Here is a 238,211-nt window from a genome sequence, read left to right on the forward strand (position 1 = left end):
TCTATCTATCTATCTATCTATCTGAAAGGCTAATATGCAAAGTGTCCCCTCAGGAGTTCGACCAAGAGACCGGGCATTCAGTGATTCACTATAATGTGCTTTGACCACCAAGGGGCGACATGGAACAAAGGAAGGCCCTGGTAGGCAGCCAGGGAAAGGAGGCCCCTGTGGTAGCTGCTAGGGACCCTACCTGTGCACTAATTTTGAGTACTGGGTCCCTAGTATAAAACAATAAAAAGTGTGTTTACAAATTAATAAAAGGCAAATACCCATAAGAGCAATGGGGAGGCATCAGTCTAGCAGCATGCACACTTCCCGCTATGCATCTCTGAGGCTCATTCAGTTCCAGGCTCCTCAGAGGTGCAGCTCACGTGACCATGCTGGCTGCTCCAGGCCTGTGGTACCTGTTGCTTGGCAACCATTGGTTCCAGCAGTCACCTAGCAACAGGGAGGAAAGAAGTTGGTGCTTCAAGGCAGTCCAGAGTGCGGCCCCTGCAATTCGAATGGGCCTTGTTCCTCCCCGCACAGGCCGACCACTCCCGCCCAGTCCAGGGAGTTTCCCCTTGAAGGGCCCCTGAGGGGCGGGAGCGGGGCGGAAGGCCGTCCAAGCAGCCCTGGCCCCGCCCACGCCCACGTGAGGACCCATGGGGGCTCCGCTCCAGACCTTGTGGCACCTGTGCACCAAGAGGAGGCGGAGGCGGAGACATACAAGCGGAGGAGGCGGAGGCGGCGGGGGCAGCAGTAACCGAGGTAGCAGCCGCCAGCTCCTTCCCACCCTCACCCACCCCACCCCGAGCGCCTGGGGCCATAAGGGGTACCTGGCTCAGACCCACGTGGTGTGTGGTGTACACTGACCCTGAAGGAGAAGTGGAGGAGGAGGAGGACGGCCACGCAGAGGAGACCCTGGATTCTGAGGACGCTGAGGAAGAGGAGGGGGAGAGGTCCAGGAGGACTCCCTTTATCCGGAGGAAAGGGAAGAGGAGGACGCGGCCAGTGACTGCAGGGAAAGCAGCTTCAGGAGGCTCAGCACCTACAGCAGCTCTCCAGGTGCCCACCCCGCCCCTGGCTGCGGGCTCCCTCCCCACCTCCCTGCCCTCGCCCCTCGGGCTCCCAAACCCTAACCCTAACCCTAACCCTAACCTCCACTTCCCCCCACAGAGGGCAAATGCCAGGGCACATCAAGTCACACACACACACACACACACACACACACACACAGACAACACAACAGCCCACCTAGATTTACCAGCTGAAAGAGGCGCATGCTTAATGGAGATTGCTTTGTGGCAGTTTGCAGGCCACATACTGGCTCGCTCTTTCTCTGCCCCCAACCCTCCCATTTTCCTCTTCAAAATTTGCCCAGTGCAGTGTCTCCAGGAGGCAGGATCAAAACTTTGGCACCTGGATCCATTGCATTCATTTGTTCTCCCCTTGTGCTGGGTTGTTTTTCTTTTTTTGGAATGAAAGAAGCCTCTTGTTTTACAGACCTCTCTGTATTTTTAATGTGGTTTCTTTTAGATTTTTATTATGTACCTGTTCTTTAAAAGGGACTTGAGGATTTAGACAGGTTGTCTCCCTCCCGCCCTGCCCCCCCCATTCTCTCTCTCTCTCTCTCTCTCTCTCTCTCTCTCTCTCTCTCTCTCTCTCTCACACACACACACACACACTCTCTCTCTCTCCTCTTTGTACCCCTTGTGTAATTTTTGTTTTTCTAGAGACTGATCCTCATATCCTCTTGGTTTTTCAAGCCTTTTGAGATGAATACCTATAAAACAGGAAGCTCAAGCAAAATCTATTTACTTCAAACCATTAATCTAGGCAGTCTTTATGATAAATGCATAGAAAAGCTTTGTTGTTATTTAGAATTCAGTGCTTTCTTCCGAGTTTTATGAGACCATTGACCAAGATTTACTAATCCTATCTAATAAAAGAGTAATATGCAAATTGATCACCACTCTAACACACAAGATGGCCGCCCCCATGTGGTCAATGATGGCTGCCCCCATGTGGGCACAACATGGCCACCACAAGATGGCCTGCAGGGGAGGGCATTTGTGGGCGATCAGGCCAGCAGGGGAGGGCAGTTAGGGGTGACCGGGCTGGCAGACGAGGGCAGTTGTGGGGGACCAGGCCTGCAGGGGAGGGCAGTTGGGGGGACCAGGCCTGCAGGGGAGGGCATACCAGTTGGGTGGGATCAGCCTGCAGGGGAGGACAGTTTGGGAGGACCCAAGCCTGCAGGGGAGGGAAGTTGGGGGGACCCAGGCCTGCAGGGGAAGGTAGTTGGGAGGACCCAGGCCTGCAGGGGAGGGCAGTTGGGGGAGACCAGGCCTGCAGGGGAGGGCAGTTAGGATAGACCAGGCCTGAAGGGGAGGGCAGTTGGGGGGGACCAGCCTGCAGGGGAGGATGGTTGGGGGGACCCAGGCCTACAGGGGAGGGCAGTTGGGGGTGACTAAGCCTATAGGGGAGGGCAGTTGGGAGGGACCCAGGCCTGCAGGGGAAGGTAGTTTGGAGGACCCAGGCCTGCAGGGGAGGGCAGTTGGGGTGGACCAGGCCTGAAGGGGAGGGCAGTTGCGGGGGACCAGCCTGCAGGGGAGGATGGTTGGGGAGGACCAGGCCTGCAGGAGAGGACAGTTGCAGGGGACCATGGCTAGCAGGGGAGGGCAGTTAGGGGCAATCTGGCCATCAGGGGAGCAGTTAGGCATCAATCAGGCTGGCAGGGGAGTGGTTAGGGGGTGATCAGGCTTTCAGGCAGAAGCAGTTAGGGGCAATCAGAAAGGCAGGCAGGCAAGTAGTTGGGAGCCAGCAGTCCTGGATTGTGAGAGGGTTGTCTGACCGCCTGTTTAGACCTGATCCCATCGGGCCTAAATGGGCAGTCGGACATCCCTCAAGGGGTCCCTTATTGGAGAGGGTGCAGGCTGGGCTGAGTGACACACACAACCCCCACTGTGCATGAATTTTGTGCACCGGGCCTCTAGTTATAAATATAAATGTATAGGCCTTAAAAGTATGGATGTGAAATTGATATTAACTTCAACTTGAAATGTTGTCCTTAATGTCCTTTAACTTTAAAGAAGACATCTTTTAGGAAGTACATCTATTAAGAAAAAACATTCCAGATGCAAATAAGGCAACAGGATGGCTGCATGCCTTTCAATTACATTGGGAAATTGTCTACAAAGCCCACTTTAGGACTGCTTTCATCTGGGAGGTGGGGGAGAATGAACTTTTGATTGATGCTCTATTTACTATTGATCAGGCCGCAAACTTTGTGCACTTACATGTTAACTTGTAAATTTTTGTTCATCACAGATGCAAGTGTGTGTGTGTGTGTGTGTGTGTGCGCGCGTGCGTGCGTGCGTGCGTGTGTGTGTGTGTGTGTGTGTGTATGTGTTTTCGGTAGAACAGTGGTTCTCAACCTTTCTAATGCCGCAACCCTTTAATACAGTTCCTCATGTGGTGACCCCCAACCATAAAATTATTTTCGTTGCTACTTCATAACTGTAATTTTGCTACTGTTAATGAATCGTAATGTAAATATCTGTGTTTTCCGATGGTTTTAGGCTCTACAGTCGCGACCCAGGTTGAGAACTGCTAGCAGGGTCACCTAAGACCATCGGAAAACAGATATTTGCATTACGATTCATAGCAGTAGCAAAACTACAGTTACAAAGTAGCAACGAAAATAATTTTATGGTTGGGAGTCACCACAACATAAGAACTGTATTAAAGGGTCATGGCTTTAGAAAGGTTGAGAATCACTGCAGTAGAAAATATAATTGCAAAAGTTACAGTTATATTGCAATAATGAATATTACTTATTTTTCTCTAAGTTAACCAAATTTTAGAATGCCACCCCAACTAACTGTATAAATCTCTTTTCCTCAGATGATAATAGAATCAGTTTTATCGTTCCCTCATTAATAGGTTAAGTACATCTTTGACATATATGCAATCTGTCAAATTTGAATGAGTCATGATTTTTACATTTTTATTTATTTTTAAAATTCTTACTTGCTATTTTTTCACATTGACAGTAGAAAGGAGGTGGGGAGGGAAGAGAGATGAGAGATAGAGAGATAGAGATAGAGATAGAGATAGAGATAGAGAGAGAGAGAGAGAGAGAGAGAGAGAAACGTCAATGTGAGAGAGACACATCAACTCATTGCCTCCCTATGTACCCAATGAGGTTCGGGATCAAACCTGCAACCCAGGTACCTGCTCAACTGAAAGTTAAAACTAAGACCCTTCAGTGTGAGGGCCTACATTCTAATCATTGAGCCACGATGGATAAGTCTGAATGAGTCTTGTTTTTAGCTTCTTAAAAATGATACTCTGATGTCTCATTTTGAAAAACAAATAAACAAACAAACAAAAAACACCACAAATCCAAAGCTCAGCAATTCCTGCATTGCTTTTTCCTCTCAAAGTTCAAGTCAAGTTAAATTGGATATGTTTAATTAATGCAACATCTTTTATAATCAGAACACAGCAGTAATTGTTGCTTGAAAAAATAATTCAGGCCAAGAAGCTCCGAGGAGGTGAGGTAAGAGAGTCAAGAGATGGGTGGCTGGGACCTAGCATCCCTTCTTATCACTCAACAAGTTGCTCAGTATATAAAATGACTCCTGCTCAGGTTCTCCACAGAGTCCTGCTGCATGTTCATTATACAATCCTGAACTTCCGCATTATAGGGGTTGGCACAGACACGCCGCCCCCTTTTGGTGATGAAGCTGGGGAATAAAGGGGAGAAAGATTACACATTGAGGAGGGTTCTGCAAATAAAGATAGGGAGCCCCATCCTTCCAGCCCTTCAGATTCTCCATTCAGCCCAGCTTGTTCCTTTCTCTGCTGCAGGAACTCAGGGTGTCTCCTCTCTGAGACGCTCCCTCAGCCTGTGAGACTTCCTTAGTGACTCATGGGAGTTTCCTGGTGCAGACCTGCTCCTGCTCTCTCCTTCCTTTCCTAGCTTCCATATTCAATGGGAACATCTCATATCTGATGCTCTGCAGGATAAAAATGAGGACACAAGCCTCCCTTGACCTTGAAGGATCCAGTGGATGTAACTTTTATGGGCATCCATCCATCATCAGGGCCCTCTCCCACGATATGGCTGGTATGCTTGGCACTTACATGACACCAGGCTGGGAGCACCCACTGGTCGTTTCAAAGTAACTTTTCATGAATACGCATCGGATTTTTCGTTTGGTATAGGACCAGCAGCAGTCAGGAGGAAGGTGAAACACTATAGTAAGAGAAAAGACATTTTAAGAACTATTTCCTTTCCTCCTTCCCTCCAAAGTACTGGGGAAGGTGAGAAGGCACAGGGCTAAAGGGCTTGTTTTCCTCCTCTACAGCATTTGCTGGCATCTCCTTGCTTCACACTTCCCCAGGTTGAGTTGTGTCGGAGGGCACCGAGGCCAAGGACACAACAGGGCCAGGACCATTTCTCGCAGAAGTGGAAGGGTTTGATGCTTGCAGGAGGCATCAGAGAGCACCCTTTCCCCTAGGTGAGCCTTCTCCAGGACAGGCAGGAGGAAGAGAGGTCATCTATGGAGGAGGGACCCATGGCTCAATCTGATCTTCCCTGTAGGTGTTCACCATCTTCAGCACCCTTTCTCTTTCCCCATGTCCTAAACAAGGTGAATGAAGCCACTGAGCAGATCTGTACCCTCCAGCTGCTTTTAAATATATGCCACAACTAAACATTTACCTTCTTTAAAAAAACACAAGTATTTTCATTGATTTTTGGAAGGACAGGAAGGAAGAAGGATAGAGAGATAGCAACATCGATGAGAGAGAGGCTGCACAGCCCCACCTGGGGATTGAGTCCGCAACGTGGGCCTGTGCCTGGAACCAGAATTGAACCAGTGACCTATTGGTTCCTGGGTCAACACTCAACCGCTGAGTTACACTGGCCAGGCTCATTTACCTTGAGAGTGCATTGTGGGATTCAATTGATGCATCACCATTCTTGGTTCTATTTGGGAGAAACAGACAAGAAGGAAAGAAATCACTGGGAGGCAACAGTGTCTCAGTATCTCTACCTATCCCATTTCTCAGCCTAACCCGCTCTCCCATGCTGGGAATCGAACACGTGATCTTTCTGTGTGAGGGCAGATGTTCTAAGCAGTGAGAAAACCAACCAGGGCTATATTACCTTTGTAAAACCTGAAAGATTCTGCAGTTCATCTAGACCAGTGGATCTCAACCTTTTTTTTTGCCATGCCACACCTAAGCACCTCTTAAATCCTGATGACCCCCTGAGACATATAATTCTTACCATTCAAAAAGCGAACTCCTATTCACATGGAGGAAACCTAAAAGGCCATTAACTTGGTCTAAACAAGCTTCCAGGGAACATGGCATCCAAGAAAGAAAGAAAAAAAAAAAGAACGAAAGGACAGTTGAAGTACTGAGGAAGAAATCACTAAAAATTGTTTAAAAAAATAATATGAAGTGATATGAAAAAATAGCAAATAAAGTTTCAAAACATAATAGAGTACTGAAATGCATAAATATGTCACAATATGTATTTATATACTGTATATGAGGTCCCTAGACTATAAGAAATGCAAAAAAAATCACTGTTAATAACTCATTCTCAAATTGTCCCCCTTAAAAATCAAATTGCCACCCCCCCCCGTGGGGTGTGTGTCCCACGTTGGGAACCACTGATCTAGACCCAATGTTTTGGGTAAGGGACTGTAGACCTGTATTATGCTAATTAGGTAAACACAACTAAACTTTTAGCTCATTTCTTATATAGTTACCTATGAATTATACTTAATGAGGCATATAATATGTTGCTTGATATGATGTGTGTAGGGCTTGAAAATAAAGTCTTAAGTGGCCTTGTGTTTCTGTAACAGCTTCCTAACTAGCTCATATCCTAACGTCTCTACTTATTGTCTGTGTGATCTTGAGCAAGTTATCAAAGACTTCTGTGCCTTAGTTTTCTCATTTATAAAGTGAGAATAATAACTATTGAATATGAAAAACTATATAAGTTGCTGATGCTTTATTCCACAGGATTGTTAGGGTGATTCAATGTATTAATATCTATAAGACAATTAGAGCAGTGCCTGCTTGTACATAGACAGTGCTAGATCTTTGTTTTTTTAAAATAAATAGAATGATTAGGTGGACTTAGGTGAGTCACTTGTCCAGCTTGTCCCATTTCTTCTTCAAAATGATAGTTTCACACTACATGGTATATAATAGTTCTAACGTAGGGTTCTATGCTTCTTTCTCCAGATTTATAATTTTAGTACAGTTCTTTTGATCTTGTACATATAGTTCTATATCAGCTAAGAGAAAGTATCAAATAATTCTGGCCATGAAACGGGAGAAAATTGTTTCCCCAAGTGGGACAAGTCTTCTGTATATGGTTTCTTCCATGGACCAAAAGCTGCAGAAAAAGGTCTGTACCTACTGCTACTGCTTTTAAACAAGTGCCAAATTCATCTCTATGTTGCAGGAGAGTGTCCCTCTGTGTTTCCTCCCTAACTGTAAGTTACTGTTCAATTGTCCCCAGTGAGAAGGCTCATTGAACTCACCAGCATCCAAGGATTCATGGGCCGGGGATCCATGGGCAGGGGATCCAAGGGTAGCAGCAAGGATGAGGACGGAGAGAGCAGCTACAGGGACCTTCATCTCCCCAATGTGCAGACAGCGCTGGCCTGAGGATCCTGGGCTCTTTGCTCCCTGATTCCCTGGACCCAGCTCTGCCCTTGTATTTATAAGAGGAGGATCAGGAAGTCAGAGGGCAAAATAATGCTATTCTTTGGCTATACAATCAGCAACATGATATTTCTAAAAAAGGAAACAAGCCTAGGAATGCAACAAGAAGTTGGGGGGACAATGATTTGTGGCTTTCCCGACTGCCCAATGGATATAGGCAAGTGTGTCAAAATTGGTGACCAGAACCTTAGCCAAGACAGGAATGGAGACCGTGTGGAAAGAGCTCTCACATCCTATGTGGATTATGAAAATCCTATAGGAAGAATGTTAACAATTTACTGAGCTCTATCTATGTCTAAAACAGCTTCTCCCCTTAACTTCCCATCCTCTCTGTAAAGGAACTATTTTCTTTTTACTTTCTCTTTGTAAAGGTCATGTATGTATATACTAGAGTGCAACCTTTACTTTTTCTCAACTCTTTTTTTGCAAAAGAATACCTAGTTGACTTTTTCTTTACAGTCAACAAGAGTGACCATATTTTATTAAAGATCCTTCCTTAGGAGATTTAATTATTCTTCTAAATCAGAGTTTTTCCCTCAGGAATTAACTGCTTTCAAGTGCACAAAGAGCCTATTATCAGGGGTGATCCTAGAAGGAATGCTGTAATGTGTAAACCTGGTTGTGTGACTCCTCACATAGAATCTTTACCCTGGACTCCTCTCTTTGTTTCATGTCCCACATCCAATCCATTAACAAATATGTTGGCTTTTCTTTGAAAAATATGTCCAGTATCTTATTATTCCTTACCATCTCATGGTCCAAGCCATCCTTGTCTCTCATTGAGATTCTCTCCTTGCCCCTCTTTAGTTCATTCTGCACATTGCAACCATAGTGAGTTTCTCAAAGAAGAAGTTAGATCAATTCAATCCTGTTTGAAACCCTCCAATGACTTTAAAAAAATATATATGTTTTTATTGATTTCAGAGAGGAAAGGAAAGGTAGTGAGAGATAGAAACATCAATGATGAAAGAGAATAATTGATTGGCTGCCTCCTGCATACCCCCTCCCAAACCCCACCCCGCTCCCTGGGATTGAGCCTGAAACCCAGGCATGTGCCCTGATGGGGAATCGAACCATGACTTCCTGGTTCATAGGTCAACACTCCGCCACTGAGCCACGATGGCTGGATCTCCAATGGCTTTTTATTTTTTTTTTTATTTTTATTTTTTTTAATTTAATGAATCTTTATTGTTCAGATTACAATTGTTTCTCCTTTTTCCCTACATATCTCCCCACCACCCAGTTCCTACCCCCCTTCTTCCCTTACCTCCCTCCCCGCTGTCCTTATCCATAGGTGTATGATTTTTGTCCAGTCTCTTCCCATACTCCCCACACAGACACCCCTTTCCCCCTGAGAATTATCAATCCACTCCCATTCTATGCCTCTGATTCTATTAAGTTCACCAGTTTATTCTGTTCCTCAGATTTTTAATTCACTTGACTTTTAGATTCACTTGTTGATAGATATGTATTTGTTGTTCATAATTTTTATCTTTCTTCTTCTTTTTCCTCTTTTTAAAGAATACCTTTCAGCATTTCATATAATGCTGGTTTGGTGGTGATGAACTCCTTTAGCTTTTTCTTATCTGTGAAGCTCTTTATCTGCCCTTCAATTCTGAATGATAGCTTTGCTCGGTAGAGTAGTCTTGGTTGTAGGTTCCTGCTATTCATCACTTTGAATATTTCTTGCCACTCCCGACTGGCCTGCATGGTTTCTGTTGAGAAATTAGCTGATAATCGTATGGGAGCTCCCTTGTAGGTAACTAACTGTTTTTCTCTTGCTGCTTGTAAGATTCTCTCTTTGTCTTTTGCTCTTGGCATTTTAATTATGATGTGTCTTGGTGTGGTCCTCTTTGGATCCCTTTTGTTTGGGGTTCTGTGCGCTTCCTGGACTCGTAAGTCTATTTCTTTCATCAGGTGGGGAAAGTTTTCGTTCATTATTTCTTCAAATAGGTTTTCAGCATCTTGCTCTCTCTCTTCTTCTGGTACCCCCATAATTCTGATGTTGGTTCGCTTGAAGTTGTCCCAGAGACTTCTTACACTATCTTCAACTTTCTGAATTCTCTTCACTTCATGCTTCTCTGGAGGAGTGTCCTTGGCCTCTTTGTATTCCAAATATTTGAGTTGATTCTTGCAATCCTCTAGTCTGCTTTTGGGTCTCTGTATAATATTTTTTATCTCAGTCAGTGTATGTTTAATTTCTAGTTGGTCCTTTTTCATATCCTCAAGGGTCTCATTGAATTTATCGGCCTTTTCCATGAAATTCTTGAAAAACCTTATAACCGTGGTTTTGAACTCTATGTCCAGTCGCTTATTCTCCTCCATTTCTTTGGTTTGTGATCTGTTTCCTTGCCTTCTCATATTCTCTGCTTCCCTGGGTTGGTAGGGTAGTTTTGTGTACTAGGTGTCCTATTGGTTCAACGGGTCAGCCTCCCAGTTACTTGAGGTGGACACTCTTGGTGTACCCTTGTGTACTGTGTGTCCCCCAGCAGGAGCTACAGCAAGGGCTAGTTTTCTCCTCCTTTGCTTGGGCGGTTTTGGAGCAGTCTGGAGCTGTAGTTGGTTAAGCTGCCACAGAACAGGCCATTTATATGCAAAAGCCGCTGTGTGGAGCCTGGACGGGTTTGTAGAATGTGCGGGGCGGGGCCTCAGGGCGGGGCCTCAGGGCGGGGTGGGGTCTCAGGGCGTCACTAGGCTGGGGCGTGGCCAACGGCAATGGCTGCCGTCAGCCGTCTCTGCCTTTCCACGTTTCCAAGTCCCTGCGCCCCGCGCTCCAGCGCAGTAAACAATGATTGCTGGGCGCACCTCTGCAAAAAAGTCACTCTCACTTTCCGACCCGATGGCCGAGAGTCCAGCTTCTCCCCGTAGGCGTCTGGGTCCCCGAGTGTCCCCAGAAACTGGATTTCAGAGTGATCGGGAGCTTGTCTCCCTGCGGGTTGAAGAAAAGCCGCGCACCCAGCCGCCCGCCGCTGCCGGCCCGATTCGCGTGACTCCGTACCTCAGCTTTTCAGCGATTGTGCTCCTTTCTCTTCTCAGCTGTAAATCTTCCACTCAGCCAGCTTTCCCGTGGTTCTGGGTGGTAGATGTTTTTGTCTTTTAGTTGTGTTTTTGAAATTGTTGTGTGAGGCAGCAGATTAGTTGTTTAACTATGCCGCCATCTTCAGTGTTTGCGCTCTTTCCAATGGCTTTTTAATTCCACTCAGTGTAAAGCCCGATTCTTACACTAAATTACAAGCCCCTGTGTGATCTGATCCCTATTTGCTCTCTATTAAAAGCTCCTATGTGATCTGGCCCCTATTGGCTCTCTGTTTTCATGTCCTACTACTCCCCCTTACTCACTCTGCTTAAGTTATGCAGGCTGACCCAGATTTCTGTTCCCTCTGCTTGGACCACTCTTCCCTCAAATATCTCTATTACTTTACCCCTAACCTCCTCTAACGTTATCTTTTCAGTAAGTCTTTCTGGGACCTCTAAAATTATAACCTCCCCCTGCCCAAATTTCTTTGTTTTTTTCCTGTGTACTTAACACTTAACATACTACACATATTACTTCTAAATCTTTTAATATTTGTATCTTCTAGAACATACACTCCATGAGAGCAGGTATTTTTTGCATCTTTGTTTACTGTGATTTCCCTGGTGACTAGGAGATGATAGAGTCTTAGTCTACGTTCCTCTGACAGAAGAGCATGAGCACTAGATAAACTGGGAAGTATTCCTAGGAGCAGGAGTGAGGGACTCAACCAGTTGTGGAGATTAGTGCTTGATTCTATTGAGATTTTTGAAGAGCCTTATGAATGCATCTCAGAATATTTTGCCTGGGGAAACAAAGGGGAAGCATTTATCTCTTGGTTTTCATCTGTATGGCATTTAGAAAATGTGGCCACTTTGACCCTCTCCCTTCTCATCAAGCAGTGGGGTCTATATTCTCTTCTTTTGAAACAGAGAGGGCTAGTGACTATTGTTCACTCATGTGACAGCTGAGGCTAGGTTGGGAAAAGCCATGGAGCTTCAACCTTCACCACTGGAATAGTCACTCACTCTTGGGACTCTGAGCTACCATGTCAGAAGACTGACTAGCTTGAGACTGCCATGCTGTGAGGAAGCCCAAATTACATGCAGGTATTCTGATAAGACAGTCCCACATGAGCGTAACCTTTAGATAAAGGTCATCCCAGCCTAGGTTCTAGGCAGAGGAGTGAGGAAACCTCTAGAACTTAGTACTGCTTGATATAACAAATATTGGCCACATATGTTAATGAGCACTTTATTTTTTTTTCTCCTTTTTCCCCACATATCTCCTCACCACCCAGTTCCCAATCCTCCTCTGCCCTTGCCTCCCCCCGCTGTCCTTATCCATAAGTGTATGATTTTTGTCCAGTTTCTTCCCATATTCCCCACACAGACACCCCTTTCCCCCTGAGAATTATCAATCCACTCCCATTCTATGCCTCTGATTCTATTAAGTTCACCAGTTTATTCTGTTCCTCAGATTTTTAATTCACTTGACTTTTAGATTCACTTGTTGATAGATATGTATTTGTTGTTCATAATTTTTATCTTTCTTCTTCTTTTTCCTCTTTTTAAAGAATACCTTTCAGCATTTCATATAATGCTGGTTTGGTGGTGATGAACTCCTTTAGCTTTTTCTTATCTGTGAAGCTCTTTATCTGCCCTTCAATTCTGAATGATAGCTTTGCTCGGTAGAGTAGTCTTGGTTGTAGGTTCCTGCTATTCATCACTTTGAATATTTCTTGCCACTCCCGACTGGCCTGCATGGTTTCTGTTGAGAAATTAGCTGATAATCGTATGGGAGCTCCCTTGTAGGTAACTAACTGTTTTTCTCTTGCTGCTTGTAAGATTCTCTCTTTGTCTTTTGCTCTTGGCATTTTAATTATGATGTGTCTTGGTGTGGTCCTCTTTGGATTCCTTTTGTTTGGGGTTCTGTGCACTTCCTGGACTTGTAAGTCTATTTCTTTCATCAGGTGGGGGAAGTTTTCGTTCATTATTTCTTCAAATAGGTTTTCAGCGTCTTGCTCTCTCTCTTCTTCTGGTACCCCCATAATTCTGATGTTGGTTCGCTTGAAGTTGTCCCAGAGACTTCTTACACTATCTTCAACTTTCTGAATTCTCTTCTCTTCATGCTTCTCTGGAGGAGTGTCCTTGGCCTCTTTGTATTCCAAATATTTGAGTTGATTCTTGCAATCCTCTAGTCTGCTTTTGGGTCTCTGTATAATATTTTTTATCTCAGTCAGTGTATGTTTAATTTCTAGTTGGTCCTTTTTCATATCCTCGAGGGTCTCATTGAATTTATCGGCCTTTTCCATGAAATTCTTGAAAAACCTTATAACTGTGGTTTTGAACTCTATGTCCAGTCGCTCGTTCTCCTCCATTTCTTTGGTTTGTGATCTGTTTCCTTGCCTCCTCATTTTCGCTACTTCCCTGAGTTGGTAGGGTAGCTTTGTGTACTAGATGTCCTATTGGTTCAACGGGTCAGCCTCCCAGTTACTTGAGGTGGACACTCTTGGTGTACCCTTGTGTACTGTGTGTCCCCCAGCAGGAGCTACAGCAAGGGCTAGTTTTCTCTTCCTTTGCTTGGGCGGATTTGGAGCAGTCTGACTGGAGCTGCAGTTAATTTGGTTCTTAATGAGCACTTTAAATGGGGCTAGTCTAACTCTTTAAACAAATGAAAAAATAGAAAGCCTCATTAAAGAAATAGAAAGTGAGAAGTAGAAGTTATAAAGAAGAACTAAATGGAAATCATAGAACTGGAAAACACAATAACCTAAATAAAAAGCTCAATGCTTGGGGACAGAGAAAATAGAATCAGAACAATAGAAATCACCCAATATGAATAACAGAAAATAGACACCCCCCAAAAAAGACCAGATATATGATTTGTAAATTTTCTCCATTCCACTGGTTGCCTTGCCACCCTGTTGACTGTGCCCTTTGAGGTACAAAGATTTAAGTTTGATGTAGTCTCGTGTGTTTATTTTTGCTTCAGTTGTCTGTGCTCTTGGTGTCATGTCTATTTTTATTTCTTACAACTGAATGTGAATCTATAATTAATGCAAAATAAAAAGTATACTTAAAATAGAGAAATAATAAATTGGGCTAATCTATATGAAGATGTTCTGAAAGCAAAAACTACATTCTGGGTTTTAGAGATTTAGTACTTTCAAAAAAATTCAAAAAAATTGTTAACATGTCTCTTTTTTTTATATTGAATACATGCAGAAGTGATCATATTTTGGATATATTGTGTTAGAGAAAAATATATTATTAAAATTAATTTTATCCATTTTTAATTTTTTTAATGTGGCTATGAGGAAATTCAAAATTACATATATGACTGCATTATATTTATATTGGACAGCACTGTGATTCCCCATCCATTTGGAGTCACTCCTTGTCACCTGTGTTTTCCCAGGTGAGACCCCAGACATCATGGAGCAGAGACAGGCCATCCCTACTGTGCCCTGTATGGATTTCTGACTCATAGAACTTGTGAGTAGAATAAAATAGTTGTTATTTTATACCATTAAGTTTTGGGTGGTTGGTTACACAGCAATAGATGATGGGAACAACCCTTCATTGGCCAGTGGTGGATCACAGGTATAATTTCCTCACACTTCTGCTTTGCTCATGCATGAGTGTTGTGTTCTTGCAGGTGTTCCACATCACAGGATCAGAGAAGCCCCAGGCAGGAAGTTAGAGTTTTGAAGTACAGGCTGAAGCAGGACACCTGCATGAAGCTTATGTAAATCTAAAAAAGTGATGACGGAGCATGTGGCTGAGGTAAGGGGTAGGGTCAAAAGATATGAATGATACAGTCCATCCCTTGCTTCCCCTCCAATATGTTTGTGCATTTGTTTTGTCAAATCCATTAGAAAGCCTCCTTCAGATGGTTTTATTAGTTCTTTCAGGTTAAGTGGAACCCTATACTAGTGCATCATCATTGTCCCCATCCTTCCCAGGAACCAGCAGAGCCTAATCCAACTTAATCCAGCAAACCCTAGTGTTGCAGGGATGGGAACCACAAATAGATCAAGGGGAATCATGGAGAGAGGGGCCAATCCTACATTTATTCCTTGGTTCCTATATGTCCTAGTTACTGGGGACATGGCATCATCTATCAGCTTTTAGTTTAGTGTGTATACTGCGTTGTGGAGAGTCTCAATTCTGAAGTTTGTTGTCCTTTTAGCTAAATTATTAATACTACATCATTTTCATGGTCTGGCTGCTTCTGGGTGATTAGGTACATAGTAATACCAGTGGATCCCATATGCCCACTGACTCATATCATTTGCTATGAAATGGAACATTTTACCTGAGGCAGTGTTGTGCAAATACCATACTATCTGTAAATCTTACCAGCTGGAAAAGGCACCGAGGTAGGATTGTTCTCTCTTGCAGGGGTCCAAGTTACTCAACATGTCTCTCCTTGATGGTAGGTGCCATTTTGAGAGTTGACATCTCTGCTGTTGGAAGGTTAGACATTCAGTAGTGGCAATAGTTCAGTTGGCCTTGATGAGAGAAATCCCATGCTGTTGGGACCATGTGTAGCCTCCATCCTTGTCACCGAAGTGTCTCTGTGCACAGGCTCATTGCATTTAGCACTGTTGTGGCTGAGGGGCGAGGCTGGCTGACATCCACAGGACATTCACTGATTTATCCTTTGCTGTAATGCCCTCCACTTTAGTCATGAGTGCTTATTCAGTACTTCCAGGTTGCACATGCCCAAGTATTGAGCGATTCCTGTAGGCTTTCAATATCTCAGCATCAGAGAATCTCTGATACAGGAAAAGAGGGGTATGCATGATGGCCAAAGTAAAGTGCCCTCAGATGATATCTACATGGGGCTGGACAAAGTCTGTGCAGAACTTGCTGAGGTGACGGCCAGAGTAAGAGATGGGGCTGATAGAATGGAAGTGGTGTACAGAGGTGTCTGACACAGCACTGAATACTTGCTTGTTCAGTGAAAGAAAAAATGAAGGAACAAATGTCTGATTTCACAATATACTTCCTGCCATTTATTGACTTCCCCAATGTAGAAAACATTTTGTAAGTGTTTTTTGTGTACTTCCTGAATCTTTATGCCTCCCCCCCACCACCCTCACTGGTGACTTAAGAATCAGATCAGCTTTATTTGTTACTTAGGTCGGCATAAACTTGGGGCCCTGTGGGCATCATCTCTCAGGTGAAGTGTTTACTGTATGAGGTGCTTACTATAATTATTTCATAATAGTGCCTAGAACATCCCATAGTTTCTTCCATTACAGAAATACCAAATATCCTGTCATCTCTGTCTGTAAATGCTACTCTTATCACATCCTGTGATGTGTGCTTGCATAACATGTTTGTCTAGTATTAGCTGAGCTACTCTACTATTTCAGGGGAAGAGGAGGGCAAGGGTCAGTATATCTGAACTAAAATATTCCTTCATGGGGTCATCCCCCTTCTTTCTCAGTCCTGCAATTAGTCTATATGGAAATTTTCTGCTGTTACTTCAACCTTCCCTCTCCCTCCTTTCTTATCAGTCCATTTGTCATGTGTCTGTATCCCGGGCAGGTCATGAAATCTTAGAATAGCTGTTCAATTTATAGGTCCTTTCTGAGGAAAGAGCCCTGACATTGCGACTCTTCCCTGCAAACTTCCTTGAGTTTCCAAGCGAAACCATCTCAGGTGCCTGACTTCATCTGAGAGATGCATGGTGACTAAAGAAAGTCCTTTGAGCTCTGTTGTCCTCGACAAAGCAGAAGTAACGTTTTGGTTCTCTCTTAAACCAGCTGCACGACCTGTTGCGAAGGGCTATCTGGTGCATGCAATCTTTCCACACTTTCCCGGCCACATAAGAGTGGCTTTGGGGCTGGAACCAGTTACTTTTCGGTGCATGGGATAATACCCACCAACTGAGCCTCACAGGCCAGGGCCTATAAGTGAGTGTTTCATGGCTACTCTTTACACCTACACACCATGCATAAGGTTGACATTCTGGGACTGCTGCTTCTGGTGATTGACAAGAGGTATCATTTGCTTAACACATCCCAACTTTCAAAGCACCGGGATTGCTACTACTTTGAGACCCAGGCAGGAGGGGACTCTGACCTAGATCTCCTGCTCTGGAGGACTTTTCATATCACAAACACATACGAAACCAATTTATCAGGGAACACGAAAGCAACTATGTCTCTTGGGATGTGGTACTCACAGCTGGCCCATATGACCTGTAACTCTAAACATCCACCCTTGTGACAAACACAGTTCATGCCTCAAGTGGAAATGCTTCTTTACCTCTCCTGCCCTCTGGTAATGCAATATTAAGTATTCATTTCACTTTTAAATTTGTTACCTCATTTATCAGTGTTTATATTAAAAAAAATTTTTTTTATTGATATCAGAGAGGAAGGGAGAGGGAGAGAGAGATAGAAACATCAATGATGAGAGAGAATCATTGATCAGCTGCCTCCTGTACACCCCACACTGGGGATTGAGCCCAAGCCTGGGCATGTGCCGTGAATGGGAATCTACCTGGTGACCTCCTGGTTCATGAGTCAACATTCAACCACTGAGCAACTCTTGCCAGGCAACCACTGTAATTATTTTTTAAGTGTACAGTTCATTGATATTAAGTACATTCATATATTGTATAATCATCACCTGCATCCATCACAGAACTTTTTTCATCTTGCAAACTAAAGCACTGTACCCATTAAACATAACTCCCCATTCCCCACTCCTCCCAGCCATTAGAAATACCATTTTACTTTCTGTCTCCATGAAATTGACTATTCTAGGTACCTCATATATAAGTGGAATCATACAGTATTTATCTTTTGGTGACTGACTTATTTCACTTAGCATAATGTCCTCAGGGTTATCCATTTTGTAGCATATATCATAATTCCTTTACTTTTTAAGATTGCATAATATTTCATTGTATGTGTATGTCTTTTTTACGTATCCATTCATCTGTTGATGGACACTTCGGTTGCTTCCACATTTGAGCTATTGTCAGTAAGGCTGCTATGAACAGGAATGTACAAATATTTCTTTGAGATCCTGTTTTCAAAAGTGGAATTGCTGGATCACATGGTAAATCTATTTTTAATTTTCATACTGCTTTACGCAGCAGCTGTATACCATTTTATATTTCCATGAACAGTGCACAAGAGTTCCAATTTCTCCACATCCTTGCCAACACTTGTTATTTTCTGTTTTTGTTTTTTTGGTAGTAGCTATAGTAATGGGCATGAGGTGGTATTTCATTGTGGTTTTGGTTTCAGCAACTGTGTTTTTTTTTTAGTTTTATATTGTGGGGTTTCAAGTAAGTTTGTTTGTAAAGAAATGTGTTTTTATTAAAAAGAAAAATTTAAACCCCAAAGAGCAGGAACTTTTGAGCTAGCGTAGATTGTTTTTAGTCCTGAAATCCACCACTTATGATGCTATGGGAACATTTGAATAATATAATTAAGCTTTTAAAGTTATACCTGATTATTGAAAGGAATATGTAATGTAAATGATCTAAGTGAGTGAAATCTTCCTTGTGCCCATATTCAGTGGATGTTTATTGAGCTTATACTCTATTACAGGCACTTTCTGGGCCCTGGGGATACGGAGACAGACAAGAAAGGCAAGATCCCTGCTCTTCAGGTGGTGAACATATAGGGGGGCAGACAGACAAACAAGGTAGTAGAAGATGGAGTTAAAAGCTAGGAAGAAAATAAACCATATATACGCACTAATAAAAGAGAAACATGCAAATTGACTGCAACTTTGCGATGCCCACCAGCCAATCAGGAGTGAGTGTGCAAATTAACCCAACAAAAATGGTGGTGGCCCTGCCCCTCAGCAGCTCCAGGCCTCTGGGCAGCACTCATGCAGGTGCAGAGCAGCCAGGGTGGGGTGGGACGCCTGCTATGAGGGGGAGGGTGGGGGGTAGAGGGAGCTACAGGAGCAGTGCTCCAGCCAGAGTGAAGACAGAAGGCAGGGTCTAGAGCGAAGGCCTGGGTCCTGGGTGCCGGAGGAAAACCGGTGCCAGCATCCAGGGGAAGGAAGGCCTATTGCATGAATCTTCGTGCAACAGGCCTCTAGTATAATATGATAGAGAATGCCTGAAGGTTGGGTGGAAGTTGCATAATAAGCTGGATAGGGGAGCCCATTGGGAGGGGGTATCATTTCATCTAGAACCTGCTTGTTGAGAAGGAGCCAGACTCACACAGATTAGGGGGAAATGTATCTGGATAGAGGAAACAGCAAGGGCAAAGCCTTGAGGTGGGCATGGGCTTGGTATATTTAAGGAACAGACAGAAGAGTGGGCTCCTAGAGAGAGAGAAGTGAGGGTGAGAGTGATAGAGATGAGGTCCGTTGTCCAGGTCCTTCGGTTCTGGTGACTTAACACTGCATCGCATTTCACAGCCATCTCATTCACATGGGTTCTGCAGGAAGTGACAAAACCAGCTAATATGGCTCATATTCCAGTGGACCTGGGTAGCTACATCCTTGAGAGTAGGTGGGTGGATTTAATAAGAACACTTATCAGTTGGTTTAAGGGAAAACAGGCAAGAAAAGACCATGGATTCCTTCCCCCTTAGACTTCACTCTCCCTCCCCTAGGAGAGGGCCTGAACTGCCTTCTTTCTCTCAACAAATTGAGAGCATACTTAGGGAGAGAAATTGACACTTAGATGGATGCCTCTGGTGACTGTCTTTCTCCTCTCTACAGACTGTGGGCTACTGTGTGTGTACAGGAGGGGGAGAGTGGCGGTCAGTGGCCTTTGTCTCCTTGGCTAACAGTACATCGGATGTGAGGATGCAGGAGACACACATGGGCAAGAGGATGGAAGAAGCTGACTCGAACCATTGTTTGGGTCTTTCAAAGCTACTGAGAACACTGAGTCATCTGTCTTTCAAGCTTTGGTCTTTGTAGGCAACATCTATCCTCCTTCTGGAGCTTCAGTCTTGTTTGACTGACTCTACTTTGCCAATTCAAAGAAGAAGGACTGGAGTCGGGGAGGGGAACGTGGGGAAGATTAAGACTCAAAGTTTTTGTTTTTGCACACTGGCCCATACAACAATGATGCTGATTCACCATAGATTGTACATCACTTTCCTGAATTTTACTCTTTCCTGTTTGATCCCAGGGTACTTTAGTGTAGTGCTGAAGATCAGATATTTTGTCTATAGCTCTTTCCACCCCACCCTTCCTAGATGTTCGTGCTGCCAGAGAGGGAAGGGGAACATCCAGCCTGACTCACCCTAGCTGCACCCATGCTGACTTGCATGCATACTTCCTTTTTAAAGTGCCAACAAAGGGTTTCTTATCAAATTGTGAATTGGGCATTTTGTATAGAAGAACAATAGAGACTGAAGCAAATAACACACCCAGAATAGGCATGCCTCTTCTTTCAGGCTGCTAATGTATAAGGCTGATTCAATTTGATTTGTATTTGAGCTGGATCTGGGCTTTGTTGAAGCTTTAGTTTGACTCAGTTTGCACTGGTTTTAAATATTCTGGGAGGGACCAGTGGGGGTGGTGGGAAGGTTTTTTCCTTCAGCAGTGTTTAGTATCTGGGCCCTGGTATATCCTTGTGGGGAAGCAATTCTGTGTACATGCAAGCACCTGGGTATTTACTGGAATCTTTATGCTTAGTATGCAGATGTCCTTGCTTAAAGGACACTGCAAACACATGTGTCTTTTCAAGGATGTTTACTCTGCTGAAAGTATCCAATAGTTATTTTAGTTCAAGCTGTTGTTATAATAAAAGCCTAAGGAGACAGGTGAACAGGACTGCCTTGTTCCTATAGCCAGGCAGTCCCTTAGCTGTCTCTTTCATAGCAATTGTGTGTCAGAATAATTATTCATACGTCGCTCAGGGTCTGCTGGTCAGCCCCAGCACTAGACCTCAATTGATACCCTTAATTACATTCCCTCACTTACTTCTTCTGGGAACTCCCTTCATACTCATGATGAAATTTCTGAGAGCAGGTTTTTATGAGTTGTGCAGGGCAAGAAGAAGAAAATGGAAACTGCAGAATCAACCACTTTCTGATAATGGACCTTATTTCCTATCTCCATGATTACAGCACTTACCACATTGAGTTATATATGTTATTTATGCCATTTTCTCTTTTAAAAATTTGGACCATGTTTTGTTGACTTTAAACCAAATTCATACCATGTCTTTGTGGATTTTAACCAAATCCTAGCACATGATGATGATAACCTGATGAATTTTCTGACATAGTCTCTATTTCTTATACTTTTGTTCTTTTAATAAAGGTGATTTATTGAATATAAAATTCTGTATTAGTAATTATATAAGATTTCCCATATCAATCTTAAATCCAGGAAATAGCCCTTTGTCTTATGTGTTTCTACTTGAATTGGAAAATAACATACTTATATACAAAGTATGTGCTTATTCTGCATTATTCTGTTGAATGAATAATGCGAGGGAGCCTTAGGATACTTGAAATGGTTGTAAAGCATCTTAGACATTTCCTAGGTGGTAAATTGATGTTCCCAGGTGAAATTGATCTGCCTAGGATCATACAGATAGAATTGGTCATTTTTATATTTCACTGAGTGCATTATTTACCAATGTTTCTCCAGTGGTAACCACACCTGATACATAGTGGAACTTAATAAATATTTGGTGAATGAATGAATAAATCACTGATTTGACTAACAGTATGTGTTATGCCCAAGTCCCACTATGGAGTTGAAATACTAACAGGAATGAAAAGATCAGGAAGGCCATGAGTCAAGGTCTTTATCTTTGGGGAAGACCCAAGGTCTCTTAGGCAGTGGTGGCAGAAAGTAGCCAGCAGTCAACACGGTGGATCCTCAGCATGGAGGGGCTTGATTTGTGCCCTAGCTTTCTGACTCATTCCAGCCTCTTTGAGGCCCCACATTAATCCAGCAGAGTGCCCCAGCCATGAGTACAGGGAATTCCGGCTGAACAATTCATGTTCTGTAACATCATTGCCTAGTCCTCTGTTCCCTCCTCATTGCTTCTCAAGCCTTGGCCTTGCTGGGTTGGTTTCATTTCTGTTTCTGTAGTTTCATTTCCCCAGGTGTCAATCACAGTTCTCTCCCTTCAAGATCAGAAGCTCCATGGATGGTTCATGGATAACACTTCCCCTGTATGGTCCAGCCTCATCCTCCTTTTTTTCAGGTGTGGCCCAGAGTCAGGTTGCAGCAGGCTTGGCTCCACCTTTCAAGCAGGTAGAAATAATGTCCTGGGAACCCCTTTCTAGCATCCTCCATGCAACTCCTTCTCTCAGCTTTTCTATCTGGAGTTCTTGTCATGCTCCTCTGTATGTGTACAGTAGATCAAAGCATACAGGTGGGCATTGGATTAGATCCTTCCCCTTGTCCCTGTGCTCCTTCTCTATTACCCACAGACTAAAAGGCATTCCCTCCTACCCAGCTTCCAAGCCAGTAACCTGGGAGTCACCGTTGACTCATCCCTCCACTTCACCTCTTTCATCTACAGTATCCCCCCTTATTTGTGGTTTCACTGTAAGGTCTGGGGCTGGGAAGGTAGGGACTTTTCCGATCCCACCCGCTGAGTTGAATAGCGTCCCCGGGACATACCAGAGCGACCAAGCCACAGCTGTGCTAGTATCCTTTTGGTCAATAAATGACCACCCGAGACTTCTCAGGATGGCCAGGCTACAGCTATGCAGACTTCCCTTTCATAAATCACCCGCCACAAGCTACCTCAGATATGCTACCTTGGATGAACCTAATTGGTCCAACAGCAGTATAAAGAAACTCTGCCAAGTATAGGCAGGTGTGACTCCCCCCACCTGTGCTCTGGGACCTCACCCGAGAGCTTTCAATAAACGCGATCTTTCGCTTGTACCCAGCTTGTCTTGGTCATCTTATTGGCTTTGGTCAGATTAAATCTTACATCTCGGATCAAACCTTACATCTTGGTGCCGAAAACCCGGGAGGTCTACCCTGCCTTTTGGCCAGGACCTCCCTGACCGGACCAGCCGGCCTCCAAACCGATCTTCGCCCGGCAGTGAGGTAAGCTTCCACCCGTTCTATTCAGCATTCCTAGGGCACCCCTGTCTGTAGTCGTGGCCGCGCCAGGGAGCCCTCCTGTAAGGTATCCCAGGGATATCTTCCACGGACTTGCCTCTCCGGTGGGGACGCCCCTGGGACGGCCTGTCCCCTGCCTCTGTCTGTATTTGGAGTTCTCTTCCAACAGGGGATGCCTGCTTGAGAGACCTCTCCGACCGGGACCTGAATCAGTGTGGGCAGCAATTCCTCCAAGCCGGGCTTCAAAACACCCTTAGGGTGCGTTCTCTCCAGTTGGCGCGAATTAGAGTATGATCAGACGGAACAGAGAAAGCGATGCCTCATCCAATTGTCCACCAAAATATGGCCTCGCTACGCTCTGGGCAATGGCTCCGTCTGGCCCCCGGACGGCACTTTCGATTTCAGAATCTTAACTGACCTAATCAATTTTTGCCAACGAACAGGTAAATGGCCTGAAATCCCTTAGGTTCAGGCTTTCTGGTACCTCCGCTCTCGCCCCCAGCTCTGTATGACCAAATTCTCCTCGCTAAAACAGACCCGAAAGCTTCCACTCCACAGGTTCCGGATCAGCGACCCGCGGGCCACTCGCCCCCGGCGGAGCCAGAGGACTCAGCACTAACCATCCCGCCGGAATCGCTCGCAACACCCCCGGTCCCGCAACGCGTCCCAGCGCCGCCCCCCACTCCCGTGTGCGTCCTCCTCCCCCTCGTTCGCTCCCGCTTCTCCTCATACCACGGAACCTAAACCTCCACTGGTTTCTTCCCCTATAGCAGGTTGGACCAGATCAAACCACCCCACCCTCACTGCTACCTGGACTCCCCCTCAGACCCCCAGACTCTAGCTCCCCTCCGAGAGGTCGCAGGACCTGAGGGAACCGTCCGGGTCCATGTCCCCTTTTCTCTAGCTGATCTCTCTTCTATAGAAAAAAGCTAAGCTCCTTCTCTGCTAACCCTACCCAATTTATCAAGGAGTTCAGATACCTTCCTCAGGCTTATGACCTCACCTGGCATGACATCACACAATTCTAACTTCCACCATGACCGCAGATGAATGTGACCGAGTCCAAGCAGCAGCAAGAGACTACACAGACCGAGCACACGTTGCCGACTCCACCGCTGTGACAGGAGTAGAAACTGTGCTGGTAGTTGACCCCCACTGGGGATATCAGGGTGCGGAGGGGGGAAGGAGACACCAAGACTACATGCTTCAATGCCTTATAGAAGGCATGGAAAGGGTGGCTCAGAAGGTAGTTAACTATGACAAACAAAGGGAAATCACCCAGGGCAAAGATGAAAACCAAGCCATTTTCTTACGCGGCCTCACAGAAGCCATGCAGCTCCATACCCAACTCTCCCCTGAAGACCCTGCCAGGGCTAGGGTCTTAGCAACCCACTTTATCACTCAGTCAGCCCCGGACATCAGGAGGCCAGGCACCTGTGTATGAAAATTAACCCGCCATCTTTGTTGGGTTAATTTGCATACACACTCTTGATTGGCTGGTGGGCATTGCAAGGATACGGTTAATTAGCATGTTACTTTTTTTTTTTAGCATGTTACTCTTTTATTAGGTAGATAGATGGTATAACATTTTGGTGTATCCATAAAATATCATGCATGCTAATTTTAAATAACATGAGTCTTTAATGACAGGGAAGGATATAAAATAATGATAATAAGATATGCTAGTTCAAGAAAGACTATTAAATAACAATAGCAAAATACAAAACTACTTTTATGTCCAGAATGCTGGGAAATTTTTGTTTTCTTATTATTTTTGTTGTTGTTCAGTGTCCATGTATATTTTCTTTTGAAAACAAAACAAGCTAAAAAAATGTTTATAAAAATCAGATATCACATTTTGGGGAAGACTTTCTTAATACTTAACCACCACTTTCCAAAGCATGTATTGCCTGCCTGACATAGTGCCTGTCATATAGCAGGTACTCAATAACGGTTTACTGATTTATTTTCCTCTCTTGCTGGGTGTTCTAGCCTGGAAAGAGGTATAAAAGCACTTTTTGAAGGAAGTAAGATGCTTCATGAAGAATTCTGAAGGTTTGCTTGAACCCGTCAAATACTAGAGACATTTTAAACTTCTGTCAGGAATTTAACTTGCCCTGAAATCATTGCCCTCCACCCTTGACTGGCAAAGAGCAGGCTGTGATGGGGTCGAAGGCCTTTTCTACTCTAAGAAGTGTGGGGCTGGCTGGCTGAGGGGTGGAGTGTGACTGCTCTGATGAACCACTTCAACCAGTTCACTGCCCTCCAGACTTCATCCTGAACCCTGCACTTTGGATAACTGTCTGTGTACTTGTTTCTTCAATCTACAATCCCACTTCCCCCAAGTGACTTGGCTACTATACTGGCAAAATCCAAAGGATTTACCTCTTTTTGGTTTATTATCTTGGCAAAATGATCATGTGTTGCAGCTCACCTTGGAATTCCAGTCTCAGGAGTTGCTTGCAAGGAATTCTCTAGATCTAGGCATTCCACCTTCTTCTGGCTAGTGTTCTCGGCCCCAACACCCAATGTTCTCCCCAACACTCATGCATCTCAGCACTGCCTTTCTAGGAGAACACAGAATGTCAAGATTGGCCACCTCTGTTTCCTGCTCCTCAGCATCTTTGTAGTCTGTTTGAGAGTCTGGTACCGTCAGAGTTTCTCTGTATGTTCCATTTCAGAAGGTCATACTTTTTAAGGATGTTTGGTCCTCTTTGGACCAGAAGTTGGAAGACCTTAGGTCTTAACACACATCTTGTGTGACCTTGATCAAGGCTGTTAAATTCTCTAGGTTTTTCTTCCTATCCTATACAAAAGATATTGGGATCAGATAAAACCATGGATAAGGATATGCTGGGGGGAATAAAAAGTACTAGGCAGCGCCTTTGCAAGGCCATATTCCTGCTGGAGTTGCCAGTCCTGCCTGCAGCTCCCAGAGGCTGGGAGGACAAAATGACAAAAGATGTGAAAGTGCCCAGAATGGAGTTATGAGCACAGTGCCAGTCAAAGGTCTAGAAGGGGAAACCTCTGTATTACCATGAGTAAGGGAAAGTGAAAGGTTTCCCTGCAGCGAGAGGGTAGGTGACCCACTGAATGCATTTGGAGCTTCCTAGAACCAGGGTTGACTCCTGCTGTCACAACTCACTTTCCTAAACTGGAAAGAGTTAAGTCCTAGAATAGTATCCCTTGCAATAACTCCACTGGGTATGGGGGTTGAGGGCTGGGAAGGAAGGGAGTTATCACCTCATTAGGGCTTGGGAATCACATTTTGAGTAGAGTGTGAGAATGCCCAGTTCATTCTTACTTCACTTAGCTAAATGGAGTTCACATCCTGAGTATGTTGCCTATCATCCCCCGCACCCCCCCCCCCCCAGCTCCGCCATTAAAACTGATAGTTTGGACTGCCTCTGGACACTTATCAAACAAGTATTTATTAAACACCTTCCATGTACACAGAGATAAGCATTCTATGTTTTCTGCATCAAGGAGCTCACTCTCCAGTGGGGGAGGTGATCAAATAGATATGTTACAGGAGGTATGATGGAGGTAGCTCAGGAGCTGTAGGAGCACAGAGGGAGATGCAGAATATGGTTGGAGAGGTGAGGAAAGATTCTCTAGAGAAGATGAGCCCTTTTCTGTGTATGTTCAAGAGGCATTTGTTATTCTCTATCCCCTATTGCTTAGAAACGACTTCAGGGTATAAAACTTGGAGGCCATTGATTTAGCTAAACATATTGGCACAAGTCCTTTGTACTCATTTTTTTTATCCTCACCTGAGAATATGTTTATTGATTTGAAGGAGGGAGGGAGGGGGAGAGAGAGAGAGAAAGAGAGAGAGAAGCATCAGTTAGTGGCCTCTTGTATGCACCCCATCTGGGGATTGAACCTGAAACTTAGGTATGTGCCCTGACCGGGAATCAAACCTACAATCTTTTGATGTACAGGACAATGCTCATCCAACTGAACCACGCAGCTAGTGCTGAAATAGAATAATTCTTGAATTTAGCCTGTGTGTGACTTTTGAGAATACTTAGTTGAAATTTGGAACCTCTGAAGACTATAGAAAGCAAAAGCTCTAGTATTGTCCTGGGCTTTAAGAAATCTGTCTTCCTGTGAAATACATGAAGATGGGATTTAGTATTGATGGAAAAATTTTCAGAAGCCTGATTATAACAAGAGATCTACCCCCATATGAGGCTAATCTTGGGATGAGTTCCATTTAAAAACCATTACTACTATTACTACTACTAATAATAATAAAAAGTGAAACCATTACTATGTGTTAGACACTGGGAATAAGATTCAGCCCCTTTTCTCTTGGAGTTTACATACTGGAGGTTGTGCCAGACAATAAACAAGGAGTAAAATAGATTATAAAAAGAGCTGTGAAGGGAGCAAATTGGATGCCACTTACAGTATTTTAAAAAATTATTTAAACCCTAGTTGGTTTGGCAGCCATGTCACAATAGGGCGTTGGCCTGCAGACTGAAGGGTCCCAGGTTTGATTTCGGCCAACGATGCCCGGATTGCAGGCTCCATCCCCTGTGGGGGGCATGTAGGAGGTAGCCAATCAATGATTCTCTCTCATCATTGATGTTTCTGTCTCTCTCTCCCTCTCCCTTCCTTTCTGAAATCAATAAAAGAAGTATATTTTTTAAAATTATAAAAATAATTATTTAACATGCTGGCATTAACAACCTAAGTATCTTCTCCTGATGTGCACACAGGGTAGACCTCAGAAAAGTGGCATTGTTCCTTTTCTAGATTAATGGCTGTGTTGAGCCAAGGTGGGAAGGGGACATTTTCCCATACCACTGTAAAGGTATTCACTTGGTTTCAGACACTCCTTCCCAGAACGAATTGCTTACCCTCCAACACCCCATCTACAGTAATTTTGGAATCATCACTACACAATGGTAGCCCCTGTGTAATAGAGTGGTGAATTGAAAACCAGGCATGGAGCCCTGGCTGGGTGACTCATTTGGTTGGAGCACTGTCCTGAGCACCAAGTGCACCAAGGGGATGTGGCCTGATTCAATTCCTGGTTAGGGCATGACATTGCAGGCCGATCCCTGGTCGGGGCATGTAAGGAAGGCAGCCAATTGATGTTTCCTTCTATCTCACATCAAGGTTTCTCTCTCTTTCTCTCTCTCCCTTCTTCTCTCTCTCAAATCAGTAAACATAACCTAGGATAAGAATACAAAACAAAACAAAGAATCAGACATGGATACTGAGAATTTCGAGGAAATGGCAACATTTTTGAACTGTAAAGTGTGTCCCATTCCACACCACTCTAACTGGTGTATTTGTAGGTCAGCTACTCCTCCTGGAAGCAGTATGGCCATTGGGAGGAAGACTCTCTCAGATTGCAGCTTTGAAGAGGAGCTCAGATTTCCAGACTGGACTAGCTCTTCTGAATTTCCTGAGGTGCCAGGCCCTGTGGCTTTCTTGGAAAGTTCTTCAATACCCCTCAACTCCCCACCTTCTTTAACAGCCTCATCCATCCCTGGGCTCTGGGGCCACCCAAGTGTGCAGTCCAAATCCTGCCATACTGTGAGGGGGGAGGGGATGCCCAGCGGGTAGTTAAAAGGAACCAGGTGAAAGGAACCACGTGATCCCTGGTGATTCTGGGGAAAAGGCTCACTCTTCTATAGTCACTTTGGCCCAAAAATAATAAAGGTAAGAAACTGAGGTGGGGAGGGGTGCTTGGTTGCTAAAGGGCACATCCATGACAGGGCTGCCAATTGTGACATGGCTGCCAATTGTTGGGCTCCTGCTCAGCGCATGGTACTTGCATCCCACTTGTCTGGGTTGCTTGTATGTGCCCCAGCAATTTGGATTGCTCGTTGTGCTCCAGTGTACTGGATCGCTCATTGTGCCCCAGTATTTTGGATCGCTTATTGTGCCCCAGTATTCTGGGTCACTCTCCTTGCCCCATTCGCCTTGGTGGCTCCCTGTGCCCCGGACCTCTGCCTGTCATGTCCGGGCTGCGCATGTGGGCCCCACGGTTTCTCTTCCTGTGGCAGCTGTTGTGGCTGCAGGTCCAGGCAGCTCCGATTCCGGAGTTGGCTATGGACTCTATCCTGCTGACCTCCATCCCCCTGGGGCCCACGGAGCCCTGGTCTTGGGATCAGCAAAATCCTACAAATATGGAGCTTCCTCCACTAAACCATGATGCCTCAGCTGTACTTTCAGAGTCTCCTGAGAAAATGGAACCTTCTCCAAACCCTCAGGAGACTTCAACTCAGCTTCCACTCCAACAAGAAGTCTCAACTCAGTCTACAGTGTCCTCTGAGCCATTTAAATTTTTGTTCGACCACCGTGGAATTCAAGATAAGCTTCCATCCTACCCTGAATATGATCAATCTTCAAAGAGCTCAGCTCTACCTCCTGTTCCTCTTGCTGATATACAGACTTCTTCAGTCGACCTGAAGAATCAAGGTCAGCTGCCAAAACCCTCTATAGATGGTGAAGCTCAACCTTCAGTCCATCAAGAGGCAACATCCTCACTTCCAGATTGGGGTGAAGTTCAGCATCAAGTGTTGTCTCTCAGTGTTGGTGATGTGGATATGGGGATTTTGATCAAGCCAAAGCCCCCTAAGAAGAAAGAAGCCCCTGCAACTGCCAAGGAGGTCTCTTTTTATCCTCCTAGGCCAACTGAAAATATCAAACCTCCATACCAGCAGGAGACCCCAGGTCAGCCTGTTTCGCAGGCTGATGTCCTGCAGCAGACTGCAGCTCCTCTAAAGTACTCTGAGGTGACACTTCCACGTCCACAGCCTGTTCAGGCTCAGCAACCAGCCTTTCCACCTATGCACCTGGAACTCACCATCACCCCAGAACCAACTTTGGTAACTGATGCTGTAACCCAGCAGCAGACTATTGCTCCTCCAAAACAACCTAATATGGCACTTCCATATCCAGAGCCTGTTCAGACTCTGCAGCCAACCTTGTCTGATGTCAGAGCTCTATCTTTTGACATGGATTTTGCCAAAACTCAGCAACCAGACTCATATGAGATAGTTCCTCCAGTAACTGAACAGAGTGCCACCATGAACATATGTGAGTTCTGTACCTGCAGTATTGGGACACTGTCGTGTATTGGTTTTGGCACAAATCAGAAGCTTAACGAAGTGCCTGTGCCAGAGCCCAGCACCTACAATGGCACCATCACCATCTTGTAAGCATTGCCTTTTCTCACTTATTCTCTGAATCTTGGCTGACGTGGTAGCCTTTTCCTTGAGTTCTTCCTGGGCCTTCCTCATCTCCCCCCAAACCACTTTGACGGACTTTCTGTTTTTATCTTTGTTTGACAACTATTCCTTATCTTTATTCTCCTTAATATTATTGTTCCCCACTTCACCAGTCTTTTACTTGTAATTGTCCATGTTATTTTTCCTGATCCATACTTTTAGCCCCATCATTTCATTCCTTAACCTCTGCTGTCCTCCCACTTTTGCTTCATCCTCTTTACAGCAACATGGTCATCTTCCAATCTTATTGGTGGTGAAACAACAAAGTGGTTAAGAGGAGATTCTAGAGCCAGATATGCCATTTATTAGTCTTGGGACTCAATTTCCACAACTTTAAAATGAAGATTAGGATAGTTACCATCTTTAGTATTGTTGTGAATTTTGAATGAGTTAATATATGTAAAGTACTTGTATAAGTGCCTAACATATGTATGTGTTAACTATTATTATTTGACCACTTAGCCATATCCAGAACTCATCTTTGCCCCCTGGCTTTCAATATAAATCACCCATTTTGGCCCAACCCAGGTGTAAGTACCGGGGAGCCACAGAAGTATGACATTGTCTGTGGAACATGACAGTGGTAGGTAGGAAGAAAGACAATATGCATTAAAAAAAAGGAGGTGATTTTAAGCACCACAAGAGAGACAGGCCAGAGGTGCTGTAATTCAGCAGAATCTGCAGTGACTGGGTGTGGAAGTCAGGGAAAGCTGCATGGATAACCTAGAACTTTAGCTGGGACATAAAGGGTGGCTATAGTTTGGTAAATAGAGAAAAATTAGTGAGAACAATTTATGCAGAGGCATGGCTGCAGGAATGATTAGGACTTAATAGACCAGTCTGCTTATAAAGAATTGGCTTAGGAAACAGTGAAAACTATGATTATGAAAAATCTTGCCTATCAGCTCTAGAGGTTTGGAAGCTACACTGAGATAAGGAGACGCACTGAAAGTTTTCAAGTGAGAGAGACAGATGAGTAAAATAAGAGGATTGTCCAGCCTGTGTAGCTCAATGATTGAGCATCAACTCAGGAACCAATAGGTCACTGGTTTGATTCCCAGTCAGGGCCCAGCTTGATCCCTGGTGGGGGACATGCAGGAGTCAGCCGATCAATGATGTTTCTCTCTCACCGGTGTTCCTATCTCTCTATCCCTCCTCCTTACTCTCTCTAAATAAAACAAAACCCAAAAGGATTATTTTAGGTTTCATAGTTAAAGTAATCTAGAGAGAAAGTCTTTTTTTTTTTTTACATTTCTTTATTGATAAAGGTGTCACATATTTGTCCTCATCCCCCCCATTCCCCTCCCCCCCTCCCCACGCATGCCCCAACCCCCCGTTGAAGTTAACCGTTGGATAGGCTCATATGCATGCACACAAGTCCTTTGGTTGAACTCTCCCCCTCCCCCCACCCTCCCCTATCCTCCCTCTGAGGCCCGATAGTCCGATCGATGTCTCCCTGCCTCTGGCCCTGTTCTTGTTCCTCAGTCTAGAGAGAAAGTCTTGACTCAGGGAGACGAAATAGAATACTCTAGGAGTCAAGTGAGAAGGCGCTGAATCAAAATGGTTGTGACAGGAGTAGAAAGAATATCCAGGAAACGCTATAATGGAAGAACTGACAAGGTTTGGTAACTGACTAGAGTGAGGGATGGGATGTACAGGAAAGAGAAAGATCAAATATGACCCTGGAAAATGTCTGTCCTGGATGATGAGGAGAATGACGGTGGTATGACAGGTGGACATACAGCAGTTGGGAAAGAGAGCCCATTTGAGGAGGTGAGCTCAGGTTGGGCATCTTTCATTGGTGAGCCTAAAGCAACAGGAAGGCTTCTGCTTGAGTGGAAATGTCCACTGGGCAGAGGGGCAGACAGTTATCTGACTTTTTCTGAACTTCATGAAAAAAGTGAACACTGAATAGGTAAGTTGAAGAAGAGGACAAAGCTAAAGATTCAAAGTCATCCACAGAGTTAGTGTTTGAAACCAAATCTCAGGAATTTAACAGCTTCTTTTAAACACTTGTAATTCATGGACACATTCTCACTATTTTGTAAGTGTCACAGAAGTATAAAGGATATAATGTGAAAACCCCACCCAACCCTTTCTACCACTCCTGTTACTATTTTGGTGTGTGTCTATTCTTCCAATCTCTCTCTGTGTCTTTTCTTTTTACATTTTCCCTCTAAAGGGGTAATACTTTACTCCTTACTCAGTGATTTGTGCTTTTCCCTATCAACTATGTCTATGTCCATACTAGTCCTCTTATTTCTAACCGCCCTTACCCTTCTAACACCTGGAGAGATTTCCAGAGAGGGCACTGAGCCAATGCTTTCCTGTGACCTGGCATACGGTTTCTTTACATTTGTTTTCTTAAAATGATAAATTTCTGCCATTTTCCTGTTGAATTATTATTCTCTCATTGATTTGTAGGAGTTATTTTATTTTATTTTTTTTTTTTTATTTTATTTTATTTTAATTTCTTTATTGATTAAGGTGTCACATATTTGTCCTCATCCCCCCATTCCCATCCCACCCCCGTAGGAGTTATTTTAGACACAAGTGGTTTTGGGAAAGAAAATGTATTCAAAGTCATTAACTGGCTTTATCTATCCAAGAAAAACAATTCAGGTTTTGAGGAGGTGCCTCAGGGTGCCAGTGGCCCCACATTATGTCTTTATTAATTGTGCAAACAGGGAAGCTGAGAGCTGTGGAAATTAGAAAGCTGGTGTTTTCTACATTTGAATATTCCCCATAAGGTTGCCATGATTGTTTTACTTATTCTGTTCATTCATTTCCTAGCTATTTAAACATATTAACTGTATTTCTTCACAGAAACTTGCAGGGAAACGCTATTTCCTACATTGGAAAAGACACGTGGAAGTCATACCATTTGGTTGAGAAACTGTGAGTATATTCTCTCCAAAAATGAATTTTAAAAACTAACTGTATTGTAAGATCCTTCTTGGTCCAGAATTTTGAGGTCAGTAGTTCTGAGGAAAGGTATTTCCTAATCAACATCTATAGATTGCAATTCTGTTTACTTTAAAAATGAAATTTGATAGGCTCTCTTTAAAATCAGAGTAAATTTAAACTTATTTTCCATTATAACAAGTAATACATGATTATCCTGTATAATAAAGTGCTAATATGCAAATGGTCATCACACCATCACACCCTAATGGCTCAGAAACTCAACACTGGGGAGAGAAAAATGGGAACCAGCCGGGCTGCGGCCCAGGAGAGAGGAAAGCCGCCACCCCGTGGTCCTGGGCACCAATGGCTGGGGCTGCGGCCTGGGAGAGGAACAAGCTACACACCCCAAAGCCCCAGGCACCAGTGACTGCACCTGCGCCTGCGACCTGGCCCCAAGGATTGACAAGCCGCATGCCCCGTATTCCCGGGCACCATCGGCTGCACCTACACCTGCACCTACAGTCCGGCCTGGGAGAGGGACAAGCAACATGTCCTGCGGTCCCAGGTGCCAGCAGCTGGGGCTGCGGCCCGGGAGAGGGGCAATCTGCATGCTCCATGGTCCCCGCAGTCCCAGGCACCAGCAGCTGTGCTTGCATCCTGGGAGAGGGACAAGCCGCCCGCTCCGTGGTCCCAGGCACCAGCAGCTGTGCCTGTGCCTGCGGCCTGGGAGAGGGACAAGCCACCTACACTGTGGTCCTGGGTGCCAGTGCCTGTGGTTGCAGCAGGCCTGGGTGAAGCCGGCCTGGATCCTGGTTGCCTGTGGCTGGCCAGAGGGAGGGAAGTCTGGGTCCCGGGTGCCTGCCATCACCTGGAGGAATGAATCCTGGGTCCTGGGTACAGGGCGAGGCAAAGGTGGTTAGGGATGATCAGGCCAGCAGGGCAGCCATTATGGGCGATGAGGCCAGTAGGGGAGCAGTTAGGGGCAATCAGGCAGGCAGGCAAAGGGGTTAGAGGTGATCAGGAAGGCAGAGGCGTTAGAGGTGATCAGGCAGGCAGGCAGGCAAGTGGTTAGGTGCCAGCGGTCCCGGATTGCGAGAGGCAGTCAGACATTCCCCAAGGGTCCTGGATTGGAGAGGGTGCAGCCTGGGCTGAGGGACCTCCTGCCCATGCACGAATTTCATGCACTAGGCCTCTAGTTTTCTCAATATATAAAAATGAAATAGCAGGTATAGTGAAAATCCTGCTTGTGCCCTCATCTGCCCCCCTAACATAACTGCTACTCTATGTTTACTATATTTTGTCACAGACCTTTTCCCATTCATTGGCCTACATACATATTTACAGATAGCAAAATAGGTATGTTTTGTGATTTCCACATTTTTAAAAACATAAATGGCAACATCCGACAACTTGATTCTTTCACCTCACAATATATCTGAGACATATTTCCTTCTTGGTACATAGAGGGTAACCCAATTCATGTAAACTCCTGCATAACATTCCATAGTTTAATAATCCCTCTATTGATGGATGTCTAGACTATGTGCAGTTTTCTTATTACATGTATTGTTGCAACAAACATTCTTGTACATGCATTTTTTGGAACATGGGCAGGTATTTATGTAGAATAGATATTTAGGAATGGAATTGTTGGGGTGAAGACTATATTGATATCACAATTTAATTGCCTCAAAGAAGTTGTGCCAACTTACACTCCAATCAGTGGGCCACAACAGCATGTTTCCCTCTCCCCTCCCACCACTGGATAGTCTCTGTTTTTTGGCTGATTTAATAATGGGTGAATAAAACGGTCCTGACTACATTTGAATTTTTTATTACTTGTGAATTTAAATATCTTTATATATTTATTGAACATTTCTATTTCTCCTCTGAATTCGTCTTGTTCTTTTTTGCCCACTTTTCTTTTGCTTATCTTTATTTATTGATGTGTAGAAAAGTCCGTTTAGGCACATAAGTGATTTGGGAAGAAATATTTACCCCAAGTAAATATATGACATTTCCAAGATAGTTTGTGTGTCATATTTTTAGTTCAATTTAATAGATGTCATAAATGATGTCTCAAATAATAACAAAAGACATACTAGTCATAGTAATCTAAAAACAGGGTTTTTGAACACCCTAAAAGATTCCTCCCTTAGTCTGATATCTTATTGGTAAGGGAAAAAAAACCACCAGGCAGTTGTTTTAAATATGAATTTTTTGAAACTATATATAGTTTATTTTTCCATGATAGTATCTGGTAATTAAAATGCAAGTCATTTGGCACAAGAAAAAAATAACATTAGTTTCCTTTAAGAAGTAGAGGGAGTGGGGTAGTCTGAAAGATGATCTAGGAAAACACTTTGGATTGTGTACCATATACCTTTGGAATTTTGAGCCATAAGAGTCCACATTACGTATTTTTTAAATAAATTGAACTTTAAACATTAATTTTGAAAAAACTTGTGTTTGGGAGTTGATACACAATAACATAACTCACATAAGGTTTGAAGATTTCTAAGCCAGCTTGAGATTTATTCTTTATAAGGGAGAGGTTCCTAACTTAGGGTCAATGGTCCCCAAGTGCATGATTTCATTTTTTTAAATATATTTTTTATTGATTCAAAGAGGGAGAGGGAGATAGAAACATCAATGATAAGAGAGAATCATTGATCGGTTGCCTCCTGTATGTCCTACACTGGGGCTGAGCCTGCAATCTAGTCATGTTCCCTGACCAGAATTGAACCTGGAACCCTTCAGTCTGCAGTCCGACACTATCACTGAACCAAAACAGCTAGGGCCAGTACACGATTTCTTAACCTTTTCCCCCCCATATATCTCTGGTGATCTGCAGAAGTCTATGTTCTTAAGGAATATGTTTTTAAATGATTCATAAGTTTAAATATATAGGAAAATAAAGTAAACCTATTATTGAAATGTAGATTTTCAAATATTTTAAAAGATTATTAATAAATCTACTTCTCTTTTTATTTTATCTTTAAATTTAATCCTCAACCAAAGGTATTTTTCAATTGATTTTTTTGGAGAGGGTGGAAAGGAGGAAGGAATGGGAGAGAGAGTAAGAAAAAAAAAAATTCACATGAGAGAGACACATTAACTGCCGCCTGCTGACATTGGGCCCAAGGATTGAACCTGCAACTGAGATACATGCCCTTTGGTCTGTGGGCCAATGCTTTAACGACTGAGCAAAACCAACCAGGGAAAATCTCCTTCTCTTAACATATTAAATAACAAGCTATAGTGGTTGGTCTATTAACTGTTATAACTTCAAGGTAGTAATGAGAATTAATAAATGATATTTTGAGTTATGTGCAACAAATACATTATATGAAAATATCTGTGATTTTATTGGAGACCCAATGAACTACTCTACTGCTAATCTACTATGATTTGTTGCCTACATTCACAATGCAAGGCAATGCTAATTTTAGGTAGAGGCTTGTGAAAATAGAGATGTAATTTTATTTCCCTTTCAGGTTTGGCCCCCTGAATTCAATCCATTCAATCCTATTCACGGACCTCTGCCCTAAAGGGATAATCAACAACTGGGAATTACATGCACACTTTTCCATGTATTCAAGAAAGTGCACTTTTCTAGGGAATCTTGTTTCCAAAGATTAAGAGTCACAAATGTAGGGGAGAAGAAAGACATTTCCTTGCCTATAAAGCTGTCCTTACCATCATGAGTCGTGGTAAATGGATGATTTGCTTTAAATAAAAGTAATATACTGAAAATGCTGTCTGTCATTTTCTGAAATCATGGCAAAAGTATTTATGGAACATCGGCTATGTGCCAGGATTACAGGCCCAAGAACAAAATAGACAAATTATGCCAGTTCTCAAGGGGTTTACAAATGTATAATATGAAAAAATATATATACATATAACAAATACATAGATATAATTTCAAGTATTGTTAAGTTCTTTGGACAGACAGAAAGCTGAGGAAGGAAAGTGAATCAATTCTAGAATGGCCTATTGTTTACACAAAGAAGACGTGAGAAAAAAGGTTTGAATAAAGAACAGATTATCTTCCTTCAATTAAATAAAAATTAGGCTATTTCGATGGCACCAGTACCCATGTTTCCTTATATATTTTTCTGTGCAGTACATAGTTGTAGTTATTTTGCATTTTGATCCAGAAATAATGTTTTCATTTTTCAGAAATCTCAGTGGAAATAATTTGAGGGAATTACGTAAGGATTCGTTTGAAGGCCTGTTTTCCCTCCAGTATTTGTAAGTTAATTATATTTATTTATGAGTTTTTTAGTCATAATATATAAAAAATAAAGGGTTCAAATGAGATCATCTCTACAATTTCTCCCCGCAATAAAATTCTACAATTCTGTAAGTCTGTGTTGGGCTCCAGCCCATTTCTAGCATTAATATTTCTTATGTATTTTCATTTTATAATCATATAGACAAGATATAGATAGGAAAAACTCTTCAGTTATTGAGTAAAAGTGGCAATGAGATCTGAGTAATTATGCACATACATATGTACCTTGTTATATAAGTGTTCATATACCATCTGCTTATATTTAGTTTAGGGGACATGGATCATAGCACTATGTTTGTGTGTTTCTTAGAGGACATAAGTTAAGAATATTTTTATACTATTGAAGGGCTGTAAAAGAAAGGAAAATAGAAGAATATGCAAGATAGACTCTCCGTGGCTTACAAATCCTTACTGTCTGGCCTTTACTGAAAAGATTTTAAAATGTTGATTTAGTAAAATGAGAGGAATTCAGTTTAATCTGAAATTGTCTCCTGTAGGACATGAAAATATAGAACATTTACATTAATTTGAATGCCATTAACCAGATTTTTTAGATAATTTTAATCTAAATGTGATTAACATTTACACATTAAATGTCTAAGCAGATGAATTATGTAAACAATATTATTAAGAACATATTAAGTTACCAAGAGAGCAAATTGGTGTTGAGGATTTCAATGCAGGAATTGTTATACCCATACTAAAAGTAAATATTTAAAATGATGGCTAAGTGGTATTGTTACAAATGACTACACTAAGTAAGCATATCAGAAATGCCCCTAACTTCACTAATTTCAAAATAAAAAGCTCTCCAGCCACCTTGTCAAAGAAGAAATGTTTGCCTAGTAATTCTGTTTACTTAGAAATAGAGAGATGCTCTTTGCTATAAAAACTCAATTATGATTCTTGGTCCATGGCACCTAGAGTTGTGTATGTCATTAATCTTTATTAAGCTAATTAATGATACTCTTTAGCAAGTGGCTTCTTTTCGCAAATGTAGAACACTTAAGTGAAGTAGGTATAAAGAAGCTCACATGACACTGAAAATAGTCGTTTGTATTATCAAAACTTTCAAGCTTCAGAGGGACATCCACTTTTGTATTGGTCTTGCATCTTGCTTCCAAACCTTACATACAGTTTGGAGGAAATAAAATGAAGTAAATAACTGCTCAATAGGTTAGGTCATTCATTACTTCTACTGTGAAATACTTTGTAAGCTAACTATTTCATGCTAGCGTAAGTATTCCCATCCACTAAAAAATGCCAATCAGTAAGCAAGCTAAAAAAGAACATACCAAGCACTGTACCTAGAACTAAGGCACAAAGATAGGTACGTCAGGGTTCCTACCCTTCTGGTAATTCATGATCTCATAGGGAAAATAAGCATATAAACTCAAACCATAGAGCACAAGTACTACGTGGAAGACAATGTGCTGCAGTGGCACACAAGTGGGAGCTATGAAATAATAAAAGTACATTTCCATTTTTGTTTGTTTTGTTTTTGGTAATCCTCACCCAAGGATATTTTTCCATTGATTTTTAGGGAGAGTGGGAGAGAGAGGGAAAGACAGAGGGAGTCATCAATGTAATAGAAACACATCAATTGGTTGCCTCCTGCATGAGCCCTGACCAGGGCCCAGGCCAGAGAGGAGCCTGCAACCAAGGTACATGCCCTTGACCAGCATTGAACCTAGGACCTTTTGATCTGCAAGCTGACACTGTATTGACTGAGCCAAACTGGCTGGCGCCAAAACTACATTTCTTTTAAAAGTCATTTTTCTCCCTCTACTTCCCAGCTATTTGTTTATTCTATAAATATTTGAATTATACCTGTTCATATGTCAGTAGACAATGCAAAGTAAGACCCAGTCCATACTTTAAAGGAGTTTTGCTCAGAGGAAATAGGATACAAACATAAGTGCATTAAATAGAAGAAATAGATATAGACAATGAGACATCTAAATTTGTTTTGGTCAGAGCACATGGAAAAGAGACTTTAAGATGGATCAGCAAAGATGTTAGTAAGGCTTTTGAACAGGACCTTGAAGGTGCTTTGGGATCATGAGACAGCTAGCTGTCTTGGATGAAATTAGCTTGCAAAAGGAGCCTGGGGAGAGGCAACACACAGGAAAAATACCTGGAGTAGCTGTAGAGTACAAAGTAGGGAGAGTAGGGAGATTAGAGCCAGATCTTCTAATGCTTTGAATGCCAAGAACCATGTTATCACAGCAGTGCTCGAGGAGAAACTTGAGCCTACAACAGAGTCACTTGGAGGGTTTGTTAAAACTCAAGCTGCACCCCCAGTTACTAATTCAATGGATCCAGAGTCAACTGAGAATTTTCATTTTCATTAAGTTCCCAAGTGATGCTGGCTGGTATTTGAGAACCACTTCTGAAGTGTTAATTGGTGACTGTGTGTCAGGATGGTTTAACAAGGGGGAGATTATAGATGGAAACACCAGCCAGAAGACAGGTATACCCATCCAGGAGAAAAGTGAGGGACTCAAGTGGAATCAATGGAAATAGGACAGTCAATTATAGAGGAGAGATGGTGTTTTCAAATTAAAATCCAGAACCTAGTTCAAAATTCTGTATTATTTAGAACAGTTACTTCCTTTTAAGTTATGTGAAAAGGCATCTTTTAGTTCTTCTGGTATTGAATTTGCCTAGAAAAACAGAAGTTATCCATGAAGGTGTGTATATGTGAGACTATTTCTTTTAATGCTAGAAATTTATAAATATACATGAAGATATATAAACTTAGAGCTCATAATCTAAATTTGATGAGACCACAAAGGATCTTCTAATCAATTCTTCTGATCTCAGGAAAGATTTCCTCCAAAATCTATCAAGATCTATAGTTGTATGTTGTATTTGTGAAGATCATGAAGGTGAGGGTAGCGTAAGGGGCTCTGGATGGTTCAAATTACAATTCTTAAGGTTTAGAGTTTAGGCTAAAGCTGAGTATTCAATATTATTCTAACCTCTTACCACTTGTTGCTACTCGTTAGATATCTAATAGCTAATTGAGGCATTATTTTCTTTTTTTAGAGATTTATCCTGCAATAAAATAGAATTTATTGAAAGGAATGCCTTCGAGTCACTACCTTTTTTACAATACATGTAAGTTATAAATATAACTTCATTGTGTTTAGAAAATTTATAAAACACAATTGTAAGCCTTTTTGTTATTTATTTTGAAATAAGATTAAAATTTTATTAGTAGAAAGCTACGAAAGTTATGTAGCAAATCCTATTTGTCTCTAGTATAGATTAGTGTGAGAATTCTCTCACATTCAGAATGAACCATTCTATGGTTCTCAACCAGGGTGATTTTGCCCCAGGTGACACTTGGCAGTATCCAAAGAGAGTTTAAGTTGTTAGAACTGTAGATTTGCTCCTGGCATCTAGTGGGTAGAGGCTAGAGTTGTTGTTGCACATACTACAAGGCACAGGACAGCCCCCATAATAAAAAATCGAGCCCAAAATGTCAATAGTGTTGAAGTTGTGTATCCCTATTCCAGAGAAAGATCAATTAATGAAAGTATTTTTTGAGCGCTTACTGTTCTGTATCTAATACACAACATGTATAAGCATGAAAGCATAAACCGTAAGCAAATATCTCTCACAGTGAGATTTATTTAGTGTACAGAGGTATTATTGTGGTTTTATCATATATAAATTAGAATCTCTGCTAAAAGATAAATGATCTGAAAGAATTCTTTTTCTCTCTTATTTTGCTTGTGTCTTTCTTTTGTAGAAATCTTGGTTGCAATTCAATCACAAAAGTGAACTTTGGAACATTTCAGGCCTCGCATGGAATGCAGTTTTTACACAAGTTGTAAGTGAAATAGAAGATGAACTCATGTAAAAAGCTAAGTGTAAAAACATCAAACACGGATTGGTCGGCTGGATATAAGCTTAGTTTGAACTCTTTCGAAAAGTTTGGCTTAAGAGTTCTTCTTTTTCCCTTTCAAATGAGGAAACTAAGGTACAAAGAGGTCAAGAGACTTGTCTAACTCATATATGGCATGTTCTTCTTTCTCCAGAACTAACCTTTGGCATGTGCAATACAAGGCCCTTAAAGCAGATAACATTCGAAGTATCACTGTCATGGGAATCCCAGTATTGCTTCTGCTCTGATATATGAATGGTCCTTGAAATTCCACTTCTGAATTTGATTTTGATTCCTGCTCATGTGCAAAGTTCCTAACTGCTCATGTGCATGCAACATAGAACTGAAAGAATTAAGTTTCACTCAGAGTTCTCCAGGGAGCGAAAGATGTGGATGCTTCCTCCTGAGTCTCTTTTAAATGGTAAAGCAGAAAGAATTCCTAAAAAGATGCCACAGGGCACAGCTTTTCCCAATTAGAACATGATTTTTCAGAATCTATATACCCTGAAGTGAATCTTTGAAGTATGGGAAAATATGCTGTTTATGTTAAGTTGTGGTGTGCAAAAGTATTCCAAGTGATGCTGGAACCAAGAAAATACATAGCTGTAGCCTCATTCCAATTTCTTTCTGACTACTCCTCAGTATGAAGTATGGGTTTTATTCCCTTTCAGCTAGAAAATTCTTCTCTGTGGCACAAGCAAATCATAGTGGGTATGTTCAGTGGCCTGAAAAGGATTTTAGACTCAAGATGAATGTTGTCTTCCAATCTTGTCTTTGGAAAAGACTGTCTTACTGTCTTGTGGTACAGAAGTCCAGTTTCACACAATTCATTTCAGGTTAGATGCGGGTGTTCAGGTGTGCCTGGAGTTGGATTGACAGTTCCTGCAGATGTCCATCTGTAATGGCCTCCCCTCTTCCCTCATTAATTTGATGATGCCTCACTTGGGGAAAGAACACTGACAGCCAGTTTTCCTTTGGTCAAAGCATTTCAGAGCATGCTCATTAGGTACCTACACCAAGAGGTTTTGGTAGCATCAATACAATGTCGTAAACTCACCATCTTTACTAAGCATTGTGCAATACTGAGAGTCTCCTGTAAGAATCTGAGTTTCACTATAGTTATGAAGGTAGTACAGGGGGAAATAACCAAAAATTGTTGAATCACAGTTGAAAAAAAATCATTCATTCAAAAACAGTGTCAGCATGTACTAAGTACTGGGTTACAAAGAAGAACTAGACAGGGACTTTATCCCCAAGAAACTTTATAATGGAAGGAGTAAGGTGAATGTTGATGGGAAAATATATGAGAGCCATGCCAGCATCTCTGCAACAGGTAACAAGATAGGAGGGAGACAACATGGGGACTGGGTGATGTGTCAAAAGATTTGTAACAGAGTAGGCACCAATTTGTTTATCTTGAGTTTCTGCGTTCATCTTAAATGACAGAAAAGTTAATGAAAGGATCAGAGCTAGCTGGTGTTATAAATAAATTAATATCCCTATCAAGTGATTTGAATAGAGCTGTATTTCTAAAACTAACTCAGAGTACTTTCAAAAGGTTGTCAGAAAACCATAAGTGAGTGTTGGGCCCTGGGCTCCTATGTTTTGGGCCAAATCTTATGGGCAAAACTAACTTGCTTCAGGAAACATTTGCCATCGTGAGATACAAATTAAATTGCATGTCTTCCCAAGACATTTTATCAGCTATATAATATATTGCTGGTGTTTTTATAAATTGGAACAATATTTTCCCCTTCATTAAATAAGTTTGTAGTAAATGTGAGGTGGATTTATCATGAATTGAATGAAGCTTAAGCTTCAGGGTCCTTCACCTGCATAAGTCCCTTCCATGTTCCAGCAAGTGGGAGGGGCTTAGCAATTTCCATATTCACAATTTTGCATATTTTTATTAGGATTTCCAAAAACAGATGAGGTTCAGGCTCCACAAAACCTTGATTCACCCCTGGGTTTCAGGTAATTATAATTCAGTAAGTTTATTGAGTGAAGTCTATGTTATTGACAAACACTGAATGAACAAGTTAACCGTGTGGTAAAGAATCCATTTTGGATCTGAAATCCACCTCAGAGACATGCCAAGAGTGTATTAATACAGTAACACTTTTTGAATGGTAGTCATAAGGCTATTTCTTTTGGATAAAATCAGGAATGAAATATATTATGGAAAACCAGCAGTGGTTGATAATCCTAAATGTTATACTATTTTTTTTTCTGACGTTAAAGTGCTTCTCCTTCATTCACCTACACAGGTCCAAATTGATGGCTTACTTTATTTAGAAAAACACACATTTTTATTGATTTCAGAGAGGAAGGGAAAGAGAGAGATAGAAACAACAATGATGAGAGAGAATCATTGATCGGCTGCCTCCTGCATGCCCCACAATGGAATCAAGCCCACAACCCAGGCATGTGCCCTTGACCGGAATTGAACCTGGGACCCTTCAGTCCGCAGGCTGACGCTCTATCCACTGAGCCAAACCAGCTAGGACTGGTGGCTTATTTTAAAAACTTCTTTTAGTTCACTTCATTTATTATAAAAATACAAGCTCCATGATTTTAGAAATTGAAGGACTCTACAATGTAGAAAGGCTATAGCTTATCAAGATGGAGCACATTCACATGATGCGTGTCTCTGTTTCATCAATATTGTGCTATGAACATAATCTGCGGGGGCCTGATGTGGCAGGGGCAAGAGATGGCGGGGATCTCCCTTTCCTGCGTCCCGCACAGAAAGAGTGATGAACGAACCGGTTCTAAGTGGAGGCAGGCAGGGATTGAAAAATATTAGAAATAATGAGAGGAGTCATAGAGATAGCTTTGAAAGCTGGGGCTGGGTGGATCTTTCTGTGCCTGGCTGAGGCCACAGAACAGATCTAGACTGCAAAGCTGAGGCTTTATTTATAATCAGGGACAAACAAGGCAATTGACAATGTTCTTGTAAGTTTCACTTGTTTTGGCAGCACTTGCTGCCCCTCCCACAGCCCACTAGCTACCCAGGATCGATCTAGGGATCAGTTACAGGATTAGGCTTAATTATGCTGGGAGGGGCCTGCCCTCCAAACTAACTTGTTTGTGACCCTGCCACAGGTCATACCGAGGCTTAACCCTATAACCGCTTCCTACAATAATCAGTAAGAGAAAAAGTAAAATCCAAGCCTTATACCTATTCAAATATTTCCCACACTGTTGAGAATATCAGTGAGGTATATTAGTCCACACTAAGAAGGCAAATTGAGCTGTGGTCACATAGACACCCAAATGCTCCCCTGTTCAACTAGCATTGATTCGTTTCCTTTAGATAGCTGTGAGCATGCAAGACACTACATGTATTGTCATCAGGTTTTGGTAGGTACAGAAATCCTGGCAGCTCCTTTTTGGATTCCAGAAGGCATAAGCACTGAAGATAAAAATTACTATCCATTGGGATGATTTAGGGTGGTGGTTTTATTTGTAATGGTTGAAAAGTTTTAAGATTGTCATACCCAACAGCTACAATGAGACTTTACTTTTCCAACTGCATCTTATTCTTCCCATTTGTATAGTAAAGTGTCTTCTTTCTCTCAAAAGCATAGTAATTCTTCCTCTGCCCATAATGTTTCTTTGACACCTACCTTTATTAGATGCTTATTATGTTTCAGGCACTCTACTTAGTACTTGAATGACTATACAAATAAGACAGTGTGCCTAAAGCTCTTAGAATAATGCGTGGAACATGGTAAATGCTCATTACAAGTTAGCTCACACTATATCTCATTCTCATTTTCCCAACAATTCTTGTGATGTAGATATCATCCCCATTGAAACTTAAAGACGTTGAATAACTTGCCTAGTTTCACACTCTTAATAAGAGGCAGGACCACTTATGAGTTTTGCAACTAATTTTCTATTCTTTTTATTTAGTTATTATGACTAATGCTACTATGGAAATTCACGTACAAGTGTTTTTATAGATTTCAGAGAGGAAGGGAAAGGGAGAAAGAGAGAAACATCACTGATGAGAGAGAATCATTGATTGGCTGCCTCCTGCATGCCCCCAACTGGGGATCCAGCTCACAACCTGGGCATGTGCCCTTAATCAGAATCAAACCTGGAACCCTTCAGTCCTCAGGTCCATGCTCTAAACACTTTGAAATCAGCGAGGGCTGGATATATGTTTTTCATTCTCTTGGGTGCATACACAGGAGTGAAATTCCTGGCTCATATAGCAACTCTATGTTTAGCTTTTGTGAGGAACTGCCCAACTGTTTCCCATAGTGGCTTCACTATTTCGCATTCTCACCAACAATGTCTAAGGATTCCAATTCCACCATGTCATTGCCAGCATTCATTACTGTCTCTTTGCTTGGTTATAGCCATCTTAGTGAATGTAAAGTAGTATTTCATAGTGGCTTTGATTTATACTTCCCTAATGACTTAAGACATTGAGCATCTTTCCATGTGCTTATGGGCCATTATATCTCTTTTGGAGAAATGTCTTTAAATCTTTTGCCCATTTTAAAATTTGGTTATTTACTTTTTATTGAGTTGTAAGAGATCATTATATATTCTGGATGTAGGAATTTATCAAATATATATTGAAAATATTTTCTCCCATTCTATGAGTTCTCATTTTCTTTTTAAATATATTTTATTGATTTTTCACAGAGAGAAAGGGAAAGGGATAGAGAGCTAGAAACATCGATAAGAGAGATACATTGACCAGCTGCCTCCTGCACACCCCCCGCCGGTGATGTGCCCGCAACCAACGCACATGCCCCTGACCAGAATCGAACCTGGGACCCCTCAGTCCGCAGACCGATGCTCTATCCACTGAGCCAAACCGGTTTCGGCATCTTCTCATTTTCTTGATAGTGTCTTTTGAGGCCTAGAAGTCTTCCACTTTTATAAAGTTATAATCTATTTTTCCTTTAGTTGTTTGTGCTTTTAGTATCATATCTAAGAAACTATTGGGCTAATATAAAAGCCATAGAGATTTACTCCTTGCTTTCTTCTAAGAGTTGTATAGTTTTAACTCTTACATTTAGGTACTTGATTCATTTTGAGATAATTTTTATATATGGTGTGAAGTAAAGGCAGAATCCAACTTCATTATTTTGCATGTGGATATACAGTTGTCTCAGCCCCAATTGAAAAGATGATTCTTTGCACATTGAATTGTTTTGGCATCCTTGTTAAAAATAGACAATACATGTGAGGGTTTCTTTCTGGACTGTCAATTTGGTCCATTGATTTATATATCTAGCCTTATGCCAGTACCACACTGTGATTGTTGTAGCTTTGAATTGGGTTTTGAACCCAGGACCTATAAGTCTTCCCACGTTGTTCTTTATCAAGATTGTTTTGGCTTTCTCTGTCCTTTGAATTGCCACATGATTTTAGAATTAGCTTGTAAATTTTTGAAAAGTCAGTTGGGATTTTGATAGGTGTTGCATTGAAACAATAGATTAATTTGGAGAGTAGAGCCATTTTAACAGTATCATCTTCTGATCCATGAACACAGCATATCTTTCCATTTACTTACATCTTAATTTCTTTAAGCAATGCTGATTTAGTTTTCAGTATGAGTCATGAAGTTTGGTTGAATTTTTTACTAAGTATTTCATTCTTTTTCATGCGTTATAGATGGAACTAGAGGCCCGTTCTATACACGAATTCTTGCACTTGTGGGGTCCCTAGGCCTGGACTGCAGGATTGGGCCAAAACCGGCTCTGACCCCCTGAGGGGTCCCGGATTGCAAGAGGGCACGGGCCAACGTGCCCCTGGGTCTGAGAGAGACCACGCACCCCTGGGTCCGGGCAAGACCATGTGTCCCTGGATCCGGGTGAGGCTTCGTGCACCTAGGCCCGGGTGAGGCCACGTGCCCCTGGGTCTGGGAGAGGCCAAGCGTCCTGGGGTCCGGGTGAGACCATGTGTCCCTGGATCCAGGTGAGGCCTCGTGCACCTAGGCCCGGGTGAGGCCATGTGCCCCTGGGTCTGGGAGAGGCCAAGCGTCCTTGGGTCCGGGTGAGACCATGTGTCCCTGGATCCAGGTGAGGCCTCGTGCACCTAGGCCCGGGTGAGGCTACGTGCCCCTGGGTCTGGGAGAGCCCAAGCGTCCCTGGGCCCGGGTGAGACCATGTGTCCCTGGATCCGGGTGGGGCCTCGTGCACCTAGGCCCGGGTGAGGCCATGTGCCCCTGGGTCTGGGAGAGGCCAAGCGTCCCTGGATCCAGGTGAGACCGTGTGTCCCTAGATCCGGGTGAGGCCACGTGCCCCTTAGTCCGGGTGAAGCCGTGCCCCTGGGTCCGGCCGAGACCAAACCAGAGGGAGTCGGACCTCCGTTACCACCATTTGTCCACCATCCAGAGCTGAGGGGTCAGTGCTGACATGTACACATAAGGAACTGGTGGAAATTGAAATTGGGTCTCAAAAGAACTGTTGGTCCAGAAAGAAACTCACTACAGACTGATCCATCTGCCTGTCAGCATAACTATTATTGCTCGTCTCACATTCAGTTCTCATAAGTATATATCTAGTGACATATGATCTCGCTCATCTAGGGGAAATGATGAACAACATAGATTGAGGAACAAGAACAGAACCAGAAGCAAGGAGGCATCGATCGGAATATCGGGCCTCAGAGGGAGGATAGGGGAGGGTGGGGAGAGGGGGAGAGTTCAACCAAAGGACTTGTGTGCATGCATATGAGCCTATCCAACGGTTAAGTTCAATAGGGGGTTGGGGCATGCGTGGGGAGGGGGGGATGGGAATGGGGGGATGAGGACAAATATGTGACACCTTAATCAATAAAGAAATTAAAAAAAAAAAAAAATAAAAAAATAAAAAAATTAAAAAAAAAGAGGGCACGGGCCAGACCGAGGGAATCCACTGGTGCACAATGGGAGATGGAGAGAGATGCAGGAGGTTGGCATCTGGAGAGGGACCACAGGAGGGCGCCAGGGCATGTCGGGCCCATCTCACTCAGTCCCAATCAGCTGGACCCCAGCAGCAAGCTAATCTACCAGTTGGAGCATCTGCCCACTGGTGGTCAATGCATGTCATAGTGAATGGTTGAGTGGTCTTAGCATATCATTAGCATATTATGCTTTGATTGGTTGAATGGCCAACCAGTTGACTGGACACTTTGCATATTAGGCTTTTATTATATAGGATTATTTTCTTAATTTCAGTTTTGGATTACTCATTGCTCAATGTGTATAGAATTATAGCTAATTCTTTTCGTATTGGTCTTGTATCCTGCAACCTTGCTTGAACGTATTAGTGGTAATAGTTCTGTTTGTTTTCTTAAAATATATTTTTATTGATTTCAGAGAAGAAGGGAGAGGGAGAAAGAGAGAAAAACATCAGTGATGAGAGAGAATTAATGATCTGCTGCCTCCTGCATGTCCCACACTGGAGATCAAGTCTGCAACCTGGGCATGTGCCTTGACCAGGAATTGGTCGATGCTCAACCACTGAACCACACCAGCCAGGCTAGTGGTAATAGTTTTTTATTTTTAGATTCCGGGGAATATGTTTCATGGTCTTCCAGTTTCCCAGGCATATGTTGGAGTACTTCAAAGTCTCTATGGACATCTCATTTCTCAGCTTTTCCTTTTAACTTTTTTTGTTAGCCTATTTTTTATACCAACTTTTATCCATTGCCTCAGCAGCTGCCATGTTAAAACATACACATGAAATGGTTTTCACAAAATACCCTCTGAGGACAGAGGCTTTAGAGGCTAGGCAGCGCTCGGGTCAAAAACAAGCCTTTAAAGTGTGGTCTTCCAGGGAACCACCAGACAGGTAAACGACAGATCTTTGGGAATATGATTTCATTACATTCTGCTTTCGGTGGTACTAGGGCTGTGGGCTGTTTTTCACAGTTACCCCAAAGGTGGAGAACAAAGCTCTAGGATGAGTTAAAGCAACACAGATCACCATTCTTAGAGAAATCAATAATTTCTCTTGACTAAATGTTCCCTGGATTCCTCCAAGCCTGATGGTTAAATTTACAGAGTTTGAAAAAGTTGATTTGACCATTTTTTGCCAGTTGTTTTGTAGGAATGAATTTCTACGTGTCCTTACTCCACCATTCTCACTGATTTGCCTACAACATGGTTTTGAATTTCTGAAGTCTCAATGACTATAAGCTAGTTAAATATTTAATCATGGGCAATCATTCGCAAACAGGAATAAAGAGAAAAAATGTACTTCTCATAGAGACTGTCCCAGATGGGTACATGAAATTTGAAAAGGTATTTCTATGTCTAGTGGTCTCAGAATTAAGGTTAAAGTAACAAGCTATTTTTAATCCCTTTTCTTAATAGAGCTTAAACATAGGTTTTAAGGTCAGAACTGAGTTCATATTCCAGCTCTGCTTTTCACTAGCTTGACAATCTAGGACAACTTATATAACCTCTCTGTGCCTCAGCTTCCTCATTTGTAAAATGGGGTAATAATATATATCAATAAAGTTATTGTGAGGATTAAATATGAAATGTTCATAACAGCTGCTCAACAGCCTAATAGATCTTAGCTGTGATAACAATCTTTATAATAGTCTGCAAAAATATTCTAATGACTTTTGAGTAGTTAACCTAAAGACAGATTTTCTTCTTGTTTTTTGTTTGTCTTATTTTACTTGTATGTTTATAGAATTGAGAAGAACATTTATTTCAGCTTTGGGAATAAAAATGTGTGTCAATTAACAAATTTGTTTATTTTGTTGATATATAACCAAAATGTTACTTATTTATTAAACAAACATCTATTAAATGCCTAGTAAATGTCAGGCACTAACAGTCCAAGAAATTGGCAAGTAAACAAGTGATCTACATACAATGTAACAAAGCCTGTTATACAAAAATACACATGGGAGTATGTGATAGGAGCATGCTTTCACCAGTTCCTCATAGATTTATCCTTTTTTTTTTTTTTTTTTGCTCCAAAACCAAGGAATTAGACCTATTCTTCTCTTTAACTGGTGGTTTAAAATGGATTTTTAAAAATTTCTGGAGATGAAAGAAAAGCATCTTGAATTATGGAGGACACTAGAAATAGTATTTCCTGTTGAGCAGAAGCTTCCTATCAGCAGTCACTAACAGGGTTTTCTTTTTTTCTCTTTTTAAATGTATTTTTATTGATTTCAGAGAAGAAGAGAGAGGGAGAGATAGAAACATTAATGATGAGAGAGAATCATTGATTGGCTGCCTCTTGCACTCCCCATTCTGGGGAATCAAACCCACAACCCTGGGATTGTGCCCTGACCTGGGAATTGAACTGTTACCTCATGGTTCATAGGTCAACGCTCAACCAGAGTCTCACTGGTCGGGCATTAATAGCGTTCTTTGGCATACTTCTTTATTTGCTATCCACTTTCCCCCATTTTATTTACATGCTCTTCTCCATTTTATCACTTAGAGACCTGGGTAGTTCCCCAAAAAAGAATGCTTTAGGGCTTCTTAAGGGTGATCCAAAGGTAAAGACAGAAAATTATTTTTTTAACCTTCAAGTTTTGTACCAACAAAATGAATATAAGCTTTCATGGCAGTTATTGAAAATAACTAGCGGACAGCTTTAATTCCATTGTATTTTTCAGAATTCTCAATCGTAATCCTCTGACAACTGTTCAAGATCCATATCTTTTTAATTTGCCAGCATTGAAATATCTGTAAGTATTGCAACAATTTCATGGCTTGTGAGATGATTTCTGCTCTTTATTACTTTCATCAAAGATTAAATATTTTTCATTTTGATTAAAAAGTCATAATTTAAATTTTAACTGGGTTATTGAAAGTGACTATTGGCACAGAAAATTTATTAAGAAAGACTGTACAAGGGCATAACAGCCAGGAGAGGAAAGGAGGAAGGGGAGCAGGGTTGAAAACACATTCAGACATGAAACATGTAGATGCATGTAGAAGTACCATGGATCTCAGGAGGAAAAAGGGAATAAGTTATATATATATATATATATATATATATATATATATATATATATATATATATATATATATATATATATATATACATACACACACACACACACATACACACACACATACATACATATATATACATATATATGTATATATATATATATTTGATATATATAATATATATATTAAAAAGAATAATCAAGTGGTGGTTGCAATTGAGAAAGACAAATAGGATAATGGTAAAAATAACAAACACAGATTGTACTGTTAACCAAAGTAATTGATTTGATGATGCAAATAAATTTAAATTTCTTCAAGAAGAGCTCTCGGAAAATATCACCTATGGCAAATAAATTCTTGAGTTGGCTTGACAGAGAAGCCAGAATTGAAGTAACCCGATGTTGTTAAATGTCTTTTTAGATATAGAATTTTTGTCTTTAGTTCATATCATGCATGTTTGGTCCTTCTCCTTCAGAGACATGGGAGCAACCCACGTGTCACTTACAACAGTTGATAATATCCTCAAGATGACCCTTACACTAGAAAAACTGTAAGTTGGTTTTTCTTATATTTATTTTCACTTAGTTATTATTTTAGGTTTGCTTTATTATTTTTGTAAGTCAGGTTTATTGAGGTATAAATTTTATTAAATAAAATTCACTCTTTTAACCCTGGCCAGTGTTTCTTAATAGTTAGAGCACTGGTCCCACACTGAAGGGTCTCAGGTTTAATTTCCAGTCCAGAGCATGTACCTGGGATGCAGGTTTGATCCCTGGCCCTGGTTGGGTGCCTGCAGAAAGCAACCAATCAATGTGTTTTTCTCATATCAATGTTTCTCTCTCTCCCTCTCCCCTCTCCCCACCTTCCCTCCCTTCCTCGGGTGAGGATTAACAAAAACAAAAACGAAAAATGAATACTTTTAAAGTGTACAGTTAGTGAGTTTTGATAAATGTGTGGTTTTGATCAATGTACCACCATCACATTAGAGATACAGAACACTTTTGTCATCCCATAAAGGCTCCTCACTCCTCATGTTTCTTTGCAGTCAGTTCCTCCACCACCAGCCCCTGGCGAGCACCAATCTGATTTCTGTCCTCATAGTCTTGCCTTTTCCAAGATGTCTTATAAATGGAATAATGTGGAGTGTAGCCTTTTGTATTTGGCTTCTTTCATGTAGCATAACCCCCCCCTTTTTAAAGTACATTTATACATGTTGCTGCATCTATTAGTAGTTCTTTAGTTTTTATTGCTGCATAGTATTCCAATTGTGTGTATATACCAGTTTGTTTATGCAGTCATAAGTTAATGGATATTTGAGTTGTTTCTAGTTTTTTGGTTATTAAGAATAAAGCTGCTAAAAACACCCACATGACTCAGCCGTGAGTAACTCAACGGTTGAGAGTCAACCTATGAATCAGGGGGTCATGGTTCAATTCCCAGTCAGGGCACATGTGTGGGCTGTGGGCTTGCAGGAGGTAGCTGGTCAATGGTTCTAGCTAATCATTGATGTTTCTATCTTCCTCTTCCTCTCTGAAATCAATAAAAATATATCTTAAAAAGATAAAAATACAAGCACTCACATACAGGTCTTGGTGTGAAAATACATTTTCATTGCTTTGGGGTAAAATACCTAAGGTGGGGTTGCTGCATCATATGCTGACTACATATTTAATTAGTTAAGAACCGCTAAACTGTGTTCTAAAATGGTTGTACCATCTTGCCTTCCCACCAACAGTAGATGAGAGCTGCAATTGCTTCACATTTTCACCTGACCTTTATATTTGTATGTTTTTTAATTAGCCTTTCTAGTAGGAATGTATTTAGATTGCAGTGCGGTTTTAATTTACATTTCTCTAATAACTGATGGTGTGGAATGTCTATGTGAAAATATCTTTTTCAATGAAATGTCTGTTCAAATCTATATTTTTAATGGAAAATGCTCATTTTATACTTTTCAATATATTTTATTGATTTTTTACAGAGAGGAAGAGAGAGGGATAGAGAGTTAGAAACATCGATGAGAGAGAAACATCAATCAGCTGCCTCCTGCACACTCCCTACTGGGTATGTGCCCGAAACCAAGGTACATGCCCTTGACCGGAATCGAACCTTGAGTCCGCAGGCCGAAGCTCTATCGACTGAGACAAACCTATTAGGGCTTGTTAATATCCACTTTTTTTTTTAAATATATTCCATTGATCTTTTACAGAGAGGAAGGGAGAGAGATAGAGAGTCAGAAACATCAATGAGAGAGAAACATCAATCAGCTGCCTCCTGCACATCCCCCACTGGGAATGTGCCCGCAACCAAAGTACATGCCCCTGACCAGAACTGAACCCGGGACCCTTCAGTCCGCAGGCCGACGCTCTATCCACTGAGCCAAACCGGTTTTGGCAATATCCGCTTTTTAATTGGATATTTATCTTATTGACTTTTAAGAGTTTTATAATGTAAGTCCTTTCTGTAAGATATGTGTTTAGTAAACATCTTCTCCCAGGTTGTGACTGTGTTTGTTCTCTTAAAAGTATCTCTGAAGACGAAAAGTTTTTAATTTTGATGAACTCTAATTCATCAAACTCTAATTCAGCATTTTTTAAAATTTGGTTTGTACTTTTCTGTTCTTATCTAAGAACTAGAAGCCCGATGTATGAAGATTCGTGCTAGAATGGGCTTTCCTTTCCCTGGCTGCCGGCACCGCCTTTCCACTCTGGCCCAGCCCCTTTCTGCTCAGGCCATGGAGCCGCCTCTCTCCACTCAGGCCCGCCTTCCCACACTGCCCAGAGGCCCGGAGAGACTGGGGGTGGGGCAGAACGCCTGCATTGTCGCCATTGTGACATTGCAAGGGTCCACCCTGTCACTTGGCACATGTGTATGCAAATTAACTGCCATCTTTGTTGGGTTGATTTGCATATCACTCCTGATTGGCTGGTGTTGTAGCAGAGGTACAGCCAATTTACATGTTTGTCTATTATTAGGTAAGATTTCTTGTGTAAGAACCCATTGTCTAATCCAAAATCACATAGATTTTCTCCTGTTTTCTTCCATATGTTGTCTAGTTATGTTTAGGTCTATGATCCATTTTGAGTAATTTTTATATGTGGTATAAAGTAAGGGTCAGGGTTTTTTTGTTTTGTTTTTTTGTTTTAAAAAATATTTCTGTGAACCCTCATTGTGACAGTTTATTACAGAACTTATTGCATCTTAAATTGTGCTCCCCCTCCCAATATGGCAGGCTAATAGAAACTTGCTGTTATGCTAAGGATAATTGAGGATATTACATGAAATTAGTATAGGAAAGGGCTCTGCTATTACCAGTGTGCTCCAACTGCCTTTGACAGGCCAGCCTACAAATGACTGTCATCCACACATTGTCGTATCTGTTGGTGATTGTCTAACCTCATCTTCCTCAGTTCTCCCACAGCATCTGCCACAGTCAATACTTCCCTTGTCAGTTAGATGACTTTCTCTAGGATATTCAAAATTGTTGCTCTGTAGGACTACAATACTATTAATGCACTGAAGAAATTAAATTCCTTCACTATAATATTACATAAAAAAAGAGTTGACATTCCAGTTTTCCCAGTTGTCCACATCATTTACTTCTAACATCTTTTTGAGGTATAATTGACATATGATAATTTCTATTTATAAATATATATTGTGTTTATATACACTCATATATTTTTTGTAGAAATTTTATAGTTCTAGGTTTTACATTTAGATCTTTCAACCAACTTAAGTCCATTTCTGTATATGGTTTGGGTTGAAATTCCTTTTTTTTACATGGAGATATCCAATTGTCCCAGCACCGTTCGTTGAAAAGAATATTCTTTTTTCATTTTTTTAGCTGGTATTATTCTATAAATAGCTTATCCCTTTTCTTTTTGAGTCTCATTGTGAACTCATGGGCTCTTCCTTGAAATAATTACTTTATATTTTATTAACATTATTTGTTGTGGTTGGGAGAAAGAGATACATCTGAATTAAACTACAGATCAGTGTCACCCAGTTCTAATTCCTATCACCTTTATTCTAGGCATCCCATACCTACTGCCATTCTTACCCTTCTGTTGGGCATTTCTTTCCTCTTTTCTATTTATTTACAATATTCATGAGCAGCAAATGGCCAACTGATGACTACAAAACTCTTCAGGAGAGATGCCCCAACAATTCTCTTTGCCCAGCCCTGTGGTAGCCTTGGCCTACCTCTTCTACCTACTCAGGTAATTCCTTTGCCACTAATTCAATTCTTTTTGTTTCCATTTATAGGATCTTACCTAACCATTTGGCCTGCTGCCTCTGCCAATATAAAAATATTATTGAGGCTGTCGCCAAGTCAATCAAACTGCATTGTGACAATATGTGTCTGGCAAAAACACATTGTGGTGAGTTTAAACTGCTCATGATAAACTTTTTAATTTTTATTTTGTTCTTATTTGTAATCAATAATGTTAAGTTTGTAAGCAAATAAAGTAACTGCATTATTTTTATTCATTTACTCATAGTTCAACTCTAACATTTTAAGCACTACTCCTTGCTAAAAGTCAGATGAAGGGGAAGGGTATTAACAGTAATGGCGACATAGTGTGTGCTGTGCTCTCTGCTGGGTGCGTTACTTCCAAATGAGAACTTGTTCATTAGTGAGTCACAGTTGGTAAACTGTTTGTATGCATTAGGTTTTAATTACCATTTCCCTTGTAGGACAGATATAGATACATTTTTGTTTTTGCAAGTTTATGAAAAGAGTACAAATGGTGCTGTTTTATGTTTTATTTGGAAACAGAGTTTTTGGATCCATCACCAGAAGCTGCTACCCGGCCCTTCTAAGGCACGGGAAGGCTCTTTATTCTTAGACTGTCCAACTCTGAACTGGCTCTGAAGCACAAGGTTTTCTGTCCTCCGAACACTCATGTGCTTTTATTGGCAGCTACTTGATAACTTCCAAAATGTGCTTTCATGCCCAGATAGCTTAAATAATGATTTCCATCAGTTATCTGTGCTACTTATATAAAGTCAGCGTTGCTTATTTTTCAAAACAATATTTTGACTAATTATATTGCTCCCTTCTGCCCCAACAGTGGGCAGAAGAGGCATTTTAATCTCCTTTTCCAGGTGAGTAAAAACAAGAAAGAAAGGGTAAGAGCTGTCACCTAGTGCCCAGTTATCCAGGTCTCCAGGTCTCCAGCTCCTAGTTTTGGGCTCTCCACAAGTCCATGCTTTTTCCCAAGACATTCCCTCCTTCTCTGACCCTTATCACCACCAGCAATACTTTTAATTCTTCTGAAAATTCTTGTGTACCACCTGACAATGGCACACTTGAGCTTCACACAATCAGAAGCTTTGGATGGTTCCCCAAGTAAAGCTGAAAATATAAGAAATGACAAGAAAGGATAGCAAAGTAGGCATCTGACAAAAGTTATTTTTTCCCTTGTGTATTTTAGAACCCCAAGTATTATTCCATAGTTTATTGAACATTCCACAGTGATACACAACCTGGCAAGTCTCTTAACGTACATCCCAGATGCCTGCCTAAATCTTAAGCACAGAGCGAGGGTAGACATGTTGTTTTTCTGTATAGAGCCTTCCGTTATGGGGCTGGCTTATGTAGAAGCAGGGCCCAAGTAAGGAGCCAGTGGGTTAGTGGAGAAGGGTGTGCCCAGATGAGGACCTGTTAGCAGTGGCTGTTCATCATGGTCATCTGTGATGGCAGCAAGAACACAAGCACCCTGAAGAGTGGAGAGAGGAAGCCTCAGGCTCCCTCTGCATCTGAGGCAGCACAGGATGGGGTGTGTGAATGTGAGGAGTCACAGTAGGACCACAGAGAGTCTAACTGAGTGGGTCTTCGAGCCTTGGCTTTTCTCCAGTAACCGGCAACTGGCCTTGGGGACCAATGGAATAATCCTAAATATAGACACCATATGTCATGCTATGGAATGTTCTAAGTAAATAACCACTTTTTAAAAAGATGCATTTTCTCCTTTTGTTGTGTCGAAAATTATAGGTCTAAGTTGGGATTTATTTTTTTCCTCTCTAAATGGCACTCAAATATTTGCTGATTCCCTATTTATTTGACTGGGATGTATGGCTGTGGACAGACAAATAACTGTCCCACGAGTCTTTCAATATCAAATGTGATCTCTTTTTTGACAGATGAAAAAGTGCTTACAGAAGGACCATTCATGAAAATATTACAAGGCCGGAAGAATTACAACAACACTGAGCTGACTATTGAGCCAGAGAGGGCATCCTCAAAGAAAAATAGTGATACTTTGTCAGCCTTCATGAGTGAGCAGCTAGACTTTAATGATAAAAAATATTATTAGTGTACTGAATTACATATTGCCTTATTTCATTTTTGAAAATAAATTTTTATTGACTTCGAGAGGGAGAGGGAGAGAGATAAAAACATCAACGATGAGAGAGAATAATTGATCAGCTGCCTCCTCCAGTCCCCTCACTTGGAATGGAACCTGCAACCCAGGCATGTACCCTGACCAAGAATCGAATCATGACCTCCTGGTTCATAGGTCAGTGCTCACCACTGAGCCACACTGGCCTGGCAACCTTATTGGAGGGAATATCTTCTTGGAGGAATATCTAGAAGATACAGAATCAATGTTATTAGCATTCATTAAACTCCCCTTTTCAATTGTACACAATGCAGATATGCCCCAGAGTCATTTGATAAACAACAGAGGGAACCCTTCTCTTAAACCTGAATTATATAATTCAAGTTTCAAAAGTAAATTGAGGAAACTATTTTCTGGAACAGGCCTACTGATGAAATTGCTTGATGAGCAGCAGGAAGTAAAGGTTTCCAAGGGAGAGTGGGATACCGAACAATGGAAAAATGACAGGATGGAAGCCCCGGGGGAACAGGAAGAGGAGGAGTCATATGAGGTGAGGACAGCTCCTGTAACACAGAACCTGGTCTTTTAGTCAGTTTCGGACATGCCATAAAAGTACTCGGGTAGGAAGACCAGGGGCACTTCGTCTGAATTTTATCTTGACCATGTAACTGGCTAAAATAGCGATCTCCCATTTTGCTCATTTAGGAATTACGCCATGTTCTAGGGTAGAGGAGAAGAGGACCTAACACCCAAAATAAGCAAATTGTACAAGTCAATGCTGATTCTCAGATTACATAACACATGAGATTTGGTATATTCGTGAAGAACATATATGCTAGCTATTCATCTGGAAGAGTGGGGTTTTAGAATAATAGTTATGAATAGTTAGCTATTCTCTAGAATAGGCTAGATAATTGTTATTTTTATCCCATCCATCTCTTTGGTGTTTTGTTTTTTTAAAATGTTTTTATTTTTTTATTTTTTCAGTTCACAAAAGAAGTCCCAGGATTTAAGAACTACAACAAAGTCATCATAGCATCGCCTGTGATTGCAGTAGTAGCTTTTTTCTTTGTAGTTTTCTGCCTCATTGCGGTAAGACAAGAGTTAATTCAGATTTCCAATATATATTCCGTCTTTAGAGAAGGTTCAGAACTCACAACCTGAAAATCAAAGCCACTGTCCCACCTGCTACTACTAGATGCTCCTCTTTATTCACGAACTCTGAGATATGATTTGTTCTTTTATTACACATTTATATTCTATGGATTTTAAAATGAATCCCATTCCCAGAGATCTCTCTGGAATTGAAATCAAGATAAGTTACTAGACTATTTTTTGATAGCCAGAATTGACTTGATAGCAAAATCTCTTCAACTCAAAATGAATGATGTCGAGTAATGCACTCATGACTCTCTTTCTAGCAAGGATTTCTTTCCTTGTTGGCTGAATGAGAAGAGATGTAGAATCACCACCCTCATGGAGCTATGTCACCCTAGCAGACGGGACATGGCAAAACGATAAAAGTGTGATCTTGTCAATTCTGGTTTACTTGGCAGCTTTCTTCTCCAGTGTGTAAGGCATGGTGTAAGTAGGTTCAGTTAAAACACTGCAGCCTAAATCCTGCATCAGGCTTCTCTAAAGCATGTCCTGTTAGAATCACCGGTTCCTAGAGCTTGTCTGTGTCCCTTTTGTTCAATTACATATGGTGTACTTTCCCTACAGGCAGATTGCTGACATTAAAAGAGTGATTTAATAAGCTGACGATCTGGACACTACCCTACTAGTCCTGTTTTTGTGTAAAAACTATTTGGGGCCCTGCCTGATGTGACTCAGTTGGTGGGCACGTTGTTCTATGCACCAAAGGGTAGTGTGTTCACTTCCTGGTCAGGGCACAAACCCATATTTTGGGTTTGGTTCCTGGTCAGAAGTGGTTTGTAGGCAACCCATTGATGTTTGTCACTCACACAGATGTTTCTCTCTTACATTGATGTTTCTTTACCTCTTTTTCCTCTCACTAAAATCAATTTAAAAAAAACTATCTTTGAATTTTAATAGGATTGCCTTGCATCTGTAGGTTTGAGGAGAATTGACATCTTTACAAAATTCTAGGGACAGGATACCTCATGTGTATTCTCTTACTGGCCTTTAGAAGAGTTTTAATGTTTTTATTACATGGGTCTTAACACATTTTGTTAAGTCTATTCTAGATACTTTATATATTTATTGTAAATGGGCTATTCCATTTTTTAATTTGTAATTTGTGGTATGTAGGAAAGATATTGAGGTTTGCATGTTGATCTCTTTTTTAAAATATATTTTTATTGATTTTAGAAAGGAAGGGAGAGGGAGAGAGAGAGATAGAAGCATCAATAATGAGAATCATTGATCGGCTTCCTCCTGAACGCTCCCCACTGGGTATTGAGTCCGTAACCCAGGCATCGAACCTGGGACCCTTCAGTCTGCAGGCTAACACTCTATTCACTAAGTAAACCAGCTATAACTGCATGTTGATCTCTTGATTTTGGATTTAGCCATCTTACTGAATTGTATTACTGCCAATAAAAGTTTAACCTATCCCTAACCAGTTTGGCTGAGCGAATAGGGCCTGCAGAATGAAGGGTCCTGGGTTCAATTCCAGTCAAGGGCACATGCCCGGTTGTGAGCTTGATCCCCAGTAGGGGGTGTGCAAGAGGCAACAGATCCATGATTTTCATCATGGATGTTTCTATCACTCTCCCTCTCCCTTCCTATCTGAAATCCATATTTTTTAAAGTTTTATCTATGGCTCTTGGGCTTTTTAGGTTTTGCATCATCTCATGTGCAAATATGTTTTGTCTCTTTATTTCCAGTACTTCATTTTTCTAATTAAATTGATTAGGACCTCCTCGACAATGATGAATAGTAAGAGTAATAACGGGCATCCTACTCTTGTTCTTGACCTAAAACAAAGCTGTATAGGTTTCTGGTAGATACTTCCATTTTCTATTTCTAAGAGTTTTTATTGGGAATTATCTGCTGAATGTTATCTAAAACAGCCAATAAAATGCATTGCAAGGTCCTAAATTAGGGACTATGAAAGAGTCCAAGGACTATTCAACTGAGTTCCTGTCCTCAAAAAAGTTATCTCACTTAAAAGGGAAGGAATCAACGCTTTAGAGCAGTGGTTCTCAACCTTCCTAATGCCACGACCCTGTAATACAGTTCCTCATGTTGTGGTGACCCCCAACCATAAAATTATTTTCGTTGCTACTTCATAACCGTAATTTTGTTACTGTTATGAATCGTAATGTAAATAACTGTGTTTTCTGATGGTCTTAGGCGACCCCTGTGAAAGGGTCGTTTGCCCCCCAAGGGGTCGCGACCCACAGGTTGAGAACTGCTGCTTTAGAGACAGCGGTCATTGTGGTGAATAATCATGATGTTGTTTTCTCCCAAACAGATATGTCGCAGTAAGGAGTCTACAAATGTAAGCTCCAGGTAAATATGAATCTGGTGATTTTTAAAGTAGAATTTTAGAACTAGAGGAACTTCCTCTTTCTGTAAGGAGCCAGAGGTGACCTCTGAAAATGGTCCATTATTCACTTGAGTCAGAAAAACCAACAAAATCATAGAAGTCCAGAGGTTTAAACCTTTTTTTCTTTTTTTTCACTTTAAGCACACTTGTGAAACTACCTAAGCCATCAAGGGTATGCATATTCAAAAAACCACCAACCAGGTGAAGGATGTCACCTTACACAAGTTATGTGTGCCATCCTATCGTTACAATAGTGGACTTGGTAGGTGCACCCAGGCCAAAGAGTAGGGCTGGGCTCACGGTCAGTGGCCCAAAACGAGTGCTGAATTTTGCTGCACATGCTTAAAAATGCAGAAATCAACACCAAGCTTAAGGGTTTAGACGTAGATTCTCTGGTCATTGAGTATATCCAGATGAACAAACCTCACAAGATGCATTGCAGAACTTCCAGAGCTCATGGGCAGATCAACCCATACATGAGCTCTCCCTGTCAGTGAGATGATCCTGATTGGAAAAGAGCAGATTTTTCATAAAATAGTAGAGGAGGTTGCACAGAAGAAAAATATATCTCACAGGAACTGAAAAAAAACAAAAACTTATGGTCTGGGAGTAAATTCATTATTAAAAAAAAAAAAACTACAGGAGAATTTGTAACTCATATGTTTCAATCTCCTCATTTTACAGTGAGGAAACCATCAAATTTGGAAAGAATATGTATCCTGATGCTTTGACTAGATTTTGCACAAATGGTTCCTTAGCCAAAGCTGAAATAGAATGGGACTGGCACAGATGTGTCTGCTGTCACTACTCCTTTAAGAAGATGGTGTAGAGGGAGAGGTCTTGGTTGTGTTTCTGCTGGTGATGAAGGCTCTGGGGAAAGAGTAGGGAAGGCCACATGGTCTTAGGGTAAGGGCACTAGTCTCCTTTAAGGCTGATGAAAGGTAGAATATATGAGTCCTTCCTGCAAATTAGCAGGAACACCTCAATTTAACAGACTAATTTGAGCAAGGGTGTGCCTTTAAAGCCAAAAGTGAATTAAATAATAAAGTAGGTTTTCCAAATGCATTTGTTAAAATGACATTTTGTTATTAATTCACTGTTGTTTTAAACAAATTTCAGAATGACGTTTTAGATTACCCGTTTTTACTTATGTAGTCCCATTTATGTAATTAAAATTATATATGAAAAGTTTAATTTCACAGAAAAATTTTCTGTATGTATTTCTGTAATGTTAAATTTATACTGAACAGGCCTAGTAAATGCATGCGTTCACTAGTCACCGAGAGTCAACAAATGCACACGGCTGGGGCTTAGCACACCTCAGAACCAACCATTCCTGCACACATTAGAACTGCTGCAGAAAGTCGTGCAGTGTAATTACTTCCTAATCATTTCCCAATCATTTTTTTATAAGGAGTGACTCTTGGATTTAAATATGTAGACTATAGTTGTAGATATATAATATTTACTTACATAAATATTACTACAGTGTTTTTTCTAACATTATGACCTATTTGCTAAAATTTGTTTAAAATAATAGTGAATTAATAACAAAAAAATACCCTGCTAATTTAATTATAAGCAAACTTTGCTTAGAAGCATTTTTAAATTAACAGGTTATTATTTTTCACATATGACATATGGACCAGAAATTTTGTCTGTTAAATCCAAAGTCCAAATATAGGTCCCTCAAATCGAGGACTTACTGTACTAGTTTTCAGTCCCCTTACTCTCTCTATTCCCTTTATCTAAACTCAAAGAATTTTAACTGGGAGGGACCTTATATAGGAAATGGAGAAGGGGGAAAGGAAAATACCTTGCCCATTGTTGGGGACTTTTCCATTGATTACATTGCGCTTGGGCTGTGAACTACATTTTATGTCACCTCAGTACACACATGCCAGACATAAGTAGTTTCTAAAACAAAATTATTATGCACTCTGATTTTTTTCTATTCTGTTTGTATTAAAAAACTAAGACTTTGTATTTCAGTGTCTGTTATGACCTTTAAACTGATTTCAGCACTCCCTCATCAGTGGCAGTCAGCAAGCTACATAACTTTGCCTAGTTTGGGTCAGATCTTTAGTTCGTGTGATTTAACTTATAGGATAAAGCAAGTAGGAAAATAAAAACACCTCCTCACCCCGCCCCAGCAAATGATGCATCTGAGACTACGTCTAAAACAGATGTAAAATGCTTCTGGAGAGTGTAAACTGCTTCTGTTCAGTGTGGTTGTGTTTTTTGTTTTTTTTTTTTTTCACTGCATGAGGGCACTTGTGCAAGGGCCAAGAAGGTGAGTGGAGCTGAAATCATGCCTATATCCCATGCCAACCGGTAAGGGTCACCGAATGAGGAACACATGAGGCCAAAAGGGGTAAAGAACTATAAATGTACTAGAGGCCTGGTGCACAAAATTCGTGTACTTGGGGGTCCCTTCAGCCTGGCCTGCACCTTCTCGCAGTCTGGGAACCCTCAGGGCATGTCCTACTGATGGCTTAGGCCCACTCCCCAGCAGTTGGACATCCTTAGCACTGCCGCGGGGTGGGAAGAGGCTCCCACCACTGCCGCTGCACTCACCAGCTGTGAGCGGGCTCAGGGCTTCTGGCTGAGTGGTGCTTCCCCTGTGGGAGTGCACTGACCACAAGGGGGCAGCTCTTGCATGGAGCATCTGCCCCCTGGTGGTCAGTGCACATCATAGCAACCAGTCGTTCCACCCATCAGTCGATTTGCATATTAGCCTTTAATATATAGAATTGTTCCATCTGCTAGCAGAAGGGCTGAGACCAAAATGGCATCAACAGGGCAGAGTAGAGGATGCAGGATATTCATGTCTCTTGTAAAGGTCAGTCAGAGTAACCGGTTGGATCAGGTGTAGGTGGTCCACTGGGAACTGGGTAAGGCAGTTTATTGGAAACCAAAGGCTGTTAATCATGAGACCTACATTGAGAAACTGGTCGGTGAACAGGAAAATGGCTGGGAGGGGCCAGAGCCCCAAGCAGCGCATAATGGAGTGCAAGAATGTGTCTAACAGTCCAGCCTCTTTTTTTCCCCCCCTGTAAGCTGGGATTCCTATAAGCTGGGGTTCCTGCAAGATGGGGTTGATGAAGGATGCTGATCTCATTCTTCTGTAGCTGCTTCATGCTCAGGTGGGGTGTAGAGATGCCCCTATTTAGTCGGTGATAGAGGGAGGAGATAATATCTAGTGTAGGTCTGGAATAGCATCATTTCCCCTATGGATCTGATTGCCTGAATATGATTTTGGAGGAAGGAGAGAAGGGCTCTTAGGATGCCCAGGCCAAAGATGAGTGCCTAGAAGAACATTAAGAGGGGTCCGCCTAGAAGTAAAAGCCAGGAGGTCCAGTTAAGATTCTGTAGCCAGGAACCCCAAGATTCTGAAAGTTGTTGTTGGACTTTTGAGGCCCTATCAACTAGTGTTTTGGCCCCATTTCTTACTATGCCAGACTGATTGGTGTAAAAGCAGCATTTTTTCTCTAGGTCTAGGCATAGCCCCCCTTTCTCAGCTATAAGGTCAGGTCCTCTCTGATTTTGCTGCCAGAGAATCTATCTCATTCTGTACTGAGTCAATACTTTGGGCAATTTCCTCTAAGCTATCTGCAAGGTCTTTGGATAGGCTCTGATAGTAGGAAAGGGATGTTGCCAGTCTCCCTATATCAGTGCCTAGGCCTGTAGCTATTCCTAGGCTGGCAAGGAAGGCATGGAAGGCAATACCTCTCTCGATCCAAGTGTAAGCAGTGAGAGGAACCTTGAAGGACTGATTAGTAGAGGCAATGTCTATTTCAGATGTGAGATAGATTAGGGTGCAGGTCCAGTCCAGTTGACTGGGAGACAGAGAAAGGTATCCTCACGACCAGCTTTTACATCCCAAGTCACTCAACAAGACAGCTTCCGAGCCCTCACCAACCAGTTTCTTGGAGAAATCATGCTGCTGCGACCCCTTGCTCCAATCATGAGGAATATATACAGTGTTCCAGATGACTATAATCAAAGTTCATCCCCTTATGATCTTGATATCCCCCCTTCAGCAGGAAGTAGCTATGAAAGATATGACCTTCGTCCCTATTCCATAAAACAAAAAGCATGGAATATTAGATCTGATCAAATAATTGGATAAACCCTCCTGGGAACTGATCCTTGCACCACTTCACAGCCAATATTCCCTTTTGCTTAGACCACATTCCACTTGCTAAGACCCACATCTTTCCCTTCAGGGCCTGTGCAGAGAATTCTCTGCCCAGAAAAAGCCCACCTAGAGTCCTTTAAAATCTCTGACTCCCTGTCCCTGGGTGCTGGTGCCATTTTGAAAGGGCTCAGCCCATCTGGCTTTCCAGCTGTAATAACCCTAACCCTATAACCCCTTACCACTTTGGCCTCATGCGTTCCTCTCTCAGTGACCCTAACACAAGCCACATACATAGGTCTCCCAGAGGCATTGCAGGGGCATTTTAAACACACACAGAGGACTTCTGGAAGCCCAATATGCAAGGAATTGTTTGCAAAGTCCCAGGTCTAGGGTGATTTTGCTCAGAAGTATGGACCCAGGTAACCATTTAGTCCCAATAAGAGCTATTACGTGTAAGAGACATGGAATCACTAATTGTCAGCATGCATTTTTTTTCCAAGGGGCTCTTTTGCAAGTGTCCAGCAGAACAAATCAGCAGAATACCAGCTGGAGGTAAATTTGGGGAGGATAAAGTACTGTGATGGGACAAAGCAGGGGAAACGCAGAGTTCAGAATTCCCTCTCTGTTTTGTAGGAGGGCGGTTTCTGGAGAAGGCTGTTTGTTTTCATGAAGAATCTGTTTGCACCTCTCCTGTCCATATGTCAGAGGAAAAGTGATGTAAAGACTCAGGATGCAGATGAGAATGAAGCTTTCCTAAAAATGTAAATGATTGCGAACAATTAAGAATTTTTATCTAAAATGAGGAAATAATGCATAGTGTGTTGTTGTTTTTCAAGATTAATAGCCTTGGCCTTCTTCTTACCCCAGGGAACAGGCTGAAGAAGCCAGCGGAGATAAGATGGAAGAAGCATCAGAATATGCTGGTGAAGAGGCAGCAGAGGAGAGTGAGGGATAAAACCTCCACTGATTGAACCACATCCTCAGCCTTATTAAAGCAGGTTTAATTAAACATATATTTCAAATGTGTCAATTTATGACCAACTCTAGCCATGAGGTAAGGAATTAAAGTCTAAATAGCCAAGTATTTACATGCAAATAACAAGGGACTTGGTAAGAAAAGCAGGGCTGAAGCTGGAACCCCTGGGGAACCAATACTTCCTCAAGCAGCAGTGTGGTCCAACCAGGGTGAAGAGGTCTTCTCTCCCTTGATTCCCCAATACACTCAGTCCCTGAGAACTGGAAGACACCCCCTCTCCCAGGGGTATAGGTTATTCTGGTGCTCTGTCCCCCTGGATCACCAGTTATTTATAACATGTTTGACCTCCTATCCATAGAAGATCATTCACCTCCACCCATCTCAACAGGTCTTGGGGTTGTCAGAATATTTGGCTTCCTGAGCCTACTTGTGCTCCCAAGCTTTTAAGATCATGCACAAATGTGTGCCCTGTCCTGGAGTAGCAGGTTCTTCACCCTTAAAAGCTAGTGTAAAATTCACAGTAGGTTTTTTGGTATTCTTTTTTTTAAATTAAAAATCTCCCAGTCCGGCTGCTGTGTCTCAGTTGGTTAGACGTCATCTCATGTACCAGGAGTTCCATGGTTGGATTACTGGTCAGGGCACATGTCCGGGTAGTAGGGGATGTGAGAATAAGCAAGTAATCTTTTCTGTCAAAGAACAGTTTAGACAGCCGCCATTTTGGACCACGTGACTTGGCAGCCGCCATGTTGGCCGCTGTGTTGGACACCTGGGGGCTGCCATCTTGAAACAGCAAAGGCCAACTCCTCCCTTTGAATTAGCCAATTGCGAAAGGCTATGTGCCTGAGCTCCAGTCAAGAGCAAAGGACAGGTCATGTGTGTAAGGGATTATACATCCCAGCAGACTGCCTGCTTGGTGTGCACATGCTTTCAGACCATGTGTGTGCACCCTTCTATGTAGAAGTAAATATGTTTGCCCTGCTGCCTGGATCCCAAGTATGTTTTGTATTCTACCAGAACCCCTGACTTGGGGGGTTCGCCTTATTTCTAACAGGGGAGCATCTGAACAGTCTTTCTCTCTCTTTCCCTTCCTCTCTCAGAAATCAAGAAAAATAATAAAGAATTGAGTCTTTTTAAAAGCAACAACAGAAACCCCTCTAAACTGTTGGATAACTACCAGGGAGTTGCTGGAGATATAGGGTAAAGAAAAATGTGTGAGCAGTAACTGCCCAAGACTTCCCTCCTCAGGACTTTATTTCAGGAAACGTACTGGTGGGGCCACTTCTCCATTCACTTGTCCTGCCTCAGGCTCTGTGGCCCCCACTGAGGGTCATGTGTGTGCTCCTCGGCTCCCTGCAGCTCAGCCCAGCACCAAACCTATCTACTTCCTTCTGTGTCCAACACAGATCCTTGGCTGCATGATGGCAAGTGATAATGCTTCCTCCACTCCTGCAAAGAGAGGGGACTCATTACTAAATTGCATTAAGTCAGTGAGACTTAGTAGAAAATGCCTGAGTAAAAGAAATGCTGAGTGAACAAGATTTAATAATTGACCTAAATGACCACAGATAAATGCTGGCGGCTTAGTAATATGACATGCAGAATGGTGCCAACATCGATCTGAGAGCAACATATCAATTGCCTACCGAGGATGGAGCCTGTAACCCAGCCATGTGCCCTGACCAGGAATCAATCTGACAACCTGTGGGTGTAGGGGAGAACAGACAAGCCACAGAGCCGCTCTGGCCAGGGCTCTGTCATTCTGATTGGAAGTTTCCCCCAAAACACTATTATTGACACATTTGTCCTCTTTGGATGCTGAGTTCTATGCATTTTGTGCCCACAAAAATCTATAGGTTCTTAGCGTGGCTGACATTGTACAGAGGAAAACTGGGAGCTGGAGTCAAGTCCCAAACATTACAAAGGAATCATTCGTTACTATACGAGCTCAAAGGGTCTCAAGTCTGTCTCACTGAACCCCTGTATCACAGTAAATTAGGCCTCTCAGTTCCTCCACATATGAACCTTTCTACATGTTTATATGGATTTACTTGTATATACATAGACTCTGGAAAGATACACAAAGACTGGTGACGTTAGGTGTTTTGGGTGAAGAAATTGATGGCTGTTGGATAGAAGTGGAAGAGTGACTTCTGTACTTTTTGCATTTTTCTTACTTAAAAAAGTTGTGGTAAAATGCCCAAATGATAAAACTGACCATCTCAACACTTTAAAAAAATATATTTTCATTGATTTCAGAGAGCAATGGAGAGGGTGAGTAGAAACATCAATGAAGAGAGAATCAGTGATCAGCTGCCTTCTGCACATCCCTTACTGGGGATTGAGCCCACAACCCAGGCATGTGCCCTGACTGGGCATTGAACTGTGACCTCCTGATTCATAGATTGACTTTCAACCACTGAGCCACACTGTCTGGGCCCATCTTAATTTTTTAGTGTACAGGTCTGTGACATTAAGTACATTCACAGTGTTGTGCAATGATCACCACCATCCATCTCCAGAATATTTTCATCTTGCAAAACTGAAACTCTACCCATTCCTGCTCTCTAGCCCCTGGCAAGCACCGCTCTACTTTCTAGTCCTGTGAATTTGACCACTCTGACACCTTATACAAATGGGATCATATGGTATTTGCCTTTTTGTCTGACTTTTTTCACATAGCATAGTGTCCTCAAAGTTCATATTGAAGCAAGTGGGGGCACTGAATGATATTCCAGTGAATATTCCATATTGTGTTTTAATTCTGTCCTCTTGTTACCTTTGCTTCTACCTTTTTGCTATTGTGAAGAATGTTGCCATGAATATGGGGGTACAAATATCTCTTCGAGATGCTTGTATCTTTACTTTTTAAAGCATATGAATATGCTGCTTATTTGAAAAAACAATAAATTAAAAATCCAAAGAATAAAATACAAATCAATAGGAATGAAAGTTGTATTTTTTTCTCTAACAACCTTTCAAAGCCCCTAGGCAGCCCTTGAGCCTCCAAAGGATCATTTTACTTGGGGGTGAGGATGGAGTCTGGAAGGAAAAAAGGGTGTGTGTCTCCCCCACACCACAGCCCTGTAGGGTAACAGCTGGGGACCCCAAGGGGCCTGCAGGGAGGGTCCAGTGCAGCATTGTCCTTGCCTGCCTGCTGCCCACGCCCTGCCACACCATTGGCCTGGACACATCCCTGTGCACTGCCTGCTGCACTGCCCGTGACTTAAGGCCCAGGCAACCTGGGAATGCCTGGCTTTGCCCTGGAGCCCTGCGGCTGCTGGTTTTCTGAGTTAGAAACTCCTTTGCTTCCTCTGCTCCAAACAGCCCCAGCGCTGGAGGGAGAGAGGTTTGGAACAGAAACCAAGGCTTCCCACAATTGCTTCTGACAGTTTTACCTCCCACATAAGTCAAGGCTGATAGATATTCTACCTTTACCCAGTGCTCTTGCTATAACATCAATCACAAAGCATCAGGTCACCTTCTTAACACCTTTCAATGCATCTCACTGTAGAATTTACCCAAGTGTCTATGAGCCTTTCCTGATCTGGCTGCTGGCTTCCTCTTCTACCTGGTCCGCTCCCCTCTCCACCTCACCCCACAGCTAAAGAAGCGCCTTCTGCTCCTCCAGTGCCCCGGGCACTGTCCCACCCCAGCACCTTGGCACTTGCTGGGCACTAGGCCTGTCGTGCTTCCCATGGCTGGTGCCTTCTCAGATGGCATCTTCTTGGAGACCCCTCCCTACCGCACACCCAGGACAGCCCTCCAGCCACTGCAGTCACCACCCGCCCGCCTCACCTCACTCGGTTTGCCATGTCTTCACCAAACTTATAATCCAGGGTTACCTTGTCCCTGTGTATTACCCGATTTCTGTAAGGGCTCTGCTCTGCAGCGGGGTTGGCAGTGAGTGAAGGGCGGAGTGGGTGGTTGGAGGGAGCACTGAGGAGGGGACCTGAGCCAGGATGACCCCGCGTGGACCAACGCCTGACTCAAGGCCAACGGATTACATCTTTAGTGGTCCTTTCTCAGAGTCAGGAAATCTAAAACTTTCTAAAAATTCAGTAGTTAGTGCTAACTACCTAGCACTCCACATTCTTTTTTTGGGACTGCGGGGCTGCAGAAATGAATCTGAGGCTAAGAATCCCGGAGTGGGCGGGGCCAAGGAGAGGTCAGGTGCCGAGCTGGCCCCGCCCCTCGCGCCAGCAGTGCGCAGGCGCAGTGCCGCACGCGACTCAGGGTCCGCGCTGTAACCGTTAACGGTAGGATGGAGGGGCTGGTGCCTTTAGCGGGAGCCGTTAACGTTGACGGTAGGATGGAGGGGCTGGTGCCCTTTGCGCATCCCACCGACAGTAACAAACGCTGCGGGGGTGGGAGCTGAGCCCTGCACACAGGGCCGGGCCTGGCCAGGGTGGAGGGAGCGATGGAGACACGGCTTCCCGGAGGCGGGGAGGCCCGGAGTCCAGCCTCAGCACCTCAGCCGCCCCATCTCCTGTGAGCGGGGCCTGTGCTCACAGGGGACCTGGGCACTCAGCCAGCCCAACTGCTTTTGGAGAGAACTCCCCTCAGCCAGCACAGGTGGCTCCTCCTGCTTCTCAAATGTTAGGATTTCAGAGAAACTCGTTCGGGAAATGAACCCCCTCCGCAGTTGCCTTGGGGAATAGAAGGGAATGGGCGGTTTTGTTTCCGGGTGACATTTCACTTAAAGGTCAGGGGAGCGCCCTCAGCGTCCTCAGGGTTCTCCCAGCCTGGCCTTCCCAAGGCTGCAGGGCGCCCACTCCTGTGCCGTCATGGAGGGTCACCCTGTCAGCCAGGGATGCCCACGGAGCCCAAAAGGCCTGAAACCAGAGCAGCTTTTCCCGGAATCTGCAGGGAAGCTGGGCGCAGGTGTACCCCTCCCAGCTCCCCCGGATGAAGCACTGAGTCAGGAAGAACAGGCTGGCATTTGCAGGCACTCTGGCTCACAGAAGGCATACCGATGGGTCACTACACCCATCCGCTGGTTCCCATTTTTTAATTTTTATCATTTGTGTTTTAGATAAAGAAACTTAAACTCGGGAGGGTGAAGGGACTTACTTAAGGTTCATGACAATAACTGTGGAAGCTCGAGGTCAAACCCAAATTTAATGATGTTAAAGTGCATGTTAATTTAAGAAATGTTCTCAGGAAGAATCTTGCTTGCATTTACTATTATGTGGTTTTAAAATAAGTGTGCTTGCCCTAACCTGTTTTGCTCAGTGGATAGGGCATCAGCCTGAGGACTCAAGGGTCCCAGTTTCGATTCTGGTCCAGGGCATGTACCTTTGTTGCGGGCACATCCCCAGAATGGGGTGTGGAGGAGGCAACTGATGGATGTTTGTCTCTCATTGATATTTCTAACTCTCTATTCCTATCCCTTCCTCTCTGTGAAAAATCAAGATATATTAAAAAAAATATATATATGTGTGCTTGAGAATATCTTTCATGAGTTATAACCTAAAGGATGCTTTATCATCATCACCACTCTCAAACTGCCTATTCAGAACCCCCTTCAGTTCTCAGAAAAATGTTTAAACATTCTTTAATGCATTGTAGAAACCTTATGCCATCTAAAATGCTGTCGCATGTTACTTTCTCAGAGCCCCAGAAGTATCGTTAATTACCAGGTATCTGCCTCAATTCAACCATCATTCTTTTTTCATGGACCATTTTTTATTGTTACTATTATTAGCCATGATTATTTTTTAAAATCTTAATTGTTGAAAGCATTACATATGTCCTCCTTTCCCCCCATGGACTCCTTCTACAAGCCCCCCTTCCCCCACCCCAGGCCTTCACCACCCTATTGTCTCTGTCCATGGGTTAAGCATATACGCATGCAAGTCTTTGGTTGATCTCTTCCCACTCACCCAACCTCTCATGGACCATTTTAATGTCTCTGAATGAGTGAGGGAGGCTTAGATTTCCCAAAGGTTTCACTTGATAATTACGTCTCCATAAGCCTCTCTGATTGACTTCATGATCTGGCTCTTTACTGACCTTGCTACCTATTCTTACCCATATTCCTTCCTCACTGACTTAACCTCTGCTGAATCTGAGAACTCTCCTCAGATGTGACTCAGGTAGACCACCTTCACTTGTGTACCCTGCACAGCACCTTCTTCAATCCTGTCATTGAAAAGATGATCAGCAGGCATTAATTTGCAGACTCTGATCTACCTCGTTCTAACCTGCAACCATATCACACAGCCACTCAGATATTATAGATACTGGAAAGATTAGGAAACAATTACTTGGCATACAATGTGAGTAATACGTTTCCTCCCCTCTCAATTGAACATTAAGACCATTTTATACGTTTTAGGTTTTGAGATGTTTATAGCATAAAGTCCATTACTGACAGAGTAATGAAGGAAATGTTCCACAAGTTAATATATAGTTGAGAAAAGAGGGCATTCATATTAGATTTATTTAATTTAGGGCCTTAATAGTTAGTGATTATGTGTACCTTTATATTTTGGCAAGTACACACGATTCATGTCTTTTATAAATTGAGAAAATAATGTTTTACAATCAAGGAAAGGCCTAAGCCATCAGCGAGAGTGTTTATTTTTATTTTGGCAAGTACTCATGATGTCTTAAATAAATTCAGAAAATGAATAATATCTTAAAATCAAGGAAAGGCCTAAGGCATCAGAGAGACTTTCTTTTTCTTTTTCTCGTGTGTGTGTGTGTGTGTGTGTGTGTGTGTGTGTTTTCAGTAGCATGATGGATAATGGTTGCCAGCAAGAAGTGTGGCCAGGTTATCCAAGGTGACAACTGTCTCTACTCCCCAGGGGCCAGAGAGCTTCTGAAGCTTCCTTGTTGTCCAGAACTGCTTCATGGATTCACTGTACAGGCTAGCCTTCCCTGAAGCAGTCAGCGTGTAAAAACTTGTCTTCAGTGCTCCTTGTTAGCAGGCAGCTTCAGTTGGAAAAAGTAATTTCATTTTCATATTTGCTCCTTCATTTCACACAATCAACAGACCATCAACCTCCTATCATATGCCAAGAACCGTGTTTGGTTTTGGGGATGATAAAACAAGATATGGTTCCTTCTTGCACTTGAAGAGATTATAAACTAGTGATAAAGGAAGATGCACCAATAACTCAATAAAGAATAATGGTCTGACTTTATTTGTATTATTGGAATTTTATAAATACATTCATAGACACTATGTTCTGCAACTTTTAAGGGAAATGATGTAAAACAAAACCAATTTTACCATATAGGTTAATAAGACAAGAGTTAACTTCCTGTGGACATTATAAAAAATCTAGGGACCCATTGCAGGAAGATTCCTGCAAGTGGCCACCGTGGCGGCCGCGGCTGCCCGCCCCACCCCGCCCACCGCCGCCGCCACTGCCCGCCCCGCCTGCGCTTTCCCTCTGGCAGCCGCCTTACTTTCTGATTTCCCTCCTTCTTCCTTCTATGTTGTCTTCAGTCTTCACTCCCCTCCCTCAGCATATGCAAATTAACCTCCATCTTTGTTGGGTTAATTTGCATGCTCGTTCTGATTGGCTGTGGGCATAGCGAAGGTACAGTCAATTAGCATTTTTCTCTTTTATAAGTGTAGATGATGTTGAATTTGAGGGCTTGTGGTACTACATAATTAAAAATTGAAATACACCTTTAAGAAAGGTCTAAAGATATGAGAAACCCACATTAATGTATAAGTTATTTAGAGAGTTAACACTGAAGATTTGCATTCTGAAAGCAGCTTTGAACCTTAGATTGCAGATGAACTTTGTTTTAGTTGCTCATAAAATTTATGCAGAGGTATTGTCTAACAGGGGTTAGTAACTTGGAGAGGGGAGTCCTGCAAAGTAAGATCCTACCTTGGTGGCAGGTCCATTTTTTCTGTTCTTCAGGTTATAGTCTCAAACAGGAGCTACAGGATGGGATGACTAAAACAATTTACTTCCTGTGGGTACCCATAACCCTATAATTGGCATATGCAGGGCTTTCTAAGTCGTTTCCATCATCACTTTCACCACCAGAGTTCAGTGAAACCTTTCAATTAGTCAGGGCCCCTGGAAATGATGCAGAAAAGTACTGTAGCTTAGAAAATAATACTTACAGTTTACTATGAACTTATTGCTTAAAATATTGTATGCTATTTAATATTCATGATCACTCTATGAAATTGATATTGATAAATTTCAGGTGTATTAAAAATAAGTCTCTGTGTCAGATTTGTGGTATTCTTAGATCTATGTCTTATGTTTTTTGGTTCATCTTGGCATCAGACATAGGGCAGTTCAACATGAGGCCCTTGCCCTAAACAGCTCCCAATGCTAAGAACTGGCAATTTACTACTTTGTTTGCAATGACTGGTCAGAAAGAATCATCAAGGTAAACTTTGTGGATTTTCTTTGACTAACTAGACTCCTTTCAACATTGAAATTCTAGACTTTAGCGACAAGAATAGACCTGGGGTGTGGGAGATGTGAGAGACCTGTAAGTGGAAGTATCTGAGTATTGGCCCGCCACCTAGGATTAATAATAATTTCATTGACTTGGATGATGGTGTCCATCATTTTCTCCAGTAATTGTATGGTACATTAAGAATAGTAGTTTATATCTAGTAATTCATCTGCAAGTCTTGATTTTTGAAGCTACAGGACACTTCAACTGACAGGTGGGATTGCTGGGATTTAGTTTTTCTAAAGCAAAACATTTGAAAGTCTATATTGACTCTAGGAAGGACCTTTACTTCAAAATCCTTACAGCTTAGGGTCCTTCTGACCTTGAGGAAAGGGAAAATGAAGATACTGTGGTTGCACGACTTCAGAAGCAAAGCCCGAAGTTCTGTGCTTTAGAGGTGGTGGAGGCTTCCTGAGTGCAGGAGTCTTGGAGTTGGATGGCTGAGGAGCCTTTGGAGAAGCTGGAGGAAGGTCTGTTTCCGGTGTGTGTGAGGTGGTGGGGACCTCTCTCCTTTTTTGTTTTAAAACTCATCTTCTCAGATACATCATCAAGTCCTCTCCTTATTAAACTACTAATTCTCTTAGCAGAATTTTCGGCCTTACAATACAGGTTTTTTGCTTTTGTTTATTAATTTTAGGCAATACCTGACAGAACCTTTAACTTTAAAATTTTAGTGATGACTTCTTGCTAGGATGCTTAGGAGGAGGGAAATTTTGGTTCAGATTTTGCTTCAAATACTGATCTCGTGTAGCCTTCAGTTAAAATTATCTTCCAAAGATTTAAATAAACTCTCAGGTAAATATTCAGTCCTGTGCCTCTTACAGAAGGGCTTGAGGAGAAAGTCAAATGTAAATAGGATATTCTGATTATTTCTGAGTTTTTTCCTAAAATCTATAGCACTTTGGCTTAGGCTTTTAAGTCAGAGGCAGGGCTGTTTGTGGATGGAGTGGATTAACTGCTGCCCTGGCCTCCTTGGGTTGCACAAGTTGCCCCCTCCCCCACTTCTCCGCAGTACCCTCTGGATCTTTTGGCACCAAAGAGGCAGGAGGGGTCACCTTTGGGGGCTCCCCTGCCTTCCTTTCCAAGCGGGAAAGGGAGACACGAAGGGAGGCCCTGATGAGATGGATGCCACAGTACAGAGGTGCCTGGGCTCCCCACAGGACCCTCCCCCCGCCACCCTATCCTATCCCAACCCCACTGGGCTTCTCCGTAGCCGCCCCTTCATGGGCTCACTCTCCTCTAGGATCCTTGGAGATATAGCTCCCATGACTGTGACCATGCTCCACCCATTGCTGGTTCTGGTCACACAGAGGAAAGGAAAACTGAAGGCGATCCAGAGTGGGCCTCAGCAATTCCGATGGACCTTCTCCCTGCACCCATTTCCTCAGGCCTGCACCTCCTGCCTGGACCCAGCACCTTCCCATTCAGCTCTCTTCATCCTTGCCTGCACTCCCATCTGAGGATCCAAACTGCTCAAGCAGCTCCCAGCTCCAACTCTGTGCCCCACGTGGTAGGTGCCCAGGTGCTGGACCCACAGGTAGGGGTGCTTTGCTCCAGGCACCTAGTCAACAGCAGCGGCAAGTGGGCTATTGCCCAGGCTGAGGTGGTGCTGAATATGGGGCTGAGTGTGCCCAACGCGGGTGGTAGCCAGAGGAAGCCCGCCACCCCCACCCCACCCCAGCCACCATCAGGTAAATGTGTACATGTGTGTAAATGCTTTGGAAGTAAAAACTTTCTAGGGGTGGTTTAAGAAATTCCAAAAGCACATAAGGAAATATGAGAGGTGGATTTGAATCCTGCTGTACTGTCAAGGGAAGTTATTCTGACATTCTCAAGATATGTTATGGTGGATGCAAAAGACAATAGGCAGGCTCAGTTATGGTAAAGATTGACTTTTGGCAGGAAAGATTCTAGCCTGGGACATGACTACCTGCCATAAACTGCTTTTAGTTAAGTTTTTGGGTGTGTTTTTGTTTTGTTTTGTTCTTGTTTTATAGCAAAGTTGGAGATTTATTGAAGAACAAGTACAGACTACCACGTGGGGAGGGAGGAGGATCCCTGAACTGACTCCCACGTGGGGAGGGGGAAGAGTCCCCACTTTTAGTTAAGTTTTCATTTCAGACCATCCTTTGTGGTTACTTTAGGTCAGCGTGGCTCAGATGGTTAAACTTTGTCCCATGCACCAGGAGGTGAGGAGAGCAAATGGCCCGATTGGAATTCGATCCCAGTAGGAGGGCAGGTAGTAGGCAGCCTCTCTCTCTCTCTCTCTCTCTCTCTGAAATCAATAAAATAATAAAGAATCAAGCATCTTTATAAAAACCAAAAATAAAACCCTCTAAACAGTTGGATAACTACCAGGGAGTTGCTGGAGATATAGGGTAAAGAAAAATGTGTGAGCAGTAACTGCCCAAGACTTCCATCCTTGGAACTTCATTTCAGGAAACGTACTGGTGGGGCCACTTCTCCATTCACTTGTCCTGCCTCAGGCTCTGTGGCCCCCACTGAGGGTCCTGTGTGTGCTCCTCGGCTCCCTGCAGCTCAGCCCAGCACCAAACCTACCTACTTCCTTCTGTGTCCAACACAGATCCTTGGCTGCATGAGGCCAAGTGAATGTACTGGTTCTTCCACTCGTGTAAAAGGAGTCATTACTAAATCACATTAAATCTGTGAGATTTAAATGCCTGAGTGAATAAAAGAAATTCTGAGTGAACAAGATTTAATAATTGACCTAAATGACCACAGATAAATGCTGGTGGCTTAGCAATATGAGATGCAGAATGGTGCCAACCGCACACAGGACAATAGCACAGCGTCTCCCAGTGGAGCAGTGGGACTGGGAAGCAGCCCAGCACGTTTTGTGGCAGGAGAGAGCAGGGGAAATACAGAATTTATATTTATCTGTTTTCTAGGAGGGCTTTTGCTGGAGAAAGCAGCCTTTGGCTAAGGGATACATTTAGACCTCTCAATGCCACATACAAGCAAAACATGGCACAGAAGCTACATGACAAGGACTGTCTGATGAGGATGAGATTTTCAATACGAATGAAGGGTAAATGGGGACAATTTGGGTTCTTATCTAAAATGGTTAGGTAGGGTTCTAGGCAGAGTGAAAGGGCCTCCAGTTCCTCTGTGGTTAGTTTGCTGATGCTGTTCTCTTGGTGCCTGCCTGAGTTACCGCTCAAAGTTCCTTACTGAGAATGAAAACAAGTGTTTCTCTCTGTGTTGACCAGTGAGCCAGCAAATATATAGTGTGTTTAAGGCACAGCCTGGGAATGGAGATCAGTGAGATGAGGGGAATCCAGGAGGTGAGGAGAAACAAATGGGATAGTCCTGAGACTCATTTCTTGTCCCCTTTCAGTAGCTCAGCAGATAGCTAGCTCAGCAGGTACCAGTGAGTAATGGAAAAATAGAGTCCCCTTTTCTGATGAGATCATTTCGTTCATCAAGCAGCTCCCATGCTGGTGGTTTAGGTGTTCCCTGCCTTACCATCCCTATAAGTGTGATGCATTCCATTCAGGCTCCCTCTCTACAGGAGCTCTCGCCATGGGACCCATGGTCCAACTAAGTCTTGCCTAATCCCCTTCTATGGATGCTTGGGGATTGAGTAAACTCTGTTATTGTTGTTTTACTTTTTTTTTTTTTTTTAATTTGAGACAGGGGAAAGGAGAGGGAGAGAGAGAAACATAGCTATGAGAGCAAAACATGATCATATGCCCCCTACCGGGGATCAAGCCTGCAACCCAGGCATGTTTCCTGACCAGGAATCAAACCAACAACCTTTTGGTGCATGGGAAGATACACAGTCACAGAGCTACACCAGACAGGCCTCTGTTGTTATTCTTATTGGAATTTTCCCCCCCCAAAAAAAACAACAAAACACTATATTAACACATTTGTTATCCTCTTTACATGCTGGGTTGAAGGAATTTTGTGCCCACAAAAATCTATAGGTTGTTAATGTGGCTAATATTATACAGAGGAAGACTTGGAGCCTGGAGTCAAGTCCACAACTATTACAAGGGCACGATTTGTTAATATACAAGCTCACAAGGTCTGAAGTCTGTCTCACTGAACCCCTGTATCACGGTGTATTAGGCCTCAGTTCCTCCTCATATGAACCTGTCCACATATATGCATGGATTTGCTTGTATATGCATAGATTCTGGAAAGATACACAAAGACTGGTGATGTTGGGTGTTTTGGGTGAAGGAATTAGATGGCTGTTAAGACAGAAGGGGAAGAATGATTTGTGTACTTTTTATGTTTATACTAGAAGCCCAATGCACTAAATTCGTGTGAGGGGCTTGGCCTTTGCAGCCACTGTGGCTTGCCTAGGCCTCTGCAGCTGCAGCAGCTTGCCTGAGTCCTCACAGCCCCGGCTTCATCCTATAGGTTGTTTGGCTTTCCAGTCTAATTAGAATATTATGCTTTTATTATTATAGATTCCTTTTCTAAAAATTGTGGTAAAAGGCACATACCATAAAATTTACCATCTTAACCTTTAAAAAATATTTTTATTGATTTCAGAGAGGAATGGAGAGAGCGAGAGCGAGCGAGCGAGCGAGAGAGAGAGAGAGAGAGAGAGAGAGAGAAAACATCAATGAGAAAGATGAGAAAAAGTCCTGATCAGCTGCCTCCTGCACACCTCCTACAGGGGATTGAGCCTGCAACCTGGGATGTGCCCTGACGGTAACAAAAGGTATTTGTTACAAAGCTGGAGCATATTCTGGGAAAATGGCCAAGAGACTTCAGAAACAAAAGTATCTAACATAGATTCTTTTGTTGTTATATTGCAGTCATTCCTACAAGCCCTGGCCGGCTTGGCTCAGTGGATAGAGCATTGGCGTGCGGACAGAAGGGTCCCAGGTTTGATTCCAGCCAAGGGCACATTCCTGGGTTGTGGGCTCGAAACTCAGTGTGGGGTGTGCAGGAAGCAGCTGATCAATGATTCTCTCCCATCATTGATGTTTCTATCTCTCTCTTCTTCTTTTCAAAAAATCAATAAAGAAATATATTTTTAAAAAGTCTGCAAATTTTAGCAGAGTATGAAATGTAAATATATAAAACTGTATGGGGGTTCAAGGTGTTTTCTAGGGTTCATTTTATTATCACTCATGTAATATATGAGCCTGATGCTCAACTTAATTAAGCAAAAGCACCATAAATAAAATGAAAAGTAACTTTCTAGACCAGAAGAAAATATGTGCTTTATACCTGGAAGAAAAAAAATACCATACAATAAAAAGTATGCCCTAGCCAGTATTGTTCACTGGTTAGCTCCACCGTTGGCCTGTGGACTGAAGGGTCCTGGGTTCAATTCCGGTCAAGGGCACATGCCTGAGTTGTGGGCTCCATTCCCCGTAGGGGGCATGCAGGAGGCAGCTGACCAATGTTTATGTCATCATTGATGTTTCAATCTCTCCCTCTCCCTTCCTCTCTGAAATCAGTAAAAATATCTATCTCTGTATATAAAAGCCTAAGTAATCAAATGAATGAACCACTGAATGAAGGGTCCACTGGTCACTATGACACGCACTGACTACCAGGGGGAAGATGCTCAATGCAGGAGCTGCCCTCTAGTGGTCAGTGCACTCCCACAGCAGGAGGGCCGCTCAGCTGACCATCCCATCCTGGTGGCCCAGCAACCTGGAAGCAGCCACTCACTCCCTCAGTAGTCCTGCAGGTCCTGTCTCCAGAGAACGGGCCAGGCATCAATTGACCTGCGCCACAGGGATGATATCAACAGTGCAGCTGGCCTCCTGGAAGTCGACCCTGGGCACTGCAGCTGCTTCCCCTCCCGAGAGGCTCTTCAAGGAAGAAAGTATATAAAAGCAGCCTCAGATGGCTCCCAATAACTGGCACAAACATGAGCGGGAAGGATCTGGATCCCAGGCCAGGAAGGTAGTCCCAGGACCTGCCAGGAGTGATAATTGAGTCCCATCGCCCTCAGCTCCCCTTGGGAGGGGTGCCAGACACAGGCCTCACGGCTGGTGAGCACCACTGCAGTGACGCGAGCCTTTTCAATCGCGATAGCTACTGACTGTACAAGAGATCCTGTCAGGCCCAGTGGGGCCGGGATGAGCAGGAACAGCACACAGGAGAGGCAGGTGGCGTTGGACTCCCCCTTTCGGCCCAATCTCCACAGGCCACACAGAGGGACCCAACTCATACACGAATTAGTGCACCAGGCCTCTAGTCTCTCTCTCTCTCTCTCTCTCTCTCTCTCTCTCTCTCTCTCTCTCTCTCTCCATATATATATATATAAGGCTAATATGCAAAGTGTCCCCTCAGGAGTTCGACCAAGAGAAAAAGAGTTAATGGCTCCCTATGATGTGCGCTGACCACCAAGGGGCAGCTTGGATCAAATGAAGGCCCTGGCTGGCAGCCAGGGAAGGGAGGCCCCTTCAGCAGCTGCTAGGGACGCTACCTGTGCACTAATTTCAATTACTGAGCCTCTAGTATAAAAAATAAAAGTATGTTTACAAATTAATATTAAAAGGCAAATACCCATAACAGCAGTGGGGAGGCATCAGTCTAGCAGCATGCACATTTTCCGCTAGTGCATCTCTGAGGCTCATTCACTTCCAGGCTCCTCAGAGGTGCAGACCATGCTGGCTGCTACAGGCCTGTGGTACCTGTTGCTTGGCAACCATTGTTTCCAGCAGTCACCTAGCAACAGGGAGGAAAGGAGTTGGAGCTTCCAGGTGGTCCAGAGTGCGGCCCCAGCAATTCGGATGGGCCTTATTCCTCCCTGCACAGGCCTGCCACACCCGCCCAGTCCCTGGAGCTTCAACTTGAACGGGGGCGGGAGGGGGGGAAGGGGGGCACGGGGGCGCGGAGGGCAGGCCATCCAATCAGCCCTGGCCCCGCCCCAAATCCTGGTGGACCCATCAGGGGTTCTGCTCCAGACCTCTTGGCACCTGGGCACCTCGAGGAGGCTGAGGCAAAGACCTAGATGAGGAGGCGGCAGGGAAAGCAGTAACGGAGGTAGCAGCCTCCACCTCCTTCCCACCCCCACCAGGACCTAACTGGACCCTGAGCGCCTGGGGCCATAAGGGGTACCTGGCTCAGACCCACGTGGTGTGTGGTGTACACTGACCCTGAAGGAGAAGTGGAGGAGGAGGAGGACGGCCACGCAGAGGAGACCCTGGATTCTGAGGACGCTGAGGAAGAGGAGGGGGAGAGGTCCAGGAGGACTCCCATTATCCGGAGGAGAGGGAAGAGGAGGACGCGGCCAGTGACTGCAGGGAAAGCAGCTTCAGGAGGCTCAGCACCTACAGCAGCTCTCCAGGTGCCCACCCCGCCCCTGGCTGCGGGCTCCCTCCCCACCTCCCTGCCCTCGCCCCTCGGGCTCCCAAACCCTAACCCTAACCCTAACCCTAACCTCCACTTCCCCCCACAGAGGGCAAATGCCAGGGCACATCAAGTGACACACACACACACCCCCCAAAACAGCCCACCTAGATTTACCAACGGAAAGAGGCGCATAGGCAATGGAGATTGCTTTGTGGCAGTTTGCAGGCCACATACTGGCTCGCTCTTTCTCTGCCCCCAACCCTCCCATTTTCCTCTTCAAAATTTGCCCAGTGCAGTGTCTCCTGAGGCAGGATCAAAACTTTGGCACATGGATCCACTGCATTCATTTTTTCTCCCCTTGTGTTGGATTGTTTTTCTTTTTTTGGAATGAAAGAAGCCTCTTGATTTGCAGACCTCTCTATATTTCTAATGTGGTTTCTTTTAGAATTTTATTATGTATCTGTTCTTTAAAAGGAACTTGAGGATTTAGACAGGTTGTCTCCCTCCCTCCCTGCTCGCTTGCGCTGTCTCTCTCTCTCTCTCTCTCTCTCTCTCTCTCTCTCTCTCTCTCTCTCTCTCTCTCTCTGTCATACACACACACACACATATACTCTACTCTTTGTACCCCTAGCTGTGTAATTTTTGTTTTTCTAGAGACTGATCCTCATATCCTCTTGGTTTTTCAAGCCTATAAAACAGAAATCTCAAGCAAAATCTATTTACTTCAAACCATTAATCTATGCAGCCTTTCTGATAAATGCATAAAAGAGCTTTGTTGTTGTTTAGAATTCAATGCTTTCTCCTGAGTTTTATGAGACCGTTGACCAAAATTTACTAATTATAAATATAAATGTATAGGGCTTAAAGGTATGGATGTAAAATTGATATTAACTTCAACGGGAAATGTTTTCCTTAATGTCCTTTAACTTTAAAGAAGACATCTTTTAGGAAGTACATCTATTAAAGGAAAAACATTCCAGGTGGAAATAAGGCAACAGGATGGCTGCATGCCTTTCAATTACATTGGGAAATTGTCTAAAAGGCCCACCCCAGGACTCCTTTCATCTGGGGGTGGGGGAGGAATGAACTTTTGATTAATGCTCTATTTACTATTTTTTAAAAATATATTTTATTGATTTTTTTTTTATAGAGAGGAAGGGAGAGGGATAGAGAGTTAGAAACATCAATGAGAGAGAAACATCAACCAGCTGCCTCCTGCACACCTCCTACTGGGGATATGCCTGCAACCAAGGTACATGCCCTTGACTGGAATCGAACCTGGGACCTCTCAGTCCGCAGGCCTACGCTGTATCCATTGAGCCAAACCAGTCAGGGCCTCTATTTACTATTGATCCGGCGGCAAACTTTGTGCACTTACATGTTAACTTGTAAATTTTTGTTCAGCACAGATGCAAATGTGTGTGTGTGTGTGTGTGTGTGTGTGTGTGTGTCGGTAGAAAATATATTTGCAAAAGTTACAGTTATATTGCAATATTGAATATTACTTTATTTTTCTCTAAGTTAATCAAATTTCAGAATGCCACCCCAACTAACTGTATAAATCTCTGTTCCTCAGATGATACTAGAATCAGTTTTGTAAAGGTTAAGTACATCTTTGACATATATGCAATCTGTCAAATTTGAATGAGTCATGTTTTTTAAATTTTTATTAATTTTTAAAATCATTACTCGCTTACTCGCTATTTTTTCACATTGACAGTAGAAAGGAGGTGGGGAGGGAAGAGAGAGAGAGAGAGAGAGAGAGAGAGAGAGAGAGAGAGAGAGAGAAACGTCAATGTGAGAGAGACGCATTGACTCATTGCCTCCCATATGTGCCCAATGAGAGCTGGGATCAAACCTGCAATCCAGGTACCTGCTCTTGACTGGAAATTAAAACTAAGACCCTTCAATGTGAGGGCCTACATTCTAACCATTGAGCCATGCTGGCCAGGGCTGAATGAGTCACGTTTTTAGCTTCTTAAAAATGGTACTCTGATGTCTCATTTTGAAAAAAAAAAAAAAAAAAAAACACACACACACAAATCCAAAGCTCAGCAATTCTTGCATTGCTTTTTCCTCTCAAAGTTCAAGCGAAGTTAAACTGGATATAATTATTTAATGCACAGCTTTTATAATCAGAACAGAACAGTAATTGTTGCTTTTCAAAAAATAATTCAGGCCAAGAAGCTCCCAGGAGGTGAGTTGAGAGAGACTAGAGATGGGTGGCTGGGACCTAGCATCCCTTCTTATCACTCAGCAATTTGCTCAGTATATTGAATGACTCCTGCTCAGGTTCTCCACAGGGTCCTGCTTCAGGTTCATTACACAATCCTGAACTTCCGCATTATTGGGATTGGCACAGACACGCTGCCCACCTTTGGTGATGAAGCTGGGGAATAAAGGGGAGAAAGATTACACATTGAGGAGGGTTCTGCAAATAAAGATGGGGAGCCGCATCCTCCTGGCCCTTCAGATTCTCCATTCAGCCCAGCTTGTTCCTTTCTCTGCTGCAGGAACTCAGGGTGTCTCCTCTCTGAGACGCTCCCTCAGCCTGTGAGACTTCCTTAGTGACTCATGGGAGTTTCCTGGTGCAGACCTGCTCCTGCTCTTTCCTTCCTTTCCTAACTTCCATATTCAATGGGAACGTCTCATATCTGATGCTCTGCAGTATAAAAATGAGGACACAAGCCTCCCTTGATCTTGAAGGATCCAGAGGATGTAACTTTTATGGGCATCCATCCATCATCAGGGCCCTCCTCCCAAGATATGGCTGGTATGCTTGGCACTTACATGACACCAGGCTGGGAGCACCCACTGGTCGTTATAAAGTAACTTTTCATGAATACGCATCGGATTTTTCGTGAGGTATAGGACGGGCAGCAGTCAGCAGGACGCTGAAAGCCTGTAGTAAGAGAAAAGGCATTTTAAGGACTATTTCCTTTCCTCCTTCCCTCCAAAGTACTGGGGAGGGTGAGAAGGCACAGGGCTCAAAGGGCTTGTTTTCCTCCTCTACAGCATTTGCCGGCATGTCCTTGCTTCACACTTCCCCAGGTTGCGTTGTGTCGGAGGGCACCGAGGCCAAGGACACAACAGGGCCAGGACCATTTCTCCCAGAAGTGGCAGGGTTTGATGCTTGCAGGAGGCATCAGAGAGCACCCTTTCCCCTAGGTGAGCCTTCTCCAGGACAGGCAGGAGGAAGAGAGGTCATCTATGGAGGAGGGACCCATGGCCCAATCTGATCTTCCCTGTAGGTGTTCACCATCTTCAGCACCCTTTCTCTTTCCCCGTGTCCTAAACAAGGTGAATGAAGCCACTGAGCAGATCTGTACCCTCCAGCTGCTTTTAAATATATGCCACAACTAAACATTTACCTTCTTTAAAAAAACACAAGTATTTTCATTGATTTTTAGAAGGAGAGGAAGGAAGAGGGATAGAGAGATAGCAACATCGATAAGAGAGAGGCTGCACAGCCCCTACTGGGGATTGAGGCCGAAACCTGGGCATGTGCCCTGACCGAGAATTGAACCAGTGACCTATTGGTTCCTGGGTCAACACTCAACCACTGGTTACACTGGCCAGGCTCATTTACCTTGAGAGTGTATTATGGGTTTCAACTGATGCATCACCATTCTTGATTCTATTTGGGAGAAACAGACAAGAAGGAAAGAAATCACTGGGAGGCAGCAGTGTCTCAGTATCTCCACCTATCCCATTTCTCAGCCTAACCCGCTCCCGCAGACTAGGAATCAACCCTGTGACCCTTCTGTCTGAGGGCAGATGCTCTAACCAGTGAGAAAAACAGCCAGGGCTATATTACCTTTGTAAAACCTGAAAGAGTCTGCATTCCAAAATATATCTAGACCAGTGGTTCTCAACCTTTTTTTTGGCCATGCCACACCTAAGCATCTCTAAAATCCTGATGACCCACTGGGACATATAATTCTTATCATTCAAAAATCGAACTCCTATTCACATGGAGGAAGCCTAAAAGGCCATTAACTTAGTCTAAACAAGCTTCCAGAGAACATGGCATCCATGAAAGAAAAAAAAATAAAAGAATGAAAGGACAGTTGAGGAACAAATCACTAAAAAATTGTTTAAAAATATAATATGAAGTGATATGAAAAAATAGCAAATAAAGTTTCAAAACATAATAGAGTACTGAAATGCATAAATATGTCACAATATATATTTATATACTGTATATGAGGTCCCTAGACCAAAAGAAATGCAAAAAATTCACTGTTAATAAGTCATTCTCAAATTGTCCCCCTTAAAAATCAAATTGCCCCCCTGTGGGGTGTGTGTCCCACGTTGGGAACCACTGATCTAGACCCAATGTTTTGGGTAAGGGACTGTAGACCTGTATTATGCTAATTAGGTAAACACAACTAAACTTTTAGCTCATTTCTTATATAGTTACCCATGAATTATACTTAATGAGGCATATGATATGTTGCTTGATATGATGTGTGTGGAGCTTGAAAATAAAGTCTTAAGTGGCCTGGTTTCCCTGTAACAGCTTCCTAACTAGCTCATATCCTAACGTCTCTACTTATTGTCTCTGTGATCTTGAGCAAGTTATCAAAGGCTTCTGTGCCTTAGTTTTCTCATTTATAAAGTGAGAATAATAACTATTGAATATGCAAAACTATGTAAGTTGCTGATAGTTTATTCCTCAGGGTTATTAGGATAATTCAATGTATTAATATCTATAAGACAATTAGAGCAGTGCCTGCTTGTACATAGACAGTGCTAGATCTTTGTTTTTTTTTTTTAAATAAATAGAATGATTAGGTGGACTTAGGTGAGTCACTTGGCCAGCTTGTCCCATTTCTTCTTCAAAATGATAGTTTCACACTACATGGTATATAATAGTTCTAACGTAGGGTTCTATGCTTCTTTCTCCAGATTTATAATTTTAGTACAGTTCTTTTGATCTTGTACATATAGTTCTATATCAGCTAAGAGAAAGTATCAAATAATTCTGGCCATGAAATGGGAGAAAATTGTTTCCCCAAGTGGGACAAGTCTTCTGTATATGGTTTCTCCCATGGACCAAAAGCTGCAGAAAAAGGTCTAAACCTACTGCTACTGCTTTTAAACAAGTGCCAAATTCACCTTATGTTGCAGGAGAGTGTCCCACTGTGTTTCCTCCCTAACTGTAAGTTACTGTTCAATTGTCCCCAGTGAGAAGGCTCATTGAACTCACCAGCATCCAAGGATTCATGGGCCAGGGATCCATGGGCAGGGGATCCAAGGGTAGCAACAAGGATGAGGACAGAGAGAGCAGCTGCAGGGACCTTCATCTCCCCAATGTGCAGACAGCGCTGGCCTGAGGATCCTGGGCTCTTTGTTTCCCCTCCTTGTATTTATAAGAGGAGGATCAGGAAGTCACAGGGCAGAAGAATGCTCTTCTTTGGCTATACAATCAGCAACATGATATTTCTAAAAAAGGGAACAAGCCTGGGAATGCAACAAGAAGTTGGGGGAATAATGATTTGCGGCTTTCCCGACAGCCCAATGGATATAGGCAAGTGTGTCAAAATTGGTGACCAGGACCTTAGCCAAGACAGGAATGGAGACCGTGTGGAAAGAGCTCTCACATCCTATGTGGATTATGAAAATCCTATAGGAAGAATGTTAACAATTTACTGAGCTCTATCTATGTCTAAAACAGCTTCTCCCCTTAACTTCCCATCCTCTCTGTAAAGGAACTACTTTCTTTTTACTTTCTCTTTGTAAAGGTCATGTATGTATATACTAGAGTGCAACCTTTACTTTTTCTCAACTCTTTTTTTGCAAAAGAATACCTAGTTGACTTTTTCTTTACAGTCAACAAGAGTGACCATATTTTATTAAACATCCTTCCTTAGGAGATTTAATTATTCTTCTAAATCAGAGTTTTTTCCCTCAGGAATTAACTGCTTTCAAGTGCACAAAGAGCCTATTATCAGGGGTGATCCTAGAAGGAATGCTGTAATGTGTAAACCTGGTTGTGGGACTCCTCACATAGAATCTTTACCCTGGACTCCTCTCTTTGTTTCATGTCCCACATCCAATCCATTAACAAATATGTTGGCTTTTCTTTGAAAAATATGTCCAGCATCTTATTATTCCTTACCATCTCCACTCTCTCCTCCTGGTCCAAGCCATCCTTGTCTCTCATTGAGATTCTGTCCTTGCCCCTCTTTAGTTCATTCTGCACATTGCAACCATAGTGAGTTTCTTAAAGAAGAAGTTAGATCAATTCAATCCTGTTTGAAACCCTCCAATGACTTTTTAAAAAATATATGTTTTTATTGATTTCAGAGAGGAAAGGAAAGGTAGTGAGAGATAGAAACATCAATGATGAAAGAGAATAATTGATTGGCTGCCTCCTGCATACCCCCCCTCCCCCAAAACCCCACCCCGCTCTCCAGGATTGAGCCTGAAACCCAGGCATGTGCCCTGATGGGGAATCGAACCATGACTTCCTGGTTCATAGGTCAACACTCCGCCACTGAGCCACGATGGCTGGATCTCCAATGGCTTTTTAATTCCATTCAGTGTAAAGCCCGATTCTTACACTAAATTACAAGCCCCTGTGTGATCTGATCCCTATTTGCTCTCTATTAAAAGCTCCTATGTGATCTGGCCCCTATTGGCTCTCTGTTTTCATGTCCTACTACTCCCCCTCACTCACTCTGCTTAAGTTATGCAGGCTGACCCAGATTTCTGTCCCTCTGCTTGGACCACTCTTCCCTCAAATATCTCTATTACTTTACCCCTAACCTCCTCTAACGTTATCTTTTCAGTAAGTCTTTCTGGGACCTCTAAAATTATAATCTCCCCCTGCCCAAATTTCTTTGTTTTTTTCCTGTGTACTTAACACTTAACATACTACACGTATTACTTCTAAATCTTTTAATATTTGTATCTTCTAGAACATACACTCCATGAGAGCAGGGATTTTTGCATCTTTGTTTACTGTGATTTCCCTGGTGACTAGCATATGGTACGGTCTTAGTCTAGGTTCCCCTGAAAGAAGAGCATGAGCACTAGATAAACTGGGGAGTATTCCTAGGAGCAGGAGTGAGGGACTCAACCAGTTGTGGAGATTAGTGCTTGATTCTATTGAGATTTTTGAAGAGCCTTATGAATGCATCTCAGAATATTTTGCCTGTGGAAACAAAGGGGAAGCATTTATCTCTTGGTTTTCATCTGTATGGCATTTAGAAATGTGGCCACTTTGACCCTCTCCCTTCTCATCAAGCAGTGGGGTCTATATTCTCTTCTTTTGAAACAGAGAGGGCTAGTGACTATTGTTCACTCATGTGACAGCTGAGGCTAGGTTGGGAAAAGCCATGGAGCTTCAACCTTCACCACTGGAATAGTCACTCACTCTTGGGACTCTGAGCTACCATGTCAGAAGACTGACTAGCTTGAGACTGCCATGCTGTGAGGAAGCCCAAATTACATGCAGGTATTCTGATAAGACAGTCCCACATGAGCGTAACCTTTAGAAAAAGGTCATCCCAGCCTAGGTTCTAGGCAGAGGAGTGAGGAAGCCTCTAGAACTGTAGTACTGCTTGATATAACAAATATTGGCCACATGTGTTAATGAGCACTTTAAATGGGGCTAGTCTAACTCTTGAAACAAATGAAAAAATAGAAAGCCTCATTAAAGAAATAGAAAGTGAGAAGTAGAAGATATAAAGAAGAACTAAATGGAAATCATAGAAAATATAATAACCAAAATAAAAAGCTCAATGCTTGGGGACAGAGAAAATAGAAACAGAACAATAGAAATAACCCAGTATGAATAACAGAAAATAGACACTCCCAAAAAAGAACAACCAGATAGATGATTTGTAAATTTTCCCCATTCCACTGGTTGCCTTGTCACTCTGTTGACTGTGCCCTTTGAGGTACAAAGATTTAAGTTTGATGTAGTCTCGTGTGTTTATTTTTGCTTCAGTTGTCTGTGCTCTTGGTGTCATGTCTATTTTTATTTCTTACAACTGAATGTGAATCTACAATTAATTCAAAATAAAAAGTATACTTAAAATAGAAAAAAAATAAATGGGGCTAATCTAAATGAAGATACTCTGAAAGCACAAACTACATCCTGGGTTTCAAAGATTTAGTACTTCTCCCAACCCCCCCAAAAACTGTTAACATGTCTCTTTTTTTATATTGAATACATGCAGAAATGATAATATTTTGGATATATTGTGTTAGAGGAAATATATTTTTAAAATTAATTTTATTTGTTTCTTTTTAGTTTTTTAATGTGGCTATGAGGAAATTCAAAATTACATATATGACTGCATTATATTTATATTGGACAGCACTGTTCTAGGTGATTCCCCATCCATTTGGAGTCACTCCTTGTCACCTGTGTTTTCCCAGGTGAGACCCCAGACATCATGGAGCAGAGACAGGCCATCCCTACTGTTCCCTGTATGGATTTCTGACTCATAGAATTTGTGAGTAGAATAAAATAGTTGTTATTTTATACCATTAAGTTTTGGGTGGTTGGTTACACAGCAATAGATGATGGGAACAACCCTTCATTGGCCAGTGGTGGATCACAGGTATAATTTCCTCACACTTCTGCTTTGCTCATGCATGAGTGTTGTGTTCTTGCAGGTGTTCCACATCACAGGATCAGAGAAGCCCCAGGCAGGAAGTTAGAGTTTTGAAGTACAGGCTGAAGCAGGACACCTGCATGAAGCTTATGTAAATCTAAAAAAGTGATGACGGAGCATGTGGCTGAGGTAAGGGGTAGGGTCAAAAGATATGAATGATACAGTCCATCCCTCCAATATGTTTGGGGACAGAGAAAATATGTTTGCTTCCCCTCCAATATGTTTGTGCATTTGTTTTGTCAAATCCATTAGAAAGCCTCCTTCAGATGTTTTTATTAGTTCTTTCAGGTTAAGTGGAACCCTATACTAGTGCATCATCATTGTCCCCATCCTTCCCAGGAACCAGCAGAGCCTAATCCAATTTAATCCAGCAAACCCTAGTGTTGCAAGGATGGGAACCACAAATAGATCAAGGGGAATCATGGAGAGAGGGGCCAATCCTACATTTATTCCTTGGTTCCTATATGTCCTAGTTACTGGGGACATGGCATCATCTATCGGCTTTTAGTTTAGTGCATATACTGCGTTGTGGAGCGTCTCAATCCTGAAGTTTGTTGTCCTCTTAACTAAATTATTAATACCACATCATTTTATTGGTCTGGCTGCTTCTGGGTGATTAAGTACATAATAATACCAGTGGATCCCATATGCCCACTGACTCATATCATTTGCTATAAAATGGAACATTTTGCCTGAGGCAGTGTTGTGCAAATACCATACTATCTGTAAATCTTACCAGCTGGAAAAGGCACTGAGGTTGGATTGTTCTCTCTTCCAAGGGTCCAAGTTACTCAACATGTCTCTCCTTGATGGTAGGTGCCATTTTGAGAGTTGACATCTCTGCTGTTGGAAGGTTAGACATTCAGTAGTGGCAATAGTTCAGTTGGCCTTGATGAGAGAAATCCCATGCTGTTGGGACCATGTGTAGCCTCCATCCTTGTCACCGAAGTGTCTCTGTGCACAGGCTCATTGCATTTAGCACTGTTGTGGCTGAGGGGCGAGGCTGGCTGACAGGAGAAGTCACAGATTTTCTTGTTTGCTGTAATGCCCTCCACTTTAGTCATGAGTGCTTATTCAGTACTTCCAGGTTGCACATGCCCAAGTATTGAGCGATTCCTGTAGGCTTTCAATATCTCAGCATCAGAGAATCTCTGATACAGGAAAAGAGGGGTATGCATGATGGCCAAAGTAAAGTGCCGTCAGATGATATCTACATGGGGCTGGACAAAGTCTGTGCAGAACTTGCTGAGGTGACGGCCAGAGTAAGAGATGGGGCTGATAGAATGGAAGTGGTGTACAGAGGTATCTGACACAGCACTGAATACTTGCTTGTTCAGTGAAAGAAAAAATGAAGGAACAAATGTCTGATTTCACAATATGCTTTCTGCCATTTATTGACTTCCCCAATGTAGAAAACATTTTGTAAGTGTTTTTTGTGTACTTCCTGAGTCTTTATACCTCCCTCCCACCACCCTCACTGGTGACTTAAGAATCAGATCAGCTTTATTTGTTACTTAGGTCGGCATAAACTTGGGGCCCTGTGGGCATCATCTCTCAGGTGAAGTGTTTACTGTATGAGGTGCTTACTATAATTATTTCATAATAGTGCCTAGAACATCCCATAGTTTCTTCCCTTACAGAAATACCAAATATCCTGTCATCTCTGTCTGTAAATGCTACTCTTACCACATCCTGTGATGTGTGCTTGCATAACATGTTTGTCTAGTATAAGCTGAGCTACTCTACTATTTCAGGGGAAGAGGAGGGCAAGGGTCAGTATATCTGAACTAAAATATTCCTTCATGGGGTCATCCCCCTTCTTTCTCAGTCCTGCAATTAGTCTATATGGAAATTTTCTGCTGTTACTTCAACCTTCCCTCTCCCTCCTTTCTTATCAGTCCATTTGTCATGTGTTTGTATCCTGGGCAGGTCATGAAATCTTAGAATAGCTGTTCCATTTATAGGTCTTTTCTGAGGAAAGAGCCCTGACATTGCGAATCTTCCCTGCAAACTTCCTTGAGTTTCCAAAGGAAACCATCTCAGGTGCCTGACTTCATCTGAGAGATGCATGGTGACTAAAGAAAGTCCTTTGAGCTCTGTTTGTTGTCCTCGACAAAGTAGAAGTAACGTTTTGGTTCTCTCTTAAACCAGCTGCACGACCTGTTGCAAAGGGCTATCTGGTGCATGCAATCTTTCCACACTTTCCCGGCCACAAAAGAGTGGCTTTGGGGCTGGAACCAGTTACTTTTCGGTGCATGGGATAATACCCACCAACTGAGCCTCACAGGCCAGGGCCTATAGGTGAGTGTTTCATGGCTACTCTTTACACCTACACACCATGCATAAGGTTGACATTCTGGGATTGCTGTTCCTGGTGATTGACAAGAGGTATCATTTGCTTAACACATCCCAACTTTCAAAGCACCGGGATTGCTACTACTTTGAGACCCAGGCAGGAGGGGACTCTGACCTAGACCTCATGCTCTGGAGGACTCTTCATATCACAAACACATACGAAACCAATTTATCAGGGAACACGAAAGCACCTATGTCTCTTGGGATGTGGTACTCAGGGCTGGCCCATATGACCTGTAACTCTAAACATTCACTCTTGTGACAAACACAGTTCATGCCTCAAGGGGAAATGCTTCTCTACCTCTCCTGCCCTCTGGTTATGCAATATTAAGTATTCATTTCACTTTTAAATTTGTTACCTCATTTATCAGTGTTTTTATTCAAAAAAAATTTTTTTATTGATATCAGAGAGGAAGGGAGAGGGAGAGAGAGATAGAAACATCAATGATGAGAGAGAATCATTGATCAGCTGCCTCCTGTACACCCCACACTGGGGATTGAGCCCAAGCCTGGGCATGTGCCGTGAATGGGAATCTACCTGGTGACCTCCTGGTCCATGAGTCAACATTCAACCACTGAGCAACTCTGGCCAGGCAACCACTGTAATTATTTTTTAAGTGTACAGTTCATTGATATTAAGTACATTCATATATTGTATAATCATCACCTTCATCCATCACAGAACTTTTTTCATCTTGCAAACTAAAACACTGTACCCATTAAACATAACTCCCCATTCCCCACTCCTCCCAGCCATTAGAAATACCATTTTACTTTCTGTCTCCATGAAATTGACTATTCTAGGTACCTCATATATAAGTGGAATCATACAGTATTTATCTTTTGGTGACTGACTTATTTCACTTAGCATAATGTCCTCAGCGTTGTCCATTTTGTAGCATATGTCATAATTCTTTTACTTTTTAAGATTGAATAATATTTCATTGTATATATATGTCTTTTTTACGTATCCATTCATCTGTTGATGGACACTTCGGTTGCTTCCACATTTGAGCTATTGTCAGTAAGGCTGCTATGAACAGGAATGTACAAATATTTCTTTGAGATCCTGTTTTCAAAAGTGGAATTGCTGGATCACATGGTAAATCTATTTTTAATTTTCATACTGCTTTACGCAGCAGCTGTATACCATTTTATATTTTCATGAACAGTGCACAAGAGTTCCAATTTCTCCACATCCTTGCCAACACTTGTTATTTTGGTAATAGCTATAGTAATGGGCATGAGGTGGTATTTCATTGTGATTTTGTTTTCAGCAACTGTGTTTTTTTTTAGTTTTATATTGTGGGGTTTCAAGTAAGTTTGTTTGTAAAGAAAATATGCTTTTATTAAAAAGAATAATTTAAACCCCAAAGAGCAGGAACTTTTGAGCTAGCATAGATTGTTTTTAGTCCTGAAATCCACCACTTATGATGCTATGGGAACATTTGAATAATATAATTAAGCTTTTAAAGTTATACCTGATTATTGAAAGGAATATGTAATGTAAATGATCTAAGTGAGTGAAATCTTCCTTGTGTCCATATTCAAGGAAGTTTATTGAGTTTATACTCTATGACAGGCACTTTCTGGGCCCTGTGGTTACAGAGACAGACAAGAAAAGCAAGATCCCTGCTCTTTAGATGCTGAACATATAGTGGGGCAGACAGACAAGGTAGTAGAAGATGGAGTTAAAAGCTAGGAAGAAAATAAACCATATATACACACTAATAAAAGAGAAACATGCAAATTGACTGCAACTTCGCGATGCCCACCAGCCAATCAGGAGTGAGTGTGCAAATTAACCCAACAAAAATGGTGGTGGCCCTGCCCCTCAGCCGTTCCAGGCCTCTGGGCAGCACTCATGCAGGTGCAGAGCAGCCAGGGCGGGGTGGGACGCCTGCTATGAGGGGGAGAGTGGGGGGTAGAGGGAGCTACAGGAGCAGTGCTCCAGCCAGAGTGAAGACAGAAGGCAGGGTCTAGAGCGAAGGCCTGGGTCCTGGGTGCCGGAGGAAATCCGGTGCCAGCATCCAGGGAAAGGAAGGCCTATTGCATGAATCTTTGTGCAACGGGCCTCTAGTATAATATGATAGAGAATGCCTGAAGGTTGGGTGGAAGTTGCATAATAAGCTGGATAGGGGAGCCCATTGGGAGGGGGTATCATTTCATCTAGAACCTGCTTGTTGAGAAGGAGCCAGACTCACACAGATTAGGGGGAAATGTATCTGGATAGAGGAAACAGCAAGGGCAAAGACCTGGAGGTGGGAATGGGCTTGATATATTTAAGGAACAGACAGAAGAGTGGGCTCCTAGAGAGAAAGAAGTGAGGGTGAGAGTGATAGAGATGAGGTCCATTGTCCAGGTTCTTCGGTTCTGGTGACTTAACACTGCATCGCATTTCACAGCCATCTCATTCACATGGGTTCTGCAGGAAGTGACAAAGCAAGCTAATATGGCTCATATTTCAGTGGACCTGGGTAGCTACATCCTTGAGAGTAGGTGGGTGGATGTAATAAGAACACTTATCAGTTGGTTTAAGGGAAAACAGGCAAGAAAAGACCATGGATTCCTTCCCCCTTAGACTTCACTCTCCCTCCCCTAGGAGAGGGCCTGAACTGCCTTCTTTCTCTCAACAAATTGAGAGCATACTTAGGGAGAGAAATTGACACTTAGATGGATGCCTCTGGTGACTGTCTTTCTCCTCTCTACAGACTGTGGGCTACTGTGTGTGTACAGGAGGGGGAGAGTGGCGGTCAGTGGCCTTTGTCTCCTTGGCTAACAGTACATCGGATGTGAGGATGCAGGAGACACACATGGGCAAGAGGATGGAAGAAGCTGACTCGTACCATTGTTTGGGTCTTTCAAAGCTACTGAGAACACTGAGTCATCTGTCTTTCAAGCTTTGGTCTTTGGTAGGCAACATCTATCCTTCTGCAGCTTCAGTCTTGCTTGACTGACTCTACTTTGCCAATTCAAAGAAGAAGGACTGGAGTCGGGGAGGGGAACATGGGGAAGATTAAGGCTCAAAGTTTGTTTTTGTTTTTGCACACTGGCCCATACAACAATGATGCTGATTCACCATAGATTGTACATCACTTTCCTGAATTTTACTCTTTCCTGTTTGATCCCAAGGTACTTTAGTGTAGTGCTGAAGATCAGATATTTTGTCTATAGCTCTTTCCACCCCACCCTTCCTAGATGTTCGTGCTGCCAGAGAGGGAAGGGGTCCATCCAGCCTGACTCACCCTAGTTGCACCCATGCTGACTTGCATGAATACTTCCTTTTTAAAGTGCCAACAAAGGTTTCTTGCCAAGAATTGCATAGGTAGAGAATCTGACCACTCTTAAGTTTATGGACTCTGTCTTCTTTCACCCTCCTTTTTTGGAAAGCTGGTTGCTGTGTGCTTGTCTTCAATATTCTATAACTTCTCTGCCTTCCAATAATCCACGATTATCAGTCTCTAACTGTATGATGTCTCAGCTGCTAGAAAGGACTTCATTCAAGCAAGGAATGAGATGCCATAAAATCTTCCTTTCCACGTTAGGCTTCATTTTCTTCTTAATTATGGGAATTATGCCCTATCTAGACTATAATGGATGGAGAAGGTCCAATTATAAACTGGAGACCCAAGTGTTCTTCCACCTCTTCAGTTAACACTATGTTCATTCATGAACTCACTCATTTACTCATTCATTTATTCTATAAATAATTATTGAATGCATACTATGAGCTAAGGACTGTCCATGTATAAGAGATGTAGCCAAGAACAAGATGCATTGGGTCTTCTATGAATTTAAGCAAGCATTGAGCCTTTGGCACTTCCTTCTTAAAACAAAACAAGACAAAGCAAAAGCTTTCATTATGATTCATTATTTTAAAAGCAACACTGTGGAGCCCAGTCAGTGTGTCTCAGTGGTTGAGTGTAAACCTGTGAACCAAGAGGTCATGGTTCAATTCCTGGTCAGGGCACATGCCAGGGTTGTGGGTTCGATCCCCAGTGGGGAGTGTGTAGAAGGCAGCCAATCAATGATTCTTTCATCATTGATGTTCCTATCTCTTTCTCTTTCTCCCTTCCAATCTGAAATCAATATATATATATATATATATATATATATATATATATATATATTTTTTTAAAGCAACACTGTGAAGAAATTCAGAAATACTTAAGCAAAAGGAAGTAAACAGAGATCCCCTTTTATCCACAGTAATAGTTTTACATATTTTTAAAATAAATTGTTATTGTTCAGATTATTACAGATGTTCCTCTTTTCCCCCCCCCCCCCATAGATCCCCTCCACCTGATTCCCCACCCCACCCCATGCCCTTACCCCCCATCACTGACTTCATCCATAGGTGTAAGATTTTTGTCCAATCTCTTCCTGCACCCCTCACACCCCTCTTCCCCCTGAGAATTGTCAGTCCACTCCCTTTCTATGCCCCTGATTCTATTATACTCATCAGTTTATTCTGTTCATCAGATTTTTTATTCACTTGATTTTTAGATTCACTTGTTGATAGGCATGCATTTGTTGTCATTTTGTTGTTCATAATTTTTATCTTTACCTTTTTCTTCTTCTTCCTCTTAAAGAATACCCTTCAGCATTTCATATAATCCTGGTTTGGTGGTGATGAACTCTTTTAGCTTTTTCTTGTATGTGAAGCTCTTTATCTGACCTTCAATTCTAAACGATAGCTTTGCTGGGTAGAGTAATCTTGGTTGTAGGTTCTTGCTATTCATCACTTTGAATATTTCTTGCCACTTCTGTCTGGTCTGCATAGTTTCTCTTGAGAAATCAGCTGACAGTTGTATGGGTACTCCCTTGTAGATAACTAACTGTTTTTCTCTTGCTGCTTTCAAGATTCTCTCTTTGTCCTTTGCCCTTGGCATTTTAATTATGATGTGTCTTGGTGTGGTTCTTTTTGGATTCTTCTTGTTTGGGGTTCTCTGCACTTCCTGGACTTGTAAGTCTATTTCTTTCACCAGGTAGGGAAAGTTTTCTGTCATTATTTCTTCTAATAGGTTTTCAATATTTTGCTCTCTCTCTTCTTCTGGCACCTGAATAATTTGAATGTTGGTACGCTTGAAGTTGCCCAGAGGCTCCTTACACTACCTTTATATTTTTGGATTCTTTTTTCTTTTGGTTTTTCTGGTTGGGTGTTTTTTGTTTCCTCATATTTCAAATCTTTGGTTTGATTCTTGGGATCCTTTGGTCTACTGTTGAATTTCTGTATATTCTTTATTTCAGACAGTATATACTTAATTTCTGACTAATCCTTTTCCATTTTTTTGGCATTCTCATTAAGATCTTTAAAGGTCTCACTGTTCCTCAGAGGTTTTTAGAAGATTCTTGAGTAACCTTATAAATAGTAACCTTATAAATAGTAGTTTGCTTTCCTCCATTTCTTTCATTCGTGACATGTTTCTTTGTCTCCACATTTTGGCTGCTTTCCTGTGTTGATTGGGTGGTTTTCTGTGGTAGGTGACCTATAGGGCCCAATGGTTCAGCCTCCCCTATCACCTGAGGTGAACACTCTTGGTGCACCCATTTGTGAGCTGAGTGCAAAGTCTTATTGTAGTTAAGCCTTGATTGCTGTTGGTACACTGGGAGGAATTGACCTCCAGGCCAATTGGCTGTGAGGACCCACTGTGTCTATAATGGAAGAATTGCTGTGCTTGAGACACCCTTATGGGGCAGGACTTGTTTCAGTGGGACTTTGGTGCTCACTGAGTCTGCCTCTTGAATGTGTCACTTATGGATGTGAGGAGTTGACGTCTGGTGTAGTCTCACACTGACTACTAGGTAGTCTGGCTTCTGAATCTCCAATGGGGTACAGGTCAACTACTGTCTGAGGCCACCCAGCAGGAGCTACAGTGAGATCTGCAGGTTCCTCTTCTTTGCTTGGGGTTTGGAGGTTTTGGAACTGTCTGACCAGTGCTGCAGTTTGTTAGGTTAAGCTGCGATAGGGCAGGCCATTTATATGCAAAAGCCACTGCGCAGAACTTGGGTGGGTTTGTAAATTGGGCAGGGCGGGGTCTCAGGGAATCACTAGGCTAGGGCACGGCAAACAGCGATGGCCGTCTCTGCATCTCCGAGTTTCCGTGTACCTTGCGTCCCGTGCCCCAGTGCAGTAAACAATGATTCCTACACACACCTCTGCAAGAAAGCCCCCCTCACTTTCCGACCCAATGGCAGACAGTCCAGCTTCTCCACGTAGGAGTCTGGGTCCCCAGAGTCTCTCCGGAAGCTGGAGTTCAGAGTAATCGGGAGCTTGTGTCTCCCTTCGGGTTGAAAAAAACAGTGCACCCAGTTGCCAGCCACCAGCCCGATTCGTGCCTTCGTACCTCAGCTTTTCTGCACTTGTGCACGTCTCAATGCTCTTTTATCTTCTTTCTAGTTGTAGAACTTCTACTCAGCCAGCTTTTCCATGGTTCTGGGTGATAGACGTTTTGTCTTTTAGTTGTAGTTTTGGTGTGGTTGTGAGAGGCAGCACATACAGGTGTTTACCTTATGCCACCATCTTGGTTTTCAATAGTTTTATATTTATCTTTGTGTTTTTTATCCCTAGATGAGATCATACCAACACCTCTCCAAATTAAAAAAAAATTATAGCCCATGGTTTGTTATACTATGAACATTTTTATTTCATTATAAATTTATATGTAATTTAAAATATTTTTAAAGCAAAATGGTGCATGCTATTTCTAGAATTTTGAAGAAAAACAAAATAGGAAAAAACTCACTTTTACTACTATTACTATTTTGGTGCACACTTTTCTGGGCAGTTTTCTCTATATACTAGTAATCATTATAGGTATTATATACATATACAGTTTAAAATGTTCTTTTCTATAACTTGATTTTTATAGTTTTATAATTATTTTAATTTAATATTGAATAGACATAAAATGTAGATTGAGAATAAAGGCTAACAATATGACAGGCATCCCTGCGTTCTCCACCCATATACCCCTCTATAATTCTGTCCCCTTTCCCTTCTTCCTCTGAGCCATCTCTCTCCCTAATGTTGTTTACACTGCACTCTTGATTATGCTTCTGAGATTCACCCATGTTACTGGGTGTAGCTGTAGTATGTTCGCTTTTACTCCTGCTGATATTTCAGGGTATGACTATCCCACAATTTATTTTTAATTTGCCCCCTTTTATGCTTGCTAATACCAGCAGGGCTGCTATGAGCATTCTTATGAATGATTACTGGCATACATTTACAATGGTATCTGCAGGATGTATGTAGGAGAAGGTTGGCTATGCTTATCTTTACTGTACAGATGACATCAGTCTTTTCCAAAGTGATAGGACTAATTCACATTCCCAGCAGCAGAATATATGTATCAATTGTTCCACACCCTCTCTAATATTAACACTTCTCAAATTTAGTATTTAATAAAATTTGAAGGGAGCGATCCAGGATAGAGGGCGGGAAGAAGAAGGAAAACTACTCTTTCCAAACCCAGAAACCAGAACTGGGTACTCATAGTCAATAAATATTGCTGGTTTGATGAATTTCTTAGTGTCTGCTTAGACTCAGCTCATTGCAGCCAATGAAATACCCTGTGTGGCTGAAGAAAAAATAATAATAAAGGGAAGTAAGAGGGGGCCATGTGATCTCCCAGAACATTTAGTCAATAACACAATTCAAAATAAAAAAGGAATTAGAACCATAAAATAGCATACATAAATTTAAAATAAATGTAAACAGAGTCCTAGAATATGTCTGGAAGAGATGTCTGAGGTCACATAAACCAGATTGGGTTCAGGTCCTTGTGCCCAATCTGTTAGCATTTCTATTGCTTTCTTTGTAGGTTCCAGACCCTCAAGAGTCTAATTTCAATTGCTTGTGTATGTTTGGACCTACACCTTGCTGGGATTGACACTGACCTTTCCAGTCTTTTATATGGAGGAAGCAATGGTGAGAGGAAGAAGTATACTAGTATAATAAAAGGGAACTGTTCAACAGCAGAATGCCTATGGGATTTTTCTCTACCTCTATCTCTACCAGTATCTCTTATATCTATCTCTATCTCTCTCTCTATCTCTCTGGTCTGGGGATCTCAGAAACTGTTTTCAGAGCCAAGAATGGTCCCCTAATCTCAAGATGCCTAGACTCTTTTCATTGCTCATAGGGGCTGACTTCCTTCTGCTCTCCCTTCCTCACTTTGTATGGAGGGAGCTCTTCCTCAACTCCCTGCTGGCTGTTGGTCTATGCAGTAACATCTCAGGGACCACTCCCCAGGCCCTGCACACCTGGTGGGGCCCTTGGGGGCTGGGTCTTCCCAGGATGGTACCCCATCTCCATGTCTGTGCTTTGTGATTTGTGGGCTGTGTTCCGCTCCATGTCCTGTAGGCTCTCTCCCTCATGGTGGGCAGGAGGACTGGCCCTGACATGGTACCAGTCCGGGAGCAACAGCTGCTGGTCTCTAATAGGAAATTTGTGAGGATTTGATGGGAAATGGATGAGAATCAGCAAGGGTTTATCAATTTTTATTAATCTTTCCAAATTATCCATTTTTGACTTTGCTGATTTTTCTTTTATTTGTTTGTTCCCTGGGTCATTGCTTACCAATCTTATTATTTTCTTCCTTCTACTTTGGGTTTAATTTTTTTCTAGCTTTTTAAGGTGGATGCCTTATTCATTTATTTCATGTCTTTTTTTCTAATAGAAACATTTAGAGCTATACATTCTCTTTTAGGTTATGCTTTAGCTTCATAATGCCATTTTTAAATATGATGTGTTTTCATAATTTAGTTTAAAATTTCCCTTGCAATTTTATATATGTCTTATGGGTAATTTAGAATTGTGTTCTTTATTTTCAAATATTTGGGAATTTTCTAGGTATCTTATTGTTACTGATTTCTAACTAAATGCCATTATAGTCAGAGAATATACTCTGTTTTATTTTAATTCTTGGGTATTTATTGAGACTTGTCCCCTGGCCAGCAAATAGTGTATCTTAATGAATGTCCGATGCACATGTGAAAAGAATATGTATTCTGCACTTGCATTTTCAGCAATATGTTGAATATGTTGTGCTTAGCTGTCATTTTTTATATATATATATTTTATTGGTTTTCCACAGAGAGGAAGGGAGAGGGATAGAGAGTTAGAAACATCGTTGAGAGAGAAACACCGATCAGCTGCCTCCTGCACACCCCCCACTGGGAATGTGCCTGCAATCAAGGTACGGTCCCTTGACCGGAATCGAACCTGGGACCCTTGAGTCTGCAGGCCAACGCTCTATCCACTGAGCCAAACTGGTTTTGGCAGCTGTCATTTTCTTTGTATTTATCTTGCTTGGGGTTCCTGAGCTGTGTGAATCTATAGTTTGATGTCTTTCATCCATTATGTCTTCAAATGCTAATTTCTTTTCCATTCTCACTCTCTTTCTGGTACTCCAGTTACATGTGTGTTGCTTTGTTTGATATTTTCCCACATATCATGAATGTGCTCTTTTTTTTTTTTTACAACATTTTCTTAATATTTTGTGTTTCAGTTTAGATATTTTATTTTGACCTGTCTTCAAGTCTACCATTTTCTTTTTCTTCTGTTCTATCTGCTGTTTGCCTAGATCAGTGATGGCGAACCTATGACACGCATGGCAGCACTGACACGCGTAGCCATTTCTGCTGACACATGGCCGCATGCCGAGGATGAAACATTTGCTGCTCCTGAGGATGAAACATTTGCGACTAGAGTCTTGGAGTTAGTTTTTTCCTCAAAGTGACACACTACCCGAGTTATGCTCAGTTTTTTGGCGAAGTTTGACACACCAAACTCAAAAGGTTGCCCATCACTGGCCTAGATAATGCAACCTCAGATTATAAAATCTTATTTTACATTTCTTGCATTCCTTTCTTTTAAAGGTTTCAGTGTCTCTGATAAGATAGCCATATCTTCATTCATGCTGATCACCTTTTCTACGAAATCTTTAATCATTTTATAACTGTTTTTTACTTATTTTTTTTAATATGTTTTTATTGATTTTAGAGAGAAAGGGAGAGGAAAAGAGAGATAGAAACATTGATGAGAGAGAGACACATTGATTGGCTGCCTCCTGCATGCCCTGCCCTGGGGATTGAGCCTGCAACCCGGGCATGTGCCCTGACCGGGAATTGAACTGGGAACCTCTTGGTTCTTAGGTTGATGCTCAATTACTGAGTCACACTGGCTGGGCTTATCACAGTTTTTTAAAAGTCCCTATTTGCACATTTCAACATCGGGGCCATGTCTAGTTCTGCTTCTACTGAATATTTCTTTTCTTAAACCCAGGTCACATTTTCTTGCTGCATATGTTTCAAATATTTGAGAATTTCTTGGGTATCAATTTTTAAATTGTGAATTGGGCATTTTGTATAGAAGAACAATAGAGGCTAAAGCAAATAATACACCCAGAATAGGCATGCCTCTTCTTTCAGGCTGCTAATGCATAAGGCTGATTTGATTTGTATTTGAGCTGGATCTGGGCTTTGTTGAAGCTTTAGTTTGACTCAGTTTGCACTGGTTTTAAATATTCTGAGAGGGACCGGTGCGGGTGGTGGGAAGGTCTTTTTCTTCAGCAGGGTTTAGGATCTGGGCCCTGGTATATCCTTGTGGGGAAGCAATTCTGTGTTCATGCAAGTACCTGGAAATTTACTGGAATCTTTATGCTTAGTATGCAGATGTCCTTGCTTAAAGGACACTGCAAACACATGTGTCTTTTCAAGGATGTTTACTCTGCTGAAAGTATCCAATAGTTATTTTAGTTAAAGCTGTTGTTACAATAAAAGCCTAAGGAGACAGGTGAACAGGACTGCCTTGTTCCTATAGCCAGGCAGTCCCTTAGCCGTCTCTTTCATAGCAATTGTGTGTCAGAATAATTATTCATACGTCGCTCAGGGTCTGCTGGTCAGCCCCAGCACTAGTCCTCAATTGATACCCTTAATTACATTCCCTCACTTACTTCTTCTGGGAACTCCCTTCATACTCATGATGAAATTTCTGAGAGCAGGTTTTTATGAGTTGTGCAGGGCAAGAAGAAGAAAATGGAAACTGCAGAATCAACCACTTTCTGATAATGGACCTTATTTCCTATCTCCATGATTACAGCACTTACCACATTGAGTTATATATGTTATTTATGCCATTTTCTCTTTTAAAAATTTGGACCATGTTTTGTTGACTTTAAACCAAATTCATACCATGTCTTTGTGGATTTTAACCAAATCCTAGCACATGATGATGATAACCTGATGAATTTTCTGACATAGTCTCTATTTCTTATACTTTTGTTCTTTTAATAAAGGTGATTTATTGAATATAAAATTCTATATTAGTAATTATATATGTAAGATTTCCCATGTCAATCTTAAGTCCAGGAAATAGCCCTTTGTCTTACGTGTTTCTACTTGAATTGGAAAATAACATACTTATATACAAAGTATGTGCTTATTCTGCATTATTCTGTTGAATGAATAATGCGAGGGAGCCTTAGGATACTTGAAATGGTTGTAAAGCATCTTAGACATTTCTTAGGTGGTAAATTGATGTTCCCAGGTGAAATTGATCTGCCTAGGATCATACAGATAGAATTGGTCATTTTTATATTTCACTGAGTGCATTATTTACCAATGTTTCTCCAGTGGTAACCACACCTGATACATAGTGGAACTTAATAAATATTTATATTTGGTGAATGAATGAATAAATCACTGATTTGACTAACAGTATGTGTTATGCCCAAGTCCCGCTATGGAGTTGAAATACTAACAGGAATGAAAAGATCAGGAAGGCCATGAGTCAAGGTCTTCATCTTTGGGGATGACCCAAGGTCTCTTAGGCAGTGGTGGCAGAAAGTAGCCAGCAGTCAATACGGTGGATCCTCAGCATGGAGGGGCTTGATTTGTGCCCTAGCTTTCTGACTCATTCCAGCCTCTTTGAGGCCCCACATCAGTCCAGCAGAGTGCCCCAGCCATGAGTACAGGGAATTCCGGCTGAACAATTCATGTTCTGTAACATCATTGCCTAGTCCTCTGTTCCCTCCTCATTGTTTCCCAAGCCCTGGCCCTGCTGGGTTGGTTTTATTTCTGTTTCTTTTCCCCAGGTGTCAATCTCAGCTCTCTCCCTTCAAGAGCAGAGGCTCCATGGATGGTTCATGGATAACACTTCCCCTGTATGGTCCAGCCTCATCCTCCTTTTTTCAGGTGTGGCCCAGAGTCAAAAGGTTCAAGCAGGTAGAAATAATGTCCTGGGAACCCCTTTCTAGCATCCTCCATGCAACTCCTTCTCTCTGCTTTTCTATCTGGAGTTCTTGTCATGCTCCTCTGTATGTGTACAGTAGATCAAAGCATACAGGTGGGCATTGGATTAGATCTTTCCCCTTGTCCCTGTGCTCCTTCTGTATTACCCACTGACTGAAAGGCATTCCCTCCTACCCAGCTTCCAAGCCAGTAACCTAAGAGTCACTCTTGACTCTCCCTCCACTTCACCTCTTTCATCTACAGTAGTCCCACCCTTATTTGTGGATTCACTTTCCTTGGTTTCAGTTAGCCTTGGTCAATTGTGGTCCAAAATATTAAATAGAAAATTCAAATGTAAACAATTTATGAGTTTCAAATTGCACGCTGTCCTGAATCATGTCTTTGCCCAGTGTACCAAAAGACATGCAAAATGTAAACCTGCTAGTTAGTCACTTAGTAGCCATCTCAGTTATCAGATTGACTGTTGGTATCACAGATCTTGTATTCAAGTGACACTTATTTTACTTAATGGATGGCTCCAAAGTGCAAGAGTGGTGACATTGGCAATTGGAATATTCCAAAGAGAAGCTGTCAAGTGCTTCCTTTAAGTGAAAAGGTGTGCATGTGGTATAGGAAAGAACATAGTATACATAGGGTTCATTACTATAGGTTTTAGGCATCCACTGGGGTCTTGGAACGTATCCCTCACAGATAGGGGGACAACTGTATTCAATCACTGACTTGATTACATTTAGAAATTAAGTATATCTGCTTCTCACCATTCTCACTGCCAGTCATATGTCAGGCCCTCATCATTTCTCTCCATGACAGCTGTAAGAGTGTCCTATCAACTGGATTTTCTTCCAGTTTGCCTCTCTCAAATCTGTTCCATCATCAGACAGCATCCAAAGTGATTTTCCTGAAGTGCAAATCAGTGTCTTGTCTCTTTCTGTTGAAAATCCTTCAAATACTCATCATTGTTTTCAGCATGAAATGGAAGCTTCTCTTCTGTGACCTGACTTTTGCCTCCCTATTTGGCCACATCCCTTACTATCTTCAAACTTTGTGGAAACCAAGACTCAGCCCTCTGAATGCCATGTAATTCCTTAAAAGTACAGGTCTCTCTTCTGCTTTTTATGAATGAGGTGTCAACTTGGCAAGGCACAATTTCCCCTTCTTGTAAATCACAGGGTAGTGTAAATGTAAAACTGAAAAACAATTTACATAATAATTATAAAACTTTGGTTGTTAAGCTTTTAACATAAATTTAAATAAGCACATTTCCCTTTTCTGATTTCCTTACACCCTGGAGCCAGACCTCTTTGGTCTCCTTTCCATGTTGATGTATTAGCTGTGTGTTCTTCTGTGGGTTATTTACCTGTGTGTGCTGCAGTTTCCTTATGTGTGACAGGATAATTCTAGTAAGATTAAATACATTAGCATCTATAAAACAATTAGAGCACCTCTGGGTCATAGTAAGTGCTATTTGTTAGGTACTATTATCATTATTACTGAATATTTCAATGAATCTATTTTGTACATTTAGAAAAAGTACAGGTCTCTTGTTCTTTGCTTGAGTAAATCCATCCCGACACTCTTTTCCTGGTTAACCATCCTTCAATATCAGCTCAATTTAAAACATCTTTTTATTGATTTTTTAGAGAGAGAGGAAGGAGAGGAGAGAGAGAGAGAGAGAGAGAGAGAGAGAGAGAGAGAGAGAGATTGAAGTGAAAGAGAAACATTGATTGATTGCCTCTGTGTATGCATCCCTAACCAGGAATCAACCAGTGACCTTTTGGTGCATGAGATGATGCTCTGCAGACTGAGCCACACTGGCCTATGCTCAGCTGAATTTATAATAGAGAAAAGTTAGAATAAACTGAATGAACTAATCTAAGTAAAAATAGTTAATTATAAATTATTAGAGGCCTGGTGCATGAAATTCGTGCACTGGGTGTGAGGAGGGGGCCGTCCCCCAGCCTGGCCTGTACCCTCTTGCAGTTCGGGACCCCTCAGCAGACATCTCTCTTGCAGTCTGGGATCCCTCGCTCCTTATCATCCGCCTGCTTGCTGTTCCTTAGTGCTTGGCTCGCTGCTCATTAGAACTGCCGCAGAGGCGGGAGAGGCTCCCACCATCGGCACTGCACTTGCCAGCTGTGAGTCCAGCTTCTGGCTGAAGCAGTGCTCCCCCTGTGGGAGTGCACTGACCACCAGGGGGCAGCTCCTGCATTGAGTGTCTGCCTCCTGGTGGTCAGTACACATCATAGCGACTGGTCATTCTGCCTTAATGGTTGTTTAGGCTTTTATTATATAGACTAGAGGCCCAGAGCACGAAATTGTGCATGGGTGGGATCTGGCCCACTTGGTCCCAATTGGGGTGGATCAGGGCCAGGTCTGTCGGGGGGAGGAGATGGCGGGAGGTTGGCTGGCCAGCCCACCTAGGGCCAGACCTGCTGAGGGGAGGGGCTTCAGGGGATTGGCTGGCCGAGGGGAGAGGCTATGGGCAGTGGGCTGGCTGGCCCCACCCCCAAATGAGATGGGGGGGGCTGATTGGAAGAGAGGGGCCATGGAAGGTTGGCCAGCCAGCCCCACCCCCAGTTGGGGGGGGGGCGTTCCAATTGGTGCAGAGTTGGCTGGGGGGAGAGGCACAGGCCGATAGTGTTGGTGGAAGCTGTTCTGGGGTGGGGCCAGCTGTGGGGAGGGGCTATGGGAGGTGGACTGGCTGGAACCGCCCCTGAATGGGGTGAGGGGGTGATCAGGGAAGAGGGACTGTGGGAATTTGGCTGTCCAGCCCCACCCTCATTTGGTGTGGAGCAGGCCAATCAGGGGTGGAGCTGGCAGAGGGGAGGGGCGCAGGCCAATCAGGTGGTTGGGGCTGATCGGGGTGAGGCCAGCCATGGGGAGGGGCTGTAGGCGGTGGGCTGCCTGGCCCCACCCCTGAATGGGGTTGGAGGGCCGATCGGGGTCCAGCAGCCTGGGGAGAGGCCATGGGTGGTTGGCTGACTGGCCCTGCCCTTGATCAGAGTTGGGGCACCGATCAGGGGCGGAGCTGGCTGGGAGAAGGGGCCACAAGCCAACTGGGGTAGTGGGGGCTCATTGGGGGCAGGGGCCAGGTGGGGGGAGGGGCCACAGGTGGTTGGCCTGCTGGTCCTGCCCCTGATCGGGATGGGTGGGGCCAGCTTAGGGGAGGGTCTGTGGGCTGATTGGGGTGGGGCAGGCTGATCGGGGCAGGGGCTGGCCAGCTGGTGGGAAGGGCCCCAGGAGATTGGCCGGCTAGCCCCCACCCCCCGATCGCACTGGTTCACTGGCCACAGTGGGTGTCATAGTGACTGGTCGTTAAGGTCTTTATGGTTGTGGCATTCCAGTCACTGGCTTTTTATATATATACTAGAAGCCCGATGCATGAAGATTCGTGTCAGAATGGGCCTTCCTTTCCCTGGCTGCCAGCACCACCTTTGCTGCGGCCCAGAGCCACCTTTCTGCCTTCCCACCCTGCCCAGAGGCCCGGCACCTGTGTATGCAAATTAACCTACCATATTTGTTGGGTTAATTTGCATACTCACTCCTGATTGGCTGGTGGGCATTGTGAGGGTATGGTCAATTAGCATGTTATTCTTTTTTTTTATTTCTTTTTTTATTAAGGTATCACATATTTGCCCTCATCTCCCCCATTCCCATCCCAAACCCCTCCCCACACATGCCCCCATTCCCCTTCTGTTGTCTGTGACCACTGGTTAGGCTTATATGCATGCACACAAGTCCTTTGGTTGATCTCTCTCTCTTATCCCCACCCTCCCCTACCTTCCCTCTGAGGTCTGACAGTCTGATCGATGCTTTCCTGTCTCCAGGTCTGTTCTTGTTCATCAGTCTATGTTGTTCATCATTTCCCCTAGATGAGTGAGCTCATGTGATACTAGAAATACACTTACAAGAACTGAAAATGAGACAAGCAATAATGGTTATGCTGAGAGGCAAATGAATCAGTCTGTAGTGAGTTTCTTTCTGGGCCAACAGTTCTTTTGAGTCCCAATTTCTATGTCAAACAGTTCCTTATGTGTACATGTCAGCAATGATATTTCAGTTCTGGATGGTGGACAAATGGTGGTAATGCAGGTCCGACCCTCTTTGGTTTGGTCCTGGGCAACCTGCAGCGACACACATCTGCTGACTGCTAGTATGGCAAGGCATCGTCAGCGTCTTCCATCTCTGGACTGTTTCTCTTCTGTCTTCATGGCTGGAGCACTCCTGTCAATTCCTCTCTGTTGCAGGAATCCACATGGTCTTGGAGTTGTTTTCTGAAAATATACAAATATATTCTCGACCAAAAGTTAATAAAAGAATCTTTTCTATAAATTTGACTTGTGATCCTTTTTCATTTTTTGCCCAAACGATTTTCCTTTGGCTTGTTTTGACAGCATGTATGTTTTACATGGGTGTCTTGCTGTTAGCATTACAAATGAAAGTTAATTTTCTAAAGTAAAAATTTTCTAGATGTAATTTACTTATGGGATATTTTTCCTTACATGATATTCTTCTACTATCCCCCCTTTTTTGATTTAAATATTAGGAGGCTTTTGGAAATTTTATAATGTAATCTTGATAGCTTTTAAATTTTAATTTTTTGCACTAAAATATGATTGCTTTAGGTTCATTACATGTTACACAATTTTACCATGAGATGAACTACCAATAAAAATTTTAGTTAATACTTTAGGAACAGCTTTTTGTCCAGTACAACTGATTTTTCTAGAATATTTGCTTATTTCAATTAGCCAATTTAAATAAGCCTGAAAACTTGACTACTATTTTACTGTCAAATTTAATACTCTAACAACAATCTTATTTTACCCTGTAAATATTAGTGGAAAGGATTATTTGCCTTCTTGAGTAGGCCCTGAGCATTCCTGGTGCTAGGCTGGGTTTAGATATCAAAAACCCCACTTCCCCACATCATGGGTACAAGACAATTCAAACAAGTCTTGTTGCAGTGAGAGGGCAGCTGCTATTGGCCAAGTCTCTGTCTGTTACCTGGGTCCCGATTTGAGCTGGGCATGGGAAGCTAAGCAGCCATGGGGGCAGGAGGCCTCCCTTAGAAGGGGTGAAGGTTCAGGCCCTTGCAAAGTTGGGGGGGGGGTGAAGTTCTGTGCCCCACCTCTGTAGACCCCCAAGTTTTCTCCTGATGGCCCCTCTGCGACTGTGCCTGTCTTAGGTTGTTCCTTCCCTGAGGAACTTTACCCGTCTCTGGCTAACCAGCCATCCTCCAGGGCCAAGCAGGATGATGTGAGGTTCAGTTCTGTCTCCTTGGTAGCCTACGCCCCCGTGGTCTCCACGCCCAGCACCTGCCTTGGGATCCCCTTGCCTGCTGGCAAGGCCCCAGCACTGATCACATATCTTGGGGAACCCAGGTTTCTTCTCCAGGGAGGGCTCAGCTCACCCCACTGGGCGAGAGACAGATCCATGGTACCAGCCATCATGAGGCTTCAACCTCGGCATGAACATAAAGCTCAGGCAACAGCTATGGACAATAGGATTGTGAGAAGGGGGTCCCTCTTGGCCAAAAGGGCAAGAGGGGCCAATATAGAATGCTCAGGTGCCTTCCCAGGAGGCCCTCTACACAATGGAAGGGATTAAATCCTTTCATGTCATTTTTAAATTGCTGCCAGACATTCAAAGAATTAGTTTGGAAGTTTGTTTGGGATAATTGTACATTATGCTGTTGTAATTCTAAAATATCTAGAAATGTGTTACCCTTGTCTCCAAGTACCAAAAAGGTGATTTTTTATTGATACCCAAGGGTGCGAGGTACTATTATAGGTAATGGGGGTAACACAAATCTGGGGAAAATTTTAATGACAGTGTAGAATAATATCATGTAAGGATATTCTTTGCTCCATGTCAATTCCATTTCAAACTGACTGTCAATTTCTTTTTGTATAGACAAGGTCTTAGTTACATTTTCTGCACCTCTCCCAGGGGCAAGTAGTGATAGTCCCTTCCTTTGGTGTCCACACAAGCCAGAAACCTCTCTTTAATTTTACACACAAAGGAGCAGTGGTTTGATTTTGTGTCATACAAAAGGGAAGCTGGGTGGAGACCCCTGTGTAATTACACCTCCTGGATGATCAAGGTGTTTTGTATTATTGGTGACTACATTAGGCAGGGGATCAGCTCACATAAGGGCTCTTACCCATTAAGGGTCAGGAACATAAGTCCAAAATACTTTCCCATTTGCCCCAGGTAATATTACCGTACAGCTGATGACTGCTAGCATGACAAGAAAGACATTCTCTTTTATTAGGTACATAGATGGTATAACATTTTGGTGTATCCATAAAATAAAATATCATACATACATGCTAATTTTAAATACCATGAGTCTTTAACGGCAGGGAAGAATATAAAGTAATGATAAGATATCTAGTTCAAGAAAGACTATAAATAACAATAGCAAAACACGAAACTACTTTTAGGTCCAGAATGCTGGGAAATTTTTGTTTTCTTATTATTTTTGTTGTTGTTGTTCAGTGTCCATGTATATTTTCTTTGGAAAACAAAACAAGCTAATAAAAATGTTTATAAAAATCAGATATCACATTTTGGGGAAGACTTTCTTAATACTTAACCACCACTTTCCAAAGCATGTGTTCCCTGCCTGACATAGTGCCTGTCATATAGCAGGTACTCAATAACCGTTTACTGATTTATTTTCCTCTCTTGCTGGGTGTTCTAGCCTGGAAAGAGGTATAAAAGCACTTTTTGAAGGAAGTAAAATGCTTCATGAAGAATCCTGAAGGTTTGCTTGAACCCGTCAAATACTAGAGACATTTTAAACTTCTGTCAGGAATTTAACTTGCCCTGAAGTCATTGCCCTCCACCCTTGACTGCCAAAGAACAGGCTGTGATGGGGTCGAAGGCCTTTTCTACTCTAAGAAGTGTGGGGCTGGCTGGCTGAGGGGTGGAGTGTGGCTGCTCTGATGAACCACTTCAACCAGTTCACTGCCCTCCAGACTTCATCCTGAACCCTGCACTTTGGATAACTGTCTGTGTACTTCTTCAATCTACAATCCCACTTCCCCCAAGTGACTTGGCTACTATACTGGCAAAATCCAAAGGATTTACCTCTTTTTGGTTTATTATCTTGGCAAAATGATCATGTGTTGCAGCTCACCTTGGAATTCCAATCTCAGGAGTTGCTTGCAAGGAATTCTCTAGATCTAGGCATTCCACCTTCTTCTGGCTAGTGTTCTCGGCCCCAACACCCAATGTTCTCCCCAACACTCATGCATCTCAGCACTGCCTTTCTAGGAGAACACAGAATGTCAAGATTGGCCACCTCTGTTTCCTGCTCCTCAGCATCTTTGTAGTCTGTTTGAGAGTCTGGTACCGTCAGAGTTTCTCTGTATGTTCCACTTCAGAAGGTCATACCTTTTAAGGAAGTTGGGTCCTCTTTGGACCAGAAGTTGGAAGACCTTAGGTCTTAACACACATCCTGTGTGACCTTGATCAAGGCTGTTAAATTCTCTAGGTTTTTCTTCCTATCCTATACAAAAGAGATTGGGATCAGATAAAACCATGGATAAGGATATGCTGGGGGGAATAAAAAGTACTAGGCAGCGCCTTTGCAAGGCCATATTCCTGCCGGAGTTGTCTGTCCTGCTTGCAGCTCCCAGAGGCTGGGAGGACAAAATGACAAAAGATGTGAAAGTGCCCAGAATGGAGTTATGAGCACAGTGCCAGTCAAAGGTCTAGAAGGGGAAACCTCTATATTACCATGAGTAAGGGAAAGTGAAAGGTTTCCCTGCAGCGAGAGGGTAGGTGACCCACTGAATGCATTTGGAGCTTCCTAGAACCAGGGTTGACTCCTGCTGTCACAACTCACATTCCTAAACTGGAAAGAGTTAAGTCCTAGAATAGTATCCCTTGCAATAACTCCACTGGGTATGGGGGTTGAGGGCTGGGAAGGAAGGGAATTATCACCTCATTAGGGCTTGGGAATCACATTTTGAGTAGAGTGTGAGAATGCCCAGTTCATTCTTTTTTTTTTTTTAATTTCTTTATTGATTAAGGTATCACATATTTGTCCTCGTCCCCCCATTTCCATCCCACCCCCCTCCCCACACATGCCCCCACCCCCCTGTTGTCCTTAACCGCTGGTTGGGCTCATATGTCTGCACACAAGTCCTTTGGTTGATCTCCCCCTTTACCCCCACCCTTCCCTACCCTCCCCCGAGGCCCGACAGTCTGATCCATGCCTCCTTGTTTCTGGGTCTGTTCTTGTTCATCAGTCTATGTTGTTCATTATTTTTCCTAGATGAGTGAGATCATGTGCTATTAGAAATACACTTATAAGAACTGAAAATGAGACAAGCAAAAATGGTTATGCTGAGAGGCAAATGAATCAGTCTGTAGTGAGTTTCTTTCTGGGCCAACAGTTCTTTTGAGACCCAATTTCAATGTCCAACAGTTCCTTATGTGTACATGTCAGCACTGACATTTCAGTTCTAGATGGTGGACAACTGGTGGTAATGCAGGTCCGGCTCTATCTGGTTTGGTCCTGGGCAATCTGCAGTGATGCACAGCTGCTAACTGATAGTATGGGAAGGCCACATCAGCGTCTTCTGTCTCTGGACTGCTTCTCTTCTGTCTTCATGGCTGGAGTAGTCCTGTCGATTCCTCTCTTGCTAGAATCCACATGGTCTCAGCCCAGTTCATTCTTACTTCACTTAGCTAAATGGAGTTCACATCCTGAGTATGTTGCCTATCATCCCCCACACCCCCCACTCTGCCATTAAAACTGATAGTTTGGACTGCCTCTGGACACTTATCAAACAAGTATTTATTAAACACCTTCCGTGTACACAGAGATAAGCATACTATGTTTTCTGCATCAAGGAGCTCACTCTCCAGTGGGGGAGGTGATCAAATAGATATGTTACAGGAGGTACGATGGAGGTAGCTCATGAGCTGTAGGAGCACAGAGGGAGATGCAGAATACGGTTGGAGAGGTGAGGAAAGATTCTCTAGAGAAGATGAGCCCTTTTCTGTGTATGTTCAAGAGGCATTTGTTATTCTCTATCCCCTATTGCTTAGAAATGACTTCAGGGTATAAAACTTAGCTAAACATATTGGCACAAGTCCTTTGTACTCTTTTTTTTTTTAATCCTCACCTGAGAATATGTTTATTGATTTGAGGGAGGGAGAGAGGAGGAGAGAGAGATAGAGAGAAGCATCACTTAGTAGCCTCCTGTATGCACCCCATCTGGGCATTGAACCTGAAACTTAGGTATGTGCCCTGACCGGGAATCAAACCTACAATCTTTTGATGTACAGGACAATGCTCATCCAACTGAACCACGCAGCTAGTGCTGAAATAGAATAATTCTTGAATTTAGCCTGTGTGTGACTTTTGAGAATACTTAGTTGAAATTTGGAACCTCTGAAGACTATAGAAAGCAAAAGCTCTGGTATTGTCCTGGGCTTTAAGAAATCTGTCTTCCTGTGAAATACATGAAGATGGGATTTAGTATTGATGGAAAAATTTTCAGAAGCCTGATTATAACAAGAGATCCACCCCCATATGAGGCTAATCTTGGGATGAGTTCCATTTAAAAACCATTGCTACTGTTACTACTACTACTACTACTAATAATAATAAGTGAAACCATTACTATGTGTTAGACACTGGGAATAAGATGCAGCCCCTTTTTTCTTGGAGTTTACATACTGGAGGTTGTGCCAGACAATAAACAAGGAGTAAAATAAAATAAATTATAAAAAGAACTGTGAAGGGAGCAAATTGGATGCCAGTTACAGTATTTTAAAAAATTATTTAAACCCTAGTGGTTTGGCTTAGCGGATAGAGCGTCGGCCTGCAGACTGAAGGGTCCCAGGTTTGATTTCGGCCAACGATGCACGGATTGCATGCTCTATCCCCTGTGGGGGGCATGTAGGAGGTAGCCAATCAATGATTCTCTCTCATCATTGATGTTTCTATCTCTCTCTCCCTTTCCCTTCCTCTCTGAAATCAATAAAAGAAGTATATTTTTTAAAATTATAAAAATAATTATTTAACATGCTGGCATTAACAACCTAAGTATCTTCTCCTGATGTGCACACAGGGTAGACCTCAGAAAAGTGGCATTGTTCCTTTTCTAGATTAATGGCTGTGTTGAGCCAAGGTGGGAAGGGGACATTTTCCCATTCCACTGTAAAGGTATTCACTTGGTTTCAGACACTCCTTCCCAGAACGAATTGCTTACCCTCCAACACCCCATCTACAGTAATTTTGGAATCATCACTACACAATGGTAGCCCCTGTGTAATAGAGTGGTGAATTGAAAACCAGGCATGGAGCCCTGGCTGGGTGACTCATTTGGTTGGAGCACTGTCCTGAGCACCAAGTGCACCACGGGGATGTGGCCTGATTCAATTCCTGGTTAGGGCATGACATTGCAGGCCGATCCCTGGTCGGGGCATGTAAGGAAGGCAGCCAATTGATGTTTCCTTCTATCTCAACATCAAGGTTTCTCTCTCTTTCTCTCTCTCCTTCTTCTCTCTCTCTCAAATCAATAAACATAACCTAGGGTAAGAATACAAAACAAAACAAAGAATCAGACATGGATACTGAGAATTTCGAGGAAATGGCAACATTTTTGAACTGTAAAGTGTGTCCCATTCCACACCACTCTAACTGGTGTATTTGTAGGTCAGCTACTCCTCCTGGAAGCAGTATGGCCATTGGGAGGAAGACTCTCTCAGATTTCAGCTTTGAAGAGGAGCTCAGATTTCCAGACTGGACTAGCTCTTCTGAATTTCCTGAGGTGCCAGGCCCTGTGGCTTTCTTGGAAAGTTCTTCAGTACCCCCCAAATCCCTACCTTCTTTAACAGCCTCATCCATCCCTGGGCTCTGGGGCCACCCAAGTGTGCAGTCCAAATCCTGCCATACTGTGAGGGGGGAGGGGATGCCCAGCGGGTAGTTAAAAGGAACCAGGTGAAAGGAACCACGTGATCCCTGGTGATTCTGGGGAAAAGGCTCACTCTTCTATAGTCACTTTGGCCCAAAAATAATAAAGGTAAGAAACTGAGGTGGGGAGGGGTGCTTGGTTGCTAAAGGGCACATCCATGACAGGGCTGCCAATTGTGACATGGCTGCCAATTGTTGGGCTCCTGCTCAGCGCATGGTACTTGCATCCCACTTGTCTGGGTTGCTTGTATGTGCCCCAGCAATTTGGATTGCTCGTTGTGCTCCAGTGTACTGGATCGCTCATTGTGCCCCAGTATTTTGGATCGCTTATTGTGCCCCAGTATTCTGGGTCACTCTCCTTGCCCCATTCGCCTTGGTGGCTCCCTGTGCCCCGGACCTCTGCCTGTCATGTCCGGGCTGCGCATGTGGGCCCCACGGTTTCTGTTCCTGTGGCAGCTGTTGTGGCTGCAGGTCCAGGCAGCTCCGATTCCGGAGTTGGCTATGGACTCTATCCTGCTGACCTCCATCCCCCTGGGGCCCACGGAGCCCTGGTCTTGGGATCAGCAAAATCCTACAAATATGGAGCTTCCTCCACTAAACCATGATGCCTCAGCTGTACTTTCAGAGTCTCCTGAGAAAATGGAACCTTCTCCAAACCCTCAGGAGACTTCAACTCAGCTTCCACTCCAACAAGAAGTCTCAACTCAGTCTACAGTGTCCTCTGAGCCATTTAAATTTTTGTTCGACCACCGTGGAATTCAAGATAAGCTTCCATCCTACCCTGAATATGATCAATCTTCAAAGAGCTCAGCTCTACCTCCTGTTCCTCTTGCTGATATACAGACTTCTTCAGTCGACCTGAAGAATCAAGGTCAGCTGCCAAAACCCTCTATAGATGGTGAAGCTCAACCTTCAGTCCATCAAGAGGCAACATCCTCACTTCCAGATTGGGGTGAAGTTCAGCATCAAGTGTTGTCTCTCAGTGTTGGTGATGTGGATATGGGGATTTTGATCAAGCCAAAGCCCCCTAAGAAGAAAGAAGCCCCTGCAACTGCCAAGGAGGTCTCTTTTTATCCTCCTAGGCCAACTGAAAATATCAAACCTCCATACCAGCAGGAGACCCCAGGTCAGCCTGTTTCGCAGGCTGATGTCCTGCAGCAGACTGCAGCTCCTCTAAAGTACTCTGAGGTGACACTTCCACGTCCACAGCCTGTTCAGGCTCAGCAACCAGCCTTTCCACCTATGCACCTGGAACTCACCATCACCCCAGAACCAACTTTGGTAACTGATGCTGTAACCCAGCAGCAGACTATTGCTCCTCCAAAACAACCTAATATGGCACTTCCATATCCAGAGCCTGTTCAGACTCTGCAGCCAACCTTGTCTGATGTCAGAGCTCTATCTTTTGACATGGATTTTGCCAAAACTCAGCAACCAGACTCATATGAGATAGTTCCTCCAGTAACTGAACAGAGTGCCACCATGAACATATGTGAGTTCTGTACCTGCAGTATTGGGACACTGTCGTGTATTGGTTTTGGCACAAATCAGAAGCTTAACGAAGTGCCTGTGCCAGAGCCCAGCACCTACAATGGCACCATCACCATCTTGTAAGCATTGCCTTTTCTCACTTATTCTCTGAATCTTGGCTGACGTGGTAGCCTTTTCCTTGAGTTCTTCCTGGGCCTTCCTCATCTCCCCCCAAACCACTTTGACGGACTTTCTGTTTTTATCTTTGTTTGACAACTATTCCTTATCTTTATTCTCCTTAATATTATTGTTCCCCACTTCACCAGTCTTTTATTTGTAATTGTCCATGTTATTTTTCCTGATCCATACTTTTAGCCCCATCATTTCATTCCTTAACCTCTGCTGTCCTCCCACTTTTGCTTCATCCTTTTTACAGCAACATGGTCATCTTCCAATCTTATTGGTGGTGAAACAACAAAGTGGTTAAGAGGAGATTCTAGAGCCAGATATGCCATTTATTAGTCTTGGGACTCAATTTCCACAACTTTAAAATGAAGATTAGGATAGTTACCATCTTTAGTATTGTTGTGAATTTTGAATGAGTTAATATATGTAAAGTACTTGTATAAGTGCCTAACATATGTATGTGTTAACTATTATTATTTGACCACTTAGCCATATCCAGAACTCATCTTTGCCCCCTGGCTTTCAATATAAATCACCCATTTTGGCCCAACCCAGGTGTAAGTACCGGGGAGCCACAGAAGTATGACATTGTCCGTGGAACATGACAGTGGTAGGTAGGAAGAAAGACAATATGCATTAAAGAAAGGAGGTGATTTTAAGCACTAAAAGAGAGACAGGCCAGAGGTGCTGTAATTCAGCAGAATCTGCAGTGACTGGGTGTGGAAGTCAGGGAAAGCTGCATGGATAGCCTAGAACTTTAGCTGGGACATAAAGGGTGGCTATAGTTTGGTAAATAGAGAAAAATTAGTGAGAACAATTTAGGCAGAGGCATGGCTGCAGGAATGATTAGGACTTAATAGACCAGTCTGGTTATAAAGAATTGGCTTAGGAAACAGTGAAAACTATGATTATGAAAAATCTTGCCTATCAGCTCTAGAGGTTTGGAAGCTACACTGAGATAAGGAGACGCACTGAAAGTTTTCAAGTGAGAGAGACAGATGAGTAAAATAAGAGGATTGTCCAGCCTGTGTAGCTCAATGATTGAGCATCAACTCAGGAACCAATAGGTCACTGGTTTGATTCCCAGTCAGGGCCCAACTTGATCCCTGGTGGGGGACATGCAGGAGTCAGCCGATCAATGATGTTTCTCTCTCACCGGTGTTCCTATCTCTCTATCCCTCCTCCTTACTCTCTCTAAAAAAAACAAAACCCAAAAGGATTATTTTAGGTTTCATAGTTAGAGTGATCTAGGGAGAAAGTCTTGACTCACGGAGACCAAATAGAATACTCTAGGAGTCAAGTGAGAAGGCGCTGAATCAAAATGGTTGTGACAGGAGTAGAAAGAAAATCCAGGAAACGCTATAATGGAAGAACTGACAAGGTTTGGTAACTGACTAGAGTGAGGGATGGGATATACAGGAAAGAGAAAGATCAAATATGACCCTGGAAAATGTCTGTCCTGGATGATGAGGAGAATGACGGTGGTATGACAGGTGGACATACAGCAGTTGGGAAAGAGAGCCCATTTGAGGAGGTGAGCTCAGGTTGTGCATCTTTCATTGGTGAGCATAAAGCAACAGGAAGGCTTCTGCTTGAGTGGAAATGTCCACTGGGCAGAGGGGCAGACAGTTATCTGACTTTTTCTGACCTTCATGAAAAAGGTGTACACGGAATAGGTAAGTTATTGCTGAGGGAAGAGGACAAAGCTAAAGATTCAAAGTCATCCACAGAGTTAGTGTTTGAAACCAAATCTCAGGAATTTAACAGCTTCTTTTAAACACTTGTAATTCATGGACACATTCTCACTATTTTGTTTTTAAGTGTCACAGAAGTATAAAGGATATAATGTGAAAACCCCACCCAACCCTTTCTACCACTCCTGTTACTATTTTGGTGTGTGTTTATTCTTCCAATCTCTCTCTGTGTCTTTTCTTTTTACATTTTCCCTCTAAAGGGGTAATACTTTACTCCTTACTCAGTGATTTCTGCTTTTCCCTATCAAATATGTCTATGTCCATACTAGTCCTCTTATTTCTAACCGCCCTTACCCTTCTAACACCTGGAGAGATTTCCAGAGAGGGCACTGAGCCAATTCTTTCCTGTGACCTGGCATACGGTTTCTTTACATTTGTTTTCTTAAAATGATAAATTTCTGCCATTTTCCTGTTGAATTATTATTCTCTCATTGATTTGTAGGAGTTATTTTAGACACAAGTGGTTTTGGAAAGGAAAATGTATTCAAAGTCATTAACTGGCATTACCTATCCAAGAAAAACAGTTCAGGTTCTGAGGAGGTGCCTCAGGGTGCCAGTGGCCCCACATTATGTCTTTATTAATTGTGCAAACAGGGAAGCTGAGAGCTGTGGAAATTAGAAAGCTGGTGTTTTCTACATTTGAATATTCCCCATAAGGTTGCCATGATTTTTTTACTTATTCTGTTCATTCATTTCTTAGCTATTTAAACATATTAACTGTATTTCTTCACAGAAACTTGCAGGGAAACGCTATTTCCTACATTGGAAAAGACACGTGGAAGTCATACCATTTGGTTGAGAAACTGTGAGTATCTTCTCTCCAAAAATGAATTTTAAAAACTAACTGTATTGTAAGATCCTTCTTGGTCCAGAATTTTGAGGTCAGTAGTTCTGAGGAAAGGTATTTCCCAAATCAACATCTATAGATTGCAATTCTGTTTACTTTAAAAATGAAATTTGATAGGCTCTCTTTAAAATCAGAGTCAATATAAACTTATTTTCCATTATAACAAGTAATACATGATTATCCTATATAATAAAGAGCTAATATGCAAATGGTCATCACACCGTTACACCCTAACGGCTCAGAAACTCAACACTGGGGAGAGAAAAATGGGAACCAGCCGGGCTGCGGCCCAGGAGAGAGGAAAGCCGCCACCCCGTGGTCCTGGGCACCAATGGCTGGGGCTGCGGCCTGGGAGAGGAACAAGCTACACACCCCGAAGCCCCAGGCACCAGTGACTGCACCTGCGCCTGCGACCTGGCCCCAAGGATTGACAAGCCGCACACCCCGTGGTCCCGGGCACCATCGGCTGCACCTGCACCTGCACCTACAGTCCGGCCTGGGAGAGGGACAAGCAACATGTCCTGCGGTCCCAGGTGCCAGCAGCTGGGGCTGCGGCCCGGGAGAGGGGCAACCTGCATGCTCCATGGTCCCCGCAGTCCCAGGCACCAGCAGCTGTGCTTGCATCCTGGGAGAGGGACAAGCCGCCCGCTCCGTGGTCCCAGGCACCAGCAGCTGTGCCTGTGCCTGTGCCTGCGGCCTGGGAGAGGGACAAGCCACCTACACTGTGGTCCTGGGTGCCAGTGCCTGTGGTTGCAGCAGGCCTGGGTGAAGCCGGCCTGGATCCTGGTTACCTGTGGCTGGCCAGAGGGAGGGAAGTCTGGGTCCCGGGTGCCTGCCATCACCTGGAGGAATGAATCCTGGGTCCTGGGTACAGGGCGAGGTAAAGGTGGTTAGGGATGATCAGGCCAGCAGGGCAGCCATTATGGGCGATGAGGCTAGTAGGGGAGCAGTTAGGGGCAATCAGGCAGGCAAGCAAAGGGGTTAGAGGTGATCAGGAAGGCAGAGGCGTTAGAGGTGATCAGGCAGGCAGGCAGGCAAGTGGTTAGGTGCCAGCGGTCCCGGATTGCGAGAGTCAGTCAGACATCCCCCAAGGGTCCTGGATTGGAGAGGGTGCAGACTGGGCTGAGGGACCACCCGCCCATGCACGAATTTCGTGCACTAGGCCTCTAGTTTTCTCAATATAACAAAATGAAATAGCAGGTATAGTGAAAACCCTGCTTGTGCCCTCATCCACCACCCTAACATAACTGCTACTCTATGTTTACTATATTTCATCACAGACCTTTTCCCATGCATTGGCCTACATACATATTTACAGATAGCAAAATAGGTATGTTGTGTGATTTTCACTTTTTTTTTTAACATAAATGGCAACATCTGACAACTTGATTCTTTCACCTCACAATATATCTTAGACATATTTCCTTCTTGGTACATAGAGGGTAACCCAATTCATGTAAACTCCTGCATAACATTCCATAGATTAATAATCCCTCTATTGATGGATGTCTAGACTATGTGCAGTTTTTCTTATTACATGTATTGCTGCAACAAACAATTTCTTGTACATGCATTTTTTGGAACATGGGCAGGTATTTATGTAGAATAGATATTTAGGAATGTAATTGTTGGGGTGAAGACTATATTGATATCACAATTTAATTGCCTCAAAGAAGTTGTGCCAACTTACACTCCAATCAGTGGGCAACTACAGCATGTTTCCCTCTCCCCTCCTACCACTGGATAGTCTCTGTTTCTTGGCTGATTTAATAATGGGTGAATAAAACGGTCCTGACTACATTTGAATTTTTTTTATTACTTGTGAATTTAAATATCTTTATATATTTATTGAACATTTCTATTTCTCCTCTGAATTTGTCTTGTTCTTTTTTGCCCACTTTTCTTTTGCTTATCTTTATTCATTGATATGTAGAAAATTCTGTTTAGGCACATAAGTGATTTGGGAAGAAATATTTACATTCCAAGTAATTAAATGACATTTCCAAGATAGTTTGTGTGTCATATTATTAGTTCAAATTTAATAGATGTCATAAATGATGTCTCAAATAATAACAAAAGACATACTAGTCATAGTAATCTGAAAACAGGGTTTTTGAACACCCTAAAAGATTCCTCCCTTAGTCTGATATCTTATTGGTAAGGGAAAAAAAACCACCAGGCAGTTGTTTTAAATATGAATTTTTTGAAACTATATATAGTTTATTTTTTCCATGATAGTATCTGGTAATTAAAATGCAAGTCACTTGGCACAAGAAAAAAATGACATTAGTTTCCTTTAAGAAGTAGAGGGAGTGGGGTAGTCTGAAAGATGATCTAGGAAAACACTTTGGATTGTGTACCATATACCTTTGGAATTTTGAGCCATAAGAGTCCACATTACGTATTTTTTAAATAAATTGAACTTTAAACATTAATTTTGAAAAAACTTGTGTTTGGGAGTTGATACACAATAACATAACTCACATAAGGTTTGAAGATTTCTAAGCCAGCTTGAGATTTATTCTTTATAAGGAAGAGGTTCCTAACTTAGCATCAATGGTCCCCAAGTGCATGATTTCATTTTTTTAAATATATTTTTTATTGATTCAAAGAGGGAGAGGGAGATAGAAACATCAATGATAAGAGAGAATCATTGATCGGTTACCTCCTGCATGTCCTACACTGGAGCTGAGCGTGCAATCCAGTCATGTGCCCTGACCAGAATGGAACCTGGAACCCTTCAGTCAGCAGTCCGACACTATCCACTGAACCAAAACAGCTAGGGCCAGTGCACGATTTCTTAACCTTTTCCTCCCATATATCTCTGGTGATCTGCAGAAGTCTATGTTCTTAAGGACTATGTTTTTAAATGATTCATAAGTTTAAATATATAGGAAAATAAAGTAAACCTATTATTGAAATGTAGATTTCCAAATATTTTTAAAAGATTATTAATAAATCTAATTCTCCTTTTTTTTTTCTTTAATTTAATCCTCAACCAAAGATATTTTTCAATTGATTTTTTTTGGAGAGGGTGAAAAGGAGGAAGGAGGGGGAGAGAGCGAGAAAGAAAAAAAAAATCCACATGAGAGAGACACATTGATTAACTGCCGCCTGCTGACATTGGGCCCAAGGATTGAACCTGCAACTGAGATACATGCCCTTTGGTCTGTGGGCCAATGCTCTAACGACTGAGCAAAACCAACTAGGGAAAATCTCCTTCTCTTAACATATTAAATAACAAGCTATAGTGGTTGGTCTATTAACTGTTATAACTTCAAGGTAGTGATGAGAATTAATAAATGATATTTTGAGTTATGTGCAACAAATACATTATATGAAAATATCTGTGATTTTATTGGAGACCCAATGAACTACTCTACTGCTAATCTACTATGATTTGTTGCCTACATTCACAATGCAAGGCAATGCTAATTTTAGGTAGAGGCTTGTGAAAATTATCCTCCTAGGATAATTCAATCCATTCAATCCTATTCACAGACCTGTGCCCTAAAGAGATAATCAACAACTGGGAATTACATGCACACTTTTCCATGTATTCAAGAAAGTGCACTTTTCTAGGGAAAGGGTCCATAGCTTTTATAAAATTCTCACAGGGTTCTTGTCTCCAAAGATTAAGAGTCAAATGTAGGGGAGAAGAAAGACATTTCTTTTCCTATCTATAAAGCTGTCCTTACCCTCAAGAGTAATGGTAAATGAATGATTTGCTTTAAATAAAAGTAGTATACTGAAAATGATGCCTGTCATTTTGTGAAATCATGGCAAAAGTTTTATGGAACATCTGCTATGTGCCAGGATTACAGGCCCAAGAACAAAATAGACAAATTATGCCAGTTCTCAAGGGGTTTACAAATGTATAATATGAAAATATATATATACATATAACAAATACATAGATATAATTTCATGTATTGTTAAGTTCTGTGGACAGACAGAAAGCTGAGGAAGGAAAGTGAATCAATTCTAGAATGGCCTATTGTTTACACAAAGAAGATGTGAGAAAAAAGGTTTGAATAAAGAACAGATTATCTTCCTTCAATTAAATAAAAATTAGGCTATTTCGATGGCACCATTACCCACGTTTCCTTATATATTTTTCTGTGCAGTGCCTAGTTGTAGTTATTTTGCATTTTGATCCAGAAATAATGTTTTCATTTTTCAGAAATCTCAGTGGAAATAATTTGAGGGAATTACGTAAGGATTCGTTTGAAGGCCTGTTTTCCCTCCAGTATTTGTAAGTTAATTATATTTATTTATGAGTTTTTTAGTCATAATATATAAAAAATAAATAAAGGGTTCAAATGAGATCATCTCTACAATTTCTCCCCGCAATAAAATTCTACAATTCTGTAAGTCTGTGTTGGGCTCCAGCCCATTTCTAGCATTAATATTTCTTATGTATTTTCATTTTATAATCATATAGACAAGATATAGATAGGAAAAACTCTTCAGTTATTGAGTAAAAGTGTCAATGAGATCTGAGTAATTATGCACACACATATATGTACCTTGTTATATAAGTGTTCATATACCATCTGTTTATATTTAGTTTAGGGGACATGGATCATAGCACTATGTTTGTGTGTTTCTTAGAGGACATAAGTTAAGAATGATTTTTATACTTTTGAAGGGCTGTAAAAGAAAGGAAAAAAAAAGAATATGCAAGATAGACTCTCCGTGGCTTGCAAATCCTTACTGTCTGGACTTTACTGAAAAGATTTTAAAATGTTGATTTAGTAAAATGAGAGGAATTCAGTTTAATCTGAAATTGTCTCCTGTAGGACATGAAAATATAGAATATTTACATTAATTTGAATGCCATTAACCAGATTTTTAAGATAATTTTAATCTAAATGTGATTAACATTTACACATTAAATGTCTAAGCAGATGAATTATGTAAACAATATTATTAAGAACATATTAAGTTACCAAGAGAGCAAATTGGTGTTGAGGATTTCAGTGCAGGAATTGTTATACCAATACTAAAAGTAAATATATAAAATGATGGCTAAGTGGTATTGTTACAAATGACTACACTAAGTAAGCATATCAGAAATACACACTAAGTAAGCATATCAGAAATGCCCCTAACTTCACTAATTTCAAAATAAAAAGCTCTCCAGCCTCCTTGTCAAAGAAGAAATGTTTGCCTAGTAATTCTATTTACTTAGAAATAGAGAGATGCTCTTTGCTATAAAAACTCAATTATGATTCTTGGTCCATGGCACCTAGAGTTGTGTATGTCATTAATCTTTATTAAGCTAATTAATGATACTCTTTAGCAAGTGGCTTCTTTTCGCAAATGTAGAACACTTAAGTGAAGTAGGTATAAAGAGCCTCACATGACACTGAAAATAGTCGTTTGTATTATCAAAACTTTCAAGCTTCAGAGGGACATCCACTTTTGTATTGGTCTTGCATCTTGCTTCGAAACCTTACATACAGTTTGGAGGAAATAAAATGAAGTAAATAACTGCTCAATAGGTTAGGTCATTCATTACTTCTACTGTGAAATACTTTGTAAGCTAACTATTTCGTGCTAGCATAAGTATTCCCATCCACTAAAAAATGCCAATCAGTAAGCAAGCTAAAAAAGAACATACCAAGCACTGTACCTAGAACTAAGGCACAAAGATAGGTACGTCAGGGTTCCTACCCTTCTGGTAATTCATGATCTCATAGGGAAAATAAGCATATAAACTCAAACCATAGAGCACAAGTACTAAGTGGAAGGCAATGTGCTGCAGTGGCACGCAAGTGGGAGCTATGAAATAATAAAAGTACATTTCCATTTTTGTTTGTTTTGTTTTTGGTAATCCTCACCCAAGGATATTTTTCTATTGATTTTTAGGGAGAGTGGGAGAGAGAGGGAAAGACAGAGAGAGTCATCAATGTAATAGAAACACATCAATTGGTTGCCTCCTGCATGAGCCCTGACCAGGGCCCAGGCCAGAGAGGAGCCTGCAACCAAGGTACATGACCTTGACCAGCATTGAACCTAGGACCTTTTGGTCTTCAAGCTGACACTCTATTGACTGAGCCAAACTGGCTGGCACCAAAACTACATTTCTTTTAAAAGTCATTTTTCTCCCTCTACTTCCCAGCTATTTGTTTATTCTATAAATATTTGAATTATACCTGTTCATATGTCAGTAGACAATGCAAAGTAAGACCCAGTCCATACTTTAAAGGAGTTTTGCTCAGAGGAAATAGGATACAAACATAAGTGCATTAAATAGAAGAAATAGATATAGACAATGAGACATCTAAATTTGTTTTGGTCAGAGCAGATGGAAAAGAGACTTCAAGATGGATCAGCAAAGTGTTAGTAGAGCAAAGCTGTTTGAACAGGACCTTGAAGGTGCTTTGGGATTATCAGACAGCTGTCTTGGATGAAATTAGCTTGCAAAAGGAGCCTGGGGAGATGCAACACACAGGAAAAATAACTGGAGTAGCTGTAGAGTACAAGTAGGGAGAGTTAGGGAGATTAGAGCCAGATCTTCTAATGCTGTGAATGCCAAGAACCACGTTATCACAGCAGTGCTCGAGGAGAAACTTGAGCCTACAACAGAGTCACTTGGAGGGTTTGTTAAAACTCAAGCTGCACCCCCGGTTACTAATTCAATGGATCCAGAGTCAACTGAGAATTTTCATTTTCATTAAGTTCCCAAGTGATGCTGGCTGGTATTTGAGAACCACTTCTGAAGTGTTAATTGGTGACTGTGTGTCAGGATGGTTTAGCAAGGGGGAGATTATAGATGGAAACACCAGCCAGAAGACAAGTATACCCATCCAGGAAAAAAGTGAGGGACTCAAGTGGAATCAATGGAAATAAGACAGTCAATTATAGACGAGAGATGGTGTTTTCAAATAAAAATCTAGCACCATGTTGTTTTCAGTTGTCCCACCACTGTACAACTGAAGCAATTAGATCATGGGTATTAAAGCAATGTAAAATAAGAAATGAATTTCTATTAGTATAATAGTATCATTAGCTCAAAGTTCTGTATTAGTTCAAATTCTGTATTATTTAGAACAGTCACTTCCTTTTAAGTTATGTAAAAAGGCATCTTTCATTTCTTCTGGTATTGAATTTGCCTAGAAAAACAGAAGTTATCCAGGAAGGTGTAAGACTATTTCTTTTAATGTTAGAAATTTATAAATATACCTGAAGATATATAAACTTACAGCTCATAATCTAAATTTGATGAGACCACAAAGGGTCTTCTAATCAATTCTTCTGATCTCAGGAAAGATTTCCTCCAAAATCTATCAAGATCTAAAGTTGTATGTTGTATTTATGAAGATCATGAAGGTGAGGGTCTAAGGAGTGGTGAGGGTAGCGTAAGGGGCTCTAGATGGTTCAAATTACAATTCTTAAGGTTTAGAGTTTAGGCTAAAACTGAGTATTCAATATTATTCTAACCTCTTACCACTTGTTGCTACTCGTTAGATATCTAATAGCTAATTGAGGCATTATTTTCTTTTTGTAGAGATTTATCCTGCAATAAAATAGAATTTATTGAAAGGAATGCCTTCGAGTCACTACCTTTTTTACAATACATGTAAGTTATAAATATAACTTCATTGTGTTTAGAAAATTTATAAAACACAATTGTAAGCCTTTTTGTTATTTATTTTGAAATAAGATTAAAATTTTATTAGTAGAAAGCTACTAAAGTTATGTAGCAAATCCTATTTGTCTCTAGCATAGATTAGTGTGAGAATTCTCTCACATTCAAAATGAACCATTCTTTGGTTCTCAACCAGGGTGATTTTGCCCCAGGTGATACTTAGCAGTATCCAAAGAGAGTTTATGTTGTCAGAACTGTAGATTTGCTCCTGGCATCTAGTGGGTAGAGGCTAGAGTTGTTGTTTCACGTACTACAAGGCACAGGACAGCCCCCCATAATAAAAAATCATCGAGCCCAAAATGTCAATAGTGTTGAAGTTGTGTATCCCTATTCCAGAGAAAGATCAATTAATGAAAGTATTTTTTGAGCGCTTACTGTTCTGTATCTAATACACAACATGTATAAACATGAAAGCATAAACCATAAGCAAATATCTCTCACAGTGAGATTTATTTAGTGTACAGAGGTATTATTGTGGTTTTATCATATATAAATTAGAATCACTGCTAAAAGATAAATGATCTGAAAAAATCATTTTTCTCTCTTATTTTGCTTGTGTCTGTCTTTTGTAGAAATCTTGGTTGCAATTCAATCACAAAAGTGAACTTTGGAACATTTCAGGCCTCGCATGGAATGCAGTTTTTACACAAGTTGTAAGTGAAATAGAAGATGAACTCATGTAAAAAGCTATGTGTAAAAACATCATACTCGAATTGGTTGGCTGGGTATAAGCTCAGTTTGAACTCTTTCGAAAAGTTTGGCTTAAGAGTCCTTCTTTTTCCCTTTCAAATGAGGAAACTAAGGTACAAAGAGGTCAACTCATATATGGCATGCTCTGCTTTCTCCAGAACTAACCTTTGGCATGTGCAATACAAGGCACTAAGCAGATAACATTCGAAGTATCACTGTCATGGGAATCCCAGTATTGCTTCTGCTCTGATATATGAATGGTCCTTGAAATTCCACTTCTGAATTTGACTTTGATTCCTGCTCATGTGCAAAGTTCCTAACTGCTCAAGTGTATGCAACATAGAACTGAAAGAATTAAGTTTCACTCGCAGTTCTCCAGGGAGCGAAAGATGTGGATGCTTCCTCATGAGTCTCTTTTAAATGGTAAAGCAGAAAGAATTCCTAAAAAGATGCCACAAAGCAAAGCTTTTCCCAATTAGAACATGATTTTTCAGAATCTATATACCCTGAAGTGAATCTTTGAAGTATGGGAAAATATGCTATTTATGTTAAGTTGTGGTGTGCAAAAGTATTCCAAGTGATGCTGGAACCAAGAAAATACATAGCTGTAGCCTCATTCCAATTTCTTTCCTGACTACTCCTCAGTATGAAGTATGGGTTTTATTCCCTTTCAGCTAGAAAATTCTTCTCTGTGGCACAAGCAAATCATAGTGGGTATGTTCAGTGGCCTGAAAAGGATTTTAGACTCAAGATGAATATTGTCTTCCAATCTTGTCTTTGGAAAAGACTGTCTTACTGTCTTGTGGTACAGAAGTCCAGTTTCACAGAATTCATTTCAGGTTAGATGCGGGTGTTCAGGGTGTGCCTGGAGTTGGATTGACAGTTCCTGCAGATGTCCATCTGTAATGGCCTCCCCTCTTCCCTCATTAATTTGATGATGCCTCACTTGGGGAAAGAACACTTACAGCCAGTTTTCCTTTGGTCAAAGCATTTCAGAGCATGCTCATTAGGTACCTACACCAAGAGGTTTTGGTAGCATCAATATGATGTCGTAAACTCACCATCTTTACTAAGCATTGTGTAATACTGAGAGTCTCCTATAAGAATCTGAGTTTCACTATAGTTATGAAGGTAGTACAGGGGGAAATAACCAAAAATTGTGGAATCACAGTTGAAAAAAATTCAAAAACAGTGTCAGCATGTACTAAGTGCTGGGTTACCAAGAAGAACTGGACAGGGATTTATCCCCAAGAAACTTTATAATGGAAGAAGTAAGGTGAATGTTGATGGGAAAACATATGAGAGCCATGCCAGCATCTCTGCAACAGGTAACAAGATAGGAGGGAGACAACATGGGGACTGGGTGATGTGTCAAAATATTTGTAACAGAGTAGGCACCAATTTGTTTATCTTGAGTTTCTGGGTTCATCTTAAATGACAGAAAAGTTAATGAAAGGATCAGAGCTAGCTGGTGTTAGAAATAAATTAATATCCCTATCAAGTGATTTGAATAGAGCTGTATTTCTAAAACTAACTCAGAGTACTTTCAAAAGGTTGTCAGAAAACCATAAGTGAGTGTTGGGCGCTGGGCTCCTATGTTTTGGGCCAAATCTTATGGGCAAAACTAACTTGCTTCAGGAAACATTTGCCATCATGAGATACAAATTAAATTGCATCTCTTCCCAAGTCATTTTATCACTTATATAACATATTGCCGGTGTTTTCATAAGTTGGAACAATATTTTCCGCTGCATTAAATAAGTTCGTAGTAAGTGTGAGGTGGATTTGTCATGAATTGAATGAAGCTTAAGCTTCTGGGTCCTTCACCTGCATAAGTCCCTTCCACGGTCCAGCAAGTGGGAGGGGCTTAGCAATTTCCATATTCACAATTTTGCATATTTTTATTAGGATTTCCAAAAACAGATGAGGTTCAGGCTCCACAAAACCTTGATTCACCCCTGGGTTTCAGGTAATTATAATTCAGTAAGTTTATTGAGTGAAGTCTATGTTATTGACAAACACTGAATGAGCAAGTTAACCGTGTGGTAAAGAATCCATTTTGGATCTGAAATCCACCTCAGAGAAATGCCAAGAGTGTATTAATACAGTAACACTTTTTGAATGGTAGTCATAAGGCTATTTCTTTTGGATAAAATCAGGAATGAAATATATTATGGAAAACCAGCAGTGGTTGATAATCCTAAATGTTGTACTATTTTTTTCTGACGTTAAAGTGCTTCTCCTTCATTCACCTACACAGGTCCAAATTGATGGCTTATTTTATTTAAAAACACACCCATTTTTATTGATTTCAGAGAGGAAGGGAAAGAGAGAGATAGAAACATCAATGATGAGAGAGAATCATTGATCGGCTGCCTCCTGCATGCCCCACAATGGAATCAAGCCCACAACCCAGGCATGTGCCCTTGACCGGAATTGAACCTGGGACCCTTCAGTCCGCAGGCTGACGCTCTATCCACTGAGCCAAACCAGCTAGGACTGGTGGCTTATTTTAAAAACTTCTTTTAGTTCACTTCATTTATTCTAAAAATACAAGCTCCATGATTTTAGAAAGCGAAGGACTCTACAATGTAGAAAGGCTATAGCTTATCAAGATGGAGCACATTCACATGATGCGTGTCTCTGTTTCATCAATATTGTGCTACGAACATAATCAGTAAGAGAAAAAGTAAAATCCAAGCCTTATACCTATTCAAATATTTCCCACACTGTTGAGAATATCAGTGAGGTATATTAGTCCACACTATGAAGGCAAATTGAGCTGTGGTCACATAGACACCCAAATGCTCCCCTGTTCAACTAGCATTGATTCGTTTCCTTTAGATAGCTGTGAGCATGCAAGACACTACATGTATTGTCATCAGGTTTTGGTAGGTACAGAAATCCTGGCAGCTCCTTTTTAGATTCCAGAAGACATAAGCACTGAAGATAAAAATTACTATTCATTGGGATGATTTAGGGTGGTGGTTTTATTTGTAATGGTTCAAAAGTTTTGAGATTGTCATACCCAACAGCTACAATGAGACTTTACTTCTTCCAACTGCATCTTATTCTTCCCATTTGTATAGTAAAGTGTCTTCTTTCTCTCAAAAGCATAGTAATTCTTCCTCTGCCCATAATGTTTCTTTGACACCTACCTTTATTAGGTGCTTATTATGTTTCAGGCACTATACTTAGTACTTGAATGACTATACAAATAAGATAGTGTGCCTAAAGCTCTTAGAATAGTGCGTGGAACATGGTAAATGCTCATTACAAGTTAGCTCACACTATATCTCATTCTCGTTTTCCCAACAATTCTTGTGATGTAGATATCATCCCCATTGAAACTTAAAGACGTTGAATAACTTGCCTAGTTTCACACTCTTAATAAGAGGCAGAACCACTTATGAGTTTTGCAACTAATTTTCTATTCTTTTTATTTAGTTATTATGACTAATGCTACTATGGAAATTCACATACAAGTGTTTGAAGGTTTTTATTGATTTCAGAGAGGAAGGGAAAGGGAGAAAGAGAGAAACATCACCGATGAGAGAGAATCATTGATTGGCTGCCTCCTGCATGCCCCCAACTGGGGATCCAGCCCACAACCTGGGCATGTGCCCTTAATCAGAATCAAACCTGGAACCCTTCAGTCCTCAGGTCGATGCTCCAACCACTGAGAAATCAGCAAGGGCTGGATATATGTTTTTCATTCTCTTGGGTGCATACACAGGAGTGAAATTCCTGGCTCATATAGCAACTCTATGTTTAGCTTTTGTGAGGAACTGCCCAACTGTTTCCCATAGTGGCTTCACTATTTCGCATTCTCACCAACAATGTCTAAGGATTCCAATTCCTCCATGTTATTGCCAGCATTCATTATTGTCTATTTGCTTGGTTATAGCCATCTTAGTGAATGTAAAGTAGTATCTCATAGTGGCTTTGATTTATACTTCCCTAATGACTTAAGACATTGAGCATCTTTCCATGTGCTTATGGGCCATTATATTTCTTTTGGAGAAATGTCTTTAAATCTTTTGCCCATTTTAAAATTTGCTTATTTACTTTTTATTGAGTTGTAAGAGATCTTTATATATTCTGGATGTAGGAATTTATCAAATATATATTGAAAATATTTTCTCCCATTCTATGAGTTCTCTTCTCATTTTCTTGATAGTGTCTTTTGAGGCCTACAAGTCTTTCATTTTTATAAAGTTATAATCTATTTTTCCTTTAGTTGTTTGTGCTTTTAGTATCATATCTAAGAAACTATTGGGCTAATATAAAAGCCATAGAGATTTACTCCTTGCTTTCTTCTAAGAGTTGTATAGTTTTAACTCTTACATTTAGGTACTTGATTCATTTTGAGTTAATTTTTATATATGGTGTGAAGTATAGGCAGAATCCAACTTCATTATTTTGCATGTGGATATACAGTTGTCTCAGCCCCATTTGAAAAGATGATTCTTTGCACATTGAATTGTTTTGGCATCCTTGTTAAAAATAAATAGACAATACATGTGAGGGTTTCTTTCTGGACTGTCAATTTGGTCCATTGATTTATATGTCTAGCCTTATGCCAGTACCACACTGATTGTTGTAGTTTTGAATTGGGTTTTGAACCCAGGGCCTATGAGTCTTCCCATGTTGTTCTTTATCAAGATTGTTTTGGCTTTATCTGTCCTTTGAATTGCCACATGATTTTAGAATTAGCTTGTAAATTTTTGAAAAGTCAGTTTGGATTTTGATAGGTGTTGCAATGAAACAATAGATTAATTTGGAGAGTAGAGCCATTTTAATTAACAGTATCATCTTCTGATCCATGAACACAGCATATCTTTCCATTTACTTACATCTTAATTTTTTTAGTCAATGCTGTTTTAGTTTTCAGTATGAGTCATGAAGTTTGGTTGATTTTTTTACTAAGTATTTCATTCTTTTTCATGCATTATAGATGGAACTAGAGGCCCGTTCTGTACACGAATTCTTGCACTGGTGGGGTCCCTAGGCCTGGACTGCTGGATTGGGCCAAAACCAGCTCTGACCCCCTGAGGGGTCCCAGATTGCAAGAGGGCACGGGCCAGACCGAGGGAATCCACTGGTGCACAATGGGGGATGGGGAGAGACGCAGGATGTTGGCATCTGGAGAGAGACCACAGGAGGGCTCCAGGGCATGTCAGGCCCATCTCACTCAGTCCCAATCGGCTGGACCCCAGCAGCAAGCTAACCTACCAGTCGGAGCATCTGCCCACTGGTGGTCAATGCATGTCATAGTGAATGGTTGAGTGGTCTTAGCATATCATTAGCATATTATGCTTTGATTGGTTGAATGGCCAACCAGTTGACTGGACACTTTGCATATTAGGCTTTTATTATATAGGATTATTTTCTTAATTTCAGTTTTGGATTACTCATTGCTCAATGTGTATAGAATTACAGCTAATTTTTTTCATATTGGTTTTGTATCCTTCAACCTTGCTGAACGTATTAGTGGTAATAGTTCTGTTTGTTTTCTTAAAATATATTTTTATTGATTTCAGAGAAGAAGGGAGAGGGAGAAAGAGAGAAAAACATCAGTGATGAGAGAGAATTAATGATCTGCTGCCTCCTGCATGTCCCACACTGGAGATCAAGTCTGCAACCTCGGCATGTGCCTTGACCAGGAATTGGTCGATGCTCAACCACTGAACCACACCAGCCAGGCTGGTGGTAATAGTTTTTTTATTTTTAGATTCCGGGGAATATGTTTCATGGTCTTCCAGTTTCCCGGGCATATGTTGGAGTACTTCAAAGTCTCTATGGACATCTCATTTCTCAGCTTTTCCTTTTAACTTTTTTTGTTAGCCTATTTTTTATACCAACTTTTATCCATTGTCTCAGCAGCTGCCATGTTAAAACATACACATGAAATGGTTTTCACAAAATACCCTCTGAGGACAGAGGCTTTAGAGGCTAGGCAGCGCTCGGGTCAAAAACAAGCCTTTAAAGTGTGGTCTTCCAGGGAACCACCAGACAGGTAAACGACAGATCTTTGGGAATATGATTTCATTACATTCTGCTTTCGGTGGTACTGGGGCTGTGGGCTGTTTTTCACAGTTACCCCAAAGGTGGAGAACAAAGCTCTAGGATGAGTTAAAGCAACACAGATCACTGTTCTTACAGAAATCAATAATTTCTCTTGACTAAATGTTCCCTGGATTCCTCCAAGCCTGATGGTTAAATTTACAGAGTTTGAAAAAGTTGATTTGACCATTTTTTGCCAGTTGTTTTGTAGGAATGAATTTCTACGTGTCCTTACTCCATCATTCTCACTGATTTGCCTACAACATGGTTTTGAATTTCTGAAGTCTCAATGACTATAAGCTAGTTAAATATTTAACCATGGGCAATCATTCGCAAACAGGAATAAAGAGAAAAAATGTACTTCTCATAGAGGCTGTCCCAGATGGGTACATGAAATTTGAAAAGGTATTTCTATGTCTAGTGGTCTCAGAATTAAGGTTAAAGTAACAAGCTATTTTTAATCCCTTTTCTTAATAGAGCTTAAACATGGGTTTTAAGGTCAGAACTGAGTACAAATTCCAGCTCTGCTTTTCACTAGCTTGACAATCTAGGACAACTTATATAACCTCTCTGTGCCTCAGCTTCCTCATTTGTAAAATGGGGTAATAATATATATCAATAAAGTTATTGTGAGGATTAAATATGAAATGTTCATAACAGCTGCTCAACAGCCTAATAGATCTTAGCTGTGATAACAATCTTTATAATAGTCTGCAAAAATATTCTAATGACTTTTGAGTAGTTAACCTAAAGACAGATTTTCTTCTTGTTTTTTGTTTGTCTTGTTTTACTTGTATGTTTATAGAATTGAGAAGAACATTTATTTCAGCTTTGGGAATAAAAATGTGTGCCAATTAACAAATTTGTTTATTTTGTTGATATATAACCAAAATGTTACTTATTTATTAAACAAACATCTATTAAATGCCTAGTAAATGTCAGGCAGTAACAGTCCAAGAAATTGGCAAGTAAACAAGTGATCTACATACAATGTAACAAAGCCTGTGATACAAAAATACACATGGGAGTATGTGATAGGAGCATGCTTTCATCAGTTCCTCATAGATTTATCCTTTTTTTTTTTTTTGCTCCAAAACCAAGGAGTTAGACCTATTTTTCTCTTTAACTGGTAGTTTAAAATGGATTTTTTAAAATTTCTGGAGATGAAAGAAAAGCATCTTGAATTATGGAGGACACTAGAAATAGTATTTCCTGTTGAGCAGGAGCTTCCTATCAGCAGAGTCACTAACAGGGTTTTCTTTTTTTCTCTTTTTAAATGTATTTTTATTGATTTCAGAGAAGAAGAGAGAGGGAGAGATAGAAACATTAATGATGAGAGAGAATCATTGATTGGCTGCCTCTTGCACTCCCCATTCTGGGGAATCAAACCCACAACCCTGGGATTGTGCCCTGACCTGGGAATTGAACTGTTACCTCATGGTTCATAGGTCAACGCTCAACCAGAGTCTCACGGGTCGGGCATTAATAGCGTTCTTTGGCACACTTTTTTATTTGCTATCCACTTTCCCCCATTTTATTTACATGCTCTTCTCCATTTTATCACTTAGAGACCTGGGTAGTTCCCCAAAAAAGAATGCTTTAGGGATTCTTAAGGGTGATCCAAAGGTAAAGACAGAAAATTATTTTTTTAACCTTCAAGTTTTGTACCAACAAAATGAATATAAGCTTTCATGGCAGTTATTGAAAATAACTAGCGGACAGCTTTAATTCTACTGTATTTTTCAGAATTCTCAATCGTAATCCTCTGACAACTGTTCAAGATCCATATCTTTTTAATTTGCCAGCATTGAAATATCTGTAAGTATTGTAACAATTTCATGGCTCGTGAGATGATTTCTGCTCTTTATTACTTTCATCAAAGATTAAATATTTTGCATTTTGATTAAAAAGTCATAATTTAAATTTTAACTGGGTTATTGAAAGTGACTATTGGCACAGAAAAATTATTAAGAAAGACTGTACAAGGGCATAACAGCCAGGAGAGGAAAGGAGGAAGGGGAGCAGGGTTGAAGAACACATTCAGACATGAAACATGTAGATGCATGTAGAAGTACCATGGATCTCAGGAGGAAAAAGGGAATAAGTTGTAATATAAATATATTATATATATTTAATATACATATATTAAAAAGAATAATCAAGTGGTGGTTGCAATTGAGAAAGACAAATAGGATAATGGTAAAAATCACAAACACAGATTGTACTATTCACCAAAGTAATTGATTTGATGATGCAAATAAATTTAAATTTCTTCAAGAAGAGCTCTCGGAAAATATCACCTATGGCAAATAAATTCTTGAGTTGGCTTGACAGAGAAGCCAGAATTGAAGTAACCCGATGTTGTTAAATGTCTTTTTAGATATAGAATTTTTGTCTTTAGTTCATATCATGCATGTTTGGTCCTTCTCCTTCAGAGACATGGGAGCAACCCACGTGTCACTTACAACAGTTGATAACATCCTCAAGATGACCCTTACACTAGAAAAACTGTAAGTTGGTTTTTCTTATATTTATTTTCACTTAGTTATTATTTTAGGTTTGCTTTATTATTTTTGTAAGTCAGGTTTTTTGAGGTATAAATTTTATCAAATAAAATTCACTCTTTTAACCCTGGCCAGTGTTTCTTAATAGTTAGAGCACTGGTCCCACACTGAAGGGTCTCAGGTTTAATTTCCAGTCCAGAGCATGTACCTGGGATGCAGGTTTGATCCCTGGCCCTGGTTGGGTGCCTGCAGAAGGCAACCAATCAATGTGTTTTTCTCATATCAATGTTTCTCTCTCTCCCTCTCCCCTCTCCCCATCTTCCCTCCCTTCCTCAGGTGAGGATTAACAAAAACAAAAACAAAACAAAACAAAAGAACACTTTAAAAGTGTACAGTTAGTGAGTTTTGATAAATGTGTGGTTTTGATCAATGTACCACCATCACATTAGAGATACAGAACACTTTTGTCATCCCATAAAGGCTCCTCATGTTTCTTTGCAGTCAGTTCCCCCACCACCAGCCCCTGGTGAGCACCAATCTGATTTTTGTCATTATAGCCTTGCCTTTTCCAAGATGTCTTATAAATGGAATAATGTGGAGTGTAGCCTTTTGTATTTGGCTTCTTTCATGTAGCATAACCCCCTTTTTAAAATACATTTATACATGTTGCTGCGTTTATTATTAGTTCTTTAGTTTTTATTGCTGCATAGTATTCCAATTGTGTGTATATACCAGTTTGTTTATGCAGTCATCAGTGAATGGATATTCTAGATTTTTGGTTATTAAGAATAAAGCTGCTAAAAACACCCACATGACTCAGCCGTGAGTAACTCAACGGTTGAGAGTCAACCTATGAATCAGGGGGTCATGGTTCAATTCCCAGTCAGGGCACATGTGTGGGCTGTGGGCTTGCAGGAGGTAGCTGGTCAATGGTTCTAGCTAATCATTGATGTTTCTATCTTCCTCTTCCTCTCTGAAATCAATAAAAATATATTTTTAAAGGATAAAAATACAAGCACTCACATACAGGTCTTGGTGTGAAAATACATTTTCATTGCTTTGGGGTAAAATACCTAAGGTGGGGTTGCTGCATCATATGCTGACTACATATTTAATTAGTTAAGAACCGCTAAACTGTGTTCTAAAATGGTTGTACCATCTTGCCTTCCCACCAACAGTAGATGAGAGCTGCAATTGCTTCACACTTTCACCTGACCTTTATATTTGTATGTTTTTTAATTAGCCTTTCTAGTAGGAATGTATTTAGATTGCAGTGTGGTTTTAATTTACATTTCTCTAATAACTGATGGTGTGGAATGTCTATGTGAAAATATCTTTTTCAATGAAGTGTCTGTTCAAATCCATTTTTTTTAATGGAAAATGCTCATTTTATACTTTTTAATATATTTTATTGATTTTTTACAGAGAGGAAGAGAGAGGGATAGAGAGTTAGAAACATCAATGAGAGAGAAACATCAATCAGCTGCCTTCTGCACACTCCCTACTGGGTATGTGCCCGAAACCAAGGTACATGCCCTTGACCGGAATCGAACCTTGAGTCCGCAGGCCGAAGCTCTATCCACTGAGCCAAACCTATTAGGGCCAAATCCACGTTTTAATTGGATATTTATCTTATTGACTTTTAAGAGTTTTATAATGTAAGTCCTTTCTGCAAGATATGTGTTTAGTAAACATCTTCTCCCAGGTTGTGACTGTGTTTGTTCTCTTAAAAGTATCTCTGAAGATGAAAAGTTTTTAATTTTGATGAACTCTAATTCATCAAACTCTAATTCAGCATTTTTTAAAATTTGGTTTGTACTTTTCTGTTCTTATCTAAGAACTAGAAGCCCGATGCATGAAGATTCGTGCTAGAATGGGCTTTCCTTTCCCTGGCTGCCAGCACCGCCTTTCCACTCTGGCCCAGCCCCTTTCTGCTCAGGCCATGGAGCCGCCTCTCTCCACTCAGGCCCGCCTTCCCACACTGCCCAGAGGCCCTGAGAGACTGGGGGTGGGGCAGAACACCTGCATTGTTGCCATTGCGACGTTGCAAGGGTCCCACTGTGTCACTTGGCACATGTGTATGCAAATTAACTGCCATCTTTGTTGGGTTGATTTGCATATCACTTCTGATTGGCTGGTGGTGTAGCAGAGGTACAGCCAATTTACATGTTTGTCTATTATTAGGTAAGATTTCTTGTGTAAGAACCCATTGTCTAATCCAAAATCACATAGATTTTCTCCTGTTTTCTTCCATATGTTGTCTAGTTATGTTTAGGTCTATGATCCATTTTGAGTAATTTTTATATGTGGTATAAAGTAAGGGTCAGGGGTTTTTTGTTTTTTTTTGTTTTAAAAAATATTTCTGCGAACCCTCATTGTGACAGTTTATTACAGAACTTATTGCATCTTAAATTGTGCTCCCCCTCCCAATATGGCAGGCTAATAGAAACTTGCTGTTATGCTAAGGATAATTGAGGATATTACATGAAATTAGTATAGGAAAGGGCTCTGCTATTACCAGTGTGCTCCAACTGCCTTTGACAGGCCAGCCTACAAATGACTGTCATCCGCACATTGTCGTATCTGTTGGTGATTATCTAACCTCATCTTCCTCAGTTCTCCCATAGCATCTGCCACAGTCAATCCTTCCCTTGTCAGTTAGATGACTTTCTCTAGGATATTCAAAATTGTTGCTCTGTAGAACTACAATACTATTAATGCACTGAAGAAATTAAATTCCTTCACTATAATATTACATAATAAAGAGTTGACATTCCAGTTTTCCCAGTTGTCCACATCATTTACTTCTAACAACTTTTTGAGGTATAATTGACATATGATAATTTCTATTTATAAATATATATTGGTTTATATACACTCATATGTCTTTTTATAGAAATTTTATAGTTCTAGGTTTTACACTAGGTCTTTCAACCAATATATATTCATACACCACAAAACCATCACCAAAATCAAACTGTCTATAACCTCAGAAATTCGCATCATGTCTCTTTTTAAAGTTTCCTTCCATTCGTTCCCCTTGCCATCCCCAATTCCTATGCAAGCGTCGATATGTTTTCTGTTGCTATAGGTTAGTTTGCATTTTCTAGAATTTTATGTAAACTAGAGGCCCAGTGCGTGAAATTTGTGCATGGAGGGGGGTGTCCCTCAGCCCAGCCTGCACTCTCTCCAATCTGGGACCCCTCGGGGGATGTCTGACTGCCTGTTTAGACCCGATCCCCATCGGGATTGGGCCTGAACAGGCAGTCGGACATCCCTCTCACAATCCAGGACTGCTGGCTCCCAACTGCTCACCTGCCTGCCTTCCTGATCACCCCTAACCCCTTCTGCCTGCCAGTCTGATAACCCCCTAACCACTCCCCTGCCAGCCTGATTGATGCCTAACTGCTCCCCTGCCAGCCAGTTTGCCCCTAACTGCTCTCCCCTGCAAGCCTGGGTCCTCTCCAACTGCCCTCCTTTGCAGGCCTGGTCCCTCCCAACTGCCCTCCCCTGCTGGCTATCTTGTGGTGGCCCTCTTGTGTCCACCTGGGGGCAGGATCTTTGACCACATGGGGGCAGCCATCTTGTGTGTTGGAGTGATGGTCAATCTGCATATTACTCTTTTATTAGATAGGATAGAGGCCTGGTGCATGGGTGGGGGCCAGCTTGTTTGTCCTGAAGGGTGTCCCAGATCAAGTTGGGGGTTTCCTTGGGACATAGGGTGGCTTGGGCGAGGGGCCTGTGGTGGTTTGCAGGCCAGCCACACCCCCTGGCGACCCAAGCAAAGGCTGGAAGCAGGTATCTGGGATTTATGTATCTTCTAAATAATTGAAACTTTGTAGCATGGAGTGGAGCCAAGCCTCCTGCTTGCTCTGTGGTGGCAACCATTTCTGTTGGGATTTATGTATCTTCTATAATTGAAACTTTGTAGCCTGGAATGGAGGCCTAGGCCAGCAAGGGCAGGTGGAAAGCTTGGTTTCCTCCATTGCCAGGGAAACCCAAGCCTCCCTCATGCTGTCTGTGGCCACAGCTATCTTGGTTGAGTTTATTTGCATATTTGCTCCTGACTGGCTGGTGTGCGTGGTTTGTGGGTGTAGCAGAGGTACAGTCATTTTGCATATTACTCTTTTATTAGATAGGATGGAATCATACAGTATCTACTCTTTTCTAACTGGCTTCCTTTACTCAGATGATTATTTTAAGATTCATTCATGTTGTTATGTATATAGATAATTCATTTCTTTTTATTGCTGAAAAGTATTTCATTATATATAGATATATCAGTATTTTTCATTGATGAATCAGTATTGATGGCTATTTGAGTTGTTCCAATTTTTTACTATTACAAATAAAGCTATTATGAATATTTATATAGAAGTCTTTTTATGGCAATATACTTCTATTTCTCTTAATACCTGGAAGTGAAATGACTGGAACAGACAGTAGGTGTATGTTTAAGTTTTTTTAAAAACTATTTTCAAAGATGGTTGTATGATTTTACATCCCTACCATTGTATGAGAATTTCATTTTCTTCACATGTTTGCCAATACCTGATATGACCATTCTGTTTAATTTTGGCTTAATAGGTGTGTAGTGGTATCTCAGTGTAGCTCTAATTTGCATTTCCCTAATGTTTAATAATGTAAAATATATTTTCATATGTTCAGTTGCCATCGTAAATCTTTGAATCATTTATCTATTTTATATTGAGTTTTGGTTATTTATATATTCTGAAAACAAGTCCTATATTAAATATGTCAATTGGTAAGTATTTGCTCCCATTCTGTGGCTTGTTTCTTCATTCTCCCAAGAGTGTTCTTTGTGGGGCAGAAATTCTTAATTTCAATAATGATCAGTTAATCCCTTTTTTGTTTTTTATATTCTGCTTTTGGTATTGTATCTAAGAAATCTTGCCCAATTCAAGGTCATAAAGATTTTCCTGTATGTTTCCTTATAGAAGTTTTATAGTTCTACGTTTTACATTTAGATCTTTCAACCAACTTAAGTCTATTTCTGTATATGGTTTGGGTTGAAATTCCTTTTTTTTACATGGAGATATCCAATTGTCCCAGCACCTTTCGTTGAAAAGACTATTCTTTTTTCATTTTTTAGCTGGCATTATTCTATAAATAGCTTATCCCTTTTCTTTTTGAGTATCATTGTAAACTCATGGGCTCTTCCTTAAAATAATTACTTTATATTTTATTAACATTATTTGTTGTGGTTGGGAGAAAGAGATACATCTGAATTAAACTACAGATCAGTGTCACCCAGTTCTAATCCCTATCACCTTTATTCTAGGCATCCCATACCTACTGCCATTCTTACCCTTCTGTTGGGCATTTCTTTCCTCTTTTCTATTTATTTACAATATTCATGAGCAGCAAATGGCCAACTGATGACTACAAAACTCTTCAGGAGAGATGCCCCAACAATTCTCTTTGCCCAGCCCTGTGGTAGCCTTGGCCTACCTCTTCTACCTACTCAGGTAATTCTTTTGCCACTAATTCAATTCTTTTTGTTTCCATTTATAGGATCTTACCTAACCATTTGGCCTGCTGCCTCTGCCAATATAAAAATATTATTGAGGCTGTCGCCAAGTCAATCAAACTGCATTGTGACAATATGTGTCTGGCAAAAACACATTGTGGTGAGTTTAAACTGCTCATGATAAACTTTTTAATTTTTATTTTGTTCTTATTTGTAATCAATAATGATAAGTTTGTAAGTAAATAAAGTAACTGCATTATTTTTATTCATTGACTCATAGTTCAACTCTAACATTTTAAGCACTACTCCTTGCTAAAAGTCAGATGAAGGGGAAGGGTATTAACAGTAATGGCGACATAGTGTGTGCTGTGCTCTCTGCTGGGTGCGTTACTTCCAAATGAGAACTTGTTCATTAGTGAGTCACAGTTGGTAAACTGTTTTGTATGCATTAGGTTTTAATTACCATTTCCCTTGTAGGACAGATATAGATACATTTTTGTTTTTGCAAGTTTATGAAAAGAGTACAAATGGTGCTGTTTTATGTTTTATTTGGAAACAGAGTTTTTGGATCCATCACCAGAAGCTGCTACCCGGCCCTTCTAAGGCACGGGAGGCTCTTTATTCTTAGACGGTCCAACTCTGAACTGGCTCTGAAGCACAAGGTTTTCTATCCACCAGACACTCGTGTGCTTTTAAGTATTTTTCTACACATTAGGTTTACTGGCAGCTACTTGATAACTTCCAAAGTGTACTTTAATGCCCAGATAACTTGAATATGGATTTCTGTCAGTGATCTGGAGCACACCATAAATAATACTGCTGTGCTACTTACATGAAATCAGTGTTGCTTATTTTTCAAAACAATGTTTTGACTAATTATATTACTCCCTTCTGCCCCAACAGTGGGCAGAAGAGGCATTTTAATCTCCTTTTCCAGGTCAGTAAAAACAAGATCAGAAAGAGCTAAGAGCTGTCACCTAGTGCCCAGTTATCCAGGTCTCCAGCTCCTAGTTTTGGGCTCTCCGCAAGTCCATGCTCTTTCCCAAGACGTTCCCTCCTTCTCTGACCCTTATCACCACCAGCAATACTTTTAATTCTTCTGAAAATTCTTGTGTACCACCTGACAATGGCACACTTGAGCTTCACACAATCAGAAACTTTGGATGGTTCCCCAAGTAAAGCTGAAAATATAAGAAATGACAAGAAAGGATAGCAAAGTAGGCATCTGACAAAAGTTATTTTTTCCCTTGTGTATTTTAGAACCCCAAGTATTATTCCATAGTTTATTGAACATTCCACAGTGATACACAACCTGGCAAGTCTCTTAACGTACATCCCAGATGCCTGCCTAAATCTTAAGCACAGAGCGAGGGTAGACATGTTGTTTTTCTGTATAGAGCCTTCCGTTATGGGGCTGGCTTATGTAGAAGCAGGGCCCAAGTAAGGAGCCAGTGGGTTAGTGGAGAAGGGTGTGCCCAGATGAGGACCTGTTAGCAGTGGGTGTTCATCATGGTCATCTGTGATGGTAGCAAGAACACAAGCACCCTGAAGAGTGGAGAGAGGAAGCCTCAGGCTCCCTCTGCATCTGAGGCAGCACAGGATGGGGTGTGTGAATGTGAGGAGTCACAGTAGGACCACAGAGAGTCTAACTGAGTGGGTCTTCGAGCCTTGGCTTTTCTCCAGTAACCGGCAACTGGCCTTGGGGACCAATGGAATAATCCTAAATATAGTCACCATATGTCATGCTATGGAATGTTCTAAGTAAATAACCACTTTTTAAAAAGATGCATTTTCTCCTTTTGTTGTGTCAAAAATTATAGGTCTAAGTTGGGATATATTTTTCTCCTCTCTAAATGGCACTCAAATATTTGCTGATTCCCTATTTATTTGACTGGGATGTATGGCTGTGGACAGACAAATAACTGTCCCACGAGTCTTTCAATATCAAATGTGATCTCTTTTTTGACAGATGAAAAAGTGCTTACAGAAGGACCATTCATGAAAATATTACAAGGCCGGAAGAATTACAACAACACTGAGCTGACTATTGAGCCAGAGAGGGCATCCTCAAAGAAAAATAGCGATACTTTGTCAGCCTTCATGAGTGAGCAGCTAGACTTTAATGATAAAAAATATTATTAGTGTACTGAATTACATATTGCCTTATTTCATTTTTGAAAATAAATTTTTATTGACTTTGAGAGGGAGAGGGAGAGAGATAAAAACATCAACGATGAGAGAGAATAATTGATCAGCTGCCTCCTCCAGTCCCCTCACTTGGAATGGAACCTGCAACCCAGGCATGTGCCCTGATCAAGAATCGAACCATGACCTCCTGGTTCATAGGTCAGTGCTCACCACTGAGCCACACTGGCCTGGCAACCTTATTGGAGGGAATATCTTCTTGGAGGAATATCTAGAAGATACAGAATCAATGTTATTAGCATTCATTAAACTCCCCTTTTCAATTGTACACAATGCAGATATGCCCCAGAGTCATTTGATAAACAACAGAGGGAACCCTTCTCTTAAACCTGAATTATATAATTCAAGTTTCAAAAATAAATTGAGGAAACTATTTTCTGGAACAGGCCTACTGATGAAATTGCTTGATGAGCAGCAGGAAGTAAAGGTTTCCAAGGGAGAGTGGGATACCGAACAATGGAAAAATGACAGGATGGAAGCCCCGGGGGAACAGGAAGAGGAGGAGTCATATGAGGTGAGGACAGCTCCTGTAACACAGAACCTGGGCTTGTAGTCAGTTTCGGACATGCCATAAAAGTACTCGGGTAGGAAGACCAGGGGCACTTCGTCTGAATTTTATCTTGACCATGTAACTGGCTAAAATAGCGATCTCCCATTTTGCTCATTTAGGAATTATGCCATGTTCTAGGGTAGAGGAGAAGAGGACCTAACACCCAAAATAAGCAAATTGTACAAGTCAATGCTGATTCTCAGATTACATAACACATGAGATTTGGTATGTTCGTGAAGAACCTATATGCTAGCTATTCATCTGGAAGAGTGGGGTTTTAGAATAATAGTTATGAATAGTTAGCTATTCTCTAGAATAGGCTAGATAATAGTTATTTTTATCCCATCCATCAATTTGGTGTTTCATTTTTAAAAAAATTTTTTTTTATTTTTTCAGTTCACAAAAGAAGTCCCAGGATTTAAGAACTACAACAAAGTCATCATAGCATCGCCTGTGATTGCAGTAGTAGCTTTTTTCTTTGTAGTTTTCTGCCTCATTGCGGTAAGACAAGAGTTAATTCAGATTTCCAATATATATTCTGTCTTTAGAGAAGGTTCAGAACCCACAACCTGAAAATCAAAGCCACTGTCCCACCTGCTACTACTAGACGCTCCTCTTTATTCGCAAGCTCTGAGATATGATTTGTTCTTTTATTACACATTTATATTCTATGGATTTTAAAATGAATCCCATTCCCAGAGATCTCTCTGGAATTGAAATCAAGATAAGTTACTAGACTATTTTTTGATAGCCAGAATTGATTTGATAGCAAAATCTCTTCAACTCAAAATGAATGATGTCGAGTAATGCACTCATGACTCTCTTTCTAGCAAGGATTTCTTTCCTTGTTGGCTGAATGAGATGTAGAATCACCACCCTCATGGAGCTATGTCACCCTAGCAGACGGGACATGGCAAAACGATAAAAGTGTGATCTTGTCAATTCTGGTTTACTTGGCAGCTTTCTTCTCCAGTGTGTAAGGCATGGTGTAAGTAGGTTCAGTTAAAACACTGCAGCCTAAATCCTGCATCAAGCATGTCCTGTTAGAGTCACCTAAATCCTGCATCTCTAAAGCATGTCCTGTTAGAGTCACCTAAATCCTGCATCAGGCTTCTCTAAAGCATGTCCTGTTAGAGTCACCTGATCCTAGAGCTTGTCTGTGTCCCTTTTGTTCAATTACATATGGTGTACTTTCCCTACAGGCAGATTGCTGACATTAAAAGAGTGATTTAATAAGCTGACGATCTGGACACTACCCTACTAATCCTGTTTTTGTGTAAAAACTATTTGGGGCCCTGCCTGATGTGACTCAGTTGGTGGGCACGTTGTTCTATGCACCAAAGGGTAGTGTGTTCACTTCCTGGTCAGGGCACAAACCCATATTTTGGGTTTGGTTCCTGGTCAGAAGTGGTTTGTAGGCAACCCATTGATATTTCTCACTCACACAGATGTTTCTCTCTTACATTGATGTTTCTTTACCTCTTTTTCCTCTCACTAAAATTAATTTTTATAAAACTATCTTTGAATTTTAATAGGATTGCCTTGCATCTGTAGGTTTAATTTGAGGAGAATTGACATCTTTACAAAATTCTAAGGACAGGATACCTCATGTGTATTCTCTTACTGGCCTTTAGAAGAGTTTTAATGTTTTTATTACATGGGTCTTAACACATTTTGTTAAGTTTATTTTAGATACTTCATATATTTATTATAAATGGGCTATTCAATTTTTTAATTTGTAATTTGTGGTATGTAGGAAAGATATTGAGGTTTGCATGTTGATCTCTTTTTTAAAATATATTTTTATTGATTTTAGAAAGGAAGGGAGAGGGAGAGAGAGAGATAGAAGCATCAATAATGAGAATCATTGATCGGCTTCCTCCTGAACGCTCCCCACTGGGTATTGAGTCCGTAACCCAGGCATCGAACCTGGGACCCTTCAGTCTGCAGGCCAACACTCTATCCACTAAGTAAACCAGCTATAGCTGCATGTTGATCTCTTGATTTTGGATTTAGCCATCTTACTGAATTGTATTACTGCCAATAAAAGTTTAACCTATCCCTAACCAGTTTGGCTGAGCGAATAGGGCCTGCAGAATGAAGGGTCCCAGGTTCAATTCCAGTCAAGGGCACATGCCCGGTTGTGAGCTTGATCCCCAGTAGGGGGTGTGCAAGAGGCAACAGATCCATGATTTTCATCATGGATGTTTCTATCACTCTCCCTCTCCCTTCCTATCTGAAATCAATAAAAATATATTTTTTAAAAGTTTAATCTATGGCTCTTGGGCTTTTTAGGTTTTGCATCATCTCATGTGCAAATATATTTTGTCTCTTTATTTCCAGTACTTCATTTTTCTAATTAAATTGATTAGGACCTCCTCGACAATGATGAATAGTAACAGTAATAACGGGCATCCTACTCTTGTTCTTGACCTAAAACAAAGCTGCTGTATAGGTTTCTGGTAGATACTTCCATTTTCTATTTCTAAGAGTTTTTATTGGGAATTATCTGCTGAATGTTATCTAAAACAGCCAATAAAATGCATCGCAAGGTCCTAAATTAGGGACTATAAAAGAGTCCAAGGACTATTCAACTGAGTTCCTGTCCTCAAAAAAGTTATCTCACTTAAAAGGGAAGGAATCAATGCTTTAGAGCAGTGGTTCTCAACTTTCCTAATGCCACGACCCTGTAATACAGTTCCTCATGTTGTGGTGACCCCCAACCATAAAATTATTTTCGTTGCTACTTATTTGTTACTGTTATGAATCGTAATGCAAATATCTGTGTTTTCTGATGGTCTTAGGCGACCCCTGTGAAAGGGTCATTTGCCCCCAAAGGGGTCGCGACCCACAGGTTGAGAACCGCTGCTTTAGAGACAGCGGTCATTGTGGTGAATAATCATGATGTTGTTTTCTCCCAAACAGATATGTCGCAGTAAGGAGTCTACAAATGTAAGCTCCAGGTAAATATGAATCTGGTGATTTTTAAAGTAGAATTTTAGAACTAGAGGAACTTCCTCTTTCTGTAAGGAGCCAGAGGTGACCTCTGAAAATGGTCCATTATTCACTTGAGTCAGAAAAAACAACAAAATCATGGAAGTCCCAAGGTTTAAACCTTTTTTTCTTCTCTTCTCTTTTCTTTCCTTTTTCTTTTCTTTTTTTTTTTTTTTTTTCACTTTAAGCACACTTGTGAAACTGCCTAAGCCATCAAGGGTATGCATATTCAAAAAACCACCAACCAGGTGAAGGATGTCACTTTACACAAGTTATGTGTGCCATCCTATCGTTACAATAGTGGACTTGGTAGGTGCACCCAGGCCAAAGAGTAGGGCTGGGCTCACGGTCAGTGGCCCAAAACGAGTGCTGAATTTTGCTGCACATGCTTAAAAATGCAGAAATCAACACCAAGCTTAAGGGTTTAGATGTAGATTCTCTGGTCATTGAGTATATCCAGATGAACAAACCTCACAAGATGCATTGCAGAACTTCCAGAGCTCATGGGCAGATCAACCCATACATGAGCTCTCCCTGCCACAGTGAGATGATCCTGATTGGAAAAGAGCAGATTTTTCATAAAATAGTAGAGGAAGTTGCACAAAAGAAAAATATATCTCATAGGAACTGAAAAAACAAAAACTTATGGTCTGGGAGTAAATTCATTATTAAAAAAAAAAAAAACTACAGGAGAACTTGTAACTCACCTATTTCAATCTCATTTTACAGTGAGGAAACCATCAAATTTGGAAAGAATATGTATTTTGCTGCTTTGACTAGAGTTTCCAAAACTGGTTCCTTAGCCAAAGCCAAAATAGAATGGGACTGGCACAGATGTGTCTGATGTCACTACTCCTTTAAGAAGATGGTGTGGAGAGGTCTTGGTAGTGTTTCTGCTGGTGATGAAAACTCTGGGGAAAGAGTAGGGAAGGCCACATGGTCTTAGGGTAAGGGCACTAGTCCCCTTTAAGGCTGATGAAAGGTAGAATATATGAGTCCTTCCTGCAAATTAGCAGGAAAACCTCAATTTAACAGACTAATTTGAGCAAGGGTGTGTCCTTTAAAGCCAAAAGTGAATTAAATAATAAAGTAGGTTTTCCAAATGCATATGTTAAAATGACATTTTGTTATTAATTCACTGTTGTTTTAAACAAATTTCAGAATGACGTTTTAGATTACCCATTTTTACTTATGTAGTCCCATTTGTGTAATTAAAATTATATATGAAAAGTTTAATTTCACAGAAAAATTTTCTGTATGTATTTCTGTAATGTTAAATTTATACTGAAAAGGCCTAGTAAATGCATGTGCTCACTAGTCACCGAGAGTCAACAAATGCACACGGCTGGGGCTTAGCACACCTCAGAACCAACCATTCCTGCACACGTTAGAACTGCTGCAGAAAGTCGTGCAGTATAATTACTTCCTAATCATTTCCCAATCATATTTTTATAAGGAGTGACTCTTGTATTTAAATATGTAGACTATAGTTGTAGATGTATAATATTTACTTACATAAATATTACTACAGTGTTTTTTCTAATATATGACCTATTTGCTAAAATTTGTTTAAAATAATAGTGAATTAATAACAAAAAAATACCCTGCTAATTTAATTATAAGCAAACTTTGCTTAGAAGCATTTTTAAATTAACAGGTTATTTTTCACATATGACATATGGACCAGAAATTTTGTCTGTTAAAACCAATGTCCAAATATAGGTCCCCAAAATCGAGGACTTACTGTACTAGTTTTCAGACCCCTTACTCTCTCTATTCCCTTTATCGAAACTCATAGAATTTTAACTGGGAGAGACCTTATATAGTAGTTTGTCTTTTTCTTTAATAAAAAGGAAATGGAGAGGGGAAAGGGAAAATACCTTGCCCATTGTTGGGGACTTTTCCATTGATTATATTGCGCTTGGGCTGTGAGCTACATTTTATGTCACCTCAGTACACACATGCCAGACATAAGTAGTTTCTAAAACAAAATTATTATGCACTCTGATTTTTTTTCTATTCTCTTTGTATTAAAAAACTAAGTCTTTGTATTTCAGTGTCCGTTATGACCTTTAAACTGATTTCACCACTCCCTCATTAGTGGCAGTCAGCAAGCTACATAACTTTGCCTAGTTGGGGTCAGATCTTTAGTTTGTGTGATTTAACTTATAAGATAAAGCAACTAGGAAAATAAAAACACCTCCTCACCCCGCCCCAACACACGATGCATGTGAGACTACATCTAAAACAGATGTAAAATGCTTCTGGAGAGAGTAAACTGCTTCTGCCCAGTGTGGTTGTGCTTTTTTATTTTTATTTTTTCACTGCATGAGGGCACTTGTGCAAGGGCCAAGAAGGTGAGTGGAGCTGAAATCATGCCTATAGCCCATGCCAACCAGTAAGGGTCACCGAATGAGGAACACGTGAGGCCAAAAAGGATAAAGAATTATAAATGTACTAGAGGCCTGGTGCACAAAATTCGTGTACTCGGGGGTTCCCTCAGCCCGGGCTGCACCTTCTAGCAGTCTGGGAGCCCTCAGGGGATGTCCAACTGACGGCTTAGGCCCACTCCCCAGCAGTTGGACATCCTTAGCACTGCCGCGGGGTGGAAAGAGGGTCCTGCCACTGCTGCTTCACTCGCCAGCTGTGAGTGGGCTCAGGGCTTCTGGCTGAGCAGCGCTTCCCGTGTGGGAGTGCACTGACCACAAGGGGGCAACTCCTGCATCTAGTGTCTTTCCCCTGGTAGTCAATGCACATCCTAGCAACCAGTTCAACCAATCAGTCAATTTGCATATTAGCCTTTAATATATAGGATTGTTCCATCTGCTAGTAGAAGGGCTGAGACCAAAATGGCATCAACAGGGCAGAGTAGAGGATGCAGGATATTCATGTCTCTTGTAAAGGTCAGTCAGAGTAACCGGTTGGATCAGGTGTAGGTGGTCCACTGGGAACTGGGTAAGGCAGTTTATTAAAAACCAAAGGCTTGTTAATCATGAGACCTACATTGAGAAACTGGTTGGTGAACAGGAAAATCACTGGAAGGGGCAAGAGCCCCAAGAAGGGCATAATGGAGTGCAAGAATGTGTCTAACAGTCCAGCCTCTTTTTTTTCCCCCTTGTAAGCTGGGATTTCTATAAGCTGGGGTTCCTGCAAGATGGGGTTGATGAAGGATGCTGATCTCATTCTTCTGTAGCTGCTTCATGCTCAGGTGGGGTGTAGAGATGCCCCTATTTAGTTGGTGATAGAGGGAGGAGATAATATCTAATGTAGGTCTGGAATAGCATCATTTCCCCTATGGATCTGATTGCCTGAATATGATTTTGGAGGAAGGAGGGAAGGGCTCTTAGGATTCCCAGGCCAAAGATGAGTGCCAAGAAGAACATTAAGAGGGGTTTGCCTAGAAGTAAAAGCCAGGAGGTCCAGTTAAGATTCTGTAGCCAGGAACCCCAAGATTCTGAAAGTTGTTGTTGGACTTTTGAGGCCCTATCAACTAGTGTTTTGGCCCCATTTCTTACTATGCCAGACTGATTGGTGTAAAAGCAGCATTTTTTCTCTAGGTCTAGGCATAGCCCCCCTTTCTCAGCTATAAGGTCAGGTCCTCTCTGATTTTGTTGCCACAGAATCTATCTCATTCTGTACTGAGTCAATACTTTGGGCAATTTCCTGTAAGCTATCTGCAAGGTCTTTGGATAGGCTCTGATAGTAGGAAAGGGATGTTGTTAGTCCCCCTATATCAGTGCCTAGGCCTGTAGCTATTCCTAGGCTGGCAAGGAAGGCATGGAAGGCAATACCTCTCTCGATCCAAGTGTAAGCAGTGAGAGGAACCTTGAAGGACTGATTAGTAGGGGCAATGTCTATTTCAGAGGTGAGATAGATTAGGGTGCAGGTCCCAGTCCAGTTGACTGGGAGACAGAGATAGGTATCCTCACGATGAGCTTTTACATCCCAAGTCACTCAACAAGACCGCTTTCGAGCTTTCACCAACCAGTTTCTTGGAGAAATCATGCTGCTGCAACCCCTTGCTCCAATCATGAGGAATATATACATTGTTCCAGATGACTATAATCAAAGTTCATCCCCTTATGATCTTGATATCCCCCCTTCAGCAAGAAGTAGCTACGAAAGATATGACTTTCGTCCCTTTTCCATAAAACGAAAAGAATGGAATATTAGATCTGATCAAATAATTGAATGGATAAACCCTCCTGGGAACTGATCCTTGCACCACTTCACAGCCAATATTCCCTTTTGCTTAGACCACATTCCACTTGCTAAGACCCACATCTTTCCCTTCAGGACCTGACCAGAGAATTCTCTGCCCAGAAAAAGCCCACCTAGAGTCCTTTAAAATCTCTCATTCCCTGTCCCTGGGTGCTGGTGCCAATTTGAAAGGGCTCAGCCCATCTGGCTTTCCAGCTGTAATAACCCTAACCCTATAACCCCTTACCACTTTGGCCTCATGCGTTCCTCTCTCAGTGACCCTAACACAAGCCACATACATAGGTCTCCCAGAGGCATTGCAGGGGCATTTTAAACACACACAGAGGACTTCTGGAAGCCCAATATGCAAGGAGTTGTTTGCAAAGTCCCAGGTCTAGGGTGATTTTGCTCAGAAGTATGGACCCAGGTAACCATTTAGTCCCAATAAGAGCTATACGTGTAAGAGACATGGAATCACTAATTGTCAGCATGTATTTTCTTCCAAGGGGCTCTCTTGCAAGTGACCAGCAGAACAAATCAGCAGAATACCAGCTGGAGGTAAATTTGCGGAGGATAAAGGACTTTGATGAGACAAATCAGGGGAAACGCAGAGTTCAGAATTCCCTCTCTGTTTTGTAGGAGGGTGGTTTCTGGAGAAGGCTGTTTGTTTTCCTGAAGAATCTGTTTGCACCTCTCCTGTCCATATGTCAGAGGAAAAGTGATGTAAAGACTCAGGATGCAGATGAGAATGAAGCTTTCCTAAAAATGTAAATGATTGTGAACAATTAAGAATTTTTATCTAAAATGAGGAAATAATGCATAGTGTTGTTGTTTTTCAAGATTAATAGCCGTGGCCTTCTTCTTACCCCAGGGAACAGGCTGAAGAAGCCAGCGGAGATAAGATGGAAGAAGCATCAGAATATGCTGGTGAAGAGGCAGCAGAGGAGAGTGAGGGATAAAACCTCCACTGATTGAACCACATCCTCAGCCTTATTAAAGCAGGTTTAATTAAGCATATATTTCAAATGTGTCAATTTATAACCAACTCTAGCCATGAGGTAAGGAATTAAAGTGTAAATAGCAAGTATTTACATGCAAATAACAAGGGACTTGGTAAGAAAAGCAGAGCTGAAGCTGGAACCCCTGGGGAAGCCAATACTTCCTCAAGCAGCAGTGTAGTCCAACCAGGGTGAAGAGGTCTTCTCTCCCTTGATTCCCCAATACACTCAGTCCCTGAGAACTGGAAGACACCCCCTCTCCCAGGGGTATAGGTTATTCTGGTGCTCTGTCCCCCTGGATCACCAGTTATTTATAACATGTTTGACCTCCTATCCATAGAAGATCATTCACCTCCACCCATCTCAACAGGTCTTGGGGTTGTCAGAATATTTGGCTTTCTGAGCCTACTTGTGCTCCCAAGCTTTTAAGATCATGCACAAATGTGTGCCCTGTCCTGGAGTAGCAGGTTCTTCACCCTTAAAAGCTAGTGTAAAATTCACAGTAGGTTTTTTGGTATTCTTTTTTTTTAATTAAAAATCTCCCAGTCTGGCTGCTGTGTCTCAGTTGGTTAGACGTCATCTCATGTACCAGGAGTTCCATGGTTGGATTACTGGTCAGGGCACATGTCCGGGTAGTAGGGGATGTGAGAATAAACAAGTAATCTTTTCTGTCAAAGAACAGTTTAGACAGCCGCCATTTTGGACCACGTGACTTGGCAGCCGCCATGTTGGACACCTGGGGGCTGCCATCTTGAAACAGCAAAGGCCAACTCCTCCCCTTGAATTAGCCAATTGCGAAAGGCTATGTGCCTGAGCTCCAATCAAGAGCAAAGGACAGGTCATGTGTGTAAGGGATTATACATCCCAGCAGACTGCCTGCTTGGTGTGCACATGCTTCCAGACCATGTATGTGCACCTTTCTATGTAGAAGTAAATATGTTTGCCCTGCTGCCTGGAACCCAAGTATGTTTTGTATTCTACCAGAACCCCTGACTTGGGGGGTTCACCTTATTTCTAACAGGGGAGCATCTGAACAGTCTTTCTCTCTCTTTCCCTTCCTCTCTCGGAAATCAAAAAAAATAATAAAGAATCGAGTCTTTTTAAAAACAACAACAGAAACCCCTCTAAACTGTTGGATAGCTACCAGGGAGTTGCTGGAGATATAGGGTAAAGAAAAATGTGTGAGCAGTAACTGCCCAAGACTTCCCTCCCCAGGACTTTATTTCAGGAAACGTACTGGTGGGGCCACTTCTCCATTCACTTTTCCTGCCTCAGGCTCTGTGGCCCCCACTGAGGGTCATGTGTGTGCTCCTCGGCTCCCTGCAGCTCAGCCCAGCACCAAACCTATCTACTTCCTTCTGTGTCCAACACAGATCCTTGGCTGCATGAGGCCAAGTGATAATGGTTCCTGCACTCCTGCAATGAGTGGAGACTCATTACTAAATTGCATTAAGTCAGTGAGACTTAGTAGAAAATGCCTGAGTAAAAGAAATTCTGAGTGAACAAGATTTAATAATTGACCTAAGTGACCACAGATAAATGTTGGCTGCTTAGTAATATGAGATGCAGAATGGTGCCAACATAGATCTGAGAGCAAAATATCAATTGCCTGTCGTGCTTTCCATGGCTGGTGCCTTCTCAGATGGCATCTTCTTGGAGACCCTTCCCTACCGCACACCCAGGACAGCCCTCCAGCCACTCCAGTCACCACCCCGCCGCCTCACCTCACTCGGTTTGCCATGTCTTCACCGAATTTATAATCCAGGGTTACCTTGTCCCTGTGTATTACCCGATTTCTGTAAGGGCTCTGCTCTGCAGCGGGGTTGGCAGTGAGTGAAGGGGGGAGTGGGTGGTTGGAGGGAGCGCTGAGGAGGGGACCTGAGCCAGGATGACCCCGCGTGGACAAAGCCTGACAGCACTGCCGGCCAAAGGATTACACCTTTAGTGGTCCTTTCTCAGAGTCAGGAAATCTAAAACTTTCTAAAAATTCAGTAGTTAGTGCTAACTACCTAGCACTCCACAGTCTTTTTTTGGGACTGCGGGGCTGCAGAAATGAATCTGAGGCTAAGAATCCCGGAGTGGGCGGGGCCAAGGAGAAGTCAGGTGCCGAGCTGGCCCCGCCCCTCGCGCCAGCAGTGCGCAGGCGCAGTGCCGCACGCGACTCAGGGTCCGCGCTGTAACCGTTAACGGTAGGATGGAGGGGCTGGTGCCTTTAGCGGGAGCCGTTAACGTTGACGGTAGGATGGAGGGGCTGGTGCCCTTTGCCCATCCCACCGACAGTAACAAACGCTGCGGGGGTGGGAGCTGAGCCCTGCACGCAGGGCCGGGCCTGGCCAGGGTGGAGGGAGCGATGGAGACACGGCTTCCCGGAGGCGGGGAGGCCCGGAGTCCAGCCTCAGCACCTCAGCCGCCCCATCTCCTGTGAGCGGGGCCTGTGCTCACAGGGGACCTGGGCACTCAGCCAGCCCAACTGCTTTTGGAGAGAACTCCCCTCAGCCAGCACAGGTTGCTCCTCCTGCTTCTCAAATGTTAGGATTTCAGAGAAACTCGTTCGGGAAATGAACCCCCTCCGCAGTTGCCTTGGGGAATAGAAGGGAATGGGCGGTTTTGTTTCCGGGTGACATTTCACTTAAAGGTCAGGGGACCGCCCTCAGCGTCCTCAGGGTTCTCCCAGCCTGGCCTTCCCAAGGCTGCAGGGCGCCCACTCCTGTGCCGTCATGGAGGGTCACCCTGTCAGCCAGGGATGCCCACGGAGCCCAAAAGGCCTGAAACCAGAGCAGCTTTTCCCGGAATCTGCAGGGAAGCTGGGCGCAGGTGTACCCCTCCCAGCTCCCCCGGATGAAGCACTGAGTCAGGAAGAACAGGCTGGCATTTGCAGGCACTCTGGCTCACAGAAGGCATACCGATGGGTCATTACACCCATCCGCTGTTCCCATTTTTTAATTTTTATCATTTGTGTTTTAGATAAAGAAACTTAAACTCAGGAGGGTGAAGGGACTTACTTAAGGTTCATGACAATAACTGTGGAAGCTCGAGGTGAAACCCAAATTTAATGATGTTAAAGCTCATGTCATTTTATGCTGCCCCTTAATTTAAGAAATGTTCTCATGAAGAATCTTGCTTGCTTTACTATTATGTGGTTTTAAAATAAGTGTGCTTGCTCTAACCTGTTTTGCTCAGTGGATAGAGCCTCAATCAGCCTGAGGACTCAGGGGTCCCAGTTTCTATTCTGGTCAAGGGCATGTACCTTTGTTGCAGGCACATCCCCAGAATGGGGTGTGGAGGAGGCAACTGATGGATGTTTGTCTCTCATTGATATTTCTAACTCTCTATCCCTATCCCTTCCTCTCTGTGAAAAATCAAGATATATTAAAAAAAATATATGTGTGCTTGAGAATATCTTTCATGAGTTATAACCTAAAGGATGCTTTATCATCATCACCACTCTCAAACTGTCTATTCAGAACCCCCTTCAGTTCTCAGAAAAATGTTTAAACATTCTTTAATGCATTGTAGAAACCTTATGCCATCTAAAATGCTGTCGCATGTTACTTTCTCAGAGCCCCAGAAGTATCGTTAATTACCAGGTATCTGCCTCAATTTAACCATCATTCTTTTTTCATGGACCATTTTTTATTGTTACTATTATTAACCATGATTATTTTTTAAAATCTTTATTGTTGAAAGTATTACATATGTCCTCCTTTCCCCCCATGGACCCCTTCTACAAGCCCCCCTCCCCCCACCCCAGGCCTTCACCACCCTATTGTCTCTGTCCATGGGTTAAGCATATATGCATGCAAGTTCTTTGGTTGATCTCTTCCCACTCACCCAACCTCTCATGGACCATTTTAATGCCTCTGAATGAGTGAGGGAGGCTTAGATTTCCCAAAGGTTTCACTTTATAATTACGTCTCTATAAGCCTCTCTGATTGACTTCATGATCTGGCTTTTTGCTGACCTTGCTACCTATTCTTACCCATAATCCTTCCTCACTGACTTAACCTCTGCTGAATCTGAGAACTCTCCTCAGATGTGACTCAGGTAGACCACCTTCACTTGTGTACCCTGCTCAACACTTCATTGAAAAGATGATCGGCAGACATTAATTTGCAGACTCTGATTTACCTCATTCTAGCCTGTAAACATTTCACACAGCCACTCAGATATTATAGGTACTGGAAAAATTAGGAAACAGTTACTTGGTATCCGTTGTGAGTAATACATTTCTTCCCCTCTCAATTGAACATTAAGACCATTCCATAAGCTTTAGATATTGAGATGTTCACAGTATAAAGGCCATCACTGACAGAGTAATGAAGGAAATGTTCCACAAGTTAATATATAGTTGAGAAAAGAGGGCATTCATATTAGATTTATTTAATTCCAGGCCTTAATAGTTAGTGATTATGTGTACCTTTATATTTTGGCAAGTACACATGATTAATGTCTTAAATAAATTCAGAAAATGAATAATATCTTAAAATCAAGGAAAGGCCTAAGGCATCAGAGAGACTTTCTTTTTCTTTTTCTCGTGTGTGTGTGTGTGTGTGTGTGTGTGTGTGTTCAGTAGCATGATGGATAATGGTTGCCAGCAAGAAGTGTGGCCAGGTTATCCAAGGTGACAACTGTCTCTACTCCCCAGGGGCCAGAGAGCTTCTGAAGCTTCCTTGTTGTCCAGAACTGCTTCATGGATTCACTGTACAGGCAAGCCTTCCCGGCAGCAGTCAGCGTGTAAAAACTTGTCTTCAGTGCTCCTTGTTAGCAGGCAGCTTCAGTAGGAAAAAGTAATTTCATTTTCATATTTGCTCCTTCATTTCACACAATCAACAGACCATCAACCTCCTATCATATGCCAAGAACTGTGTTTGGTTTTGGGGATGATAAAACAAGATATGGTTCCTTCTTGCACTTGAAGAGATTATAAACTAGTGATAAAGGAAGATGCACCAATAACTCAATAAAGAATAATGGTTTGACTTTATTTGTATTATTGGAATTTTATAAATACATTCATATACACTAAGTGCTCACATATTGTGCCGGTATGTTCTGCAACTTTTAAGGGAAATTATGTAAAACAAATACAATTTTACCATATAGGTTAATAAGAGTTAACTTCCTGTGGACATTATAACAAAATGATGTTGAATTTGAGGACTTGTGGAACTACATAATTAAAAATTGAAATACACCTTTAAGAAAGGGCTAGTGATATGATAAATCCACATTAATGTGTAAGTTATTTAGAGAGTTAACACTGAAGATTTGCATTCTGAAAGCAGCTTTGAACCTTAGATGCAGATGAACTTTGTTTTAGTTGCTCATAAAATTTATGCAGAGGTATCGTCTAACAGGGGTTAGTAACTTGGGGAGGAGAGTGCTGTAAATTAAGTTCCTACCTTGGTGGCAGGTCCATTTTTTCTGTTCTTCAGGTTATAGTCTCAAACAGGAGTATCAGGATGGGATGACTAAAACAATTTACTTCCTGTGGGTACCCATAACCCTATAATTGGCATATGCAGGGCTTTCTAAGTAGTTTCCATCATCACTTTCACCACCAGAGTTCAGTGAAACTTTTCAATTAGTCAGGGCCCCTGGAAATGATGCAGAAAAGTACTGTGGCTTAGAAAATAATACTTATAGTTGTCTATGAACTTATTGCTTAGAATGTTGTATCTAATGTAATATTCACAAACATTCTATGAAATTGATAAATTTCAGGTGTATTAAAAATAAGTCTCTGTGTCAGATTTGTGGTATTCTTAGGTCTATCTCTTTTGTCTTTAGGTTCATCTTGGCATCAGACATAGGGCAGTTCAACATGAGGCCCTTGCCCTAAACAGCTCCCAATGCTAAGAACTGGCAATTTACTACTTTGTTTGCAATGATTGGTCAGAAAGAATCATCAAGGTAAACTTTGTGGATTTTCTTTGACTAACTAGACTCCTTTCAACATTGAAATTCTAGACTTCAGAGACAAGAATAGACCTGGGTTTTGGGGAGATGTGAGAGACCTGTAAGTGGAAGTGTCTGAGTATTGGCCCGCCACCTAGAATTAATAATAATCTCATAGACTTGGGTGATGGTGTCCATAGTTTTCTCCAGTAATTGTATGGTACATTAAGAATAGTAGTTTATATCTAGTAATTCATCTGCAAGTCTTACTTGATTTTGAAGCTACAGGACACTTCTACTGACAGCTGGGATTGCTGGGATTTAGTTTTTATTTCCAAAGCAAAACATTTGAAAGTCTATATTGACTCTAGGAAGGACCTTTACTTCAAAATCCTTACAGCTTAGGGTCCTTCTGACCTTGAGGAAAGGGAAAATGAAGATACTGTGGTTGCACGACTTCAGAAGCAAAGCCCGAAGTTCTGTGCTTTAGAGGTGGTGGAGGCTTCCTGAGTGCAGGAGTCTTGGAGTTGGATGGCTGAGGAGCCTTTGGAGAAGCTGGAGGAAGGTCTGTTTCCGGTGTATGTGAGGTGGTGGGGACCTCTTTTTTTCTTTTGTTTTAAAATATCTTTTCAGATACATCAAGCCCTCCCCTTGTTAAACTACTAACTCTCTGAGCAGAATTCTTCTGCCTTACAATACAGGTTTTTATTTTTTATTTTAGGCAATACCTGACAGAACCTTTAACTTTAAAATTTTAGTGATGACTTCTTGCTAGGATGCTTAGGAGGAGGGAAATTTTGGTTCAGATTTTGCTTCAAATACTGATCTCATGTAGCCTTCAGTTAAAATTATCTTCCAAAGATTTAAATAAATTCTCAGGTAAATATTCGTTCTTTGCCTCTTATAGAAGGGCTTGAGGAGAAAGTCAAATGTAAATAGGATATTCTGATTATTTCTGAGTTTTTTCCTAAAATCTATAGCACTTTGGCTTAGGCTTTTAAGTCAGAGGCAGGGCTATTTGTGGATGGAGTGGATTAACTGCTGCCCTGGCCTGCTTGGGTTGCACAAGTTGCCCCCTCCCCCCTTCCCCGCAATACCCTCTGGATCTTTTGGCACCAAAGAGGCAGGAGGGGTCACCTTTGGGGGCTCCCCTGCCTTCCTCTCCAAGCTGGAAAGGGAGACACTCAGGGAAGCCCTGATGAGATGGATGCCACAGAACAGAGGTGCCTGGGCTACCTACAGGACCCACCCCCACACACACACCCCATCCTATCCCAACCCCACTGGGCTCCCCGTAGCCGCCCCTTCATGGGCTCACTCTCCTCTAGGCTCCTTGGAGACATAGTTCCCATGAGTGTGACCATGCTCCACCCATTGCTGGTTCTGGTCACACAGAGGGAAGGAAAGACTGAAGGCGATCCAGAGTGGGCCTCAGCAATTCCGATGGATCTTCTCCCTGTACCCATTTCCTCAGGCCTGCACCTCCTGCCTGGACCCAGCACCTCCCTACTCAGCTCTCCCTTCTTCCTTGCCTGCACTCCCATCTGAGGGGCCAGCAGGGGCAGACCACTCAAGCAGCCCCCAGCTCCAGCTCTGTGCCCCACATGGTAGGTGTCCAGTTGCTGGACCCACAGGTAGGGGTGCTTTGCTCCAGGCACCTAGGCAACAGCGGGGCAAGTGGGCTATTGCCCAGGCTGAGGTGGTGCTGAATATGGGGCTGAGTGTGCCCAAGGCAAGCGGTAGCCAGAGGAAGCCCTTCACCCCCACCCCACCCCCAGCCACCATCAGGTAAATGTGTACATGTGTGTAAATGCTTTGGAAGTAAAAACTTTCTAGGGGTGGTTTAAGAAATTCCAAAAGCACATAAGGAAATATGAGAGGTGGATTTGAATCCTGCTGTACTGTCAAGGGAAGTTATTCTGACATTCTCAAGATATGTTATGGTGGATGCAAAAGACAATAGGCAGGCTCAGTTATGGTAAAGATTGACTTTTGGCAGGAAAGATTCTAGCCTGAGACATGACTACCTGCTATAAATTGCTTTTAGTTAAGTTTCTGGGTGTGTTTTTGTTTTGTTTTTGTTATTGTTTTATAGCAAAGTTGGAGATTTATTGAAGAACAAATACAGACTCCCACGTGGGGAGGGAGGAGGATCCCTGAACTGACTCCCATGTGGGGAGGGGGAAGAGTCCCCACTTTTAGTTAAGTTTTAATTTCAGACCATCCTTTGTGGTTACTCTAGGTCTCTGAGTTAGCATCGCCATCATGCAGGCCTTCCAGGAGCTTGTCTAGATTGATGCCCATGTGGAGCCAAGGTGGGAGACCCTCTTTACCAGAATGAATTGGTCACCCTCCAAAACCCCATCCACAGAAATTTTGGAGTCATCTCTGATTCAATGGTAGACCCTGTCTAATAGAGTAGTTGTCCCAGTTATGCCCCAATTAATTGATTATCTCTCTAGACTTAGTGGGACAAACGCAGGTGACCAGGAATCAGCAATTACGGCCTATCCCCTGGTATTTCAATGTCTAGACAGCTGATCCAAACTGGAACACATGACACACAGGACAGAATTAGTATGTCATAGCTTCACCTGCAGTACATTATGACATGATAGTTTCACCTCCAGGTTCGAGTCAAGCTCAGAATTAGGGTTTGCCTAATATCAATTGTTAAAGATGTGTATCTGAGGCCTTTGATAACGTTAGCGCATCCTAAGAAGATTGAACCATATGCACTAAGGAGGTCTCAGTTCATGTTCTAAAGTTGACTAAAAGCAGTCAAACCTCCATCCCAGCAGGAGATCGTAGCTCAGCCTACTTTGGAGGCTGATGCTACTGTACTACAGCAACTACAGCTCCTCCAAAACACCATGATGATACATTTCCAATTCCAGAGCCTGTTTAGGATCAGCAACCAACTATCTTTGAAATAAAATTTCAACCATTGGACCTGGATATCACAATCACTACAGAACCTATTTCAGAGGCGAATGCTACAGCCCTGCAGTAGACTACACCTCCTCCAAGCACCCTGAAGTGACACTTCTACTTTCAGAATTTATTCCTGTTCAGCACCTATCTTCTCTGAAGAAGTCAGATTTCAACATTTGTACCTGGAGCTAACCATCATTCCATACCTACTTCATATGGTGATACTATACCCCTGCAGGGAACTGCAGCTCTCTAAAGTACCCTGAGGTAACATTTCTACATCCAGAGCCTACTGAGGCTCAGCAGCTAACCTTGTCTTAAGTTCATTATAACCATTGATCCTGTCATTTCCCATCTCTCCCAATCATATTTTGGAGACTAAAGCTACTGCAATGCCGCTGACTACAGGTCTTCCAAAGCAACATGAGGTGACACTTGCATTTCCAAAGCCAGTTCAGGCTTGGTAACCAATATTGACTGAAGTCACAATGCAATCTTTAAACATGAAGATCACCATAACTCCAGACCTACCTTGATATGTAGAATTTTGAATGCAGAACAGCTCAGCCCCACTACAAGTATGCCTAGATGGTGTACAACCTTCTACTGTCCAGAATAAAGTTGAGCTCAACTTCCAAAATCCTCAATGGATGTCAGAGTTCAAACTTCAGTACATTATAATGTGACAGTCTCACCTCCAGGTTCAGATCAGATCAGAATTAAGGGTTGCTCAATGTTAAAGATGTGTATCTGTGTCTTTGGTAACTTCAGTGCATCCTACGAAGATTGAATCCTTTGTACCTAAGGTGTCAGCTCATCTTCTAAAGTCGACAAAAGCAGTCAAAGTCTCCATCCCAGCAGGATTCCTCAGTTCAGCCTACTTTGGAGACTGATGCTACTGTTCTACAGCAGACTAAAGCTCCTCCAAAGCACTCTGAGGTGATACTGCCACTCTTCAGGCTCAGTGGCAAACCTTGTCTGAAGAAGTCACATTCAAACTTTGGACCATGAGCTAACCTACAATTACAAACCTGTTTCAGAGGCTGATGCTATAGGATCACAGTAGACTACAGCTCCTTCAAAGCACCCGGAAGTGACAATTCCACATCCAGAGCCTATTCAGGCTCCATAGCTAACCTTGTTTGAAGTCCATTATTATGGTTCTCCCTGTAGTTTCCTATAGCTCCCAAATATACTTTGCAAGTTGATGCTACTGCACTGCCGCAGACTATATAGCTCTTCCAAAGCACACTGGGGGACACTTCAACCTCCAGAGCCTAAGGGATTTCTGTCATTGTTAATCCACCAATCCTCAAAATAAAAGGGCATTATCTCATTGTAGCTGGCATAGGGGCAGCTGTCAGCCTAGCAGCCACATGTGGAGGATTTGCCTACCATGAAGCTGCCCTTGAAAGAATGCTCTCAAAAACTTACACCGGTCTTAAGAATGCTCTCAAAAACTTACACCGGAGCCCTAGATGGAGGGCTCATTTGGTTGAAGTGTCGTCCTATACACCAAAAAAAAGTTGCAGGTTTGATTCCTGGTCAGGGCACATACCCAGGCTGTAGGTTCGACCCTGGTCAGAGTGCATATAGGAGGCAGTTGATCATTGTTTCACATCGATGTTTCCCTCTCTTTCTTCCTTCCTCTGAGGATTGGAAACAAAACAAAACAAAAAAACTTAGAACAGTCTTTAGATTCTCTTGGTAATGTGCTAGATAATAGACTAGACCTCAGTTACCTACTAGCAGCAGAGGGAGGGGTATGCACAGTAAACTTGTTGCATTTGCATCAACTCCAAGTCAAGTAGAACCCTACCTAATAAAAGGGTAATATGCAAATTGACCATACCTTTGCTATACCCATAAGCCACGCCCACCAGCCAATCAGGAGCAAATATGCACATTAACCCAGCAAAGATGGCAGGGGGAGGGGCAGCGCCCGCTGCAGGTGGGATCCAAGCCATGATGGCAGACTGGGGCAGGCATCAGTTAGCGCCGGCAACCGCCTGACCACGTCCCTGATAGGGTCTTGGAGGTAGCCGCTGCTAGTGGAGGCTGACTCCAAGCCCCTATCATGGATCACGGACTTGGGCAGGTGGCGTGATCACGGATCACAGACCGGGGCAGGCGGAGTGATCACGAATCACGGACCCGGACAGGCGGCGTGGGTTAGCGCCCATAGTGCCTGCCCAGGTCTGCGATCACAGATCACGGACTGGGGCAGGCGGCGTGGGTTAGCACCCACAGCTGCCTGCCCAGATCTGCGATCATGGATAATGGACCGGGGCAGGCGGCATGGGTTAGCGCCCGCAGCCGCCTGACCCGGTCCCCGATAGGGACTTGGAATCTAGCATAACAAAAAGAATATTCAGCAAAAGCAGGAGACAAGGTTTCATAAGTTCTCCCCCAGGTCACCACTGTTCTCTTATACATTTTAATTATCCCAGACTTTGCCTGATGGGATTTGATTTGAATTATGCCTGATAGAGATTACATGACATGAATTGTAGGCTCATTCTTTTTGTGGTTGCCTGACTGAGAAAGGCCTTGGAATGAGAGAAGGCACTTTTATTTTCCTTTTTCATTCTATAGAGACTGAGGAATTACAGTTATATGAAGAAGTTAGTGAGAGAATGAAAGTCTCATGCTGTATTTTTCTGTAAGTTTTATCATAAGGACTATCAAAAACTTGGTGGGATCCTTTTCGAGAGGTGTTACAAAAATTATGTTGGAATTAACATTCAAGAGTAAAAGGAGAGAAGTGAGTGTTGGGTAAAGGAAAGAACTTTGTCCTAAAAACATATAGAAGCCACATAAACCTTCAGATTCTTACTCATTGTGCTTTGGAGGTATTAAAGGATAATTTTTTAAAAAGGTAAAATCATGACTCATAATCTATATAGATAAAAGGCTAAGTGACCAACATTTGTCCATCCGTCCAACCAACCGGTACATATGATGCACACTGGAAATTTAAAAATAAACTTTGACTCCCACACGTGCCATTCATATAAAGCTATCGCTGGCGCTAATTTGAATGTTGCATTTGGTGGGAATGTTCTTTTCAGAGGGGATTTTTGTGCTGCCATGCTATACGATTGGCCGTGGTACAAATAAGTTTAAAGTACTGTAGTGTTTGGGGATGTTTCAGACAGTTGTCTCTTAAAACAAATATGAGATCAGAGGATTCTGCTTATAGTGAATGGTTAGTAAAACTTGGAGATGGCAAACTTGATAGCAGTTTTCATTTAGGAATGGATATTATTGAAATTCCCCATGAAATGATTTTTAATGGATCTATTATTAAAGCCACCTTTGGAAATAGTATATCTATAGATAATATTAAAAATATATCTAAACGTGCAATTATTTGTCCAAAAAATGAGCACGTTCAAAAATTAAATGAAGAAATTTTGGATATACTTGATGGAGATTTTCACACCTATTTGAGTGATGATTCTATTGACTCAACAGGTGATGCTGAAAAGGAAAATTTTCCTATTGAATTTCTTAATAGTATTACTCCTTCTGGAATGCCATGTCATAAATTAAAATTGAAAGTGGGTGCAATCATCATACTATTGAGAAATCTTTATATATATATATATATATATATTCTTTATAATATATATATATATTTCATTGACTTTTTACAGAGAGGAAGGGAGAGGGATAGAAAGCCAGAAACATCGACCAGCTGCCTCCTGCACACCCCCCACCGGGGATGTGCTCGCAACCAAGGTATACATGCCCTTGACCGGAATTGAACCTGGGACCTTTCAGTCCGCAGGCCGACGCTCTATCCACTGAGCCAAACCGGTTTCGGCGAGAAATCTTAATAATAAATGGGGTCTTTGTAATGGTACCAGATTTATTATCAAAAGATTGCGACCTAACATTATCAAAGCTGAAATATTAACAGGATCTGCAGAGGGAGAAATTGTTCTGATTCCAAGAATTGATTTGTCCCCATCTGACACTGGCCACCCATTTAAATTAATTCAAAGATAATTTCCTGTTATGCCAGCATTTGTGATGACTATTAATAAATCACAAGGACAAACTCTAGACAGAGTAGGAATATTCCTAACTGAACCCGTTTTTGGACATGGTCAGTTATATGTTGCTTTCTCTCTCTTTTTTTTAAGTATTTTTAAAAATATTTTATTGATTTTTTTACAGAGAAGAAGGGAGAGGAATAGAGAGTTAGAAACATCGATGAGAGAGCAACATTGATCAGCTGCCTCCTGCACACCTACGGGGGATGTGCCCGCAACCAAGGTATATGCCCTTGACTGGAATCAAACCTGTGACCTTTCAGTCCACAGGGCGACGCTCTATCCACTGAGCCAAACCAGTTACAGCTGTTGCTTTCTCTTGAGTTAAAAGAGCATATGACATTAAAATTAAAGTTGTAAATACTTTATCTCAAGGGAAATTAGTCAAGCGCTCTGAAAGTGTTTTTACTCTTAATGTGGTATACAGGGAGATATTAGAATAAGTTTAATCACTTTATCAGTCATTATTTGCATCAATGTTTTTTTATGAGTTTGTTATGTTGTTTTATCATTTTGTTATTGTTTAGTTATTAATAAAATTATGTATTATTTTCATATATATTGTACTCGTTTCCTTTTAAATCTCACACTTTTATTATAGAGAAAGGGCAAATAGCAATATTAAAATATTTCATCTAATTCCCTTTCAATGTGCACGAATTTCGTGCACCAGGCCACTAGTAAGAAATTTAAAAAAAAAAAAATGCTATTTCCAGGCTATCTGTCTTCATAACTTTCAAAAGGGGAACCCTCTCCCAGTTCAATCTGGGATGCTGTAAAGTCTGCTCTCCTCTCCTTTACCTGTTTTATTCCCCTCCTTGGACCTATACTAGTTATAGTTCTCATCTTTGGACCATGTCTTTTTATCCTTTTTGTCAAATTTGTCACTTCTATGATGTAATGATTCCATATCAAGATGATGTTTCAGGGATTCCATTCCATCCCTATTTTAGAAAAATCAGCTACCAACCTCTTTGTTCCTGTCTTGAATCCCATTCCCTTGCCTCCCTTAGACCAGGCAGGGAGAGACTTCCATACCCTATACAGGCAGGGACCACAGCCCTTATCATCAGGAAGCAGTTACTGAAGAGGGACCATCCTCCCTTATAGTTTCTCTGAGAGGGAAATGAGACAGGTGAGGAAGAAGCTAGGAAAATACGTTGGCAAGTGGAATGGTGAAACTGAGACAAATAGCTGAACAAACTGACTGAGCAATTTATAGCCAGCTAATAAATTGCAAAATTTTATCTTCTCCAACCAAGGACACTTAGGAGAAAATGGTTTACACATTCTAGACCATGACAGGGCAAACCCCCCTCAGTCCCAATCTCTCTCTGGTGACAACCTACCTCTTCAGAAGTATTTGAAGGCTCAGATGGGGTTTTGCAAATGCAATTTCAATTCCTCAAGAGACTTTGGAGGTATAGTTTGGGTCGCCTGGGTATTAGCAGAATTTTCTGGTTCCTTAAGGAGCTGTGGAGTCTGATAAATATATATATATTGCCTTCTGCTGAAGTGGAGGTGGTTCTATCTTTTAGATGTGCGTTGGATGCTGAACCTGGGTCTCTTCCTCTGATGAAAATTGTTGCACCTCCTCAGAGGTCTGTGAATGCTGAGTGGGGACTCTTGCTGGAGTAAAGGTTCAGTCCCCTCAGAAAACTCTAGATATTGAATTTGGGCTTCCTGCCAGGGTGGAAAAATGTCAACCTCCTCAGGGGGCTCAGGAGGTTTATCTAGGCCCCCCAGGAAATCCATAGGTAGATTCTCCTCAAGATAAATGATATACATACTGGGAATGAAATTATCATCCTGCAACTGTTGTTCTAGATGCTAAGGTGTTTTTGCCAATTGGCTTGGAGTTTCAGCAACAACTTTGATAAGCCTTTGATGCTGAGCTAAGATGATGAACCTACATTGGAACTAAATCAAAGGGCTTAGAATTCCCCCAAAAGGGGCTAGAACAATGGAAACAAGACATAAGCAAAGTGAGACCACACCTTAGGAATTCCGCCCTTCCTGTATCTATAGATTTACTTCCCTGAAAACACATGGGATGCGTTTCTGTCCCATCTCTATGATTGTTAATGCTGGTCTTGAGGGAGTGAAGCAAAGAAAAGATCAGGGGCAATGGCTAGTTTCACTGAGGCTTTAGCATCCAGGTGTCATTCCTTGCTAGTGTCAATTCCACAAATGGAGTGTAGCACCTGTTTCATTGGAAACTTTAGATCACAGACAATGCCTTCTTCGCACCCCAACTCTCCTGCCCTGAATTACATTCCCTCACTTCTTGTGGGAACTCCCTTCATATTCATGATGCAATTTCTGAGAGCTGGCTTCTATGAGTTGGGCAGGGTGAGAAGAAGGAAATGGAAACTGCTGATCAACCACTTCAGAGAATGGACCTTATTACCTACCTCCATGATTACAGCACTTACCACATTGTTATATGTGTTATTTATGCCATTTTCTCTTGGAAAAATAATGTAGATCATGTCCTGTTGACTTTAAACCAAATTCATACCAAGTATTGTTGCTGGATTTAAACCAAATCCTGGCACATGATGATTATAACATGATGACTTTTTCTGACATAGTCTCTATTATGTTTGTTCTTTTAATAAAGGCAACTTATTGAATATAAAATTCTCAGTAATTACGTATGTAAGATTTTCCATATCAGTCCTAAATCTAGGAAATAACCTTTTGTCTTGTGTGTTTTTCCTTGAAATGGAAAATAGCATACTTATATGCAAAATATATGCTACTGCATATGTTGGATAAATAATGTGATGGAGTCTCAGGATGAAATTTCATATGTGGTAAATTGATGTTCCCAGGTGTAATAATTAGCCCAGGATCACACAGAGAGAATTGGCCATTTTTCTATTACACTGTGTGCATTATTTACCAATGTTTCTCCAATGGTAACCACACCTGATACATAGTGGAACTTAATAAATTTTTGGTGAATGAATGAATAAATCACTGATTTGACTAACAGTATATATCCCACTATGGAGTTGAAAAACTAACAGGAATGAAAAGATCAGGAAGGCCATGAGTCAAGGTCTTCATCTTTGGGGATGACCCAAGGTCTCTTAGGCAGTGGTGGCAGAAAGTAGCCAGCAGTCAACACGGTGGATCCTCAGCATGGAGGGGCTTGATTTGTGCCCTAGCTTTCTGACTCATTCCAGCCTCTTTGAGGCCCCACATCAGTCCAGCAGAGTGCCCCAGCCATGAGTACAGGGAATTCCGGCTGAACAATTCATGTTCTGTAACATCATTGCCTAGTCCTCTGTTCCCTCCTCATTGCTTCTCAAGCCCTGGCCTTCCTGGGTTGGTTTCATTTCTGTTTCTGTAGTTTCATTTCCCCAGGTGTCAATCACAGTTCTCTCCCTTCAAGAGCAGAAGCTCCAGAGATGGTTCATGGATAACACTTCCCCTGTATGGTCCAGCCTCATCCTCCTTTTTTTCAGGTGTGGCCCAGAGTCAGGTTGCAGCAGACTTGGCTCCATCTTTCATGTAGGTAGAAACAATGTTCTTTCTAGCATCCTAGAGAGACAGTGCAGCCCCTTCTCTCTGCTTCTCTATCTTGCTCCTCTCTATGCATACAGTGGATCAAGGCATACATGTGGTATTGCTTCAGATCTTTCCCTCTGTCCCTGTGCTCCTTCTGTATTCTCAACTCACTAAAAGGCAACTCCTTCTACCCAGCTTCCAAGCCAGTAACCTGGGACTCAACCTTGGCTCATCCCTCCACTTCACCTCCTTCATCTACTGTAGTCCCCCCTTATTTGCGGTTTCACTTTCCTTGGTTTCAGTTAGCCATGGTCAATTGTGGTCCAAAATATTAAATGCAAAATTCAGATGTAAACAATTCATGAGTTTTAAATTGCACACTGTCCTGATCTGTCTGGCCAGGGACATGAATCATGTCTTGGCTCAGAATGAAATAGTATAAGCATGGGTACACCCCATATCCTCTGCAGAGATCAATATTTAGAACAAATAAGGAAAACTACTATTTAATTCTATTAATTTTCTAAGGAAGAGAGAAACCCATGGATTCCAATTTTCAAAGACATGCAAAAGGTAAAACTGAAAGATATTTTACATCATAATTATAAAAGTTGGGTTGTTAAGTTTTTAATATAAATTTAAAATAAGCACATTTCCCTTTTCTGATTTACTTACACTCTGGAGCCTGACTTCTTTAGTGTCATTTCCAAATCTATTATTTATTAGTTGTGTGTTCTTCCTTGGGTTACTTACCTATCTATGCTGCAGTTTCCTAATCTGTGATGGGAAATACTAGTAAGATTAAATACACTAGAGGCCCGGTGCACGAAATTCGTGCACAGAGGGGGGGGGCGTGTCCCTCAGCCCAGCCTGCACCCTCTCCAATCTGGGACCCCTCGAGGAATGTCCGACTGCCCGTTTAGGCCTGATCTGAGATCGGGCCTAAATGGGCAGTCGGACATCCCTCTCACAATCCAGGACTGCTGGCTCCCAACTGATCACCTGCCTGCCTTCCTGATTGCCCCTAACCGCTTCTGCCTGCCAGCCTGATCACCCCCTAACCACTCTGCTGCCTAACTGCTCCCCAGACAGCCTGTTTGATGCCTAACTGCTCCCCAGACAGCCTGTTTGCCCCCAACTTCCCTCCTCTGCCAGCCTGGTCACCCCTAACTTCCCTCCCCTGCAGGGTTGATCGCCTCCAACTGCCCTCCCTTGCAGGCCTGGTGCCTCCCACCTGCCCTCCCCTACTGGCCATCTTGTGGTGGCCAATTTGTGTCGACATGGGGGCAGGATCTTTGACCACATGGAGGCAGCTATATTGTGTGTTGCAGTGATGGTCAATCTTCATATTACTCTTTTATTAGATAGGATAGAGGCCTGGTGCATGGGTGGGGGCTGACTGGTTTGCCCTGAAGGGTAGGGGTTCCCTTGGGGCATGGGGCGGCCTGAGCGAGGGGCCTGTGGTGGTTTGCAGGCCAGCCATGCCCCCTGGCAACCCAAGAGGAGGCCCTGGTACTTGAATTTATTTACCTTCTACAATTGAAACTTTGTAGCCTGGAGCAAAGCCAGGCCTGCTGCTCACTCCCCCACCAGCAGCAATTTCTGTTGGAGTTAATTCACCTTCTATAATTGAAACTTTGTAGCCTTGAGTGGAGGCTTAGGCCAGCAACAGGATGGCTTCTTTTGTTACCGCAGAAACCCAAGACTCTCTCCCATTCTCGGTGACTGTAGCCATCTTGGTTGGGTTTATTTGCATATTTGCTCCTGATTGGCTGGTGGGTGTGGCTTGGCTGGTGGGCGTGGCTTAGGCATAGCGAAGGTGTGGTCAATTTGCATATTACTCTATTATTAGGTAGAATTAGCATCTATAAAATAATTAGAGCATCTCTGGCTCATATATAAGTGCTATGTGTTAGTTGCTATTATCATTATTACTGAATATTGCAATGAATTTATTTTACACATTTAAAAAGTGCAGGCCTCTTGTTCTTTGCCTAAATAACCCTATCCACACACACTTTTCCTGGCTAATCATCCTTCAAGTCTCAACTCAATTTATAATAGAGAAAAGTTAGAACAACCTGAATGGACTGACATAAGTAACAATGGTTAAGTATAAATTTTGGTGTTAACATTTGGTATATACATGCAATGAAATATAATTCATACTTATTTTAAATAACTGGAGTTTTTAATGACAGGGAAGAATACAAATAAATGATAAGATATGCTAGTTCAAGAAAGACTATTAAGTAACATAGCAAAATGCGAAACTATGTCCAGAATGCTGGGCAATTTTTGTTTTCTTGTTTTTTTATTATTTTTCTAAATTTTGTTCAGTGACCATGTATGTATATTTTCTGTTGAAAACAAAGCAAACTAATATAAATTTTTATAAAAATCAGATATCACATTTTGGGGAAGACTTCCTTAATACTCTACAACCACTTTCCAAAGCATGTCTCCCCTCCCTGACATAGCAGGTACTCAGTAACAGTTTACTGATTTATTTTCCTCTCTTGCTGGATGTTCCAGTCTGGAAAGAGCTAGAAGCAGGTATTAAAGCACAGTTTGAAGGAAGTAAAATGCTTCATGAAGAATCCTGAAGGTTTGCTTGAACCCATCAAAAACTGGTGACACTTTAAATTTCTGTCAGGAATGTAACATCCCAACTCATGGGATAGTCATTTATTTCACTGTCAACATCACTAGATTACGAGCTCTTGGAGGAAGTGATGGGGCTTCATTTTGCTCTGCTTTCCCTGACCAAAAAAAACAAACAAACAAAAAAAAACAAAACAGTGGAAATGGCATAGATAGCAAAGTCAGGGTAAATCCCAGGAAATAGAGGACACACCCTCTTTCCCTTAAAGTAAGGTCTTTGACACATGAAGATGAAACTCCACCAACAAGGAGAGACCAGGAGAGGTACTGCATATGTGATATGAGGGATTACAGAACATCAGAGTTGGGGTAGGGGTCTTGGTGAAGATCAGAGCATGAAGCAAGATTCACACAAAGAAAAGGGTGAGGACAGAAAGGATGGAGGAAAGAAGTACAGTTTGTATGTGTGTGGAGGTAGTAGTGGAGGCAGGAATATAAGGTAGGATAACAATGTACTTTATTTAGTGACCTTGAAGTACCCCAAGATGTTGCTCCACCCCTTCCTATCCCACATCTCTACAGAATCCAGGGTGTCTTTTTCTGTTTTCACGCTTTGTTCTTTCTCAGAGCAGAAGTAGGTAGCCATTCAGGGCTAGTGGTGAAAGGGTGGGTCAGAGTGGCTAAACTGAAGGTGGATAGAGATCTTGATCCAACCATCCTAATCACCCTCACTTGCCCACTGCATGCACTGTTGTATTCCTGGTCTTTGTGAGCTTTACCTAGTCACCTTCAAGTCAGCTTCAGGTTTCAGGGCTGAAGCCCTTCCAGAAAGCAGCTGCCAAACCAAGCAGGGATTTACATGAACACAAGGAATTCCCTACGGATGGCTGGGAAGCACCAACATACTTAGATTATTCATAACATTGATAAACTCATGGCTAGGTATATCCAATTCCATTTTCATACTGGAGGAACATTCCTTCCCCACCCCCTTTTTAATTTTTTCAATTACAATTGACATTCGGTATTATATTGGTTTTAGGTGTACAGCATAATGGTTAGATATTTATATAACTTACAAAAGTGAAAAAGATGAAGGGATTAAGAAACACAAATTGGTCATTACAAAATAATTACGGGGATGTAAAGTGCAGCTTAGGGAATATAGTACATAATATTGTGATAACTGCATGATGTCAGATGGATGCTAGCTTTCTTGGGGGATCACTTTGTAAACTATAGAGGAACATTCTTTATCTGGGTCTTCCAAGATTGATTCTTACTGATTTCTTTCCTTTTGCATTATGGGTCCAAGTGAACATTTTGGAACCTTATTTCTTTTCCCTTCTGTTCCATTCTTGTTCTAGGACTGGCCCAAAATCCCCTCCTAAATTCAGCCCTAATAAGACGGCTCTTTGTGTGTGGTACAACCCCTAGTGGTAATAGTTTCTCTCTTTGTGTTCACATTCTATATTTGTGACAACAGGTTAGAAAGAAAATAGAGTTTAGAGTCAGAGGAATTTCACTGCAAATCTTGGCACTGCCACTTAAGAGTGTGGCCTTGAGATCATCAATGAACTCTCCTCTGTTCTTCCATCCTTATTGCTTCAAGGGAATAATTATACCCCTACTCAGGGTCAGGGTGGGATTTGATGTTAGGTGAATAGGCAGCTTGCCCAGTGCCTGGCACATAGTCAATGTTCGGTGAGTAGATTATTGTCCTGCTGTATTCTTCTGCACATTCCATGCCGGACTCTTTCTTCATGTCCCAGAAAACATGTAGGGCACTGAGATCACTTGGCCCAGCAGAAGAAGTCCCAGGAATGTGACATGGAATTCTAGATCCTCTTTCCTTCGTTCGGCCAGGCTTTGGCAATCCTGGAAAGATTGATGTGAAGCCTGCAGCTTCAAGAGCAGCATGGAGCTCTTGTTTACAAGCTCCTCCTAGCAGGTGTGAATGTTGCACCCTTCCTCTCGGGCTCACAATTCTCTCCTCAGTCTCAGTCATTGCCTTTTGTGTACCACTTTAGAGTGCAGCCCACTTCTCCCCTCCACCTCCTTTCCATCGTGATGACATTACCCTGGGGAAGAGAAGCAGAGCAGAGCTTCTTACTCTCGGGAAAGCCTCTTCTCCGCCAAGACCATGAAGCTCTGTGTGGCTGTCTTCTCTCTCCTTGTGCTAGTGGCTGCCTTCTGCTCTCCGGCGCTCTCAGCACCAAGTAAGTCTGTTATTTCAGGTACTACTTCTAGAGCCATGGTATAGGCAAAGCCATGGTATAGGTAGAACTCACTTTTCTAGTTGGGGCTGATCCAACATTGGCATCTGGGATGGGACAAAAGGGAGCTGGGAAGATTTTTAAGTAGGCTGCTGTCAAATGTAGTGTCTAGCAGACATTCAGTAATATTCAAATTCCTGTTTTCTTAAAAAATAGTAACTAGTACACTTGTTTAAGAAAGTCCTGTCTCTAGTGCCCATCAGTATATAAGTGGATAAAAAAAAAAAAGCTGCGGTACATTTACACCATGGAATACTATGCAGCAATAAAAAAGAAGGAACTCTTACTCTTTGAGACAGCATGAAGGAACCTGGAAAGCATGAAATAAGCCAATTAGAGAAAGTAAGTATCACATGATCACACTCATATGTGGAATCTAACAAACAAAATAAACCAATGAACAAAATAAATCTAGAGACATAGAAGCATAGAACAGACTGCAGAATCTCAGAGGGAAGGCAGGGCAGGGGAGTGTGGGTGGGTGGAAAGTGATCAAATAATTTGTATGCATATATGCATAACCCGTGGACGCAGACAATAGGATAGTGAAGGCCTGGGGTGGGCGACGAAGACGGGCTAGAAGGGGTCAATGGGGGGAAATAGGGGACATATGTAATATTTTCAACAATAAAGATTTGATATAAGAAATGGAGTTGTATGTGTGCTCTGAGACTCAATCCAGCTCTATGATCTCTTAGTCCTGTACAGAAAAAGACTCCTAAAACAGTGGAGTGGGATTAGATACAAGGAGCCGTATTTGGGGATCTGGTAACTCCACATAGATGCCCCTTGAATATCCATAACTAAAATCCAAAAGAGCAATTTCTTGTAGAACTTTGCTCTTACCTCAGCCTTTCTTTCCAGTGGGCTCAGACCCTCCCACTGCCTGCTGCTTCACTTATATCCCACAGAAACTTCCTTGCAACTTTGTGATGGATTACTATGAGACCAGTAGCCTTTGCTGCCAGCTTACCATGGTATAAGTATCATGCCCTGGGCTGCTTTGGGATGCAAGAGCAAGGGCAGGAGTAGATAAGGGGACTTTTTGGGGAAGGGAGAGGATCAAACAGGAGGAAAGCAGGTCTCAGGGTTTCAGCCTTCCCAGACAGCAGTAAGGAACAGGTTATGAAGAAATTAGACAGAGGCTAGGAAACCAGGGAAAGTAAAAAAGATCAAAGGGTATGTGGGCTAATTTCTTAAACCATGCTTAGAAAAACACAAGGAAAAGTTATTGCTAGGGGACCTAGGGATGAATGGGAAAATATAGCCATATTGATTGTAGAACTCATTGGTTCCTAATCTGGACAACCTTGAGGCCACAGCTAAATCTAGGGTGGAAGTTACAAGAGATCCATTTCTAGTACTGCCCCAGAAGCATCCTCTCACCCACTAGAACTGTCCAACATGAACAGAGGGAGATATCTACCAAAGACAAGGTCCCATGTGATTGTAATATATCTGCTTCTTGTTCCACAGATTCCAAACCAAAAAGGGCAGACAAGTCTGTGCCAACTCCAGTGAGGCCTGGGTCCAGGACTATAGGAATGACCTGGAACTGAACTGAGCTGCTTCAGGGACAGGGGCAGCAGGTCTCCAGGAAAGGTACCTGAGCTTGCCACTTCTCACTGAGACATACCCTTTCCTTGTTCACAGCTCCTCTCAGTAGTCCCTGTTCCTTCTCTTAATTTAATCTTCATTATGTGTTGTGTTGTTTTATTGGTGTTATTTCCATAATTTATATTGGTTTTAGCAAAGGACACATGTTCCCCATAGGGATGGTACACCATCAGTTTCTCTGCTATTGAGGATACATGGGTAGTGCAGTTGATTCTGTGTGTTTTCATAATAAGACTTTTTTTTAAAAAAGACTATTTTTTAAATATGATCTGGTGTGAAGGGAATTGCCTGGTATTATTATTAGGGGCAAATCACCATTTCCAAACAAAATAAGAATGAGCATTTACTGAGAACTTCATATGGGCTAAATACTCTAAAAATACAAGCTCAATATTTTCCACAATGATTTTAATACCCATATGAAGTAGGGACTTGTACCTCCAATTTTACCGATGAGGCAGTGGGTACAGAGGTGATGTGACTTGCTAAGGCTTATAGGTCTGTTTGGAGAGCACCATGAAAGAATGATTCAAAAGGACAGCTGTGATGATAAGAGTCATCATCTCCACATTTGGTAGAGAAGTTGTAAATAGCAGCAGCAGTATAATATAGAGGAATGACAAGGTATTGCAGAGTCTAGAAAGTGGGTCTCTATCACTTATCATTGAATCATTAGGAAAGTCATCTTGCCTTACTGGACCTCAATTTTAACACCTGTAAAGTGGGGATAATATTATCCACTTGGAAGAGATGTTATGAGGTGATGTGTGAAGCACCTATCACAGGGTCTGACATCTGAAAGATTCTCTTTCCCTCTCTGAGCCTTAGCTTTTTTACTTAAAATGGGCATAGTGTCTACCTTCCCAGTGTCATATGTGGATCAGCTCTCTAAAGTCCAAAGCAAAAGTAGAATGTTATCATGAACACAGAAGAATGAATGTCAGATTTGTTTCTGGAGTGTTGTGGGAGTAACCTAAAGCCATGTCTCCTTACTAACCCATCAGAACTCCTAGTACATGATTCAGAATAAGGCTCTGAGATAGAATTACATGCACAATCAAGTCTTGATCTACAGCATATAGAATTGTAGTCTATTAAGCAGGGAGGAACCTCTCAGAACATCTTGTCCAACCTTCTCATATTATGACAATTGAGTGCCAAGGACTGAGAAGTGGTTTAGCAAAAGTTGTGGGGCATGCTGAGGCCAGATACTGTTTGTTTGAGAGATTTTGGAAAAGTTTGAAGCATGAGCCAAGACAGACTGTTCATGTGGGAAAACCACTGGAAACAGCTTGGGTGGCACTGAAAATTGAGTGGGGTGGGGATCTCAGGAAATTACCAGGGCAAGTGAACAATGCTACACAGGTTGATGGAGACCCCGATATGGCCCCCCTTCTCATCTATGGGGGGAGGGCTCATTAAAGGAGCAATGGCTTCTGCCAGCACTTCTGTCTGGGAGAAAGCTATCTCCCCAGCTCTTGCCCTTATGCAGACAATTCAATTCTTACCCATATGTCCCTGGTGCCTTTTGCGCTGCTGCCCAGTGCTGGAGCTCAGAGGGAGGAAGTCCACATACAGGCTCTTTAAAAGGAACTTCCTGGGGTTCCAGCAGTCTCCGTGTCACTCAGCCTCAATCCCTGATGGTTTTTACATCCAGAAATGATGGGGACTTATCTTTTTGGCACTGGAACCCTGCACTGGGGCCTAATGTGGTGCCGGAACCCCTCGCTTCTCTGGGGGAGCCTCTGCAGCCAAGATATCCCTCCCAATTAAAAACTGCTGCATGTGTGTATAGGACCAGCCCATTCTACATCTCTACCCCTCCTACCAGTCTTGATGTGGCTTCTTCTTTAAATCTCTAGCTGAAGGAATTTCAGTCAGATAGCTTTCAGGCAGTTTCAAGTAATGGTTGTTCTGTAGTTTATTTGTAATTTTGATGTGGTTGTGAGAGGAGGCGAGTACTGCATTTACATACACCACCATCTTGACCAGAAGTCCTGACCCTCCAGAACTTTAAAAGAATAAATGTATGCTGTTTTAGGACATCAAATTTGTGGTAATTTGTGTAATTTTCCTGTTAGCAGCAATAGGAAACTCACACAGTTAGTTACCAGCTAAAGAATCTCCAACAGTGGCTCCTTCCAGTTCAGTGTGAAACGTAATGGAATACTCTAGAACAGCGGTTGCCAACCTTTAAGACCTGATGGACCATCAGTAGTCTGCAGACCACCGGTTGGTGACCACTGCTCTAGAAGATGAGATAAACTTTCCCCCAGGACAAACCCAGGGTGAAGTAGACATATTCCAAGGTGTTGGACTATAATGAGGTGAGACATCTCAAGAAGAGGGTCTGCTTCAGCAGCTGAGAATGAGGGCTGATGCTTAACCAAGGTTACAAAACCCATCAGCCAGGTCAAGGGTTAGCCTGACTCTTCTTGACTCCTGTGGCCCTATGAGGGTGGGAAGGACCTTGGATTCCTAGCTGGAAGATTCTGTCCTCTCATTTGTCAGATGAAGTCTAGAACAGAGCTGTGACCTGTCTTTGACTTTACCAGTAGAGAGGGGGCAGGGTTAGGGGCTCTCCCTCACACTGGAATCTTTTTCCCCACACCTCCCTGACCCTGAACAAATTGGGAGGGAGGAACTCAGTTCCACAGAGGCTGAATCACCAAGGAAGGCTTATGAGACCTGAATACTCTAATAAAGAAGTAGTTCACCCAGGAATTATAAACAAAAGCATGGAGTCCTAGTGGTGGGGCAATGTGGGACTTCACCTGTTGCACAATATGAGATTTTGTGTTTTCCTTTTTCTCTTTTCATAAAACTTCCTTTTCTTACCCTGAGCCAGGGGAGCTTGTATCTCCTTACTTGACTTTTCAATTGAGGTTTCTCTGGGTTTCCAGGAGGGGGCCAGAGTCAAAACAGGATGGAGAACAGAGCCTACTGTTTGTGGATCAGCTTCTGGAAGTCAGATCTGTGTTTTTCTTGCAGTGCCTGCCTCCCCCAGTCCCCTTTCTAGATAGAAGGGAGTCTGTTTCCTCATACTCTGGTTTATGCAAACTTTCTGTCCTCTCCCTATCTCACCCCCACCCAGAATGTTCTGTAATGTTCCCATGACAGGCATTTTCCTCTCAGGAGGCCAGGAGCTGAGTTAGCATACAAATTGAGCTGCAGATGGTGAAAGGAATCACAGTTTGTTTTTATACTCACCCTTCACAGACCCAAGGGACCTGTCCTCTCTCGATTTTCTAGTTGTCTCCACCTGTTCTCCCTTCTTAATGCCTCTCATCTTGGGTTCCACTAAATCTAAACAGACAGAAAATGGGAAAAGGTGGAGAAATAGACAAAACTGTGACTTCATTTTTCTACTTTTTAAATAGTGTGGATGAAAAAGAGGCCACATACTTAAACCTGAAAAGTGCCATGGAGGCCTGCATGATGGACCTTGTAAACTCAGACCCAAGTAACCACATAGGATGGTCTGACCATTAAAATTCCTAACTAAAAGTGGGTCATGGCTGGTAGTCACATTCTAGACCTGTAGCTTCCTTGACAAAGGTTAATCTTTAAGTGAGCCAGTCTATTGTATTTGAACAACTAAGATAACATACCTTTGAAATATCAGAGTAATTTTCTTTTCCATATTCCTCGAAGGCACAATTGCACAACCAATGGCACCAGAACTTGAGACCACATTGTTATCTTGTTGCCTAAATACCATCTCTTTGTGCAGTAGGTGTTAACTATTCTGTACTGACCAATGTAACAGATGTGTCTCTCTGTTTTAATTTTTATCCAATCTTAAGAGATTTCTCCACTTTTCTTTCTCTCACTCCCTTATCTACCACCAATGAAGTTTATGTAACCCTCCCTATATCTCCTCCTTTTATTCTAACATATAAAATAAACTGCAAAACTGCTATTTTTTGGGAGCATTTTCTCAATCTGTTGATATTCTGTTTACTGACAATTGTCGTCAGTTTGGCTCAATAAATTCATTAAAATTCTCAGCAAGTTTAGACATTTACTACAGTATAATAGTTTCATTTAGGTTTTGCAGACTAAGGACATGTAGGGAAGCCCAATGTCTAGACTCAGTCTTCTTCCTTAAGGTTTTTCTTTTTCTTTTTATTGTGTTAAAATACACATAACAAAATTTACCATCATAATCATTTTTAATCATAGATCAGTAGTATTAAACATATTCACATTGTTGTGCAGCAGTTACCATCACCTATCCCCATAACTCTTTCATCTTGTAAATCTGAAACTCTATAACTGTTAAACACTAATTCCCCATTCTCTCCTCCCTGCCAGCTCCTAGCAACCACCTTTATACTTTCTGTCTCTATGATTTGACTAAGTACTTCATATAAGTGGAATCACAAAGCATTTGTCTTTTTGTGATGGCTTATTTACTTAGCATAATATCCTTAAGGTTCACCCATGTTGTGGCAAATTGGAGAATTTCCTTTCTTTTGAAGGCTAAATAATATTCCCTTATATGTATATACTATATTTTGCTTATCCCCTGATTGGTCAATGGATACGTGTTGTTTCCAAGTTCAGCTTGTGAATAATGCTGCTATGAGCATGAGTGTACAAATAGCTCTTCGAAATCTTGCTTTCAATTTTTTGGGGTATATACACAGAAGTGGAATTGATGGGTTATATGATAATTCTATATTTAATTTTTTAGGAACCCCTATACTGTTCCTCCCTTAATTTTTTTATATATGTTTGATGGTTGCTGCAGACAACTGGATACTATCAAGTGATAATATGTCATGAGAACCTGCCAAATTCCAAAATTTGTGATTGTCACTAGAGCACTAGAAATCAACTATTCATGGAGATATTTTGTTTAGTTTTTCACAAAGAAATAAAGGTTTCATCAGGTAGGCCAAGTGTTCCTCACTTCCATATGCGTGAAAGCATCTGGGGAGCTTTTCTGAGCTCCACCATTGGAAGTTCCCCATTGGTGGGTCTGAGATGGGATTGAAGTGTTTGCAAAGCATGGACTTCCTCTGAATCTCAGTCCCTTGAGTCTCAGTCCCATTGACATGAGGGTGCTAATGAGATGACAGGTGTGAAGTACAGGTGTAGGTCATAAAGGTCAAGTATTGTTATTATTGAAGGGAGAGTCCTCCTTAGCAACGTTGCAGCTTCCATCATTGAAATGCATGCTTCAGCAAAATAATTATAGGCCATAATTACCCTTTGCTTCATAGTGGAAACTCCGAGTACTAGAGTAGCAAACATCACATTATGTTGTCTTACATAATTTCCGCTAATTAAATTTCTTTTCATAACTGTGGTGAAAGTTCTTTGCCCCTCCCCCCATTCCTAATTGGGCTACATCCCAAGGGGAGTATGGGAATATACAGCTTGAAATATCCCATTAACAAATAAACTTGAGGAAGCAAGATTATAAAAGCTTTGGGTCAGTGTGTGAGAAACTGTTGTCTCCTTCACTGCAGGAGGAAGTGTAAATAGGCATGGTCATTTTGGAGGACAATTTGGCACATATTCCAACTCTACAGTAAATACATCCTTTGTATTTCCATGTTTAGGCATCTATTCTGGGAAAATACAGACACATATAAACAAAGAAGCATGTATAAAGTATATGATGCATATAACAACAAATTGTTCATGATACAGAAGCCACCTAAATGTTCAGCAATTAAAATTTGGTTAAATAAATTATGAACCACTTATATAATGGAATATTAGATAGTGGTTGTTTTTAAAAAGGGGGGAAAGAGCCCTAACCGATTTGGCTCAGTGGATAGAGCGTCGGCCTGCAGACTCAAGGGTCCCAGGTTCGATTCTGATCAAGGGCATGTACAATCAAGGGCATGTACATTGGTTGCAGGCACATCCCCAGTAGGGAGTGTGTAGGCAGCAGCTGATTGATGTTTCTCTCTCATCGGTGTTTTTAACTCTCTCTCCCTCTCCCTTCCTCTCTATAAAAAAATCAATAAAATATATTTTTAAAATTAAATAAATATAAAAATAAAAAAGGGGGAAAGATACTAACATGGAAATCTCTCTATGACACAATGTTAAGTGAATAAAGCAAAACAATATAACCTAATTTCTGCAGAAAAGGAACATATTTATATATATACATATGTGTATATAAAAGCTTAGGAAAGCACTTAGAAAAATAAACAGTAAACACATGGAAAAATGAAAAAAAAAAACTTTTAAAGATTATGTTAACTAAGTGATAGTAGCCATGTCTAAGTCACTTGACAAGAGGGATTAGGGCGCCTCCCCTTGCCAACAGTGCTGTGGAGGGTTCTCCTGCAAGTTTTTTGGGGCTGTTCACTTTGGCCCAACACACTCATCAAGGCTGTGCTACTCAGTAATCTGGCATTGGGCCAGCCACCTTGGATCTGGATTAGGGCTTGCTCTTTGTTGTACTCTGTGCTGCTTTGGGCCATTGATCTCCACCCTGTACTGAACTACTATGTCCTCTTCAGATACTCTGGTTTCTCCTTCAGACTGAAGGGTCCTGGGTGCTTGTATCCTTTGAGCTTGATTCTGAGATGCTGGGTGTGAGCTAACTATCTGGGGTGGCTATCTGAGCCCTCCTCTCTTACCTTGCTTAGTGTTTCTCTGCTTATCCAGGCCTCCCCATAAGTGGTCATGAGGTGCTTGTCCCAGATCTGACCACCAAGGATGAAACAGGCTTTCTCTTCATTCCCATGGTCATTAAGGTTTTACCTCTACACCCCCTTCTCTGAAATTCTGTAATTGGGATAAGAAAGAGGTCAGGCTTCTTATTCAGGACCCTGTGCAACATTTTGTATTTTTTTCCTGTAGTTCAGCTTATTGTAGCCCTCTCTCTAGGAACCTCTCAGTATGGAGCAGTGTAGGCTCAGAGACCCCCCACCATCAAGAAAGGTTTCTGACTCTCAACTCCCAAGGGCCTTGCCAGCTTGTGATCTTTGAACATCCATCTCCTTGGATGAGTGATTAGTGATAGGTGGGTAATGTCACCTACTTAGGGGTCTCAGCCCTGGGATGGCTCCAAAACACCACATATTCACCATCTCTCCCAGGAGCACATTGAATCCTCCTGGAACTGGACTTCCAGGAAAAACCAGATGGGACAACACCTAGCTTCATAGTTAAGCTCTTCTCTGAAATTCTAAATTACACAGAGAAAATTATTTTCTTTAGCCATTGTTCCTAAAGACACCAGGAAAACCAATGCCGAACTGTGATGTAGCAATGAACAAAGGGATAGAAGGTGTTCCTGAACTTTCCTGTTTGGGATTTGCATATCCGAGAAAACATACCTTACTTAGAGAGAAACCAGTTATTAACTAGAACAGAGAATCATGTCATACTCTGCCTATTTTACTGCCCTGCCCACACTCCTTTCTGGTAACACTGAGTGTATAAATTGTGGCTGGGCTCTGTGTGTGCATTTACATCACAGGCCAAAATGAAGACATGCACAGTCTTTGTTCTAGTGGCTTTCATCACCGTGGGGATGGAGATGGCCTGCGCTCGGACACCTCTTCTCCAAGGTGAGGTTGCTGAGGGGGGTCCTACCTGACATCAGAGAAGGCTCAGAGCCCAGCTTCAGACCTGAGGATGATTTGGCATAAAAGCAGGCAGTGTGTTCACTGCAGAATGGAGATTTTGGATTGATCAGATCCACATTCTTTGACTTTCAAGAGTGATCACCCTGCATTTCCATTCTTCTTATCAGATTGGGTCTGATTAGAAGTTGGGATTTTCTCTAGATGTGCTTTGGATGTGGGACTCCAACAGGAGTAACTCCAGGATGAACATGGTGTATGTGTGACGTGGGGAGATGGCTGGCTGTGATCAGAGATTTTTCTAATATCTTATAAGGTGGAAAGAAGAGGGTTATAACAAGTGCAGGTTTCTTGTCTGCTGGGACTGTGCAGCCTTTGGAGCAGGGATAACATTCTTCTAAGGGCCTGAATGTGAAAATGGGGACTCAAGAGTAAAAGTGGAGCTGCTGAAGCTGAGGGACGGGTCCAGGAACATGAAGGAAGAAATGAAAGAGGTGGGAGTCCTGCTAGTGGCAAGGCCATGCGACCTCTAACACCAATTCTCATGCCTGTATAGTGACTGTTCCAGATTGCACAAAAACCATTGTATGTTTCAGAGCAACAAAGACCTGGAATCTGCCCCCAGGTGCCCAAAGGAACCCTTGGGGTTTGTGCTGAAATATGCTCAGGAGATGCATCATGTCCCAAGGGAATGAAATGCTGCAGCAATGGATGTGGGCATGTCTGCAAAGCTGCTCTCCCTGAAGTGAGTATAAATCAGTCAAGAGCTGTCCAGTGTGCAATAACTTCCTAGTGGACTTTGCTAGGGCAGATGGGTGCTCATGTGTTCACTGCATTCGGGAGTCTGGATAACTCCAAGAGAAAGCGTCTGGAAATGAATGGCAGAAGGACACCTGGCTGCATTATCCAAGACCCTCTCCTCGAAGAGAAGCCCTATCCCTATCCCTGGGTGGCTCTTAATTGAGACAAGTAACCATGATCCTAGGTTCTCAGGTCATTATTATCCCAGGGTTTCTCACCCTCCTTCTCCTGCCCACCAAGGGGCTTCACTCTTCCTGGAAAATGAATGATTGTGGGAAGAGGGGGAAAAGGAAAGGAAACACCAATTATTGAGTATCTTCTGTGTTTGTCGGGCATTGTGCTAAAGCTGAGATAAAAAAATAAACACAACCAGGTGAGGAAGACAGAACTATGTAAATAATTACAACAGTGTAACCATGGCTTTGTACCAGTTTCTACTAAGGTCTGTGGGCGCAAAGGGAAAGTTACTGGCTTTGCCTGGGAGGGTGGATCAGTGGGTGTTGGGAAGGTTGTTGGAGAGTAGAGAACATTTAAGGAAGTGCTTAAAGGAGGCATAAAGTTTGCTGGCGGAAGGAAGGGAAGTTCAGATGGTGGGAGAAGTGTGGGAGATGGGAAAGTGACTATGGTAGAAATTGCAGCATTTCAGGGACACAACATCTCAGCATCTCAGTAGAGGGTCATCTAAGAAAGGGTCCAAAGAAGAGAAGCCTGTCAGCTTGGTAGACTGTTAGAGGTTTCTGAATAGAGGAAATGTCATGATCACATTTGTATTTTAGAAGGGCAGCTTTGGTGGCCAAGTGAAAGATGGACGAGGTGTTTATTAAGCGTGCCTGGAGGCCAGCCCCAGAAGATTTCTCATGAATCTGATGCTTGGCTAACAAGACTCTTCCACAAACCATTCCTGGCTATTCTCTATCCCTGGACTTGCAGCCCTAGAAGATAAAGTTCTAAAGTGGTGGAGTGACCACTTCTAAAGAGCTTATGTCCAAAATAAACCTTATCTGTGGCATTATTCAGGCTGTGTCATTCTTCCCATTTAGGCATTCTAGTGGACCCTCTGTGGATGAGCAGGACCATATGTGTGCCCTGCACTGAGCCCATGAATGCAAGGCACTCATGAAAGATCAAAGGCAAGGTCCTCCCAGCTAGTTCCTTTCCTCCTTCCATGTCCATGTCTCTAAACAGGGCAAAGGGCATAATATAGTTTCAATCATCCTGTGAATAAAAATGACCTATCACATAGCGAGCCTATTGGAGCAGCCTTTATAAGGGAAAGTCTCAAAAAGAGCAGGAGCAGAAGCAAGTGTGGGAATACCCTATTCTAAGGAAGCATACTGACATCTAGCAGGACAGGATGCCTAACTCCAGGAGAGCAACCCCAGCCCTTGGGATGTGGGACTTCGAGTGGCATAGACTGGGAAGTGCCAGCTCCTGCCCTGGAGTGACTAGGAGTTAGGGTACGGTTAGGACATAGGCTCTGTGGGTGGAGTCTTTGATTCAGAGTTCTCCTGAGGCAGAGGATAAACCTAGGTCTCCCAAAGAAGCCTTGACAAAAACGATGGTCTGAGCTGACTGCTACAAGCTCCATCTCCCAGCGCTCTCCGTTCACTTTCCCACCTTGATTCCCCCCACTTAGCCTGCCGAGTTTGGACTCCCATATCAACTTGTCCCTGTCCATCACACTGCTGTTGCTTCTCATATAGCACATCTTACAACTCCAGTGGCCCATGGCCTCACCAGTCTGTACATTGGAATGAGTATATTAGCATCAATATCTTCTATAACTGGCTGGTCATCTACGTCCCAAACCTCCGCATGCTTTATTAGTCACTCTTGGTCATTTATGGGGGTTCACAGACACCTCTAACATGGTCTCAAACAATTTCACCTACTGTCTGCCATTCTGAATGCCAAAGATACTTGAGGATAGTATCCTACAACTTCCACTTATGTTTCTGCCCTTTAGTTTCCTGAAATCCCTAGAAAGTTGTTTGTGCTCTTTTGTGAGCTTCTCATTTTATTCTCACCTGCATTCCAACCCCCTTTAATATTTTGGAGAAAACTCTTATTTCTCCTTATGGAAATTGACAAGGGCCAGAAAGTCTCACCCTGCTTCCTAGCAGGTAGGGTTTAGAATTAGGATGCTATTTTCTGATGATGTGGATTGATAGGGAGTGACACTTAAGACTTAGGAATTGTCAAAACCAATTCACAACAGCCGAGGTGCCAGTGACAGCATTCTAACTAGATTTGCCTTGGGCTGGACTTGGCTATGTCCTCTTCTACATGCTATATTTAGGTTCTTGATATTTTTCCTAAGCCTGGTTCACCAGTCTTTCCTACTGTTTCTGTGAGCTGTGTAATAATGTCTTTCCAAAATTCCTGCTCTCTCAAGTTGGACAGAATTGGCTTTTTTGTTTGCATCCAAGAACATTAACTTATACGGAAATTGGTGTCAGGAGTGGATACAGGCCAAAAATACTCAGGGAGATGGCAGGAGTCTGGGTTTTATGAACTGGTCTAGTTAGAAGCCCCCGTGTTCACATGTCTATGCTCTCTTGTTCACATGGCCCCACCCCCTTGAGACCTTGGATGGTCTCTGTTTTGGGGAGCCACCTCCAAGGTTGGCAGAGCTACAAATGGAACCCTGGGCTGCTCCCAGCCTGTGTTTCTTTACCTGTGACCTCCGGCTAAGCACCCCTCACCCTGTGGCCATTTGTTGTAATGGGCTCCTCCCTTCCCCCAACACCCCCTCTCCTACTTCCAGTGGACAGGGGTCCTGTCATTGCACCTGTGTCTCTGGGTGGCTGCTGGGTACTGCCTGGTACAAGTTCCTGATGCCATCCCACCTCTGTGGCAGCATCTCTCATCCCTGGAGACCCCATTCAGTGCTCCCCTACAGCTCCAGGGACCTGCTGAGCCTGGGCCCCAGCCTGTCACTAGTCCCCCAAGTCCTGCCTGCAGCCCCAGGATCCTCAAAGCAGTCTGAGAGGAGGATTGACCCCTTAGAGTGGTGCAGACACCAGGTGAGTATTCTGCCCCATCTCGTGTGATCATGTGGCCCCGCCTCCTAGTTAACGTGCCCATTTCTGCTTGGTCACATGGCCCCACCCCCTTGTTCATATGCCCACTTCCGCTTGATCAAACCAGTCTGGGAGGGGCCGGTAGGTTGACCCCTTATACAGAGGGGTGCAGACACCAGATGGGCACTCCCCCCTGCTCCCCTCTCCCGCCCCTCAGAAAAGCACCAAATCTGTGCTGATGTTCAGCTCCTGGAGGGCTCGGCCTATGCAATGCAGCCACCAGAGGGGACCCATCTGCAGAGTGGCAGGCGGAACAGACCTCCCAGGGCAGCTGGATGCCCACCTGACCCCAAAGCCATCCTTCAGCCTCCCACTTACTCCTTCCGAAGGGTAACCAGGTGGGGTTTCCCCCCAGCCCAGCTGCCTGCCTTGGGAGGCGGCAGAGGCCGTCGTCCTCTGCTGGCCAATTCCTGTTACTGCAGAAGGTAAGAGTCATCCCTGCCGCCCAGCAAGCATTCCCATTTCACCGGCCAGAACCAGGCCTCAGCACTTCCCTCAGCGGGGATGGAGCAGAGCTGGATTGGGAATAAGGACGGTCTCTTCAACTGATGTGTGTGGTCCCCATTTTCTCGAGCCCAGAAGGCTCCAGGGACCTCTGTGCATTTGTAACTGTGGCTATGTCACTGTATTTCCCTTCCGTCCGCCTGCCTCGTATCCTGAACACCGTAGGCTCAAGTTGGTCCACCTTCCTCTCCTCAGTCCACACCTCCAGTCCACTCGATTCAACGGGCTCCCCTCAGGTTCAATGCGCCTCTTGCCTCAATTCCCGCTGGGCCCACAGCTACTCTCACTGTTAAATTAAGATTTATTTCTGTTACTGTATTTAATGTTTTTATTTACTGTATTTTATTGCTTTTTTGTTTTTCTTTATCATTTCCATTAGCTAGATTAAGTTTTCATCTGCTGATTTGAAAGTCATACTTCTCTTTTCATTCTTCTAGAATTTACCCCTGTGGATTTTTAAAGCATGTTAATATTTTCGCCTTTTCCAGAACAAGGAAATTACCTTAGTGTGCCCTCATTTCTCTTTGGACATGCACTCTGCAACCCCATCCCACTTGGTAGCCAAGTAGATATGTCATATAGAATTTTAGTTCTTGATTTCATGTTTGTACTTAAAAAAAGTTGTTTATTTTTATAATAGTCAAATTTATCAGGTTATAAACCCACCCTTACTTCCTATGTATTTGTATTCTCCTTCTGGTCCCCTCCCCCTTTCTGCTCGAATGTTTCCCCAAGAGTGTTTTCGAAAAAGGTCTTTTTGGCTTTGGATGCCTGAAGATATCTTCGTTTTGTACTCACATTTAAATTATAGTTTACCTGGATATAGCATTCTAGGTTTAAATGTTTTCTTTAACACTTAGACTATTTCTTCATTATCTTCCTGGTTAGAAATGCTGCTGAGAATTCTGAAATTAACCTGATTCCTTTATCAGCAGTCTTGTCTTTCTCTCTGAAACTTATAAAATTTGCTATTTTAAAACTGTGGCTATATTTCTTTGTATGTGTTCATGTGTGACATTCATTCATTCATTCTACTGACACTTTATCAGCCTTCAAACTAGGATTTTTTTTTCCCTTGCAGCCCCACGGCCCCACTGGCTCAAGCATAGCTGTAAGGAGTGGGGACAAATCCAGGCTATTGTCCCCTAGTCAGATGGATCTCCATCTCCTCTGCCAACCACAGCCTGTTACTGAGCTGAATTTTCTACTCCAGTCTTGTCTTCCCCTCAGGGTGAGTCTGTCCCAGACTGCTCCTCACTCTTTCAAGGCTCCAGGACACTGGAAGAGCCACTTGACTGGTCCTACAGGCTCATCCAGTGCTCTCCTGTGAGTTGGTTTACAGGAACCGGGTGGGGACAGCTTGCCAGTAAGTCTGCTGTGCTCATGTCCAAGACAGAGGTGGAAGAACTGGCTTTCTTCCTGTCTTTAGCCAGGATCTCACAGTACTTCTGAGTCCTGTGAAGAGAGAAGCAGTCTCTCATTGCTGTCCAGACATGGTGTGACCACGTGTGAGCAGGTGAGGACTAGTGGAAACATGGCACCATCTTGGCCACGAGCACACCGACAGCAGGGTAGTGATAGGCCTCCAGGCTTAAGAGGCTTTGCCGAGAGCAGACCGCTCCACAGAAGCCATATGAGAAGGACCTGCGTGGAAATACTAGTATGTGAGCAAGACTAATCCATTGCAAGTATACAATTCAGAGATTTTTTAGTAAATGTGTTCAGCAGGGCAACTATTGCCATATTTCAGTGTTAGATATTTGCATTACCCCTAAAAGTTCCTCTGCCCACTTACAGTTCAACCTGCTTCCACCTCCAGCTCGAAGCAACAACTTATTTGAACTTTCTCTTTATCAACTTGCTATTTCTAAACATTTGAGCATGTATTCTTTGATTACTAAATAATATTCCATTGTATCGATATCATTGGCTGCTTTTTATTTACCAAGCATAGAAAAGATTCTAGTTGCATTATCCTAATGTGCTTATTCCTCTGAGACTGTCCTATTAAATACATTAATATATTTTGTAGTTATTTGTATTACTTACAAATTTAATATCTTTTTGGTTCTCTTGTATTCTTCTGGCAAACCTTCTTGCACACATCTGGGATACCCCAATTGTGTAGGTAAATCATAGTAGTATAGTGCATAGCCAGCAGATGGAGACAGAGAACACCAAATATTCAGACTCAGGTTTGTGTGTTTTTTTACCAATGCTGTTTCTCAGTCTCAGGAGCTGTGGCCCCAGGATATCAGGTTTCATTCATTGTAGCATTGGTTCTCAAATCTGACTGCATTGTAATTACCTATGCAACTTTAAAAAATACAGATTCTGAGTTTAGTGGCCTGGGTTGCAGTCTTGCCATTGAGACATCTAAAATCTGCACAAGTGCTTGTAATTATAGCCAAGTTTGGGACCCACTACTTTAGAACGGAGAACAGTGGGTCTTGAGCTGGAGAACTTGTGAAAAACAGAGACCCTAGCTGTCGTAGTTTTCATCCTTTTGAGAACCTGTGCATGCTGAAATGGCCAGGTATTAAGCTTAAGATAGTTAAAATGTAATCAGGACTAAATCTGATACCATCTCATGTTAGATTCTAATGCATCTGAGTAACTTTAGGCATCAGCTGTTTAAGAAAATTTTATAGGAGAAAAAATTCAATTAATAAAATGCTATTATCATTATTTTTATTATGATCCTTATTGTATCAACTCACCACACTGTATTACAACTGCCTGTTTACGTGGCTGTCTCCCTACCAGACTGTGAGCTCTTCGAGAGTTAGCATCGAGTCTTATTAACCTTTCTATCTCCCCCATCTAGCACCGGCCAGACATACAGCAGGTTCTCAGCAAGTGTCTGTTGAATGAATTGTGAAGGTATTAAATATCCCCATTTTATAGATGAGAAATATGAGAATAATGACTTGTCCTAGGTGACACTACTGGTCAGGGGCAGAGCAGGAATTGAATCCAGGTCTTGGACTCCTTTCTCCAGTGCTGTTCCCTCTATACTGCTGCTACCATCAGTCTGTCAAGGCCAGATATAGAAGTCAAAATACAAAGAGGAGTTCTTTTCCTGTTTGTGTGTTTGTGTGCTTTTGTTTCTGTTTTTGTTTTTGCTCTGTTTGACTCTGGTCTTCCCAACTATGGTTTTCCTGATAATTGAGGGCTGAGGGGAAGATTTCACACAGCCTTGCTCTCAGGTGGGATAACTGTGACATCGGAGCTGACAGCAGCCTTCAGGATCATCCAGTCCACCCCACCCCACCCCTTTACCTCAAGGGAAACCAAGAGTCCTAGAGGGGGAGTGAGCCAACCACAGTCACATGGCTAACAGCAGAGCTGGACGCCCTTTACAGTGCTCTTTTTATTCATTTATTTCATTCATTCATTTATTCAGGAGGTAAAGTGGCCTCAGCGTGGGCAGAGCAGCAGAGAGGAGCCAGTTACTCAGAGGACAGATGCTTCATGGAAGCCTCCAACACAAGCAGTCGACCTCTAAAGCCTCCAACAGGTACCCCCAGAAATAGCGTGGCCCATGCTGGGAGGGGAGGGAGAGGAAATCTCAGCAGGCAGAGGACATGTAGTCTGCCCCCCCCCCCCCCCAGAGGGACCTTTTATAGTTTACTAGAGGCCTGGTGCACAAATTCTTGCACCAGTGGGGTCCCTCGGCCTGGCCTGTGGGATCAGGCCGAAACCGGCTCTCCAACATCCCCCAAGGGGTCCCAGATTGTGAGAGGGCACAGACCAGGCTGAGGGACCCCACCAGTGCACAATTGGGGCTGGGGAGGGATGCAGGAGGTTGGCCAGCTGGGGAGGGACTGTGGGAGGGCTCCAGGGCATCAGGTTTCATTCATCCATCAATTCTAATCGGCCAGACCCCAGCAGCAAGCTAACCTACTGGTCAGAGCATCTGCCCCCTGGTGGTCAGTGCAAATCATAGCAAGCAGTTGAGTGGCCTTAGCATATCATTAGCATACTATGCTTTGATTGGTTGAATGGCTGACTGGTCAACCGGACACTTAACATATTAGGCTTTTTTTATATAGGATGCTCTTTGCCAACTGCTGATGTGCCATGTTCTTTATAGCTTTTTTTTATTTTATTGATTTTTTACAGAGAGGAAGGGAGAGGGACAGAGGGTTAGAAACATCGATGAGAGAGAAACATCGGTCAACTGCCTCCTGCACACACCCCACTGGGGATGTGCCCGCAACCAAGGCACATGCCCTCGACCGGAATCAAACCCGGGACCCCTCAGTCCGCAGGCCAACGCTCTATCCACTGAGCCAAACCGGTTTCGGCATATAGCTTTTTTAAGAGGAGGGTAATTACCTTCCCAAGCCTGGAGATTTATGGCTACAGAAGGAACACGGAACGTTTCATCCCACTTGCGCCCTTTGAATGTGAATTCCTATGATTTATCTTTGAGTTAGTGCACTTGCCTGGAGTTGCAGCAGGACTGTCCCACCAGGTCCACTCTTTTCTGCCAACACCTGCTGGCACCCAGGGCACAGCTAGAGAAGTGAAACTCGTAGGCCTCTGAGATGGGAAAATACAATTAGATGTCACCGTGGTATGGAAGTGTGTGTGAAACTCACTGGTCCAGGTAGGGGTGGGGAGCGGGGCCTACTGGCTGCCCCCAGGGTTTCTGATGGGACTTGGGAGAGAATAGTGGGCAGTTGGTAGGACTGCCCACCCCTACATAGACCAGCAAACTTTCACTCTTCATGCCTTCATGCATCATCTTTCACACAAAACAAACAACAAATACTACCTACACTGTGTCAGGCGACTACATGTTGAGAATAGTATACTGGCCCTGGCCTTGAGGAGCTCACAAATGACCTTTAATTTTACTTGACTTTTTAAAATAAATCATGAGCTGCTGATTGTGCTTATTTCTGGGGTTCTGCAAAGAAGTGATTGCTGTTGTTTCCCTATGCAAACTGCAGTGTATGTGTGTGTGCGTGCGTGTGTGTGTGTGTGCGTGCATGTGTGTAGGGAAGCAGCCACTGCACGGGGTAGCCACTGCACAGCTCAGGTGCTACCTCCTCCAAGAAGCCTTCCTTAACCTGTCCTGCATCCCGTCAAAGTGTGTTCTTTGGAACATCAGTCCCCTGAGATGTGTGAGAGAGGGTTTCATTGTCAAGTGAGTTTGGCAGATGCTGAATATCACCTCCCCACCTTGGGGATTTTCGAATAACATTAGACTAAAACTGTAAAACAGAAAACTGTAAAAGAATCCTTTAACTTTGATTCACACAGCCTTTTCCAAGCAACAGAATTTTCGCAAGGAACACATACTAGCATCTTGTGGAGCATGTTCTGTGTAACTCGCTGTGTAGGCTGTTTGAGAGGATTACATGAGATGCTAACCACATGACTCCCAGCACAGCTCCCAGCACACGCATCGTGGACACCCAGCACGTGAGTGCCTTTTGCACTTCTTCCCTAAAGCTAGCAATGTTTATTCAAGCCTTTCCTGGCTCAGCTACAAAAAAGCATTTTAGAACTGTTGGGATAAGAAATTTTCCAGAAAACTATTGTCAATCTCTTTCCAGGAAAGAAGGACCACATAAGGTGGAATTAAAGAAGTGTGTCCTTTGGAAGCTGAAAGGTGGCCCTGGTGAGCCTAGCTATAAGAACACTCACTTACTGGGCAGGGACTGGTCACACCTGCACGAGCAGGGGGTAATGAAGTTGGGTAACTTGCCCAAAGTAGCGGAACAACCCCACCTTGCACACACAAACCAGAGTGGGTTCCATCACTCACGTTCAGTTCTGAGTACCTCTTGGTCTGATCCTTTGGAAAAAATCTGGCAGTGGTATCCCAAAAGCCTTAAAAATCTTTCCACCTACAAATGCCATTCTGGAATTATAGTAAGGAAACTATGCAACATGCAGACAGAGCTATATGTGCATGAGGATATTCATCACAACATTTTAAAGGACAATACTGGGAACAATCGATGTCAAACAGGGAATGGTTCAATCCACAATGGGGCTTCTCTGTTAAATACCTCACTGCCGTTTAAAATAAAGTTTATAAAGAGTTTGAGTGATATGGGGACATGCTTAGGCTGTGATGTTAAGGAAATAAAATAGGCTTAAGAATAAAAATACACATTATAATAATAGCTATGTTGGTGCACTGAGGAAGAAAAATTTACCAATGTATTAGGAGTGGTTATTTCTTAGTAGAGAAGTAATGAGTGATTTTTCTTTCTATTCTATATGTTTTTCTATATTTTCTCCTCTTGTCCTATATGTTTTTTTTTGTATTTCCAAGTTTTATACAATAATGATCAGGAAAAGGTAAGCATTTATTTTAAAAAGAAAGATTGAAAACCGAGTTACCAGTAGATAGCATTACAGGCACTATTGCGGTGCCCAGAGAGACCTCCCCTGAACAATGCCAGTTTGTGTTGGAGAATCCACCCACCAGTGCTTCCCAACCCCCAGGAACCTTGTGCCCTGTGTTGTCACATCTGTGTAGGACATACACTATTACTTAATATTTTTATAGAAACTAACTCAGTTTTTTAAACTTAAGTACATATATTTTAAGATAACGTCTTAACTACTCTAAATGGAAAAAGTAATACCACTTTTCATCAATGGAAAATAACCACAAAAAATAAATGCAGTAAAGCAAATCAATATTATCAAATTCTAGACAGGTAAAGCTCCTGAGTTAAACCCTATTTTCTCTCTGTTTAATAAAAAGTGGGGGCTGAAAGACTGTTGTCAGGGAGGAAGGGACAGATTACTAAAGTTGTGAAATTAACAAAATTCCAGCACAGCAAGACTCCTTAAATGAATCAGAAAGATTGAAAGGTAATTGAAAATTATTCTCTGATTAGAGCTTTTTAAAAATGATTTGCCTATGTAGCCCCCAAGCTGCCTGCCATACCACACACACACTGGGGGTATGCAGTATTCCGAGCGCCCGTGGGTCTCCCACGGGCTGTGGTCACTTGCCCAGCTGGTTTCAAACTCAAGGACAGGTGTTTCTATCGCCAGCATCTTTCCTTCCCTTGTACAATTCCACAGCCTCACCTTTGTTTCTATGCAGTATTCCTAATGCCTTTGTCATTTATTTGCAAAGTATGTTCCGGGGCTTGTAAAACCATAAACTTGCTGATGCTGCGCCAGTTCTGATCCAAAACAGGCCAGGCATGTTCCAAATGGCAAAACAGAGGCCACCAGTGCTGGGAAGTGGTGGAAGCCAGGTAAAGGCTTAGTGACCTTGAACTCACTCATGTATACAGATGAAGAAACTGAGGCCTGAGAGGAGGGAGGGTTAGACTCTAGGTCCCCGAATCCCAGTTCAATGCCACCTCTCTGTTATGCTCCACCTGAAGTTTGCTCAAAATCAAAGTCACCGTTTGGCTTTTAGTGTCAGAGCTTTGTCTGCTTTGGAGCCAGAAAGTAAAATCAGAGATCAATGAAGAAGAGTAGGGGTCCTCCTGCAGATGTTTCTCTTCGAGTCTGGCCTCATTTTTCTCTCTCCTAATTGACACCTAGCTGTGGGCTTGCTTGGCTCAAGAAAGAATCACACACACAAAAAAAATAAATCACAGATCTGTGAACTTCAGGAGAAGGTAGGGACTCATATGACTCATTCAACCAACGTCCAGGAGAGACTCTCCATCCACCAGTGTACCTGGCACTGCCACCTCATTTAATAGAAGACAAGAAGTCCCAGAGAGGAAGCCTGGCTCACTTAGGATGGCCCAGCTAGTAGGCAGCCATGCTGGGACTTGGATATGAGTCTCTGGGTCCAAAGCCAATGCTCATCTCAACAAAAAATGTTTTAAAAATAAAATTCATTTTCAAACTTGGGCAAGCATCAATGGAACCCTAATTAAAATTCATTTATTCCATTCATTCAACAAATACTGATCAAGTGGGATATACCCATATAGATTGACGGGGATGCATGGTATGACTGCCTAGTAGCACTAAGGAGCTGCGTGAGGTCTGAGGCTTTGAATTTAAAATATTTTTTTAAATGATTTCAGAGAGGAAGAGAGAGGGAGAGATATAGAAACATCAATGGTGAGAACCATTGATTGGCTGCCTCCTCCACGCCCCCTACTGGGGATCGAGCCCATAACACGGGCATGTGCCCTTGACCGGAATAGAACCTGGAACCCTTCAATCCACAGGGTAGGGTTGAGGCTTTGAATTTAAAGTGTGAGCCACCAGCGTGGTTGTGCGTTTTTCTCGAACCTCATGCAGCTACACAGGATCAGGCACCAAGTAAGTGGAAAGTTAGATCTAACCTGGTGGTGGTTTTGCCAAAGGAATATGATGAAGTGAAGAGGGAGAGTTGAGGGTATGCAAGAAAGTGATCAAGATGAGGTATCATAGGATTTAAAAGTGAACTTTATTGTAAAACTTCACAAAATGAATGTTGAAACCAGGTTGCGATGCCTGTTGAGGTTGAAATGACAATATTGTCATCTTTGTACCGAAGCTGTCTTAAGAGTGTTTGCCTGGGCTGGTTCAGCTTGTAGACGCAGGAGGTTCTCCTTGATTTACATTCTGTTTGAGCCAGTGCTCGACCTGAGAGCCTCAGGACGTTCCTTCCTCCGGAAGGAGCCTTTTGAGACAAATCTCAGGGTCAGTCCAAAGCTCAGGAGCTGCAACTCAACTTGTAAAGCCCTTTTATAGCATTACTTGCATAAGTAAATAGTTGGCTTCCTATTTCAGGAAGGGATGTATTTGTTCTCAAGGCTGCCTTGTGTCCTGGGCACCCACTGGGGTCCTGGAAAGCAGCCACTCCTCTCCTGACATCGTTTTGAAATAGCCAGGGCAGTTTGCACTCTTCAACCACAAGATGCAAGAGTACACTGAATTCAGCTGAAATATAAGCCACACTGCTTCCCCTCTCAGTTTGGTCGTCTGTCCATCCCCTAACTTCTCATAGCACTTCCTGAGAATCTGGCCTCCTTGCCACTCATTGTAAGGGCCCATGCATGATACGCATTACTTGGTTTTCATTCATGTCAGCAGTGGTAATGATTAAGTGCAAACACCCCACCCCATTCACACGTCTCCTTTTTTCCTGCAGATCCCCATTGTGAGTGAAAGTGTGAATGCCTTCCAGAATTTCTTCCAGAACTTGTACCTAGAGTGCAGGTGAGGTAAAAGGGTAGAAAGTAAATTCTTCGTTGTTGTTGTTGTTGTTGTTAATCCTCACCCGAGGATATTTTTCCATTGATTTTTAGAGAGTGGAAGGGAGGAGAGAGACACAGAGAAAGGAACATCGATGTGAGAGAGATACACTGATTGTTTGCCTCCGACATGAGCCCTGACCAGGGCCGAGGATCAAGCCTGCAACTGAGATATGTGCCATTGACTGGAATCGAACGCAGAGCCCTTCAGTCCGAGAGCCAACATTCTATCCACTGAGCCAAACTGGTTAGGAGGAAAGTAAGTCCTTTTGACATGAATCACACCACCACCCTTCCCGCACTGCAGATGTCAACCTCTACCCTACTTAGATGCGGCAGTCCTTGGAAAAACCCAGAACAGAAACTTCCCTGCCAAGTGAAGGTATAAGAAAAGCAGAAATATATGCATATATTAAAAATGTATTAAGATGTACACTTCAAATGTGTACTCTTTACTGTAGGTAAGTTATAATCCAATAGAAATTCTTTAAATAAAGCAGAACTCTAGATTATGTTCTAACTAGCATAGGATTTAGGGGTGGGAGCCAGCAAGAATGCGGTTACCCACGTTCAGATCCCAGTGTTCTGGGTTGCCTTTAACAAGAGGACATCAAAATAGTGATGAGTGATTGCCAGTTGTTGTTTCCAACAGAGAACAATACAAGGTAAGGCACCCCACCCCCTACTCTTGCCCTCACATTCTCAATCTCTTCAAGAGATTTAAGAAAGAAAAACCCAGGAAATCCCAAGTGTGAATACCTCCCCAGATAAGACAGAAGTGGAAGAAAACCAAACTTTTCAAAGTAAGCATTTTGATCTTCATGCAAACATGGAGTTAATCTCAGGACAGCTAAGCACAATTACACAGATGAACTCATTGTGTGAAATGGTCATTGAGCGTAGAGAATGTCAGTGCCAGTTCAGAGTCCAAGCTCTGCAGGGGTCATACCTGAATCTGCTGAGTTGAGCACATGGAAACCTCAGTGTGCATTCAGGCTTGACCATTGTTTTTTCATTTATTTCAGAGTTGCTCACTGGAGTGGCTTCAGGAAATGCAAATCGAATGTCTGTTAGTGGTATTTAAAGACATGAAGGGTTTCTATGTGTGTTAAACTGAAAATATGAATAAATGTCTTTCAGGATGTATTTACATGTACTAATATTGTTCTTAAGATAATGGTATAATTTTTGTAATTCTTTGCCCTTCAAATCAGCTTCTATTTGTACAGAAAGGATACAAGCATTAGACTGGGGACTATGGCAACCAGGTTCTAGCTGTCATTCCATCTCAAATTCTCTGGGAGTCCTCAGTTACTTCCTTCCTTGACTCTGGGCCTCCACATTGTAAACTGAGTTTGGGCCACACGGTCCAGCTCTCTAGTTCTGAGGCTGCAACTCAGTGGAGTTTGGAAACACCACTTCCCTTCCAGGATTTTACTGTAAGCCAATGGGAAATGTTTTTACCGTGTAAAATGCATAGGACTCTACAGATGGTTTGGCCTACCAAACCCACAAACCTAGGGCCACAGTTGGAGAGAACTCCAGGCTTTGTTTTAACTAGCTGTCCCTGTTCCAACAAGAGAAATATTTAAACGCATCAAGTATCATTGGCCATGGTGAATGTGTGAAATTCAGCACTACACAGAGAAATCTCTTCATATTTATAACCATGACATATTTGCCCTGAAAGAGTCCTAAACAAACATGTAGGCCCAGAGAGGTCAAGCAACTTGCCCAAGATCACAGAGGCAGCAAGAGGGAATGGGGACCAAAATGTAGGTCTCCTCACTCCCAGCCTGGTCAGAACTGCTACATGTGCCCTTCAGAGTTAGAAAAGCTCACCTTTTGGATTTGCCTTTCCATATTTACCTGTACCCTTCTCAGGAAATAGAAATGTTGAATTTTATTTTTTTAGAGTTAGATCTTATTGAAGTTTACTAGAGAAACGATTACTGATGAAGAACTCACAGTTGCCTAATCTCTGGGACAATTTCACAAAAGAAATGATGAAGGGTCTTTGTTCAAAGCTGTCCCTGCCTCTTCATAACCAGGAGGCAAGAGAAGGAAAGGGGGTTCCTAGGAACTGAGCAGGAGCAGCCTCAGCTGGGTAGGTCTGTGATGACTTTCTAAATTTGAATCAGAACAGGGTCCTGGTGTGCTGATGGAGCTTGGGACTATGGAAAACGATGTGGTATTGGAGTAAGAAAAGGACAAAACAAATCTGAGACTGTCTCACAGTGTGCCCTGACCTTGCATCTTGGGGGAAGGTATTCCCATTGCTAGCATTCTCAAATGCCTGAGCCGCCATACACTTGTTACCCAAAGTCAGACCTTATACACAAGGTGCCACACTTCTGCTCCAATGCACTTGAATTCTGGGGTCATGTCTATACATCTCCTAGGGAGGCAAGGCAAGGAACTGTCAGCTGAAGCTAAGGGAAGTGAGCATGGCATGGTGGAAATGGTGAGGAACCAGAAGAGCCAAGTGCATTACCACCCTGCTGTATAACTTCGGGCAGGACACGTATCGTCTCTGTTTCCTCACCTGTGAGAAGGGGAGAATTCTATCTCCTGAAAGCACTGTTGAGGGGATTGAAAGAGTAGAGAGATCTATAGTTCCCTTTCTCTGCCTCCTTCCTTAGCAGGATCTACATGAGAGGTGCTACCATGTACTGGCCACTTACTAGGTGCCAGGCACCTACTAACTCATCATCACATTTGAAAGTGTTTTCACAAATGTCAGCTATGGAAAGAGATGGTACTCAAGGTGGGATGTCACTTTGACACTCAATTCTCACTCACCTCAAACCAATGTGGTTGTTTGTGAAACAGTGATATGGCATGTGGCTCACTTGTGTATTCTCCGGTATCTTCCACTGGAGATGGAAGAGCCTCCATCCTCCCTTTCTTCCATTCCCAGTCCCGCTCTACTGCTAGTGTCATCTCTTTGTAGTGGACGCTGACCTCTAAACCCTCTTATGTAGGAAAGGCAGCTTCCCATAAGTGAAAGAGGAGGGGCCTCAGTGGCCTTGGCGAGACACTGTCTTCCAGCCCTACATGCCCCTTCTCTGCTTCCCCAACACATGGTCACCTGTTTAGCTCATATCATCTTCATCCTGGACATTGTTGGCCCCCAACAAAGTTCCGACACAGAAGAAAGCACCTGTGAGGTATCATCTTGGCTCTGCCAGTCACTTGGAGGCCAAAAGTATCCCAATGTCAGCAGCTAAAAGCAAATCAGCCCAAAAAGCATCCCTCTGCCTCATCTGAACACAATCTCTGCTTTGAACCTGATGCCAAGTCTAGGGCTTATCAGCCAGAGTGTGTGTGAATTACCATATGAAAGAACTCTCTTGGATCACATTTAAAAGAATCCTCTTTTTAATTTAGATTTTAAAAAAAACACCTAATTCTCCAGAGAACACACATAAATTCCTCTCTAAATGTCCAAACAGATTTGTGCCCACAGAAGATATGATTATCTCCTTATAGAATAAAGAAATCTCTCAGCTATGAGGAAGGGCCAAGAAGCCCGAATTTTCTGCTTGGGACAGCAGCTGGGCCGCCACGGAAGGTTGTCCAAGTTGCTCACTGCACAAGGGTGTTTGGTTTATTGGGGCTGGAGGGGCTGAAGGGGGCGGCTTAAATCCAGCCTGCCCACTAGCTGAGCCGTGTGCTCAGTGAGAGATGATGTCAGTTCAAAGGGAGGTGCACCTTTCTGTAATTCAGCAACGCCCCTGTGTGCGCTGGCAGGCAGCTCCCAGCCAGGAGAAATAGATCTTTGCTTACAAACATCATCTTCCAAAGGCTCATGGCAAGAGCAGATAGCAGAAAAGCAGAAGTGAAGGCTGGGTCATGGCAGGTGTGAGGAGAAGCTGCTCTTAGAGACCATGTGGTGTCGGGAGGGGCTTATGCCTCCAACGGCTCCCAGCTGGCTTCCATGGCTGCTCAGTTTGAGAAGAACCCAGTAAGAGATGTCTCCTTGCTCTCCCTGTCCTTCACTATTCTTCATTAAGGCTCAGGTTGGCCTTCCCTGACCTCCCAGCCTCCCCCTTCCCTGTTATGGGTTCTCAAAGCAGCTCTGCTTTTCCTTTATAACTGGCATGTTGCACTTTGCAATAATATGTGTGTAGGTCCTTTGATTCCCGTCTACCTCCCTGCAAGACTGTAAGCTGTCTGAGGGGATACTATGTTGGGTTTTGCTCTTATATCCCCAGCACAGCGTCTGGGGCGCAAAGCAGGAGCTATGAATGGATGGAAACAGTGTGAATGAAAGGGCATGGGTCTTGCACTTTGGCATCCCTTCCTGGGCCTGACAAAACACACTAGTAAAAACACAGCTTCCCAATTCGCCTGAGGAGTCTAGAATTTGTATTTTTACCAGGTTTTCCGAGTGATGCTAAACCACCCATCAGGACTGAGAACCCACACAGACTATTGCAATAGATGTAGGAACCTTAGACACTAAACACAGGGAGCCTGAGGCCCAACCTGAAGTCTCCTGGGAGGCCTTCTGGTGGAAATGACACCTCAGCCAGGTCTCGATGGCAGTGTGATGTGAAGACAGGAAAGAAGGGCATTCTGGGTCAAATGAACAAAAAATGGAGACAGGACACACCTGGGGTACATTATGGAACAGGGCAGTGGGACTGAATCAAAATGACAGCAACTGAGCCCCTGGTAGTAAATCAAGCGTAAGTCATCCACCATTCAACTGGGCTTCCAGAACTCTTCGGGGCAGGAAACCCACATTTCAGCAACCCACAGAGGAGTCCCTCTACACCCCCATGTGCAATGCAGGCCTCATTCCTATTTTGGTTTCCATTTACCTCTCTCTCTCTCTCTCTCTCTCTCTCTCTCTCTCTCTCTCTCTCTGTAATGAAACTGTGACCTCACGAATAGCCTTGTGCGCCCAGTGCCTTCAGGGCAGTATTGCCGCTCCAGACACCCAGATGGTCTCCAAGACCCACCCACGACCCAGCCTTCACTTCTGCTTTTCTGCTCTCTGCTCTCGCCATGAGTCTTTGGGAGATGATGTATTTGCAAGCAGAGGGAAGACCTATTCCTCCGTGCTGGGGGCTGCCTGCTCGCATACACAGGGCCTTGATAAATAGGTGTGATTTAAGAATTCCAAACCATCCTGGATGGAAAGAAGAGGTGCTAACGCTGGCAAAATTGTAGGAGCATCCACAGCCAGGGTGTCCAGCCATGCTCATCACCGTGGCAGGAATGGGCCATTTTACTCCATTTAAAAGCAATGTCGGGAGCATCAAGATCAGGGTGCAGAGGGGCCTGCACCTCATGTTTCACTTCATCTTTATTGGGCTCAGAATGGGGAGGAGGGGGAAGGGGGCGGAGAATGGGGTCTAAGGTTGGGAATGACGATGCCTGTGGATGGGAGGGCAGATCCTCAGAGATCTGCCTTGGCTGGAGTGGGAACTGTCCACAAGCTGGTGACGGAAAGACCGCTCTCCCCCCACCCCAGCCCCTGTCCATCCTTCTCCATCTTCCATTGCCTCTGTTCCTGCCCTCCCCTCTCCGCCCTTCCCCTCCTGCACTGCTGGCCAGGGGGCTCCAGCTAGGTTGGCAGGCGATCCTCCCTCTGAACCGGACTTTTTAAGCTGGACAGGTTTTCTAAGACCAGCGAATATGCCGCGGAGAGGAAGGGAGAGTCCTCAGCAATTTCCCTCTTTTGGGACCAGGCGGCCTCTAGGAACCAATGCGGGCCTGAAGTTCTCAGCCTCTGCACCCAGCTGCAGGCCCAGGCGTCCCCTGAGCAATGCCCCGTGCCACAGTTCAGTGCCACCCCACCGAAGCCTGAACTATCTTGTCTGCTGTCCAGTTACAAATTAATCTCTTGTCATCAGTGATTAACTTCTTCGAGCCACAGGAGCTGCTGAACCAAAACAGCCCCTTGGGGTGAGAGAGTCTGCAGGTCCGTGCGGTGTGTGGATCTGCCTGTGACCCTCGTCACTCTGGCCCCTGTGCTGTGTCAGCAGGGGAGCAGGGCCAGCCGGGACAGGGCCTGCTCTGGCACGGCCGCTCCGGAATGCTTGCTGGGCTCCTCAAGGTGGAGACCCACACAGCAACGGCCTAGGCTTTGTTTTTTCAGTGTGTGTGTCTGCAAGGAAGGTTTTTAAAATGGGATTGGGGTGGGTGTGTTCTCGGGAGGCCTCTGTCGCCTGAATACAACAGCCTGGGGCTGGTAAGGAAGGGAGGGGAGCCAAGCTTTGGGACTTGCCGGATGTTGAGGGCACTGAGGATCATCTCTTAGAGCACCTGTCAGCAGGGGACGAGGCCTTGGAGACGTCGATGCCAACTCTCTATAGACTCCAAGGAAGGGGGCCTGACTCACTAAAGCCACACTTAGAGCCAACGGGGCGAGAAGGGCAGATGTCAGGTTGTGTTTGTATGTCGGGTAAAAGGCTCATTCCTTCGCCACCACGGAGACAGGCAACACACAGCTCTCTTTGGAGAAAAGACCCAGGGAACCCTTCCACACACCACGTCTGCCACGTGAGGTTCTTAAAAATAAAATTCCTGAAGAAATCCTGGCAGATTTAGTCTCACTTCTTAGTTCTAGGGCTCCTCACCGCAATTTTAAAGCGATGTCTTTATTCTCTTCTTTGGCCACCTCCCCCTCCTCCCCACCCACCCCCACCCCCCCGCCTCAAACCCACAGCCCCAGTCTGCCCACGAGGAAAACATCAGACAAACTCCAGCAGAGGGACACTGCAGAGAGCCTGACCAGCGCCCCTCAAAACTGCCAAGGTCATCAGAAACCAGGGGAACCCGAGAAACCCTCACAGCTCAGAGGAGCCTGAGGAGACCAATGGCTGAACGCAAGGAATCCTCGGTGGGATCCTGGAACAGACTAGAAATCTTGTGAACAGACTAGAAACCACCCACTTACCCACTTTTAAAGGGCGCATCTTATGTGGATTATGTAATAACTAAAAACTAAAATGAAAATGTTAAAAAGTAAACACAACCTTCAAGCAGCTCGCCACGCCTGGGGGAGGGTGTCAGTCCAGGTGACAGTGAGCCTCTCTCCTTGCCTGGAAGCTCCACGGGGTCAGGAGCCGTGACGCTTTTGCTCACCAGTGTATCCCCGGCCCCTGGCACAGTCCTCAAGGAACGAAAGGATGAGTGTGCTAAGTCCTGTGACAGCTATGGGGTCGCAGAGGAGAGGTCATCAGAAAAATCTAGGGTGCTCAGAAAAACCATAGGCTGTGACGTGGACAAGGTTTACTGTCCCACAGCACCACAAACATTTTCAAAAGCCCTCCCGAGTGGCCCTCCCGAGTCCCCAAGAAAAGCCCACAAAGGTGCCTCTGTCTGGCCCACTGCCCATTGCCTGCACCCTGGGATCCCTTCCTCTTGAATACCCACAAACCCATAGCTCTGCTGCGCCCAAGAGAAAGGGATGTGTGTACACATCCATTGGTTGTCTCCTGCATGCTCCCTGTCCGGGGCCTAGGACTTGAACCTGCAACCCAAGTACGTACCCTTTGGTGCGAGAGCCAGAACTCTAACCACTGAGCAACACCAGCCAGGACATAATTTGTTTTCTTGTTCCTCCTTCCAAGGTAGGCTCTATAGAGCCATAGATACAGGGATACGTCATTTTATTGTGCTTCATAGATGTTGCATTTTTTACAAATTGAAGGCAAGATTACGACTCAATTGCGACACTCACTTTATTACGACTCAGTTGCGGCGGTTTGGGACCAAACTCACATTATCTCCGAGGTGTAACTGCACAGCTCTAATGTCATCACCAAGGCCCCTGCAAGACCCCCAAGGTGACTCAGCTACTCAAAGGTAAGTGGAAGGAAGGAAGGAAGGAAGGAAGGAAGGAAGGAAGGAAGGAAAGGAAAGAAGGAAGGAAGGAAGGAAACTGCTTTTGACTTCTGGAGCCAGCCAGAAGGAAGTGAATTTTTTAAAAATCTGTTTTCAAGGACTTTAGAATATTGGGCGGCTGTGGCTGGAAATGGAGTGCTGTTGACATGTGAGGGACTTGGCAGCGAGCTCTCTATCACAAGCATGAGCTTAGAGGGAAGAGAAATTTGCAGAACTAGGCATTGTGATCTTGGCAGAATATCAGAGTAGGAAGAGCAAAGGATTTGCAGTAAAAGTTGGGTGTGAAAAATAGCCCTGCACCTCACCAGCTGTGTCATCTTAGGAAGTACAAAACCTGAGCCTCAGTTTCCTCGTGTGTAACATGGGGATGTAGCCCCTAGCCCGCTGGGTTGCTTTGAGAGTTAAAAAATATAATGCGTGCGAAGCATCCTGATCAATGCCTGGCCAATAAGAGACCCTCAATAAATCGCAGGTGTTCTTTTTCATTATTATTACAATTACTGTTATAATTATAGTGACACTTTGTCCATTTGAAGGGTATTTGAAAATAAATTTCCATCCCCAAAACTCTCACCTTCCAGTTTATTCTACAAGCCTATTCAAAGAAAAACTGAGCTCCGGGTTTCTATCCTGGCTAAATTGCGAATGGAGTTTCTACACCATTTCTTAATGAGTGTCTCTGATGAAATCACAGAACCGCAGAAACTAACCCTGACCCAGGGCAGCTCTTGTACTTTTCAGCCTGTCCATAGAACAAAACGAAGGGCTATCCATCCCAGTGGAGATGCTGACGACGAGAGACTTTGTTCCTAACATACCTCAAACTTGAAAGTGAAATCCGATCTCATTGTTCATCTCTTATAAAGTCTTTGACATTGCATAATGCACTACTTTAAAGTTACCGCATGTGTAAACTCACATGGTTTAAGAAGGAAAAGAAGAGGAGTGGGAGAGGAAGAGGGAGGAGGGAAGGGGGAGGGCACAAGCATTGATACTTTCAGAACCTCCCAGGTGACTCCAGTGTGCAGCCAGAGGCCCATTGGACGGTGCCAATTCCCTTGGACACTCACTCCTACACCCCCTCGGTTAAATTGTAAACAGGAAATACCTGCTTGCTTGTGTCTCTCTACAGGTGCTGTTGGGTTTAATAAAATCGCACCAGCCTGACATTTATTGTGCTTGATAGATACTGCTGGGTGCCACGTGCTTATTGTAAAACAACCCCGAGGAACACTAGGAAGCACCTTAGATCAAGGTCAGGGCTGTGTGTTCATATACACGGGTGAATGGGGGAGCCCGAGGCCTCAGCCAGGTGAGCGTTGCTGTTTAAATACTGGATGGCTTATAAGAGATTTCAGATATTCGCTGGACTCTCTAAGCTGTTGATCTGATCACAGACACCACGTCCAAAGATGCAAGTTAAAAAATGTTTAAAGGAATTTTTAAAAATCAAAGCACAGTTGCTTATTTTCAGCTTTCTCGCAATGCTGTTTGTTTTCAGGTTGTATCTTAGGGACTGTGGGTTCTTGCTTTCCTCTTTGTTCATGCAACCACTAGATGGCGCACATGACAAAACATTAACCCTAAGGTGGGGCTGCTTTGCCTTGAGGTGAAGGCAATCAGAGGGAAAGTTGCCAAATTTAGCAAATGAAAAGAGCAGGCTCCCAGTTAAATTTGAATTTCAGATAAACAAGTAATTCTTTAGTATAATCATGTCCCATGCAATATTTGTTTATCTGAAATTCAAGTTTAACTGGGTGTCCTGTCCTTAACCTGGGTCCTAAAGTAGCCTCATAAGAATGGCCAGACAATGACATGTTTTGGAAATTTTTGTTCTATGAGATATTCTGAATTCCTTAGGTCAACACATGGATAAACATGAAAAGAGAAAGAGCCTGCATTTTTCAGATTTTCCCCATAACCCTCAAGGCATAGCAGTCCTACAGAGGAAGCTGAGTTCTCCTTGGGAAGGGAGGGGAAGGATCAAGATTGATTAAAGTGAGTCATCCTCACTCCCCAGCTGAGAGGTCCCCACCCCGGGAACTCAGCCCATCTGCATGGATTCATTCCACACACGTATTGAGCACTTTCTGTGTGCCAGGTGCTGCCCGTAAACACCGCTTCATTTTGCAAGTGAGGGCCTGAGACTCTGAACTCCCAGATAACATGGCGAGCGATGCAGCTGAGATTTTAACCTAAGCAGTCTGACGACAGAGAAGCCATTACAGAAACTTAATTAAAATGCAGCCCCTACTGCATGGCCAGTGTGGCTCAGTGGTTGAGCATCAACCTATGAACCAGGAGATCTTGGTTTGTTTCCCCACTCCATCCCTGGGGGCGGGGGGGGGGGGGACGTGCATGAGGAAACCAATCAATGATTCTCTCTCATCGTTGATGTTTCTTTTTTTAAATATATTTTTATTGATTTCAGAGAGGAAGAGAGAGGGAGAGAGAGCCAGAAACATCAATGACAAGAGAGAATCATTGATTGGCTGCCCCCTGCACACCTCCTACTGGAGATTGAGCCCCGCAACCCAGGCATGTGCTCTTGACTGGAATTGAACCCGGGACCCTTCAGTCCATAGGCAGACACTCTATCCATTGAGCCAAACTAGCTAGGGCTCATCGTTGATGCTTCTATCTCTCTCTCCCTCTCCCTTCCTCTCTGAAATCAATAAAAATATATATATTTTAAAAATGCAGACCCTACTCGCACTGAGATTATAATCTACCAAGGAGGACAGAGGAATAGTTCATTAGTAGAGACAGAATGGTACTAGAGGTGAGCAACCTAAAGAAATCATCGGATAAAATCACGGGGACTTAAACCAGTGGTGGGTAGGAGGAGAGCGTAAGTTTGTCAAGAGGGTTTCCCCAAGATAACCAAGTTTGTAAAACGGAGCAATCTACTAGGGAAAGAAAGGAGAGGAAGAAGGATTTCCTTGGTGAGAGAGCAGCAGATACACAGGCTCCAAGGTGGCAAACAGCTAAATAGCTTTAAGAAGTCTGGATGGAGTGGCCATCCAGAGTGGTGAGAGATAGGCAGAAGTCACTAACAAAGCGCCTTTGATATCACAATGAAAACTGGATTTTATTCTGAAACTTTTTCAGAGCCATTAAAGGACTTTAAACGAGGGGAGCAATCTAAAACTGGGCCAAGTTTACTGGAGCAGCATTGTGGAAACTGGGTTGGAAAGGGCACAAATAGAAGCTCGACAGCCTCCGAACATCCTCCAAACCTGCCCCCGTTGTTTCCCAGTGAAGATGACGGCCCTCGCAGTGGCCCGTGCCTTCCTGTCCTCCGCTGTGGGAGTAGATTGCCATGTACAAATCCTAAGACAAGTTGCTTTATAGGTGAAAGTTCTGAGTTCTTGTCAGCTTGTACTGTCTTTATTCTGTCCTCACTATTGATAGAGAGAATTCTGGGTTGAAAAACGTTTCCCCTTGGAATTTTGCAGGCAGCGCTCCATTGTCTGTGGTGATACCGGTCCGGGCTCTCCCTGTGATCTCACATTCGTAGGATTGTGTTGTGCATTGTGCTTCAGCTGAGTCCTCTTGCGCATTGTACTTCAGCTGCACTGGCCTTCTTGCTGTTCCTGGAACACGTCCAGGTTTTATCTACCTACTCGTTTCCTCTTCCTGGAATTTTCTTCCTCAGCCCTGCTCATGGCTGTTCCTCCCCTCAGGTTTGAGGTCAGATGTCAGCTCTCTTACCAACTTAGCAAAACTAGCAAATATGAGATGTGCAAATGTGTTTATTGAATTAACTTAAAATAATTAGTTCATTCTATGTAGGATTCTGTGGGAATATTTCAGAAATGGGGCAAATTCACAATCTTATTCATTTTTAGTTGGCTATCCCAATAGGGGAACAAAATGAATCTCCAATCTGTATCTCATCCAATACATAAAATTTATTCAGAAAAATAAAAATAAAATAAAATTTATTCAGGTGCCTTATAAATCCAAATGTAAAAGAAAAACTAACAAATGTTCTAGAATAGAACAAAATGTTTTCATGACCTTGGAGGATAGCAGGTTCTTAAACAGAACACAAAAAGTATTAGCCATTGAAATAAAACAATAAACTGGACTAGATTAAAAATTCACAACTTCTGTTCATCAAAAGATACCATTGAGAGAGTAAAAAGGCAAGTGAGAAAAGATAGTTGTAATACAATACACAAAGGACTCATTTTTAGAACAGTTAAAGAACTTACACATTTAATAAGAAAAAAGGAAAACAACCCAGTAGAAAGAACAGGTAAAGAAGACAGCAAAGATCTCTGATTCTTGTTAGTAGAAGAATCCAGTGGTAGCCAGAAGCAAATAAACCAGAATCCCATTAACTTTTTTAAAAACTAAATTTATTGGGGTAACATTGGTTAATAATATTCAGGAGTAAAACTTATAATATATCATCTGAATAGTTCATTGTGTGCTTACCACACAAAGTCTAGTCTCCTCCCATCACCATATATTTGACCCCCTTTATTCTCTTCATAATCCCTCCATCCCCCTTCCCCTCTGATAACTGTCATACTGTTGTCTGTATCTATGAGTTTATTTTGTTTGTTCATTTATTGCTTTTTGTTTTATATCCCACATATGAGTGAAATCATATGGCTCTTGTCCTTTTCTGTCTGACTTACTTACCTTAATATGATACATTCAAGATCCATCCGTATTGTTGCAACCCAGTAACCTTGTATGTATGTGTGTGTGTGTGTGTGTGTGTGTGTGTGTGTGTGTGACAACAGACAATTATTCCCTCATTGTCCTGGAGGCCAGAAGTCCAAAATTAAGGTGTTCACAGGACTGTGCTTTCTGTGAGAGCTCTTTCCTCTTTCAGCTTCTGGTGCTTTCAGGGGCTCCTTGGCTTGTGGCTCCACCACCGCAACCTCTGTCTCCATAACTTTTTAAGGGCACCACTTTGGCAAAGAAACCTCAAATCTGGCCCACAATGCTCTATGAGAGTGACTTCCAGACCCCCAGGAAGAGAGCTGCTAACACCATCATATGGTCCGCAGGAGAGATTTTCCTGAAGAGACAAGCAGAGGCCACAGAGAGCGAAGGGCAAGGGGAGCCTCCCAGGGCAGAATGGGGGAAGCTGTACACTTGCTGCCAGGCAGGATGGCCTGTGATTTCTGGTGAACTATGACATGGGCTCTGGGCTATGGACTGGTGACCATGGAGAGTTGTTTCCTGTTCTTTCTCTGCAAGTACCCTGTTCTCTCTCCATTCCTATTGACTGAGTGCATCAGCTTGATTAAGTTTACCACTCAGCCGGGCTGGACCACACAGGACAGTAAGAGCTTCATGGCCGAGGGCTAACTATCACCCACACTGGATGAAATTGAGACTTGTCTGTTTTGGGAAAGGAGGTTGACTGTACTGATGTAGAGGGTGGGTACTTTTGAAGGTATATTTATGGAGATACAGGTGAGTATGGGTATTGGATGGCAAAAGGGGTGGACTGTACTAAATAGATCTTGTTTGTGCAATTTGGCATCCACTCACCTTTCCTTCTGATAAAAGAACTCCTCCAAATATGGTTTGTTTGGCATCCTGATTCTGCCCCAGATCTGGAGATGGGCCTTGATTCTCTTCAGCCAATCAGCACATCTTACCCACTGGATGCATAAACAGAGCCATTGAAATTTGATACATGAGACCTGTAGTCACAGTCGGGTCAGCGATGATAAGGAACTGGGCCTCAGAGACATTGTTAGAATGTCTAGTCCTCGCCTGAATCAGTCCCACCTCAGTCCTTTCAGTTGCATAAGTCAAACTGTCTCCATGTGGTTTAAGCCAGTTTAAGTTAGGTTCGCTCACAGCATTAAGAAGTTCTAACAGGAACATTAGCAGGATTGGTGCTTTTATCTCTTCATAATAAAACTTGTTATTTATCAAGAGCCTTGTGGTTTACAAAGCATTTGCCTGGACAGATCCCATGATCTTGTCACCTCCCAGTAGGGCAGACCAACCTTGCACTATGATCCTCCATTTCCTAGGGGAGGAAACTGGGATGGAGAAACTACTTTTCCAGACAACCAGCCAGTAATAAGAGGAGCTGGGCTTGAACCCAGGTGTGACTCCAGGAAAAAGTCCCATGTGGCAGGAGTTGCACAGAAGCCATCACAAAATGTAGCAGGTAAAACGAGGCAGACACATACCAACCTACCCACATTCATCTTAGCCTCCAATTCTCAGCAGCAGAGCCTGGATTTAAAATCCCAAACCCCAGCACAGTTGCTTCTGCGGGAGGGGAAATGACTCCGTCTGAGATATCTCTGGGGCAGTCAAGCGGGAGGTCATTTTCCCTGTGGTTTTATTGATTTTATGATGAGGGAGTCTGTGATGTTAGTTGGAAATATTTATACTTTAAAGAGAGAAACTCAGGGGACTCAGTCGTGTCTGTAGGCCAGTCACTCCCAGGGACCTTCTTAATTTAGCGGTTCCTCCCTTCACACCCCCCTTCTTCTGTCAGTCTTCCCTTACACAGGGCGGGCCTGAGTGGGTGATGTGTTTATGAGGCTGGCGCTCCGGGGCCCACGTGGAGGAGTAAATTACAAGTGACCGTACCTCCAGGATGGGGCTGCCTCCCTTGCCCTGGCGGCACTTCAAAGCTTCCTGAAAATTCCCCAAGGAGAACAGCCGCCCCCATGGGGCTCCGTGCAGCCCTCTGATGGCTCTGTCAGACACCTGCCCAAGGGTTCCCCAAGGTCCGCAGGCTTGCCTTCACTTGTTAGCACACTCCTCTTGGGGAGTTAGCCATGCCCCTTGGCAGAAGGAGACACTGAGGCACAGGAGGCCTGGGCTGTATGTAAACTTAGCAGGCATGGGAGCCTAACCCATCCTCTGAAGTCAGTCTCAAGTTCCATTCACCTGCCTGACCCACCTAAAGGGCCAGAATTGTGCTTGTCTATCTTTGAATGCCTATTTCTAGCACAAATTATGACAATAGCTGGAATGGAATGCCTTTTTGTGGAAAGAGTAGACACTTTTGCTATCCTGTTCTTTATGCCAAATTTGATTATAAGTCTAATTTGAATTTCCAATCCTTTAGGCCACAGAGTGCAAAGAAGTTAAGATGTTCGTAGATATTGGATAGTGTCCAAACTGACTCCTGGTAACTTCCAGGCACCAAAATAAGAACACTTTGGTAAAATTGCTGTACAATGTACAAAGCTCTTTTACTTCTATCCTACCAGTAATCTCTATAACCCATGAGGCTGGCGTACCTATGCCAATCCCAGAGGTTGGGAAACAGACACAGAGAGGCTGGATGATTTGCCACAGTTACTTGGCTGGTAAGTGACAAAGCCAGGACCCCAACCCCGGTCTTTTCCTTCTGAGTCTAGTGTCCTTTCCATTGCATCATCACCAGGGTCGTATTTTTGTCCCTGACTTCTGAGGGGCCCTGCAGGGACTACCTAGGATGGAGGAAGATGTAATCTAGGATGGATGGGAAATCCCTGACTTTGCCTGGGGCAATGGAGCTGGAGGGTGAGGATTCTCTCCACTGTTTCTCCCATTTCCTGAGCACTTAGTATACGCCAGGCTCTGTGCTGCACACATACCTGCTTCCAGGAGGAAGCTGAAGCTGGGAGCTCTCCCGCATGCAGAGCCTCCAACGGCCCTTGGTAATGGGTGCCATCCATTCATTACCCAGAAACACCTGAAATGCCCTGAGCTCATGTGTGATAGAAACCTGTTAGAGGTTTTCCAAATTTGACAACAACCTTGAGAAAGTGCCTGATTGTGTGAATAATGACTCATGAAGCTGAATAATAAGCTCTCAATAATACACACCAAATTTTAATCAACCGTGCTAAGGAAAGACTGAATTATCCTTCTCTTCTGACTGTGGAAAATATCACAAAATTCTCATCCTGTTGAGGAGTGATCAAAAAGTATGCAGTCAACATGTGGATAAGACTGTATGTATTTTTTAAGAGCTCTGTTTAGGTAATTTATTTTTTTAATTGTCTTTTTTTTCTGGATTTTGTGATATTTGGGGTATTTGTCAGCTTTTAAATGATTTTTATTTTTTGTCATTTCTAAATCTAAGTAGATGGTCATGTTGGCGTATACTAAGTGCTCAGGAAATAGGAGAAACATGGAGAGAATCCTCACCCTCCTGTTACATTGCCCCAGGCAAAATCAGGGATTTCCCATTCTTGATTACATCTGTCTTCCATCTTCAGTAGTCCCTCCAAGGCCCCAGGGACAGAAATACACTCTGATGATGCAACAGAAAGAACACCAGACTCAGAAGGAAAAGACCCAGGTTGGAGAACTGGCTTTGTCACTTATAAGCCAAGTAACTTTGGCAAATCATCCAACCTCTCTGTGTCTGTTTCCCAACCTAACTTATAATTGTAATTTTGCATTCTTTTAAATATATATATACATATATATACATACACACACACATATATATATATATATATATATATATATATATATATATATATATATTTGATTTCAGAGAGGAAGGAGAGAGATAGAAACATCAATGATGAGAGAGAATCATTGATTGGCTGCCTCCTGTGTGCCCCCCACATGGGGGGGGGGGCGGAGATCGAGCCTGGAACCTGGCATGTCCCCTTGGCCAGAATCAAACCCAGGACCCTTTAGTCCGCAGGCCGACTCTCTATCCACTGAGCCAAACCGGCTAGGGCAGCATTCTTATTTTCTCAAAGAGACTGTCAAATTATGAAAGTGTCAGGCCCCACTTTTGGGGGATCTGTCCCTGTATGGTCATCTTATATAAATATTATAATAGATTTAGAGGAGATCCTTTTGCCCTATATCCTACAAACTGGAAAGGAGTGAAGCCTGGCTTCAAACTCAGATTTGACCCAAAGCCCTTGCTTTTCCAACATGCAGACCAGCCAATCCTGCTCTGGGTTCTGATCCCAGGACTTGCTGGACATCAAGCTCACATGGGGAGCAGGGTCTTCTGCTCCATTTCTCAGGGGGTCTCTGCAGGCCTCTTTCCCTCTCCCTCTCTCCTTCTCCCTGTCCCTGGAGCAGGGAAACTGGCTCTAACTCACCAGGTTGGTTTGTGTCCTGAGTTACTTCACAGTCATGGGTCTTGAGTTGCAAAACTCTAATGCCTTCTCTGCTCTTTACAGAAAATGCCTTCCCTCTACTGGATCTTAAATGGCAGAGGGTCAAGCAAGAAATAACAGAAATATCAGGGGAACAAAATGACCCATTAACATTGCACAATATTACCTCTCTTCCAGCATCGCCATGGTTCCTTCTACATCTCAGGCCCTGTGAACAAACACTTTTCATGCATTATTAACATTCACAATGCCTCTTTGACACACATCCATAGGAATAATAATAGCACCCACCTCATTGATGGTGGGGAAGATTAAAATGAGTTAAAAGGTTTCAAGGGCTCAGAACAATTTCTGGCAAAGAGTGAGTGTCATGTAAAACGTTAGCCATTATTAGTGTAGTAATTTCTTGTGATATTTGTCTTTCCCTTTACACATATCACAGGGTAAGGACAATGTTTTAGAAGTTTATTTCTGTGTTCTCAGCACATAGTAGGTATTCAGTATATGTTGAATTTTAATTGAATGAACAAACTGTTGTGTTTTGTTCTCTGTCTCTTAATTTAAAAAAAAAAAATCAGATTTGCTGCAGTGAAGTCCCGAGTTCTCCTCCCCGTCTGCCCTTCCCCATCCCTTACAGAAGAGTCTATTCCTTAGAATGTCAGACCTGGGAGTTCATCTGGCCAACCTCAGTTTACAGGGAAGGGTTGGGAGCCCCAGGAAGGCGAGGTGAAGTACCTGTGGCCACCTGGTTAGTAGCAAAGGACGGATTTATAATCCAGTAGACAGGGGGAGTTTAATCACTTCTGTGGAATGGCTGTTCTCTAAGAAATAGAGCTCATCGCTTCCTTGTACTCATTACTCACTGACAATACTTCACGAACACTCACTCTGTGCTCAGGAGTGGGTAGAGTACAGGCCACGATGCTAATAGGTCAGGGTTGACATCCCGGTTCCACCACTTAGCAAGCGGGTATCCATGGATACATTAAGCCTCGCTTCCTTGTTTGTAAATGGGTACAATAACATGGAGTCTGCAGGCATTTTGTGGGGATTAGATGAACAGATGCGTTGATGTTTCAAGCACATCGTAAAAATGCTGGCTTTCCTCCCCACCTCCCCGCCCCCCTGCTCTGATAGCAAACGGTAGCAACCTCCCTTATTCTCCAGGAGGCTATAATCAAAGATATAACTGTATGTCTTTCCAAGGATGAAGAAGCTTGAGCAGAGAGGAGCTAAAGGCAGTGTCAATAGAAGGAAAGTTAATGGAGGTGCTCTAAGAAAGAGGCAATCCCAGTTTTGAAGGAGAGAAGGAAGATAGATCGCCAGGAGGACAGGGCATGAAGCTTTTCCAGGGTGCCTTTCAGAGAGAGCGCCCATAAGAAGTATCCCTCCCTCCCTCTCTACCCCCTTAGCCAGCTCTGTTTGTCCACGGCAGTTACATCACTGGCACTCATTTGTCTTCTATAATTGTATGTATCCCCAACTAGACTGTATGTTGCATGAGAGCAGAGACTTCATCTGTTTTACATATTCAGCGCTACAGTTCCTAGAATAGTGTCTAGCACATAGTAGCTGTTCACAAATTATTTGCTGAATGAGTAAGGAGTGACAAATGACAATGGTCGGAACTGAGTTATCTTGGGAAGAAAGGAATGATCTGAGTAGGAAGAGTCTGTGTTTAAAATATTGAGAAATACAGCGGATGATACTAAAGCTGACATTTGATCATTTCCAATGACAGAGAGAGGGCCTCCGCTGTGGATCTGGTGGGGTAGCTTCCCTCTGGAGAAGGCCCACATTCCTGACCTTGGGCCAGTTCTCATGCCAGATGGGGAGCCCGAGGAGATAACCTCCACCCACACGAGACTTCAGGTGCCGTTAGGTCAGCTCTTTACGTGGGGATCATCTGTGGTCACAAGTAATTTTCAGCTGCATTTGACCTTGTTGAATGTTGGCCCAGTGAGATGGCCGTGTTAGAAAGACCGACACTGAGAGCCTACAGAGAACATGGTTGAATCAGCAAGCATCTTGTTTGTGTTGGAGGGTGAGGTAAACTCCAGGAGCCTTCACCCATAAAACTGTCTGCAACATTTGAAAACATGCTTTATAAAAACTCCCTGGTGACCAGGAATGTTCCCTTCTAACGTGGGATGTGTCTGAAAACATTTTGAAAACCTGAATTACCACTGGTTGCCTGGTTTCCCTGGTGTACAGTAGGGGGCGCCATTGATACAAATTATATCAGTTATATGTTGACTCCATTATCCTGATTACAGTCTCCTGTTTACAGCTTGGCACAGACAGCCCTGGTTCTTAACACTGAATAGTTAACAGGTGTCCCAGGAGAAGAACGTGGCTTGCTCAAATAGTTTGAAGGAAAACGTTTTTCTGGTTGGCATCCTATTGACTGTAACTAGTTCCCTTTCTACAAAAACCTTTTCATCTTTTCCAGTTCTCACCACGTAAGACTGGCTTTCCTCTTAAAGAGGCTCTGTAGGTCATCTACCCCATGGGTCAGTGTTTGGCATCGAGAATCCCTGTGGTAGAAGAATGTCAGGTGTCCAAAATGGGGGAACCCAAGTCCCACCCACTGGCTTGAAGGAAATCCAGATGATACTTCTGGGTCAAACCCAGTTCTCCCAAGAGATGAAGTTATTAGGGCTACAAGGGTAATTGTTTAGAAAACTGCTTTTGGGCTCCCCTTGAAGCAATCCACACTCATTTGAAGAAGAAAGCTGCACGAGAGCTTCCGGATGCCAGATACTGTAGGGGTGTCCACTCACTTAGGGCCGGGCAATAGATTTGCATTTACAAAAGCTCCGTGCTTTTAGAATAAGGAATGAATAGAGGGTGTCCCCCTTCCCTCCAACTTCTGGGAGAGTGGCCTGCAACGGGCCACTCACGGCTAGTTCAGCTCCACCAGATCCTGCTTGGACCCCCTGAGATGCCGGAGCCATCACATGGGTCAGGAAAGTGCCAAGACTATTGGGGACATAAAGATACTCTTATCTTTTCTGGCTTCTCAGACCTTCACTGTCCCCAACAAACTTGCTTCTGGTCCTAACGAGGGAGGACACTGGATTCCCAAGAAGTCCGGTGTTCCTCATGGCTCAAGGACTGAGACTGGGCAGCCAGGCCGACTGTTGTCTTAGGACCAAGCAAAGGGAGCAGCCAGGAAGTCCCTTCACCTCTCAACTCTCTCCCCCTCCCTCCACACAACTCCGGCAGATGGAGGTGCCAGTGAGAGACTGGGAAACAAAGGTGGCTTTCACCCAGAGCCAGCTGAGAGGGGACAAGACCACAGTGGCGGGCCTGCAGCCCTGAAGCAGGGAGCTGTCCTGTGACTCTGAGCTCAAAAATGTGTGAAATTTCTCTTTGCTGGGTATTCTACATCAAGCGGAACCTGTTCTCAGAGAAACATTCCATTTCACAGACCCTAATGGCTTTCCTCTGTGCTGATGCATTAATGAGACTCCGGCTCATTCTAATCAGAAGGAAGCCATGCAGATAATTGCCTGAATTTTTAATTCAGGGTTATGATAGGGGAATCAAAGTCACACTGCAGTTGCTGAGGCTGCCTCTAGTTCCAGGCCATTGACTTTTGCAATTTTCTTTGATTTCCCCCCTCCGTCGCTTTCTCCCCACCTCTCTCTCTCTCTCTCTCTCTCTCTCTCTCTCTCTCTCTCTCTCTCTCTCTCTCTCTCTCTGGCTTAGTGGAGACTGACAGTTTCGGGTTGGGGCAGAGTGGAGGAATAGGGACAGCCCTTGGGGTCTTCTACAGTCTTTCATTGTCCTCCTCCACCCCACCCCCATGAGGGAGTGGATGCTGCCTGCACCTGCCACCCCAGGGCTGGTTCTGGGAGAGTGCCCCGCAACTGGCCTCCCCACTCAGGGTCTCCGTGCCCATAAGCAAAGACAGGAAATTTGCCCCAGGAAAGGATCCCCCTTGGCAATTTACGTCTCATTTCATCTCAGTTCTTTGGGCAAAGGGACAGCAATGGAAGGCGAAAGGGGAAAGAAGCCAGGCGACCTGAGCAGCTCAGCGTCTTCTAATCCCCTGCGAAGGCGATTTGCTCCGATCAGTGCTGGGACCAAGGGCCGGTGGGAAGCTACAGGGATCCAGGCCAGGGGTCTTTCCAGAATTAACCTAGTCTCCTGGCATAACAATCACTGGGTGCTAGAATTTTAAAGAATTGACAGGCTCTGAGAACTTACAGGTGCTGGAGAGGTGAATTCCAGCTGGTGGTATTATATGCCACCAACCAGCAAATGGACCAGAACCCAGAGGCTGGTCCAGGAGGAAGCTCTCTGATGTTGGCCCATTTTCCCAGGGAATCCAGGACGCTGGATTTGCTACGGTGACAGTCAGCCTTTCTGGCTCAGCTCCAACCAGGCAAGCTGGCTTTTCCAGGAGAGAGACTGTTCCTGCAAGAGAGGTTTCTCCCAGCATCCTCCAGTGCTGGCTATAGCGACACTGTAGGCAAATGTTTACACTTTAACAACAGTAGTCAGCAGCGGGATTCTTTTCCTTCCAGACTCAACTGCTGAATCGCTGGGCGCCAGTCACGTGGCCTCTGAGGGCAGAATTTACTTCCACATCTCTGGTTCTACATAGGTTCAGGCGTCTTACTTTCAAGAGAGAGAGAAGGTATTTGCGCCATGATTGAGCATCTTCTAGGTACCCAGGTCTTTATGCCGTCATTGCAATGACTCCTGACAAGTGCCTTGTGGAGAGAGAGGACTGCCTCGACTTTACAGATCAGGAAACTCGGGTTCACCGGAAAGAAACAGAAATGGTGCTGCCACCTGCACCTCGTCTTCCAGTGGGAGTTTTCTTCCATGGGCTCCCGAAGTCCCCTTAAAGTCGAATGCTCAGGGCTTGGTAAGGCTGCTGCTCATGCAGTCTCTCCAACTGCAGGCTGCAGCTTTCTGACGCGATAAGGAGCAGTTACTTTTATTATGCTGGTGGAATTTGCCCTCCACGGGGCTTTTGTTTCCTCAATAAAATGCCACCTCATGCTTGAATAGCAACCCCTCTCCCGAGAATGCCGAAGCAACCTTAAGTATGCTCTGCAGTCATTCAAACCGTAAGGGATAAAGGGGAGAAGACTGAACTCCTTAAGAACATTCCATCTCTTTCAGACCAGTGGACCTCATCTTGGCTCTGTGATATTTTAAGAGATGTTTGTGAACCTCTCTTGAACTTTTACTGCAAAATCACTCTCCATTTTCCTTTCAGTAAAAAGAAAAGAAAAGCATACATGTGCTCTGGAGCACCTGCAGGCAGAGGTAGGGTCTCATTTATTCAGCCAGCCAGCAAATATTTAATGAGCACCTACTATGCGCCAGGCTGTGCCAGGCACTGAGGATGCTGAGATAAAAGATTGAGTTCTGCCTTCCAGGAGGTCACAGTTTAGTGGGGCAGGTGGATGAGTCACAACTTACCGTGCAGGCTAAGGGCTGTGGCAGAGGGAAGTCCACACTACTGTGAACACTGAAAGGGACGCCTGAAATGGAGCTAAAAGGATGATGGGGAGCTCCCACAAAATCGAGAGGAACAGCAAGTTCCTGAGCCCAGAGTGTATGGAGAGCCACTCAGGGACAAAAGACCCCAGTCTAAACTCTGGTTCCTCCCCGTCTCAAGAGCTATCTTGTAGCTCCCTGGAGACCCAGATCTGTGCAGGTCAGCTCCAGCCCTGTGAACGTGGAGTTAATGATTGAACTGGGCACCAGGGCCATGGCTCCCTTGGGGTGAGCTGCACTGCTCAGCCCTGGAAGCTGCCGAGTTCCTGGCTCTGCTCCCGCCCAGGGTGGGCCAGAGCCAGGTGCAACCCCCACACCCAGATGCAGTTTACTGTCAAAGTCGGCTGGAGTCTCAACCACATGCAGTTTCCGAACCTCCTGCTACAAACCCAAGGCACTGTGGTACTGTAGGGAGGGGGCGTAAAAGGAGATGAGAGTCTTGGGTACAAATCTGGTTCTGTTACTAATTAGCTGGGTGACCTTGGGACAGTGTCCTTACCTTTTCTGGGCTTCAGGTTCCTTATCCATAAAAGAAGTTTGGACCAGAACGTGCCATGTTTTCTCACATTTCCGTGCCTTTGTACGTGCCATTACCTTTGCCTGGCACGCCCCTTCCATCCCCTTTGCCTTCTGACGCATCCTTCAGGATGCAGCTCACGGGGCATCATCTGCAGGAAGCCTTCCCCCAGCAACAGGCTAGCACTCTCTCTTTCCCTTTACCACAATGCTTAGCCTGCTGCTATTATTGCCTCCCCAGCCCTCTACCCACACCCCGCATGAGCTTCTTGAAGCCAGAAGCTGGAGTTTATCCATTTTTGTATCCCCAGTGCATAGCACTGTCTGGCACCAGAGTGTGTTCAGAAATTTTTAATTTCATCCACTTAGAGTCATTGTGATCACTGACCTTTGTAAACTTATTTCTACTATTTTGTTTTTTCTTCTTTTTACCTTTGCTGCTTCTCTCTCTCTCTCTCTTTTTACGAATAATATGATTTTGCTGTCTCTTCTGAATAATACATTAGGTATGAATTTCAACACTCATGGCTATTCTTCCTTTGCACTTTGAAGATTATTTCCACTGTGTGCTGTCACTTTTGGTTGCTGTCTTGTTTCAGTTTAACTGACATTCATGTGTAGGAAGATGTGCTTTTATTTCCCTCTGGTAGCTTTTCATGTTTTGGCGGTTTTGTGTGTTTTGTTTTGGTTTGGTTTTGGTCTGTATAATTTCTGTGGCTTCATTATGCTGATGAGTCTAAGTGTAGACTTGTTTTTACTTCTCCTGCCTAGGAACCAGTGTACCCCTTTAACCTGAGTACTCATATCGTTTTTCAATTTTGGAAACCAGAATCTCTTGATTATTGCCCTTCCTATATTTTCTCTAGACTCTCATTTAGAATCCCTATTGTAAGTCTGTTGGACCTTCCCATTCTTTATTTCCTGTCTCTTTACTTATCCATGTTTCCTTTTGGGTGACTTCCTTAGGTGTGTATTTCATATCACTAATTTTCTCTTCACTAGCAACTATCCTATCATCTACCAATCCATTATATTTTAGGTTTCAATGACTATTATTTTTTGATTTAAAAAAAAGTCCACATTTTCACAATTTATTTATTTTTCAGTATCCCATTCTTGACCTATTGTCTCTTTAAATATTTTAAACACACATATGGGGTGTGCAAAAGTAGGTTTACAGTTGTGATTATGCAAAACACAGAGTTAATAAAGCTGTTGTAATAATCTAACCTGCATGTATTCCCATACGAACAACTGTAAGGCTACTTTAGCCCATCCCTGTGTTTTATAATCTCTTTCAGAATGTTCTATTATCTGCAGTTTTGTGGATGGTAATTCTCCCACTTTGTTGTCTCTGTTAACTCACCCTCATGGTGCTTCATTTTCTCGTATAGTTTGTAACTTTTTATTGTGGGCTCACCTTCAGCAGGGGTTATCTTTTGTGAAGTTTCACATATGCCTCTCTCAGGGCCCTTGGCTTTTACTGGTTTGACCTGGTTCTCATACTGGCTATTATAATCTCAAACTGTACACTGACACATGGCATAATCTTGGGTTTATAACTTCTCGTGGATGTCTATTTTCCCACCCATAGTCCCAGGTGGGTACCTTTCTAGAATGAAGAAGACAGGGTCATAATGGCTACATTGCACGGTTTTGTTCAAGCTGCTGCCTTGCAACTGCCAAGAGAAGGCTATGTTCCTCCACCCCAGGGTGTGCTTGTCTTGCGGGTGAAAATCACCACGGTGTGGTTCAGTCCTACACAAGTTTATGGAGCTCTTGCTGTGGAGCCTCACTGTGCCACACCCTGAGGACACAGAGACGGACAGGGTGAGGCCCTGCCCCCGCCCCCATACTAACAGCCTGGATGATACGGAGCACGCATGGGAAATAGGATATTTTCTGTGATGTTTTTTCACGAATTTTCATTTTTAACTTTATTTTCCTTTATTTACCTACTTAGAATCATTGCCATTTCTCCTACACAATTCCCCTTCCTCCAGAACAGTGACCACCTGCAGCTTTGGTGGGCCTCACTCCACGGTGGTTTGTGGAGTGTGGGAGGGTCTCAAGCAGCCCTTCCCCATCATGAATTCAGTTTTCCCTTGGAGCCGTGGGCGGGCACAACTTCGGAATAAGCACGCTGGGGCCTCCTGTTTCTCTGAAGCCCCAGGGCCCCTCCTCTGCACGTCCTTTGGGGCACCTGCCCCTTTTCACCCTCAGCCAACAACTCTTCTCTAATGTAGGGCTTCTGGGACTTTAATGTGCCTCAAGCCACCCAGGGAGCTTTTTGAAAACGCAGATCCTGATTGAGGAGGTCTGGGGTGGGGCCTGCGTTCTGCATTTCTGACCAGCTCCCGGATGATGTCAGCACTGCTGGCCCACAGACCAGCCTTGGACCAGCAAGGGTCCAATACAAGGCAGACACCGCGCTGTGTACACGGGTCATGGGGTTTGGAAGTGATGAGTTGGAAAGGAGCAACGAAGTTTAAGAGAAACACAGAGTGTCAAAGCTCAGAGCCCAGGGGCTACAGGGAAATACTGTGTGGTTATGGTGAAGATCTGTCTGTCTGTACATGGTATCCTAGGTGCATGGGGAAAAGAAGAACCAATTATTTCCCTGGTTAACCACAGAAAACCAGAACTTTAATGTATTTCCTTGCGGGACAGTCATTTCCCTCTCTCACGACTAATGCCAACACTACTTTTTTCTGAGACTTCAAGCAAAACTATAACAAGGAGGCTTCCTTCAAGTCATGGTCACTCATGAGCCCAGTGACCCTATCCTCTCCAGCACCCCAAATGCCCCTGCAGCATTTGGGGCCAAAACTAGACCAGGTCATTTAATCAGATTCCATTGTATCCTCTCTGGTTCCTCTGAGCCCTCCTGCTTTTTAGAAACTGTCCTAGACAGGCTGTGAGTGCCTGAATTCTTAGTAGGATGTTGGGAAGAGGGGAAAATGGGGATGATAAGGGTTGGCCATCTGCCTGCTAGTTTTCATGTCTGTACTGGTGTTCTAGTGAGAGCTCCTTCTCTATGCTACTCTGACTCAAGGGACCTGTTGGTCTTTTCTTAACGAAGGGGGTGGAGGGTATCCTCTTTCCAGTAATAATCTCATCTACATTTAATTACATTGCCCTGGGCATTTTTCTTTCACTGGTAATTAATGTGGCCTATAAACAGTGTCTAGGGCCCTCGGGCTATAGTCACTTCCTGCAAGAGAAACTGAGATGGGGTCCCCCGAGCTAGCCCAGAGCTGCGTGCACTGCCCGCTGTTGGGGTGCAAGCCAAATCTGACAGCAAGTTTTCCAAATGACTTCAAAATTCGCCAGGAAAGAGAACGAAGATGAGGGAGGAAGTTCCTTGAAGGGGCCACCCACATTTTGTTGCAAAGAAAGATGCAAAGGGCCCAGCTCTCCAATTCTGTATATTTAATCCTTCTTTTCTTAAAGATTAACAGGGAAAAAGCAGCTAAACAGCAGTGTCACAAAGTCCACAGGCCCAAGTATGTGTTCAGAGGCAGAGCCGAGAGGAGCTGTAACAACCTCCAACATTAGCATGGGTGGCGGTGGTGAGGGGAGGGGGACACTTTCAGAATCACATGGGATTTCAGAGAGGAAGGGACCTGAGCCATTGCATAAATCAACCCCCTAGTTTACTAATGAGGAAACCAAGGCCCACCAAGGGGAAGGGATGCCCACGTCACCATGCAAATACCCCAGGGCATTTTAGATGCATTTATTAAAATGCAGAGATGAATTCTTGTATTAAAATAGCCTTGGCGCCATGTCACAGAGAACTTCAGAATTGATTTATGAAAGCTCAAAAGCTGTGATGCAAACTCGACCATCCTTAACTTTCTTTTTGATACTATTAGGATTCCCTGGATTAACTTGGAGCTGGGGGTGAGGGGGGGCGGGGGGGCGGGGAGGGGGGCGCTGGGAGCACCAAACCCTATAAGTTAGCCCACTGTTTAGTATATCCCACTAGTTGAGGATGGTTGTTTATTTCCGAATAGTTTTTAAAAAAAGAAAAATAACATTTTATGACGTGAGAGTTATATGAAATTCAAATTTCAGAGTCCATAACAACATTTTGTTGGTCTACAGCCACCTTCATTTGTTTATATGTTGCCTTTGGCTGCTTTTGCATTTCAATGGCAGAGTCCAGTAGTTGCACAGACTATATGGTACTCAAAGCCAAGAATATTTACCATTTTGCTCTTTACAGAGAGAGCTTGCAAACCCTTCCTGTAGAGAATGAAGATTTGTAATAGGATGTTGGCTTTGCCTGTGAGTGGAGGGGAAAGAATGAATTCCCTGTGGGAACAGAGTCGGAGCCATGTCTCTGTGACTCTGTCTCTCTCACTTCTGCACCTGCCACTTTCAAGAAGTCTATTACCCCTGAATGTCCCTCCATTAGAGCCTCTTGGTGGTCCCCTCCAAATGTCCCTTTAAGACCAATGCAGTTTCTGTGTAGGTATCACAGATGTACCTGCAATCAGAGACTCGTCTGTTATAGGGTATTAGGAATCAGAGATCAGAAACCAGGACTTGTGCTTCAATCTGAGGCCTGTTATTAGCAGTGTCTGAACGTAGGAGGAATGAAACTTATCCTTAAAGCCTCTCGAATCTTCCCCTCTGGAATGCTGCCCCTGACTCCCTTGGGAAGACTTAGAGGCAGCGACCTCTGAGCCCCTTTGGACTCTGAGCTGCACTCAGCATTGTCGTGCAATTACCATATTGCATTGTAAGTGGTTATTTGTTTACCTGTCTCCAGGAAGATAGGAAGCTGATCTTTTCATCTCCGGATCCCCCCAGGACCTTGGACCGCACCCAGCACACAGTAGGTGTATTAGTTTGCTAGGGCTTCTATAACAAAATAGCACAGACTGAGGGCTTAAGCAACAGAAATTTATTTGCTCACAATTCTGGAGGCTGGAAGTGCAAGATCAATATGTCTTGTTTGGTTTCTCCTGAGGCCTCTCTCTTGGGCTTGTAGATGGCAGCCATTGCCCCGTCTCTTCACACGGCCTTTTCTCTGGGTGCACAGATCCCTGGTGGCTCGTCCTTTTCTGATAAGGACACCAGTCATATTGGACTAGGGCTCCATTCTTATGATCTCATTTAACCTCAAAGGCCTATCTCCAAATACAGTCAGACATATTGTGGTTAGGGCTCAGCATATGAATTTGGGGGAGTGCAATTCAGTTTATAACGGTGGGTGCCTAATAAATATTTTTTGGAAAAAAGGAGGAGTGGATTCTGTACATTAAACTGTTTACAAATGGCACGCAGGGGAATAAGCCATCTCCCTCTCTAACGTCCCCTCTCCTCCTGAAACAGACTCACCAGCCACCGAACACCCGTTTTATTGAGTTTCATGCATCGACCAAGAGAAAGGAGCCTGTGCTATTCTGGTCTCCCCATGGGTCTTGACCTCAAAGCAATAGACAGACTCTCTAGCCCCATCCAGTCACTTTAGGTCCCTCAGGCCAGTAAGAAATACACGTGTTTTACATCATAACCTGGTATGTATGTTTCATAAAACAATAACACTACTCTGCGATACACACTGGCATTTTCAATTATATTCTTTAAAAAGTAAACTTTGGTTGGTGAACCAATACATTGATTTTACAACCCATTAATGGGCCAGGGTTTGAAAAACACTGCTATTTTCCTTACAAAGGAGAGCAGAGAAGGGCTCCTTTCCTTCTTTTCCCAGTTACTAACCTTTCCTATAACACCTAACTCTCAGAAGAGTTCCACCGTCATTGGGTCTTACAACAATCCGGAGAGATACATTTTATAAATGAAGAAACTGAGAGTTGAAAATACTAATTATGCTGAAGGTCATTCAGCCAGAATTCTACTGGGATTTGAACCCAGGTTCTCTGACTCAGATTAAGAATTCTTGCTGAGTGGTTTCATTTATGTCAAAAGGGGAAAATGTTGCCCATTTTTCTCATTCACATATTTATTTTACTGTCCTAATTGGCTGTTCTTACCTTACTAGAAAGTTTTCAACTTTTGGGTATTCTGACCTTTGGGTTAGTTTCAAAAAATTTGCAAAGATCAAATAAAAAGTATTTTTCTGATTATAAAAAAAAACAGAAATAAATTACATACAATTGTATAAAATATAGAAAAGTTGACAAAATAAAATCATCGAAAATCTGAATATCCAGAGAAAAGCATTATAGGTACTTTGGATATATCTTTCCAGGTGTTTTTTTATTTGTCACCATACTTGATTTTATCATTGAACGTTTTCCCAGAAGTCTTTTTCCATGTTATTTCAAACTCAATTTAACAGCCACAAAAGCATTTTCATGATGTGAATGCACCACAATTTACTTAACTATCCCCTACCACTGGATACTTGTTTTGTTTCCAATTTTCATCTGTAAATTAAACTTAAGAAGATAAATATTGACTTAAGTACTTTTTTATGCCCAAGTGATTCTCCTGGGTTAATTTCAACATTCACTAAATCTTTTTTTTTTTTTTTTTTTTAATAAACTCTCAATGGAGACCTTCAGTATTATCTAGTTCAAAGTCTTTGACTTAAAGGTGTGGATTCCTACAGGAGTTCCCAGTGGGGGTCATAGGACCTATAGGTGGATAATGGGCTGGGCAGAACCAAGGAAACCATGCCCTTGAACTTGAGAAGTAAGATCATCTTAACACTTAGAAATAAAAAATAAATTACTAAGGACTGTGTTCCCATCACTCACCACTAACACGCCCACCACAGCAGGAAGTCTCCATGGAAGGAGGCATCAGAATTTGGGGAAGGGAAAGGGATTTGCCCCATATTGCTCTGAGAGAACCAGTCCCTGAACCCAGATCAAGCAATTCTCCATTCAGTGCTGTCTACACCCCACCGGAGAGGTGTGGTATAAATCATAACGTACCCATGAAAACTGTATCTTGGCCCTGAACTTCAAGGTCCATGTTTTCTTCCAAGTGGGAAAACAGCACTTGTGCACTGAGGTTTACTGTTTGGCTAAGTGAATATAAAACCAGCAAAGCAATGGCTTTGATGTCTTATAAAAATTTGGAATACATGAGTGGAGCAACTTGTTTTGAACAGTTTATAAACTCTAAGGAAAGAACTAGAGACACAGCGATTAGAGGAAGAGAGTTTAACCATCGATGTGAAACTCAAGCAGAAATTTCATTTTAGGTTTTAAGCCAGAAATAAATGTGTGAAGCGTCACATTTTAATATCAAATACTTGAACCGTGCTGGAGTATATGCCGTACCTGGGTAGTAAATATCTACCTGCAGTTGGTTTCTAACTATGCCCAACCTAATGTCCATTACTTCCTTACTGTCTTGGCTTATCTTGGTCCCTAGAGAACTTGCTTCTTGCTGAATTGCATTACTAACATTGCCAGTCCTCACACCTTCCTTTGCTGCTAGCTTTGGATCAAATACAAGTTCCATGGCCAACAACGAAGTGACTTGCTGCCAGCTTTCTAGAAGGTACGTTGGCATTTCTTAAGAGCCACAAAAATGCCAATAGTCTTAGGCCAAACAACCTCACTCCTACGGCTCTTCCCCAGCAGAGAAGTCAAAAGGAGGAGACAGTTTGCAAAAGCCACCCATCCTGGTGTTATTTAGAACCATCTGACACCAAGGCCACAGCAGCACATCTCTAACAACAGCTCCCATTTGTTGAAGATTTCCCTGGCAGGTCTTGACGTGCCTCTAGGCCTCGCTGTCACGGATGTGGACACTGAGGCTCAGAGCACAAGGCAGTAACCACAACACGGTCACATGGCCAGTAAATGGCAGACCCAAGGCTTGAACCAAAGGTTTTGGGACTGTTGCACTCACCCCTCGGGTTGCTTGGGACCCAGACGCTGGAGTAGCGAGTCTCAGGGAGGAGCCATAATGCGACCGCTTCCACAATAAGCAACGCAGAAAAGGCTTTCCTTGAAATAACGCGAAGGGGAAGAGGATTCCAGCACCAATGTACAGTATGATTATAACCTTCATTCAAATACGTGTAAACACTGGAAGTGGTCACAGGGGAAAACAGTCGGGCTAGCATTTGGGTGGGTGCTTTATTCTATTTGTATTTCCTTAATGTTGTTATGCCAAAGTCTTAACAGCAAGCCTTAAAAAAAAAAAAAAAAATTCGGACTCGGCTACTGACTTGTGCTTAATAAATGCACGTGGGTGTGTGTTTTCTCTCTCTCTCTCTCCTACCTTTGAGTAACTGTTCTACCCAGCCATGTCTCTCTCGGTTTCATGATGCCAGCACCTTGCTGAAACCACAGCTTCCCCCTGGGAGCTGCTGAGCGCTCAAAAGGGAATCACGGGCAGGTCTTTCTCAGTAGAGGTGAGAGGCTATTGGAATGTGACATCACTATTCAAATGGTGAAGGAGAGAGGGGGAGCACCAACCTAACGCATGTGCCAAGGAGAGAACCAGCGGGCTTTTATGGCTCTGTTTATGGGAAGTGCCTCGCCAACTGAAAGGTCAGGAGCTGACGTGTCTAATGGCACTGGAGCATTACATGAAACCGCAAAAATAGAACCTTATAAAAATTCATAAGCTCACGAAACACCCACTTGATTTGTAGCGAGGGGTATGGTGGCCAGGACTTTGTCAGGCCCTGGAAAAAAGGAAGCATCTTAGCATCCCCAAAACCGAGGATGCCCTTGGCATTGTCCTACCTAGGCCCTTCTAGTTAAAAAAAAGGCTGAGAACTGACAGGCATCAATTATGTAGCATATACATGCATTTGATGGAGCTCCTCTTGTATCACCTGATTTACTCCTGTGGTAGATACTATTGGTTTATCTTCTATTTTACAGAGGAGAAAACTGAAGCTTTAAAGAGGTTAAAACAAAACACCAAACACAACACACACCACCTTGCCTCCTTTATATTGAGGACACTGCCTTTCCTTTGGTTCACAGGAAACGCTGCATCAGAGCTCTTCCTCTGGGTGGTCAGATCTGAGTGACCGTTCACGGGGCTTCTTGCCTGTTTGGCGAAAGAAAGAGGCAATGTGGCCTGTGATGGAAAAGAGTGTGGCCTTTGGAATGAAATGGATCCAGGTTTGCATCCTGACGTCCACATTCAGTAACTTGAATGAGTCACTGAACGTCTGTGAGCCTCAATTTCCTCATCTGTGAAATGCGGGCCCATGTGCAGGTGGTGAGGATTGGAGTCCAGCACAGTGCCTGGCGTATAGTGAGAGTATTTTTGCCTGGTTACCGATCTGTCCCTTCCTGACTCTAGAGGAACCTCTAATATCCAGGTCTCCTCCTCTTCAGTGAAGCTGCTGTGAACGAATAGTTGGTTAGTGCCCTCAGTGATCAGACACTGATTACATGGATGTACCTCCAGGCTGCTGCCTTAGACCACTTCCTTTGCCTTCATAGTGATGCTACCAAGCTTTGCCTGATCCACCCACCAATGGGATTTCTCTTTCCTGTGATGGGCATTCTCTTCCTTTTGGCTATCTATTCCCCAACATCTTAAAATATGTATCTTGATCTTCGTTATGCCTAATCATGGATGTCCTTCGTTCACCTCTCTTTCTAAACTCATTAGATGCCACCTGCCTTGCCTGTCTACGTTATTCTTTGCATACCCCGTCTGCACCCAGAACATTCCAGCAGTGACCATATCTGCTTTCTCACCTTGTTATCCCCCATGGCCCGAGCACTGTACCTGGCATATAGTTGGTGCTCAATAATTGTGTGATAAATGGATGAATGGAAGAACAAATGAACAAATGATTAACCAGTAGTTTGTACGGCCTGAGCAGAGAGTGAGTCATCCCACAAACGTTTGCCAAGGACCTATTGTTAGCTGTGGGAGGAGAGACACAAGATAAGTCTGTTAGGCTCCCTGGGAGTCGGGGTAAATTATGTGCAGCTTCTCTGTTTTGTGTTTTATATACATCCTCTCATTTAATCCTCCAAAGACCCATCTACATACACGTGGAAGCCCCATTTTACAGATAAAACTAACTTGCCTTGTTACCCAGCTTGGTGAGGAGTCTAACCCAGGTCTCCCTGGCTCCAGAGCCCATGTCACCTCCTTACACTGGAAGACCCTTTAGCCCAGTGGTTAAATGCGTGAGCTCTGCTGTTCATGGCCTGACTTGCCCCTTCCTAGCTGTGAGGATTCTGACAATTCATGGGACTCTCCAAGGTGTAGTTACCTGTAAAATGGGGATATTTCCTACTTCAAGGGTTGACGTGAGAATTAAGTGAAACAATTTAAAATACCACGAGCCAAGCACACAGCACGTCTTTGGTAGCAGCAACAGCCACAGTAGCAGTCATTATAGTTAGTAATAGTGGTGGTATTCATAGTGGTAGTCGTAGCAGTAATAGTAATAGTGGTGGTGTTATTAATAGTAGTAGTAGCTGCAATGGCGATAGTAGTAGCAGTAGTAATAGTAGAAGTAGCAATAGCAGCAGTGATAGTAATAGTGGTAGTAGTTACAGTAGCAATAGCAGTAGGAATAGTAGGAATAGTGGTATTAGCAGTAGTAGTAGTAGTATCAGGGTGATTTTAAATGCAATGTGCCCAAAAGCCAAGATAGTAATTTGAGGCAGTCAAATGGGCTTGTCAAGTTTATGTGAAACTGGGAGGCTGAGTGAGTACAGGAGTGGGAGAGGGTGTAATTGAAACCCAGCGCCTATGCGCAGGGGCCCAGTTGTCCTTTATGCCCCATACCAGAACAGGAGCACTGCAATTCCCAGACACAACCACAAGATGGAGCAGTGGTTCAGCACCCACAATGTCGGAAATCTCCCAACCCCCCCAGGGGAAAATAACCGGATTAGGAGCCAGGAGTACCCTGAGGAACCCAGGAGACTCCTAGTAAATCAAGGAGAGCTGGCTCCCAGGGCTTTAGAGGTGATTTGCTTCCTAGCATTTGACACAGGCTTCCGGAGAGCAAGGTTAAACACAGGAGAGAAGGAAGGGCACAGGCAAAGTGGGAACAGCAGCCGCAGGTGACAGGGAACATGGTGCTCAGCTTGTTCCACCTGACTGCTAATGCTGGGACAAGGTTCTCTCGGGATCCTACTCCCCGCTGGGGTGCAAGCAAACGGGCCACAGGTTACCAGCAGTTCCCCTTTCTTTCTCACTCATTTGGACCCTACTAGATGACTTTGAGAACCACTGGTCTGAACCAGACATGGCGGCCAGAGGATGAGGAGAGAGCATTTGAATAATATCAGAGTTGTATTTAAAGAAACCACATACACCTAGAGGCCTGGGGTGGGGTAGAAGGCTGAGTATGGGTTTTAGGTAGCAACACTAAGAATGTGGCTTTGGAGATGAACCTGAGTTCAAACTCTGGCTCTACACTATAGCTATGTGACCTTGGGCAAGGGGATAATATTAGTACCAACCTGGTGGGACTGTTGTGCAGATTAAATGAGATAATATCTGTAAAGTGCTTTGCCTGTGCCTAGTGGTAACTACAGTAATTGCTCAAATAATGTGACTATTTTTAAAAATATATTTTATTGATTTTTTACAGAGAGGGAGGGAGAGGGAGAGGAATAGAGAGTTAGAAACATCGATGAGAGAGAAACATCGATTCAGCTGCCTCCTGCACACTCCCCACTGGGGATGTGCCCGCAACCAAGGTACATGCCCTTGACCAGAATCGGACCTGGGACCTTTCAGTCCGCAGGTCGACGCTCTATCCACGGAGCCAAACCGGTTAGGGCAAGAATGTGACTATTATCACTACTCTCATTACTATTCTGTTGGCATGATTAAATACACTCCCACAATCCTATCAATGTCATATGGTCTTACATAGGAACTGTCTTATAGTTTGCTAAGTTGGTGTCACGTGTGATAGAACTGACTTCCAGTGAGACTTTAAGGCCCCCAAGGGTAAGACTAGAAACACACATATGTCTCTTGAATTGTACAATTGTACAATTCCAAGTATAAATCTGGACATAGTAATCAATAGGTTCACTCACTGATCGATTGTGAAATTGATAACTTGCAAGTTTTCCAGTGGCATTCCAATGATCATTTGTTAAGCACCTGCTCTATTCCATGGACACGGGGATAGCCTACTTTGAGGAGACTGTCCAGCTATGTGCTTCTTCCCCCCACTCTGACCAAACTGACCCAATTCCGGACAGAAACACTGGCATGGAACAGAGAGGACAGTACAAGACACTAACTTGGTTCAGTGGATTTAGGCATTTGTTTTTTAAGTTCATAAGGCCATTTCCTCAGGGACGAGACAAAATTGATGGATAAGTTACTCTGACACTGAAGGAAGGGAAGACAGAAAATGATGGAAGTCCTGCTTAAATAAATTCCACAGGACCCGCTGGGGTGAAGGTCTATCTTAAATATCTTAAATTCTCTGGCCTCCTAAGTTCTCCTCAGCCTCAGTGCTCTTTCTGCCTTACTGGTCTCTGTTTCCTCATCTGGAAAATGGGAGCATGAGACCAGCAGGTCACTAAAGTAATTTGAGGACCCTGGACATAGCTCCGTGGAGACGCAAAGTGGGGGCGTTCCCCTTTCCAGTCATCAGCTCCCCACATGGGCAGGCAGAGTCACATGTCCGCTCTGCGCCTCTGCTTCCCCATGAACAACTGACCACTAGGTTGGCTTTAGGTGACCTCTAAGGACCAGTGCTGCCTGCTCTGCTCTCACCCCTGATCCAACACTGTTGGGGGTTTGAGTAAGTAGAGGCCTTTCACTTCTTTCTCTTTCTCTCAGAGGTGGGTCACTTATGAGGATACACCCCTCCAGAGACAGTGTGGGGACACTTCAGGTGGATGGAGGCAAGCAGGGCTGTCCCTTGAGAGGAGGGTGGAATTGACTGGGTTGCTGCTGTCCTTGGAAAACCATGACCCCTCTCCATGTGGCTCTTTCCTCCTCCGCAAAATGGAAGTGCATGTTTTGTTTGTAATCAGCAACATAACCCCTAAAGAAATTTTGAATGGCAATTTTATCATTAAATATCTCAAGCAGTAACTTTGATATATGCCTCTTTTTTTTTTTTTTTTCCAAATTACAAAACAAATAACCTTGGCTCTCCTCTGGTGCTCCTTCCCTCTCTCCAACTCAGAAACACGGGAGCTCATTCAAGAGCATTTACCCTGTTAGAGAAGAGAAAAAAAGAAGGACATTAATATGGGCTCTGTCTCTTCTCCCGATTCACCCTCGTTTCATTGCTGGCTGAACATTTCCCATACGACCAGACACATTTGAATAATTCATATTCAATAAGCTGAAAGGTTGACCTTCAGCAGCAAGATGACTCCTAAAAATGAAAGTGCTGTACATAAAGGCAGCGTCTTATGGAGCAGTCTGGGGTGACACCTAAGTAAATGTCCCTCATTAAATTCACCTAATGTGGGGTTAGGTCAGAAGTGACCATCACGACTGTGACACACCACCCACGCCTCTTTGGAGAGCTTCTTAGGCGGGAGCTGGGCTCAGGGGGAGAGGCAGTGATAACAGAACCCTACCTCCCAAGATGGCCATGTGACCGAGATAAAAGTGATCTGCTCTGCAGATTATGAAAAGATGAGGCCTAACAGAACTGAAATTCAAATACCTGTTATGGGCCAGGGAAGTTTCATTCGTTTACTCATCCAAAAAAAAAAACATTTATTGAGACCTACTAAATGCCAGGCATTGTTCTAGATGCTGGCATTGTAGCAGTGAATGAACCAGACCTTCCTCCCCGCCACACACACACACACACACACACACACACACACACACACACACACAAAGAATTCTTGCCTTCTTGGGTCTTACATCTAATTGAGGAGACAGATAAGAAACAGAATTAATTGGTTCAATACATAGCCTGTCAGCTTTGAAGAAGAAAGAAAGCAAAGGTATGGGGCTAGAGAATATCAAGTAGGGGATGGGATATTATTTTAATAAAGGTAGGCAGGAAAAGCCTCACTGAGATGACAAATTATTATAGACTTGAGGGAGATGAAGAGCGAGCTGTGCAGATATCTGGAGAGGATTTCCCATGGCAGGTAAACAGCAAGTGCAAAGGTCCTGAGGCACGAATGTGTCAGGTACAGCAAGGAGAACCTTGGCTGAAGACAAGTACTTCCCATAGAGCTTTTCTCTGAGTGAGCTGGGATGCTGTTGGGGTATTTATCAGCAGAGAAGAACATGATCTGACTTTTGACTTAACAAAATCCCCCTGGTTGCTGTATAGAGATTAAACCATAGAGCAAGGGCAGAAACCAAGGAACCAGATCAGACAATAAGGGAAGATGACTGGCGTGACTAAGAGGATGCTGATGGAGGTGCCAACAAGTGGTCAACTTCTGCCTTTATTTTAAAGGAAGAAGCAACAGAATTGTTGAAGAATGATTAGATACAGGTTTACAAGAAAAGAATGGGTTCTTGTTTGGGGATATGGACAGGGAGAACAATGAAATTGCCATTTATGGATTGGGCGAGATGGCAGGAAAAGCAGATTTGAGGACAGAAATAGGAAGCTGCATATAAACAATAGGGAAGGAGGAAGACTTGTGGAGTGCTTGTCCCACCTGGGGTGGGGGTGGGGTTTCAAAAAATCTTACAAAACTGTCATCCAGGGCACACTGCACAAGCAGTGCTGGGAGGTGGGAAAGTCCTGTTTTTTATTTTATTTTTTTAGTAAGAACATCTGGTTTCGAGTCTACATTTGCTACTCTCTCTTGCCAAGGGATTTTGTGTGCTAATTTAATCTACTCATCTTCAAAATTGGGATGTCTCTATGTGCTTTGTGAAATGCAAAACATTACACCTAGAGGCAGAGGCGTGGTGCAAGACCACACTCTGGAACCAAAACCAGCTGGGTTTAGAGCCTCTTACTGTAAACAGGATGTTGGACACGTTTCTTAACCTCTTAAAGTCTTCATTCTCTTGTGTGTAAAATGGAGATGATGCTGGCTACTTTGTAAGATTGTCATGAAAACAGTTTTAAAGCAGCTATCCGAGAGCTTGGTACAAAGTGGGTGTTCCATACATTATGGCTATTATTACACATAAAAGTAACTGCTGCTGTGGGTATATTCATTTGTAGGTTGGCCTTCTGAGTGTGTGGTCACCTGTACAAAAATTCAGGGTGGTCACAAAGTCTGGAAACATTGACAATATCTGTTCATTGTGCATTATAACATAATGATTTGCTATGTGCCTATGGCTACCCTGTGTATACTCTGATTATGAGCCTCCAAGAGACTGCTGGAAGCTGGGAGATACTGAAGAGATTAAGCATTCACTCAAACTTTCTGGAGATGAGAGGCCTTATCTTATTTTTCTTTCTGTCTTCCACTGCTAGTCTGATTCAATGACTACACCCAAAAGGTATGTAATTGACAGGTAGGATCGAAGGGAAGGAACTTAGAGATCATCACCTCTTTTCAAACTAGGGAAACCAGAGCCCAGAGAGGGCCAGTGACCTGCCAACGTGACCCGGCACCGTACCGCTCACATTTGTGGAAGAACGGAAACTGGTGTGGGTGGAATCCGGATCCTTTCGCTGACTTGGATCCACGTAAGTCTCTTCAATGGGCTCATCCAGCCTGACAGAGATTCAGAGGGTTTCCTCGCAGTGATGATAGGAGCGGGGACCTTGAGTGGTCCTTTGAGCCTGTTGGATTTCTCCGGGGCCGGCAGTGTTTGCACTGGTCTAGACATTTTCCACCAAACCTCCCGGCAAATATTTGAAGGCCTTGATACAATGCCACACAAATAACCATATCTAAAGCCCTCCCGTGTAAACAGCCCGAAGTCCTTCGTCAGTCAGCAGTGATCTGAGAACAAAACCAAAACCAAAACTTGGCTCCTCAAAACCGTTTTTAGAAAGTAAACCTCAAAGACCATCTAAAAGGTGACACGTTTTTGTTGTGGTTAAAGTCACAATTGTTATTGATACCATTCATTGAAAGCTGGGAGAGGGAGGCTGTGTGGGCGTGTGTGTGTGTGTGTGTGTGTGTGTGTGTTAATGGTGTTTCCATTATTCAGAAGAAATTTCCCATGGTAGAAAATGCTGTTTTAGAAAGTAACTTTTAAACTTCAAAACACCATATGCCTCTCGTTTTGTCCAAGAGTTGCATGTTCAACATTTGAATAACCCTTTTATCTGATAGGTGTAGGGGAAAGACTTTAGATTTCTATTAGATGGGGGAAATTTTGCTCTGGAATTATGAGATGGTTCATATAATAAGTTTCCCATCATTGGCAAAGGAAAAATGTACCATTTCCTCTCATATTAGCAAATCTGGCAGTAACACTATAGAAGCTTTGGACAGGGAGATGGAGAGAAAGTTGCATGAAATATCCTATATAATAAAATGCTAATATGCAAATAGACCAAACGGCAGAACAACCAGTCGCTATGACATGTGCTGACCACCAGGGGGCGCGTGCGGAACATGGTAGACATTGGCCGTGGTGGGATGGTGGAGCAGGTGAGCAGGGGGGCGGGGGGGGGGGGGAGAAGGGGAGAACATGCACCAGTCGCTATCATCGTGGCGAGCCTCTGGTGGTTACTGAAAATTCTCTGGTTCTGTGCGCTGCGGTCCCTTCCTGCGCTCGCACCCACTGCCAGCACTGGCCCCACCCACACCCACAGCCAGCACTGGAACCACTGCTTGCGCCCGCTGCCCAGCGCCGGTCCTGATCACTTGGTTCCAATCACTCGCTGCCATCAGCGGGTGCGAGCGGCAGCTGCCAGCCCGATCGTCCCTGAGGGCTTCTCCACCTCCCCATGCTCCTGAGGGGCGTTCGGGGCAGCAGCTGCTGCTTGTACCCACTGATGGTGCCGGCCCCAATCTCTCTGTGCCATCAGTGGATGCAAGTGAGGCTGGCAGGAGTGGGCTGCTGGTAGACAGGGGAACAGGGACCATAGCGGGAGGATGGGCCGAGACCTGCCCCTGTGCCTACCACAGCCTCACGGCCCACAGTTTCTTTCAAGGTGCACGAATTCGTGCACTGGGCCCCTAGTCAGTAATAATAGTAGTTACAGTTTAGACTAAAGAAGCCACCATGGGGAACCACAGGTTAGAAATCCCAGGATCATCACTTAGCCTGACTACCTACCCATCATCACATATCACCCCCCATCACCAAAGCGTCTTTGTATAATCATCCTTACTTCTGCTCTACCTTCGAACCTTGTAAATTGAGAATCCTAGTTTCTAAAACAGTCTACCTTATTTATCTCAAATAATCACAGGTTAATCAGATCAATTATCCACTGGTAATCAGTCAACAAGTCCTTTGACCAAAGCAGGGAACCAAATAACTTCAATGTATTATTATGATTATTATTACAAAAATAGCAACTAACATTTATTGAAGCCTCACTCTGTGACATCACTGTACATTATCTAATTTAATCTTCACTAAAACTTTGAATTGATGCTATACTATCTCCATTTTTACCATCTAGAATTTAAGTCCTAACTAGTACACTATTCCAGTTTAAATACATGAAGCCTCTTTAGAAACAATTGGTAAGATATCAGGATTATAAAAACCCTAAAAGATCATATGATCTGAATGTAGTATCTTGTATGTTCA

At 42.8% G+C, this 238,211-nt stretch overlaps 6 protein-coding genes, 2 long non-coding RNA genes and 1 other non-coding gene across 21 annotated transcripts; 6 read left to right on the top strand and 3 right to left on the bottom strand.

The window, feature by feature from the left end:
• The first annotated feature begins 983 nt into the window (after positions 1-983).
• On the top strand, positions 984-66,097 carry LOC129147398 (leucine-rich repeat-containing protein 37A-like). 3 transcript variants are annotated; one of them, XM_054709361.1, is made up of 17 exons: positions 984-1,047; positions 14,174-14,250; positions 14,414-14,541; positions 32,877-32,948; positions 37,143-37,214; positions 40,309-40,380; positions 41,018-41,098; positions 50,750-50,821; positions 51,565-51,639; positions 55,359-55,474; positions 57,240-57,374; positions 57,862-57,989; positions 58,427-58,531; positions 60,879-60,916; positions 65,595-65,646; positions 65,728-65,855; positions 65,962-66,097. In XM_054709361.1, the coding sequence occupies exons 3-17, from the start codon at positions 14,531-14,533 to the stop codon at positions 66,047-66,049; spliced, it is 1,245 nt and encodes a 414-aa protein (XP_054565336.1). In that variant the 5' UTR covers positions 984-1,047; positions 14,174-14,250; positions 14,414-14,530; the 3' UTR covers positions 66,050-66,097. The 3 variants fall into 3 exon arrangements, with proteins under 3 accessions (XP_054565336.1, XP_054565334.1, XP_054565335.1); XM_054709359.1 differs by lacking the exons at positions 984-1,047; positions 14,174-14,250; positions 14,414-14,541 and adding an exon at positions 28,662-29,977; XM_054709360.1 differs by lacking the exons at positions 984-1,047; positions 14,174-14,250; positions 14,414-14,541; positions 57,240-57,374 and adding an exon at positions 28,662-29,977.
• Positions 4,434-87,976, bottom strand: LOC129147400 (C-C motif chemokine 15-like). 2 transcript variants are annotated; one of them, XM_054709369.1, is made up of 5 exons: positions 87,930-87,976; positions 7,557-7,729; positions 5,930-5,977; positions 5,131-5,242; positions 4,434-4,730 (listed from the first exon to the last, which is right to left on the bottom strand). In XM_054709369.1, the coding sequence occupies exons 1-5, from the start codon at positions 87,959-87,961 to the stop codon at positions 4,607-4,609; spliced, it is 489 nt and encodes a 162-aa protein (XP_054565344.1). In that variant the 5' UTR covers positions 87,962-87,976; the 3' UTR covers positions 4,434-4,606. The 2 variants fall into 2 exon arrangements, with proteins under 2 accessions (XP_054565344.1, XP_054565345.1); XM_054709370.1 differs by lacking the exon at positions 87,930-87,976 and adding an exon at positions 8,488-8,522.
• Positions 67,304-70,263, bottom strand: LOC129147401 (uncharacterized). Its single transcript, XR_008554761.1, has 2 exons — positions 69,913-70,263; positions 67,304-67,516 (listed from the first exon to the last, which is right to left on the bottom strand). It is a non-coding gene; the product is annotated as an uncharacterized LOC129147401 (long non-coding RNA).
• On the top strand, positions 70,263-153,647 carry LOC129147399 (leucine-rich repeat-containing protein 37B-like). 7 transcript variants are annotated; one of them, XM_054709365.1, is made up of 17 exons: positions 70,263-70,326; positions 90,200-90,276; positions 90,440-90,567; positions 120,137-120,208; positions 124,434-124,505; positions 127,767-127,838; positions 128,480-128,560; positions 136,410-136,481; positions 137,099-137,173; positions 142,703-142,818; positions 144,628-144,762; positions 145,250-145,377; positions 145,810-145,914; positions 148,339-148,376; positions 153,114-153,165; positions 153,247-153,374; positions 153,479-153,639. In XM_054709365.1, the coding sequence occupies exons 3-17, from the start codon at positions 90,557-90,559 to the stop codon at positions 153,564-153,566; spliced, it is 1,245 nt and encodes a 414-aa protein (XP_054565340.1). In that variant the 5' UTR covers positions 70,263-70,326; positions 90,200-90,276; positions 90,440-90,556; the 3' UTR covers positions 153,567-153,639. The 7 variants fall into 7 exon arrangements, with proteins under 7 accessions (XP_054565340.1, XP_054565343.1, XP_054565342.1 ...); XM_054709368.1 differs by having other exon boundaries at positions 70,273-70,374; XM_054709367.1 differs by lacking the exon at positions 70,263-70,326 and adding an exon at positions 75,831-76,019.
• On the bottom strand, positions 83,902-87,194 carry LOC114229605 (C-C motif chemokine 15-like). Its single transcript, XM_028138705.2, has 4 exons — positions 87,018-87,194; positions 85,395-85,442; positions 84,596-84,707; positions 83,902-84,194 (listed from the first exon to the last, which is right to left on the bottom strand). Exons 1-4 carry the CDS (start codon positions 87,112-87,114, stop codon positions 84,071-84,073), a joined length of 381 nt encoding a protein of 126 aa, XP_027994506.2. The 5' UTR covers positions 87,115-87,194; the 3' UTR covers positions 83,902-84,070.
• Positions 153,648-155,726: 2,079 nt separating the features above from the next.
• On the top strand, positions 155,727-174,572 carry LOC103293269 (uncharacterized). Of its 3 annotated transcripts, XR_008554765.1 has the most exons (5): positions 155,727-155,794; positions 158,251-158,392; positions 159,396-159,518; positions 161,746-161,818; positions 174,394-174,572. It is a non-coding gene; the product is annotated as an uncharacterized LOC103293269 (transcript). The 3 variants fall into 3 exon arrangements; XR_008554763.1 differs by lacking the exon at positions 161,746-161,818; XR_008554764.1 differs by lacking the exon at positions 161,746-161,818 and having other exon boundaries at positions 155,783-155,842.
• Positions 174,573-174,679: 107 nt separating this feature from the next.
• On the top strand, positions 174,680-175,947 carry LOC103293207 (C-C motif chemokine 4-like). Of its 2 annotated transcripts, none has more exons than XM_028157584.2 (2): positions 174,680-174,840; positions 175,762-175,947. In XM_028157584.2, the coding sequence occupies exons 1-2, from the start codon at positions 174,765-174,767 to the stop codon at positions 175,878-175,880; spliced, it is 195 nt and encodes a 64-aa protein (XP_028013385.2). In that variant the 5' UTR covers positions 174,680-174,764; the 3' UTR covers positions 175,881-175,947. The 2 variants fall into 2 exon arrangements, 1 of the variants encoding a protein (XP_028013385.2); XR_008554762.1 differs by lacking the exon at positions 174,680-174,840 and adding an exon at positions 175,079-175,239 and having other exon boundaries at positions 175,762-175,772.
• A 7,956-nt stretch (positions 175,948-183,903) lies between these two features.
• LOC114234416 (WAP four-disulfide core domain protein 18-like) lies at positions 183,904-185,889 on the top strand. The gene is made up of 3 exons (XM_054709164.1): positions 183,904-184,061; positions 184,673-184,821; positions 185,654-185,889. Exons 1-3 carry the CDS (start codon positions 183,977-183,979, stop codon positions 185,699-185,701), a joined length of 282 nt encoding a protein of 93 aa, XP_054565139.1. The 5' UTR covers positions 183,904-183,976; the 3' UTR covers positions 185,702-185,889.
• A 5,989-nt stretch (positions 185,890-191,878) lies between these two features.
• On the top strand, positions 191,879-198,780 carry LOC114234415 (uncharacterized). Its single transcript, XR_003620618.2, has 6 exons — positions 191,879-191,984; positions 193,739-193,900; positions 194,035-194,099; positions 197,553-197,620; positions 197,710-198,037; positions 198,681-198,780. It is a non-coding gene; the product is annotated as an uncharacterized LOC114234415 (long non-coding RNA).
• Positions 198,781-238,211: the final 39,431 nt, after the last annotated feature.

The sequence above is a fragment of the Eptesicus fuscus genome, chromosome 20 (assembly GCF_027574615.1).
Source record: "Eptesicus fuscus isolate TK198812 chromosome 20, DD_ASM_mEF_20220401, whole genome shotgun sequence".
Taxonomy (NCBI): Eukaryota; Metazoa; Chordata; class Mammalia; order Chiroptera; family Vespertilionidae; genus Eptesicus; species Eptesicus fuscus.

Excerpts from the sequence above, each read along its gene's own strand:
- LOC129147398 (XM_054709359.1), top strand. The coding sequence starts at position 28,776 with ATGTCCGGGCTGCGCATGTGGGCCCCACGGTTTCTCTTCCTGTGGCAG. Across the intron at positions 57,990-58,426 it reads AAGAGGAGGAGTCATATGAG|TTCACAAAAGAAGTCCCAGG; the intron begins GTGAGGACAGCT and ends TTATTTTTTCAG. Across the intron at positions 65,647-65,727 it reads CAGCAGAATACCAGCTGGAG|GAGGGCGGTTTCTGGAGAAG; the intron begins GTAAATTTGGGG and ends TCTGTTTTGTAG.
- LOC114229605 (XM_028138705.2), bottom strand. The coding sequence starts at position 87,114 with ATGAAGGTCCCTGCAGCTGCTCTCTCTGTCCTCATCCTTGTTGCTACC. Across the intron at positions 84,708-85,394 it reads ACCCATAATACACTCTCAAG|GCTTTCAGCGTCCTGCTGAC; the intron begins GTAAATGAGCCT and ends CTCTTACTACAG. Across the intron at positions 84,195-84,595 it reads TGCTCCCAGCCTGGTGTCAT|CTTCATCACCAAAGGTGGGC; the intron begins GTAAGTGCCAAG and ends TTTATTCCCCAG.
- LOC129147400 (XM_054709369.1), bottom strand. The coding sequence starts at position 87,961 with ATGGCTTGGACCAGGAGGAGAGAGTGGAGATG. Across the intron at positions 7,730-87,929 it reads AGGAGGAGAGAGTGGAGATG|GGCAGAGCTGGGTCCAGGGA; the intron begins GTAAGGAATAAT and ends TATAAATACAAG. Across the intron at positions 5,978-7,556 it reads CCATGAATCCTTGGATGCTG|AACCAAGAATGGTGATGCAT; the intron begins GTGAGTTCAATG and ends TCTCCCAAATAG.
- LOC129147399 (XM_054709362.1), top strand. The coding sequence starts at position 116,495 with ATGGACTCTATCCTGCTGACCTCCATCCCCCTGGGGCCCACGGAGCCC. Across the intron at positions 127,839-128,479 it reads CTACCTTTTTTACAATACAT|AAATCTTGGTTGCAATTCAA; the intron begins GTAAGTTATAAA and ends TGTCTTTTGTAG. Across the intron at positions 142,819-144,627 it reads TCTGGCAAAAACACATTGTG|ATGAAAAAGTGCTTACAGAA; the intron begins GTGAGTTTAAAC and ends CTTTTTTGACAG.
- LOC103293207 (XM_028157584.2), top strand. The coding sequence starts at position 174,765 with ATGAAGCTCTGTGTGGCTGTCTTCTCTCTCCTTGTGCTAGTGGCTGCC. Across the intron at positions 174,841-175,761 it reads TCCGGCGCTCTCAGCACCAA|TGGGCTCAGACCCTCCCACT; the intron begins GTAAGTCTGTTA and ends CTTTCTTTCCAG.
- LOC114234416 (XM_054709164.1), top strand. The coding sequence starts at position 183,977 with ATGAAGACATGCACAGTCTTTGTTCTAGTGGCTTTCATCACCGTGGGG. Across the intron at positions 184,062-184,672 it reads TCGGACACCTCTTCTCCAAG|AGCAACAAAGACCTGGAATC; the intron begins GTGAGGTTGCTG and ends TGTATGTTTCAG. Across the intron at positions 184,822-185,653 it reads GCAAAGCTGCTCTCCCTGAA|AAGGGCAGCTTTGGTGGCCA; the intron begins GTGAGTATAAAT and ends TTTGTATTTTAG.